Source organism: Pseudophryne corroboree, chromosome 3 (genome assembly GCF_028390025.1).
Source record: "Pseudophryne corroboree isolate aPseCor3 chromosome 3, aPseCor3.hap2, whole genome shotgun sequence".
Lineage (NCBI taxonomy): Eukaryota > Metazoa > Chordata > Amphibia > Anura > Myobatrachidae > Pseudophryne > Pseudophryne corroboree.
Window position 1 is genome coordinate 271470799 of NC_086446.1, and position 258804 is coordinate 271729602.

The following is a 258804-nucleotide window of genomic DNA, read 5'->3' on the forward strand; positions in this document are numbered from 1 at the left end:
TCTTGCATAACCTGTGCAAGAGCACGTTTGTGGGAACATACAGTGGGGGGCCCTGAGGTAACAGAACCGGACCAGACTGCCATAGAGTTCTGTAAAACCTGAGTTGCAGATTAATTCTGTGCAATCCTAGTAGAAATCAGAGAAATCATAGATTTAATAGAGGATAACCATTCAGGCTCCCTTGCTGGTATATGCGCTAAAACAGTGCAATCCTGATTACATGGAATGGGATCATCCTGAGAGGATATATCCTCTGCTGCATATGACAGAGTCCCTGGACATAGCTTAATGGAAATCACAGACACTACACACACACACACACAAATGACAAAGAGACACAGAGATTGGAGCCAACCCACACACAGCGCTTTCAAGGTATAGGGAGACTGACTGTGTACCTTAATAGGTTACACAGTCCGTACACAGCCTCCCCCCCTTCTACAACCCCCTGGTACCGTAGGAGATAGCTGGAGTTGAATTGGAGGGACAGCTCTCACTGACAGCGCTTCTGCAGGCAGGAAAATGGCGCTGAACGCTGCTGGGTCCGCGCTGAGAAGCTCCGCCCCCTTAATGGCGCTGTCTTCCCGCTCTTCTGGAGATTATTCTGGCCTGAGGAATTTTGCTGGCAGCGATCCTGGGACCCTGACAGGCTTGGAGGTCAGTGTAGGGTGTAGGCGCTGGCTCAGGGCGCCCCTCACAGCGCCGCACTATGTACCGCTGGGCCTCGGAGCGCAGTTAGTACTGCGCTTCATACCATCTTGCCGCCATCTTCACACCGGCTCCCCGCTTGCTGATCTTCTGGCTCTGTAAGGGGGTGGCAGCATGCTGCCGGGGTTAGCGATTCCCTGTGGCTGGGAAAGTTAGATCCCCTCAGGAGCTCAGTGTCCTGTCGGCAGAGATAGTGGCTCAGAACCCTCAGGGCGGACACTACTCCTCCCCTTAGTCACACTAAGCAGGGAGGCTGTTGCCAGCAGCCTCCCTGTAAAATAATAAACTCACAACTTTACTAGAGAAACTCTGGAGAGCTCCTCCGGGCACATTTTCTAAACTGAGTCTGGTAGGAGGGGCATAGAGGGAGGAGCCAGCCCACACTCTCAAACTCTTAAAGTGCCAATGGCTCCTAGTGGACCCATCAATACCCCATGGTACTGATGTGGACCCCAACATCCTCTAGGACGTAAGAGAAAAGGGCCTTTTTTTATAAATATGGATTTCTTTTACTAATAATGGGGGTGTGGAAGGGCACTCTTGTTAGGATTTACAACCACTGGGGGGTTCTATTGTCAATGAAGGAAGGGGGGGGGGTGAGAAGATATTTTACAATGGGTGCCTATGAACACGGTGGAGGGGCACAAAAATAAGAATTTACTTACCGATAATTCTATTTCTCGGAGTCCGTAGTGGATGCTGGGGTTCCTGAAAGGACCATGGGGAATAGCGGCTCCGCAGGAGACAGGGCACAAAAGTAAAGCTTTTACAGGTCAGGTGGTGTGTACTGGCTCCTCCCCCTATGACCCGCCTCCAGACTCCAGTTAGGTACTGTGCCCGGACGAGCGTACACAATAAGGGAGGATTTTGAATCCCGGGTAAGACTCATACCAGCCACACCAATCACACCGTACAACTTGTGATCTAAACCCAGTTAACAGTATGATAACAGAGGAGCCTCTGAAAGATGGCTTCCTAAACAATAACCCGAATTAGTTAACAATAACTATGTACAAGTATTGCAGATAATCCGCACTTGGGATGGGCGCCCAGCATCCACTACGGACTCCGAGAAATAGAATTATCGGTAAGTAAATTCTTATTTTCTCTATCGTCCTAAGTGGATGCTGGGGTTCCTGAAAGGACCATGGGGATTATACCAAAGCTCCCAAACGGGCGGGAGAGTGCGGATGACTCTGCAGCACCGAATGAGAGAACTCCAGGTCCTCCTTTGCCAGGGTATCAAATTTGTAAAAATTTACAAACGTGTTCTCCCCTGACCACGTAGCTGCTCGGCAGAGTTGTAATGCCGAGACCCCTCGGGCAGCCGCCCAAGATGAGCCCACCTTCCTTGCGGAATGGGCCTTAACAGATTTAGGCTGTGGCAGGCCTGCCACAGAATGTACAAGTTGAATTTTGTTACAAATCCAACGAGCAATCGACTGCTTAGAAGCAGGTGCACCCAACTTGTTGGGTGCATACAGTATAAACAGCGAGTCAGATTTTCTGACTCCAGCCGTCCTTTAAATGTATATTTTTAAGGCTCTGACAACGTCCAACAACTTGGAGTCCTTCAAGTCGTCTGTAGCCGCAGGCACTACAATAGGCTGGTTCAGGTGAAACGCTGATACCACCTTAGGGAGAAAATGCGGACGCGTCCGCAGCTCTGCCCTATGTCGAATGGAAAATTAAATAAGGGCTTTTATAAAACAAAGCCGCCAGTTCAGATACTCTCCCGGCCGAAGCCAGGGCCAGTAACATAGTCACTTTCCATGTGAGATATTTCAAATCCACATTCTTTAGTGGTTCAAACCAATTGGATTTGAGGAAATCTAAAACTACATTTAGATCCCACGGTGCCACCTTAGGCACCACAGGAGGCTGTATATGCAGTACTCCTTTGATAAAAATCTGGACCTCAGGGACTGAGGCCAATTCTTTTTGGAAGAATATTGATAGGGCCGAAATTTGAACCTTAATAGATCCCAATTTGAGACCCATAGACAATCCTGATTGCAGGAAATGTAGGAAAACGACCCAGTTGAAATTCCTCCATCGGAGCACTCCGCTGCTCGCACCACGCAACATATTTTCGCCAAATACGGCGATAATGCTTCGCGGTGACTTCCTTCCTTGCCTTTATCAAGGTAGGAATGACTTCTTCTGGAATGCCTTTTCCTTTTAGGATCTGGCATTCAAACGCCATGCCGTCAAACGCAGCCGCGGTAAGTCTTGAAAAAGACAAGTACCCTGCTGAAGCAGGTCCCTTCTCAGAAGTAGAGGCCACGGATCGTCCGTGACCATCTCTTGAAGTTCCGGGTACCAAGTCCTTCTTGGCCAATCCGGAGCCACTAGTCTTACTCCTCTTTGCCGTATAATCCTCAATACCTTTGGTATGAGAGGCAGAGGAGGAAACACATATACCGACTGGTACACCCAAGGTGTTACCAGCACGTCCACAGCTATTGCCTGCGGATCTCTTGACCTGGCGCAATACCTGTCCAGTGTTTTGTTGAGGCGAGACGCCATCATGTCCACCATTGGTTTTACCCAACGGTTTAATAGCATGTGGAAAACTTCTGGATGAAGTCCCCACTCTCCCGGGTGAAGGTCGTGTCTGCTGAGGAAGTCTGCTTCCCAGTTGTCCACGCCCGGGATGAATACTGCTGACAGTGCTATCACGTGATACTCCGCCCAGCGAAGGATCCTGGCAGCTTCTGCCATTGCCCTCCTGCTTCTTGTGCCGCCCTGTCTGTTTACATGGGCGACTGCCGTGATGTTGTCCGACTGGATCAACACCGGTCTTCCTTGAAGCAGAGGTTCCGCCTGGCTTAGAGCATTGTAGATTGCTCTTAGTTCCAGAATGCTTATGTGAAGAGACTTTTTCAGGCTCGACCACACTCCCTGGAAATTTCTTCCCTGTGTGACTGCTCCCCAGCCTCTCAGGCTGGCCTCCGTGGTCACCAGGATCCAATCCTGCATGCCGAATCTGCGGCCCTCCAATAGATGAGCCTCCTGCAACCACCACAGAAGGGATACCCTTGTCCTCGGCGACAGGGTTATCCGCAGGTGCATCTGAAGATGCGACCCTGACCATTTGTCCAACAGATCCCTTTGCATGGAATCTGCCGAAAGGGATTGCTTCGTAAGAAGCTACCATTTTTTCCCAGGACTCTTGTGCATTGATGTACAGACACCTTTCCTGGTTTTAGGAGGTTCCTGACCAGGTCAGATAACTCCTTGGCTTTTTCTTCGGGAAGAAAAACCTTTTTCTGAACTGTGTCCAGAATCATCCCCAGGAACAGCAGACGAGTTGTCGGCATTAATTGGGATTTTGGAATATTCAGAATCCATCCGTGCTGCTTTAGCACCTCTTGAGATAGTGCTAAACCCATCTCTAGCTGTTCTCTGGACCTTGCCCTTATTAGGAGATCGTCCAAGTATGGGATAATTAATACGCCTTTTCTTCGAAGAAGAAATATTATCTCGGCCATTACCTTTGTAAAGACCCGAGGTGCCGTGGACAAACCAAACGGCAGCGTCTGAAACTGATAGTGACAGTTTTGTACAACGAACCTGAGGTACCCCTGGTGTGAGGGGTAATTGGAACGTGGAGATACGCATCCTTGATGTCCAAGGATACCATAAAGTCCCCTTCTTCCAGGTTCGCTATCACTGCTCTGAGTGACTCCATCTTGAACTTGAACTTCTTTATGTACAGGTTCAAGGACTTCAGATTTAGAATAGGCCTTACCGAGCCATCCGGCTTCGGTACCACAAAAAGAGTGGAATAATACCCCTTCCCTTGTTGTAGAAGAGGTACCTTGACTATCACCTGCTGAGAATACAGCTTGTGAATGGCTTCCAAAACCGTCTCCCTTTCTGAGGGGGACGTTGGTAAAGCAGACTTCAGGAAACGGCGAGGTGGCTCTGTCTCTAATTTCAACCTGTACCCCTGAGATATTATCTGCAGGATCCAGGGATTTACCTGCGAGTGAGCCCACTGCGCGCTGTAATTCTTGAGACGACCGCCTACCGCCCCCGAGTCCGCTTGCGAAGCCCCAGCGTCATGCTGAGGCTTTTGTAGAAGCCGGGGAGGGCTTCTGTTCCTGGGAAGGAGCTGCCTGTTGCTGTCTCTTCCCTCGTCCTCTGCCTCGTGGCAGATATGAATAGCCCTTTGCTCTCTTATTTTTAAAGGAACGAAAGGGCTGCGGTTGAAAGGTCGGTGCCTTTTTCAGTTGGGGAGTGACTTGAGGTAGAAAGGTGGATTTCCCGGCCGTAGCCGTGGCCACCAAATCCGATAGACCGACCCCAAATAACTCCTCTACGCATCGCCTGTCCACTGTCGTGTCCATAAAGCTCTTCTGGCCGAAATGGACATAGCACTTACCCGTGATGCCAGTGTGCAGATATCTCTCTGTGCATCACGCATATAAAGAAATGCATCCTTTATTTGTTCTAACGACAGTAAAATATTGTCCCTGTCCAGGGTATCAATATTTTCGATCAGGGACTCTGACCAAACTACCCCAGCACTGCACATCCAGGCAGTCGCAATAGCTGGTCGTAGTATAACACCTGCATGTGTGTATATACCTTTTTGGATATTTTCCATCCTCCTATCTGATGGATCTTTAAGTGCGGCCGTCTCAGGAGAGGGTAACGCCACTTGTTTTGATGAGCGTGTTAGCGCTTTGTCCACCCTAGGAGGTGTTTCCCAGCGCTCCCTAACCTCTGGCGGGAAAGGGTATAAAGCCAATAACTTCTTTGAAATTAGCAGTTTTTTATCGGGGCACCCCACGCTTCATCACACACGTCATTTAATTCTTCTGATTCGGTAAAAACTACTGGTAGTTTTTTCACACCCCACATAATACCCTGTTTAGTGGTACCTGTAGTATCAGCTAAATGTAACATCTCCTTTATTGCCAAAATCATATAACGTGTGGCCCTACTGGAAAATACGGTTGATTCGTCACCTTCACCACCGGAATCAGTGCCTGTGTCTGGGTCTGTGTCGACCGACTGAGGCAAGGGGCGTTTTACAGCCCCTGACGGTGTTTGAGGCGCCTGGACAGGCACTAATTGAGTGTCCGGCCGCCTCATGTCGGCAAACGACTGCTTAAGCGAGTTGACGCTATCCCGTAATTCCACAAATAAAGGCATCCATTCTGGTGTCGACCCCCTAGAAGGTGACATCCTCATATTTGGCAATTGCTCCGCCTCCACACCAATAACGTCCTCATACATGTCGACACACACGTACCGACACACAGCAGACACACAGGGAATGCTCTATACGAAGACAGGACCCACTAGCCCTTTGGGGAGACAGAGGGAGAGTCTGCCAGCACACACCAAAAAGCGCTATATATGACAGGGATAGCCTTATGATTAAGTGCTCCCTTATAGCTGCTTTTATATTAATATATTGCCATTTATTTTGCCCCCCCTCTCTGTTATACCCTGTTTCTGTAGTGCAGTGCAGGGGAGAGACCTGGGAGCCTTCCTGACCAGCGGAGCTGTGACAGAAAATGGCGCCGTGTGCTGAGGAGATAGGCCCCGCCCCTTTTCCGGCGGGCTCGTCTCCCGCTATTTAGTACATTTAGGCAGGGGTAAATATCTCCATATAGCCTCTGGGGCTATATGTGAGGTATTTTTAGCCTTTTTAAAGGTTTTCATTTGCCTCCCAGGGCGCCCCCCCCCCAGCGCCCTGCACCCTCAGTGACTGCCGTGTGAAGTGTGCTGAGAGGAAAATGGCGCACAGCTGCAGTGCTGTGCGCTACCTTAAGAAGACTGCAGGAGTCTTCAGCCGCCGATTCTGGACCTCTTCTTGCTTCAGCATCTGTGAGGGGGCCGGCGGCGTGGCTCCGGTGACCATCCAGGCTGTACCTGTGATCGTCCCTCTGGAGCTTCATGTCCAGTAGCCAAGAAGCCAATCCATCCTGCACGCAGGTGAGTTCACTTCTTCTCCCCTCTGTCCCTCGTTGCAGTGATCCTGTTGCCAGCAGGAATCACTGTAAAATAAAAAACCTAAGCTAAACTCTCTAAGCAGCTCTTTATGAGAGCCACCTAGAATTGCACCCTTCTCGGCCGGGCACAAAAATCTAACTGGAGTCTGGAGGAGGGTCATAGGGGGAGGAGCCAGTACACACCACCTGACCTGTAAAAGCTTTACTTTTGTGCCCTGTCTCCTGCGGAGCCGCTATTCCCCATGGTCCTTTCAGGAACCCCAGCATCCACTTAGGACGATAGAGAAATACCCCTTATAGGCCCTACACACTGGGCGATATTAGTGAAAGATATGAACGATCTCGTTCATTAATGAACGGATCTTGTTCATTAATGAACGAGATACCGTTCATATCTTTCAGTGTGGAGGCACCAGCGATGAACGATGCGCGGCCCCGCGCTCGTTCATCGCTGGTGCCCCGTCGCTTGTGCATGCAGGCCAATATGGCCGATCGTGACGAGGGGAGTAAAGAAACTTCACGCCCCGCCCCCCTGCCGCCGGGTCGCCCGTATTCGCCATCGGGCAGCTCGGCAGCGGATCGTGCAGTGTGTAGGGCCCATTAGGTATATATTAACCAAAATATTTAAATATATAGTATTAAAAACACATTTTAAATTTTATAAAACAATTTTAAAAAAATGTCAATTACTGAGCGTTTTTCTTTATTTTTTTCTTTGGGGGGTGGGGGGAGAGATCACCAGTTACGTGATTAAAGTTGCAAATAAATGGTAGTTACAAGTAATACCTCCCATATTTTCCAAGTTGTATATAAACACAACAGAGCATTATTAAGCCTACCTCAAAGTACTCTAAATAATTTTTTGGCAGAAATACACTTGCTGGCTATTATTTATTTTTATTCATAAATAAAAGTTGCAATATTCAGGCCTCCTGCCCTGTCCTTATGCCCAGTAATGTCAAAAGACATTGACAACATGTGCGGATGTGGATGTTAGAATGCTAGAAAATTTGGCAGCATTACGGGTACCACCAGCAGTGGTGGTAAGATCCTATCACGCCTCTTTAGCTGCGAAATACTTACTACACACACAGCAAGTGGCCATGGCTAAAGTCACTCTCTGTGCGTATGCATGTATGGCAACTTCTCCCCCTAGCAAGCAATCACTTCCCGGTGCTTACACAGGCGGCTTCACTGGACTGGGAGACCAAAAAGAAGATCAAGGCCGCCATATTGGCACACCTGTGACGCTCGGGTGTGGTAAGATGGCGGCCGAATCCGTGATGTCACCTCGTTGTTAGGGTAACAGATTGATAGTAACTTGGACAGAGGGGAGAGTGAAGAGACTATTGAAAAAGAGAGACACAAAAGAGACCTGCAGGATACGTATTAGAGAGAGAGAGAGAGAGAGGAGCACGGAGCGGCAGAGACAGCTCCACAGACACAATACAGAAATTAATCCCGGAGACAGTGACCCCGCCTGACAGCACTCTCTTGACTGGTGCACGGACAGTGTACTCTTCTCAGTCTTCACACATGCTGGAGAAGTCTCTGTGGACCGATAGTATGTAGCCTGACAGGGCTGTGTGTATAGAGAGGCAGGCTGACTTGTCAGCTCTGGGAGAGACAGACTGAACAGGTCTCACTAGAGACATACTTACTGCTGGAGACAGACTAGTTGACAGTCCTCTCTAGAGACAGAGTGACTGTCAGGTAAAGCTCTGGAGTCAGATTGGCTGCTATCTCTGGAGACACACTAGATGAGATTACAGTGGCCTGTGGAGATAGATTTGGCACAGAAATCTGAGAGACTTGCACAAAGGACTGACAGAGTGTCACAGACTCATCACTGACAGAGACTTCATCAGAGACAGACTGCTTTGTTCATGGTAAGAGAGTATGACCTCATACAGTGGTACATTGGGAACAGACTGAAAATGGAAATACTGGATGTAATTTATGAAGCACAGAGCAGCCCAAGGTGCAGCAAGAAATGTTGTTTATTCCTGTCTCGCACCTTGAATTGTGCAAGTGCTCCAAGATTTCCTCCAAAGCACATAGGTTTATAGAACAAGATGGTGGCATGTTCTGGTAATCAGATACTTGCACAGGTGTAGTGAAGGATGTGGGCAATGCAAAGTCAGTGGTTACAATTTGCTGAGCGGTATAAAAGCGACATTTAATTTTCAAAGAAAGATTACCGAAACAAGATAAAGGGGTGGTGAGGATCAATTTTGGAGTAGTATTTATGTCAGAAGGAGTGGATTTTTGCTTGGTAGAACACCTGCTATGAGGCTGGACTTCTTATATAACATTTACCCCAGTGGTTCCCAAACTCGGTCCTCAAGGCACCCTAACAGGGCAGGTTTTAAAGATATCCATGGCTCAGCGTGATGGTTAAATCAAATTGACGGAGGTACTAATACTCCTTTTCCACTTGCTAGCACGGGTCGCAGCCGGGAGCCTGACACGGCTACGACCCGTGCTAGAGCTCCCTTCTACACTGAGCTCACCAACCCGGCATATTGCCGGGTTACTGACGCTGCTGCTGATGCGGCAGGGGTGGTGCTGGGAGATCACATGATCTCCCAGCGCCGCCCTTCCATACACTGTGAACGGGAGCTGTGTTGCATCGACACGGCTTTTGTTTACACTACACAGCTTACCGGGTTGAACACGTTGATCCGGGAATTTGCAGGGGGGGCCGTTTTCACTAGAAAAAACACGGGTAAATGCGCGCCCCCGCGCATTTACCTGTGTTTTTAGAGCTAGTGGAAAAGGAGTATATATCATCTGTGGCCAAGCATGGATATACTTAAAGCCTGGACTGTTAACCACTTAAGGTGCCTACACACGGCATAATGTATCACTGAATGATACATCGTGACTGTCAGTGGATACACTTGCCGATGCCGGCAGCAACAAACTTGTCCAAAACGAATTTATTTAAAAACATTTCTGCTGCGGGGTACACTGGGCTCCACAAGGATAGACATTGGGGTGTAGAGTAGGATCTTGATCCGAGGCACCAACAGGCTCAAAGTTTTGACTGTTCCCAGAATGCACATCGCCGCCTCCTCTATAACCCCGCCTCCCTGCACAGGAGCTCAGTTTTGTAGTTGGTGCTGCAGTAAGCAGGCACATAACATAGGGGCTGCTCCAGGCAGCCCTAAGAAAAGCTTTTTTTGAAGAAAAAAGTGAAGACTACAAGGGCAGCAGCGGTGGTAAATGTCAGAAGACATTCACTGCTGCAGCTCCAGCTCTCCCCAGCGGCGCTGTACACTCCCGAGCCCTGGTTGCCAGGTAACTACAGCAGGAGGCTCCGGTTTTCTTCACGTCAGGCACACACGACGGGGGCTCTCCGGGATCGCGTGGCCGCGCTTCAGGAGGTGGTGAGTGGGTCCCGCTTGCGGGACCCCGTCTTTATCACGATTCGGCGCGGTCAGTGGGAGGCGGGCCGCGCGCACTGGCGGTGGACACTGTGGCAGTACAGGTGATCCCACTAGATCACTAGGGCATGGGTGCAGGTCAGGTTTTCTCTCTAAACCATTTTCAGTAGCCCACAGTGCCCGGTGGTTTTGCCAGCAGGGGGATAAAGCTTAGACCTGAAGCCCCTCCCCCAGCCCCAGGTCGCCATTTCCCGCAAATGTTCCCGCCCTGAAGCTGCATATCTGTCTCTCCCTCACTCCCTGTCAGTGTCTGGGTGCCATTATCTCTCAGCTTAACTGTTCCTGGGACTGCTTGGGCAAATCCTCCTGTGTAAAGCCGCCTGGTTGTCAGTGCTGTGACTTTACATGACAGGTATTCTACCTGCCTTTTTAGACAGTGCTAGTTAAGAAAGAGTGCATTTAGTCAGGGTTTTCTAGTACAATTACCCTGTGATATAAATCCAGTTCTTACTGTGCAGTGTTATATCTATTGACTATATAGCTATATATATAAGCTAGTCCAGTACAGTATTATTGTTAGTAATAACCTCTGCATTATACAAACTGTGACTATCTGTGTGTGCATTAGATAGCTGAGTGGTGTCCATTTCGTGTCTTTCACTCAACTTGCTATCCCTATATTCTGTAACCTGAAAGGGCTTGGTGCGTCAGGTTTTATATAGGATTTTCACAAAGATATACTTTAATACATATTTTTCTCTGTGATTTAGTCACCATATCTCTCCTTTATCTCTGCTAGTGCTGACTACACTGCGCAGGGGTTTGGGTAAGAGGTATTGTGCTGCTGCCAATTGTACTGTGTTACCTGATACTGCAAGTTATATCATGTCTGCTTCTGAGGGTAACGGTTCTGGGGCTGAACACACTGCCGGTGTTGCTGAAACCACAGATCCCTATGAGGAGAATATAGCATCTGTGGGCTCTGGTTCTGGGGGCTCTTTGCCCCTCAGTGGGACTGTGGCAACGGAGGTACATAATGACGCACCGTGGGCCGCTTTTTCCACGCTTCTGTATACGCTAGTTAATAAACTAACACCCCCTATGGGACCCCCAATGCCGGTACAACCGTATGTGGTCCCTGCAGGTAACCCGCCGTGGGCGGACGATTTATCTGCTCAATTGAAGAAGTTGAACCAGTCCCTGACTACTAAAAAGTCTGACCATCACTCGCCTAAGCCCAAGGGGTCCTCTAAGCGAGTGCTTGTCTCCTCACAATCCACTGCTGTCACTGACACCTCGTCTGATGAAGACGGCACTTACACTGACCCCATAGGTTCTGACTCAGGTACGGCTGATGGGAAGGGTAGTTCACATGTGGATGTTCCTGATCTTTTGGAGGCTATTAAATTAATTTTACAGATTACGGATGATCCCGAGCCATCCGTCCCTCCTAAGAAACCAGATAGGTTCAAGCGTCAGAAGGTGGTTAAACAAGTTTTACCTCACTCTGATCACCTAGTAGATATACGTCAGGAACCCTGGGAAAACCCGGGTACGAAGTTTGTGCATCAAAAGAAGATGCTGGCTCGCTATCCTCTCGCACCAGAGCTGTCTAAGAATTGGGAAACGCCTCCTCCAGTAGACTCGGGTGGTATTCATGTGACCGCCGGTCAGCTGACCGACAGTCACATGACCTCCTCCACCAGCCCGACGGGTCACTGTCCCGATGGTCGGCATGCCGACCAACAGGGACTATTTCCACTCGTGGGTGTCCACGACACCCATAGAGTGGGAATAGAACCCGTGGCGACCGCAGGTCGCCACCGAGCCCGCAAGGGGCTTGCTGCACTCGCCCCTCCCCGCCGCGATCCCGGCGTCGGTATGCTGCCGGGATCCCGGTGTCGGTAAGCTGACCGGCGGTCAGGAGACCGCCGGTCAGCCGTACTACACCCAGTAGACTCACATGTGGCTAGGATTGTGGTTTCCTCAGCTCTACCTGTCACTACCGTCACGTCTCTAAAAGAGCCTACGGATAAACATGTGGAGGGTTGTCTTAAAGCAATTTAGACCCTCATGGGTGCTGCACAAAGGCCCACTATTGCAGCAACATTAGCTGCAGAGGCTATTGAAGTATAGGCCTTGGAGTTAGAAGCTGAAATCTCTTCTGACCATGCTAGACAATGCTTATCATATATTGTCACAGCTTCTCGCTATATTAAAGAGGCGGCTTCTGATGCCGGTATCCTAGCAGCCAAGGCCTCTACTACGTCAGTCCTGGCTCGCCGGATATTGTGGCTGAGATCCTGGTCTGTGGATCTGGACTCTAGAAAAACCCTGGAGGTACTCCCTTTCAAGGGAGATATTCTGTTTGGGGAGGACTTAAATAAGATAGTGGCTGACTTGGCTACTGCCAAAACTGCCTGTCTGCCAAGTACCACTCCTTCTGTGTCGAAGGCTAAAGGTACTTCCTTTCGTCCCTTTCGTCCTTCAGGTAAAGCAAAAGGTCAGGCGTACAACAAGCAGGCCCGCACTTCCAAACCTGGTAAGCCGAAGCCAAAAAGAGCCTGGGCGGCCCGTCAGCCAGCTTCCAAGGCCGATAAGCCTGCCGCATGGGGATCCCAGGGTGGGGGGCTGGCTTCTAGGGTATACCCAGGAATGGTTGAAGACCACTTCAGATGCCTGGGTACGGGAAGTCGTCACTCGAGGTTACGCCATAGCCTTCAAAAACTGACCCCCTCATCGATTTTGCCAGATAGACGTCCCGTTGGACCAGACAAAGGCAAACACTCTGCATTCGGTGGTACAGACCCTCCTGGATACAGGAGTCGTAGTACAGGTGCCTCTTGCGCAGAAGGGCCGGGGGTACTATTCTCCGCTGTTTCTAGTCCCGAAACCGAGTGGGTCCTCCCGGCCCATTCTCAACCTCAAGGCATTAAACAGGTTTGTGAAGGTTTCCAAGTTCCGTATGGAAACCCTTCGCTCTATAGTTCTGGCCTTGGAACCTGGGGACTACATGGTCTCCCTGGACATACAGGATGCTTACCTGCTTATTCCTATAGCAGCGTCACATCAGCAATACCTGAGGTTTGATATTGGCAACCTCCATTACCAGTTTCGGGCAGGGGCCGTCCCTTCTGGATATCCAAATGGGTCCTGTTGACGACAGATGCCAGTCTTAAGAGGTTGGGGCGCGGTGCTGGAGCAACACTTCCTTCAGGGTCGGTGGACCAAGAAGGAGTCCCTCCTCTCAATCAACATTCTGGAATTGCGGGCGGTCTTCAATGCATTGAACCTAGCCCAGCATTTAATTCAGAACCGTCCTGTTCAAGTGCAGTCGGACAACGCCACCACAGTGGCTTACATAAATCATCAAGGCGGCACTCAAAGCCGTCTGGCAATGAAGGAAGTCACAGATTCTACATTGGGCGGAACACCATCTACCGGCCATATCGGCAATCTTCATTCCGGGAGTCCTGAATTGGGAAGCGGACTTTCTCAGTCATCAGGACGTACATCCCGGCGAGTGGGGCCTCCATCCAGAAGTGTTTCAACTCCTAGTGGAAAAGTGGGGTCTTCCAGACGTAGATCTGATGGCGTCTCGACACAATCACAAGGTTCCTGTCTTCGGAGCAAGGACAAGGGATCCTCAAGCAGCATTCGTGGATGCGCTGGCGGTGCCGTGGAGGTTTCGGCTGCCGTACGTGTTCCCTCCGGTGTCACTCCTGCCCAGGGTAATTCGGAAGTTCAAGGAAGAAAAAGGAATTCTGCTTCTCATAGCTCCAGCGTGGCCCAGACGGCACTGGTTCTCAGACCTGCAAGGCCTATCGTCAGAGCGTCCAATTCTACTTCCACAACGCCCAGACCTCCTCGTTCAGGGCCCTTGTGTCTACCAGGACCTAGCCCGGCTGTGTTTGACGGCGTGGCTCTTGAAGCTTCCGTCTTAAGGGCTAAAGGGTTTTCTGAGGCGGTCATTAAAATGATGTTGTGGGCCCGGAAACCGGCTTCGGCTCGGATTTACTATAGGATCTGGCATTCTTACCTTGTTTGGTGCGCATCTAACGATTATGACGCTTCCAAGTTTAGAATGGCCAAGTTGTTGGCTTTTCTTCAGCAGGGCCTGGACTTAGGCCTACGTCTGTCCTCCCTCAAGGTTCATATTTCTGCCTTGTTGGTGTGGTTTTAGAGAAAAATTGCGTCCTTACCTGATGTGCATACCCTTACTCAGGGTTTGTTGCGTATACAACCTCCCTATGTCCCGCCTGTGGCTCCTTGGGACTTGTCGGTGGTTTTGGAGGCGTTACAAGAGTCTCCGTTTGAACCTCTTGGTTCAGCTGATCATAAATGGCTTTCCCTTAAGGTGGTGTTTCTGCTGGCTATTGCTTCAGCTAGAAGAGTGTCGGATTTGGGTGCCTTGTCCTGTAGTTCCCCATATCTGATATTTCACCGTGACTGGACGGTTCTTAGGACTCGTCCCGGATATTTACCTAAGGTGGTTTCCTCGTTCCACCTTAACCAGGAGATTGTAGTTCCGGTAGTTGTTTCTCCTGATCTGTCTCCCAAAGAGAAGTCTTTGGATGTGGTACGGGCTCTCCGTATCTGTGTGAAGAGAACTGCTTCCATTAGGAAATCTGATTCTCTCTTTGTACTGTTTGGATTTCACAAACGGGGCTGGCCTGCTCACAAGTAGACTTTGGCCAGATGGATTAGAATGGTGATTGCACATGCTTATGTGAGGGCTGGTCTGTCGGCTCCTGCTCACATTACGGCCCATTCTACTCGGTCTGTTGGACCTTCTTGGGCGGCCCGCCGTGGTGCGACCCTTGAACAATTGTGCAAGGCGGCTACGTGGTCCTCAGTGAACACGTTCATAAGGTTCTATGCCTTCGATACTGCCGCTTCCCAGGATGCTTTCTTTGGACGCCGGGTTCTTGTGCCCGCTACAGTGCGTCCCCTCCCATAAGGAACAGCTTTAGGACATCCCCAATGTCTATCCTTGTGGAGCCCAGTGTACCCCGCAGCAGAAAACGAGATTTATGGTAAGAACTTACCTTTGTTAAATCTCTTTCTGCGAGGTACACTGGGCTCCACAAGGTGCCCACCCTGACACACTTAGCTTCTTTGGGTTGGTATGGTATTAGCCATTGTCATCTCTTTTCCTGCTACTGCATTGGGCTGGTTAAATAAAAACTGAGCTCCTGTGTAGGTGGGTTGGGTTATAGAGGAGGCGGCGCTGTGCATTCTGGGAATAGTCAAAGCTTTGAGCCTGTTGGTGCCTCGGATCAAGATCCTACTCTACACCCCAATGTCTATCCTTGTGGAGCCCAGAGTACCTCGCAGAAAGAGATTTAACAAACGTAAGTTCTTACCATAAATCTCATTTTTTTATATATATATATTTATTAAAAGTCAAGTTTTTTTTAAACATCAGATCATCGAGTTCTCACCATCAGTAATTTCTCTTACGTCCTAGAGGATACTGGGGTTCCATTTAGTACCATGGGGTATAGATGGGTTCACCAGGAGCCATGGGCACTTTAAGAATTTGATAGTGTGGGCTGGCCCCTCCCTCTATGCCCCTCCTACCAGACTCGGTTAAGAAAATGTGCCCGGAGGAGCCAGTCAGGGTTATGGAAGCTCCTGAAGAGTTTTCTGCATTTATTTAATATGTTTGTTATTTTCAGGCAGGGCTGGTTGGCACCAGTCTGCCTGCTTTGTGGGAGTTAGGGGGGGGGAAACGGCCAACCTCTTGAAGGGTTAATGGTCCCGTTCCCCGCTGACAGGACACTGAGTTCCTGAGGGAACTATTCGCAAGCCCCACCACTGCGAGCGTACATTTCCGCAGCACGCCGCCACCCCTAACAGAGCCAGAAGAAAGAAGAGTGGTGAGTACTAAGCTGGCGTCCCGACTAGCGGATCGTCGGCCATTATGGCGGCATTAGGGTACGGAGACTCATGGCTTCTAACCGGGGCCGATTGCGTCTCCAGACACAGTACACAGCTGCGTCTCAGTACACTGTACTCAGTACCCACACTGGCAAAAACAGCCTTAAAACGGTTTTCTCTCCATTTTAAGCAACAGACTACCTCAGCCAGTATAAAAAACGCGGGAAGACCTTGCGCCATTTAAGGGGTGGGGCTTCACTATGAGAGTATCCAGCAGCTTACCAGCGCCATTTTCCCTCTGCAGTGGACACAGACGCTGACTCACAGGGACGCGCAGCTCCTCCAGTGTGACTCCAGATTACGTCAGCAGTACCAGGGGGTCATAGCGGGGGGGGGGGGGGCACCATCAGTGTACTAAGTCCCCTATCAGGGTACTTAGTCTGCGAGCTGGCTACGCTTTGCATTAGCGATAAGTGCGCGGTGGGAGCTGACTCCAAATAACTTTGTGTCTCCCTGAAGGGCTCCTTGTGGGTTAATTGTGCTTGACCTTTTCTTATGTGTATGTGTGCTGTCACATTTACATTATGTCAGGCAAAGAGTGTGTTTCTTGTACAGCGGAGTGTTCCTCTTCACCAGGGGGCTCACTACTGGGTACTCAGGGCAGTGCACCTTCCCAGAATAGCTGAACCGGAATGGGTTAATTCCATTAAGGGAATGATCTCAAATATTTCTACAAAGCTGTCCCGCAGTGAGAAAGAGGCACAATACTTAAGACAGACTGTGGATGAGTTGATGAATAGAGACCAAGTCCCCAAACCAGCGTCTCAGTCCCCTCCCATTTGTCCGCAAAAATGATCTCTGGCCCATATCCTGCAGTCTGACTCTGACGCTGACGGGTCAGACATGGAGGAGGGTGAGGTGGATTTGGAGGGGGGATGCTACTCTGTCACAGGGAGTACAAGCTCTTATAGAGGCTATCAGAGATGTTCTGCAAAGTACTGATAAGGTGTCAGAAGAGTGTGAGGAATCTTATTTTAATGTAAAAAAGAAGTCCTCAGTCACTTTTCCTGCGTCAAAGGGATTGAATACCCTGTTTGAAGAACCGTGGGTTAATCCTGATAAGAAATTTAAAATCCCTAAAAGGTTGCTCTCATCTTTTCCTTTTCCTCTGGAGGATAGGAAAAAATGGGAAAATCCACCGATAGTGGACTCATCAGTCTCTAGGCTGTCACGTAAAATTGGATTGCCTGTCCCTGGTGCAGCCTCCCTAAGAGATATGGCTGATCGTAAAATTGAACCTACACTCAAATCATTGTACACAGCTGCTGGGGTGGCCCAAAGACCCACTATTACATGTGCGTGGATCACAAAAGCCATTGCTAAATGGTCAGTTAACCTAATTGAGGGGTTAGATTCCTTGTCTAGGGGGGATGTTGTTTTACTACCGCAGCATATACAGGACTCTGCCAACTGTATGGTGGAAGCCATAAAAGAGATTGGTTTGCTTAATGCACGCACCACCGCTATGGCAGTGTCAGCACGCAGGGGCTTGTGGCTACGACGGGTGGTATTCATGTGACCGCCGATCAGCTGACCGACAGTCACATGACCTCCTCCACCAGCCCGATGGCTCACTATCCCGATGGTCGGCATGCCGACCAACAGGGACTATTTCCACTCGTGGGTGTCCACGACACCCATAAAGTGGGAATAGAACCCGTGGCGATCCGCAGCGTGGCGAGCGCAGCGAGCCCGCAAGGGGCTTGCTGCACTCGCCCCTCCCCGCCGGGATCCCGGCGTCGGTATGCTGTCGGGATCCCGGCGTCGGTAAGCTGACCGGCGGTCTCCTGACCGCCGGTCAGCAGTACTGCACCCGGCTACGCCAGTGGACGACTGATGCGGACTCCAGAAAAGGCGTGGAAGACCTACCATTCACAGGAAAGGCCTTGTTTGGAGACGAACTAGACAAATGGATCTCCAAAGCTACTGCGGGTAAGTCTACGTATCATCCTTCCACAGCTCCCCCAGCCAGGAAAGCTTATTCAGCTTCAAATTTACAGTCCTTTCGTACAGCCAAGTTTAAGGGAAAATACAGAGGTGCTTCTACAGCCTCCAGAGGTGCAAGAAGTAAACCACGCAAACCAGCAACTGCAGGTGTTCAGGAACAGAGCTCAGGCTCTGCTTCCTCAAAGCCTTCAGCATGACGGAGGACCGCGAGGCCTGGAGGTCTGTCAGGTGGGAGCCCGACTACAATTTTTCAGTCACATCTGGTCAAGTTTATGCCGGGATCCCTGGGTAATAGATCTTATTTCCCAGGGCTACAGACTAAAGTTCCAAGAGCTCCCATCTCCCAGATTCTTCAAATCAGGCTTACAAGCTTCACAAGAGGCAAGTATAACTTTACAGCAGGCCATCCAAAAACTGGTACAGACTCAAGTCATTATTCCAGTTCCACCTCATCTACACAACAAGGGGTACTATTTCAACTTGTTTGTAGTACCAAAACCGGACGGTTCGGTACGTCCAATTCTGAACCTCAAGTACTTGAACCCGTCCTTAAGAGTGTTCAAGTTCAAGATGGAGTCTCTGAGAGCGGTGATCTCAGGTCTGGAGGAAGGGGAATTCCTTGTGTCTCTGGATATCAAGGATGCGTACCTTCACATTCCGATCTGGCCGCCTCACCAGGCTTATCTACGGTTTGCACTGCAGGACTGTCACTACCAGTTCCTGGCCCTGTCATTTGGTCTCTCCACGGCACCAAGGATGTTCACCAAAGTGATGGCAGAGATGATGTTTATACTCCGCTAGCAGGGAGTGAACATAATTCCGTACCTGGATGATCTTCTGATAAAGGCGCCATCCAGGGAGAGGTTGCTGGACGGCATTGGCCTCTCAACCAAACTTCTCCAAGATCACGGGTGGATTCTGAACCTTCCAAAATCTCACCTAGAGCCAACACGGAGTCTCCCATTCCTGGGATTGATACTGGACACGGAGTCGCAGAAAGTGTTCCTTCCGTTGGAAAAGGCATTGGTAATCTGGGTCGGGATATCCTGAAGCCAACCCAGATATCGGTTCATCTATGCATTCGCCTTCTGGTGGCCTCTTACGAGGCGCTTCAATACGGAAGGTTTCACGCAAGACCCTTCCAGCTCTTGCGTGAAACCTTGGTTTGGATTGCATCTTCGCATGCACCAGAGGATTCGTCTGTCACCAAAAGCCAAGATCTCCCTTCTGTGGTGGCTACAGACCTCACACCTCGTCGAGGGTCGGAGGTTCGGAATTCAGGACTGGATCTTGTTAACCACGGACGCAAGCCTCTGAGGTTGGGGAGCAGTCACCCAGGGGGTGCAGTTTCAAGGAAGATGGTCAAGTCAGGAAGTTGTCCTTCCAGTCAACATTTTGGAACTCAGGGCCATATACAACGCACTTCTGCAGGCCTCTTCTTCAGGATCGGGCCATTCAAGTCCAGTCGGACAAAGTAACGGCAGTGACGTACATAAACCGACAGGACGGAACGAAAAGCAGGGCAGCAATGTCAGAGGTGTCAAGAATTCTCCTCTGGGTAGAGAACAACGCTGTGGCGTTGTCAGTGGTCTTCATTCCGGGAGTAGACAACTGGGAAGCAGACTTCCTCAGCTGACACGACCTGCACCCGGGGGAGTGGGACCTTCACCCGGAAGTGTTCAGGTGCCTCTCGACATGTGGCCTCTCGTCTCAACAAGAAGCTCAAGCGGTATTGTTCCAGGTCAAGAGACCCACAGGCAGTGGCGGTAGATGCTCTCACGACTCCATGGGTCTATCAGATGGTGTACGTGTTTCCTCCACTTCCTCTGATCCCAAGAATTCTCAAAAGAATACAAAGGGAAAAGGTTAAAGCAATACTCATTGCTCCAGACTGGCCAAGAAGGGCCTGGTACGCTGACCTTCTGGAGATGCTCCTCGAAGATCCCTGGCCTCTACCTCTTCGCGAGGATCTTCTGCAGCAGGGCCCGTTCATCTATCAGGACTTACCGCGGCTATGTTTGATGGTATGGAAGTTGAACGGCTGATTCTAGCCAGTAGAGGGATCCCTAACAAAGTTATCCCGACTATGATCCAAGCCAGGAAGGGGGATAATGTCTAAATATTACCACGGTATTTGGAGGAAATACGTCTCCTGGTGTGAGAGCAGAACTTATTTTATGGTGGAATTTCACCTGGGACGTTTCCTGCTGTTTCTGCAGGCAGATGTGGATGTGGGCCTATGTCTGGGCTCCACAAAAGTCCAGATTTCGGCCTTGTCCATTTTCTTTCAGAAACAATTGGCTTCTCTTCCTGAGGTCCAGACATTTTTGAAAGGTGCTCTGCGCATCCATCCTCCCTTTGTGCCTCCCACGGCACCTTGGAATCTCAATTTGGTGCTGCAGTTTCTCCAATCAGACTGGTTTGAACCATTACAGAAGATGGACGTAAAATATCTTACGTGGAAGACCGTCACACTGTTGGTCTTGGCTTCAGCAAGACGTGTGTCGGAGCTGGGGGCTTTGTCTCACAAGAGCCCCTATTTAATTTTCAACCAACCTATTGTGGTTCCGGTTATCACCGACACTTCCGCTACTTCAAAGTCTTTGAATGTTGTGAGGGCTTTGAAAGTATACGTAAAAAGGACAGCTCATCACAGGAAATCCGACTCGCTGTTTGTTCTATATGATCCCAATAAAATTGGGTGTCCTGCTTCAAAGCAGACAATTGCACGCTATCAGGCTCACTATCCAGCATATATGGGGAAAGAGAAGGACAAAAGAATTCCTTTTTGGGCACACTCTTATTTGAAAATGACAGTCAATCAAAACAGTATAAGGTAGATAATGTAATGATGAATAATCTAAAACATAACATTTATTCTGTTCCTTTAAAATATCGACCTGTATGTTCCAAAATAATTAGAATCTCTATCTTTTTTTTTATATTAAATTTTTATTGAGTTTTCAAACAGATTACATGTACCTTATACAATGAAATCGGTAAATAAAAAAACAGGAGGAGGGAGGGGAGATACATACAAAACAGAACTAATAAAGACATGGGGGGGGGAAAGGTACGTATCAGGAATATCGTAATACATCAATGGAATGTTAGTATAGTGAAAAGTAGGAGGTCTGCATCACTTAGTAAATCGGTGTCAGGTGTGTATTGGGGAACAAAGTACAGAGAGGTCTGGAATGTCTGCTGGAGCTCTGTCTGCACCCTTCTGGCCTAAACTCTCTTTATATAGGGACCATTTAATCCATTTCTTACTAATAGAGGAACTTCCTGGAGCATAGTTGCCCTCCGCTGTCTCAAACACATAATGTTGATGGACGCTATTTTCTATCATTGAAATATTAGGGATGATCGCAGACTTCCATTTGGAGGCAATGGCGGCTTTAGAAGCTATAAGGATATGTCCTAGAATATATCTGTCACTGCTGGACATCTCCTTCCCACAATAGTGAAAGAGTGCCAAGAGGGGGTCAGGGACAAGGACCATTCCCAATATAAGGGAAATGAAAAGGAATACTTCACTCCACAGTGCCCGGATTACCGGGCATAACCAAAAAATGTGTAAAATATCGCCCACCATCCCACAGTTTCTCCAACAACTAGCGGAGACATCAGGCCAGATTTTGTGTAAACGGTCCGGTGTTAAATATACCCTATGGACCAGTTTATAATACATTTCACAGTGATTTACACATTGAGAAATTCTAAAACAAGATTTAAAGATATATTTCCAGATATCCTCCGTAAAGACTGCTGGGAGGTCTCTTTCCCATTTAGTCTGTGCAGGGAAGACCCCATGATGAGACTCGGTTACAAGATGCTGATACCATCTGGAAATGCCTCCCCTGTTGCCTCTGGGCATTAGGAGTGACATCAGTATTTTAGGGGGATCAGTATGTGGGGCCCGACTTGGAGAGCAACTTTGAAGCCAATGCCTTAATTGTAGATATTTATGAAAGTCTTGTTTGGGTACCTGAAATTGATCTTGGAGTAGGGAGAAGGGGACTAAGGCACCATCTCGGAGGACATCCTTCAGAGTGTTGAGACCCAAGGTTCGCCAGTGGTGTAATTGCAAATCTGGGATCAATAGGGCTATAGTGTGGAGGGATATCTTGGGGGAGGGCAAAGCACCAGGAGGGAGAGACTTTAATACTTCCTTCCATGCCAGTAAAGTTGCGTGAACTGCTGGGCACTCGGCAACTCTGGCTGGGATTGATTTAAAGGGCAGCCATAACAGATCCGATAGTGTGTAGGGGGATATTGCGTCTTGTTCCAGGGATACCCACGGTTTAACATTGCCCTGGGTGAACCAATCTTTAATTTGGGTGAGCAGACAGGCGATGTGGTATCTTTCCAAGTCTGGATATGCTACTCCCCCGGAACCTTTTGACGCAGTCAACGTGGATTTCGCTACTTTCGGCTTTAAGCCCCCCCATATATATTTAGTCAATAGACGATTGAATCTATTACAAACGTCTTTAGGGAAAACCCTAGGGATGGTACGAAAGAGGTACATCAATTTTGGTAAAAGGACCATCTTTGCTGCCGCCACCCGTCCGACCCAGGAGACCTCCTGCATCATCCAATCTTTAATTAACAATTCAAATGCGCGAAAAAGCGGGTCATAGTTGCACCCCATTAAGTCTCGCCCTCTAGAAAGATGAACACCCAGATATTTAAGCGATCTAAGTTGCCACGCATATTTATAGTCATTCTTTAGACGGCTGAGAGCGCTGTCAGAAATATTTAAGGGTAGGGCCACAGTCTTAGTAGCGTTCAGTTTGTAGTAAGAGACCGCTGCATAAGAGTTTAAAATGGAATGTAAGTGGGGTAGGGACGTTTCGGGCTCTCTAAGACACACCAGAATATCATCTGCAAAAAGACATATTTTATGTGGTGTCCCTCTGGACCTACAATTGAGTCTGACACCCTGATTCGTTCTGCCAGCGGTTCCACAGCTAGTACAAAGATAAGGGGTGATAGTGGGCATCCCTGTCGGGTCCCATTAGTAATATTAAATATAGAGGAGCTGCACCCATTGGTGAAAACCGAAGTCGACGGGGAGGAGTACAAGGCAAAGATAGAGTCTAGTATCCTACCCGCAAATCCAAAATGACCTAGGGTAACCCTCAAATAATCCCAATGGAGCCTATCGAATGCTTTTTCTGCATCCAGGGAAAGAAGCAAGAGAGGTTCGCTCCGGGCCTGGCAGCGGTCAATCAGGTTAATAACCCTACGTGTGTTATCTGACGCTTGCCTGCCCAGAACAAAGCCCACCTGGTCCGGGTTAATTAAACTAGGCAAGAGAGGGGAAATCCTATTTGCAACCATTTTGGCGAACAATTTAAGGTCGGTGTTCAGCAATGCTATTGGGCGGTAATTCTGAACCACCGTAGGAGATTTTCCTGGCTTAGGGATGGTAACTATTTGAGCCTCTAACATCTCTTTCGGGAAACATGTGGAGTCAGTGGCTTCATTATAGACTGACTGTAAGAGTGGGGCAAGGGTAGATTTAAATGTTTTGTAGAAGCTGGAGGGGTACCCATCCGGGCCGGGGGCTTTATTTACTGGGCAGGAGTCAATGGCTACTTCGACTTCGTCAAGTGACCAAGGAATATTAAGGGATTCGCGGATCTGGGAGTCTATGTTGGGGAGCGACAACCCATCCAAGAATCCGGTAATGTCTGCCAGGGTGGGTTTAGGGGTACCAGAGTCATCTCTTAGGTTATACAGCCGCGAGTAATATTCAGCAAACGCATTTGCTATCTCAACCGGATCAGTTACTTTGACTCCAGAAGATGTATGAATCGCATGTATGCGTTCCTTGGCTCTACGCCCTCTCAATTTACGCGCCAGTAACCGTCCCGCCCTATTACCCAGCCTATAATATTTTTGATTTAGCCGCTGCAGGTTGCGGTGAACTTCGGTTAGGGCAAAGGAGTTTACTTTGTCACGGGCACTGAGAAGTTGTTTATAAAGAGATTTATTATCGGGGCTAATTTTATGTGCAGCTTCTAACCGGGCGGCCTCTCTTTCGGCCGAGGCTTGTCTCTTCCTATAATCGCGTTTAAGTCTAGCCGCACTTTGAATTGCAGAACCTCTAATCACGGCTTTCAGAGAACACCAATGGGTGAAGACAGATGTGTCCTCGGGGCGGTTAGTGGACAGATACAAATTCAGAGATTGCTGGATGGTCTGAAGAGCCTCAGGGTGGGTCAGTAAGTATTGGCCCATTCGCCAGGGGGCATGAGGGACTACCCTTTTACTGGTATCCCAAACAACCATAAGCGGTGAGTGATCCGACCAGGACATGGGTAGTATGTCTATTTTGCTAACAGCCGTTAGCGTCCATTTATCAGCTAGCGCTAAGTCTATTCGTGAGTACGAACTGTGTACGTGAGAATAGAAAGTGTAATCCCGTTCTGTCGGGTGTTTAGCCCTCCAAACGTCATACAGTGCGTACTCAGCTAGCAGTTGACTAAATTTGCCTGTGGGTTCTTGGGGTGGACTGCTACGGAGGGTCCGGGTCGGACGGGAGCGGTCAACAGTAGGGTCCAGTACCATATTAAAGTCACCTAAAATCAAAAGGGCTCCCTTAGTATGTTCCTTAAGAGTTCTACAGAAGGTTCTAAGAAACGGAATTTGTTTGGCATTAGGTGCATAGCACGAGACCAAGGTGGTTTCTAAATTATCCAGTTTGCCCACTAAGATTAAATATCTCCCGTCTGGGTCCTCATATTTATCGGACAGAACAAACGAGCAGTGTTGTGCTATAAGAAGAGCCACGCCAGCTTTCTTGGCGGGTCCGTTTGCCATATAACAGTGGGGATAGCGTGAATTAGTGAAGGAGGGGGGGTTTTGACTCTGAAAGTGGGTCTCTTGTACTGCTACCACCTGTGCCTTGAGTTTATGAAAAAAGTTCAGGGCTACTCTTCGTTTATGGGGAGAATTGAGCCCTTTGGCATTAATAGAGATTATATTAACCATAATCTATTGCCACTAAGACTGATAATTCCTTTGAGCAATTTCTGTGTTTAAACTGATGTACCTGAAAGGGGGGGGGGAACATATCTGGGAACAGGAAGGAAGACAGAAAAAAAATTAGAAAAACAAAACTGAATTGATCTCTCGTGAGATCATAACCAGTCGCCATAATAAGGCGGCTGTGTAGTCTAGAGGGGGGGTTAGTGGCATAGCACCTACCCATTGCCATACTTTTATACTGTAAACTATGCAGAACACATGAACATCTCGATACTATTAGGGCATGTAAATACCCATGTTAGTAAATAGAACATAAAGAACTTAAAATGCATAACAAAAACAGTCCAACCTGGAATTAGGGCATAGAAACCAAGAATGAAATCAATAGAATCATTAGGGACTCTCCAGTGGCTCGCCCTTCATATCGAGTACCTGGGTTATATCAACAGATTAATTTTGGTAGGGGTCCGCCCTGTCCAGGGAAGCTCCATGCACCTTGCTTATAAGTAAAAGAAAAGAACAAACTAGGCAGCCAGTAAAATACAGTATACAAATCTATGAATACTTCTGAAACACGGACTGATCGCCCGCTACATTCAATGCCTCTCCCGGCACATAACGTTCCCCCGGATAAGGGTAGAGGTACAGCAGTCAATATCATCATCATACCCGGAGAGCCATCAGAGAAAAGTAGAGAGGTAGCGTATTTGGGAGCTTTCCGATCCCGCGCAGGCCGCCTCACTTCACCGAAGACCAGTCCTGCTGGAGTCGACGGGGTGAGGAGTCCGCAGAGGGTTCTACAATGTTCCAGGATTTGAGCAGCTTTGCTCCTTCATCTGCGGTAGAAATAGAGACAGTGGAGCCATCTCGGTGAATCAGCAGCTTGGTGGGGAAACCCCAGCGATAAGGGATATCCGCCTTCCTGAGAGCTATCGTGATAGAGTGAAAGGACCGCCGTTTATAGAGGGTGGCTGCTGACAAGTCTCCGAAAAGTTGAAGGCCTTTAAGGGCTGAAGATGTGTCTGACGTTGGTCTTGATGCTTTTAGCAAGGCCTCCTTCACGTGGAAGTAGTGCATTTTCATCAGGACATCTCTAGGCGCGTCTCCAGGTGCTGCTCTAGCCTTTGGTAGTCGATGTATTCGGTCGATGAGGAGATCTGTCGAAGGGGACTGGGGTAATAGAGCTTTAAATAGGGCCACGGCATAGTCGTGTAAACTGCTATGTGACACAGACTCGGGGACTCCTCGCAATTTAAGATTGCTTCAACGCGATCTGTCCTCCAGATCTGTGACTTTGTCCCGCAAAAGCTTTACCTCTGCTTCCAAAGCGTCATGGGCGTCTAGCAGGTTGTTATGGGATCCCACGACCTCCTCCATTTTAATTTCCAGATGGTCAGTGCGGCCACCTAGGTCATCTATGGATTGTTGACACGCCGTTAGTGTGGTGCGAAATTCCGCTGCCACGTCTTCCTTGAAGCGAGACAGAAGTAGTTTCATCGTGCCCACTGTTAGAGCATCTCCATCTTTGACATTGTCCAGGCTTGTGGCAGCTTTGGGTGTGGAAGGGGGCACCTCCAGGGAGGGGGGAGTTTGCGGGATCGTATCTGTCGTGGAGGGTCCGGTGGTTTTAGAGCCCGACATCCTTGTAGATGATTTGAAAAATGAAAGCTGCTGTGCGGGCTTTGATGGCTTGTTGCGTCTGGCAGGCATACTAATGCCTAAGAGAAATAGGTCGACGGTTCCGGTCACTTAAATAAGAAAATTCAGAGGCTCCGCTGTCTCCTAGATCATCGAGATGTTACGTAGATATTGGCATGGGTAGAAGAAACTGCTTGTTTTACATTGGCATGGGCAGGGCCAGCATGGCTAAGCGACTAGACATCCTCTTCTGTGTGCTCACGAAGCCTTGGGGGGAACTCCAGTCCCGCACTTCAGGCCCCTTAGGTACCATCGGGGTCGGGCCACCAGTTGTAGAGGGTTTAAATCCAGCCCAGGGGGAACTCCGGAGGAAAATTATAACTTGGAGATAGAAGGTACTGGGTGTTTCAATGTGCAGTTGAATGACCCTGTCAATCGTGTTCGCCTCCACCGCTGCGCCTGTCTGGGCCTCTTTCCCACGGCTTCCAGGTCTAACGTGGGGCACCCGCAGATCGTAGGACTCCCCCGGCGACCACCCGTACTATCCAATGAGCCACCTACAGCCGTACGTGAACTCGCAGAGGGGCCAGGGCGCTCAGGTCTCTCAGATATCTGCAGAGAAGCTGGTGTGGTAGGGTGAATCAGGGGGGTCTGTATCTCCTGGAGCCGCCCAGCTAATCCCAGACCTCAGAGGGGCAGGGGGGGACGTCTGGTATGTTTGCTTCTTACTACCTCTCTAGCCAGCGGGGGGGGGGGGGGGCGGGGAGGGAGCCCCGGCCAGGCCCGCAGTCCTCCGCAGCAGTGCGCCGCTGGTGTCAGACAGAGGCACACGGGGGGGAGAGATATATTCACCTCCTTGAGGCCAATGCTGCAGTCTCTTACCCCCTAGGGCCGCCCGACGTCTCCTTCAGGTCACCGCCGCCTCGCCTCCACAAGATGGCCGTCGCCCGCGCTCCGATGTGCACTGCACGGCTTCGATCCGGTCCCGGATTTCCCCCGCCAGCCAGCAAGGACTGCCGGACCGATGCAGAGGTGTCAGTGGTGATGTCCCAGCTAGGGGCAGGGTGCAGGCAGGTCCGGCTGCGGGCGCCCGGTGAGGGTCTACGGGGAGGGGAGAGAGGAGTGCTGTTGGCTCGTCCGAGCCGTGCCCGCAAGTCTCACTCACCCGGGGGCCGCCGATGTCTCCTCCTCGCTGCGGCTGTACTTTCTCTCCGTGTGCGGCTCTCAAGATGGCCGCCGCTCGTGTCACGGAGCGCGCGGCTTGTCCCCGATCCGGGCCCGGAGCACCCCCGTAGTTCGGCAATGGGCACTGGGCAGGCTGCAGTGGGGGCTCCAGCAGGAGCGGGGTCCAGGCGGGCCTCTCGAACGTCCCGGGAGGGCAACCGCACGGCCCGTGGGTATATGTTGAAATTGAGGCCCCGGCTTCTGAGCAAGGAGTAGGCCGCAATCCGCAGGAGCCCGAATAACGGCTCCCCGACTCCGCAGCACTACTTCCCTGCTTTTATGTTAGTCCAGTGTAGTAGCCAGAGGGTCTAGGATATTAAATATTATATGGGAAGGCTCTTTTTATATAGTTAAACTCTCAGATCCCTGAGAGCTCATGTAAAGTGCTGCCTTCTCCTTCAGCCTCCAGGCCACGCCCCTAGAATCTCTATCTTAATTTCTAAATAAGAGATAGAAAGGTGAAATATAGATTAAAATAGTGAGAGTGGGCAGCATAGTATGCTCCACCATGGTGTCAGGTGAAAATATAGGTGATCATCTTGGTGATATCCACAGTGCCTGGTATTCCTAGGTGGTCTCCCCTCAAAGTACTAGCCAGGTCTATCCTATCAGCTTCCGAGATTGAAGATCGGGCTACTTTCAGGATAGTACGACCTTGAACAGTGAAGATGATAAATGAAGGAAGAAAGAACCCACTTCTGCTGTCTGTACTCTGCCTGCTATACGTCACTGAATAAATTGGCCCCAGGCTTTTCCAGATGAGAGAGTGTTGGAAAAGAGAGCCATAACCAGTCTAGGAGTGGAATAATTCACTGGATATCACGGTCATGTTCCACTTTCAATATAAGAAAGAAGAAAGAAAGAAGACACTTCTGCTTTCTGTTGTGACAGCAAAATGTACGCTGAAAAGGACAAAGCCCTTGCCAGCACTGCTGTCAACCAGATAGAGTGATAGAAAAGGTAAGAAGAGGTACAGATCAATGAGAATAAGTATTGGGATGTTAAATATTAATTATATTGATTCATTCATTTGAAGACATAGAGAAGAACAACATCCCAGTCACATATATAATTGATCACCTCTAAATATGGAAACCAAATGTACACACTGACATCAATAAATTCTGAATGGCAAATAAGCTGGAGTTCTAGCACATTAGTTCAATTGCGTGTATTATATCCTAAACATTTAGGCATTCGACATATCATCATAATTCCGGTCAAATGATCAAACCGGAGTAACAGTGTCTGTGGAGATAAACAGAATCCTATTCACCTGAAACACATTATTAAATGATGGGTCATTAGTAACATAGTAACCTTGATCTCTCACATAAAAAGGCTAAAATGAAACAATGTTGCAAAAGAAGTCATCAAACATAAATCTTCAGAATCATTCAAAGATTCATGAATCTTCTATCAAACGAACTGTAAAATGAGCCTATATCCGTTCTGACAGGTTGAAATGATAATCATTGATACTGAATTTTCATAGAGAAAAAGGGGTGATAACTGCACATATGAATCCTTAATTATACTCATAACTGTTGCAAGATTACAGATGGTATGTCATCAGAAAAAAGGAAGGAATTCATAAGAATAATTCAGAGAATCAATTTCTGCTGATAGAGCTATATATTAAATTCATAGCAGTTCTGACACATTGAATTACTAATCAATAGTGTAAAGCAGTCGTGGATCAGACCTTTTTACAGAAAAGTAAATTGTACCAAAGCACCTCCATGATAATTTTTTTAATAATTTATAGGGAACAGCAGGGAAATGTTCTTAACTGACACGGATACTGAGTATATGTACTAATAAATTAAAGTGTCAAACCTGCAGTCAGGTATATATATATACATATATGCGTCCCCGGTAAGTGCTCCTCAAATATTGGCGTGAAAATGTGAGGGGAAGGAGGGGGAAACAGGACAAATGTAGCCGAAGGTGAGCACTAACAGATAAGGAGCATTACATTACCAAACGCCGCTCCAAACCAACTTGGATGCCGGCGTTGTCAGTCTCCTCTGCCGCTCCCGGCCAGCCTGCTTCCACTCTCCGTATACACCTCACACACGCCGAGGTGCAGCGGCCGCCCGCACTAGGAAGGGGGCGTGGCCGCACGACGTCCTTTGATGACGTCAGTCCCGACGTACGTTTCACCGCAGGGCTTGTTCACGGGAGCCTCATATTGCATCACTCCAGCATGCTTATTCCACAGCAGGTTTGCCGGTTCCAAAATCTGTACAGGCCCACTCTACTAGGTCGGTGGGTTCTTCCTGGGCGGCTGCCCGGGGTGTCTTGGCTTTAAAGCTCTGCCGAGCGGCTACTTTGTCTGGTTCTAACACGTTTGCTAAGTTCTACAAGTTCGATACTTTGGCCTCTGAGGACCTTCAATTTAGTCAATAAGTTCTGCAGGAACCTCAGCACTCTCCCACCCGGTTTGTGAGCTTTGTAATATCCCCATGATACTAAATGGAACCCCAGTATCCTCTAGGACATAAGATAAAATAGGATTTGAATTACCTACCGGTAAATCCTTTTCTCGTAGTCCGTAGAGGATACGGGGCGCCCACCCCAGTGCTTCGTTCTTCCTGCACTGTTCACTTGGTTAAGTATTGTTGGTTTAGCTGTTGCTGATCCTGTTTAAAGTTGGGTTAGCATAGCTTTCCTATATTTGTGTGTGCTGGTTCGTAACCTCACCACTATCTTTTACCTATCCTCTCAAAGTATGTCCGTCTCCTCCGGCACAGTTTCCTAGACTGAGTCTGTTAGGAGGGGCATAGAGGGATGATCCAGCCCACACTATCAAACTCTTAAAGTGCCAATGGCTCCTGGTGGACCCGTCTATACCCTATGGCACTAAATGGAACCCCAGTATCCTTTACGGACTACGAGAAAAGGATTTACCGGTAGGTAATTAAAATCCTATTATCGTAACCATTACGACTGATTTTCCCAGCGATGGTCAACTGAACATCAGCATTGATCGGTAGCATGGCAGACACTAGGGGAGGGATCAGGGAAGCATCGGTCCCTCTGACAGCAGCAGGTTTGGGAAGATTCTCTCCCTGCAGCCACCCACACTGTGTGCCGCATCTTTTGCAACCAGATCATATAACCAACTGCCTGGTGTGGTCGCAAACGATGCAACCATGCCAATCAAGTAAGTAGTTTAGCCAGGTACATGCTGTACAATTATGGTCCGATTTTGCTAATAATTGGGTGATCTGCCTGATTAATTGTATAGTGGGTACGAACGATCATTTTGGAAATCAGAGAAACCGACCATTATCTGCTCGTTTGGTCAAGACCGAAAATTTCAGCCTCAATCTCCTTATATAGAGCAGTGTGTGCATTCTCAATAATCTGATCATATGTCCAGGTGGTGTAAAAACTGGCAATTACCCTCCCCCCCCCCCCCCCCCCCTTTGCTGGTGTAACTATTTTTCATAAATAACGAAAAGTGTGTAGCACAGATATCGGTACCTTCCTTTATCGAATGATTGGCCCGATTGTTGTCCCTATCCAAAAAATCAGACAGTGTATACCTAGGTTTAGGGTGCCCGGAGGACTGAGTTCGGGTACCTCCGGTTTACATTGTTGCATATCACGCCTCTTTTATTACTTCATACACCCAGACACACTTCCAGTTTATGTAGGCGTCTAAGAAGATGCAGGAGTTGGCAATGGGCTATGAGTTGAATGCTATGCTGATGTTTTCACAGTTGGGCGATTATCACAGTCTACGCACTCATCAAGGTAACTTAACGATGTTGCTCACAGTGAGGATTTATTTAGTCAGGAAGTGTTTGGGAGAGGTAATGGAGAGTGGCGGCAAAAACGCAGACGTGTTACATCCGTTTTTGGAGCATGTTTCAGCCTACAACTGCTATCCCGTACACAGAATACGTGGCGCCTGCATCTCAATACACACAGCCATTCTATATAACCATACGGTTACTTATACTCCTTTCACACCGCACAAATAACCCGGTATCGACCAGGTATATTGACGAGTCAACGCGGGTCACTGTGTGATGTGAAAATGGTCACTTCCCAATTCCCGGGTCGCCTGATCCGGTATTTCAACCCGGGAATAAAGAAGTTCGATGCGACCCGGGATACGTTCACAGTATAGGCAGAGGCAGCGTGGAGATGATCTCATCTCCCAGCGCATTCGATGACGCCTCTGTCCCCGCCCCCGATGGCAACCCGACCCAGCATATTGCAGGGTCGGGAAGCCAGTCTGAAAGGGTCCAATGCAGGGTCGCACCCGGGAAGGTCCCGTTTCCAATTCCTGGGTGCGTCCCGGCATTGCAATGTGAAAGTGGTATTAGATGGGCGATTACTGAAGCATCTGCGGCCAAAGCAGATGCTGATTTTTGCTGCATGTGGCCGTCTCAATCCATTTCCAGACAGCAGCAGCATAAGTATATTTTTGCACAGTAGCTGCGAATGCATTAGCGTACAACCCAGAATCAGGACCAATAAGCGGCCCTCCAGCTGCTGGGGGATTACACATGCATGTCCTGCGCCACAGTTTTGCTGTCGGGGTATGCTCAAACTGTGGCGGGCATGCTGGAATGTGTAGTTCAACAGTAGTTGCCCATCGGGTGACTTATTGCCTACCCCTGCACATGAGGGTAGAGATGGTAGCCTCTTGATGAGTGCTGAGTGCACTATTGAGGAGTAGCAATACAAAACCTTGGGTGTGTGTTGTAAATTAGGTCCATTGTATTTGCTGCTGTTTCCTAAAGCAAGGAAACTGCTAAATATTCTACAACCACAGGATGGCATGCTTCATTGCAAAAATTCAGTAGTCAAAAATATATAGATAGGTATGAAATAAAGTCAGTTATGCTACACTGCAGATGCATAGATGTCCAGCTGCCAGTCTTCTCGCCTTCCTCCCCTTAAAAAAATAAAATATATTGGGCGGGATTCAAATCTTTTATTGCCCCTGATCTCCCGTCTAAAGTGACGGGAGATCTCGGGGCGATATTCTATGGCCCCCTGTTACCGCGCTGATCGCGCCCATAAGAGATGGGTTTAGCCGTGTAAAGCAGCTAAACCCAACTAAAGTCATGGGCGAAAAGTCCAGTTTGGGCGTCCAAACGGGTCACTTTTTGTGCATTTTAGCTCACCACCCCAGGGGGTGGCGAGCTGAAATGCTGATATCGCGCCCATCGGCAGTGACATTTGAATACTGCCGGACGGTGTGATGGGGGGCGGGAGGGCAGCTGGAAGATTTGAATCCCGCCCATAAAGTAAAAAAAAATTAATTACATTTTTTTTTAAATAAAAAAATAAATCCTGTGCACATATGGAGCAACACTATACTAATGCCCCTTGCACCATATTAATGCCCCATATTAGCACACATACCCATACACACACACACACACACACACACACACACACACACACACACACCATACTTGCCTACTCTCCCGGAATGGCCGGGAGGATCCCGGGTGACCCTCCCGGCCCCCTGGAAAAGCAGGCAAGTCTCCCGATTTCCGCACTCCCCCTGCCCGGCCGCCCACTTAGTGAGTAAAGTGGGCGGTCCGGGCAGTCGATGACGCGATTCTTGTTGAATCGCGTCATCATAGCCACGCCCCCTGCAATATAATGCCGGTAATAGCGGCATTATACAGCGGGGGAGTGGCTTAAATGACACGACACATTAGCCATGCCCCCACCCTGTCTCCGCCCCGCCCCCTCCTTTCCTGTAGCTCCGCACCCTTTTCATGCTTGAGTTCTGACATTGTCACAGGAGAGGGGAGAGGACGCTGCAAGCTTTAATTGAAAATGACCCTCCCAAAATGGCTGCCGCCTCAAAGGAGACAGTTATTAAAGATACTAGAGGAGCCTTCTCTAGTATCTTTAATAACTGTCTTCTATGAGGCAGTGGCCATTTTGGGAATGACACTTACAACTGATGCTTCCAGCATCCTCTCCCCCTCCTGTGACAGTTAGGGTTAGGCTGCTAGAGGGGTGTGTTAGGGTTAGAATACTTACCAGGATCTGTCTGCATTCTGACCTTCGAGATTCCGCTGTTGGGATTCTGATTTTCTGGCTTCTGACTGACTGCATTTTGTATCAAACCCGTTATTTACTATCAGACACACTGGATATGAACACGTGTATGGAAGACTGGCATCTCACTCAAACCCTGTAAGCATGCTGTGACTGTATGCTTTCTCTTGTTGCTCAGGACTTCAACAAGAAGCAACAATTTAAAAGCAGCGGACATTGCTTTACAGCTTGTAAAAAGTGTCCAAATGTCCAACACCAGACCCACAATCATACCAGAGAGACAACTGCAATGGACAAGGCCACCACACATCCTACAGGTAATAATAAGGAACATTAATACATATAATTACCAGTTTGCATATTAGCTATTAGCTGTTATTTTGTTTGCCTTTATCAGCTCTGCTACACATCAATATTGACAAATCCAAAAGGAGAGAGAGACAGAAGCCCCTGGCTTCAACAACATACTGTCAGCTAGGAAAGAATCACGATGTAATGACAGAAAAGCTAAACCTGAGCATCCCTTCACTGCTGGTATGTGTGATTATATTACATTATATATACTTTTTATTCATTTTTAATCTATTAGCCCCGCTAAACCATGCGAGCCACGGCTTTTCAGAGATTTTGTTTCACCTGCCTCAGGCAGGCAAAACAAAATCCCTGAAACAGACCCATTCTTGTCCGTAAACACAGGGTTGTTGTTTGTTTTTGTTTTGTTTTTTACCAAAAACACACACAGGTTTCACTGAACCTGTGTGTTTTCGGGAGAATAGTTTTTTTCCGGAAAAGTCACGAAAAACTTTATTTTTTCGCTCCCGATGCTTCTTCGTGGGTAATTGAATACCGATCACAGTCTGATAAAATAAAAAGATCTAAAATCATATAAAATAATGTTGCAAACAATTATGTTATAAAGAATAAAGAAATTGAGTCAAGTGTTTTAAATGCACTGTAGTGTTAGTGCAGTATTATTTGACACTGTACTAATGATTTAAACCTTTAGATGTCAGCGAAGCTGACAGCAATATCCATTTTCTCAGTATGCAGATATATCTGCTATCATATGACTATATGTTACCCGAGTGAAGGGCTTCCTAACCAGGGGTACCAGTATCCCCCGGTGGTATGTAACATTCAGGGGAACAATGGGGATTTAGATATTTTTTGGTAAGTCTTATTGAGGTTGGGATGGATGTTTTTTTGAATTGTCCTTATATTGGATTTCATGTTGGTAGGTATTAACCTCCCATAAAGGCTTACATTGGACCTATTTATTTATTTAATTTTCTATTAATCATTTACTTTTAAACCAAAGTTTAAGGTGTGTACACACGGTGAGATAAATCTGTAAGATTTTGACTATATTGTCAAAATCTTAATTAAAGTTAGTGCACATCTCAAGGTGTTAGGCAGCTTGCGATACCGATTCGATCCCGATGCACACTCTCATGGGGTCGGTATCGCAAGGCTTGATAGACTATGCAGGCAAGTCAATCTTGACTATCCAGTGTACTATCTAGTATAGTCAAAATTGGCACTTAGTCAAAATCATACATAGACAAAATCTAAGGTGCAGATAGTCAAAATCTGTGCTATCTGGTCTCTGGGGGAGTTCAAGGGAAATCGCATAGTCAAAATCGGGCATAGCAAGGATCTCACCGTGTGTACACACCTTAAGTGACATCACAAAGGCTGTTTAGCCAGTCATATGATCCACCTACATCATTGTTAATTTGCATCTATTTATCATTATTTGTGTATAACATTTAGAAAAATATAAGTTACATAACACTGGCCCAAATGTAGCCTTAACAAGAGAAAAATCTGAGATGCATAAGGGGCTAAATGTATTATGTGTCGATATGAGGGGGAAGTGGTACCCAGTGTTGCCCGGTTTAAATTTTCCAGTTTTTAAGTTATTGATGAGTTGAATGTAACTGTCAACATATTACAAATTATTAGTAGCTTAGTAGCTCTTCCAGCACACCCATGAGGTGGCTGCTTAGTGTCATTTTTGTTTTTGGGATGTCGCCAGTAGCCCTGAGGATCTCCCGGGACTCCAACCCCCTAGTATGTCTTCTGGTATCCAGTGTTACACTCTGTGAACTTTTCATCCAAATCCATTCAGTGGAAATCCCAGAACAGGCTCCCTGTGTCAAAGTTCTGCCGAGCGTACATCAACGAGCGGTCTGACCGGGACCCAAACCCCTTACTATGGATTCTGGGATCCAATGTTACCACTTTGTGAAGTCTTCTTCCAAATCCATCAAGTGGAAGGCACGGAAAAGGCTCCCTGGGTCAAAGTTCTGCCCAGTGCATTCCGTTGTGAGGTTCGACTGACCCCAACCCTCTAGGACCAGAAAACCCTACTATATCTTCTGGGATCCAATGTTACCACTCTATTAAGTTTTTATCCAAATCCATGCAGTGGTAGGCTCTGAACAGGCTCCCCAGGTCAAAGTTCTGGCCAGCGTACACCAACGGGAGGTCCAACTGGGACCCCAACCCCATAGTATGTCTTCTGGGATCACAACTTTGTGAAATTTTCTTCCAAATCCATCCAGTGGAATGCCCCGAACAGGCTCCCTGGGTCAAAGTTTTGCCCAGTGCATTCCTCCGTGAGAACCGACTGGTACCCTAAACCCCCCCTAAAACCTGGCTAGGATCCAACTGGACCACCTCGCGTTGGTTTCATCCTAATCGTTGCAGGGGGTCCAAATGCATAACAGGACAAGCAAACAGAGCAATTCATTTTATACATAAGATATATATGGCCTTGGCCGACGTAAAGGGTGGATTTTTTTCACTTTAAACCCTGCCAGCATTTTAAGCATGAAAGGTATGTGTCTCAAGTTTGGTCCAGATCCATCAAGCCATGTAAGAGACTATTAAGAACAAACATACATTCATACATGTCTCAAAATAATAATAATTCCATGCGCTCCAAAGGGTGCTGCACTATTCTAGACGGATATCAACAACCGTCAAAAAATATAACCATGGATATGGAATATGCGCTCCCTATTGGGATAAAAACATTCAATGATATTACTTGAATATACAACAGATCAATTTTTCTGATAGTCCAAATAGAGCAGTTCTATGGGGTAGATAGTTTCCTTTTTCAACTTGAAAATCCTTTTCAACTTGACAGAAAAGGATTACTGAAAAAGGAAACTATCTACCCCATAGAACCCCATATGTCAGTCACTAACCTTATGGGAATAGGTTTTCGGATGATATCACCTACTGCTGTTGAGTTGTGTGTTACCAGGGCTTTGGAGGAGTGTGAGACAGGGCAGCAGCAAAGTCCTGGTATAGGCAGTTGCTACCTTTATGACATCACAGCATGACCTCACAGACAGATTGGACAGACAGACACACAAACAGACCAATATATTTTCTATGTACATTTTCGTGTTTGGGGCCCAGGCCCCGCAAGGGATGGATTTTTTCACTTGAAACTCTGCCTGTATTTTAAGTTGGATAATAAAGGGTATGTGTACCAAGTTTGGTCCAAATCCATCAAGGCATGTGGGAGCCTATGAAGAAAAAACATACACATATACATACATACTTTGTCTTATATAGATAGATTAGGTCAAGAATATCAATTAAAAACGTATTCAACGAAAGAAAACCTAAAAGAAAAACTTCTTCTTTTTTTAAACACAGTATACAAAAAAATAGCAATTTTTATGGTATACTATAGTGATGGCCATCAGTGACTGTGTGCCATCATTAGAAACATTGATAAAGACAAACATGGTTGAGATCTGCGCAGTCGCAGACCATGGCCATTAGGCCAGTGCCTCTGATGTTCCCTTGACATCGGGGCTGCCATTGATAGAAATAATCAAGACATAACAGAAAAAACTTTGACACCAACCATTGACAAACGATGGTTGTAACCCATCGATAGTCAGTGGCCATCCCTAGAATACTGTACATGAAATGTAAACACTTTTAAACTATTTAGGAAAATTGTCAATCCCTAATCGGAGGCCCAGCATCGATAGTCTTGATCAATATGGGATCGCCATAATCAAAATTATTTTCCACATTAATACTGATTATTTTTTTAAAATAAATAAAAAATTGTTTCTTCTAAAAAAACAAACAAAAAAAAACTTTTTTTTTTACCTGTATAAACATTGAAAAAGCGATAAATTGTAGTTAACCAAGACTAGCTTTATGCTTATATTTCCTCAGTGGCTGCAGCCATCGGTTGGTTATACACAGTGGAGGCAATGCTGGATTTTCCTTGTGTTTGATCCTCTCTATCACTGCAGGTACCACTAATGGGGACAGGAGGGCAGCTCTGCCTTTCCCAGGTGGCTACTGCTATCTGCAGTCACTGGGTATACACAATGTGGGCAGAGCTGGCATTCTACAGCGGCTACTGCTCTCTGAAGCCGCTGGGTATGAACAGTGGAGGCAGGTGGGCATTGCTGGCTTTCCCCAGTGGCTGCTGCTTTCTGCAGCTGTTGGTTATAGACAGTGGGAGGCATCGCTTGAATTTACCAGTGGCTTCTCCTGTCTGCAGCCACCGGGAGGCCACAGTGACTGACACACAATAGGGGGAGGAGCCATGGGGGCATAGGGGCCAAGAGTTCCTAGTGAGATTGGTGGCTGCTAGAAGATGGTCTTCCAGCAGCCGGCCATTGGGCGTCTCTGACAAGTCTCATCAAAAGCAACCACACCAGGAGAGTGGTTAATAACAAAGCTGAGTGACATTACAATGGTTGTCTATGATGTTAGCCAGTCACATGATCAATCTACTGTGGTAATAAATCTCAAGTTTCCTGCACTTCACCACTGTTGTCTATTGTCACACACCAGAGGCAGCGGCCGCCGCGCTTACCCCTGCGTGTCTGCTGGTCCGCCAGGCGGCCCCCGCCTCCGGCGGTCGCCGGGTCCCAGCGTCTGTCTGGCGCTGCTCCCGGCGGTTCCCCGGAGTGTGGGCGTCGCCATTGCACCCGGCGTCACGGGAGCGGGTGGCGTCACAGAACCGCTCCACCAATCCTGTTAGGGCGGGAGATTCAAAACCAGACGCCGGGCAGAGCTCCGGCGCCTGAGTATCGTCGCTTTTCCAGAGGTGATCTCCAGTGCTCCTGTGACCGCTGTGCTATCTCCTAGAGTTTCCAGCATCCAGTCAACTTTCCCAGCATATCGTTCTGCTCGCTCACCAAGTCTCCAGTGTCTTTAAACATCGCTCACAAGTTCTTCAATCATCAGTGTCTTTAAACATCGCTCATAAAATCTTCAGTGTCTTTAAACATCGCTCGCAAGTTCTTCAATCATCAGTGTCTTTAAACATCACTCACAAGTTCTTCAATCATCAGTGTCTTTAAACATCGCTCACAAGTTCTTCAATCATCAGTGTCTTTAAACATCGCTCACAAAATCTTCAGTGTCTTTAAACATCGCTCACAAGTTCTTCAATCATCAGTGTCTTTAAACATCGCTCATAAAATCTTCAGTGTCTTTAAACATCGCTCGCAAGTTCTTCAATCATCAGTGTCTTTAAACATCGCTCACAAGTTCTTCAATCATCAGTCTTTAAACATCGCTCACAAGTTCTTCAATCATCAGTGTCTTTAAACATCGCTCACAAAATCTTCAGTGTCTTTAAACATCGCTCACAAGTTCTTCAATTATCAGTGTCTTTAAACATCGCTCACAAGTTCTTCAATCATCAGTGTCTAAACATCGCTCACAAGTTCTTCAATCATCAGTGTCTTTTTTTTTTTTTAACATAATTTTTATTGAAGCAATATATGCAATACATACATAAACATTCACTGTAATTCAAATCTTCGGTAGAAGGGTAACATATGAAAACAAAACAAAGGAGAATACAGTTGAGTCCTTAATCAAGAGACATATCCATTATAAGCCAGCAACAGTATCACATCTGCATGAAGCATGTCCCCGGAAACCACAGGCTCCACCGATCCAAAATCCAGCTCAGTCGATTGACCCAGACTTATACATAAGAAGAAAAAAAGAAAAACCGTGTCCGTACCTTATCTCCCCACCTATCCGCCCCCGAAGCCCCAAGTGACAATCAATTTTAAAGCACAATCGGCGGATCTCCCGCAGCTATTCTAGTTAGATACCATTCTGTATTGGACAAGGAGTCATGGAGCTGTTTCCTAACCGTTGTCGACAAGGTCGTTATATAGCTCTCCCAAACTTCAAAAAAAATTTGTACCTTAGTATCTTTTTCCAGCAAGACGCTTATCCACTCCATCCTAAAGAGGTAGAATAATTTGGCTTTAAATAATGATAGAGTAGGTGGATCCCTATCTATCCACACTTGCAGAATGGCCTTCCTAGCCGCTATACTAACTGCCAGCAGCAGCTTTTTACTGCCCAAAGAGAGACGCTGATTCGGTGGTAGGATACCGAAAAGCGCCCACTCCGGAGACAACCGCCAATAGTTCACCAGATTGGTCGTCAAGTACTTTCTTATATGTATCCAAAACTGTCTGATTATAGGGCATGTCCACAAGCAGTGAAATAGATCCGCCTGAAGAGTGCCACATTTCCAACATGCATGTGTGTCAGCAAGTCCTATCATGTGTCGTCTATGAGGAGAGTATAGGCCCTTTAAAAGACAAGTTGGAAGTCTTAAGCAAAAATGATAATGACATAGCGGACACACTAAATGAGTTTTTTTCAACAGTATTCACTAGAGAGGACCCAATTCAGGGACTGACACACAATCTCAATAATGAGAATATCCCACTGATAGGTACTTATTTAAGCGAGGAAGTAGTCTGTGACCAATTAAAACATTTAAAGATTAATAAATCACCAGGGCCCGATGGTTTTCACCCAAGGGTTCTAATGGAGCTTCACTCTGAACTGGCAAAACCGCTATCTTTGATCTTTAAGGATTCAGTTATATCAGGTATGGTTCCCAAAGACTGGCGTATAGCGGAAGTAGTGCCTATATTCAAAAAGGGAAGTAAAGCTGAACCAGGTAATTATAGACTAGTTAGTCTTACATCTATAGTGGGGAAAGTATTGGAAGGTATTCTAAGAGATAGTATTCAGAAGTTCCTTGAAGTCAATAAGGTCATTAAAAGGAATCAACATGGGTTTATGAAGGACAGATCCTGTCAAACCAACTTACTTGGCTTTTATGAAACAGTAAGCGCAAACCTAGATCAGGGTAAAGACGTGGATGTAATCTTTTTAGACTTTGCCGAAGCGTTCGATACTGTACCACACATGAGACTTATCTACAAGCTACAAGAATCAGGGCTAGGAAGCACAATATGCACTTGGGTCAAAAACTGGTTAGATAATAGGGAGCAGCGCGTTGTGGTTAATGGATCTTTTTCAACTTGGACTGAAGTGCTAAGTGGTGTGCCGCAAGGCTCAGTATTAGGACCGCTATTGTTCAATATTTTCATTAACGACCTAACAGAAGGTCTAGAGAGCATGGTGTCAATTTTTGCAGATGATACCAAATTGTGTAAGGCTATAAATACAAAGGAGGATGCCGAGTCTCTTCAGAACGACTTAGTTAAATTAGAAGCATGGGCAGCCAAATGGAGAATGCGCTTCAACACAGACAAGTGTAAGGTAATGCACTGTGGTAACAAGAACAAAAATTACACCTACCTACTAAATGGGGTAAAATTAGGGGATTCTGTACTGGAAAAGGACTTAGGTGTCCTCATAGATAGCAAGCTAAGCAGTAGTACCCAAAGTAGGACTGCAGCAAAGAAGGCTAATAAGATATTAGCATGCATAAAACGGGGTATTGATGCTAGGGACGAGAGTATTATACTCCCGTTATATAAATCACTAGTGAGGCCACACCTTGAATACTGTGTACAATTCTGGGCACCGTACTACAAAAAGGATATCCTGGAGCTAGAAAAGGTACAGAGGAGGGCGACCAAACTAATTAAGGGCATGGAGACGATGGAATACAAGGAAAGGCTTGAAAGACTAGGCATGTTTACATTGGAAAAGCGGAGACTAAGAGGGGATATGATCAACATCTACAAATATATAAGGGGACAATACACAGAGCTTGCGCGGGACCTGTTTTTGGTTAGATCAGCACAGAGGACTCGTGGACACTGGCTCAGGTTAGAGGAGAGGAGATTCCGCACAATACGTCGTAAAGGCTTTTTCACGGTAAGGACAATACGTGTTTGGAATTCCCTGCCCGAGGGAGTTGTAATGGCGGAATCTGTCAACACCTTTAAGAATGGGTTAGATAAATTCCTAATGGATAAGGATATCCAGGGGTATGGTGCATAGTCATGCATTATAGTTACTATAAATAGGGATAAAATGCAACGGCTGACAGCAGCATCAGTCAGAAATTTTAGTCAAATCATCATGCATAGGAGACCACAAATAGGTTGAACTCGATGGACAATTGTCTTTTTTCAACCTCAGATACTATGTTACTATGTTACTAAATAAGTCCTATGTAAAATATTAAGAGACATTTCTTTATACCTAGAAGAGGGAAATAATTTGCAGGCCTTAACATGTGCCGCAAGTAAGTCCGTAGTCTCAATGTCTGGGAGACAATCCTTCCAAGACGTAATACCTCCCAGTCCCCTCGAGTAATCTAGGACATTCCGAAAGTACCCATATGCCGTCGAAATTGCCTTACGAACCTTAGGGGTTTGTTTCAGCATTCTATCCAACGGATTGTCCCAATCCCCAGGTGAAAAACTTCCTATAATGGATGAAACATAGTGTTGAGCCAAAAGAAAGGCCACAGGATAGGCCAGCAAAGTTTGATATTTAGTAGTGGCCTCCTGGAACGTGAGCGGCCTCGAGTCCCGCATATCCACTAGATCACCTATCCTGGACACACACCCCAACCGCCATATATTAAACGGATATTGTGCCCGACCATCTTGGAAGTCAGGATTAGCCATGAACGGAAGATGTAATGATTTGTGGGCATTTAGATCAAGTTTATGTCGCATATCCGACCGTCCATAGCTTCTTAATGTTCCACAATAGTGGGTTTCTCCTCAGCTCCTCGGACACCTCCAGAGCGTGTAGATGTAGAAAGGTAATTAGATCCCCCCCTTGTAAAAATTCCCTATCTAAGTCTGTGTTTGTGTACGTGTTGTCATTGTGCATCCAGTCATGGAGGTATCGTAGTTGGGCCGCTTGGGAATACCAGAAAATATTAGGGAAGTTAATTCCCCCATTTCCTGCAGTCTGCTGGAGTTTGATCAACGCTATGCGCGGTCTCCCTCCCTGCCAAATAAATCTTCTAAAAAGAAAATTGAGACGTTGAACGTCTTTAGGTAAGAGTACATGCGGCATGGCTTGAATGAAGTACATCAAACGGGGGAATGATATCATCTTAATCAAGCTAGCCCTCCCCATATATGATAAAGGCATAGATTTCCAGGTCTCAAGTTCTGTTTCAATTGTTCGGATGGCCGAGGTAAAATTTAGGGCATATAATCGCTCCGGCTTTCTCGATATTCGAATCCCTAGATAAGTTTGTTGATCTGAACTCCATTGCAATGGTAGGTTCCTCACCCCATGTTTCAAAAATGAACCATTCCCCAATCTGAGTGCCACCGATTTTGCCCAGTTAACATTGAAGCCCGAAACTTGTCCATAAGCCTGCAGTAAATTAAATATATGGGTCAATGAAGCCTCCGGGTCTGAGATATAAAGCAGTAGATCATCGGCAAATGCAGTAAGTTTTAGGTCTCTGCGACCAACCTGAATTCCATGAAACTGAGTATCACTTAACAGCAAACGGTGTAGGGGATCTATGGCCAAATTGAACAGCAGGGGGGACAAGGGGCAACCCTACCGCGTGCCACGGCGCATAACCACCGGGCTGCTAATATGTCCATTAAGTAAGAGGGTAGTAGAGGGAGAATCGTATAAATAGCGAATAATATCAATGAAGTCTTGGTGGAATAGTCTACGTTCTAAGACCTTGAATAGATGGGGCCAAAGTACTGTATCGAAGGCCTTAGTGGTGTCTAAACTGAGGAGTATATTCCTGGATTGGGGCGATTGAGCAGAAGCTATAACTGCAGCGACCGCTGCCCTAATTCCCTTAACCGAATGTGTATTGCGAACAAAGCCAAGCTGGTGATTAGTTAAAGTGTGGGGGAGAATAGTTTGTAGCCGATCTGCCAAAATCTTAGTAAATAGTTTTATGTCGGTATTTAATAACGTAATGGGCTTGTATGAGGTCACCAATTGTGTTTCCTGTGCGGGTTTAGGGATTAAAATAGTATGTGCTGTTGTGAAGTGGTGAAAAGGGGTGCGATGATGCAAAAGGCCGTTGAACAATTCCAGCAGAGTCAGAACTACGTGAGGCTGAAGGATTTTATAAAATTCATTGGAGAGGCCGTCAGGGCCTGGAGACTTGTGCAATTTGAGTTTGGACATTGCCGAGACTAGTTCCTCCTCAGTGATAGCTCTCACCAGTAAATCCGATTGTGCATTCGTTATTGGTGGTACTACTGTGTCCGGTAGGAGCGTGGTGTGGGTAGTTTCGCTGAAGGGGAGATCAGAGTATAAGTCAGCAAAATAAGATTCAAAATTATCTAATATGGCAGGGGAGCTGGTAAGGAGTTGTCCCGAGGTTCCGTGTCTAACAGCTGTTATGAATTTGCGAGTGGTTTTTTTCCTAGCCATATTTGCCAGTAGTCGACCGGATTTATTTCCCCATTAGTAATATTTATGAGAAGAAAATACCACGTCACGCTTTGCTTGCGCTAACAAATGGTCATTTAAGAGTTGCTTAGCCTGTAAATAAAGCTGCAAAGATTCCTCAGTCTGCAGGGTAAGGTGACGCTGCAGTGTATCAGATAATTCTGATTGTAAAGCGTTATAAATCGCCATATTTTTCTTTTTCAATCTATGAACATACTCAATGATTTGACCCCTTAGAACTGCTTTTGCCGCACCCCAAAGAATAGTTGGGCGGTCCCAGTGTTCCAGGTTATCGTCTAAATAGTTGGCCCAATTCGTTATCAAAAATTTCCTAAAATCATCACAATTATAAAGATAACTCGGAAATCTCCAAATCCTGGAGCCTCCCGACTGAAGAGTTCTTTGCAGCGTCAATGTCACAGGAGCATGGTCCAATATCAAAATGTTGTGGATATCAGCTTGCGCGACTTGCGTAACTAGGGAGTCTGCAACCAAGATTAAGTCAATCCTGGACCAGGATCTATGAACCCCGGAAAAGAAAGTAAATGATCTGTCAGAGGGATTGAGGAGACACCAAACATCAGTAAGCTGAAGGGAGGCTTTTAACGTTTGGAGATGTGTCCAAAAAGAGGAACCGGAATTACGCGGGACAGGACGTTTATCAATAGTGGGATCATCAACTGTGTTTCAGTCGCCTCCCAGGATAAATTCAAAATTATCGCGTTGTAACAGCTGAGAGCTTAATTCTTGGAGAAAAGCAGCTGTCTCACCGTTGGCTGCGTAGACATTAACCAGTGTATATTTGTTACCCCAAATTTCCACATCCAAAACTAAATACCGCCCCTCCGGGTCAGTAACAGAGTTTAAAACAGTGTAGTGTAGGTGTTTGCTAAATAGGATCGCCACCCCCCTAGTCTTCCTTGCGTTATCTGCGGAAACACAGCTATCTAACCATGGTGCCCGAAGAGCAGAGGAGGCGCCCGACACCCAGTGAGTCTCTTGGAGAAATATAATTTGAGGTTTAAACCGCTTCAGGTGTGTGACAACTCTTTTACGTTTTATTGGGGAGTCAAGGCCGCCCACATTCCAGGATAAAATCTTAAAGCAAGAATCCGATGAAGAGGTCCTTACACTAGGATCAGTCATTAGTCTATTAATCTACACCCACCTGAGGGTGACAATCCAGCGGGAACATCACGTCACAGAGTCGTCCGCCTCCTTCCCAGCGAGCGGAGAGGAACGACCGAAACCATACTGTACCATAGAGCTCAGGGACAGACCGGGTGAGGAAGGCACGGCACGGGCAAAACAAAACAAAAAACACATTGCTTCACATAACATTTTTCATTTTTTCCAAGCCAAACTAATAACAACGCAAGTGCTAAACCCTCCGGTAGCACTGGCGAGAAACCTATCAGAAGTAAATGCAACATTTAAATTCAAGCTGAGTAGCATGTAATGAGACCAAATGTCTCTCTCATGTGAAGATTAAACCGACTCAGGGCATAAAGTATGGAACAACAATAGATCTAGTATTGGTGTGGTGGATTTCCAGGGTTCGACATGTGTGTAACATGGGATTTTGCAGTGGCAGGATCAACAAATAGTAGTGTGCGACCATTGTCATGAACGCGCAATTTAGCTGGATACATCAGTGCGAATCTAGTATTGCTCTCATGGAGTAGTTTGCAAACATCCGAGAATTCCCTTCTCTTCTGCGCAACAGAGGCAGAGAAATCCTGAAAAATCAAAATACGTTTTCCCTGCACTACCAATTGCGGGAGTTTGCGATAAGAGCGCAATACATGTTCCTTCATACGAAAGTCCATGAATTTCGCAATGACTGGTCTCGGCTTCACTTCAGCATCAGGTCGAGCAGGACCAATTCTATGCACCCTTTCAATATGTGATAAGAATGGGGAATCTGTAATTTCCAAAGCCAGGAATATATCAGTCGTTATAAAATCTGACAATTGTCTGTCTTTAACTGTTTCGGGGATGCCCACAAAACGCAGATTCAATCTCCTATCCCTGTTTTCAAGCTCATCTATTTTTGCCTGTAAAGTTTTAAGAGAGGAATCTTGAGTGTCAGTGGATCGCTGGAGTGTGTGTATCTGATCTTCCCCATCACTAACCCGCTGTTCTAATGAGGTGATCCGTGAGGTGTTATGGTCAATTTTCGCAAGTGTCGAATCAAGTAGTGTCTGTATCTGTTCAAGCCTTTTGTCAATTAAAGGGATATTTTCAAGTTTCTTGTCAATTTGGGGCATGAGAAGCCGGGAGAGCTCCTGGGCCATATGCATCAACGAGGGCTGATCAGGCAGCGCCTCCACCTCCTGAGTTTGGTCTCGGGAGTTCCCTGCCTCCGGGGGAGAGGGGGGGTTAGGTTTCCCCGCCGTGTTCTTGTTCTTACTCATTCTTGTAGCGACTGAGGATTGGGAGGATCTAACCGCTGGAGTTTTATGGACGTATTTGTCCATCCCCCGGTCCGTAGACCACTATGTGCAATAAGCTGTGGACTCGTATACAAACACATTGTAGTATATGATAATAAAACACCTCACGTAAGGGCCTGAGTCAGAAGATATGTCAGAGCTACTCAGCAAAGAAACAAAAACAAAATTTAACTAGACATTAACTCACATATTATACAGATAAAGGTATTGCAGAGGCATTGCACCCTGAAGCCTCCGGGTTGAAGCATAGGTCAGGGCAAAACAACGGTGAGACAAATATTAGGGGAGATATTATAAATTGCCCCAGTAAAAAGGCTTTGTAAAAGGTAACAGTGGATTAATATAGCCAATTAAATGTATCCGAGCGTCCTAAAACTAGATAGCCACCAGGTGGCGCTGTAACCTCAGAAATTCCTGCACAGGGGCTGCAGAGATTTCAATAAACTCATGTACCAGTGCCGCATGAGGCAGCTTCCAACATTACTAATAAGTACAGTATTAATGGTGGGCAGGTAGGGAAAGAAAAAAGGAAATAAATAAAAGGGGAGAATCCAGCAAGTGTTATGCACACCAGTGCCTGCAGGAATGTACTGGTGTTTGAACTGTTATACACACCAGTGCCTGCAGGAATGTACTGGTGTTTGAACTGTTATACACACCAGTGCCTGCAGGAATGTACTGGTGTCTGAACAGAGAGGGATGCAAAACAAATGAACTCACAGACAGACTGGGAAATATGACATAACGTACACAGAAGGTGATAGGGTAACAAAACCAACACAGAGTGAACAGAGAAGCCCAGAGGCTAAGAAACTGGGTGTCTCCCTAGTATTAGAAATGCTCAGATGGAAAAAGCAAGATGTTGTGTTTTAATACGTAGAGAACCCGAAATGCTGTTGCTAAGGGCAACAGCAAAACCCTAAAGGGTTACCAACGGGTGTGGCAGTAAACTCCTTGGTCAGAGATGGAATAATAGACACAAGGAGAGTCTCCACAATCCTAATTCTCACTTGCAGGGCCCAGGTTCAGCTTACTGCCACTAAACTGACACATGGACGCCCTGCACAGTGAGAGAGGATTATGCAGGCAGGTCTGAAAGTACAGCCACAAACCTGCTGGGTTCACAGGATAGCAAAAGAACCTCAGCAGGCTAAACGACTGACTCCAGTCTTACTGCTAGGTCTGGATTGGCAGAGTGTAGTACCAAATGCCCAGGCCTATTTGCAGTAAGCAACAACAAAATACAAAGCTACACAGTACTGGCTAACTTTCAGGAACTGACTAACCAACAAAGATTCAGCAGCATCTGCTTAACCTGAGAAGAGGCCTTATAAAGCAGGTGCTGTCCACGCCCCCCTCAGACCTCACAGACTGTGAGCACGAAAACCAGCACCGGATCCCATGCCTGTAACCACTGCACAGCAAAAGACCCGAACCGGAGTATCAGCTGCGCTCAGGTTACTCCGCTAGCACTTGTCTCCCGGTTGCCATGACGACGTGGCAGCACAGGGCAGGAGACCCTAACAGCAAGATACAGAAGGAAGAGTAAGAGAGAGGCCTGGGTTCCCACACCTCAAGACAAAAGGGCCTAAGCAAGAAGGAGAGACTAAACAATCCTTTGGAAATAGGTATGAGGTATTACAATAGAGGTTAGGGAGAGGCACACAACAGGCAGGTATCACAGACTGTGAGCACAAAAACCAGCACCGGATCCCATGCCTGTAACCACTGCACAGCAAAAGACCCGAACCGGAGTATCAGCTGCGCTCAGGTTACTCCGCTAGCACTTGTCTCCCGGTTGCCATGACGACGTGGCAGCACAGGGCAGGAGACCCTAACAGTACCCCCCCTCTGACGAGGGGTCAAAGAACCCCTACCACCGGGTTTATCGGGGAACTGCGAGAAGAAAGAGCGTATCAGTCTGGGGGCATGAAGATCACAACTGCGCACCCACGACCGCTCCTCCGGGCCATACCCCTTCCAGTGCACCAAAAATGACAGCCGACCCCGAACCATCTTGGAGTCAAGAATCCTTTCAACAACAAACTCCTTCTGGCCACGTATCAGAAGAGGGGAAGGTCTTCCTCTGGAAGAAGGATTACTAATCGCCCGTTTTAAAAGGGAACAATGAAATGTTTTATTGATACCCAAAGAACGGGGCAGATCTAACTGAAATGCCACCGGATTGATAACCCTGGTGATCTTATAAGGGCCGATGAACCGGGGGCCTAACTTATGAGATGGCTGTTTCAACTTCAAATTCTTGGTAGACAACCAGACGAAGTCTCCTAATTTGAAGCTGCAGGGTCTTTTCCGCTTATCAAAAACCCTTTTGGTCACTAATGACACAGACACAAGGGCTTTCTTCACTTTCCTCCAAATACCTCTAAGGACCGAAACGACAGAGGAACCACCAGGCGTGGAGTCCAGGGGGTCAAAAGAATTGGCCTTAGGATGATGCCCATACACACAAAGGAAGGGAGAGATCCCTGTAGCAGAGTGAGCCGCGTTGTTATAGGCAAACTCCGCCATTGACAGATGAGCAACCCAGTCAGTCTGACACTTGGAGACATAACACCTGAGGAACTGCTCCAAGGTCTGGTTCACCCTTTCAGTCTGCCCATTAGACTGCGGATGGTAGCCTGACGACAAGCTGACAGAAATCTGGAGATCGGAACAAAATGCCCTCCAGAATTTGGCCACAAACTGGGATCCGCGGTCAGAGACCACATCAAGTGGCAACCCGTGGAGACGCACAACATGCAGCATAAATAATTCAGACAGGCGTCTGGCCGATGGCAGCCCAACCAGTGGAACGAAGTGCGCCATCTTCGAAAACCTGTCAACGACAACCCAGATGGCTGTCATCCCAGAGGATTTGGGCAAGTCCACAACAAAATCCATTGAAATGTGGGTCCATGGCTTAGATGGAATAGAGAGTGGATGTAATGGGCCAACAGGAACCCCTCTAGGAGTCTTATTTCGGGCACAGATGTCACATGCCCGAACCCACTGATCCACATCCTTAGCCACCGAGGGCCACCACACCGCCCTAGATAGCAACTCCCGAGTTCTGGCAATACCCGGGTGACCTGCCGACTTCTTGGCATGGAATTCCAGGAACACTCGCTGTCTTAACCTAGAAGGCACAAACAAAAGACCTACCGGAAGGTCTGGAGGAGCCTGCTCCTGTGCTCTAAGGACTAATGACAAGAGGTCCTGGGTAATGCCCACTTTAATACATGATGGGGACACAATGGGCAACGGCTCCTCGGTGGTCTCCTGGATTGGAGCAAAACTCCGCGAGAGCACATCAGCCTTGATGTTTTTTGACCCAGGGCGATATGTTATCAAAAAATTAAAGCAAGCAAAAAACAAAGCCCATCGTGCCTGCCTGGCATTGAGACGCTTCGCTGACTCTAAATATGCCAAATTCTTATGGTCGGTGAGAATTGAGACCACAAACTTAGCCCCCTCAAGCCAGTGTCTCCACTCCTCGAGTGCATCCTTAATAGCCAACAATTCCCGGTTACCCACGTCATAATTCATCTCGGCAGGCGAAAATTTACGGGAAAAGTAAGCACAGGGATGAAGGCGATTATCAGACACTCCCATCTGAGAGAGCACTGCCCCAATACCCATCTCAGAGGCATCCACCTCCACCACAAAAGGACGCTCTGGATCTGGGTGTCGCAGCACCTTGGCCGAGACAAATGCCCTTTTGAGACGGGCAAAAGCCGCTTTGGCCTCACGAGACCAGTGAGCAACATCCGCCCCTTTCTTAGTGAGTGCCACCAAGGGCGCCACTATAGACGAAAATCCAGCGATAAATCGTCTATAAAAATTTGCAAAGCCCAGGAAACGCTGAAGCGCCTTCAAACTAGTGGGCTGCACCCAATCCAGGACTGCCTGTACCTTGGAACCCTCCATTTGGAAACCTTCTGGGGAGATAATATATCCTAGAAATGCGATTTGCTGAACTTCAAATTCGCACTTCTCCAGCTTCGCCCCAAGCCGGTGGTCTCTGAGTTTCTGGAGGACTAAGCGTACATGCTTCCGATGTTCCTCCAGGGAATGGGAGAAGATTAGGATGTCATCTAAGTATACAACTAAGAATCTATCCAAATATTCCCTGAGCACATCGTTCATGAAATCCTGGAAGACTGCCGGGGCATTACAGAGCCCAAAAGGCATCACCAAATATTCATAATGCCCTGAGTGGGTATTAAAGGCAGTCTTCCATTCATCCCCCTCTCTTATTCGGATTAGATTGTACGCACCGCGTAGGTCAATCTTAGAAAAAATGGTGGCAGTACGAAGCTGGTCAAACAAGACCGAAATGAGAGGCAGTGGGTATGAGTTTTTAATCGTGATACGGTTCAATTCCCTGAAGTCGATGCAGGGTCGCAATGAACCGTCCTTTTTACCCACGAAGAAGAACCCCGACCCAACTGGAGACTGAAGGTCTGATAAATCCGTTAGCCAAGTTATCCTGAATGTACTCTGCCATAGCCTGAGTCTCAGGACGTGACAGGGAGTACAACCTGCTCTTGGGAAGCTTAGCATTCGGCAACAAATCAATGGCACAGTCATAGGGGCGATGGGGAGGTAGTACCTCTGCAACTTTTTTGGAGAACACGTCCGCAAAATCTGCATAACACCCTGGCAATCCTGGCAAACTTAGCTGCGAGAGCCTGACTGGAAGGCTCAAGCAACTCCTGAAACAATCAGTACCCCAACTAAGAATCTCCCCAGAGACCCAGTCAAATTGAGGATTGTGGGCCCTTAACCAGGGTAACCCCAACACCAATGGGGCAAAAGTACAGACAGTCACATAAAAGGACAATTTTTCAGAGTGTGTGGCTCCAATAAGCAAAGAAATCTGGCTAGTGCAAGAGGTAATTTTACCCTGGGATAATGGTTCCCCGTTTAACCCACAAATCTCAATTTCCGACGCCAAGGGTACTAAGGAAACAGAGTGTTTCAGGGCGAATTGGCGGTCCATAAAAACCCCGTCGGCCCCACTGTCCACAAAGGCCTCAGTCTTGACAGTTTGACCGAGGATCTTCAAGGTCACCGGAATGATAAAAGTCTTCTTGGGAAATTCTGACTTCTGGCCTGACAGGATATTTCCCATCACCCTCAGGCCCTGAAGTTTTCCGGCTTTTCTGGGCATGATACTACCACATGACCCTTATTCCCACAGTACAAACACAACCCCTGCTGTCTCCTCCGCGTCTTCTCACGCGAGGAGAGGCGGTTAGCCCCAATCTGCATAGGCTCCTCGGAAAATTCCTCAGAGTCTGAGGTTCCCTTGGGAAAGAAGGAAACCTCGGTCTCCCTTTCAAGCCTACGCTCTCTCAGCCGTCTATCCACCCGGATGGATAACTGCATGAGCTGATCCAAGCTATCAGGCAAGGGATATTGTACCAGTTGGTCTTTTATCTGGTTAGAAAGACCTCTTCGGTACTGGTGTCTCAGGGCTGGGTCATTCCACTGGGTATCATGGGCCAACCTCCGAAACTCCGTACAGTAAATCTCAACTGGCCTTCGCCCTTGCTTAAGGATCGAAATCTGAGCCTCGGCTGAGGCCGTCTTGTCAGGGTCATCATACAACATGCCCAGTGCCGTAAAAAAAGCATCAACACTTTTAAGCGACGGACAGTCAGGCTGCAACCCATATGCCCAGACCTGTGGGTCTCCTTGTAGCAAGGAAATCACTATGCCCACCCGCTGAATCTCTGACCCAGAAGACTGAGGCCTAAGCTGGAAATATAACTTGCAGCTCTCCTTGAAACAAAAGAACTGCGAGCGATCTCCAGAAAAACGATCCGGAAGATTTACTTTCGGCTCCTTAACCCCTGAAGGTGCTGCTGCTGCGGGAGCTCCGCCAGCGGCCTGGGAGGTGTGCATTTTAATGGACAAATCATTAAATTGACGAGTCAGGACCTGCACCTGATCGACCACCTGTTGCAACGTATTTTGAGGGGTATGCTCCATATTCCCACAAAATTTCAACAGGAGTATTGGGCTGCTGAATATGTTATGCACACCAGTGCCTGCAGGAATGTACTGGTGTTTGAACTGTTATACACACCAGTGCCTGCAGGAATGTACTGGTGTTTGAACTGTTATACACACCAGTGCCTGCAGGAATGTACTGGTGTCTGAACAGAGAGGGATGCAAAACAAATGAACTCACAGACAGACTGGGAAATATGACATAACGTACACAGAAGGTGATAGGGTAACAAAACCAACACAGAGTGAACAGAGAAGCCCAGAGGCTAAGAAACTGGGTGTCTCCCTAGTATTAGAAATGCTCAGATGGAAAAAGCAAGATGTTGTGTTTTAATACGTAGAGAACCCGAAATGCTGTTGCTAAGGGCAACAGCAAAACCCTAAAGGGTTACCAACGGGTGTGGCAGTAAACTCCTTGGTCAGAGATGGAATAATAGACACAAGGAGAGTCTCCACAATCCTAATTCTCACTTGCAGGGCCCAGGTTCAGCTTACTGCCACTAAACTGACACATGGACGCCCTGCACAGTGAGAGAGGATTATGCAGGCAGGTCTGAAAGTACAGCCACAAACCTGCTGGGTTCACAGGATAGCAAAAGAACCTCAGCAGGCTAAACGACTGACTCCAGTCTTACTGCTAGGTCTGGATTGGCAGAGTGTAGTACCAAATGCCCAGGCCTATTTGCAGTAAGCAACAACAAAATACAAAGCTACACAGTACTGGCTAACTTTCAGGAACTGACTAACCAACAAAGATTCAGCAGCATCTGCTTAACCTGAGAAGAGGCCTTATAAAGCAGGTGCTGTCCACGCCCCCCTCAGACCTCACAGACTGTGAGCACAAAAACCAGCACCGGATCCCATGCCTGTAACCACTGCACAGCAAAAGACCCGAACCGGAGTATCAGCTGCGCTCAGGTTACTCCGCTAGCACTTGTCTCCCGGTTGCCATGACGACGTGGCAGCACAGGGCAGGAGACCCTAACAGCAAGATACAGAAGGAAGAGTAAGAGAGAGGCCTGGGTTCCCACACCTCAAGACAAAAGGGCCTAAGCAAGAAGGAGAGACTAAACAATCCTTTGGAAATAGGTATGAGGTATTACAATAGAGGTTAGGGAGAGGCACACAACAGGCAGGTATCAAGCAGTGTACAAGGGGGCTGTATAAGTCTCTCATGTAAAGATGCAGTCCCGGGCAGTAAGAACACGCAGCCAGTGGTCAGCGACAGGCAGGACCCCAAACAGCCACTATCTTCCAGAGTAGTGTTCACTATGCCAGCGTGTACCCAAAGACAGTTCCCAGCCCCTGAGCAGGCACAGGGCTCACCTCAGCACTCACCGCCGCTGCACTGTATAAGGACACAGTAATCCGGGTGTCCAAACTCCGGCACCAGGTTCAGAGGACCGAAGAGGAATCCCAACACCCCGGGCGCCGAGGGCAGCAGCGGCCACCCCCAGGTAACAATCGGCCTCGGTTCAGCAGGCTCTCACCTCGCCCGCGTTGACAAGTGCCTCCCGGGATCCTCCGTAACCGCTCTGCCAGCGCCCGTCACGGAAGCCGATCACCGCCGCGTCGCCCAGTCTCTCCTCCGGACACTGCAGCGCAGACGTGGAAGCAGGGGGGGAGCCAGGTCAGCGTCCTCCGTTCCAGGGGCCGTCTCCGGCTCAGCGCCCCACCGCCGTCAGCCAATATCCGTCCCGCCGTTCGGTTCCGTCTCCAGACACTGCCGCACAGCCTTGGGAGCAGAAGCGGGGGGGGGGGGGAGCCGGGCCAGGTCCACCGCTCCAGAGATCGCCGCCGGTGCAGCGTTACACCACAGCCAGCCGCGGGAGTCTTTACAAGCGTCCAGGGGCAGCAGGGGCACCCGAGTACCGGGGAGCAGAAGCCGCCGGGCTGTCAGCAGGACATGGAGCCTCCGCACCTTCACAAAACGGATGGGTCACCACCAAAGGGCCGTAAGTAATGGGAAATCCCCGCGTGAGCGGCAGGGGATGGGTATTACCAGGCCTCCATTCTTCGCGCCAGAACCCACGCCGGTGGTCATGCAGGCCGTCTCCTTGAAGGCCAAACTTCGGGGGCACACAATCACGCTCCTACCCTTGCAGGGTATCCCCAGGCTTCCTATGATGTAGGGGTTGGTATATAGGGTCTCACAGGAGAATAGAGGGCGGATAGCAGGGGATGATAGTGGATTTCCAACCTGCAAGCCGGAGCCCAGCTAAAAAGCAGCCATGCTGGATGGCCCGCCCACCGGAAGTCCCATCAGTGTCTTTTTAACATCGCTCACAAGTTCTTCAATCATCAGTGTCTTTAAACATCGCTCACAAGTTCTTCAATCATCAGTGTCTTTAAACATTGCTCACAAGTTCTTCAATCATCAGTGTCTCTAAAACATCGCTCACAAATTCTTCAGTGTCTTTTAACATCGCTCACTAGCTCGTCATTCACCAGTGACTTTAAACATCGCTCACAAATTCTTTAGTGTCTTTCACCATCGCTCACAAGTTCTTTATTCATGTATCTCTAAACATCGCTCACAAATTCTTCAGTAGCCTTTGACATTGCCCACAAGTCCTCTTTCTTCCATGTGTTGCTGTATTGCTTTCTTCCCTAAATAAAGTTCTTCAGCATTTTTTCATCAAACATAATTGTCAGAGTCCTGTATGAGGAAAACCTATATCCGGCCTTCTCTGCTCCGACCCAGCTGTGGTTCCTCTTCCCGACCATCGGAGGAGCCCCCGAGTTCACAACACTCCCAATCCAGGTCAGTGACATCTATATGTTTATTTATCCATTATTTATCCATTTACTTGCATACTGTATAACTTTTAGGTTGCAAGAAATGTGCCTTGCACCGTGTAATGTCATTGGGGGCTGGACTACATAACCTGATTTTAAAGCTAATAGGAGGTGCTAGTATAAAAAGACTTGTAGTGCCAAGCAGAAAAAAAGGGAAATGCAGGTGCACACTCTAAGCACTAAGGGGGGAAATCAACCGGGCGCAAAATTTAGCGAGGTAAAAACGTGTCCAATTTTTTTAAAATGGTCACGCAAAACCCTGCAGCGTGTGGGGGAGAAAAAAAAGATACTCAGGTCTCTGTGGCTCCTGTTGGTCTCCCTTCCATCTTCCACTGGAGAGAAGGCTGCTGGGAGGCTTAATGGCTGCTGGTAGATGTAGCTCTCTCAGCTGCTGCCTCGGAGAAGTATGACACTTCCTTATTTGAAGGGCACCGTGATGCATTCAGGTCTCGTGCTTGGCTGGGCTGGTTAGCAATGTGGATACCGGTGAGACAATAAGTCAGATGGGTATAGTCTTGTCCTCTTGAGACATCTTATATGGCTGTGGAATACAACTAAGGATCCGGTAAGAGAGACCCCGTTTTGCACATATCATTACTACTGCTTAAGTACGGACATTACTGTTGCGGGCACAGGTGGAAGCATAGCGCCGCTTCAACTTTGAAAACCTCTGCGTCCTCCCTCTACTCTTATCTTTAAAATTTAACGGAGGAGGAATCAGCATTGTGTCTGTATTATCAGACCAAAACCTCAACTAATGCCAATACCGTTATAAAGCACTGCAGCGTGTGTACATCAACGGGTCTAATATTTGTCTGAAAAAGACATTACAGAGGCATATATATATATATGTGCTAATAACATTCTCCTACAAAAGGATATTTACAGCACGGATCACTTTTTTATTAGGTCATGTTATAATCAGTGACTTGCAATAGCTATACCAATTATAGTATGAATTTTATTTGTTTTGTGTTATATGTGTCAATTGTTTTGTTATGATGAAATTTTTAACTTGTTTTCTCTAACGTCCTAGTGGATGCTGGGGACTCCGTAAGGACCATGGGGAATAGACGGGCTCCGCAGGAGACAGGGCACTTTAAGAAAGAATTTGGATACTGGTGTGCTCTGGCTCCTCCCTCTATGTCCCTCCTCCAGACCTCAGTTTGAATCTGTGCCCGGACGAGCTGGGTGCTACTTAGTGAGCTCTCCTGAGCTTGCTATAAGAAAGTATTTTGTTAGGTTTTTTATTTTCAGGGAGCTCTGCTGGCAACAGACTCCCTGCATCGTGGGACTGAGGGGAGAGAAGCAGCCCTACTCTCTGAAGATAGGTCCTGCTTCTTAGGCTACTGGACACCATTAGCTCCAGAGGGATCGTACACAGGATCTCACCCTTTGTCGTCCGATCCCGGAGCCGCGCCGCCGTCCCCCTCGCAGAGCCGGAAGACAGAAGCCGGGTGAAAGAAGCAAGAAGACTTCGAAATCGGCGGCAGAAGACTCCAGTCTTCATATGAGGTAGCGCACAGCACTGCAGCTGTGCGCCATTGCTCCCACACTACACCCACATACTCCGGTCACTGTAGGGTGCAGGCCGCAGGGGGGGGGAGGGGGCGCCCTGGGCAGCAATTAGAGACCTCTTTGGCAAAAGTTTGCATAATATACAGTTGGGCACTGTATATATGTATGAGCCCCTGCCAAAATTGTACATGAAAGCGGGACAGAAGCCCGCCGTCGAGGGGGCGGGGCTTCTTCCTCAGCACTCACCAGCGCCATGTTTTTTCTCCACAGCACCGCTGAGAGGAAGCTCCACAGTCTCTCCCCTGCAGTTACACGGTAGAAGAGGGTAAAAAGAGAGGGGGGGCACATAATTAGGCGCAAAAATCAATATAAACAGCAGCTACTGGGTTAACATTAAGTTACTGTATTAGTTCTGGGTTAATAGCGCTGGGGTGTGTGCTGGCATACTCTCTCTCTCTGTCTCTCCAAAGGGCCTTATGGGGGAATTGTCTTCAGATGAGCATTCCCTGAGTGTGTGTGTGTCGACATGTCTGAGGTAAAAGGCTCCCCTAAGGAGGAGATGGAGCAAATATGTGTGTGAGAGGGTGTCTCCGTCGACAACGCTGATACCTGTTTGGATATGTGTAATTAAGTTGTTATGCACACCAGTGCCTGCAGGAAAGTACTAGTGTCAGAACTGTTATGCACTCCAGTGTCTGCAGGAATGTACTGGTGTTTGAACTGTTATGCAAAAACAAATGGACTCACAGACAAACTGGGGAATATGACATAACGTACACAGAAGGTGATAGGGTAACAAAATACACACACAGTGAACAGAGAAGCCCAGAGGCTAAGGAACTGGGTATCTCCCTTGTATTAGAACTGCTCAGATGTAAAAAGCAAGATGTTGTGTTTTAATACGTAGAGAACCCGAAATGCTGTTGCTAAGGGCAACAGCAAAACCCTAAAGGGTTACCAACGGGTGTGGCAGTAAACTCCTTGGTCAGAGATGGAATGATAGACACAAGGAGAGCCTCCACAATCCTGATTCTCACTTGCAGTGCACAGGTTTAAGCTTACTGCCACTAAACTGACCCCTGACACCTAGCACAGTGAGACAGGATTAGACAGGCAAGTGTTAGAATACAGCCGCAAACTTGCTAAGTTCACAGAGTAATAACAGAACCCCAGCAAGCTAAACGACTGACTCCAGTCTTACTGCTAGGTCTGGATTGGCAGAGTGTAATACCAAATCCCCAGGCCTATTTGCAGTAAGCAACAAACAAATACAAAGCTACACAGTACTGGCTAACTTTCATGAACTGACTAACCAACAGAGATTCAGCAGCATCTGCTTACCCTGAAAAGAGGCCTTATAAAGCAGGTGCTGTCCACGCCCCACTCAGACCTCACAGACTGTGAGCACAAAAACCAGCACCGGATCCCCTGCCGTGCACAGAGCCTATAACCACTGCACAGCAAAAGACCCGAACCGGAGTATCAGCTGCGCTCAGGTTACTCCACTAGCACTTGTCTCCCGGTTGCCATGACGACGTGGCAGCACAGGGCAGGAGACCCTAACAGTACCCCCCCTCTGACGAGGGGTCAAAGAACCCCTACCACCGGGTTTATCGGGGAACTGCGAGAAGAAAGAGCGTATCAGTCTGGGGGCATGAAGATCACAACTGCGCACCCACGACCGCTCCTCCGGGCCATACCCCTTCCAGTGCACCAAAAATGACAGCCGACCCCGAACCACCTTGGAGTCAAGAATCCTTTCAACAACAAACTCCCTCTGGCCACGTATCAGAAGAGGGGAAGGTCTTCCACTGGAAGAAGGATTACTAATCGCCCGTTTTAAAAGGGAACAATGAAATGTTTTATTGATACCCAAAGAACGGGGCAGATCTAACTGAAATGCCACCGGATTGATAACCCTGGTGATCTTATAAGGGCCGATGAACCGGGGGCCTAACTTATGAGATGGCTGTCTCAACTTCAAATTCTTGGTAGACAACCAGACGAAGTCTCCTAATTTGAAGCTGCAGGGTCTTTTCCGCTTATCAAAAACCCTTTTGGTCACTAATGACACAGACACAAGGGCTTTCTTCACTTTCCGCCAAATACCTCTAAGGACCGAAACCACAGAGGAACCACCAGGCGTGGAGTCCAGGGGGTCAAAAGAATTGGCCTTAGGATGATGCCCATACACACAAAGGAAGGGAGAGATCCCTGTAGCAGAGTGAGCCGCGTTGTTATAGGCAAACTCCGCCATGGACAGATGAGCAACCCAGTCAGTCTGACACTTGGAGACATAACACCTGAGGAACTGCTCCAAGGACTGGTTCACCCTTTCAGTCTGCCCATTAGACTGCGGATGGTAGCCTGACGACAAGCTGACAGAAATCTGGAGATCGGAACAAAATGCCCTCCAGAATTTGGCCACAAACTGGGATCCGCGGTCAGAGACCACATCAAGTGGCAACCCGTGGAGACGCACAACATGCAGCATAAATAATTCAGACAGGCGTCTGGCTGATGGCAGCCCAACCAGTGGAACGAAGTGCGCCATCTTCGAAAACCTGTCAACGACAACCCAGATGGCTGTCATCCCCGAGGATTTGGGCAAGTCCACCACAAAATCCATTGAAATGTGGGTCCATGGCTTAGATGGGATAGAGAGTGGATGTAATGGGCCAACAGGAACCCCTCTAGGAGTCTTATTTCGGGCACAGATGTCACATGCCCGAACCCACTGATCCACATCCTTAGCCACCGAGGGCCACCACACCGCCCTAGATAGCAACTCCCGAGTTCTGGCAATACCCGGGTGACCTGCCGACTTCTTGGCATGAAATTCCAGGAACACTCGCTGTCTTAACCTAGGAGGCACAAACAAAAGACCTACCGGAAGGTCTGGAGGAGCCTGCTCCTGTGCTCTAAGGACTAATGATAAGAGGTCCTGGGTAATGCCCACTTTAATACATGATGGGGAAACAATGGGCAACGGCTCCTCGGTGGTCTCCTGGATTGGAGCAAAACTCAGCGAGAGCGCATCAGCCTTGATGTTTTTTGACCCAGGGCGATATGTTATCAAAAAATTAAAGCGAGCAAAAAACAAAGCCCATCGTGCCTGCCTTGCATTGAGACGCTTCGCTGACTCTAAATATGCCAGATTCTTATGGTCAGTGAGAATTGAGACCACAAACTTAGCCCCCTCAAGCCAGTGTCTCCACTCCTCGAGTGCATCCTTAATAGCCAACAATTCCCGGTTACCCACGTCATAATTCATCTCGGCAGGCGAAAATTTACGGGACAAGTAAGCACAGGGATGAAGGCGATTATCAGACACTCCCATCTGAGAAAGCACTGCCCCAATACCCATCTCAGAGGCATCCACCTCCACCACAAAAGGACTGACAATGCTAAATTCCTTGTCGTATAAACAACCCTTATGAAGCTAAGAACACTGTACGCTGTTTATTTAAGAAATACCGTAATGATACGCTATTTGCGTAACGAACGCTCAGCCGTAGGCGAGACGCTCAAGCGTCACGTTCGCTCACGGCCCAGTGATCACAGGACACGTTATTGGTTATGTCTAGGGGAAAGATTCGCTGTAACGTAGCGTACGCTAGAGACCACGAGGAGGTCACCAGCGATGCAGACGCTCACAACACTATACCTTTATGTTAAACCTTATACCGATGAAATACACTGAATACCTTAATGTGAGTACAGGGTGTAAGTGCAACCTTGTGGAACCTGACTATCTACAAAGCTGCATGAGCGTCACCGACGCTCAAATGAACACTTATCACTATAGGAAATACACAGATACTGGTTTAGGTTTCCAAGGCCTATTAACTGTATTATATCTAGAATACTTGTAAAAGGGGATAACAGTACATATGATACACTACAATATAACAGAGACTTCCTAACCACAGAACTAAACAATAAATACAAAAAGACAATACTACACTGACCTAAATGCAATACGATACAATACTATAATACTATAAGGTATTTAAGAGAAAAAGAGGAGAGAGGGAGATAGAGAGAGAGAGAGAGAGAGATTGGCTCGCAGAAAGACAATGATTATGGAGAGAACTTACGCACAAAGGGTATGATCGCCAGCGCCTCGATATCCAGCTCCCGATTATCAGCAGATAACCGTTGATGAGAGAGTGAGAGCTGGATGTGGTCGGCCTGCCTATTTATGCTCCACACACAATGCAATCTCCTGGTCCTACAATCCCATTGTCCATTGGCCGAAGGAATTCGGCCCTGCATCATAACAAAAGGTCATAGGGTGATTCATACAGGTGGGCTGTGACGATTTCCAACAGCTCAGGTGGGTGGGAAACTGGGTTTCCCGCCGCATACCTGAGTATGTGCAAATCATAGAAATGGACATAAACTTCTTATGTCCATAACTATTCGCACGAGCGATTAATACGCTCCAAACCAACACCGGAATATTGCTAATCAAATACTCTTCCGATGGGTACCAAACACTGCTGTATGATTCCTGTTAAACCCTTCGTACGATGCAAAGAGGGATTCCTCAGCTCTGGGACATTATACTTTAACCAAACTTACAGAAACTATCAAAGGGATCATGATCTATAAACTACATTAATTGTGAACATTTGTAATTAATGAGTCGCACGCTACGATCACATAAACTCTACCGTAAATGCGCATACTGCGCGTGCGAGTGCACGCTATTGCGGGTATGCGCTTCCACGGGAGAGCGTACGCATGCGCAGCACGGACCAGTGTGCGGTGCAAATATGGCAACGTGCATTGAGACATTTTTCTGACTTTGACAGTCCACCCTTTGGCAGTCAATAATAACTGCCACAAAATATTTAAGGAGAAAAATGTAAGTCAGGGGTTAATTGATTTCCATGGTGGGGAAAGGAAGAAGAATGGAGTAGGTGTGAAGAGGGTATGACCTAGTGAGAAAGTAGAAGCATGTGTGTATGAGTCCATGTTTGGAGGGTCATGTATCATCGTGCCGTACGTGTGGTAAATCAAGCTTCGAGGTATTGCGAAGTATACATTTGAATTCCTTCTTATCCTGTGGTACAGGTCTGTGGATGGGCTGTCAAACTCTACCGAGCTCATTTCGGCTGTGGTTGTAACACAATGGGGATGCACATTTTAGTTGATGATACATGAATTGGGGAGGGTATGTGGTTGCTGCTATCTGTGCCTGTATTCCCTATCGACTATGTGTGTTATTACCTGAGGGTTGCAGAGATGAAGATAAAGAACACTTACGAAAAATGCAATGATATTCTATGTCAGGTTAATGTACGTTCGTCGATTGGGGTCTTGATTGGTGTCGGTTGATTGGAGTCTTCTTCTTTGTGCTTTTGCTCATAAATCGTGAGTAAAGCATACAACGTCCATGGATTTACAAAAAATGTTGGGCTAGCGTGATTTTAAAGTTCCTAGGGAAACTGGGGTACCCATGGCATTGTCCATCAAAATCTTGTTTATCAGGTCGTCTGCTCTTCTTCTTTCCATCTTTCCGTTGTCGGCCCCTTGGCTCATCAAATCCTTCGTCTACGTGGGTCTTTGTACCTCGGAGGAAAACATAGAAATGGGTGAAAGACGGACCGTATACTCATTACATCATTACGTCATGGTTTCTAGCATTGGGTCATAAATCAAATCCAGGTTAATTACAGTTTCCTCACTCCTCAAGCTCATCACTTTTGTACTTTGTTTGCACCTCATCAAAGCCTGCCCGCATCTAAATATCAATCCAATAGATATAACGACACCCAAAATACATAGGAGAAACTTTCCAACATCCATTATGACTCCTTGAGCCCAGTCTCCTAAACCGGAGAACCAATTTCGCGGGTTCAACCATGACACCCAACCAGTCAGCTCATTACCTACAGCAGCAAGGGTGAGATTGTGTTTTCGACGAAATTCCCACTTTAATTGCAGAATATCGTCCATCTTTTGGTCTATGACCTCTATCGGATCCTCGGTGCTATTTGTGATATACGTGCAACACTTTATGCCGTACTGTGTTGCCAATGTAACACAATATCCGCCTGTTACTGCTGTAAGATAATTAAGAACCATCCTATGCTGAACTAGTTCTGTTTTGTAAGCTTGAAGTTCTCTTCCAGTGTATCTAAACGTGTCATCATACATTTCAGTGATATTATCTAACAAATTGGCGAGTGCGGAAATGTATCTATAATTCATCACACCTCGAGCGGTGCGAGTGAAATCTAACGCTACCAGAACCTGAATCCCGGTGGATTCATGGATAAGATCAGAGGCCGGATGCTCTAACCTTTCTGACAGTTGTCTTTTAACAAGGTGCTCGTAGTGAGTGTGAGTATAAGGAGTTTGGGCACCACGGTGTATGTCCTTCATTTTGTCATGTGTAACAGTCATTACTTCAGGCAATACTTTTCCAATATAACACAATCCTTCAGAGTTTGGGGCAAGCCACTTGTACGCCTTTCTCCCACATATGAAATATGCATCATCGGGGAGAACATAGGGGACGGAGAAGGACATGACCATGTTACAAACCTTCCAGGTGAAATCTCCTGACCCTAATTCTTCCATCTGCCTAATGCACGTATCGGTTTGTACGATATGTGCACAGTATCCTGGTGATACCTCTCCAACTTTAGTAATCCTATTTCCTAAGGTATATCGATACCGGAAAGATTTTCCTCTACTGGCTATGTGGCGTACGAGCTCTGTATCTGTAGGCATTCTATCTGCTCTGTGTGAAAAGGTCATGGTAAGGTTGCTCCATGACACTTCCCAATTTCCCGGTTTTCTGGGATTGGAGATGTTAAAACATATGAGGGACCTATCCACATGGTATTGGTGGAGCTTCAAACTAGGAGGGCTGGAGATGTTAAACCTCCGGTCCACCGGTCTCCCACCACTTAGCTCAAGTACCTCCCCTAACGTTAAAGGAAATGGTACTAGCCCTGATTTACTGTGACCCTGAGGTACTTGAGAGCATACCCAACAATCTGTTTGGTTTAACACGTTACCCACTAAGGAGTGATAGTCACTCAATGGATGCCGGTCTATATGGATATTAAAACTAGATTGACATTTCTTTATGCATCCATCTTCAACCAGATTATCACAGAGCCTACAGATACAATTTTCCTCAGCTAACAATCCATCACAATTTCTTCTATCGGATCGTTTTCTGATACTCGCCTTTGCTTGTTGGCTTGGTTGATCTTGGAAAACTACGCCTCCATCATCATAATCGGAACCCATTCCAGAACCTCTCTCGACCTCTATGGTACTCTCGCCGGAACAGACTGCTCTGGTCAACATCATGGTTAACATCAAAATCCGGATCACAGTCTCTTGGGGCAAGTCCATCTTTGAGGAGGAAATAGAGAAGAATGAGAAGGGGGAAAAAGAAATTTTAAAGGAGAGGGGATGGGAAGTGGAGAAAACAATAAAAGGGAGAGGGGAGTCGACAGCTGCTTTCGGTCTTCAAGGCTCAGGTGCCGCCTCAGTCCTCCTGGAACAGACACTCTAGTGATACAACCTCTACCGTCTGTTCCTTATCACGGGACTTCTCTGGATCAGCAACCTTCTTGCAGTGGGATGAATGGACCCAAGTCTCTCTCTCAGCAACCTTCAATGCTGTGGTGCTAGTCAATAAGACCTGGTATGGTCCTTCCCATCTATCAATAAGACAACCTGAGTGTAGAAAATTTCGTATCATTACATAATCCCCAGGTTCAATGTCATGACAATTACTATCTGGTAAATCAGGAATCACCAACTTCAGATTATCATTTTGATTCCTCAACTGCTTACTCATATTAATTAAGTACTTTACAGTTACTTCATTGTTACATTTCAAATCATCCTGAGGGTTAATTATGACATGCGGTTGTCGACCAAACAGAATTTCAAAAGGAGACAGATTAAGAGGGGACCTGGGAGTGGTTCTGATACTATACAAAACAATGGGTAAAGCTTCTGGCCACGTCAATCCTGTCTCTGCCATTACTTTACTCAATTTATTTTTAATAGTGCTGTTCACTCTTTCGACCTTCGCACTCACCTGTGGACGGTACGGAGTGTGCAGCTTACTATCAATTCCCATCAACTTACACATTCCTTGAAAGACATCACCTGTAAAATGGGTACCCCTATCACTTTCAATGATTCTAGGGATACCATACCTACATACAAATTCCTGCACAATTTTCTTAGCTGTAAACATAGCGGTATTTGTAGCTGCTGGAAAAGCCTCGACCCAATTCGAGAAAACATCTATGCAAACAAGTACATATTTCAAATTTCTACATGGGGGTAATTGAATGAAGTCAATTTGTATTACTTGGAAAGGGCCGCCGGCAGGTGGGATATGGGAGGGTTCTGTAGGTATTGCCTTTCCAATATTCTTTCTCAGACAGGTAAGGCATGACATTGCTCTTTTACTAGCATGAGAGGAGAATCCTGGGGCGCACCAGTATGCTCTTACCAATTTGCACATCCCCTCCTTGCCTAGATGAGTCAGCCCGTGAGCTGCTTCAGCCAGACACGGAAGGTATGCCCTGGGGGCCACTGGTTTACCATGTCCATCCGTCCAGAGCCCTGAGGACTCCTGGCCATATCCCTTTGCCTTCCAGACTGCCTTCTCCTGAGTGGAACACAAATTCTGCATTTCACACAACTTTTGTGTGTTGATGGTATTAAATACCATCAGTTGTGTGGTGTCTGTCCGTATGGGGATAGCAGCTGCAAGCTTTGCAGCTTCGTCTGCTCGGCTGTTACCAAGGGATACTGGGTCTTGGCTATATGTATGTGCTTTACATTTGATAACAGCCACTCTGTCGGGTTCCTGTATCGCTGTTAGAAGCCTTTTTATGTGAGCTGCATGCGCTATCGGTGTACCAGCTGCCGTCATGAAATTTCTGAGACGCCATAGCGCTCCGAAATCATGGACTACCCCGAACGCGTATCTAGAATCGGTGTAGATATTGGCAGACTTACCCTTAGCCAATTCACATGCTCTGGTTAGGGCGACCAGTTCAGCAACCTGGGCTGAGTGAGGTGGGCCTAGCGGTTCCGCTTCTATGGTGTCTTGGTCATCTACGACTGCGTATCCAGTACACAAGTCTCCCGAGTCTGACTGTCTGTGACAACTACCGTCCGTGTAGAACGTGAGTTCTGCATCTTCTAGTGGATTGTCACTGATGTCAGGCCTTGCGGAAAAATTTTGGGTCAAATATTCCATACAATCATGTGTATCTTCCTTTGCATTAAATCCTCCTTCCCCATCACTCTCACCTCCCACCCTTTGTGCCTGTCCAGGCACACCTGGGAGAAATGTTGCAGGGTTTAATGCGCTGCATCTCCTTATGGTGATGTTTACTGGGGCCATTAATGCCAATTCCCATCTCGTAAACCTTGCTGATGAGACATGTCTGGTTTGGGCAGAATTCAATAAGGCCGATACCGCATGTGGTGTATGGATTGTGAGGTTGTGGCCTAGCACGACATCTTCGCTTTTCGTCACTAGCAATGCTATCGCTGCAACGCTACGCAAGCATGTGGGGAGGGATCGCGCTACCGTGTCTAGCTGCGCGCTGTAGTATGCAATTGGCCTGCTGGCATCACCGTGTTTTTGTGTTAGTACCCCTGCTGCGCACCCAGCACTTTCTGTTCCGTATAGCTCAAAGGGTTTCCCATAGTCTGGCATACCTAATGCTGGTGCCTGCGTTAGGCACTGTTTGAGTCTCTCAAATGCTGTTTCAGATTCGTCTGTATGCGAAATCCGATCAGGTTTGTTTGAAGAGACCATTTCCTGCAAAGGTAGCGCCAATATGGAAAACCCTGGGATCCAATTACGGCAATACCCACACATTCCTAAAAACGTCCTGATCTGTTGCTGGGTTTGTGGCAGTGTCATGTCTCTAATGGCTTGGATTCTATCAGCGGTCAGGTGTCTCAGTCCTTGTGTTAGACAGTGTCCCAAGTATTTTACCTTAGCTTGGCATAATTGCAACTTGTCTTTGGAGACCTTGTGACCTGTGTCTGAAAGATGAAACAGGAGCTGTTTCGTATCCTTCAGGGATGCCTCCAATGAATCAGAACACAGCAGTAGATCATCCACGTACTGTATCAACACTGATCCACTTTCCGGTTGGAAAGACTGTAAACAATCATGCAAAGCCTGAGAAAATATACTTGGACTATCTATGAAACCTTGGGGTAACCGAGTCCACGTATATTGGACTCCTCTGTATGTGAATGCAAACAAATATTGGCTGTCAGGGTGCAGAGGTACCGAAAAGAAAGCGGAGCAGAGGTCAATAACAGTGAAAAATTTGGCAGTGGGAGGAATTTGCATTAGGATGACAGCTGGATTAGGCACTACGGGGAACTGACTCTCAACTATTTTGTTAATCCCCCTTAGATCCTGCACTAGCCTGTAACCCCTCCCCCCACTCTTTTTAACAGGGAAGATGGGACTATTTGCTGTGCTGGACGTTCTTACTAGAATGCCCTGTTGTAGCAAGCGCTCTATTACCGGGAAAACTCCTAACTCCACCTCTGGCTTCAGAGGATACTGTGGGATTTTTGGAGCTATCCTACCATCTTTTACTTGTACAACTACTGGAGCTACATTTGCCATTAATCCAGTGTCCTGTCCATCTTTTGTCCAAAGCGACTCTGGTATCTGAGATGTCATCTCTTCTACTTGGGATGGATTCCTATTTGTCATAATGGAATGTGACATTAATTTTGATGGGGAGTCTAACATGTCTCGTACTTCCTGAGCGTGATTCTCAGGGATGTCCAAGAATACACCTTCAGGAGTACAATAAATGACGCAACCCATTTTACATAGTAAGTCTCTTCCCAGGAGATTGGTCGGTGCCGATGCAGCCAGCAAAAAGGAATGCTTGGTATGCAAAGGCCCTATTGTAATCTCGGCTGGTTTGCTAACAGGGTAGTGCTGGACTACTCCTGTTACTCCTATGGCTGGAACTGTCCTACCAGTGGTTCTCATGCCCACTGTCGAATTGATCACTGACTTGGCCGCCCCTGTGTCTACAAGAAAGTTTAAAGTTTTACCGGCTACATTGATTGCAATCTCTGGTACGCTTCCAAGACTGGCAATCAATTTAACTGGTTGCAGATTACAGGTATGGCCACACCCCTATTGGGTATGCTGACCTCCCTGAATCCCGCTGGCAGCAACTACTTGTGAGGGAGTTAGCTGGGAACTACCAGAGGCATGCCAATCTCTGTGTGGGGGATATCTTTTTGTTTCCCCTGTATGTGGCTCAAAACTCCGCCTCTGTGGACCCTGCTCCCAATGTCGTGTGTGGTGTTGTTGTCTAGGGGGTTGAAAAGATCTTTGTACATTTCTTACTCTACAGTCTCGTGCAAAATGTCCTGGTTTGTTACAAGAAAAACATGTTATTACACTTGCCTTACCCACAGGATTCGGTGGTACATACGCAGGCTGCCTTGTGGTCAGCGCCTGTATACTTACGGACATCAACTTATCACTTTGCGACTCCCTGTGCCTAGTGATATTTCTGTCGTGATCAATAGCAGCCTCTCTCAAGGTGGACACTGACAGACCTCGCCAACATGGCTGCGTGGTCTGTACCCTAGCTTTTAATGTTTCTTTCAAACCATCCATCAGTACAGATACTGCTACTTCTCGATGGTTTGGGTTGGTCTTAATGTCTTCTATACCAGTGTACTTTGCCATTTCTAATAGTGCCCGGTGAAAATATTCTATTGCCGTTTCGGACTCCTTTTGCTTAATGGAAAATATTTTATTCCATTTAACAACGGCTGGGAAATACTCTTTTAGCTGTAAATTTATCCTTTTTACATTATCCTTATTGTACACGTCTGTAAGCGGTACATCTTTATCCAATGCACAATCAGCTAAAAACTGAGTTGCATCAACATTGGAAGGTAAACAAGCTCTTAGCAGTATCTGCCAATCCTTGTTGTTGGGTTCTACCGTGTTACCTAAATCCCTGATGTATTTTTGGCTAGCAACTAAATCCTTCCTGGGGTCAGGAAATTCGGACACTATTGTTCTTAATTCCATTCTGGAAAATGGAGTGTACATGGCAATGTTCCTTATGGGAGTGGCTCCAGACACATCTGTTTTTCCATTGGGAACTGCTATTACCCTTACAGGAGCAATTCTAACAGCCTCTTCCTGTGTAGATTCTACAGCTTGTTGTGGTACAATTGTTTCAGTGTAGTGCATGGTGCCGTACTTACCCGTTGACACGACCTCACCTATCCCTCCGCTAGGGGCTTTCACTAATCTCGTGGGTGTCGCTGTGCCTACTGTGGTCTCTGCTATGGTGGCTGCAAGAGAGAGAGCTGAAATTGTTGCTGAATCGTCTTCTTGATCACACTCCTGAGGAAGGTTCAAAACAGGGTACATCTTGCACGGGTTAATACTTGCATGAGTTATTTGGTTAACATCATTAACATTTACAGTGTTACTAAGAGTTTGTGTTTTACAACCCAGTGCGTTTCTCTCCGCAATCAACTTCTCTCCTGCAATGTATGGTGGAGGAGGAGCTGTGGCAATCAACTTCCTGACTGCCCCAGATCCCGCCGCCAGAGCCAAACCTCTCTGTATCTCACCTTCCTGGTGCCATAACTGTAAATAATCATGATGCTGAATTCGTCTCTTTGCTGATTTTACGAGACATATCCTCCTCCTTAAATTTTGTAACACCTCTGGACTGAAGCTACCTATTCTTGGGAACTTGTCCCTGTCTTGTACAGTCATTCTCTCCCATTCATCACATAAAGATTCGGTGTGAATTCCATATTTTTCACACATTACATATCGTGCCGACCCAACTGGTCGGTTCACAGAATCAACCTGAACCAGGGTTGATCGCCCCCTACCTGAGCAACTGGCCCCCATAGTCTGTAGGTGTTGCTTAATCCTCCTTGGATTTTCTGTATCAAGGTTTTCAGCAAGCCTTTTCAGACAACCAAATTACTCCACAGTAGGCCGGCGGTGGCGGTTTACCGAGTACCCCACTCACTCGCCCACCTCGACCAATACGACCTGTAAACACCGTTATGATGCCAGCGTACTCGATACAGGGCCCCTGTGGAACCTTCAGTTTACTGGAACATATGAGGGTTACCCGCAGGACACTTACTCTTTCCAGTAAAGTTGGGGTTGTTAGATAGTTCCTGAGTGACCAGCGAACTTCCCTTCCAAAAATAAAAAATTACACAAATCACGTCAGAATGTACAAATAGCGTTTGTGACCACTTTACTCTAATGGTATTTAGGTCAGATTACTAACTACTGCACACAATTACGTGTGGTCCAATCGTTCAGTACACGAGCACTACTTGTCATGTACTGAAAGATCAATGGAATCGATGTTTCCGGCCGCGATTCCTTCAGCAAGAGCTTATGGCCTATATGGGTTCTGCACCAACACCCCAGGCGTTGTGCCACTGGACTTTTATAGCGGACCTTTTACCTTACGACCTCCTGGTCTTGTTCCTTATGACCTCCTGGTCTTGTTACCTTATGGTCCGCTATACTCTAATGCTCAAATATTATTTAACCAGGGATGCCTCCCTGGCCACCGTATATGTCACTTACACGTATGTTCCTTGACGAGTACCCGACTTTCCTTTTGGTTCCACCTTAAAGTTATATAAACTTTTGTATACAAAACACACTCACTCAACACATGTACACTTTGTTTCTATATCTATTTCTGCGCAGAAATTGTCTTCAGGCCAAAAGTGTTACCAATTAGGAGCAGGATCTGTTAAACTAAATTTCAGATTTTCCAAAAAATAGATTTGCGTTATTTACCGCTGTGCGTTACTTATCGCTTTTGCGCTAATTATCGCTTTGCGCTAATTATCGCTTTGCGCTAATTCAACTTTTCGTGACTTGGGCTACGTGGGCGTAACCAGACGCTACGTTGCGTAGTGAACGCTGCGTGCGTCTGCCTTTTGGATTGCGTACGCTAGTCTTTGTTAGCGACACGTGTACGCAATGCAAAGGATCCACCGTAACACAATATATTTATTTATCAATGTAGGTGATCCCTGATCATCTACCGCAATCCACACTGCCTGCCTTGTATCTCAGACAAACCGTGTGTTTGTTCTATACTTTAACTATTACCTCTAAAATAACAGCAAATCTCTTTTTTAGCACTTTCTATCAACTATAAAAAATTGGCAAACAGGAATAGTGATATACGAAAATGAAACAGAAATGCAGATAAATGTATGCGTACGCAAGACAAAAGAAAAATAAACAGTTTTAAAAGACACAAGCGTTTTGTTCTTACTTCCGGTTACCGGATTCCTTCAGCACTCTTTACCTAAGCGAAGCAGACGCTTATCCCGTCAGCAACTGCGAGATAACCTCCCACCCTTTTGCTGGGGGATAATGTCTGCTGATCTACCTAGTGCAGATGTGAAAAGGACCGGACGAGCCCGCAATTGACAATGCTAAATTCCTTGTCGTATAAACAACCCTTATGAAGCTAAGAACACTGTACGCAGTGATCACAGGACACGTTATTGGTTATGTCTAGGGGAAAGATTCGCTGTAACGTAGCGTACGCTAGAGACCACGAGGAGGTCACCAGCGATGCAGACGCTCACAACACTATACCTTTATGTTAAACCTTATACCGATGAAATACACTGAATACCTTAATGTGAGTACAGGGTGTAAGTGCAACCTTGTGGAACCTGACTATCTACAAAGCTGCATGAGCGTCACCGACGCTCAAATGAACACTTATCACTATAGGAAATACACAGATACTGGTTTAGGTTTCCAAGGCCTATTAACTGTATTATATCTAGAATACTTGTAAAAGGGGATAACAGTACATATGATACACTACAATATAACAGAGACTTCCTAACCACAGAACTAAACAATAAATACAAAAAGACAATACTACACTGACCTAAATGCAATACGATACAATACTATAATACTATAAGGTATTTAAGAGAAAAAGAGGAGAGAGGGAGATTGGCTCGCAGAAAGACAATGATTATGGAGAGAACTTACGCACAAAGGGTATGATCGCCAGCGCCTCGATATCCAGCTCCCGATTATCAGCAGATAACCGTTGATGAGAGAGTGAGAGCTGGATGTGGTCGGCCTGCCTATTTATGCTCCACACACAATGCAATCTCCTGGTCCTACAATCCCATTGTCCATTGGCCGAAGGAATTCGGCCCTGCATCATAACAAAAGGTCATAGGGTGATTCATACAGGTGGGCTGTGACGATTTCCAACAGCTCAGGTGGGTGGGAAACTGGGTTTCCCGCCGCATACCTGAGTATGTGCAAATCATAGAAATGGACATAAACTTCTTATGTCCATAACTATTCGCACGAGCGATTAATACGCTCCAAACCAACACCGGAATATTGCTAATCAAATACTCTTCCGATGGGTACCAAACACTGCTGTATGATTCCTGTTAAACCCTTCGTACGATGCAAAGAGGGATTCCTCAGCTCTGGGACATTATACTTTAACCAAACTTACAGAAACTATCAAAGGGATCATGATCTATAAACTACATTAATTGTGAACATTTGTAATTAATGAGTCGCACGCTACGATCACATAAACTCTACCGTAAATGCGCATACTGCGCGTGCGAGTGCACGCTATTGCGGGTATGCGCTTCCACGGGAGAGCGTACGCATGCGCAGCACGGACCAGTGTGCGGTGCAAATATGGCAACGTGCATTGAGACATTTTTCTGACTTTGACAGGACGCTCTGGATCTGGGTGTCGCAGCACCTTGGCCGAAACAAATGCCCTTTTGAGACGGGCAAAAGCCGCTTTAGCCTCACAAGACCAGTGAGCAACATCCGCCCCTTTCTTAGTGAGTGCCACCAAGGGCGCCACTATAGACGAAAATCCAGCGATAAATCGTCTATAAAAATTCGCAAAGCCCAGGAAACGCTGAAGCGCCTTCAAACTAGTGGGCTGCACCCAATCCAGGACTGCCTGTACCTTGGAACCCTCCATTTGGAAACCTTCTGGGGAGATAATATATCCTAGAAATGCGATTTGCTGAACTTCAAATTCGCACTTCTCCAGCTTCGCCCCAAGCCGGTGGTCTCTGAGTTTCTGGAGGACTAAGCGTACATGCTTCCGATGTTCCTCCAGGGAATGGGAGAAGATTAGGATGTCATCTAAGTATACAACTAAGAATCTATCCAAATATTCCCTGAGCACATCATTCATGAAATCCTGGAAGACTGCCGGGGCATTACAGAGCCCAAAAGGCATCACCAAATATTCATAATGCCCTGAGTGGGTATTAAAGGCAGTCTTCCATTCATCCCCCTCTCTTATTCGGATTAGATTGTACGCACCGCGTAGGTCAATCTTAGAAAAAATGGTGGCAGTACGAAGCTGGTCAAACAAGACCGAAATGAGAGGCAGTGGGTATGAGTTTTTAATCGTGATACGGTTCAATTCCCTGAAGTCGATGCAGGGTCGCAACGAACCGTCCTTTTTACCCACGAAGAAGAACCCCGACCCAACTGGAGACTGTGAAGGTCTGATAAATCCCTTAGCCAAGTTCTCCTGAATGTACTCTGCCATAGCCTGAGTCTCAGGACGTGACAGGGAGTACAACCTGCTCTTGGGAAGCTTAGCATTTGGCAACAAATCAATGGCACAGTCATAGGGGCGATGGGGAGGTAGTACCTCTGCAACTTTTTTGGAGAACACGTCCGCAAAATCTGCATAACACCCTGGCAATCCTGGCAAACTTAGCTGCGAGAGCCTGACTGGAAGGCTCAAGCAACTCCTGAAACAATCAGTACCCCAACTAAGAATCTCCCCAGAGACCCAGTCAAATTGAGGATTGTGGGCCCTTAACCAGGGTAACCCCAACACCAATGGGGCAAAAGTACAGACAGTCACATAAAAGGACAATTTTTCAGAGTGTGTGGCTCCAATAAACAAAGAAATCTGGCTAGTGCAAGAGGTAATTTTACCTTGGGATAATGGTTCCCCGTTTAACCCACAAATCTCAATTTCCGATGCCAAGGGTACTAAGGAAACAGAGTGTTTTAGGGCGAATTGGCGGTCCATAAAAACCCCGTCGGCCCCACTGTCCACAAAGGCCTCAGTCTTGACAGTTTGACCGAGGATCTTCAAGGTCACCGGAATGATAAAAGTCTTCTTGGGAAATTCTGACTTCTGGCCTGACAGGATATTTCCCATCACCCTCAGGCCCTGAAGTTTTCCGGCTTTTCTGGGCATGATACTACCACATGACCTTTATTCCCACAGTACAAACACAACCCCTGCTGTCTCCTCCGCGTCTTCTCACGCGAGGAGAGGCGGGTAGCCCCAATCTGCATAGGCTCCTCAGAAAATTCCTCAGAGTCTGAGGTTCCCTTGGGAAGGAAGGAAATCTCAGTCTCCCTTTCAAGCCTACGCTCTCTCAGCCGTCTATCCACCCGGATGGATAACTGCATGAGCTGATCCAAGCTATCAGGCAAGGGATATTGTACCAGTTGGTCCTTTATCTGGTTAGAAAGACCTCTTCGGTACTGGTGTCTCAGGGCTGGGTCATTCCACTGGGTATCATGGGCCAACCTCCGAAACTCCGTACAGTAAACCTCAACTGGCCTTCGCCCTTGCTTAAGGATCGAAATCTGAGCCTCGGCTGAGGCCGTCTTGTCAGGGTCATCATACAACATGCCCAGTGCCGTAAAAAAAGCATCAACACTTTTAAGCGACGGACAGTCAGGCTGCAACCCATATGCCCAGACCTGTGGGTCTCCTTGTAGCAAGGAAATCACTATGCCCACCCGCTGAATCTCCGACCCAGAAGACTGAGGCCTAAGCCGGAAGTATAGCTTGCAGCTCTCCTTGAAACAAAAGAACTGCGAGCGATCTCCAGAAAAACGATCCGGGAGATTTACTTTCGGCTCCTTAACCCCTGCAGGTGCTGCTGCTGCGGGAGCTCCGCCAGCAGCCTGGGAGGTGTGCATTTTAATGGACAAATCATTAAATTGTCGAGTCAGGACCTGCACCTGATCGACCACCTGTTGCAACGTATTTTGAGGGGTATGCTCCATATTCCCACAAAATTTCAACAGGAGTATTAGGCTGCTGAATATGTTATGCACACCAGTGCCTGCAGGAAAGTACTAGTGTCAGAACTGTTATGCACTCCAGTGTCTGCAGGAATGTACTGGTGTTTGAACTGTTATGCAAAAACAAATGGACTCACAGACAAACTGGGGAATATGACATAACGTACACAGAAGGTGATAGGGTAACAAAATACACACACAGTGAACAGAGAAGCCCAGAGGCTAAGGAACTGGGTATCTCCCTTGTATTAGAACTGCTCAGATGTAAAAAGCAAGATGTTGTGTTTTAATACGTAGAGAACCCGAAATGCTGTTGCTAAGGGCAACAGCAAAACCCTAAAGGGTTACCAACGGGTGTGGCAGTAAACTCCTTGGTCAGAGATGGAATGATAGACACAAGGAGAGCCTCCACAATCCTGATTCTCACTTGCAGTGCACAGGTTTAAGCTTACTGCCACTAAACTGACCCCTGACACCTAGCACAGTGAGACAGGATTAGACAGGCAAGTGTTAGAATACAGCCGCAAACTTGCTAAGTTCACAGAGTAATAACAGAACCCCAGCAAGCTAAACGACTGACTCCAGTCTTACTGCTAGGTCTGGATTGGCAGAGTGTAATACCAAATCCCCAGGCCTATTTGCAGTAAGCAACAAACAAATACAAAGCTACACAGTACTGGCTAACTTTCATGAACTGACTAACCAACAGAGATTCAGCAGCATCTGCTTACCCTGAAAAGAGGCCTTATAAAGCAGGTGCTGTCCACGCCCCACTCAGACCTCACAGACTGTGAGCACAAAAACCAGCACCGGATCCCCTGCCGTGCACAGAGCCTATAACCACTGCACAGCAAAAGACCCGAACCGGAGTATCAGCTGCGCTCAGGTTACTCCACTAGCACTTGTCTCCCGGTTGCCATGACGACGTGGCAGCACAGGGCAGGAGACCCTAACATAAGTGCTAAGGTGAATTTATTGCACAAAAGATTAGAGAACAGACCGGAAATCTACCCATGTCTGTCCATATGTCCCAGAGACCTTTAGAGTCTCTCAATGCTCACTATCCAAAATAATAGACACTGATATCAACACGGAGTTTGACTCCAGTGTCGACTACGATAATGCAAAGTTACAGCCAAAATGGCAGAAAAGTATTCAATATATGATTATTGTAATAAAAGATGATTTGCATATCACTGATGATTCATCTGTCCCTGACACAAGGGTACACATGTTTAAGGGGAAGAAAGCTGAGGTAAATTTCCCTCCTCGAATGATGAAAAAGAGCGGGAATCTCCAGACAAGAGACTGCAGTTTCCCACAAAGAATTCTCAGGCAGTATCCTTTCCCCACTAGGGCCAGGATATGATGGGAATCTTCCCCTAGGGTGTCACGTTTGCCCAAAAGGTAGCCCTGACGTAACAGCTATTCTCAGGGATCCTGCAGATAGCGTGCACATTATGGTACACTACTCAGACCGGCGATTGTGTCGGCATGGGTTTATAGCGCTGTGGCAGCATGGACAGGTACCTTACAATTAGTAAAAGAAAACAAATACTGAGCAACATCCCCAAACAGGTAATTTCAACTTTAAACTTGTCATTTATTTTGCACGCTCTGGACATGGCTACTAATAACAAATGCACAGACAAAATTCTTAAAGCTATGTGTGCAAATGCTAGGAGCTTAGGAGACAAAATTCCAGAGCTAATTGCAATAATGACAAGGGATAACCTGGATTTTGTGGCAATTACAGAGTCTTGGTGCAATGAGAATCATGACTGGGACTTAGCTATACCAGGATACAATTTATTTAGGAAAGATAGAATAGGAAGAATAGGAGGAGGGGTAGCAATGTATGTGAAAAAAAGCATAAATGCTACTTTAATACAAAATATTGAAGCCAAAACTGAGGCCCTTTGGGTCACCATAGAAACTGGGAAGAAGGACATTATTCGCATTGGGGTGATCTATAGACCACCAGGCCAGGGGCAGGATTTGGACAGGAACCTATTGTTGGACATCTCTAAAATGGCTTTTAAGGGAGAAGTCATAATCATGGGAAACTTTAATTTACCTGATGTAAATTGGGAGGGGTCTTTTGCAAGTTCCGCTACAAGTGGCAAATTTTTACATTCCTTACAGGGAGCATCTCTCAAGTAATTGGTGAGGGAGCCCACTCGCAAAGACTCAATATTAGATCTAATTCTTACAAATGGTGATAGGATATCTGATATATATGTGGGTGAGCACCTGGGATCCAGTGATCATCAAGCAGTATGGTTTAGTATAAAGACAGGATCCAACTCCTGTCACACAAAAACAAAGGTGTTGGATTTTAGAAATGCTGACTTTGCAAAAATGGGGAGATGTTTAAGTGATTCATTGGCAGACTGGAGGAACTTGGAAGGAGTGCAGGAGAGGTGGAAAAAACTGAAAAGTGCAATGCTAAGTGCAACAGACCTTTGTATCAAAATGGTTAGGAAAAGCACCAGGAAAAGGAAGCCAGTGTGGTTCACAAAAGAAGTATCAACTAGTGTGAAAGCAAAAAAGATGGCTTTTAGGAAATACAAACAGACTCAAAATAATAGCGACAAAGAGGTGTATCTGGACAGACGGAAGGATGCTAAGAAAGTGATCAGACGTGCAAAGGCAGAAGCTGAGGAGAAAATGGCCCAGTCAGTAGATAAAAGGGGCAAAACTTTTTTTTAAGTATATAAGTGAAAGGAGAAAATCAAATGGAGGAATAATAAGTCTTAAGACAGAGAGTGGGCATTTGGTGGAGGGAGACATGTCAATAGCAGATCACCTAAATAATTATTTTTGCTCAGTATTTACTACAGAAGAAGGGATGGGGCCACAGTTAAGTTGCAAGGACATTCATAAAAATAAGGTAGATGAAAATACATTTACAGAGGAGAAGGTCCTAACAGAACTTTCAAAACTAAAAGTGGATAAATCAATGGGACCAGGTGGGATACACCCAAGGATACTCAAAGAGCTAAAAGATGTGCTGGTTACACCTTTAACAGAATTATTTAACCAGTCACTAAATACAGGTGCTATTCCAGAGGACTGGAAAAGAGCAAATGTAGTTCCACTGCACAAAAGTGGAAGCAAGGAAGAAGCAAGTAACTACAGACCAGTAAGCCTTACATCAGTAGTAGGGAAAGTAATGGAAAAACTATTAAAAGAAAGAGTAGTGGAATATCTTACATCAAACAACTTACAGGATCCAAAACAGCATGGATTTACTGGTGGGAGATCATGCCAAACAAATCTTATTGACTTTTTTGACTCTGTGATGAAAATAATAGATCAAGGGGGAGCTGTAGATGTAGCATATCTAGACTTTAGTAAGGCATTTGACACTGTCCCACATCGCAGACTGCTAAATAAACTTGAAAGCCTGGGGGTGGATTATAAATCAGTTAAATGGATAAGAACCTGGTTGCAGGATAGGAAACAGACAGTCGTAGTTAATGGAGTGCAATCTATGGAGGGAAATGTTACCAGTGGAGTACCCCAGGGATCTGTACTTGGTCCAGTTCTCTTTAATATCTTTGTTGGTGACATTGCAGATGGTATTGAAGGGAAGATATGCCTTTTTGCAGATGATACAAAGATATGCAACAGGGTAGACACACCGGGAGGGGTCAAACAAATGATTAATGACCTAGGTAGGCTTGAGAAATGGTCAAGAACGTGGCAACTACAGTTTAATGCTAAAAAATGCAAAATCATGCACTTGGGTCTCAAAAACCCAAAGGCTAAGTATAGTATCAAGGGTACTATAATGGAAACTACTGAGGAGGAAAGAGATTTAGGAGTCACTATTTCAAGTGACTTGAAGGCAGGAAAGCAATGCAACAAAGCAATGAGAAAGGCAAGTCAGATGCTTGGTTGCATAGGGAGAGGAATCAGTAGCAGGAAAAAAGAAGTGATAATGCCACTGTATAGGTCATTGGTACGGCCCCATCTGGAATACTGTGTCCAGTTCTGGAGACCCTATCTCCAGAAGGATATAAATACATTAGAGAGTGTACAAAGAAGGGCAACTAAAATGGTGCATGGCCTACATCACAAAACTTACCCGGAAAGGCTAAAAGATCTTAACATGTATAGTTTGGAGGAGAGAAGGGAAAGGGGGGACATGATAGAAACTTTCAAATATATAAAGGGTCTTAACAAAGTTCAGGAGGGAAACATTCTTCAAAGGAAAAGAAGTATTAGAACTCGAGGGCATACATTGAGACTGGAGGGGGGGAGGTTCAGGGGAAATTTAAGGAAAAATTACTTCACAGAAAGGGTAGTGGATAAGTGGAATAGCCTCCCATCAGAGGTGGTAGAGGCTAAGACTGTAGGGCAATTTAAAGATGCTTGGGACAGGCATATGAATATCCTTACAAAGAATTAAGGTTAAAAAAGGGTTGAGATTGCCTAAAGGATAAAATAAAAAAAGGGGCAGACTAGATGGGCCAAGTGGTTCTTATCTGCCGTCAAATTCTATGTTTCTATGTTTCTTATCAGCAGAGATTGAGACCCTAGTATGTATATGTATATAGATATATATGTATATATAGAGATATAGAGATATATATATATTAAAGATGCTGTCTTAAGAGATATGTATATATAAAACATGTCCAAAGAGACATGAGTATACTGGGTCCTAGAGTCAAAGCTATGTCGATTTCTGCTTGACGTGTCCTGTAGAATATGCAATGGACAGATGATGCCGACTTAAGAGGCATATGGAAGGCTGAGGATTGTGTGGAGAAGGGTTCTCGGACCTGGTCTCCACAGCTATAGCTGGTAATTCTGATATTTTGCCTTATATTCCTGCACAGCCTAGGAAAGCACGACATTATCAAATGCAGCCTTTCGAATAAAGAAACAAGAAAGTCCGAGGTGCGTCCTTTCTTGCCAGAGGCGGGGGCAGAGGAAAGAAGCTGCACAACACAGCTAGTTCCCAGGAACAGAAGTCCTCCCCGGCCTCTACAAAAATCCACCGCATGTCGCTGGGGCTCCACAGGCGGAGCTAGGTCCGGTGGGGGCACGCCTTCGTAAGTTCAGCCACAAGTGGGTTCACTCCCTGTTAGATCCCTGGGCAATAGATATTGTGTCTCAGGGATACAAGCTGGACTTTGAGAAGATGCCCCCTCACCGACGACCCTGCCGGCTTCCCCCCACGAGAAGGAAACAGTGTTAACTGCAATTCACAAATTGTATCTTCAACAGGTGGTGGTCAAGGTTCCCCTCCTTTAACAAGGGGAGGTTATTATTCGACCATGTTGTAGTCCCGAAACCAGAAGGTTCGGTCAGACCCATATTGAATTTAAAATCCCTGAACATATACCTGAAAGGGTTCAAGTTCAAGATGGAATCGCTAAGAGCGGTCATTGCAAGCCTGAAAGGGGAAGATTTTATGGTGACTCGGGACATAAAGGATGCATACCTTCATGTCCCTATTTATCCACCTCATCAGGCGTACCTCAGAATTGCGGTACGGGATTGTCATTACCAATTTCAGACGTTGCCGTTTGGTCTCTCCACGGCCTTGAGAATATTCACCAAGGTAATGGCGGAAATGATGGTGCTCCTGCGGAAGCAAGGTGTCACTATTAACACATACTTGGACGATTCTCCTCATAAAAGCGAGATCAAGAGAGCAGTTGCTGAACAGCGTATCACTTTCTCTGGAAGTGTAACGGCAACACGGCTGGATTCTATATATTCCAAAGGCGCAGCTGGTTCCTACAGCTCATCTGCCTCTCCTAGTCATGATCCTAGACACAGACCAGAAAAGGGTTTATCTCCCGATAGAGAGAGCTCAGGAGCTCGTGACGCTAGTCAGGAATCTATTAAAACCAAAACAGGTGTCAGTGCATCACTGCACTCGAGTCCTGGGAAGGAGGGTGGCACCATACGAGGCCATTCCCTTCGGCAGGTTCCATGCGAGGACCTTCCAATGGGACTTACTGGACAAGTGGTCCGGATCACATCTTCAGATGCATCGGTTAATCACCCTTTCCCCCAGGGCCAGGGTGTCTCTCCTGTGGTGGCTGCAGAGTGCTCACCTTCTCGAAGGTCGCAGATTCGGCATTCAGGACTGGGTCCTGGTGACCACGGATGCAAGCCTCCGAGGGTGGGGGGCAGTCACACAGGGAAGAAATTTCCAAGGGCTGTGGTCAAGGCAGGAGACTTGCCTTCACATCAATATCCTGGAACTAAGGGCCATATACAACGCCCTAAGTCAAGCGGAGACCCTGCTTCGCGACCAACCGGTTCTGATTCAGTCAGACAATATCACAGCAGTGGCTCATGTAAACCGCCAAGGCGGCACAAGGAGCAGGGTGGCGATGGTAGAAGCCACCAGAATTCTTCGCTGGGCGGAGAATCACGTAAGCGCACTGTCAGCAGTATTCATTCCGGGAGTGGACAACTGGGAAGCAGACTTCCTCAGCAGGCACGACCTCCACCCGGGAGAGTGGGGACTTCATCAAGAAGTCTTCATGCAGATTGCAAGTCGGTGGGAACTGCCACAGGTGGACATGATGGCATCCCGCCTCAACAAAATGCTGCAGAGATATTGCGCCAGGTCAAGAGACCCTCAGGCGATAGCTGTGGACGCACTGGTGACACCGTGGGTGTTCCCGTCGGTCTATGTATTTCCTCCTCTTCCTCTCATACCCAAGGTGCTGAGAATCATAAGGAAAAGAGGAGTGAGAACAATACTCTTTGTTCCGGATTGGCCAAGAAGCACTTGGTATCCAGATCTGCAAGAAATGCTCACAGAGGACCCGTGGCCTCTGCCTCTAAGACAGGACTTGTGCAACAGGGGCCCTGTCTGTTCCAAGACTTACCGCGGCTGCGTTTGACGGCATGGCGGTTGAACGCCGGATCCTAGCAGAAAAAGGCATTCCGGATGAGGTCATTCCTACGCTGATAGAGGCTAGGAAGGATGTGACGGCTCAACATTATCACCGTATATGGCGAAAATATGTTGCTTGGTGTGAGGCCAGGAATGCCCCTACGTAGCAATTCCAGCTGGGCCGTTTCCTTCACTTCCTACAGTCGGGAGTGACTTTGGGCCTGAAATTGGGTTCCATTAAGGTCCAGATTTCGGTCCTATCCATTTTCTTTCAAAAAGAACTGGCTTCTCTTCCTGAAGTTCAGACGTTGTAAAGGGAGTGCTGCATATTCAGCCCCCTTTTGTGCCTCCAGTGGCACCTTGTGATCTTAACGTGGTGTTAAGTTTCCTGAAGTCACACTGGTTTGAGCCACTCAAAACCGTGGAGTTAAAATTTCTCACGTGGAAGGTGGTCATGCTATTAGCCTTGGCTTCAGCTAGGCGTGTGTCAGAATTAGCGGCTTTGTCACATAAAAGCCCCTATCTGGTTTTCCATATGGACAGGGCAGAATTGCGGACTTGTCCACAATTTCTGCCAAAAGTGGTGTCATCTTTTCATATGAACCAACCTATTGTGGTGCCTGTGGCTACTCGTGACTTGGAGGATTCCGAGTTGCTGGATGTGGTCAGGGCTTTGAAGGTTTATGTAGCCAGAACGGCTAGAGTCAGGAAAACTGAGTCGCTGTTTATCCTGTATGCATCCAACAAGCTGGGTGCTCCTGCTTCAAAGCAAACTATTGCTCGCTGGATCTGTAACACGATTCAGCAGGCTCATTCTGCAGCTGGATTGCCGCTTCCAAAATCAGTAAATGCCCACTCCACAAGGTAGGTGGGCTCTTCTTGGGCGGCTGCCCGAGGGGTCTCGGCATTACAGCTTTGCCGAGCAGCTACTTGGTCAGGTTCAAACACTTTTGCAAAGTTTTACAAGTTTGATACCCTGGCTGAGGAGGACCTTGTGTTTGCTCATTCGGTGCTGCAGAGTCATCCGCACTCTCCCGCCCGTTTGGGAGCTTTGGTATAATCCCCATGGTCCTTACGGAGTCCCCAGCATCCACTAGGACGTTAGAGAAAATAAGATTTTACTTACCGGTAAATCTATTTCTCGTAGTCCGTAGTGGATGCTGGGCGCCCGTCCCAAGTGCGGACTTCTTCTGCAATACTTGTATATAGTTATTGCTTAAATAAGGGTTATGTTGTGGTTGCATCAGGGTTGATCTGATGCTCCGTTGTTGTTCATACTGTTAACTGGGTAAGTTTATCACAAGTTATAAGGTGTGATTGGTGTGACTGGTATGAGTCTTGCCCTGGATTCCAAAATCCTTTCCTTGTACTGTCAGCTCTTCCGGGCACAGTTTCTCTAACTGAGGTCTGGAGGAGGGACATAGAGGGAGGAGCCAGAGCACACCAGTATCTAAATTTCTTAAAGTGCCCTGTCTCCTGCGGAGCCCGTCTATTCCCCATGGTCCTTACGGAGTCCCCAGCATCCACTACAGACTACGAGAAATAGATTTACCGGTAAGTAAAATCTTATTTTTTAAATACAGTGTACTTAATACATTTTGAAATTATATAGCGCTCCCTTTATATATTTTTATACTATTTCTATCTATTTACCAATAAAACAAACAGACAAGGGAGATACTAAGCTAAATTGTAAGCTTGCGAATGCAAGAAGCCTATTGGGTAAAATGGGGGAATTGGAATGGCTTGTATCACAGTCTCAGTATGATATTATAGGTATTACGGAAACGTTGTGGGACGACTCTCACGACTGGGTTACGAATTTTGAGGGATATTCTCTTATCAGGAGGGACAGGGTTACCAAAAGGAGAGGAGGGGTATGTCTCTTTGTTAAACCATCTCTAAAACCAATCTTAATAGAAGGTATTTATAAGGGGGCTGGAGATAACGTGGAGTCGCTATGGGTTGAGATCACAAGTGGGGGCATTGAAGCAAAGAAACTTGTCATCGGCACGTGCTACAAGCAACCGGATATTAGCGTTCATGACGAGGGACAACTTTTATAGCAAATTGAAAGAGCTGCGGGATGGGGGACATTCTAGTGTTAGGCGATTTTAACTATCCTGATATAAATTGGAGTAACGATTCATGTGTAAAAACTAGGAGCAGCAGGTTCTTAAATACATTTCTCTGACGTCCTAAGTGGATGCTGGGACTCCGTAAGGACCATGGGGAATAGCGGCTCCGCAGGAGACTGGGCACAACTAAAGAAAGCTTTAGGACTACCTGGTGTGCACTGGCTCCTCCCACTATGACCCTCCTCCAGACCTCAGTTAGAATCTTGTGCCCGGCTGAGCTGGATGCACACTAGGGGCTCTCCTGAGCTCCTAGAAAGAAAGTATATTTTAGGTTTTTTATTTTACAGTGAGATCTGCTGGCAACAGACTCACTGCAGCGAGGGACTAAGGGGAGAAGAAGTGAACCTACCTAACTGGTGGTAGTTTGGGCTTCTTAGGCTACTGGACACCATTAGCTCCAGAGGGATCGACCGCAGGACCCGACCTTGGTGTTCGGTCCCGGAGCCGCGCCGCCGGCCCCCTTACAGAGCCAGAAGCAAGAAGTGTTCCGGAAAATCGGCGGCAGAAGACTTCTGTCTTCAACAAGGTAGCGCACAGCACTGCAGCTGTGCGCCATTGCTCCTCATGCACACCTCACACTCCGGTCACTGATGGGTGCTGGGCGCTGGGGGAGGGGGGCGCCCTGAGGGCAATATAAGACACCTTGGCTGGCAAATCATCACAATATATAGTCCCAGGGCTATATATGTGATAAATTACCCCTGCCAGAATCCATGAAAAAGCGGGAGGAAAGTCCGCCGAAAAAGGGGCGGGGCTATCTCCCTCAGCACACTGGCGCCATTTTATCTTCACAGTGCAGCTGGAAGATAGCTCCCCAGGCTCTCCCCTGTAGTTTTCAGGCTCAAAGGGTTAAAAAGAGAGGGGGGGGCACTAAATTCAGGCGCAAAATATTTATACAAGCAGCTATTGGGGGGAAAATCACTCAGTTATAGTGTTAATCCCTGCATTATATAGCGCTCTGGTGTGTGCTGGCATACTCTCTCTCTGTCTCCCCAAAGGACTTTGTGGGGTCCTGTCCTCAGTCAGAGCATTCCCTGTGTGTGTGCGGTGTGTCGGTACGGCTGTGTCGACATGTTGGATGAGGAAGGTTACGTGGAGGCGGAGCAGAGGCCGATAAATGGGATGTCGCCCCATCCAGAATTAATGCAATGTCCATTCTGCCAGGAGGGTATTAGAGACCCGGCAGTGGACAGGTGATGCTGCCTTTTAAAAGGCACATGGAGATTCTGCCTTATAAGGGTGAGGAATTGTTTGGGGATGGTCTCGTATCCACAGCAACAGCTGGGAAGAAAATTTTTTACCTCAGGTTTCCTCACAGCCTAAGAAAGCACCGTATTTTCAGGTACAGTCCTTTCGGCTTCAGAAAAGCAAGCGGGTCAAAGGTGCTTCCTTTCTGCACAGAGTCAAGGGAAGAAGGAAAAAGCTGCACCAGACAGCCAGTTCCCAGGATCAAAAATCTTCCCCCGCTTCCTCTGAGTCCACCGCATGACGCTGGGGCTCCACAGGTGGAGACAGGTGCGGTGGGGGCGCGTCTCGGGAACTTCAGGGACCAGTGGGCTTGCCCACAGGTGGATCCCTAGGTTCTGCAAGTAGTATCACAGGGATACAGGCTGGAGTTCGAGGCGACTCCCCCTCGCCGTTACCTCACATCAGCCTTGCCTGCTGCCCTCGGAGAAAGGTAGTACTGGCGGCAATTCACAAGCTGTACTTCCAGCAGGTGAAATCAAGGTACCCCTCCTTCAACAAGGCCGGGGTTACTATTCCAAAATGTTGTGGTACCGAAACCAGACGGTTCGGTGAGACCCATTCTAAAATTGAAATCCTTGAACACTTATATACGAAGGTTCAAGTTCAAAATGGAATCGCTCAGGGCGATTATTGCAAGCCTGGAGAATTTCAGGGTATCATTGGACATCAAGGATGCTTACCTGCATGTCCCTATTTACCCTCTTCCCCATGAGTACCTCAAAATTGTGGTACAGGATTGTCATTACCAATTCCAGACGTTGCCGTTGGTCTGTCCCCGGCACCGAGGGTATTTACCAAGGTAATGGCCGAAGTACTTATCCCGTACTTGGACGATCTCCTTATAAAGGCGAGGTCCAGGGAGCAGTTGTTCGTCGGAGTAGCACTATCTCGGGAAGTGCTGCAACAGCACGGCTGGATTCTGAATATTCCAAAGTTGCAGCTGGTTCCTACGACGCGTCTACTGTTCCTGGGTATGGTTCTGGACACAGAACAGGATAAAAAGGGTTTCTCCTGGAGGAGAAGTCCAAGGAGTTGGCGTCTCTAGACAGAGACCTCCTAATACAAATACAGGTGTCGGTGCATCAATGCACGCGAGCCCTGGGAAAGATGGTAGCTTCTTACGAAGAAATTCAATTTGCCAGGTCCCATGCAAGGATCTTCCAGTGGGATCTGTTGGACAAGTGGTCCGGGTCGCATCTTCAGATGCATCAGCGGATAACCCTGTCTCCAAGGGCCAGGGTGTCGCTGTGGTGGTGGCTACAGAGTGCTCATCTTCTAGGGGGCCGCAGATTCGGCATACAGGACTGGGTCCTGGTGACCACGGATGCCAGCCTTCGAGGCTGGGGGGCAGTCACACAGGGAAGAAACTTCCAAGGCCTATGGAAAAGTCAGGAGACTTCCCTACACATAAATGTTCTGGAACTAAGGGCCATTTACAATGCCCTAAGTCAGGCTAGACCCCTGCTTCAACACCGGCCGGTGCTGATCCAGTCAGACAACATCACGGCGGTCGCTCATGTAAACCGACAGGGCGGCACAAGAAGCAGGATGGCGATGGCAGAAGCCACAAGGATTATCCGATGGGCGGAAAATCATGTGTTAGCACTGTCAGCAGTGTTCATTCCCGGAGTGGACAACTGAGAAGCAGACTTTCTCAGCAGACACGACCTCCACCCGGGAGAATGGGGACTTCATCCAGAAGTCTTCCAAATGATTGTACACCGTTGGGAAAGGCCACAGGTGGACATGATAGCGTCCCGCCTCAACAAAAAGCTACAAAGATATTGCGCCAGGTCAAGGGACCCTCAGGCGATAGCTGTGGACGCTCTGGTAACACCGTGGGTGTACCAGTCGGTGTATGTATTCCCTTCTCTGCCTCTCTTACCCAGGGTAATGAGAATAATAAGAAGGAGAGGAGTAAGAACTATACTAATTGTTCCGGATTGGCCAAGAAGAGCTTGGTACCCAGAACTCCAAGAAATGATCTCAGAGGACCCATGGCCTCTGCCGTTCAGACAGGACCTGCTGCAGCAGGGGGCCTGTCTGTTCCAAGACGTACCGAGGCTGCATTTGACGGCATGGCGTTTGAACGCCGGATCCTGAAGGAAAAGGGCATTCCGGAGGAAGTTATCCCTACGCTAATTAAAGCTAGGAAAGAAGTGAACGCAAACCATTATCACCGCATATGGCAGAAATATGTTGCGTGCTGTGAGGCCAAAAAGGCCCCAAAGGAGGAATTTCAGCTAGGTCGATTTCTGCACTTCCTACAGTCAGAGGTGGCTATGGGCCTAAAATTGGGTTCCATTAAGGTCCAGATTTCGGCTCTATCGATTTTCTTCCAAAATAGAACTGGCTTCACTGCCTAAAGTTCAGACTTTTGTTAAGTGAGTGCTGCATAGTCAGCCCCCGTTTGTGCCTCCAGTGGCACCGTGGGATCTCAACGTGGTGTTGGATTTCCTGAAGTCGCATTGGGTTGAGCAACTTAAATCCCTGGAGCTACAATACCTCACGTGGAAAGTGGTCATGCTGTGGGCCTTGGCGTCGGCCAGGCGTGTATCAGAATTGGCGGCTTTGTCATGCAAAAGCCCTTATCTGTATTTTATATGGATAAGGCGGAATTGAGGACTCGTTCCCAATTCCTTCCTAAGGTGGTATCAGTTTTTCATGTGAACCAACCTATTGTGGTGCCTGCGGCTACTTGGGACTTGGAGGATTCCAAGTTACTGGACGTAGTCAGGGCCCTGAAAGTTTCCAGGACGGCTGGAGTCAGGAAAACTGACTCGCTATTTATCCTGTATGCACCCAACAAGCTGGGTGCTCCTGCTTCTAAGCAGACTATTGCTCGCTGGATCTGTAGCACGATTCAACTTGCACATTCTGCGGCTGGACTGCCGCACCCTAAATCTGTAAAAGCCCATTCCACGAGGAAAGTGGGCTCTTCTTGGGCGGCTGCCCGAGGGGTCTCGGCTTTACAAATTTGCCGAGCTGTTACTTGGTCGGGTTCAAACATTTTTGCAAGAGTCTACAAGTTTGATACCCTGGCTGAGGAGGACCTAGAGTTTGCTCATTCGGTGCTGCAGAGTCATCCGCACTCTCCCGCCCGTTTGGGAGCTTTGGTATAATCCCCATGGTCCTTACGGAGTCCCAGCATCCACTTAGGACGTCAGAGAAAATAAGATTTTACTCACCGGTAAATCTATTTCTCGTAGTCCGTAGTGGATGCTGGGTGCCCATCCCAAGTGCGGATTGTCTGCAATACTTGTTTATAGTTATTGCCTAACTAAAGGGTTATTGTTGAGCCATCTGTTGAGAGGCTCAGTTATATTTCATACTGTTAACTGGGTATAGTATCACGAGTTATACGGTGTGATTGGTGTGGCTGGTATGAGTCTTACCCGGGATTCAAAATCCTTCCTTATTGTGTCAGCTCTTCCGGGCACAGTATCCTAACTGAGGTCTGGAGGAGGGTCATAGTGGGAGGAGCTAGTGCACACCAGGTAGTCCTAAAGCTTTCTTTAGTTGTGCCCAGTCTCCTGCGGAGCCGCTATTCCCCATGGTCCTTACGGAGTCCCAGCATCCACTACGGACTACGAGAAATAGATTTACCGGTGAGTAAAATCTTATTTAAAGGATCAATACTTGACTCAATTAGTCGAGGACCCAACTAGATGTAAAACTATTCTGGACCTAGTTATTACCAATAATGTGGACATTATATCAAACACTTAAGTATGGGAGACCTTGGGAAACAGTGATCACTATATGATCACATTCGTCATCAGTTTCAAGAAACATAGCTATAAGGGAGCAACCAAAACATTTAACTTTAGAAAAGCTAACTTCAATATGCTGAGATGGGCACTAAATGACATTGACTGTGAAATTTTGTTTCATCGGAAATGTGGGATGCTTTAAAATGGTTGCTTGAAAGCAATATATACAAATTAATTCTCATGAGCAGTAAACGCAGGAGTACTAAGCACAAACCAATGTGGCTTAATAAGGCGGTCAAGGTAGCAATGGCTAATAAGAGACGTGCTTTCAAAACATTTAAATCTAATGGAGAAGAGGATTCATTCCGGTATTACAAGGAATGCAATACAAGATGCAAAAAAGTAATAAGAGCAGCTAAAATTGTAAACGAAAAGCAAATCGCTATAGAGAGTAAAACCAATCCTAAAAAGTTTTATAAATATATAAACAGTAAAAGGTTAAAGAAGTAGAAAGTAGGCCCATTAAAAGATGAATTGGGAGCTTTGATAAATGACGACAAATTAAAAGCGGAAATATTGAACAACTTTTTTTCCTCAGTATTCACCAGGGAGGATGAGCCGGAGACAGTAGTGCATAGCGACAGGGAAGGTAATGACTCGTGGCTTGATGCTTGTTTAAGTGAGCGAGTAGTCCTGGAGAGACTAAGCAAGGTAAAGATTAATAAATCACCAGGCCCAGACGGTTTTCATCCGAGGGTTATTAGGGAGCTTAGGTCACAGCTAGAAAACCCCTATACTTGATTTTCCATAGTTCAATTAGAACAGGCATGGTACCAAAGGACTGTCGCATAGCTGAGGTAGTGCCTTTATTTAAAAAGGGAACAAAAAGTAATCCTGGAAACTGTAGACCAGTTAGTTTAACCTCTATAGTGGGTACATTTTTGGAAGGCATTTTGAGGGATAGCATAGAGGAGCACCTACAGGCTACTAAATTTATTAGCAAAAGTCAGCATGGGTTTGTAAGGGACAGATCATGTCAAACCAACTTAATTAGCTTCTACGAGGAAGTGAGTGAGAATCTTGATCAGGGAAAAGCAGTGGACGTGGTGTATTTAGATTTTGCAAAAGCCTTCAATACAGTGCCTTATAGGAGACTGATCAACAAACCAAGGGAACTTGGCCTAGGACATACTATTTGTAGATGGATAAGTAATTGGCTGGATAACAGAGTACAACGAGTAGTGGTCAATGGGATGTTCTCCAGATGGGCACCAGTAATCAGCGGAATACCACAAGGGTCCGTTCTTGGCCCACTGCTGTTCACTATATTTATCAATGATTTAGGAATAGGCCTGGAAAGCACAGTGTCAATCTTTGCAGATGATACTAAACTGTGTAAGGTAATTAATTCAGAAGGCGATGTGGAGTCTACAGAATGACTTATTTAAACTTCAAACCTGGGCGTCTAAATGGAGAATGAGGTTCAATATAGAAAAATGCAAAGTTATGCATTTTGGGACTAAAAACACACTTGCATCCTACACTCTAGATGGGGAAAATATAGGGGTAACTGGAAAAAGATTTAGGGGTGCTCATAGATAATAGGCTTAATAACAGTACACAATGTCAAATTGCAGCAAAGAAGGCAAGTAAAGTGCTTGCGAGCATTAAACGGGGCATTGCGACAAGGCACGAGGATGTAATCCTGCCGCTGTACAAATCATTGGTACGCCCGCACCTGGAATATTGTGTTCAGTTCATGACACCGTATTATAAAAAATATATTGGGGGAACTAGAAAGAGTTCAAAGAAGAGCTACTAAATTGATTAAAGGGTTAGAGTCGCTGGAGTACGAGGAAAGGCTTACTAGGTTAAATATGTATACACTAGAAAAGAGGCGTCTAAGAGGAGACATTATTAATATCTTCAAATATGTAAAGAGTAATTACAAAGAGCTAGCAGCGGATTTGTTTATTAACAGAACTCTGTATAGGACGCGTGGGGACTCGCTGAGGCTAGAGGAGAGAAAATTCTGTACATAACGTAGGAAAGGGTTCTTCACGGTAAGGGCAATTAAGATTTGGAACTCCCTGCCGGTGAAGGTAATAATGATGGACTCTGTAAATGCATTTAAAAACGGATTGGACAAATTTCTAACTGGAAAATGTATCCAGGGCTATAGCATTTAACATATTGACATTAAATTATCTGGGAGTGGTAAGATTCATAGGTGTAAATTGGTACTACAAATAGAAAAAAATGGTACAATCTCACTTTCTGCGCTCCAAATGCTCCTTCACTTGAGTAGTCCTCACACCGATGACATTGTTACATGAAACAAAGAGATATAACACAAAATAGTGTGATACTGTATATGAGATAAAAGTTCTTTCCCCTGTGTGGAGGGAAACTAAGGTGATAAAAGACAGTCCCAGAAAAGATCCGACGTCCACCTTCTTATGGGGTCACCCAAAGTGATGAGGACTTGAACGCAAATTCTTACGTGTATGCTTACTTCTATAAATATGGTAGAAAACACATAAAGGTTTCTTTTACTGGAGATGATGTTTTATTCTCTCCTCCTTAGACCATGTGATGTGGATAGATGTCACTCATGGAATCTTATGCGAAATTAAAATACGGGAAGCCAATTAGGGCAAAGCAAACCCCTTTTATTATTTTTTTAAAACCAAACAAACGACCAGTCATACCCAAATTGGGGAACAGAGATGGACTTTAGCTGACACAGTAACATCCGGATATCACAATGCCATATAATCCCCTCAGTGAATATGCTGGTTTAAGAACATCAATTTACACTGTATCAACGCGTTTCGACGCTCAGCGGCGTCTTTATCAAGATTACACAGTGTATTTAACTATAACAATAAAAAACATCAATTAGGATTTTACCCCAATTAATACAACTTCCATAAGAACATAATAGTATACAGCCTCTTATATATAGTCAGCTGAGCATAATGGTTCTTAAACTCTCCTCTCTAAAATAACAAAGACTTGGTGTATTTTACACCACTTTTCCAATAGACTGCAATCTAATAAAATAGACATTTCCTTATATGAATAATATAGTATAATCCTATGGTAACATGATGCAGGCCTATTTAATTAAGGGGATTTAAATAGTCAGTTGGCGCCGTTTATGTTAATACACTTCAAGGAAAATACATGTTATTGGTGCATCCAAATGTCCATCTAATTAGATGCATGTTTATTGGATAATTGATTAGAAACACACCAGGCCACTGCTATTTAAGAGGAGTCAGTTTAAGAACTATTTCATTCAGCTGACCATACAAGAGAGGCTGCACATCAGTGGTATGTTTTTATCTGAGTAATGTTTTTATTTGGGAATGTTAATAATAGGAAAAGTTCTTATTGATGTTACTTTAGGATTATACTATATTATTCATATAAGGAAATGTCTATTTTATTAGATTGCAGTCTATTGGAAAAGTGGTGTAAAATACACCAAGTCTTTGTTATTTTAGAGAGGAGAGTTTAAGAACCATTATGCTCAGCTGACTATATATAAGAGGCTGTATACTATTATGTTCTTATGGAAGTTGTATTAATTGGGGTAAAATCCTAATTGATGTTTTTTATTGTTATAGTTAAATACACTGTGTAATCTTGATAAAGACGCCGCTGAGCGTCGAAACGCATTGATACAGTGTAAATTGATGTTCTTAAACCAGCATATTCACTGAGGGGATTATATGGCATTGTGATATCCGGATGTTACTGTGTCAGCTGAAGTCCATCTCTGTTCCCCAATTTGGGTATGACTGGTCGTTTGTTTGGTTTTAAAAAATAATAAAAGGGGTTTGCTTTGCCCTAATTGGCTTCCCGTATTTTAATTTCGCATATGATTCCATGAGTGACATCTATCCACATCACATGGTCTAAGGAGGAGAGAATAAAACATCATCTCCAGTAAAAGAAACCTTTATGTGTTTCTACCATATTTATAGAAGCATACACGTAAGAATTTGCGTTCAAGTCCTCATCACTTTGGGTGACCCCATAAGAAGGTGGACGTCGGATCTTTTCTGGGACTGTCTTTTATCACCTTAGTTTCCCTCCACACAGGGGAAAGAACTTTTATCTCATATACAGTATCACACTATTTTGTGTTATATCTCTTTGTTTCATGTAACAATGTCATCGGTGTGAGGACTACTCAAGTGAAGGAGCATTTGGAGCGCAGAAAGTGAGATTGTACCATTTTTTTCTATTTGTCGTTTTCATAGGTTGGGTGACCTAGTGGGTACTATCTATTTGCTGCTCCCATTTGCAGCGCCTTAGGAGGAAGTTTTTTCTTGTTACTGTTGTAAATTGGTACTAGACCATTACTCCAGCAGGCGCATTATAATATAAACAGATTAACACAGAATACAGGTTGAACCCGATGGGCATTTTTCCTCTTTTCAACCTCACTAACTATGTAACTATTATACTGCTGCAGAGGACTGGATCCTGATGCTGGAGGAGAAGACACCGCTTCGGTAGGTGAGTAATTACAGACTAAGTAAGCTAATTGTAAACTTCCAATTGCTTAATTAGTCCTCAGGGGGTGTACCGCCAGGGTCCCAGAGCAAGTCCCGGTGATTTTTCCTAAAATTAACGATTTCAGGAAAAATCAGACTTGCTCTGGAGTGCATGAAAAAAGATACAAATCACTGCATCTCCTTTTCAGTCCTCTAATTGAATACCGAAACCCAGAGCCAGTGGGAGATTCAAAAAACCCTGCGGTAATTGAATCCCCCCCTCAGAATACAGGTAATCAAAGAAATTATAATAAACTCTTAAATTTAACATGGAATATACAGTGCATCCAGAAAGTATTCACAGCGCTTCACTTTTTCAACATTTGTCACGTTACAGCCTTTTTCCAAAATGAAATAAATTTATTTTTTCCCTCAAAATTCGACACACAATATCCCATAATGACAACTTGAAAAAAGTGTTTTTGAGATTTATGCAAATTTATAAAAAATAAAAAACTAAGAAATCACATGTACATAAGTATTCACAGCCATTGCTTCATACTTTGTTGATGCACCTTTGGCAGCAATTACAGCCTCAAGTCTTTTTGAATATGATGCCACAAGCTTGGCACACCTATCTTTAGCCAGTTTCGCCCATTCCTCTTTGCAGCACCTTTCAAGCTCCATCAGGTTGGATAGGAAGCGTCGGTGCACAGCCATTTTCAGATCTCTCTAGAGATGTTCAATCGGATTCAAGTCTGGGCTTTGGCTGGGCCACTCAAAGACATTCACACAGTTGTCCTGAAGCCACTCCTTTGATATCTCGGCTGTGTGCTTAGGGCAGAGCCGGATTAAGGGGGGGGCCCAGGGGTTAAGTACCCCGGGCCCCCCGTAATAAAAGGGCCCCCCAGCACCCACACACAGTTTGGACCTCCACGCTGCGCTCCCAGCGGCTCCCTATACTGTAGGTTGCCTTGGCAACCTAACAGCAGCGGCGCCGGCGCCGGATAGAAGTACAGGACAGCTGAGCGACGGCTCAGCTGTCCAATCGTGTGTAAAGGCGCTGCGCTCTCAGCGGCTCCCTATAGGTTGCCCTGGCAACCTAACGGCGCTGCCGCTGCTTAGAAGTACAGGACAGCTGAGCGACGGCTCAGCTGTCCAATCGTGTGTTAATGTGCAGCCTGTGGCCCAGTAATTGGCTGGCCGGCAGGCTGCAGAGTGTGGAACCAGCGGAGGGTGTGTGGCGGAGTGAGCTGTCACTCTCCTGTGTCATGAGCTGTGTCTGCCAGCTGCAGAGAAAACATGTAAGCTGGCTGTATTGGGTTTTTATTTTATTTTTTTATTTACCATGCTGTCATGTTGTTAAATTGGAACTATTGGCGTGTTAGCATTATGTGTGTGTGTGTATGTATGTATATATATATAATGTATGTATATGTATGTATATATATATATATATATATATATATATTATTTTTTTTATTTATATATATATATATATATATATACATACGGGATGTAGTTAGGTGACCGGCGGTCAGGAGACCGCTGGTCAACATACTGACATGGGATCCTGGCTTGGTGTTGGCCAGGGAGGCCACACTGCGGGCTCGGTGGTGTGCTGCGCTCACCACAGGTTCTATTCCCACTCTATGGTTGTCATGGACACAGGAATAGTCCCTGTTAGTCGGCATGCCGTCTATCGGGATTGCTAGGGGTCGGGATCCTGGCGTCGGTATTGTGACCAGCGGTCTCCTGACCGCCGGTCACCTAACTACATCCCGTATATATATATATATCTATATATATATCTATATATAAATGTGTATGTGTATATGTAAACATATACTGTATATGCATGTGTGTATATATATATATATATATATATATTTTCCTGCCTCCTTGTTAGGGGCCCCACCATTTGAAGTGCCCCGGGCCCCCCATAGCCTTAATCCGGCTCTGGCTTGGGGTCGTTGTCCTGCTGAAAGATGAACCGTCGCTGCATTCATCTTACCTTCTATCCTGACTAATCTCCCAGTTCCTGAAAAACATCCCCACAGCATGATGCTGCCACCGCCATGCTTCACTGTAGGGATGGTATTGGCCTGGTGATGAGCGGTGTGTGGTTTCCTCCAAACATGACACCTGGCATTCACGCCAAAGAGTTCAATCTTTGTCTCATCAGACCAGAGAATTCTGTTTCTCATGGTTTGAGAGTCCTTCAGGTGCATTTTGGCAAACTCCAGGTGGGCTGCTTTTTACTAAGGAGTGAACTTCCGTCTGGACACTCTACAATACAGTAAATAACAAAATAATCCTTGTTGCGCTTTAACCAAGGTATTCCTTTTATGATATACCTTTTGAGTGTGATTCAAAATATCACGTTAAGCAGAAATAGTTTATTAATTATCTTATGTTGCTACCTCAAATAGAAGCCCCTTGCCAATATGGGCCTAAGAGAAATAATATAAAATAGTTTTATTTGAGGAGCGCTATATTTAATTAGAAATGTCTCAATTGGTTAAAAACCACTTAGAATAGTAGAGAATATGAACTGAGGAATGACTGTTATTACCTTAGTGCACACACCCAATGTATTCATATATAAAGATTAATTTATTAAAATACAGTAAAAACAATTGTTAAAATATTAGAGATTTAATTTTCACAAAACAGTTTTTCACCAAAAATAGCAATGACAACTTTCAGGCTTTTAATAGCCCATTCACTTTTACAGATAAAACATATAGTTTTCACGTAACGCGTTTCGTCTTAGGCGACTTCTTCAGGGGTGTTAATATTCTTTATATTTTCAGATTTTTTAATGATATAAATGATTTCCATTCATTGCTGACTGGTGCAGGTTATAGTACAGGTTGAGTATCCCTTATCCAAAATGCTTGGGACCAGAGGTATTTTGGATATCGGATTTTTCCGTATTTTGGAATAATTGCATACTATAATGAGATATCATGGCAATGGGACCTAAATCTAAGCACAGAATTCATTTATGTTACATATACACCTTATACACACAGCCTGAAGGTAATTTTAGCCAAGATTTTTTATACCTTTGTGCATTAAACAAAGTGTGTCTACATTCACAAAATTCATTTATGTTTCATATACACCTTATACACACAGCCTGAAGGTCATTTAATACAATATTTTTAATAACTTTGTGTATTAAACAAAGTTTGTGTACATTGAGCCATCAAAAAACAAAGGTTTCACTATCTCACTCTCACTCAAAAAAGTCCATATTTCGGAATATTCCGTATTTCGGAATATTTGGATATGGGATACTCAACCTGTAGTAAACTATTTAGCTGAGATAATAGCAGTTCATATTCTCTACTATTCTAAGTGGTTTTTAACCAATTGAGACATTTCTAATTAATTATAGCTCTCCTCAAATAAAACTATTTTACTCTACAATACAGGCCTGATTGGTGGAATGGTGCAGAGATGGTTGTCCTTCTGGAAGGTTCTCCTCTCTCCACAGAGGAATGCTGTAGCTCTGACAGAGTGACCATTGGGTTCTTGGTCACCTCCTTGACTACGGCCCTTCTCCCCCGATCGCTCAGTTTACACGGCCAGCCAGCTCTAGGAAGAGTACTGGTGGTTCCAAACTTCTTCCATTTACGGATGATGGAGGCCACTGTGCTCATTGGGACCTTCAAAGCAGCAGATATTTTTCTGTACCCTTCCCCAGATTTGTGCCTTGAGACAATCCTGTCTTGGTGGTCTACAGACAATTCCTTTGACTTCATGCTCGGTTCTTGCTCAGACATGCACTGTGAAGTGTGGGACCTTACATAGACAGATGTGTGCCTTTCCAAATCATGTCCAATCAACTGAATTTACCACAGGTGGACTCCAATTAAGCTGTAGGAACATCTGAAGGATGATCAGTGGAAACAGGATGCACCTGAGCTCAATTTTGAGCTTCATGGCAGAGGTTGTGAAAACTTATGTACATGTAATTTCTTAGTTGTTTATTTTTAATACATTTTGCAAAAATCTAAAAAAACTTTTCTCTTACGTCCTAGAGGATGCTGGTGTCCACATTAGTACCATGGGGTATAGACAGGTCCACCTGGAGCCATTGGCACTTTAAGAATTTGAGAGTGTGGGTTGGCTCCTCCCTCTATGCCCCTCCTACAAGACTCAGTTTAGAAAATGTGCCTGGAGGAGCCGGTCACAGCTAGGGGAGCTCTCCTAAATTTTCCTGGAAATTTTTTTTATAGAGTTTATTATTTTACAGGGAGGCTGCTGGCAACAGCCTCCCTGCAGCGAGGGACTAAGGGGGGGAGCAGTTTCCGCCCTGCGAGGTCTGAGCTCCGGGGATGGCTCAGTGGTACATGGTGCGGCGCTGTGAGGGGCGCCCTGAGCCAGCGAGACACCCTACACTGGTCCAGAAGCCTATCGGGGTCCCCGGATTTTAGCCAGCACTAATTCCTCAGGACAGTATTATCCATGAAGAGCGGGAAGACAGTACCATTAAGGGGGTGGAGCTTCTCATAGCGGACCCAGCAGCGTTTCAACGTCATCTTCCTGCCTGCACAGCGCTGAGAAGGAGAATCCGGTCCCTCCACAGCAACTCCAGCTATCTGTAAATGGTACCAGGTGGTTGTAGAAGGGGGGGAGGCTGTAATACGACTGTGTGTCCTATTAAGGTGCACAGTCAGCGCTGATAAGCGGTCTCCCTTTGGTAAAAGCGCTGTGTGTGGGTTGGCTCCAATCTCTGTGTCTCTCTTGCCATTCTTGGGGGAGAAACTCTGTCTGCCCTCACATGTGTGTGTGTGTGTCGAGTGTTTGGTGGTCTCCTTTAGCTATGTCCAGGGACACTGTGTCATATGCTGCAGAGGAGTTGTCCTCCCAGGACGATCCCATTCCATGTAATCAGGATAGCACTGGTTTAGCACAAATACCAGCAAGGGAGCCTGAGTGGTTTTCCTCTATCAAATCTTGGATTTCTCAGATTTCTGACAGGGCTGCAAGTAATGAATCTGCAACCCAGGTATTACAGAACTCTATAGCAGTATGGCCGGTTTCTGGTACCTCAGGACGCCCCACTATATACCCCCATAAGCGTGCGCTTGTGCATGTCACACAAGACGACACGGATACCGATTCTGACACCACAGAGGGTGATGGGAATGTGTAGCGTGGGTCCGCATCTCTTGCAAATGGGGTGCAATTGATGATAGAGGCTATCAGGGATGTGTTGAATATTAATGATACCACACCTGACAAGGTTGAGGAGGCCTTTTTCACTGAAAATAAAAAAAGCCTCACTAACTTTCCCTGCGTCAAAGGAATTAAATGCTATATTTGAGAAAGCATGGGAAAACCCTGAGAAAAAATTCCAGGTCCCTAAAAGGGTCCAGGTGGCGTTTCCTTTCCCTAAGGAGGATAGAAAAAATGGGAAAACTCGCAGATTGTTGACGCATCTATGTCCAGACTCTCAAAGAAGGTGGTTTTGCCTGTTCCAGGATCTACCGCCTTAAAGGAGCCGGCTGATCGAAAAATTGATAACACACTTAAATCAATGTACACTGCTTCAGGGGCCATGTTACGCCCCACTATTGCTAGTGCATGGATTGCAAAGGCTATAGTAAAGTGGTCGGCTACCTTACTTGAGGATTTGGATATGATGGATAAGGATGATGTTGCATTATTTTTTCGCAACATACATGATTCAGCAGGTTTTATGGTAGAATCCATGAAAGACCTGGGTTCCATGGCTGCGGGAATATCTTCCATGTCTGTTTCAGCTCGTCGGGGACTGTGGCTGAGCCAGTGGACAGCCGACGCGGAATCCAGAAAAAGTGTGGAGTCCCTACCCTATACAGGTCAGGCTCTCTTTGGAGAAGCACTAGACGCGTGGATATCCACGGCTACAGCGGGTAATTCTCCGTTTCTTCCCTCAGCAGCACCTGCTCCGAAGAAATCCTTCTCTTCATCTGCAACACAGTCCTTTCGGCCTAACAAGCCTAGAAAGGCTAGACCGTCCAATACCTTCTTTAGGGAAGGTCGCGTTAAGTCCAAGTAACCTGCCGCTGCAGGTTCTCAGGAACAAAAGCCTGCTTCAGGTGCACCAAAGTCCTCCGCATGACGGTGGACCACGCGGCCTGGAGGTGGGGCCGGTGGGAGTGAGACTCAGACACTTCAGTCAAGTCTGGGTATCGTCCGGCCTGGATCCCTGGGTAATAGATATTATATCCCAGGGATAAAGGCTGGAATTTCAAAGTCTCCCTCCTCATCGATTTTTCAAATCAGGCTTACCAGCTCTGTTGGCAGACAGCACTGTATTACAAGAAGCTGTCCAAAAGCTGGTGGAGGCACAGGTCATTGTGCCAGGTCCTCCTCCTGCGCAGGCCACAGGTTACTATTCGAACCTTTTCGTGGTACCGAAACTGGATGGTTCGGTCAGGCCCATTCTGAACCTAAAATCAACCTTTCTAAAGGAGTTCAAGTTCAAGATGGAGTCTCTCAGGGCGGTGATATCAGGTCTGGAAGAAGAGGAATTCCTGGTATCCCTGGATATCAAGGATGCGTACCTCCACATTCCGATATGGCTGCCGTATCAGGCTTATCTCCGTTTCACATTGCTGGACTGTCATTTCCAGTTCCAGGCCCTGCCATTCGGCCTCTCCACAGCACCAAGGGTGTTTACCAAGGTGATGGCAGAGATGATGGTTCTCCTCCGCAAACAATGGGTGAACATCATTCCATATCTGGACTATCTGCTGATAAAGGCATCGTCCAAGGAGAAGCTGCTGCAGTCCATTGTTCTCACAACACGCCTCCTCAAGAGTCATGGTTGGATTCTGAACCTTCCAAAATCACATTTGGAACCAACCCAGAGGTTGTCCCTTCTGGGAATGATCCTGGACACGGAAGTGCAGAAGGTGTTTCTTCCGCAGGAAAAGGCGTTGGTGATACAGACTATGGTCCGGGATGTCTGAAGCCAGCCCGGGTGTCGGTTCATCAATGCATTCGCCTGTTGGGAAAGATGGTGGCCTCTTACGAGGCTCTCCAGTACGGGAGGTTCCACGTTTGGACCTTCCAACTGGATCTTCTGGATAAGTGGTCAGGATCTCATTTCCACATGCACCAGAGAATTCGTCTGTCGCCGAAGGCCAGGATTTCGCTCCTCTGGTGGTTACAATTACCTCACCTTCTGGAGGGCCGCAGGTTCGGGATTCAGGAATGGGTCCTTCTAACCACGGATGAGAGCCTTCGGGGCTGGGGAGCAGTCACTCAAGGAGTACCTTTCCAAGGACGGTGGTCAAGCCTGGAAGCCGGCCTACCCATCAACATCCTGGAACTAAGAGCCGTCTACAACGGTCTTCTTCAGGCGGCCCCTCTTCTAAGAAATCGGGCCATTCAAGTGCAGTCGGACAACGTAACAACAGTAGCTTACATAAACCGACAGGGCAGAACGAAGAGCAGAACGGTATTGTCAGAGGTGACAAGAATACTCCTCTGGACAGAAAAACACGCGTTGGCGCTGTCAGCCATCTTCATTCCGGGAGTAGACAACTGGGAAGCAGACTTCCTCAGCAGACACTATCTCCATCCAGGGGAGTAGGGTCTCCATCCAGAGGTGTTCAAGGAAAGAACAGACCTTTGGGGATTACCCCAAATAGACATGTTGGCCTCTCGTCTCAACAAGAAGCTTCAGCGTTATTGTTCCAGGTCGAGGGACCCACAAGCAGTGGCAGTGGACGCCCTGGTGTCTCCGTGGGTGTTCCAGTCAGTGTAGGTGTTTCCACCACTCCCACTCATCCCAAGAATCCTAAAGCTCATAAGGAGAACTAGGGTTCAAGCGATCCTCATTGCTCCAGACTGGCCATGAAGGGCTTGGTACGTGGACCTTCTGAATCTACTGCAAGAAGAACCGAGGCCTCTTCCTCTTTGGGAGGACCTGCTGCGGCAGGGGCCGTTGGCCTATCAAGACATACCGCGGCTACTTTTGACGGCATGGAAGTTGAGCGCCTGATACTTGCTTGAAAGGGCATTCCGAAGAAGGTCATTCCTACCCTGATACAGGCTAGGAAATGGGTAACGTCTAAACATTACCATCGTATTTTGAAGAAATATGGGGGTAATTCTGAGTTGATCGCAACAGCAAGTTTGTTAGCAATTGGGCAAAACCATGTGCACTGCAGGGGGGGCAGATATAACATTTGCAGAGAGAGTTAGATTTGGGTGGGTTATTTTGTTTCTGTGCAGGGTAAATACTGGCTGCTTTATTCTTACACTGCAATTTAGATTCCAGTTTGAACACACCCCACCCAAATCTAACTCTCTCTGCACATGTTATATCTGCCCCTCCTGCAGTGCACATGGTTTTGCCCTACTGCTAACAAAATTGCTGCTGCGATCAACTCGGAATGACCACCTATGTCTCTTGGTGTGAAATCCAAGAAGTTTCCTACGGTGGAGTTTCAATTCTAACGTTTTCTCCTCTTCCAGCAGGCAGGTGTGGATATGGGCCTGAGGTTGGGATCTGTGAAGGTCCAGATTTCGGCCCTATCTATTTTCTTCCAGAAACAATTGGCTGCCCTCCCTGAGGTTCAGACTTTTTTGAAGGGAGTTCTGTACATCCAACCTCCTTATGTACCGCCTACGGCGCCTTGGAACCTTAACGTGGTGCTGCAGTTCCTCCACTCGGATTGGGTTTGAACCTCTACAGGAGGTTGAGGTCAAATTTCTTACATGGAAGGCGGTCACGTTGTTGGCCTTAGCTTCTGCTAGACGCGTGTCCGAATTGGGGGCTTTATCCTGTAAAAGCCCTTACTTGATCTTCCACGAAGATAGAGCTGAGCTCCGGACATGTCAGCAGTTTCTTCTGAAGGTTATGTCGGCATTTCATATCAACCAACCTATTGTGGTGCCAGTGGCTACTGACTCCTCAATCACATCAAAGTCCTTGGAGTTGTAAGGGCTCTAAAGATACATGTGAAGAGAACTTCTCGTCACAGAAAGTCTGACTCTCTGTTTGTCCTATATGATCCCAAGAAAATTGGGTGTCCTGCTTCTAAGCAGACTATTTCTTGCTGGATTAGGTTCACTATCCAGCACGCTTATTCTACGGCAGGACTGCCGTGTCCAAAATCTGTTAAGGCCCACTCTACTCGTAAGGTGGGGTCTTCCTGGGCGGCTGCCTGGGGTGTCTTGGCAGTGCAACTTTGCCGAGCTGCAACTTGGTCTGGGTCGAACACGTTTGCAAAGTTTTACAAGTTCGATACTTTGACCTCTGATGATCTGAAGTTCAGTCAATCAGTTCTGCAGGAGCCTCTGCGCTCTCCCTCCCGTTCTGGGAGCTTTGGTACATCCCCATGGTGCTAATGTGGACCCCAGCATCCCCTAGGACGTAAGAGAAAATAGGATTTTGGTTACCTACCGGTAAATCCTTTTCTCGTAGTCCGTAGAGGATGCTGGGCGCCCGCCCAGCGCTTCGTTTTCCTGCAACCGTTTTCTGGTTCAGTACAACTTTGTTTAGTTATGTACTGCATTGTTACTTGGTAAGTAATGTTTCAGCAGTTGCTGAGTTTTTCAAGCTAGTTAGCTTGATGTGCCTTGCATGTGTGAGCTGGTGTGAATCTCGCGACTATCTGTGTTAAATCCTTCTCTCGAAGATGTCCGTCTTCTCGGGCACCGTTTCTAGACTGTGTCTGGTAGGAGGGGCATAGAGGGAGGAGCCAGCCCACACTCTCAAACTCTTAAAGTGCCAATGGCTCCTGGTGGACCCGTCTATACCCCATGGTACTAATGTGGACCCCAGCATCCTCTACAGACTACGAGAAAAGGATTTACAGGTAGGTAACCAAAATCCTATTTTTTCATGTTGTCATTATGGGGTATTGTATGTAAAATTTTGAGGGGGGGGAATGAATTGTGGAAAAAGTGAAGCACTGTGAATACTTTTCGGATGCACTGTATAAATAAGGTTGATAAAGTTTTTAGCACATGTTGTTTCACCAAAAATGCATACCCTACTAAGTCAAGGTGAATCTCATCAGGTGGGTCCCTAACATTTCACATTATATAAATTCATGCAGGACTTACCTATAATAGTGCCCATTCTAATATGTATGACAGCATATTCATGACCTATACTAATTACAATCACCTAAGGGCAAGTGACTTTAACCACAAAGTTCAGTGACATCACAAAGACTGTTTACAATGTTAGCATATCAAATTATCAGCCTACTGAGGTGGTAAATTTCAATCTTCTGGCCTTTCATTGGTGATATCTAGAGTTTTATCAATCTATCTATCCTCATACTGATAGATCTAACTTTATTTGCATATAACTTGTAGGTTAACGTAAGCTTACTTTCTTGGAGATATCATCCATTTAATCTATCCATTTATCATTACTTGCATATAGCATTTAGGTAAAAATAAGATTACCTTACACCGTGAGATGTAAAATCAGCAAATACTGCTGATAACTGATAGTTCTATATCAGCTAGTGACTTTAACAACAAACCTCAGTGACATCACAAGGGCTGTCTACAATGTTAGCATAACACATAATCCTACTGAGGTGGTAAAAATGTCAATCTGTTTGCATTTCATATCTATCTATCTATCTATCTATCTATCTATCTATCTATCTATCTATCTATCTATCTATCGATCCCTACTCATACTGATTGATCTAACATTTTTGGCATATAACCTATAGGTTAATATAAGTTTAGTTTACTAATTGGAGATGTCATATCAGGAAATGCATCTGATAAATGACGGTTTTAGTTGGTAGTGAGTTTGATAACAAAGCTGTGTGGCATTACAATGGTTTGTCTGTGCTTTTAGCCAGTCACATGATCAATCTACTGATGTGATAAATCTCAATTTTCCTGTTCTTTACCACTGATCTATCTTTCTGTTTACCTTTTCTAACATCTATCCATGTAACATTACTTGCATATAACATTTAGATTACAATAAACTTACCTTGTACTGTGAGATGGGGGAGGCATACGGGACCCTCCCGGGGGGGACCCGCTATAGCCCCCTGTGTAAACTGGCTAGCGATGGCTTAAACTAGCACTTGTGTGATGTTTTTAAGCACTTTGGGAGACATTGCAAGTATAAAACACTCTGTAGCTCCGGCGCCATTGTGGGGGTGGAGCTACCACAGAGCGGGACCAGCGGCATTTTGGCGCCTTCCTCTGCTTACTGCAGCAGCAGCAGGCACACAAAGCTTCTCCTGACACTCAAGACATGCTGGAAAACTGGTACAGGGTGTAGCAAAGGGGGAGAGCCGCTATTGTTCACAATCTGTGTCCTATAAAGGACAGTAATCATAGGTGTTTCACTGTGATATAACAGCTAACAGCCTCACTGGGGCTGTGTAGCTGGGGTGTGCTGGTCTCCTCTCTCTATCTCCCTCTCACATACAGTAGGGCAGGCTTGCTGAGTATTACTGTCTGTGTGTATGGAACTGTGATTTACTGTGAACATGGGTAAACAAACTGTACAGTGTATGCCACACCATATTCTCCCTTATCAACTGATTCTGTATCATGTGAACAATGCAGTCAATCTTCACAACTTAGTGAGGGGGCTGGGGGAGAGAGTCAAGAGCCTTCCTGGCTAGGTGCCATTAAAAATAGGATGTCTGATATGTCACAACTCACTGATAATGCTCAAAAAAACTCCACTACTACAGCAAGCTGTTGCAGACCTGGCTGCCAGGTCTGATGTTACACAACGACCCCTCTCTAACTCAGGACCACAAAAGCGTGGTTCACTTGCCTTACACTCTGACTCATATGAAGAAATACAGGAGGATGGGGAGGACTTGGATACCGTTAGTGGGCTATACGGGACGTGTTAAAACTCCCTCTAGAGGACGCTGCGTCACAGTAGTAATTTTTCTTTCTCTTACGTCCTAGAGGATGCTGGGGACTCCGTAAGGACCATGGGGTATAGACGGGCTCCGCAGGAGATAGGGCACCTAAAAAGAACTTTTACTATGGGTGTGCACTAGCTCCTCCCTCTATGCCCCTCCTCCAGACCTCAGTTAGATCTTGTGCCCAGAGGAGAATGGGTGCACTGCAGAGAGCTCTCCAGAGTTTTCTGTTGAAAAAGAATTTTGTTAGGTTTTTTATTTTCAGGGAGTCCTGTTGGCAACAGGCTCCCTGCATCGTGGGACTGAGGGGAGAGAAGCAGGGCTGGCTTAACGGTTGGGCTCTGTTTCTAAGGCTACTGGACACCATTAGCTCCAGAGGCAGTCGGAACACAGGTCTCACCTGGGGTTCGTCCCGGAGCCGCGCCTCCGTCCTCCTCACAGATGCCGAAGATAGAAGCCGGGTGAGTATGAGAAGGCAGAAGACATCATAGGCGGCAGAAGACATCAGATCTTCATGAGGTAAGGCGCGCAGTAGTAAGCTGCGCGCCATTGCTCCCATTCACACACACACACAGCAGCATTGAAGGGTGCAGGGCGCAGGGGGGGGGGGGGGCGCGCCCTGGGCAACAATAAACCTCACAATTGGGCACTGACAAGCTAGATTAGGGTGCTGGGCAGTAATTCTACGATCCCCCGCCATTTTCTATTAAAAAAATCACCGGGACCGAAGCCCGCCGTTGGGTGGGCGGAGCTTGATCCCCAGCACTAACCAGCGCCATTTTCTCCACAGAAGCTGCATGAGGAAAACGCTGGGTCCCTGGTCTGTCCCCTGCTGAACATTCAGGCTGGAAAAAAGAGGAGGGGGGCATTTTGAGCGCAGTGAGTGGGAATCTGGTCATTTTATATATATATATAAAAGCGCTATCTGGTCATATTTTTCCAGTGTTATTAAGCGCTGGGTGTGTGCTGGCATACTCTCTCTCTGTCTCTCCTAAGGGCCTGGTTGGGGTTTTGTCCCCTTATAGGTTAATCCCTGTGTGTGTGGGGTGTCGGTACGTGGTGTCGACATGTCTGAAGCGGAAGGCTTTTCCAAGGAGGAGGTGGAGCAAATGAGTGGTGTGTCCCCGTCGGTTGTGCCGACTCAGGAATGGATGGACATGTGGCATATGTTGAATGCAAGTGTGGCATCCTTACATAAGAGGCTTGATAAGGCTGAATTGGGGACATCAGGGGGTCAATCCTCGGATTGGACCGACTCGCAGGGCCCGTCGGGGTCTCAAAAGCGTCCCTTAACACAAGACACTACTACCGACACGGACTCTGATTCCAGTGTCGACTATGACGAAGTGAAATTGCACCCTAGGGTGACAAAAAGCATTCAGTGTATGATTGTGGCAATAAGGGATGTGTTGCATATTGCGGATGAACCCTCGGTCCCCGACACAAGGGTGCACATGTTTAAGGGAAAGAAACAGATTATAAATTTTCCCACATCTCATGAACTAAATGATTTCTTTGAAAAAGCTTGGGAGACTCCGGAAAAGAAACCGCAGATACCCAAAAGAATTTATATGGCATACCCCTTCCCTAAACAGGATAGGGAGCGTTGGGAATCACCTCCCACTGTGGACAAGGCCCTGATGCGCTTGTCCAAGAAAGTGGCGCTACCGTCTCCTGACACAGCTGCCCTTAGGGACCCTGCAGTTAGCAGGCAAGAGACTACCTTAAAGTGTATTTATTCTCATACTGGAGCAGTCCTTAGACCGACAATTGCGTCGGCATGGGTGTGTAGTGCGATTTCAGCTTGGACAGATGAGCTGACAGCTGATTTTGATAAGATGGATAACGATACTATATTCTTAACTCTAGCCCATATTAAAGACGCAGTCTTATTTATGAGGGATGCTCAAAGGGACATTGGTTTGCTGGCTTTTAGGGCCAATGCCATGTCTATCTCTGCGAGAAGATCCTTATGGACTCGCCAATGGACGGGTGATGCAGATTCCAAAAAACATATGGAAGTTCTACCCTATAAGGGAGATGTATTGTTTGGGGATGGGCTGACGGACCTGGTTTCCACAGCTACAGCAGGTAAATCAAACTTTTTACCATTTATTCCCCAACAGCAATAGAAAGTACCACCCTATCAGATGCAGTCCTTTCGGTCGCACAAGTCCAGAAGAGGTCGGGGATCCTCCTTCCTCGCCAGAGGTAAGGGCAGAAGCAAAAGAGCACCTGCTTCGGCAGGTGCCCAGGAACAAAAGTCCTCCCCGGCTACTCCAAAGCCCACAGCATGTCGCTGGGGCTCCCCTGAGGGAGTCCGCACCGGTGAGGGCACGTCTTCGACTTTTCAGCCAGGCTTGGGTCAGCTCAGGCCTGAATCCTTGGGTGTTGGAAATAGTTTCCCAGGGTTACAAACTGGAATTCGAGGAGGTGCCCCCGCGCCGATTTTTCAAATCGGCCCTACCAGCTTCCACATCGGAACGGGATGTAGTCTTAGCTGCAATTCAAACGCTGTGTCTACAGCAAGTAATAATCAGGGTTCCCCTGAACCAACAGGGAAGAGGTTACTACTCAACCCTATTTGTGGTCCTGAAACCGGACGGTTCGGTCAGACCTATTTTGAATCTAAAGTCCCTAAACCTGTACATAAAAAGATTCAAATTCAAAATTAAATCACTCAGAGCGATAATAGCCAATATGGAGGAGGGGGAGTTTATGGTGTCTCTGGACATAAAGGATGCGTACCTTCATGTCCCCATATATTCTCCCCATCAGGAATACCTGAGATTCGCTGTACAGGATTGTCATTACCAATTTCAGACGTTGCCGTTTGGGCTTTCCACGGCCCCGAGGATTTTCACCAAGATAATGGCGGAAATGATGGTGGTCCTGCGCAAGCATGGAGTTACAATTATCCCATACTTGGACGATCTCCTAATAAAAGCGAGATCCAGAGAGAAACTGCTGAGCAGCGTGGCGCTCTCTCTGAGAGTGCTCCAGCAACATGGTTGGATTCTAAATCTACCGAAGTCACAGTTGATTCCGACAACTCGGCTAACGTTCCTAGGTATGATAGTGGATAGAGAACAAATGAAGGTCTTTCTCCCACTGGAGAAAGCCCAGGACATCCAGAACATGGTCAGAAACCTGCTAAAACCGAAAAGGGTGTCAGTTCACCAATGCACTCGAGTTCTGGGAAAAATGGTGGCGGCCTACGAGGCCATTCCCTTCGGAAGGTTCCATGCAAGGACTTTTCAATGGGACTGTCACAACTGAGGGCTGGTGCTGACCAGGGGGAAGCCTCAGTTGTAGGGGCTGTGGTATATGTGTACCTGGGAGGCAGTACAGGGTTCTTGGACATGCAGGGAACCTTTAGAACAAATGCCCAAAGGCGTGACCAAGACAACAAAGGAAAGTTCAAAGGTTTTATTAAACACAGTTCAGAGGAATACTGATGACTTGGAACTGGTAATAGGAAACACAGTTCAGAGGAATACTGATGATAGAAAACCGATGGTGACTTGGGATAGATGGCGGAACACCGATGGTGACTTGGGATCGATGGCGGAACACCGATGGTGACTTGGGATCGATGGCGGAACACCGATGGTGACTTGGGATCGATGCCAAGTCACCATCGGTGTTCCGCCATCGATCCCAAGTCACCATCGGTTTTCTATCATCAGTATTCCTCTGAACTGTGTTTCCTATTACCAGTTCCAAGTCATCAGTATTCCTCTGAACTGTGTTTAATAAAACCTTTGAACTTTCCTTTGTTGTCTTGGTCACGCCTTTGGGCATTTGTTCTAAAGGTTCCCTGCATGTCCAAGAACCCTGTACTGCCTCCCAGGTACACATATACCTCAGCCCCTACAACTGAGGCTTCCCCCTGGTCAGCACCAGCCCTCAGTTGTGACAGTAAGCACTGACATCTTTCCACCCCAGGAACAAGATATTTATACCTGCTGGGAAGCAGGGATTGGCTGGCTGATTAACCAGAGACCAGAGTGCAGCTGCTGTGTAATCAGGCTGAGAGCAGAGTGCAGCTGATAGGCTGAAAGGTAACATGTGATTAGGAAAACATGGCTGCGCCCATGGTAGCTTTTGGAGGGAAAGATTGTTTGTAACTTGAATGTGAGCTTTAACCATGAAGCTGCCAGAATCACAGTAAAGAGATTTGAGACAATGAGATGCAGCGTGCTGCACACAGACAGTGCAGATGGAATCCAGGCTTGGAACACTGGGACAGTCTCAGGAGGCATTTGGAAGGTAAATACTGATAAGGAATTACCTAGATCGTGACAGGGACCTTCTGGACAAGTGGTCCGGGTCCCATCTGCACTTACATCGGAAAATAACTCTGTCCCCAGGGGCCAGGGTGTCTCTCCTGTGGTGGTTGCAAAGTACTCACCTGCTGGAGGCTCGCAGGTTCGGAATTCAGGATTGGATCCTGGTTACCACGGACGCGAGCCTCCGAGGATGGGGAGCAGTCACACAAGGAAGAAATTTTCAGGGACTGTGGTCAGACCAGGAGTCCTGTCTACACATCAATGTGTTGGAACTCAGGGCCATTTACAACGGCCTTCGACAAGCGGAGTCTTCTTCGAAACCTACCGGTTCTGATTCAATCAGACAATGTCACAGCAGTGGCTCATGTGAACCGCCAAGGCGGGACAAGAAGCAGAGTCGCGATGGCGGAAGCCACCAGGATTCTTCGCTGGGCGGAAAATCACGTAAGCGCTCTGTCGGCTGTCTTCATTCCGAGAGTGGACAACTGGGAAGCAGACTTCCTCAGCAGACACGATCTCCATCCAGGAGAGTGGGGACTTCATCAAGAAGTCTTTGCAGACGTAACGCGTCTTTGGGGAACTCCTCAAATAGACATGATGGCATCACGCCTCAACAAAAAGCTTCGGAGGTATTGTGCCAGGTCTCGGGACCCTCAGGCAGTAGCAGTAGACGCTCTGGTAACACCGTGGGTGTTCAAATCGGTCTACGTGTTTCCTCCTCTTCCTCTCATCACAAAAGTGTTGAGGATCATAAGACGAAGAAGAGTACAGACGATACTCGTTGTCCCAGACTGGCCTCGAAGGGCCTGGTACTCGGATCTACAAGAGATGCTCACAGGAGATCCCTGGCCTCTTCCTCTGAGGGAAGACCTGTTGCAACAGGGGCCCTGTGTATTTCAAGACTTACCGCGGTTACGTTTGACAGCATGGCGGTTGAACGCCGAATCCTAGCGAAAAAGAGGATTCCAGAAGAGGTCATCCCTACTTTAATAAAGGCTAGGAAGGAGGTGACGGTAAAACATTATCACCGTATCTGGCGAAAGTATGTGTCTTGGTGTGAGACCAAGAATGCACCTACGGAAGATTTTCATCTGGGTCGTTTTCTCCACTTCCTACAGACAGGAGTGGATATGGGCCTGAAATTAGGCTCTGTTAAGGTACAGATTTCGTCCCTCTCGATTTTCTTTCAGAAGGAATTGGCTTCTCTTCCAGAAGTCCAGACGTTTGTAAAGGGAGTGCTGCACATCCAGCCCTCTTTTGTGCCTCCAGTGGCACCATGGGACCTGAACGTGGTGTTGCAGTTCCTAAAATCACACTGGTTTGAACCGCTTAACAAGGTTGAGTTGAAATTTCTTACCTGGAAGGTGGTCATGTTGTTGGCCTTAGCATCAGCAAGGCGAGTGTCAGAATTGGCGGCTTTGTCACACAAGAGCCCCTACTTGATTTTTCATGTGGATCGAGCTGAATTGAGGACACGTCCGCAATTTTTGCCTAAAGTGGTTTCTTCATTCCATATGAATCAACCTATTGTGGTGCCTGTGGCTACAAGTGACCTGGAGGATTCCAGATCCCTGGACGTAGTCAGGGCCTTAAAGATTTATGTAGCCAGGACGGCTAGAATTAGGAAAACAGAGGCTCTGTTTGTCCTGTATTCTGCTAATAAGATTGGCGCACCTGCTTCGAAGCAGACTATTGCTCGCTGGATCTGTAATACGATTCAGCAGGCTCATTCTACGGCTGGATTGCCGGTACCAAATTCGGTTAAGGCCCATTCCACTAGGAAGGTGGGCTCTTCTTGGGCGGCTGCCCGAGGCGTCTCGGCATTACAGCTTTGCCGAGCGGCGACTTGGTCGGGGTCAAACACTTTTGCTAAATTCTACAAGTTTGATACCCTGGCTGATGAGGACCTAGCGTTTGCTCAGTTGGTGCTACAGAGTCATACGCACTCTCCCGCCCGATCGGATGCATTGGTATAAACCCCATGGTCCTTACGGCGTCCCCAGCATCCTCTAGGACGTAGGAGAAAATAAGATTTTAAACCTACCGGTAAATCTATTTCTCCTAGTCCGTAGAGGATGCTGGGCGCCCGTCCCAGTGCGGAAACTCTGCAAGACTTGTATATAGTTGTTGCTTACATAAGGGTTCTGTTACAGTTGGAATCGGTCTTGGACCGTTACTGTTATTGTTCATACGGTTAACTGGTTATGTATGTTCCAGGTTACATGGTATGATTGGTGTGGGCTGGTATGAATCTTGCCCTTGGATTTCTAAATCCTGCCTTGTATTGTCCATCTCCTCTGGGCACAGTTCTCTAACTGAGGTCTGGAGGAGGGGCATAGAGGGAGGAGCCAGTGCACACCCATAGTAAAAGTTCTTTTTAGGTGCCCTATCTCCTGCGGAGCCCGTCTATACCCCATGGTCCTTACAGAGTCCCCAGCATCCTCTACGGACTATGAGAAATAGATTTACCGGTAGGTTTAAAATCTTATTTTACACAGAACAAGTCTAATGTCACTTTCCCTGATTCTGCAGAGTTAGATGACCTATTTAAGTTAGCCTGGAAAAATCCAGACAAAAAAATTTTTTTGCACACTTTCCCATTTGCTCCTGAAGGTACGAAATTCTGGGAAGAACCCCCGGGAGTTGATGTATCAGTCTCTCAACTGTCTAAAAAGGCGGTGCTGCCTGCCCCTGGCCCTTTACCATAAAGGGGGACAGAAAAATAGAGACTACATTAAAGTCTATCTACACAGCAGCAGGTGTATCGCAAAGGCCAGTCATAGCAGGTTGCTGGATGACCCATGCCATTCATACGTGGGCTACTCAAATTCAGGAGGGCCTCCCTGAGGATATGCCCCTGGTCACTACGGTAACTCTCCTGAAGCACATTCAGGACACTGCACGCGTCCTGTGTGACTATCTCAAAGAGATGGGCAATATCAATGCTAGGACCTCTGCCATGGCAGTGTCGGCGCACAGGGCCTTGTGGTTGTGTCAATGGATAGCGGACGCAGAGTCCAAGCGCAGTGTAGAATCTCTCCCCTTTACTGGGGGATGGCTCTTCGGGGTTGAGTTGGATACGTGGATTTCTAAGGTTACTGCAGGGAAATCCACGTTTCTTCCTTCTGGGGCCCCGCCAGCTAGGCCTGCCTAACCAGGGCCATCTGTTCAGTCCTTTCAGTCGAACAGATTTCGCTCTAGGGCCAGAGGTGCCTCTAATGCAGCAAGAGGCACCAGAGGTAAGACAAGAAAACCAGCGACCGCCGGTTCTCAGGATCAGAGCACTGATTCAGCTTCCTCCAAGGCCTCAGCAAGACAGTGCCCACCCACCCCGAGGGGATCTCGAGGTGGGAGCCCGGCTGCGTCACTTCAGCTGCATCTGGGAAGGCTCCTGCCAGGATATCTGGGTAAGCGACCTCATTTCTCAAGGCTACTAGCTGGAGTTCGACAGCGCTCCTCCCCAACAATTTTTAAAATCAAGCTTACCAGCTTTGGAGGATACGCGTGTTACCCTGCAACAGGCCATCCTAAAGCTGGTCCGGACCCAGGTCATTGTTCCAGTGCCACTGCAACAACAGGGAAAGGGCTACTACTCCAACCTGTTCGTGGTTCCAAAGCCAGACGGTTCGGTTAGGTCCATTTTGAATCTAAAATCCTTGAACCCTTACTGAAAGGTTTTCAAGTTCAAGATGGAATCCTTGCGAGCAGTGATTGCGAGCCTGGAAGACCAGGAGTTCATGGTCTCCCTTGATATAAAGGACGCCTATCTCCATATCCCAATTTGGCCTCCTCACCAGGCTTACCTGAGGTTTGCCCTGCTGGACGATCACTACCAGTTCCAGGCGCTTCCTTTCGGCCTGTCCACAGCGCCGAGGGTGTTCATAAAAGTGATGGCGGAGATGATGTTCCAACTCCGGGTCCAGGGGGTCAATATTGTCCCTTATCTGGACGATCTCTTGATAAAAGCGAGCTCCAGGGAGTTTCTACTGCTTCATATAGACCACACTATTCAGCTCCTGTCACACCATTGGTGGATCCTCAATTTACAGAAGTCCCACCTGGAGCCAACTCAGAGGCTCCTGTTCCTGGGAATGTTGCTGGATACTGCGAACCAGAAAGTGTTCCTCCCAGAAGACAAGGCGAAGAACACTCCAGGAGATGGTCCGCATGGTTCTCCGACCTGCTCGAATATCCATCCATCTCTGCGTAAGATTGTTGGGAATAATGGTAGCCTCATACGAGGCGATCCAATATGGGAGGTTCCATGTCAGAACAATTCAGTTGGATCTCCTGAGCAAGTGGTCCGGATCTCATCTTCAGATGCACCGGATGATACGGCTGTCACCTCAGGCCTGGATTTCCCTCCTGTGGTGGCTGCAGTCTTCCAATCTCCTGGAAGGCTGGAGTTTCGGGATTCAGGATTGGATCCTCCTCACGACGGATGCAAGTCTGAGAGGATGGGGAGCTGTCATCCAAGGGGCTCAGTTCCAGGGCAGGTGGTAAGCCCACGAAGCCCTCCTTCCGATCAACATTCTGGAACTTCGGGCAATCTACATTGCTCTGCTTCAGGCCGTACCTCAATCGGCAAGGAGGGACAAAAAGCAGGGCCTGCATGCAAGAGGTGTCAAAGATACTCCTCTGGGCAGAAAGAAATGCAAGAGCAATGTCAGCAATCTTCATTCCAGGAGTAGACGACTGGGAAGCGGACTTCCTGAGTTGTCACGATCTCCACCCGGGAGAGTGGGGGCTCCACCATCAGGTGTTTCAGCAGATCATCGACCGGTGGAGCTGCCCTCAAATAGACTTGATGGCTTCTCGACTCAACAAGAAGCTTTGTTGGTATTGCTCCTGAACCAGGGACCCTCAGGCGAGGGCAGTGGATGCACTGAGGTCACCATGGCCTTACCGGCTGGTCTACCTGTTTCCTCCGATTCCATTGCTCCCAAGGGTGCTAAAACGAATCCAACATCAAGGAGTCCAGTCAATTCTGATTGCCCCAAATTGGCCTTGGAGGGCGTGGTATGCGGATCTTCTGGACATGTCCGCCATAGACCCATGGCCTCTACCACTAAGAAAAGATCTTCTTCAACAAGGACCGTATGTCTACCCGGACTTACGGTGACTTCGTTTGACGGCTTGGAGGTTGAGCGGAACATCCTAGCTCACAAGGGCCTTTCAAAGAAGGTCATTGCTACCATGGTTCAGGCCAGGAAACCTGTGACGTCAAAACACTATCATCATATCTGAAAAAGATATGTCTCTTGGTGCGAGGACCGCACGTACCCGCCTGCGGAGTTCAACTTCTGCCGTTTCCTACGTTTCCTGCAGGCTGGTGTGGACAAGGGTTTATGTTTGGGTTCCATTAAGGTCCAGATTTCAGCTCTCTCCATCTTCTTCCAGAAAAAATTGGCAGTGTTGCTAGAAGTTCAGACCTTTTTGCAAGGGGTACTTCACATACAACCTCCTTTTTTTTTTTTGCCGACCACGGCACCCTGGGACTTGAATGTTGTGTTGGCGTTTCTACAGTCCTCCTGGTTTGAACCACTGATGATGGTAGAAGACAAGTACCTCACGTTGAAGACGGTGATGTTGTTGGCCCTGGCTTCTGCTATGCGTGTCTCAGAATTGAGGGCCTTATCGTGTAAAAATCCCTACTTGGTCTTTTACGAGGACAGAGCAGAGCTCAGGACTAGGTAGCAGTTCCTGCCGAAGGTCGTCTCTGCATTCCACTTGAATCAACCTATTGTGGTTCCGTCAGGTTCTGGCACTTCTGCTCCTCCGGAGGCATTGGATGCTGTGCGAGCCTTGAAGATCTATGTCAAGAGAACGGCTCGGATTAGAAAGACGGATTCTTTGTTCGTGCTATATGATGCACAGAAGAAGGGTTGCCCTGCTTCAAAGCACTCTATTGCTTGCTGGCGTAGGCTTACCATCCATCAGGCCTACAGTATGTGTCGGCAGCCTTATCTGTTCCACAGTCTCTGAAGGCCCACTCTATAAGATCAGTGGGGTCTTCCTGGGCTGCTACCCATGGAGTCTCTGCTTTGCAACTATGTCGAGCTGCTACCTAGTCGGGGAAGAACACCTTTGTGAATTTCTACCGGTTTGATACCCTGGCCAAAGAAGATTCCCAGTTTGGGCAGGCGGTGCTGCAGCAGTCTCCGCACGTTCTGGAAGCTTTGGGACGTCCCCATCGTACTAAGTCTCCCCAATATCCCTTATGGATGCTAGAGAAAATAGGATTTTAATTACCTACCGGTAAATCCTTTTCTTGTAGTCCATAAGGGATATTGGGCGCCGGCCTCAGTGCGTTGACTTTTCTGCAGGTTCTCTTTTTATGGTTACCTGTTCTGCTGTTGCTGTTTTGTTACCAGCCGTTGCTGGCTCGGTTATATTATGGTGTGCTGGTGTATGAATCTCACCACTCGTTGTTATGTTCCTTCTCTCAAGTACGTCTTTTCTCCTTCAGGCACTGTTTTACCTATAACTGCCTGTGGCAGGGGGCATAGAGGGGAAAAGCCAGCACACCCAGTGAAGAAATTTAAAGTGCATCGGCTCCTTTGGACCCCGTCTATACCCCATCATACTAAGTCTCCCCAATATCCCTTATGGACTACGAGAAAAGGATTTACTGGTAGGTAATTAAAATCCTATTTTCTTACATATCTTAATATGCACACACTATATTGGTTTAATTATGTACTGTATGTCACTCTCTGGCATGGATGAGGAACATCCTATCATGGCCACCATTGGTAAGGATATTATTATGTTTGATGTCTATTGATAACAGATGCGGGCAAAGATGAAGATATCTTTTACAGCTGTTTATAGAAGTATTTATACCACTCATATTATATTCTCATATTGCACAGAATGCAGATCCATGGCCCTCATTCCGAGTTGTTCGCTCGCTAGCTGCTTTTAGCAGCATTGCAAACGCTAGGCCGCCGCCCTCTGGGAGTGTATCTTAGCATAGCAGAATAGCGAACGAAAGATTAGCAGAACTGCTAATAAATAATTCCTTGCAGTTTCTGAGTAGCTCCAGACCTACTCCTAGATTGCAAACACCTCAGTCCGTTTAGTTCCTGGTTTGACGTCACAAACGCGCCCTGCGTTCGGCCAGCCACTCCCCCGTTTCTCCAGCCACTCCTGCGTTTTTACCTGGCACGCCTGCTTTTTTTAGCACACTCCCGGAAAACGCTCAGTTACCTCCCAGAAACTCCCCTTTCCTGTCAATCACTCACCGATCAGCAGTGCGACTAAAAAGCGCCGCACGAACAACAGCAAAACTGCTAAGTTTTTAGTTAAATAACTAAGCGCATGCGCGCTGCGTACCACGCGCATGCGCATTTAGCAACAAATCGCAGCATAGCGAAAACTCGGAATGACCACCCATATTCTAATTAAAGAGTCCAAACAATGGGCTTTATTCAGTTCCCATCAGTGATGCGACCGCATTCTCCCGTCCCCTGGGCCAGCGCGCACGCCCAGGTCCTGTTCTGCGCATGCGCAGCCTGGACAATGCGATCTCATGGCATTGATGCAAACGCCTCTGCCTGATTGCAGGGGCAGGGCGGCAAAAACAGGCGGGCCAGGGCTGTTTTGGGGCGGCCGCGTGACGTCACACGTGGCCACTGCGACAGAGAAAATGGTTGCAGCCCGAATGCGCAGGCAGTGGGCTACCTGCAGTGGCCTACCCAAATTCAGCGATGCGATTGCAATTGTATTGCGATCGCATCACTGGCCACCATTAGTATGCTGGACAGCCTTGCCCTGTGCTGGGCGACCCCCAGCATGCGAGTGATAGCATTAGCAGTTTTGCTATTTTAGCAAAACTGCAACTGAAGCTGAATAAGGCCCAATGTTTCTATTTACCAGGGTACTCAGTCTTGTAAATGACTACTACAGTATTTTTTTACAGTTATTTATCACTTTGTTCCTTCAGTCCTGTAGCAAGTCATCTATATTCAGCTTGCATTCCCACTGCAAATACCTGGAGCAGGAAAATGCTGCCATTATGAAAAAGATCATTGAGATGGAAGATGGGAGAATGAATAGTGCCAGCCAACTCCTGCAACAGTATGACAGGGCAGAGGTGAGTGTTGAGGTACAGTAGATGGAAACATATCATTATTGTGAAATTTTTGGTAACGTTTAGATACATCTTCATTTGTGTCGCATATTAAGAAGGAATGCTCACGTCAAACATTGGGGCAGATGTATTAACCTGGAGAAGGCATAAGAAAGTGATAAACCAGTGATATGTGCAAGGTGATAAATGCACCAGCCAATAAGATCCTAACTGTTAATTTACATATTGGAGCTGATTGGCTGGTGCCTTTATCACCTTGCACATATCACTGCTTTATCACTTCCTTATTCCCTCTCCAGGTTAATACATCTGCCCCATTATAACATATTACATTGTTCTAATTGTGTTGCGTGATTAAAATACAAACTTTTCATATAACTAAATTTCTATGACTTCAGCTTATCATTTTGCACCTTTGTTGTATTAAATTCTGCTGTATCCATTTTCTGCAAGTACGTCTTTCTCAATGTCAGTACAAAGATCAGTACCTTCTGAAATCAGATTTATTTTCAGACCCTGTCATTTGCCAATGAAAAGGAATAACCATAACCATTAACAAACACCATATAGCTTGGGAAAGTGCACTAAATTTCATAACTGATGATCATTTTTCTGCAAAGCTAAAGTAAGGGGGTGTCTACACCATCCAGCTTATGGCAACATGTTTTTGTTTTTTAGGAAATAATAAGGTCTCCATGAGAAATATATAGGTGTGATGCACCCATGCCTTCTTATGCAGCAGCACAAAAGACAAAGCTTAGTTTCTTTTTTACGTCTTCCCAAAACTGTTTCTAGTAGGGCATGCCCACTTGAGATGCCAGAACTTTTAGACCTTAGACCTCTATTAAAACTTCCATCAATTAGGGCAGTGCCTTGCTTAGAAGCAAGTCCTGGCATTATTGTGTATGGGTATGCTATCAATGCTTAAATGAAAATACAGGTATAAAGCTCTCAATTAAGTTCCAGAAAGATTGCATGTTTGTATATATGTGCTGACTGGCTTCCCCTGCGGTGTGTGATTGGTGGTGCAGCCCCACCACTGTATTTCACTCTCTGTTTAATACCACCTTTCCTGTTATACGCCTTTTCCACTAGCTCTAAAAATAGGGGTAAATGCGCAGGGTCGCGCATTTACCCGTGTTTTTTTCTAGTGGAAACGGCCCCCCCTGCAAATTCCCGGATCAAGTGATCCAGGAATCCTACCCGGGTAGCTTGCCTGGTTGAACACGTGTTCAACCCGGTAAGCTGTGTAGTGTAAATGGAAGCCGTGTCAAGGCGACACGGCTCCTGTTCACACTGTATGGAAGGGCGGGACTGGGAGATCCACAGCCTCTGACAGCAGCGGCAGGACAGGACCCTGTGTACGGCCAAATCCGTCGGATTTGGCCGTCCATTGAATAGGGGTTGTCGGATCCATTCCGACAACTGCATGTCGGAATAGATCCGACTGTTATTGAATATATATAAGAATCCTTACCTTAGGATTCTTAATTTCTAACTTCAATAGTCAGTCCAAGTTTGACCCTGATGCATCACCTTTCTGATAGATTGAGCAGGTTGTTGTATTTTTGGACTAGATCATGAAGAAACTGTAACAGATTAAATTATATTGTGGGAGATTTCAAAAAGGTAATTTGTATAATTTACTTTAATTAGAGTGTTCATAAATTGAAGAAAACAGATTTAATTGTTTAACTTCCTCTTCCTACTTATGCTTCCTTTTTATGTTGACTGTGACAGGTGTTTATTGGCGATAACATATTGCATCTTATACAGATGTGTCCTCATAGATCTAGCCTCAATACGCCATGCACCGTGAGATGCCTGGCATGAGTGAGCCAGCAGTTCCTGGGCAGCTTTGCTAATGTTGGGCGTCTTTTTTTGCTGAAAATGCGTCTTATTCGCATTTTTATGCGAATAAGACACACAAGCACTCTGCTGATTATTCGCGGAGTGATACGACTAAGATGCATTTTTGGGGGGAAATGCACAAAAAGACACCTGGCATTAGTAAACACACTCACGACTGGGCGCGACTAGAAGGGCTGTTTACCGTGACTGCAGCAAGAATGTAGGGGGACAAATCTGTATATCTGTAGTTATATTAGCCATATCACGTTATCTGACAGTGCTTAGAACAGGTAAATACATGATTCAGCAACCAGCATGCCAAAGCTTCACACAAAAACATTTGGCATGTTGGGCATAATTGTTGCACTGGTCATACACTGTGACCTGACTTATTTTGAGTTAAGCTATTTCATACTGTAGCTCTACTTGCGATTGAATAGGTTCATGGACGTTCAGTACAACTGGAACCCAGAAACCAGTCAAATCGGCATATCTTTGCATGTCCCATAGTCCTGGTGCAAGTTCCGCAGTTGATGATTATGAAGGTTGCTTTTTGTCTCTGGATGTTTCTATTCTATAGATATAAAGTTATATGTATCCTAGGAAAAGTGCAGATCATAATACAGCCTCCATATTACAGCCTCAGAAATGTAAGTGTGCAGATGCAACTTTACATTTAACTCTAAATCAGAGGCCTTTTGATTTAGAAAGTAGAGGTCCTTTCACTGCTCATGTAAATAATCAAATTTTTCTGACACTGTAGGTCAGTGTTCCTCAAACTCTGTCGTCAGGACCCCCAACAGTTCATGTTTTCCAGGTCACCTAGCAGGTGCACAGGTGCATTCCTTACTTGCTGATACATTGTGAAAGATCCACAGGTTAAGCTAATTATTTAGCTTATTTTTATTTTGTGAGACCTGGAAATCATGAACTGTTTGGGGTCCTGAGAATTGAGTTTGAGAACCTGAGCTGTATATAATGTTACCCCTAAGTACATTACAGTGAGGGCAATTTAACTTCTCTATAGTACCTCAGAATAGTCTCTTATAGTAGTATTCAAGTAGTCTAGTGTCCACATGGTACCTCAGGGTAATATTCTAGTAGTGTAGACATTCCCTAGTACCACAGAGTAAATGCTGTTGTTTCTCTCTATTTCTCCTGAGTGTTTTAGCTGCATTGTCACACTGTCTTCCCTCATAATAGTATAGTCTTTGTCTGTTTCCTGTAAGTAATGACTTAGCTGCCTAGCTTTTCTGTCTTTCTCCAGAGTAATATCCAGGCAGTGCAGTTTTGGACAGACCGTCAGATTAAGGATGGTCATGGGGATGTGGATGTGATCAGAGTACTGAGAAAGAAACGTGAGAAGGGTGAGAAATTGTAATGCTGCTTCTTCCTTAAAACTGTTATTGAATCGTAATAAATTTGCAGACATAACTCAGCGCTCATTAGGCACCTGAGAAATCCAGCTAGTCATTTGGCTGGGATGTTTACAGCCACGTAACAATATGTTTGGGGTTATTTTTGAAGACAAGGAAGCACCATCAGAGGATGGAATTAGCTGGAATGTCAAGGCTTTGTAGTAGAACCTGCACCAGGGTATCTGCGTACAAATTCTAACTCTCCTCAAACTGAATAAACTTGGAGCAGCTAAAATAAAATATGCTATATTAAGTTAATTAACGAGATATAAAAGCTCAAATACAATCAGATTAACAACCTCTGTTTAAAAAAAAAACAAGCTCTCTGCCAGTCTCATATTAAAACAGAAAAAAAAAATATTAATTGAAGTGGTAAGTGTCAATCTGATATACAGTATGTAAGTAATAAATTATAATCTAGCACACATATATATTTTTCTCTAACGTCCTAAGTGGATGCTGGGGACTCCGTAAGGACCATGGGGAATAGCGGCTCAAAAGGAGACTGGGCACATCTAAAGAAAGCTTTAGGACTATCTGGTGTGCACTGGCTCCTCCCCCTATGACCCTCCTCCAAGCCTCAGTTAGATCTCTGTGCCCGAACGAGAAGGGTGCACACTAGGGGCTCTCCTGAGCTTCTTAGTGAAAGTTTTAGTTTAGGTTTTTTATTTTCAGTGAGACCTGCTGGCAACAGGCTCACTGCATCGAGGGACTAAGGGGAGAAGAAGCGAACTCACCTGCGTGCAGAGTGGATTGGGCTTCTTAGGCTACTGGACATTAGCTCCAGAGGGACGATCACAGGCCCAGCCATGGATGGGTCCCAGAGCCGCGCCGCCGGCCCCCTTACAGAGCCAGAAGACAGAAGAGGTCCGGAAAATCGGCGGCAGAAGACATCCTGTCTTCACCAAGGTAGCGCACAGCACTGCAGCTGTGCGCCATTGCTCCTCAGCACACTTCACACTTCGGTCACTGAGGGTGCAGGGCGCTAGGGGGGGGCGCCCTGAGCAGCAATAAAAACACCTTGGCTGGCGAAAATACATCACATATAGCCCCCAGGGCTATATGGATGAATTTTAACCCCTGCCAGAATCCATAAAAAAGCAGGAGAAAAGTCTGCAAAAAAGGGGCGGAGCCTATCTCCTCAGCACACTGGCGCCATTTTCCCTCACAGCTCAGTTGGAGGGAAGCTCCCCTGGCTCTCCCCTGCAGTCACTACACTACAGAAAGGGTTAAAAAAGAGAGGGGGGCACTAATTAGGCGCAGTATTAACAATACAGCAGCTATAAGGGGAAAAACACTTATATAAGGTTATCCCTGTATATATATAGCGCTTTGGTGTGTGCTGGCAAACTCTCCCTCTGTCTCCCCAAAGGGCTAGTGGGGTCCTGTCCTCTATCAGAGCATTCCCTGTGTGTGTGCTGTATGTCGGTACGTTTGTGTCGACATGTATGAGGAGAAAAATGATGTGGAGACGGAGCAGATTGCCTGTAATAGTGATGTCACCCCCTAGGGGGTCGACACCTGAGTGGATGAACTGTTGGAAGGAATTACGTGACAGTGTCAGCTCTGTATAAAAGACAGTGGTTGACATGAGACAGCCGGCTACTCAGCTTGTGCCTGTCCAGATGTCTCATAGGCCGTCAGGGGCTCTAAAGCGCCCGTTACCTCAGATGGCAGATATAGACGCCGCCACGGATACTGACTCCAGTGTCGACGGTGAAGAGACAAATGTGACTTCCAGTAGGGCCACACGTTACATGATTGAGGCAATGAAAAATGTTTTACACATTTCTGATAATACGAGTACCACCAAAAAGGGGTATTATGTTCGGTGAGGAAAAACTACCTGTAGTTTTCCTGAATCTGAGAAATTAAATGAGGTGTGTGATGATGCGTGGTTTTCCCCCGATAACAACTGATAATTTCTAAAATGTTATTGGCATTATATCCTTTCCCGCCAGAGGTTAGGGTGCGTTGGGAAACACCCCCTAGGGTGGATAAAGCGCTCACACGCTTGTAAGGGCTCTACCCTCTCCTGAGATGGCCACCCTTAAGGATCCTGCTGATAGAAAGCAGGAGGGTATCCTAAAATGTATTTACACACATACTGGTGTTATACTGCGACCAGCAATCGCCTCAGCCTGGATGTGCAGTGCTGGGTTGGCGTGGTCGGATTCCCTGACTGAAAATATTGATACCCTAGATAGGGACAGTATATTTTTGCCTATAGAGCATTTAAAAGATGCATTTCTATATATGCGTGATGCACAGCGGAATATTTGCCGACTGGCATCAAGTCTAAGTGCGTTGTCCATTTCTACCAGTAGAGGGTTATGGACACGTCAGTGGTCAGGTGATGCGTATTCCAAACGGCATTTGGAAGTATTGCCTTAATAAGGGGAGGAGTTATTTGGGGTCGGTCTTTCAGACCTGGTGGCCACGGCAACAGCTGGGAAATCCACGTTTGTACCCCAGGTCGCCTCTCAACATGAGAAGACGCCGTATTATCAGGCGCAGTCTTTTCGTTGACAAGCGGGCAAAATGTTCCTCATTTCTGCCCCGTGACAGAGGGAGAGGAAAAAGGCTGCAGAAATCAGCCAGTTCCCAGGAACAGAAACCCTCTCCCGCCTCTGCCAAGCCCTCAGTATGACGCTGGGGCTTTACAAGCAGAATCAGGCACGGTGGGGGGCCCGTCTCAATGAATTTCAGCGCGCAGTGGGCTCACTCGCAAGTAGACCCCTGGATCCTTCAGGTGATATCTCAGGGGTACAAATTAGAATTCGAGACGTCTCCCCCTCGCCGTTTTCCTAAAGTCGGCTTTACCGATGTCTCCTTCTGACAGGGAGACAGTTTTGGAAGCAATTCACAAGCTGTATTCCCAGCAGGTGATAATCAAGGTACCCCTCCTGCAACAGGGAACGGGGTATTATTCCACACTGTTGTGGTACCGAAGCCGGACGGCTCGGTGAGACCGATTCTAAATCTAAAATCTTTGAACACTTACATACAGAGGTTCAAATTCAAGATTGAGTCACTCAGAGCAGTGATTGCGAACCTGGAAGAAGGGGACTACATGATGTCTCGGGACATCAAGGATGCTTACCTTCATGTCAAAATTTACCCTTCTCACCAAGGGTACCTCAGGTTTATGGTACAGAACTGTCACTATCAGTTCAGACGCTGCCGTATGGATGGTCCACGGCACCCCGGGTTTTTTCCAAGGTAATGGCCGAAATGATGATATTCCTTCGAAGGAAGGGAATTTTAGTTATCCCTTACTTGGACGATTCCCTGATAAGGGTAAGATCCAGGGAACAGTTGGAGGTCGGTGTAGCACTATCTCAGGTAGTGTTGCGGCAGCACGATTGGATTCTCAATATTCCAAAATCGCAGCTGGTTCCGACGACTTGTCTTCGGTTCCTAGGGATGATCCTGGACACAGTCCAGAAAAAGGTGTTTCTCCCGGAGGGGAAAGACAGGGAGTTATCCGAGCTAGTCAGGAACCTCCTAAAACCGAGCCAAGTCTCAGTGCATCAATGCACAAGGGTTCTGGGTAAAATGGTGGCTTCCTACGAAGCAATCCCATTCGGCAGATTCCACGCAAGAACTTTCCAGTGGGACCTGCTGGACAAATGGTCCGGGTCGCATCTTCAGATGCATCAGCGGATAACCCTGTCACCAAGGACAAGGGTGTCCCTCCTGTGGTGGTTGCAGAGTGCTCATCTTCTAGAGGGCCGCAGATTCGGCATTCAGGACTGGGTCCTGGTGACCACGGATGCCAGCCTGCGAGGCTGGGGAGCAGTCACACAGGGAAGGAATATCCAGGGCTTATGGTCAAGCCTGGAGACATCACTTCACATAAATATCCTGAAGCTAAGGGCCATTTACAATGCTCTAAGCTTAGCAAGACCTCTGCTTCAAGGTCAGCCGGTGTTGATCCAGTCGGACAACAACACGGCAGTCACCCACGTAAACAGACAGGGTGGCACAAGAAGCAGGAGGGCAATGGCAGAAGCTGCAAGGATTCTTCGCTGGGCGGAAAATCATGTGATAGCACCGTCAGCAGTATTCATTCCGGGAGTGGACAACTGGGAAGCAGACTTCCTCAGCACGACCTCCACCCGGGAGAGTGGGGACTTCACCCAGAAGTCTTCCACATGATTATAAACCGTTGGGAAAAACTCGACAGGTATTGCGCCAGGTCAAGGGACCCTCAGGCAATAGCTGTAGACGCTCTGGTAACACCGTGGGTGTACCAGTCAGTGTATGTGTTCCCTCCTCTGCCTCTCATACCCAAGGTACTGAGATTGATAAGATGGAGAGGAGTTAGCACTATATTCGTGGCTCCGGATTGGCCAAGAAGGACTTGGTAACCGGAACTTCAAGAGATGCTCACGGAGGATCCGTGGCCTCTACCTCTAAGAAGGGACCTGCTCCAACAAGGTCCCTGTCTGTTCCAAGACTTACCGCGGCTGCGTTTGACGGCATGGCGGTTGAACGCCGGATCCTGAAGGAAAAAAGGCATTCCGGATGAAGTCATCCCTATCCTGATCAAAGCCAGGAAGGATGTAACCGCAAAACATTATCACCGCATTTGGCGAAAATATGTTGCGTGGTGCGAGGCCAGTAAGGCCCGACGGAGGAAATTCAACTGGGTCGATTCCTACATTTCCTGCAAACAGGAGTGTCTATGGGCCTGAAATTGAGGTCCATTAAGGTTCAAATTTCGGCCCTGTCAATTTTCTTCCAAAAAGAACTAGCTTCAGTCCCTGAAGTTCAGACGTTTGTAAAAGGGGTACTGCATATACAGCCTCCTTTTGTGCCTCCAGTGGCACTTTGGGATCTCAATGTAGTTTTTTGGGTTCCAAAAGTCACATTGGTTTGAACCACTTAAATCTGTGGAGTTAAAATATCTCACATGGAAAGTGGTCATGCTGTTGGCCCTGGCCTGGGCCAGGCGCGTGTCAGAATTGGCGGCTTTATCCTGTAAAAGCCCTTATCTGATTTTCCATTCGGACAGGGCGGAATTGAGGACTCGTCCTCAGTTTCTCCCTAAGGTGGTTTCAGCGTTTCACCTGAACCAACCTATTGTGGTGCCTGCGGCTACTAGGGACTTGGAGGACTCCAAGTTGCTAGACGTTGTCAGGGCCCTGAAAATATATGTTTCCAGGACGGCTGGAGTCAGAAAATCTGACTCGCTGTTTATCCTGTATGCACCCAACAAGCTGGGTGCTCCTGCTTCTAAGCAGACTATTGCTCGTTGGATTTGTAGTACAATTCAGCTTGCACATTCTGTGGCAGGCCTGCCACAGCCAAAAATCTGTAAATGCCCACTCCACAAGGAAGGTGGGCTCATCTTGGGCGGCTGCCCGAGGGGTCTCGGCTTTACAACTTTGCCGAGCAGCTACTTGGTCAGGAGCAAATACATTTGTAAAATTCTACAAAATTGATACCCTGGCTGAGGAGGACCTGGAGTTCTCTCAATTGGTGCTGCAGAGTCATCCGCACTCTCCCGCCCGTTTGGGAGCTTTGGTATAATCCCCATGGTCCTTACGGAGTCCCCAGCATCCACTTAGGACGTTAGAGAAAATAAGAATTTACTTACCGATAATTCTATTTCTCGTAGTCCGTAGTGGATGCTGGGCGCCCATCCCAAGTGCGGATTGTCTGCAATACTGGTACATAGTTATTGTTACCAAAAAATCGGGTTATTGCTGTAGTGAGCCATCTTTTCTAGAGGCTCCTCTGTTATCATGCTGTTAACTGGGTTCAGATCACAAGTTGTACAGTGTGATTGGTGTGGCTGGTATGAGTCTTACCCGGGATTCAAAATCCTTCCTTATTGTGTACGCTCGTCCGGGCACAGTATCCTAACTGAGGCTTGGAGGAGGGTCATAGGGGGAGGAGCCAGTGCACACCAGATAGTCCTAAAGCTTTCTTTAGATGTGCCCAGTCTCCTGCGGAGCCGCTATTCCCCATGGTCCTTACGAAGTCCCCAGCATCCACTACGGACTACGAGAAATAGAATTATCGGTAAGTAAATTCTTATTTTTTTATTAATATCGCAAACAGTGATGTCTCAGGAGTTAATGTTAACTAGTCCGAAGCTTTGTCTTTCCGTCTTCCTAATCACCTTCAAATGTTCCTGAAATTGAATATTTATTTTTAAGGTAGGTGAGATACTCTAAAACATCTTGGCGTCCATATACGTAAAACATATAAACAGCTCTATAATGCTAATAAACTCGCTCTATGGATAGTTTGTATTAACATAATTCAAATAAGTGTACTCCTGCATTATTGTACCTCTTTCAGACACTGGAAATCACTTTCCCTATCCGGAGTCTTCTCTCTTTTCAAACATGTTAATTTGAAATCACAAAAACTACTGCATCTGTACAAAAACCTTATGTTAACCGAACACAGCAGGGGTATACATGTTATAATTAAACAGAATGCTTTTTCAGTGTACTTATTAGAATCTGGTACCAAATCTCCTCCATCATATCTATGCTCCAAATTACAGAAAGTGCGTCCAGGTAGGCATCATATGCGACCACACCAGGGTTTCCCTGACATGGTTGCATATGACGCGACCAGTCAGAAAGCCCACTGAGCGGCTAGTGGAAGATGATCTTCCAGCAGCTGCGTATATCAGAGGGACATCACGGTTTCTCTGCTTCCTGGTTCCCTCCCCCAGTGTCTGCCATATAATGAATCATCGCTGATCAGGCAGCCTGGCAGTACCTCCCACCACCCATTGCTGCAGAGATTAGCAACCGCCAGGGAAATGTAAATGAAACAGCTTTTACCTTCCCTGCAGAGAGGAGCAGCCGCCTGTGAAAAATAAAGCCGCAATGTTCTGATGATCTGTAATCTGATATATCAGGTACCGATGTTTGAAAAATTTGTAAAAATATATATATATATTTAAATAAGATTACATTGGATAAATAGATGTTCTTAACCTAATTCAATCATAAAATCCCCAACAATTTCTGAGCGTTTTTGTAAAAAAATATTAACCATTTAAGTGGTTTAACCACCAGCACTATTTAGACCACTAGTAAAGACAATGGTGGTCATTCCGAGTTGTTCGCTCGCTGCAGCGATCAAGTGAAAAAACTGCAAAAATGCGCATGGTACACAGCGCGCATGCGCTAAGTACTTTCACACAAAACTTTGTAGATTTACACAAGCTCGAGCGACGTTTTTTCATCGCTCGAGTGATCGTAGTATGATTCACAGGAAGTGGGTTTTCAGGGCGGAAACTGCCCGTTTTCAGGGAGTGTGCTAAAAAACGCAGGCGTGCCAGGTAAAAACGCAGGAGTGGCTGGAGAAACGGGGGAGTGGCTGGCCGAACGCAGGGCGTGTTTGTGACGTCAAACCAGGAACTGAACGGACTGAGGTGATCGCAGTCTAGGAGTAGGTCTGGAGCTACTCAGAAACTGCAGGGAATTATTTAGTAGCAGTTCTGCTAATCTTTCTTTCGCTATTCTGCTAAGCTAAGATACACTCCCGGAGGGAGGCGGCCTAGCGTTTGCAATGCTGCTAAAAGCAGCTAGCGAGCGAACAACTCGAAATGAGGGCCAATATTTGCCTCACTGTGTCAGTGGGCAGTCATTTTTTCCTCTATTTTTACTTCTATGGCTGTACTCTCCATTTATGAATTGTGATTCGTTGAGCAATAAACAGCCTGAAATTGTACCTGTTTTCTGTTTAGGCATAGTTTCACTCAGCCGATCCACTACTATGGCTGCTACTCTTGACCACTAGTTGATCCTCAAGTTCTCCATGTGATCATAGGCTTAGTACCAGCCACCCCAAGTATGACATTGCATACAGTTGTCCCACCTAAGAACAAAAATGCACCATCTCCTAGAGGAAAGTTTACTAAGGGTTTGGCGTTTTTTTGGCGAATAATCTGCGATTTTGCTAATCACAAATTTACTAAGGATTAATACGCATGGAAGTGACTTTGCACTCAAAATTGCAACAAACCGCCATTGGTACAAACATCATCAAAATAACATTATTATCGGTGGAAATCACAGATTTCGTCTTTTGCAAATGTACACAAATTCGCACCAAAAATGCATAAAAATTTCACCTCAATGCACTTTTTTTAGAGGGTGTTGACATGTAAGACCCAGATTTTCCCCTAACGTCCATCCAAAGGCCCGCCAAAAATCGCAAAAAAAACTGTACAAAAAACACACCTCAATGCACCACTTCCAAAAAGCAACACGTGAAAAACCATTATAATTAAGACGTAATCAGAATGCTAATAAAATCCCACCAAGTCACCTGCAGCACTCATTTTCTCCTCTCAACCATGTTAGAGGCAGGTTTTTGAGTAGCCTGGATGGAGGCAGTCATTTCCATACCTCCCAACATGACCCTTTCCAGGAGGGACAAGATGCTCTGTTCCTGGACTTCCCTCGTAATTTGTTATTGCCATCACCTGTGTTGGTTAGTTAATGGATAAGAAAGGTGTTTCACCACAGATGATGGCAATCATAGATTAAGAGGGTAGTCCAGGAACAGAGCATTTTGTCTCTCCTGGAAAGGGTCATGTTGGGAGGTATGCATTTCATATGGGTTGCACCAGCTGCCTGAAAGGGCCCTGAACCAAGACACAGAACAGGGGAACTAGCAGGTCGCAGGGCCATCTTAACAGCAGTGTTGGCCTCTGAGCAAAGCAATGCACTGGGGCCCCTACCCATCTTCCAGCTTTAGGGGTGGGGGGTGCTATCAGCGGCAGCGTTGATGTCCCGTGGGTGGTAGGGCGTGTTCTATCTTCCACTTTGCATGTAGGACCTGGGGCAGTAATTTCTGTTAATTACTTCTTTACTGCACAGATGGTGGGAGATGGGGCGGGACGGAGAACGCTAAACTGTAGAAGGAGGCATTGGCCTAAATGAAGGGGCCCCGGTACATGACTTCCAGGTTGGTAGGGGGTGTTTAATATGCAGGGGAGGGGTGGATAGTGAAGTGGGCTTAATAATCATAATTTTCTGGTGGGAGGGCAATCCACTAACGTAAATATAAAACAGCATACCAGGTTTGTGCAGCTGGAGCAGGGACCAGCTGCTGGAAGGCTGATATCTCTGGTTCTGGGTATAGAGACAAACTGCCAGTGTCCACCAATAGGGGAGACTCCCAGCTTTTGGAGTATACTCTCATAAAAAGTCTAAGTCAGACATAACCCGAGATACCTGGCTGGGAAGAGCAATTAACAGGCTCAGATGGAGACCACTGCTTTTAAGTCAGATACCTCCGGTTCCCCAGGGCCGTTTTTAAAAAATCTTGTTCCCCTGGAAAAAAGGGGACCCTCAGCTATCAGCCTAGGACCCTTTTACTGCTGGGACCCTTGGGCAACTGTCCACTGAGCCAATACGAAATGACGGCCCTGGCAGGTCGGAATGTGTTTGGGGATTTTAATGCTTTAGTGTGCTGGGGGGATACCAGGGGGAATAAAAGCACCACCACCATCACCCCTCCTCTGTCTGCTGTTTATTTGTGATCCCTCCCCCTTTCTAGCACCTGATATATAATTATGATTAGTAACTGCCACTGCAATGATTGAGCAACTGCCACTGTTTGTCTGCACCTTCTGAGACATTGCAGTGCGACTTATAGCACTTTTACCTACAACTTCTGCAGTGACTTCCCATGCGAAAGCCACAAAAACAGCACAAAAATTGCACACGTCATATTTCAAACACATACAAAATAGAAATACATCATGCAAACCAAAAGGGTTGTTAACCTTGATAAGCGGTGATTATGAGCAATTTGTAAACTCAAACCCCCCCCCCCCCCTCCCCACACCGCCCCTCACTACCACCAGTGTCATATTACGCAGCCTGACTATATGTAATTGGACATAAATGTATTATTTTGTAACCTTCTTCAACTTTTTGTAGTAGATGCCTACTCGCTTCTTTGTTTGAATAAGGCCATATATCAGATTCCATTAAGACACAGGACCTGATTCATGTTTGGAAGTAAAGCCGTGGACAAAATCATGTTGTACTGCGGGTGCAGCAGATTTAGATTTGAATGGGGTGTGTTCAAACTGAAATCTACATTGCAGTGTAAGAATACACCCCCTGCTAGCCAGCCCCTCAGATGAAATGTTGTGGAGGTGGCGTCTTATAAGTTCCACAGTAATTGCCTGATAAATGTGAGTTAGTGCCGCACCAAAGAATATTTCTCTAGCATCCATAAGGGATATTGGGGAAAACTAGTACGTTGGGGTATAGACGGGGTCCAAAGAAGCCAGTGCACTTTATATTTTCTTCACTGGGTGTGCTGGCTCCTCCCCTCTATGCCCCCTCCCACAGGCAGTTTAGAAAAAAGTGCCCTCAGGAGAGGATACACATCTCTGCAGCTCCAGATAGTTTTCTTTAATTTAATTTCAACAGAGCTAACAGTCTCACTGGGGCTGTGCAGCTCTGGGTGTGCTGGTATTTCTCCCTCTCTGTGTATCTCCTCTCACATACAGTAGGAAAAGCAGGCTTGCATTATAACTGTCTGTGTGCAAAGGAAGGGGGGGCCTAGTTTGCACACCATAATTAGGTAATGAGGTGCTACTCTGCTTGAGACTTAATACAATATACAGAGGGAAAAGGATGCAGGTGCACTATCTCACACTAGCTCAACCTGTAATAACCAGAGGCATTTAGCATAATCCTAGCCATGGCTATGAGCTTACCCACCGCACCAAGGTAGCCTCTCATTGGGTAAGTCCCTAACACTAACTACAGGGGTTCAGGTCCGGGGGCCAGGACACCCCAAAGCCACCCAGCCAGACAACCCCAGAGCACCGCAAGAGTGATACAAGTAAAGAATTACATAGATAGGAGCAGCTACTGCTGCATGTGTGAATAATGTGAAGAGTGAAAAAGAATGGTGTGAAAGTGTTACACATATATAAAACAAACTATAAGTGCCATAGTGTATTAAAATAAATGTTAGATTGTGATGCCCCGAGGTCCAGGAAGCCCCGCGCCCCGAGGTCCAGGAAGCCCCGCGTCCCAGAGAATCCTCCCAATATTGACTGCCATAATAAACTGTCTGTGTGTAAGTGTATGTGTTTGTTCTTACTGTGAATATGGGTAAGCACAAGCTGTGCAGTATCTGTCACACCAGATTCTCTCCATTGTATAATGACTGTGTTTCCTGTGAGCAATGTAGTCAATCTTCACAAATTAGTGAAGAGGTTGGGGGAGAGGGTACAGAGCCCCACTGGTTAGGGTCTCTTAAATCTGTGATGTCAGATATGTGATCCCAGCTCTCTGCTAATGTGCAGAAAACTCAGCTACTGCAACAAGCTGTTGCAGATTTAGCTGCTAGGGCTGATGCACAGCCCCCCCTCTCTCATGCAGGTCCCCAGAAGCGTGGTTTATCTGCTCTGCTTTCTGATACAGATGATGATGTCCAGGATAATGGGAATGACCCGGATCCCGTTAGTGGGGATCCCGATTCTACTCTGGGTATTGAACCCCTCATTTTGGCTGTAAGGGATGTGTTGCAGCTCCCTCTAGAGCAGTGATTTCAACCTTTTTTTTACTCGCGGCACACCGAACAATATTTTAAAATTGCCAAGGCACACCATCAGTTCCCCACAGAAAAAAACAAAAAACACACATTGGCCCTCATAGTACAAAAAAAATATCCACACATACATTGGCCTACACAGAAAAAACAATCACATTGCTCCCCACATAAATCATATTGCTCACTACATAAATCCTAATGCTCCCCACATGAATTATTCACATTGTTCCCCACATAAATCCTATTTCTCTAACGTCCTAGAGGATGCTGGGACTCCGTAAGGACCATGGGGAATAGACGGGCTCCGCAGGAGACATGGGCACTTTAAGAAAGACTTTAGACTCTGGGTGTGCACTGGCTCCTCCCTCTATGCCCCTCCTCCAGACCTCAGTTTTAGACTGTGCCCAGAGGAAGATGGGTGCACTGCAGGGAGCTCTCCTGAGTTTCCTGCTAAGAAAGCATTTTGTTAGGTTTTTTTCTTATTTTCAGGGAGCTCTGCTGGCAACAGACTCCCTGCATCGAGGGACTGAGGAGAGAGGAGCATACCTACTTAAATGATAGGCTCTGCTTCTCGGCTACTTTTTACACCATTAGCTCCAGAGGGAGTGGAACACAGGTTCGTCCTGGGTGTTCATCCCAGAGCCGCGCCACTGTTCTCCTCACAGAGCCGGAAGAAACGAAGAAAGAAGACTACTGAGGTGGTAGAAGCCCTCGGGTGCTTCACTGAGGTAACGCACAGCACTGCAGCTGTGCGTCATTGCTCCCATACACCTCACACACTCCGGTCACTGTAAGGGTGCAGGGCGCAGGGGGGGCGCCCTGGGCAGCAATAGAATACCTCTCCTATGGCAAATGACTATATACATGTACAGGTGGGCACTGTACATGTATATAAAAGAGCCCCCGCCATATTTTATTAGGTTTGAGCGGGACAGAAGCCCACCGCCGAGGGGACGGGGCTTCTCCCTCAGCACTCACCAGCGCCATTTTCTCTCCACAGCACCGCTGAGAGGAAGCTCCCCGGACTCTCCCCTGCTTGACACACGGTGAAAGAGGGTTTTAAAGTAGAGGGGGGGCACATAATTGGCGATTATACATTACAGCAGCGCTACTGGGTAAACATTCTGTGTTTTTCTCCGGGGTCATATAGCGCTGGGGTGTGTGCTGGCATACTCTCTCTCTGTCTCTCCAAAGGGCCTAAAGGGGAACCTGTCTTCAGAAAAGAGTTTCCCTGTGTGTGTGGAGTGTCGGTACGCGTGTGTCGACATGTTTGACGATGAAGGCTCGCCTAAGGAGGAGGGGGAGTGCATGATTGTCAGGTCGCCGTCGGCAACGCCGACACCGGACTGGATGGATATGTGGAATGTCTTGAATGCTAATGTAAATTTATTGCATAAGAGATTAGACAAGACTGAGGCTAGGGATCAGTCAGGTAGTCAGACCATGCCTGTCCCAGTGGCACCGGGACCTTCTGGGTCTCAGGAACGCACATTATCCCAGATCACTGACACAGATACCGACACGGATTCAGATTCCAGTGTCGACTATGAGGATGCAAAATTACAGCCAAAAGTGGCAAAAGGTATTCGTTACATGATCATTGCTATAAAAGAAGTTTTGCATATTACTGAGGAACCCCCTGTCCCTGACACGAGGGTACACATGTATAAAGAGAGAAAGCCTGAGATCTCCTTTCCGTCCTCATTTGAGCTAAGCGAATTGTGCGAAAAGGCTTGGGAATCTCCAGACAGGAGACTACAAGTTCCCAAAAAGATTCTTATGGCGTATCCCTTCCCACAAAAGGACAGGATACGATGGGAATCTTCGCCTAAAGTAGACAAGGCGTTGACACGCTTATCCAAGAAGGTGGCACTGCCTTCCCAGGATACTGCTACCCTCAAGGATCCTGCGGATCGTAAGCAGAAAGTTACCATGAAGTACATTTACACACATTCTGGTACTATTGTTAGGCTGGCTATGGCATCGGCCTGGGTTTGTAGTGCTGTCGCAGCATGGACAGATTCCTTGTCTACGGAGATTGAGACCTTAGATAAGGATACCATTCTAATGACCCTAGAGCATATCAAGGATGCTGCGTTATATATGAGGGATGCTCAAAGAGACATTTGTTTACTAAGCTCCAGAATAAATGCTATGTCTATTTCTGCTAGGCGACTCTTGTGGACCCGACAGTGGACGGGGGATGCCGACTGAAAGCGGCATATGGAGTCGTTGCCTTACAAGGGGGAGGAGTTGTTTGGAGAAGGCCTCTCGGACCTTGTCTCTACTGCTACGGCTGGTAAATCGAATTTTTTACCTTATGTTCCCCCACAACATGCTAAGAAGGCACCTCATTACCAAATGCAGTCCTTTCGTTCAAATAAAAGCAAAAATGTACGGGGATCGTCCTTTCTTGCCAGAGGTAAAGGCAAGGGAAAAAAGCTGCACACAGCTCGTTCCCAGGAGCAGAAGTCCCCCCCACACGTCTGTAAAATCCACCGCATGACGCTGGGACTTCCCTGGGGGGGGCCAGATCAAGTGGGGGCACGTCTTCGATTTTTCAGCCACGTCTGGGTTCACTCACAGGTGGATCCCTGGGCAATAGAGATGGTTTCTCAGGGATACAGGCTGGAATTCGAAGAGATGCCTCCTCGCCGGTTTTTCAAATCGGCTCTGCCAGCTTCTCCGTCAGAAAGGGAGTTAGTGTTAACTGCAATTCAAAAATTGTACCTGCAACAGGTGATAGTCAAGGTTCCTCTTCTCCAGCAAGGAGAGGGGTATTACTCAACCCTATTTGTGGTTCCGAAACCGGACGGTTCGGTCAGACCCATTTTGAATCTGAAATCCCTGAACCTGTACTTGAAAACGTTCAAGTTCAAGATGGAATCGCTCAGAGCGGTCATCGCCAGCCTGGAGGGGGGGGGGGGGGGGTTTGGATGGTTTCCCTGGACATAAAGGATGCTTACCTTCATGTTCCGATTTTTCTTCCTCACCAGGCGTTCCTGAGATTTGCGTTGCAGGACTGTCATTACCAATTTCAGACGTTGCTGTTTGGGCTTTCCACGGGCCCGAGAATTTTCGCCAAGGTAATGGCGGAGATGATGGTGCTCCTGCGCAAGCAGGGTGTCACAATTATCCCATACTTGGACGATCTCCTCATAAAGGCGAGATCTTGAGAGAAGTTACTGGACAGCGTGTCACTGTCAGTGAGGACGTTGCAACAGCACGGCTGGATTCTCAATATTCCGAAGTCCCAGCTGGTTCCTACAACGCGTCTGACCTTTTTGGGCCTGATTCTGGACACAGAACAGAAAAAGGTTTTTCTTCCGATGGAAAAGGCTCAGAAGCTCATAGCTCTAGTCAGGAACCTATTAAAGCCAAAAAAGGTTTCAGTGCTTCACTGCACCCGTGTCCTGGGGAAGATGGTGGCATCGTACGAGGCCATCCCCTTCGGCAGGTTCTATGCGAGGACTTTTTAATGGGACCTACTGGACAAATGGTCCGGGTCTCATTTACAAATGCATCAAAGGATCACCCTGTCTCCCAGAGCCAGGATATCTCTCCTGTGGTGGCTGCACAGTGCTCACCTCCTGGAAGGCCGCAGGTTCGGCATTCAGGACTGGATCCTGGTTACCACAGACGCGAGCCTCCGAGCTTGGGGAGCAGTCACACAGGGAAGAAATTTCCAAGGACTTTGGTCAAGTCAAGAGACTTGTCTTCACATCAACATCCTGGAACTAAGCGCCATATACAACGCCCTGCGTCAAGCGGAGATCTTACTTCGCAATCGACCAGTTCTGATCCAGTCATACAACATCACCGCAGTAGCTCATGTAAACCGCCAAGGCGGCACAAGGAGCAGAGTGGCAATGGCGGATGCCATCAGAATTCTTCGCTGGGTGGAGAATCATGTAAGCGCTCTGTCAGCAGTGTTCATTCCGGGAGTGGACAACTGGGAAGCAGACTTCCTCAGCAGACACGATCTGCATCCGGGAGAGTGGGGACTTCATCAGGAAGTCTTCACGCACATTGCAAGTCGGTGGGGACTACCCCAAATAGACATGTTGGCATCCCGTCTCAACAAAAAGCTACAAAGGTATTGCGCCAGGTCAAGAGACCCTCAGGCGGTAGCTGTGGACGCCCTAGTGACACCGTGGGTGTTCCAATCGGTATATGTGTTTCCTCCTCTTCCTCTCATACCCAAGGTGTTGAGGATAATAAGACAAAGAGGAGTGAGAACAATTCTCATTGTTCCAGATTGGCCACGAAGGACCTGGTATCCGGATCTGCAAGAAATGCTCACAGAAGATCCGTGGCCTCTTCCTCTAAGGCAGGACCTGTTACAACAAGGTCCCTGTCTGTTCCAAGACTTACCGCGGCTGCGTTTGACGGCATGGCGGTTGAACGCCGGATCCTAGCGGAAAAAGGTATTCCGGATGAGGTCATTCCTACGCTAATAAAGGCTGGGAAGGACGTGACGTCTAAACATTATCACCGAATATGGCGAAAATATATTTCTTGGTGTGAGGCCAGGAATGCTCCTACGGAAGAATTCCATCTAGGCCGTTTTCTTCACTTCCTACAAACTGGAGTGAATTTGGGCCTAAAATTAGGCTCCATTAAAGTTTAGATTTCGGCCTTATCCATTTTCTTTCAAAAGGAATTGGCCTCGTTACCTGAAGTACAGACTTTTGTGAAGGGAGTACTGCATATTCAGCCTCCTTTTGTACCTCCGGTGGCGCCTTGGGACCTTAACGTGGTGTTAAGTTTCCTTAAGTCACCTTGGTTTGAACCTCTTAAAACAGTGGAGTTGAAATTTCTTTCTTGGAAGGTGGTCATGTTGTTAGCCTTGGCTTCGGCTAGGCGAGTTTCGGAATTGGCGGCTTTATCACATAAACAGAAAAACCCCTATCTGGTTTTCCATATGGATAGAGCGGAGTTGCGGACCCGTCCTCAATTCCTACCTAAGGTGGTCTCGTCCTTTCATATGAACCAACCTATTGTCGTGCCTGTGGCTACACGTAACTTGGAGGATTCCTAGTCCCTTGATGTGGTCAGGGCTTTGAAAATTTACGTGGCCAGAATGGCTAGGATCAGAAAAACAGAAGCACTGTTTGTCCTGTATGCAGCCAACACGGTTGGCGGACCTGCTTCAAAGCAGACTATTGCTCGCTGGATCTGTAACACGATTCAGCAGGCGCATTCTACGGCAGGATTGCCGTTACCGAAATCGGTTAAGGCCCATTCCACTAGGAAGGTGGGCTCGTCTTGGGCGGCTGCCCGAGGGTCTCGGCACTACAGCTGGGCCGAGCTGCTACTTGGTCGGGGTCAAACACTTTTGCAAAGTCATATAAGTTTGATACCCTGGCTGAGGAGGACCTCCTGTTTGCTCAATCGGTGCTGCAGAGTCATCCGCACTCTCCCGCCCGTTTGGGAGCTTTGGTATAATCCCCATGGTCCTTACGGAGTCCCAGCATCCTCTAGGACGTTAGAGAAAATAAGATTTTACACTTACCGGTAAATCTATTTCTCGTAGTCCGTAGAGGATGCTGGGCGCCCGTCCCAAGTGCGGACTTCTTCTGCAAGACTTGTATATAGTTATTGCTTACATAAGGATTATATTATAGTTCATCGGTTTGGACTGAGACTATGTTGTTTGTTCATACTGTTAACTGGGTAGTTTATCATAGGTTATATGGTGTGATTGGTGTGGCTGGTATGAATCTTGCCCTTGGATTAACAAAAATCCTTTCCTCGTACTGTCCATCTCCTCTGGGCACAGTTTCTCTAACTGAGGTCTGGAGGAGGGGCATAGAGGGAGGAGCTAGTGCACACCCAGAGTCTAAAGTATTTCTTAAAGTGCCCATGTCTCCTGCGGAGCCCGTCTATTCCCCATGGTCCTTACGGAGTCCCAGCATCCTCTACGGACTACGAGAAATAGATTTACCGGTAAGTGTCAAATCTTATTTGTTCCCCACAGGAGAAAAAAAATAACAAATATTAGCCCTCCTCCAGGTCCCTCAGTGGCGGGGATTGTTCTTAGTGGAGTGCTGCGAATACTGAGCAGTGGGCGGTCGGGCAGGTGTGGATGTGGGTGCGCAAGGAAAGCTGTGTATGCAGGCAGGAACTGGAAAGATGTGTGTGCAGGTGGGGGGCTGGCTGGGTGGTGAGAAGCGGCGGCCGTGACCTATGATATCACACCGCCGCGTCTTCAAGGCATAGGTCACAGACGGAGCATGACTGATCCTCTAAAAAGAGCCCGGGCTAACATTCACTCTGAAGGTGCAGGAAGCTGCCCGGGCTCCGCGGCACACCTTGCAGCCGGTCGCGGCACACTAGTGTGCCACGGCACACTGGTTGAAAAAGCCTGCTCTAGAGGATGCGTCTTCACAGCAGTCATTTTTCTTTGTACAAAACAAGCCCAATGTCACTTTCCCTAAATCTCCAGAGTTAGATGACTTATTTAACCACTTAACTGACGATTTATTTCGCAAAAAAACGCTCCGAAATTGTCGGGGTGAATTAGGTGAAGAACATGAGTTTATTCCAAATGATTTTAGTTAAAAAAAAATATATATATTTTTTATTTTTATTTTATTTCTCTTACGTCCTAGAGGATGCTGGGGACTCCGTACGGACCATGGGGATAGACAGGCTCCGCAGGAGACATGGGCACTTTATGAAAGACTTTAGGTCTGGGTGTGCACTGGCTCCTCCCTCTATGTCCCTCCTCCAGACCTCAGTTTACTACTGTGCCCAGAGGAATGGGTGCATTTCAGGGAGCTCTCCTGAGTTTCCTGACAGAAAGTATATTTGTTAGGTTTTTTTTATTTTCAGGGAGCCTGCTGGCAACAGACTCCCTGCATCGAGGGGAGAGAAGCAGACCTACTTCTGTGAGTTGAAAGGCTCTGCTTCTTAGGCTACTGGACACCATTAGCTCCAGAGGGATCGGTACGCAGGTCTCACCCTCGCCGTCCGTCCCAGAGCCGCGCCGCCATCCTCCTCGCAGAGCCGGAAGATAGAAGCCGGGTGAGTATGAGAAGAAAGGAAGACTTCAGAGGCGGCAAAAGACTTCATGATCTTCACTGAGGTAACGCACAGCAGTAACGCTGTGCGCCATTGCTCCCATACACCTCACACACGGCAGTCACTGTAAGGGTGCAGGGCGCAGGGGGGGCGCCCTGGGCAGCATATGAACCTTTCTTTGGCAAAAATATATATGTATACAGCTGGCCACTGTATATATATATATATATATATATAAGAGCCCCCGCCAATTTTTAGTGTATTTGAGCGGGACAGAAGCCCACCGCTGAGGGGGCGGGGCTTCTCCCTCAGCACTCACCAGCGCCATTTTCTCCACAGCACAGCTGAGAGGAAGCTCCCCGGACTCTCCCCTGCTTATACCACAGTGAAAGAGGGTTTTAAAGGAGAGGGGGGGGGCACATAATTAGGCGCATATATACATAATACACAGCGCTACTGGGTAAACATATATTTATTGTGTGTTTTTTCCTGGGTCATATAGCGCTGGGGTGTGTGCTGGCATACTCTCTCTCTGTCTCTCCAAAGGGCCTTGTGGGGGAACTGTCTACAGATAAGAGGATTCCCTGAGTGTGTGGTGTGTCGGTACGCGTGTGTCGACATGTCTGAGGTAGAAGGCTCTCCTAGAGAGGACGGGGAGCAAATGAATGTGGTGTCTCCATCGACAACACCGACACCTGACTGGATGGATATGTGGAATGTTTTAAGTGCTAATGTAAATTTATTGCACAAAAGATTAGAGGTACAGCCAGGGAGTCAACCCATGTCTGTCCCTATGTCGCAGGGACCTTCGGGGGCTCAAAAGCGCCCACTATCCCAAATAATAGACACAGATACCGACACAGATTCTGACTCCAGTGTCGACTACGATGATGCAAAATTACAGCCAAAAATTGGCTAAATGTATTCGATATATGATTATTGCAATAAAAGATGTTTTGCATATCACAGAGGAACCCCCTGTCCCTGACACGAGGGTACACATGTATAAGGAAAAGAAACCTGAGGTAACCTTTCCCCCTCACATGAGTTGAACGAATTATGTGAAGAAGCTTGGGAATCTCCAGACAAAAAACTGCAGATTCCCAAAAGGATTCTTATGGCGTATCCTTTCCCGCCAACGGACAGGATACAGTGGGAATCCTCCCCTAGGGTGGACAAAGCATTGACATGCTTATCCAAAAAGGTAGCGCTGCCATCCCAAGATACGGCTACCCTCAGGGATCCTGCTGACCGCAAGCAGGAGGTTACCTTGAAGTCCATTTGCACACATTCTGGTACCTTACTCAGACCGGCAATTGCGTCGGCCTGGGTTTGTAGCGCTGTAGCAGCATGGACAGATACCTTATCAGCGGAAATTGAGACCCTAGATAAGGATACCATTTTATTGACCCTAGGGCATATAAAAAATGCTGTCTTATATATGAGAGATGCTCAAAGACGTTATGTTGATTTCTGTTAGACGAGTCCTATGGACCCTGCAATGGACAGGTGATGCCAACTCAAATAGGCATATGGAGGTTTTACCTTACAGGGGTGAGGAATTGTTTGGGGAAGGTCTCTCGGACCTGGTCTCCACAGCTACAGCTGGTAAATCTAATTTTTTGCCTTATATTCCCTCACAGCCTAAGAAACACCACATTACCAAATGCAGTCCTTTCGATCACAAAGAAACAAGAAAGTACGAGGTGCGTCCTTTCTTGCCAGAGGTAAGGGCAGAGGGAAAAAGCTGCACAACACAGTTAGTTCCCAGGAACAGAAGTCCTCCCCGACCTCTGCAAAATCCACCGCATGACGCTGGGGCTCCGTTAAAGGAGTCCGCCCCAGTGGGGACACGTCTTCAAATTTTCAGCCACATCTGGGTTCACTCGCGGGTGGATCCCTGGGCAACAAAAATTGTTTCTCAGGGTTACAAGCTGGAATTCGAAAAGGTGCCTCCTCGCCGTTTTTTCAAATCGTCCCTGCCAGCTTCTCCCCAGGAAGGGGAGATAGTGTTAAATGCAATTCACAAATTGTATCTTCAACAGGTGGTGGTCAAGGTTCCCCTGCTTTAACAAGGAAGGGGATATTACTCAACCCTGTTTGTAGTCCTGAAACCGGACGGTTCGGTCAGACCCATATTAAATTTAAAATCCCTGAACCTATAATTGAAAAGGTTCAAGTTCAAGATGGAATCGTTAAGAGCGGTCATCGCCAGCCTGGAAGGGGGGGATTTTATGGTATCTCTGGACATAAAGGATGCATACCTTCATGTTCCCATTTATCCACCTCATCAGGCGTTCCTGAGATTTGCGGTACAGGATTGTCATTACCAATTTCAGACGTTGCCGTTTGGGCTTTCCACGGCCCCGAGAATTTTCACCAAGGTGATGGCGGAAATGATGGTGCTCCTGCGCAAGCAAGGTGTCACAATTATCCCGTACTTGGACGATCTCCTCATAAAAGCGAGATCAAGAGAGCAGTTACTAAACAGCGTATCACTTTCACTGAAGGTGTTATAGCAACACGGCTGGATTCTCAATATCCCGAAGTCGCAGTTGGTTCCTACGACTCGTCTGACTTTCTTGGGCATGATTCTGGATACAGACCAGAAAAGGGTTTATCTTCCGATAGAAAAAGCTCAGGAACTCATGACTCTAGTCAGGAACCTATTGAAACCAAAACAGGTGTCAGTGCATCACTGCACTCGAGTCCTGGGAAAGATGGTGGCATCATACGAGGCCATTCCCTTCGGCAGACTCCATGCGAGGACTTTCCAGTGGGACCTACTGGACAAGTGGTCCGGGTCACATCTACAGATTCATCAGTTGATCTCCTTGTTCCCCAGGGCCAGGGTATCTCTTCTGTGGTGGCTGCACAGTGCTCACCTTCTAGAAGGCTGCAGGTTCGGCATTCAGGACTGGATCCTGGTGACCACGGACGCGAGCCTCCGAGGTTGGGGAGCAGTCACACAGGGAAGAAACTTCCAAGGTCTTAGGTCAAGTCAAGAGACTTGTCTTCACATCACCATCCTGGAACTGAGGGCCATATACAACGCCCTGCGTCAAGCGGAGACCTTACTGCGCGACCAACCAGTTCTGATCCAGTCAGACAACATCACCGCAGTGGCTCATGTAAACCGCCAAGGCGGCACAAGGAGCAGAGTGGCAATGGCGGAAGCCACCAGAATTCTTCGCTGGGCAGAAATTCATGTAAGCGCACTGGCAGCAGTGTTCATTCCGGGAGTGGACAACTGGAAAGCAGACTTCCTTAGCAGACATGACCTGCATCCAGGAGAGTGGGGACTTCATCCGGAAGTCTTCGCACAGATTGCAAGTCGGTGGGGACTACCCCAGATGGACATGATGGCGTCCCGCCTCAACAAAAAGCTACAGAGGTATTGCGCCAGATCAAAAGATCCTCAGGCGGTAGCTGTAGATGCCCTAGTGACACCGTGGGTGTTCCAGTCGGTCTATGTATTTCCTCCTCTTCCTCTCATACCCAAGGTGTTGAAAATAATAAGAAAGAGAGGAGTGAGAACAATTCTCATTGTTCCAGATTGGCCACGAAGGACCTGGTATCCGGATCTGCAGGAAATGCTCACAGAAGATCCGTGGCCTCCTCCTCTAAGACAGGACCTGTTGCAACAGGGGCCTTGTCGGTTCCAAAACTTACCGCGGCTGCGTTTGACGGCATGGCGGTTGAACGCCGGATCCTAGCGGAAAAAGGCATTCCGGATGAGGTCATTCCTACGCCGATAAAGGCTAGGAAGGACGTGACTTCTAAACATTATCACCGTATATGGCGAAAATATGTTTCTTGGTGTGAGGCCAGGAATGCTCCTACGGAAGAATTCCATCTGGGCCGTTTCCTTCACTTCCTACAAACTGGAGTGAATTTGGGCCTAATATTAGGCTCCATTAAGGTTCAGATTTCGGCCTTATCCATTTTCTTTCAAAAAGAATTGGCTTCTCTCCCAGAAGTACAGACTTTTGTGAAGGGAGTGCTGCATATTCAGCCTCCTTTTGTACCTCCGGTGGCGCCTTGGCACCTTAACGTGGTGTTGAGTTTTCTTAAGTCGCATTGGCTTGAACCACTTAAAAAGGTGGAGTTAAAATATCTCACTTGGAAGGTGGTCGTGTTATTAGCCTTGGCTTCGGCTAGGCGAGTGTCGGAATTGGCGGCTTTGTCTCATAAAAGCCCCTATCTGGTTTTCCATATGGATAGAGCGGAATTGCGGACTCGTCCTCAATTCTTGCCTAAGGTGGTGTCATCTTTTCATATGAACCAACCTATTGTGGTGCCTGTGGCTACATGCGACTTGGAGGATTCCGAGTCCCTTGATGTGGTCAGGGCTTTGAAAATTTACGTGGCCAGAACGGCTAGAGTCAGAAAAACAGAAGCACTGTTTGTCCTGTATGCAGCCAACAAGGTTGGTGCCCTGCTTCAAAGCAGACTTGTGCTTGCTGGATCTGTAACACGATTCAGCAGGCACATTCTACGTCAGGATTGCCGTTACCAAAATCGGTCAAGGCCCATTCCACTAGGAAGGTGGGCTCGTCTTGGGCGGCTGCCCGAGGGGTCTCGGCACTACAACTGTGCCGAGCTGCTACTTGGTCGGGTTCAAACACCTTTGCAAAGTTCTATAAGTTTGAGACCCTGGCTGAAGAGGACCTCCTGTTTGCTCAATCGGTGCTGCAGAGTCATCCTCACTCTCCCGCCCGTTTGGGAGCTTTGGTATAATCCCCATGGTCCTTACGGAGTCCCCAGCATCCTCTAGGACGTAAGAGAAAATAAGATTTTAAACCTACCGGTAAATCTTTTTCTCGTAGTCCGTAGAGGATGCTGGGCGCCCGTCCCAAGTGAGGACTAATTCTGCAAGACTTGTATATAGTTTTGCTTACATAAGGGTTATGTTCTAGTTTTCATCGGTCTTGGACTGATGCTATGTTGTTTTCATACTGTTAACTGGTTAGTATATCACAAGTTATACGGTGTGATTGGTGTGGCTGGTACGAATCTTGCCCTTGGATTAACAAAAATCCTTTCCTCGTACTGTCCGTCTCCTCTGGGCACAGTTTCTCTAACTGAGGTCTGGAGGAGGGGCATAGAGGGAGGAGCCAGTGCACACCCAGACCTAAAGTCTTTCTTAAAGTGCCCATGTCTCCTGCGGAGCCCGTCTATCCCTATGGTCCTTACGGAGTCCCAAGCATCCTCTATGGACTACGAGAAAAAGAGTTACCGGTAGGTTTAAAATCTTATTTTTTTTGTAAAAACATAGGTTTTTCCCCCCAAACATCGAAACATTGATCGGGAACATTGTGACCATCGGAACATCACGACCATCGCGGCTTTTATTTTGAAATCCAGGACAGCATCCAGGTATACAGGGGGGGTCTGGGAGTGGCTTGGTTAATTTACACTCCCCAGTGGCTGCCATTGTCTGCAGCCGCTGGAAGGGGAAGATCCATGGCTGCAGACCGATCAGCGGTGATCGGCAGCATAAAAATCTTTAGGGGAGAGTGCAGGGAGACAGAGGGACCTTCCAGTCCCCCTGACAGCAGCAGCGGAGGGAAGTTTCTCTTCCCTGCCGCTGCTAACACCCTCTATCTGACTGGCCGCATCCTGTGCGACTAGGTCAGATAGAGCACTTGCAGGCATGGTCGCATCTGATGCGACCATGCCAGGCAAGTGGTTAAACAGGCCTGAAAGAATCCAGACAAAAAAATTCAAGTGTCCAAAAAGTTTTTGCGCACTTTCCTATTTGTTCCTCAAGGTAGAAAATTTTGGAACCCCCTGGGGTAAATGTCTCTGTCTCTCACCTGTCTAAAAAGGTGGTGCTACCTGCCCCAGGCTCCTTTAACATGAAGGATCCGGGGGATAGAAAGATAGAGACTACCCTAAAATCTATATACACTGCAGCCGGCCTTTCCCAAAGAGCGGTCATTGCGGGTTGCTGGATGACCAATGCCATTCATTCTTGGGCCATGCTAATTCAGGGGGGCCACCCGGGGGATATGCCCTTAGTTACCATGTTTACAGTCCTGAAACACATTCAGGACACTACTCGTGTCCTCTGTGATTCCCTCAAGTAGATGGGGAACATCAATTCTCTGACGTCTGCCATGGCAGTGTCGGTGCGCAGGGCCTTGTGGTTGCGTCAGTGGATTGCAGATGCAGAATCCAGACGTAATGTGGAGTCCCTCCCCTTTTCTGGGGAATGGCTTTTTGGGGTTGAGCTGGATGCCTGGATTTCCAAGTTTACTGCCGGGAAATCCACGTTTCTCCCCTCTGGGGCTCCGCCGGCGAGACGTTCCTATCCGGGACCGTCTGTTCAGTTCTTTCGGTCTCACTCATTTCGATCAAAGGCCAGAGGAGCCTCCAATGCAGCTAGAGGTACCAGAGTTAAGTCCAGGAAACCTGCAAGTACCAGTCCTCAGGAACAGTCCACCAGTTCTGCTTCCACTAAAGCCTCAGCATGACGGTGCCAACCCACCCCTAGGGGATCTCGAGGTGTGAGCTCGACTGCGTCACTTCAGCTGCGTCTGGGAGTCCTCCTGCCAGGATGCCTGGGTCAGGGAGCTCGTTTTTCAGGGCTACAAGCTGGAGTTCGACAGTACACCCTCCCCCAACGATTTTTCAAATCAAGCTTACCAGCTTTGGAGGATATGCAAGTTACGTTACAACAGGCTATCCAAAAATTGGTCCAATCCCACGTCATTGTTCCAGTACCTCTTCCGCAACGCGGCAAGGGGTTTTACTCAAACCTGTTTGTGGTGCAGAAGCCAGACTGTTCAGTCAGACCCATTCTGAATCTGAAAGCCTTAAATCCTTATTTAAAGGTGTTCAAGTTCAAAATTAATTGCCGGCCTGGAGGACCAGGAATTTATGGTCTCCTTGGATATAAAGGACGCCTATCTCCACATTCCGATTTGGTCTCATCAGGCGTACCTGCGGTTTGCCCTGCTGGACGATCACTTCCAGTTCCAGGCACTACTCTTCAGCCTGTCAACAGCACCGAGGGTATTCACGAAGGTGATGGCGGAGATGATGCTTCAACTCCGGATCCAAGGGATAAATGTGGTGCCTTATCTAGACGATCTCCTGATAAACAAAAGAAATGCTCTGCGCTCCCAATCACTTAGAGTTAATTGACCAATCAATTAGAGGCAGTCTATCATGGAGAATAATTGACTCAATGAGGCTTGACCCTTTTTTAAAAATATTTTATCAAACAATTAGATACCACATAAACACATAAAACAAACAATACATGAAAAATTGACATTTTAAAAATTCAGAGGTTAATACCTCTAGCATATGTAAGCAGAAACACTGTATCTATAATTATAAATGTGCTATTAAGACAGTATACAATGTAACTAAAGTGCAAAATTGAATATCTTGAGAGAGAGGCTCTCTATCAGAATGTAAATTGATTCTACCACTGGCGTCCCAGTATAAAATCATATATACTGTCCACAGAAGGCTCCGCAAAAACTAGTATGGGACTATTAAGGCAAAACAAACAATGATAGTTACCCCCGTGCTGGTTCCTGGAGTTTATCACAGGGTCCTGTATGCAAATGCACGAGGTAGATGTAATGATTTTTAGTTGATGCCTCAGTGATAATTGGAAGGCAAACTTGCTGAAGTGCTCTCACCTTCGTTAGAGAAGCAGGCAATTGACCATATGATGTCAACGCGTTTTGTCTCCTAGCAACGGAGACTTCCTCAAGACGAATTCTTACAATCTTGCTAGGAGACAAAACACGTTGACGCCCCCTTCTACGAGTTAATTATTGGACATCTGATATTTGGCAGACAGGCTCCTAAGCTTCTCGGCTCCCGGCACCTTCTGGCGTTTACACTGTAGCCAAGTGACCTTCAGGAACCGTACCTCCGCAGTGAGGCAAAAGGTGATTTCAGCTACACGGCATTGTAATTTTTGGAAACTGCCGCGACTAGGGATACGAACGGATCTCCGCAGTGAGACCACTTTATCATCAGCCATCAGCAGACTTGCCTTACCACACTGTTATCACCAGGTGAATCAATCACTTCCCTTGTTGGGAAGTTCCTAATATAATATCATCATATGGTCAATTGCCGGCTTCTCTAACGAAGGTGAGAGCACTTCAGCAAGTTTGCCTTCCAATTATCACTGAGGCATCAACTAAAAATCATTACATCTACCTCGTGCATTTGCATACAGGACCCTGTGATAAACTCCAGGAACCAGCACGGGGGTAACTATCATTGTTTGTTTTGCCTTAATAGTCCCATACTAGTTTTTGCGGAGCCTTCTGTGGACAGTATATATGATTTTATACTGGGACGCCAGTGGTAGAATCAATTTACATTCTGATAGAGAGCCTCTCTCTCAAGATATTCAATTTTGCACTTTAGTTACATTGTATACTGTCTTAATAGCACATTTATAATTATAGATACAGTGTTTCTGCTTACATATGCTAGAGGTATTAACCTCTGAATTTTTAAATTGTCAATTTTTCATGTATTGTTTGTTTTATGTGTTTATGTGGTATCTAATTGTTTGATAAAATATTTTTAAAAAAGGGTCAAGCCTCATTGAGTCAATTATTCTCCATGATAGACTGCCTCTAATTGATTGGTCAATTAACTCTAAGTGATTGGGAGCGCAGAGCATTTCTTTTGTTTGTGTTTCATAGTGTTTTTCAGCCTAGCCAGCTGTTTTGCTCAGCAGCCGTAATTTCACTATTTTTGTATCGATCACCAGTTGGTTAATTTATTACTATTATCTATAACGCCAGATTTATACAGTTTGAGATTTATCTCCAGCTGTATTTATATACAAGATCTCCTGATAAAGGCAAGATCCAGGGAACTTTTGTTGCTCCATATCGATCGCACCATCCATCTTCTGTCCGACCATGGGTGGATCCTCAACTTACAGAAGACCCACCTGGAGACAACTCAGAGGCTCCTGTTCCTGGGGATGTTGCTGGATACTGTGGCTCAGAAGGTGTTTCTACCAGAGGACAAGGCGAGAACACTTCAGGAGATGGTCCGCATGGTGCTTCGACCTGCTCAAGTTTCCATCCATCTTTGCATCAGATTGTTGGGGAAGATGGTCGCCTCATATGAGGCGATCCAATATGGGAGGTTCCATGCCAGAACATTTCATTTGGATCTCCTGAGTAAGTGGTCCGGATCACATCTCCAGATGCACTGGATAATTCGGCTGTCACCTCAGGCCAGGATTTCCCTCCTGTGGTGACTTCAGTCCTCCAATCTCCTGGAGGGCAGGAGTTTCGGAATTCAGAATTGGACCCTCCTGATGCGAGTCTGTGAGGATGGGGAGCTGTCACCCAAGGGGCACAGTTCCAGGGCAGGTGGTCTTCCCACGAAAGCCTCCTTCCAATCAACTTTCTGGAACTTCAGGCGATCTACAATGCTCTACTTCAAGCGTCTCCTCTGCTAAAGGATCACGCGATCCAGGTACAGTTGGACAACGCCACGGCGGTGGCGTATATAAATCGACAAGGAGGGACAAAAAGCAGAGCCTGCATGCGAGAGGTGTCAAAGATACTCCTCTGGGCGGAAAGAAACGCAAGAGCCATGTCAGCAATCTTCATTCCGGGTGTGGACAACTGGGAGGTGGACTTCCTGAGTCGTCACGATCTCTACCCGGGGGAGTGTGGCCTCCACCATCTGTTGTTTCAGCATATCATCGACCGGTGGGGTTGCCCACAAATAGACATGATGGCTTCTCGTCTCAACAAGAAACTTCCCTGGTATTGCTCGCAGACCAGGGACCCTCAGGCGAGGGCAGTGGATGCACTGGCGTCGCCTTGGCCGTACCGGCCGGTCTTCCTGTTTCCTCTGATCCCATTGCTCCCAAGAGTGCTAAAGCAAATCAGGAATCAAGGTGTCCAGGCAATTCTGATTGCCCCAGATTGGCCTCGGGGGGCGTGGTACGCGGATCTTCTGGACATGTCTGTCGAAGACCCTTGGCCTTTACCACTAAGAAGCGATCTTCAATAAGGACCGTTTGTCTACCCGGACTTACGGCGACTTCGTTTGACAGCATGGAGGTTGAGCAGAACATCCTAGCTCACAAGGGCCTTTCCAAAAGGGTTATTGCAACCATGGTCCAGGCCAGTAAACCACGTTTCCACCTGCAGAGTATCACTTGGGACGTTTCCTACGTTTCCTTCAGGCTGGTGTGGATAAGGACTTACGTCTGGGTTCCATTAAGGTCCAGATTTCAGCGCTCCCCATTTTCTTTCAGAAGAAATTGGCAGTGTTGCCAGAAGTTAAGACCTTCTTGCAAGGGGTACTCCACATACAACCTCCCCCTGTGCCGCCTACGGCACCCTGGGATATGGATGTAGTGTTGGATTTTCTACAGTCCTCCTGGTTTGAACCTCTGATGACGGTAGAAGACAAGTATCTCACGTGGAAGACAGTGATGTTAGTGGCCCTGGCTTCTGCTCAACGTGTTTCAGAATTGGGGGCCTTATTGTGTAAGTGGGCTCTTCCTGAGTGGCTGCCCTTGGAGTCTCGGCTTTGCAACTATGCCGAGCTGCTACCTGGTCGGGGAAGAACACTTTTGTGAAGTTCTACAAATTTGATACCCTGGCCAAAGAGGATACCCAGTTTAGGCAGGCGGTGCTGCAGCAGTCTCGGCACGTTCCCGCCCGTTCTGGAAGCTTCGGGACGTCCCCATCGTACTAGTTTTCCCCAATATCCCTTATGGATGCTAGAGAAAATGAGATTTTAATACCTACCGGTAAATCCTTTTCTCGTAGTCCATAAGGGTTATTGGGCGCCCGCCTCAGTGCGTGGACTTTTCTGCAGGTTCTTGTTCTATAGTTACCTGTTCAGCTGTTGCTGCTGTTGTTACCAGCCGTTGCTGGTTGTTGTTTGCTAGTGGTGTGCTGGTGAGTACACCTCACCACCCTTTCTGTTATCCTGTTCCTTCTCTCACATATGTCTTTTCTCCTTTGGGCACGTTTTTTACCTATTACTGCCTGCGGGATGGCGCATAGAGAGAAGGAGCCAACACACCCATTGAAGAAATTTATAGTGCACTGGCTCCTTTGGACCCCATCTATACCCTATCGTACTAGTTTTCCCCAATATCCCTTATGGACTACGAGAAAAGGATTTACCGGTAGGTATTAAAATCGCATATGGCCTATCCAGTCTGCCCTTTACAGTTTGGGACTAGGGTATTCTGGGTTTGTTTAGGTGTTAGGGTATAAGCATTAGTTTACTAGATTGGGCTAGAATATTACGGATAGGGTATTAGGGTGTTTTAGTAGTTTGAGTTAAGGTATTAGGGTTAGTTTGGGAGATGGGGTTAGGGTATTAGGGATAGGATATTAGGGTTGATTTGTCAGTTTGGGTTAAGGTATTAGGGATAGGGCTGGGTTATGATTAGGGAGACATCCCGATTGCGACTCCCGCTCCCCCTCTTGCTGCTCCTACCTTATGCTAAGGCTGTCCCGCTATCCTTGTTAGTGGCGCGGGCCAGGCTCCCAATGTGTGTGTATTGAGGAGACAGAACAGCCTTGAACATTAAACATTATTATTTTTATATAAGTTAAAAAAGAGAATGGTGAAGCATTGTTATTGTGTCTATTGCGTTTGTTTTGGTCTATTTTAATTTGTTACGTATGCTTACCTAGAAATGTACTTCTTCACTAAAGTGTAAATCTAAAGTAAATTGGGTATCCAATCTGTCAAGGTAAATTACTGTGGCTAATGGATCCCCTGGGGGTATCCTATTAGCCCCGACCGTCGGCCCTTATCAGGGGCTTTGTTCCTCCCGCCTCAGGCAGGTCAAACCTAAACCCTGATAACTGTGCTTCAAAGCCATCACTGCCATGGAAAGACGCAGGTCCGCAGCTTTCTGCAGAACCTATGTGTTTCGGTGCGGTATAGGGTGATTTACCGCACGGTAAAAACAGGCTATAATAGGATAGCCCTACAGTATATTACCATAAGGCAAAATTTGCATAAAAAGACAGTTTCTGCCATGCAGTAAATTACTGTGGGTAATAGGATACCGGCCTTATGCTGAATACACACTAGGCGATATGCTCCATGAGAAATATCGTCAGTGCTTGCCCTTGAACCCCAAGGCAAACGAGATAGTGCAAACGAGATATCATTCAGTGACGTCATCCTTCCACCACCCCAAACATGCAGTTTCAGATGATATAGGGGCTAATTCAGTATGGATAGCAAATTCTGCTAATCAGCAGTATCTGCTATCCTTTGGATCGCATGCTGGGGGCCGCCCAGCATGCTCACCGGAGCCTCCCCCAGTTGAACAAGCAGAAATTCAGGAGCGTTCACAACTTCTGCTTGTTAGCAGAAACTGTGAGAGCCTCCTTCCGGCGCAGCTTAGCTGCGGCCGCAGGAGACTCGCCGCCAGTTTCCTGAATACACACTAGGCGATATGCTCCATGAGAAATATCGTCAGTGCTTGCCCTTGAACCCAAGGCAAACGAGATAGTGCAAACGAGATATCATTCAGTGACGTCATCCTTCCACCACCCCAAACATGCAGTTTCAGATGATATAGGGGCTAATTCAGTATGGATAGCAAATTCTGCTAATCAGCAGTATCTGCTATCCTTTGGATCGCATGCTGGGGGCCGCCCAGCATGCTCACCGGAGCCTCCCCCAGTTGAACAAGGAGAAATTGAGGAGCGTTCACAACTTCTGCTTGTTAGCAGAAACTGTGAGAGCCTCCTTCCGGCGCAGCTTAGCTGCGGCCGCAGGAGACTCGCCGCCAGTTTCCTGATCGCAGCAGCTGCGCGTGACAACACGCAGCCGCCGCGATCACGCCAACGACACGCCCCATTTGTCCGCCCACCGTTCACCCCGCAACGCTCCGTCTCCTCCCTGGAAACGGAGCGTTGCGCCCCGCGACCGCCTCTGCCTTATTGACAGGCAGTGGTGATCGCTTTTTCTGAGCCACCCCACCCCCCCCCCCTGCAGAAAGTTCATGCGCTGGACTGGCGCTGCATATGCGCCCGCGGGGCCATCGTAACAATTCCGGTTGGATCACGATTTGCGAATTTAGTCCCATAGTCAAAATTGACCTACATATACAGACCACAGAAGACCTCATCAGCGACCCATGGGAGCGCGCATGGTTGTCAAAATAGTTCATACACACTAAACGATATAGTTCAGAAATGTCATTATCGTCAATATCGTTAATAAAAATTGCCTAGCATGTACCCAGTTTAAGTTGCCAAATTTACCAGAGTATAATTTTAAAACAAGATCAACACTAGCTGTGGAAATAGCTTTGCACCCTTTTGGCCCTTTTATCTAATTTTCAAACTCTTACTCTAAAACAAAATCTTGTTGTTGTTGTGGTTTTTTTTGTATTCTTCCGCAAAATGAGTAAACTATTTGCCCTGATATGCTTAGTTTGCAGTTATGAAGTAACAGCTTTGCTCTGTCCATCTCATCCAAGGGAATTATGGTAAATTTGCTGCTCTGCAAACACAGCACTTTTATGCTCTGCCAACCCATGCAGTTCTGCACAAACCGAAGAGCATTTATGTAATTATTTGTCATGTTATATCACCAAGTAGGAGATAACACAAGCCACTGCTCCTTGGCAGCTTTGCTCATCATAACTGATCTCAATTGAATTCAAAACACCTACCTGTGAGCATCAATTTCTACGTGTTATTTGTTACTATTACAGTGAAAGGACCTTTAGTGGAATTAACACTTGGCAAGGATTTGTAAACTCATTTCAAAAAGTTAAGCTGAATTAATACACTAATGGCTCTAAACAATGTACAAGAACCCTTTGTAAAACTGAATTATGTAAGGCTGAATCCCTGCAACTAAATGAGCAGCTTTATAGCTTTCAGCACACAGTCCTAAGTGCCTAATTAATACCAAGTAGAACACCTCAATATATACGTGACTGATGCTCCCCCCCCCCCCCCCCTTCCCCTCCCCTTAGAATATTTTCTTTCTTTCTTTTTTCCTCCTAAAACACTGCTTGTTTTTGTTTTGTTTTTTATGGTTTACATGAATCATAAGTGAGGGGACATCTCAACTGTTTTTATTACTCATATCACTTTTGTATGTGTAAAATTCATTTCTCCAATAAAGATAGTGAAGACTGGGTTTCGTCTTATACTTTTAATGAGACAAGATGTCTCTCATGCACAATGTTCAGCTTAGAATGGAAAAAATAATAAAAGACAGCATTCTCTCTTCCCCATAAACTCTCAAGCAACTGTAGTGCCAGTTAGCCAGGGCTTCTTTCCACTGTCACAGGAAATCACAGTGAAGTCTGGGTCAGGGGACGGATTGGGCCACCAGAATAGCGGGTAAGCTCCTTTGAAAAAGCTGCTAGCTGACTGCAGCGAAACGCGTCAGCTGTAGCGAAACGCGTCAGGTGTACAGGGACCCACGCCAGGAACCCATTGTTGGAAGACCGGACCATCCCCTACTGCAATCCAGACTACCATTTGCACTCAGAGGACTTTTACATCTAAGCTGAACCGATGAACTCTGCATGAGGAGCTCACCAGTAAAAATCTTGGAGCATCATACCCTCTAGCGGTAATTACATTTTACATTGGGCAATTGCTTACCTCCTAAAAATTTGCCTATGCTGGACTTTGATTTTCTTGGCGAAAAACTTTGGAAGACTTCCTAATATCCATTCTTCTTTTCAAACTCCTGGCGGTTTGGGTAACCCTTGATTCATTCATTGTACTATCTGTGCTTTTTAACCTTTTACTTTGGTGCATGCATTTTATGGTGTATTTACCCTATAATTTTAGTGTATCAATTTTTATTTTTTTATTTTTTTATTAATAAATTGTGATACATTATTATTGTTGTCAAATTGAACAAATTTAGCACAGCCTCTATTCTGCTTTTTTGTTAAGCTCCTGCTTGGCCAGCCTAATTGCCCCGTCTGTCAGGGCCGGGCTGATTCCTAATCTGCTGGCCCAACTGCCGCACTTCCAGGATTTGCGTTCCACTGAGCAAACCGGAAGCTGACGTCTGCTCCGGCTCTCAGGCACTTTAGCCGGCTAAGCGGGGTAGCGTTGGTGGGACTGGTCCAGAAGGGCACAATAGACTAATCAGCTCTAATGAATCTTTGCTATCTTTTCCTTACCTTGACCTCTGGCAAGCTTTGGTAGTTTTGCAGGTTGCTCCCCTTGCTGCTTGTCTGTAGCCGGGACTGTGCATCTTGCCGGGCAGTCGGTGGTAAAGTTATTCTGTTCCTGCTTCAATTCCGCTTGGTCTGCATTTCTTTTGTCCTACAAACAAGCAGCAAGGTGAGCAACCTGCATAACTACCCAAGATCGCCCTAGGTTAAGGTAGGGATTGGACAATTAGCGTGTGACTTGGTCCCAGATGCACCATATTTACAAAAAGGAGTTTAAAGATGTGTTGCCAATGGCCGGCCACCAGAACATGCCTTACCCCCATCCACAGGGATAAGTCATACGCTACCCACCCTACCCCTCCAGCCCCAGAGACATAGACCCCAAAAACATAAAACGCCCAACCTAGTCCCTGCCTTCCTCTGGCTCCAGTGATCTAGAGTATGCCCCCGCCTCCCCGATCCCAGTGACATATAGTACCATAACATAACTTCTCATACGTCCTAGAGGATGCTGGGGACGACATCAAGACCATGGGGTATAGACGGGATCCGCAGGAGACATGGGCACTCTAAAGACTTTTCATTGGGTGTGAACTGGCTCCTCCCTCTATGCCCCTCCTCCAGACCTCAGTTTTAGAAATGTGCCCAGGTCAACTGGATGCACTCTGAGGTGCTCTACTGAGTTTCTCTGAAAAGACTTATGTTAGGTTTTTTATTTTCAGGGAGATCTGCTGGCATCAGACTCCCTGCTTCGTGGGACTAAGGGGGCAGATGCAGAACCAACTTCCTCAGAGTTTCATGGCTCTGCTTCTGGCTGACAGGACACCATTAGCTCCTGAAGGGAACTGAACGCTAGCCGTGTCTAGATGCTCACTCCCACAGCATGCCGTCACCCCCCTCACAGAGCCAGAAGTCAGAAGACAGGTGAGTATAAGAAGAATGATCTTCAATCAAGTAAGTGACGGCTGAGGTGCGGCGCGGCTGGCGGGAGCGCAGCGCGCCATTGCTGCCCACACACACAGGCACTACAGGGTTCAGGGCGCGGGGGGACGCCCTGGGCAGCAAGAAAAATACCTCAAACTGGCTAAAAGGAGGCATAAGTTGCCGCTGGCACAGCCCTACCCCCGCCAGTATAAATATTACAGTGTTTGTATGAGTGTAAGGATGCGCCATTGCGGGGGCGGAGATTCTTCCTCAGGCAGCCAGCACACTACTCAGCGCCATTTTTTCTCTCTCCTCAGGCTGCAGAGAACACGCTGGTCCTCTCCTCCATTTCTGACAAGTACTGGGTGCTATTAAGGGGGGGCACAAAGCGATTGTGGTGCATTTAATAGTGTATATTAATATTTAAAAAGTTGTGGACATACTGTGTTCACAGGAAATACTGGCGCTGGGATTGTGAACTGGCTGCTCCTATCCGGTGTCCCTCTGAAAGATTTTACTGTGGGTCTGTCCCTAAAATAAGTCCCAGTGTGTCTGTTGGTGTGCTGTACACGTGTGAGGCATGTCTGAGGCAGGGAGTTCCTCCCCGGAGGAAGCCATTTTAGAGACACAGTGTTGTAATGTGGTGGCGCTACCGGCACACCAAGAGCTTGCATGGGTGAAAGAGTTACGTGACAGTATGCATCTGATTAACCGTAGATTAGATAAGTCTGAGTCTAAGGGGTATATGCAATTGCGGTCGAATTCCCGAAATTGTCGAATTTCGGGATTTTTTCCCCCAAAAAAAAAAATCGTCAATGCAATTCAGTGCTTTCCGTCAAAAAAACGGACTTTCAAAATTCGACTTTTTGAAATTCGACTTTTGTCAAATTCGACTTTTCTGCAATGATACAAGTGCTGCAATTCGACCAAAGTGTATTCAATTCAAGTTTGGAAATTCGACAACAGTGCTTTTAGACAGTAAATTCGTCATTTTCAATCCGCCACACTTTGGAGGGTGAAACCAATAAAAAAAAATAAAAAGAATGTTTTTTTTTGGTGTGTTTTTTTTTGGAAATAGCATATCTATTTATATTAGAAGGGATTAGGTACTTGCTTTGTCTTTTTTGGTTGCACAAGTATTATTTATATATTTTTATATTTTTTAACAAGTACGTGGATTATACTCTGGACGTGGATTTATCTCTGGACGCTGGAAGGTGAGTATAATTTTTTAACAGGTACCCTCGGATCGTCGGAGACTGTGGCAGTCGGCGTGTCAACATAGGTAAGTATGTGTGTGTCGGCAGTGTGTAATAAAGTTGTACTTGTCACGGTGTGTGTGTCCTGTTTTTATTTGGGTATTTTTTCCCCAGTAGTACTACAGGTACCAGCGGGCCCGTTTTTCTCCCGCATGCTGGTACTTGTGGTTCTCCAAGTACCAGCTTGCGGGGGAGGCTTGCTGGGACTTGTAGTACTACTGGAAAAAACAATATTCTGTCATTTTACTCAAGGCTATCAGCCTCCCATCCGCAGCCTTTGGATGGGGGGGGACAGCCTCGGGCTTCACCCCTGGCCCTTGGGTGGCTGGGGGGGGGACCCCTTGATTGAAGGGGTCCCCACTCCCCCAGGGTACCCCGGCCAGGGGTGACTAGTTGGATATTTAATGCCACGGCCGCAGGGCGCTGTATAAAAGTGACCCCCGGCTGTGGCATTATCTGTCCAGCTAGTGGAGCCCGATGCTGGTGTTTAAAATACGGGGGGACCCCTACTCTTTTTGTCCCCCGTATTTTTTGCACCAGCATCAGGCGCAGAGCCCGGTGCTGGTTTTAAAAATACGGGGGATCCCATGTCAATTTTGTCCCCGCATTTTTAGAACCAGGACCAGCTCGAAGAGCCCGAGGCTGGTTATGCTTTGGAGGGGGGACCCCACGCCATTTTTTTCCGGGTTTTTCCCATTTTTACCCGTTTTTTTAATTCGCAGCAAAATCCAGCAAATCGGCCGTTTTTCGCCCGCGGGAATGTCGAATCCGTTTTTCATTGAATATGGTGAATTCCGGCAGCCACCTGCCGGAAGTCACCTGTCGAATTGTGTCGAATTAAAAAACGGCGATAATTTGCCGCGATTCGCCGTGAATTGCATATACCCCTAAGGCTGCATGCTGAAGCAAATCTGTGGAAGATGTGATTTTTCAGGATGCTGTTATTCCTTATGCGGGCGGCCCCTCTGGGTCACATAAGAGACCATTTGCAAATGTTGTAAACACTGATACCGACACGGATTCTGATTCTTGTGTCGATGATAGTGAACCCAGAGAGATAGATCATAAATTGGCAAAAAATATACAATATATGATTGTGGCTATAAGGGACGTGTTGGAGGTTACAGAAACCACTCCTGTACCTCAGGAGAAGGCATATTTATGTAAGGAAAAGAAGTCCAAAGTCACGTTCCCCCCTTCACACGAACTAAATGCTCTGTTTGAAGGGATGTGTGTGAATCCTGATAAAAGATTTCGTATTCCCAAAAGGATTCACATAGCTTACCCTTTCCCGGCTGAGGACATGAAAAAGTGGGAGTCACCCCCTGTGTTAGACAGTGCACTTTCCAGGTTGACAAAGAAGGTAATTCTCCCTGCTCCTGGCACGGCTTCTCTTAAAGAGCCGGCAGACCGCAAAATGTAAACGACATTGAAATCCATTTATGTTACCAATGGTACACTGATTAGGCCCACTATTGCCTGCGCATGGGTGAGTTGTGCTATTGAAAAATGGTTAGAAAGCGTGTCTTCAGAAATTGACAAGATTGATAAAGATGAGATACTCCTTAAGTTAGGGAATATCAAGGACGCTGCCACCTACATGCTGGAAGCAATGAAGGATATTGGACTCTCGAGTTCACAGGCCGCTACTATGGCAGTATCGGCTAGGCGGGCGTTGTGGATTCGCCAATGGAACGCGGATGCAGATTCCAAAAGAAACATGGAGGCTCTCCCATATAAAGGTGAGGCCTTATTTGGCGATGGCCTGGATGCGTTAGTCTCGGCGGCTACCGCAGGTAAGACGACATTTTTGCCCTCTGCGCCTGCACCGGCAAAAAAGACCTATCACCCGCAAATGCAGTTCTTTCGGCCCAATAAATACAAAAAGACGAGAGGTCCCCCCTTCTTTGCAGGTAGGGGAAGGGGAAAGAAGACCACAGCGGCTCCAGGTTCCCAAGAGCAGAAGTCTACCCCTTCTTCTGCCAAATCCCCAGCATGACGCTGGAGCTACCTTGCGGGAGGCCGCTCGGGTGGGGGCACGTCTCAGACTCTTCAGCCAGGATTGGATTCTGTCTTGCCTGGATCCTTGGGTGTTGCAAATAGTATCCCAGGGGTACAAGCTGGAGTTTCAAGACGTTCCCCCATGCCGATTTTTCAAATCGACCTTGCCAGTTTCTCTGTCAGAAAAAGAAGCAGTAACAGCGGCAATCCAAAAATTATGTCAAGACCAGGTCATAGTCCTGGTACCATTGTCACAACAAGGGAGGGGTTTTTATTCAAGCCTCTTTGTGGTTCCGAAGCCGGACAGCTCGGTCAGACCGATCCTAAATCTAAAGGATCTGAATTGTTACCTAAAAAGGTTCAAGTTCAAGATGGAATCACTTTGGGCAGTGATTGCCAGTCTGGAGGAGGGGGACTACTTGGTGTCGGTAGACATAAAGGATGCTTACCTGCATGTTCCCATTTATCCTCCTCACCAGATTTATCTGAGATTCGCGGTTCAGGATTGCCATTACCAATTTCAGACGTTACCTTTTGGTCTCTCCACAGCGCCGAGGGTATTCACCAAGATGATGGCGGAGATGATGGTCCTCCTTCGTCAGAAAGGAGTCAATATAATTCCTTATCTGGACGACCTCCTGATAAAGGCGAGATCCAGGGAGCAGTTGTTATGAAACATATCACTCTCTGTCAGTACTCCAACAACACGGGTGGATCATAAATTACTCAAAGTCACAGTTGGAACCGACGACAAGGTTGTCTTTCCTCGGGATGATTCTGGACACAGAAGTTCAGAGAGTATTTCTTCCGCTGGAAAAGGCTTTGGAAATCCAGAAAATGGTAAAACAGATATTGAAACCATCAAGTGTGTCGATCCATCAGTGCATTCGGTTGTTGGGGAAGATGGTGGCGGCCTACGAGGCCATACAGTTTGGCAGGTTCCATGCCAGAGTATTCCAGTGGGACCTGTTGGACAAGTGGTCGGGGTCATACCTACACAAGCACAGAAAGATAATCCTGTCGTCAAAAACCAGGATTTCGCTCCTGTGGTGGTTACACAGTTCTCACCTACTAGAGGGACGCAGGTTCGAGATTCAGGACTAGGTCCTGGTAACCACGGATGCAAGTCTCCGAGGCTGGGAAGCAGTCTCTCAGGGAGAAAACTTCCAGGGACGTTGGTCACAACAGGAAGCCTGCCTTCACATAAACGTTCTGGAGCTAAGAGCCATTTACAGCGGCCTTCAACAAGCGGTACATCTTCTTCAAGACCGTCCCGTGCAGATCCAGGCGGACAATGTAACAGCAGTCGCATACATAAACAGGCAGGGCGGAACGAAAAGCAGAGCGGCAATGGCAGAGGCAACAAAAATCTTCCACTGGGCAGAAAAACATCTACAAGCTCTGTCGGCAATATTCATTCCGGGAGTAGACAACTGGGAAGCAGACTTCCTCAGCAGACACGATCTCCATCCAGGAGAGTGGGGCCTCCACCAAGAAGTCTTCGCAGAGGTGACAAGTCTTTGGGGAGTTCCTCAAGTAGACATGATGGCGTCTCGTCTCAACAAGAAGCTTTAGAGATACTGTTCCAGGTCGAGAGACCCTCAAGCAGTAGCAGTGGATGCACTGGTGACCCAGTGGGTGTTTCCGTCAGTGTATGTCTTCCCTCCACTTCCGCTGATCCCAAAAGTACTCAGGATCATAAGAAAAACAAGGGTTTGAGCAATCTTCATTGCCCCAGACTGGCCAAGGAGGGCTTGGTACCCAGATCTTCAGCAGTTACTCATAGGAGATCCTCGGCCTCTTCCTCCTCGAGAGGACCTGCTGCAGCAGGGGCCGTTTGTGTACCAAGACTTACCGCGGCTACGTTTGACGGCATGGCTGTTGGGCGCCGTATCCTAGCCAGGAAGGGTATTCCCGAGGAAGTCATCCCCTCCCTTATTCAGGCCAGAAAGGGAGTAACGTCGAAACATTACCACCGTATTTGGAGAAAATATGTATCTTGGTGTGAATCCAAGAAAGCTCCTATGGAAGAGTTTCATTTAGGACGTTTTCTCCATTTTTTGCAGGATAGTGTGGAGGCGGGCCTCCGATTGGCATCAATCAAGGTCCAGATTTCGGCCTTGTCAGTGTTCTTCCAGAAACAATTGGCCTCTCTTCCAGAGGTTTAGACCTTTGTGAAAGGGGTTCTGCACATCCAGCCTCCATTCGTGCCTCCAGTGGCACCATGGGACCTTAACGTGGTATTGCAGTTCCTTAAATCGGATTGGTTTGAGCCTCTACAAAAGATAGAGTTGAAATTTCTCACTTGGCTTTAGCATCCGCAAGGCGGGTGTCTGAATTGGGGGCCTTGTCTCACAAGAGCCCTTACCTGATCTTCCATGAAGATAGGGCAGAGTTGAGGACTCTTCAACATTTTCTTCCGTAGGTGGTTTCATCTTTCCACATAAAGCAACCTACTTTTGTTCCAGTAATTACTGACACATTCACTGATTCAAAATCTCTAGATGTGGTTAGAGCTTTGAAAATCTATGTTGCTAGAACGGCTCGTATACAAAAACAGAGACTGTATTTGTCCTGTATGATCACAACAAGATTGGCTGTCCTGCTTCCAAGCAGAGTATTGCACGTTGGATTAGAAATATGATTCAGCAAGCTCATACTACGGCTGGATTGCCGTTACCGACGTCGGTAAAGGCCTACTCCACTAGGAAGGTGGGCTCATCCTGGGCGGCTGCCTGGGAGGTCTCGGCGTTACAACTTTGCCGAGCAGCTACTTGGTCAGGGTCAAACACATTTGCTAAGTTCTACAAGTATGAGACCTTGGCAGATGAGGACCTCAAGTTGCTGCAGGGTCATCCGCACTCTCCCGCCCGTACTGGAGCTTTGGTATAGACCCCATGGTCTTGATGTCGTCCCCAGCATCCTCTAGGACGTATGAGAAAATAGGATTTTGATAACCTACCGGTAAATCCTTTTCTCCTAGTCCGTAGAGGATGCTGGGTGCCCGTCCCAGTGCGTACTTTACCTGTAGTTTAGTTATTAAAGTTACACAAGTTGTGTTTTCTTGGTTTCAGCATGTTGCTGCAATTGATTCATGCCTGTTGGCGTGTGTTATGTTGAATGCCATGTGTGCGGCATGGTTGAGGGTATGAATTGGTATATATCTCACCACTAGTTAAGTAATTCCTTTCCTCAAAATGTCAGTCTCCCTGGGCACAGTTCCTACAACTGAGGTCTGGAGGAGGGACATAGACGGAGGAGCCAGTTCACACCCAATCAAAAGTCTTTAGACTGCCCATGTCTCCTGCGGATCCCGTCTATACCCCATGGTCTTGATGTCATCCCCAGCATCCTCTAAGGACTAGGAGAAAAGGATTTACCGGTAGGTTATCAAAATCCTATTTTCCCCAACCTACCCCCTGGCAGCCTGATAGCTTTGTTTTACAATTTCAAATCGGCAATTTATCTGTAAGGGAAGGTCGCCTCTATCACCACCTGCCCAGAAGTCTTCTTCGATATTCCTTGCTGCATATTACCAATAGTAATGGGACCTAACATTCACATTTCCTTCTGTTAATGAGCAGCTCCAACATTATTGCTGCAGAGACAGCTGTCATATTGTTTTGCCACAGTTTGAGCTCTCTGTCACCCCGTATTCTCTACACAACTGCACTTGTTTAGGGGATTCTGATCCTCGGATAATATCCCACAGAAAACGCTGAAACATAAACCTTGTATCAGTGAGTCGTCCACTGACGCTAAATCTAATCACAACCAGAAGTCTGTATTTCATTTCCAGATTAATATACAAACTCACAATCTTCCCTGCTCACAGTGTATGTGCCATTGTGGGACCCCTGGTTAGTATACAGTATCTAGCAGTTGCTGGAGGACTGCCAAGTATCTATACATGTCATCTGTGGTTAATGCTACTATTGTCATATCTGCACATTCTAATGCCTCTTCTTATCTGATTTGTCATATAGTAGCCAACAACACAGTTCACCCCCTGGCCTGGGGATATACACTAACCACACTGAGCCCCCGAGGCCCCCCCCTCCCTCTTCCCCCGCCTCTGGAACATACACTACCCTCAAGACCCGGGACCATATACTACCCACCCTACCTCCCCTCCCGGCACTATTGACATAATTGCTCCACCCTACCGCTCAGCCCCCGAGACATACAGTACCCCTCCCCCTTCCCGGCCTTCAGAAGATATATTACACACATAGTTGGTGCTGCACTTCCTATATACGTGCTGTATCTCAGCCCTTCATATTGGCTACACCCAGTCCCCAGACACATTTCTGTACTGGAGGATAGGATGCCATAGCATATGCCTCCTTGGTGCGCTACAGCTCTTCGCTACACATCTGACTGGGAGATGGACTACCCGGAAGCCCTGCATGACAGTGGCAGACCGCAAGGCTATCAGCCTGATTCATCCTGCTGCACCGAAGTGATCACAATAAACTACAGCTCCCAACAGCTCTTGTGCTGGGAGCTAAACAGTCAGATACCCATCACTCTTAGGGGCAGAGCCAAGCATGTTAGCAAGCACTGCAGACAGGTCAGTCTTCTAGGGGGGGGACTGGAGCAATCATATATTTTTTTTTTCGGGGCCAATGTCTATTTTTCCCCTGTGGAGACCAATTTGTTTTTTTTCCTTTATTTTCTTTTCCTGTCGGGGGCCAATGTTTGTTATTTTTTTCCTATTGAGGCTAATGTGTTTGGGTTTTTTCATGTTGGGGCCAAAGTGTTTTGTTTGTTTTTTTCCTATTGAGGCTAATGTGTTTGGGGGTTTTTTCCTTTCAAGGGCCAATGTGTTTTATTTTTTCTCTACTGAGGCTAATTTGTTTATTTCTCTGGCTGGGTCCACAGGTTATCCACAGGATAACATTGGGATATGCCGGAGCGACAGCGGAAATGGCACCAAACGGTCACGAGCTTTCTGGCCTCCCAGGATGCATCAGGGCTTCACCATATAATCCTGCCCACTGACTCAGTCAGATCAGTTTTTTTGTTTGATGCGGCAAGGAGCCGGCCATGGTCACAGGGCTGATGTTATAGCAGCCTGAAGCTTTTTATTATTTTATTTTTATAGTCGGTTTTTTGAGTGACTTTTCTTAACAGCGTCTTAAACGCATATTAGAAAGAGTCGCTCCAACAACTCCCCACCGGGTCGCAACAACGCTTACCTTCGCGGTACACTGCTGTCTCGACAGGCGTCTGTGTCGGATGTTCTAGCAGGTCCAGCAGACGTAACCAGGCTGTGGCCGGAGCATGGGGAGAAGGTAAGTCTATGGATTTCCTCTTACTAGGGGTTCCGGACACAGCTACACTGCTTTTGGTGGAGACTACAAACAGTGTGTTGATGCGCCGAACACTCTCTGGTGCGACAGCGCTATGCTTTAGAGATCATAGACGCCAGGACTAGGTTGAGGCCGCGATCCTTAAAGTTTAAGTCAACAGGGGAATCAGACGCTTTCCTGGCCACCCCTCCCCCAAGTTCATGAGCAGTTTCCGCGCGTCTCCCGTCCATGAACTGAATGACTTCACTTCCATCTCAGACGCTACCACGAGGGTACTCGGTCACAGCTTAGACGCTGCGGTTGTGTACACTAGATTGCCGGACCGAGTCGCAGGCCTTAGCGTCTGCATACACGTGGCATTCACTGAGCGTCCGTGTCTTTTCATCAGTTATCAGACCGGCAGTGTACACCAGTAGCGTCTGAATCCACTCGGCGTCTTGCGAGCGTATTTGTTGGATATGGAAGTGTGGGGAGTCTCCCTGTATCCCGCTCTATGGAGGAAGGGTATACAGTACTAAAAATTATCTCTACTTGTTAGTATGAATTGTTATTGCATATGAGACCTGTATATTACTGTGTTCTGCATGTGATGTTTGAAAAAAAAACAGTTAAAAACAGAAATACAATTTTCCTACTTACTTGTAAGTTATTATGATGGTGATTGTATTCTCATATGACAATGTTTAATGCTTTAACATGTGACTGACTGCTAGTATGTGTGCTGACTTTTTTATGTTGTCAGTCCTGTTCTGAACCTCAATTCAGGTGCACGGTTGTGGTCAGATTGATCTCACTTCTATATATCTATATATAGGTGATTTGCAGTCACAAATTGTGTAGTCATAATCAGAATATTAACATGTCTGTGAGCGGCAAAAGTGACAAGGAGAATTTATCAGGCACTCCTACATCCCTAACATGTTTATCTTGTAAAACAGAATTAATTGGTATAGGCCAGTTGGTCACTTATGAGGGGTTATGTGCGAACTGTTTTGCTTTTCAGCAAAGTAAAAAACAGGAATTTGTTCAACAACCAGCAGAGCCATCATGGAGTATGTTCGCACAGACTTTGTCTTCAATAGCGGACAGGTTAACTTCAGCAGCACCACCCCAGGGGATAGGGTGGGAGGCCAGAAAGCTTGTGACCGTTTGGTGCCATTTCCGCTGTCGCTCCGGCATATCCCAATGTTATCCTGTGGATACCTGTGGACATAAGAGAAATCACGTTATCAACGGTAAGTTCTTACCATAACGTCTATTTTTTTCCTGTGGGGGCTATTGTCTTTTATTGTTTTTTGAAGGGGCTAATGTGTTCTATTGATTTTTGTTGTGGCCAATGTGAAGTGTTCTGTATGGGGCCAATGTGTTTTTTCATCTGCACATTCATCTGAGTTGCGCTGCTCATGCGTCCTGATAGTGTTCATACAAAGTTTCAGTACAGATTCAGACACATGCACCAAGAAGTGTAATAGAAATGTGTTGGGCATTCCTACTCCATTACAGGGAGTTAGCTAATCAGATGCAGATGTTATGTAGAATAGGCGTGTTTGTATATAGAGGAGCTGAATTGCTCACTTTGGAGGCCATACTCGGGGGGATGATCTGCACCATGAAATTTTCAATGGCACGACTGATGATAATACACAGTACATAACCATATCGAATAACATATTGTTAACATTTCAATTGTATATCAGTGTGTATATACAGGTAATATTATAGTCCATAATATAATCCTTCATTACACAAAGGGAGAATTTAATTGTGACACGCACCCCCTGCTGGCTGTCTATAACAGCGGTTCTCAAACTGTGGGTCGTGACCCCCCAGAATGGGTCGTGATCATCTCAGCATGGGGTCGCGACTTCATGTTGCGGACCGTCAGGCTGATGACGCCTCTGACCTCTCAGACAGTGATCTGAGGGTGTCTGAAAAATCAGGTGAATTGTCTGTTACTTCAGACTCCTTGGATCACTGGCTTAGAGAACTGAGGAGTCATCAGAAAGCTCCTCCTCCATCTCAGTGCTCTGCCTCAACTGTCCTGCCCAGCAGCTGCTGTTGCCACTGCTACGAGCAGACTACATTCCTGGCTCCCTCATTTACATGCAGATCTCCACAGGGAGCACACAGCTGGCAACAAGGGCGCTCCTGGGTCCTGGGGCTTCTGAGCTGTAGGAAACTTAAGGTGGGTACACACTAATAGATATATCTGCTGATCAATTGATCTGCAGATATATCTATGGACGGATCGAGCAGTGTGTTCAGCATACACACTGCCCGATCCGTCGGGGACTGACGTCATGAACTGGGCGGGCGTGTGTACACGCCCGCCCAGTTCAGCTGTCAATCACCGGCGGCCGCCTCAGCATGTGTACGGGCGGTCGGCCGACCGCCCCGTACACACACAGCGACGCGCCAATATATTGGTAGATATATTGGCCGTCGGCTGTGCTGCGCGGCCGACGCGATACGTCTGTGAACGTCATACACACTGGCCGACGGTCCCGCAATATATCGGCCGTTCAAGAGAACGGCCGATATATCGACCAGTGTCACAGTGTTACAGATGAAACACATACCTCCCAACATGACCCTCTCCAGGAGGGACACAGTGCTCTGCTTCTGGACTTTTCTCTTAATGTATGATTGGCAGCACCTGTGTTGAACAGGTTAATGGATAAGAAAGGTTTTCTGCACAAGTGATGGCAATCATACATTAAGAGAAAAGTCCAGAAGCAGAGCATTCTGTCCCTCCTAGAGAGGGTCATGTTGGGAGGTATGGAAACAGGCTTCCAGCAACATTAAAGGGGATCAGTACTAAATGCCGCCGGCCGGAATCCCGGCGGTCGAAATACCGACGCCGGAATCCCGACCACACAATCCCGACAGGGGTGGCGAGCGGAACGCAGCCCCTTGCGGGCTCGCTTCGCTCACCTCGCTGTCGTGGACACCCACGGAGGGAGAATATGTCGGGATTGTGGCGGTCGGGGTTGTGGCGGTGGGGTCTGAATTAGGCCCTAAATTCTTTATGACTCCCAGAGAGGCAGCAGCATGGCTGGACCACCACTTGTTGGCTAGAATTAGCTTTAGCTAATGACTGATTTGGCAATCTCTAACTGACTTCTACTGCACGTAACCATTTCCTATGTACAGTTATTGCAGCCTTTTTTTTCTCTCTCTCAATGTGTCACTGCTGTAATGTTTATTTTGATTAGTAGACATGCCTTAATTAATTAAGTAATTATATATATAATCTTAGTTTTACTGATGACTCCACTGGCTTGTAGATGAAATTATGGGTCAGATGTATTAACCTGGAGAAAGCATAAGGAAATGATAAACCAGTGTTAAGTGAAAATGTACCAGCCAATCAGCTTCAATATGTAAATTAACAGTTAGGAGCTGATTGGCTGGTGCGTTTATCACCTTGCACTTCACTGGTTTATCACTTCCTTATGCCTTCTCCAGGTTAATACATCTGCCCCTATATGTTTTACTTTTATATTTGCTTATCCTTGCACAGTTCCGGTATGTGCACATTACGTTGGAGGGGTATTTTGCATGCAGTGTTTATAGGGACAGGTTTTCCTTACTGTTAGTTATACTTCGGATTTGATAAGATTGTGGTCATTTGTTATGCTAAGCCATGGGGGAATCTCCTTTTAGCTGGGGAGTACCTCTGTTTCTGTTGCCATTACATTTTGCCTAGATTAGCAGATGAGATAAGGTAATCTGTATTGTGTTCAGTATGTGTGACCGGCGGACGGGATGCCAGCGGTCACAATATAGACACCTTTATCCCGATCTTTAAAATACAGACAGGGGTGAGGTAAGTATGCTATCCCCTCTCCCCTAACCCTAACTCTCCCTTCCCGCAGCCTAACCCTAACCTACCCACTAAGTGCCTAATCCTAACCTGCCCCCCCGGTGGTGTCTAACCCTCCCTCCCCGCTGCCTAACCTAACCTCCCCCCGGTGGTGCCTTACCCTAACCCCCCCCCCCCCCCCCCCCCTCCCCCACTAGACCTTACCAACCACCTATACTTAAGGTCGAAATGCCGGCTGTAGGGTGTCGTGATTCCGGCGTCGGTATTCCAGCTGCCAGGATCCCGACAGCTGGTATCTTAACCACATCCCTCTGTATCTACCTTACTGAGTTGTTTTTTATTTTTCTATTTGTATCGGGTTTGGAGGTTTTTGTTCGGAAGGGTAATTACATTTTTTTTTTCCTTTTAATTGGCAAATACAAAAGAAATCTATGTTATCTCCTATATAATTGCCCAGATCTGTCACTGTGACTGTGTGGATAATGCTGGGCTTGGCTAAGAGCTCTAATTGGGTTAGCAGCAGGTCTATCATACCCAGTCCACAGCTGATTGGGCGAGAAACGCCCTCCCACAAAGGTTACATTCAATGGGAGGCTCTGCCCTTTGGCTGCTGTGTGTTCCGAGAGCAGGATTAACAATGGGGCTGGTGGAGCTGCAACGCCAGGACCATGCCCCAAAATAGGCCCACTGCATCTGCAGCAACATACCCTCCAACAATGTACACATAAAAAATCGGTACAAATTCGAAAAGGGGGCGTGGTCACGGGTAAAAAATGCTTTGGGTAATAGACCAGGGAGCTATTTAGCTAATTAATCAAGGATAGTACGCTCCTCGGGGACAGTGGTGGAAATTGTTGGATCAGATGTGATAGTATATACCCAGACTCCAGATATTGCAGCAGACTTTGGGGGTAATTCAGAGTTTATCGCAGCAGGAAATTTTTTAGCAGTTGGGTAAAACCATGTGCACTGCAGGGGGGCAGATATAACATTTGCAGAGAGAGTTAGATTTGGGTGGGTTATTTTGTTTCTGTGCAGGGTAAATACTGGCTGCTTTATTTTTACACTGCAATTTATATTTCAGTTTGAACACACCCCACCCAAATCTAACTCTCTCTGCACATGTTATATCTGCCCTCCCTCCCTGCAGTCACATGGTTTTGCCCAACTGCTAACAAATTTGCTGCTGCGATCAACTCTGAATTACCCCCTTTGCACGTTACTATCAGCATTTATATAGCTCCCGATAGTCATGCAGTGTACAGGAATTAAGTACCTATTTGCAAGATATACCTCTTCCGTCTTTGACAGCCAAGGCGTAAGACCTCTTAGAATCCCCATTGATGAAGAAGTTGAAGTAGCCTTTAAGTCATATCCCAGTGGTAAAGCCCCAGGGCTTGATGGAATTCTCCTGGATCTGTACAAAAAATATAAAGATTTATATGTGCACCGTTTACTTTAACTTTTTAACCAACTATTTGCTATATAGTCGATATATGTGTATGTATGTATATATATATATATATATATATATATATTTCATTCGATGTATCTCTCCCAATCTCTATGGGCCTAATTCAGATCTGATTGCTGCTGTGTGTTTTCGCACAGCAGGTGATCAGATCTGAACTGTGCATGCGTCTGAGCCGCAATGCGCAGGCGCGCCGGACAGCTAAAACGGGCATCGGCGGTCAGCGACGGGATGGTGTGAAGGATTCAAGATGATTGACAGGAAGAGGCCGTTCGTGGGTAGCAACTGGCCGTTTTCAGGGAGTGTCCGGTAAAACGCAGGCGGGCTCAAGCGTTTTGAGGGAGGGAGTCTGATGTCAGCTCCGTCCCCGATCAGCAGGATTCAATCGTCCTGGAAGAGTAAGTCCTGGACTGTGCAGAGACTGCACAAGCAGCTCAGCTTCACATGCGATCGCACACTTGCACAGCTAAAATACACTCCCACTGTAGGCGGCGACTATCTGATTGCAGGGCAGCAAAAAACGCAGCCCAGCGATCATATCTGAATTAGGCTCAATGTCAGAGGCATTAATAATTGTCTTACCAAAACCTGTAAGGGATCCCAGGCAGACAGATTCATATCGCCCATCTCACTTCTCCCCACAGACCTTAAATTACTTGCTAAAATCCTAGCCACTAGACTTAGGGGTCTGTTTACTAAGCTTTGGATGGAGATAAAGTGGACGGAGATAAAGTACCAGCCAATCAGCTCCTAACTGTCATTTTTCAAACACAGCCTGTGACATGGCCATTAGGAGTGGATTGGTTGGTACTGTATCTCCTTTATCTCCATCAAAGGCTTAGTAAATAGACCGCCTATATCAGGTCATATACAAGCTAATTCACTCGGGATCCAGTTAGGATCCTGGAGGTCGCAATCCTAGCAGTCAGAATACCGATGCCCAAATCCCGTCACTATTTGGAATGCCGACACGGGCATCCCGGATAGGGTCTCCAGTCCAGCACCGGAATCCCGACAGCCGGGATCCCAAATGACCACACACTGCCGTGCTGGAGGTGTAAGCCGCATGGGGGGAGGACAGTTAGGTTTAGGCTGCGGGGGAAAGGTTAGGGTTAGGATGCGCCTGGTGGGAGGGGTTAGGGCTAGGCTGCAGGGAGGGGGGTTAGGTTTAGGTACCCCTCAGGGACGGTTAGGAGCAGGGGGGTTTAGGTTTAGGCTGCAGAGGGGAGGGTTAGGTTTAGACTGCGGGAAGGAGGGGTTAGGTGTAGGCACCACTGGGGAGGGTTAGGGTTAGGCTGCGAGGGGGGGGGTTAGGTTTAGGCTAAAGAAAGGGAGGGTTAGGGGGCCGGGGGGAAAGGTAAGTATACTTATCTTCCCCTGTCAGGATTGTGGACATTGGGATGCCACGGTCGGTATTTTGTCTGCCGCCATCCCAAACGCCAGCAAATCATACCCAACCCAATTCACTCTGACCAGACTGGCTTTATTCCATTTAAATTGACATCTGGTAACCTCAGGCGTCTTTTCATGTGGCTACAGGTCTCTCATGGGGACCCCCTAGTTTCTATTATTGTCTTGCTAGATGCTGGTAAGGCATTTCATTCTGTGGCATGGGCATTCCTGTGGGAGACAATGGCCTGCTTCGGGATAGGTTAGGTATTCAGCCCCTGTTGAGAATGTCATACATCTCTTCTTCCTATCTTCCTGGATGCAGATCTTCAGCTTTTCCTCTTTAGAGGAGTCAGAAGGTATCCAGATCTTGCAGTCTTGTATGTTCTTCATCTTCGACACCAAAGTTGATGAAAACTTTGCCCATCTATTCTTCTCCTCCTTGATTGGGACCTTCAGCTGTTGCTCCTCAGAGGAGTCAGAAATTATAATCATTTTCCTGCCATGACTGTCCTTGTTCTTCTCTTCTTCTGCACTAGCTGATAACTCACTCCTTCTTTTCCTCTCCTCCTTCATGGATATCTTGCATTGAGGATATCCTCAGTGCAACTGGAAACAAACCACCTCTTCAATATGGCCTTCTTCATGGCTGCTTCCAACTGTCGCTCTGCCACCAGAGTAAACAAGCTGGTTGCCCTGGCAACGGCTGCATCATTCAAAAGTGGCATGCGGCAGTCAGTGGCTGTAACCTGCTGCATACATGGTGTGTGCTGGCAGTGTCTGTGTGCATGTGACATCAGTTGGAAAGAATGTGTGAAATTAACAGTAGATTAAACAGGAGTTTCCCAAATTATAAAGAGAGAAGTAATTTTATCAATGCAGATTGATCAGATTTAAATGTATCTATATTAAGGTACAGTTATATTTGTCACTTATTAAAATAATATTAATTTATTGAATATTTGTTAAGTTATTTATATGTAGCACACATTTTACACACCACTTTACAGAGAACATTTCAGTCATAGACATAGTCCCTGTTCCAGTAGATCTTACAAGGCCAGATTAATGTGCACAGATCATGTATTCAAACGGGATGCAGTCAGTTTGCCGACGGTCGGGATCCCGGCGTTCAGGATACCAACTCCAAAATCCCAACAGCCGACAATGCCGCCAGTCAGAATCTCCGCGCACCAGGGCTATTCCCGCTCGTGGGTGTCCACGACATCCATAGAGTGGGAATAGATCCTGTGGTGAGCCACCGAGCCCGCAAGGGGACTCTTAGCGCTCGCCCCGCTGCTGGCATTCTGGTGGGCGGGATGCAACTGTCGGGATATGGACAGCCAGCATCCCGTCCGCCAGTAATACATACCGAACCCATTCAAACTGAGGTACTAATTAAGTCACCTGTGCCTAATCATGGATATCTGTAAATCCTGGACTGTTAGAATGTCTTGAGGACAGGCGTTGGGGAACCACTCTATTTAGAATGTAGATACAAAGTGAGCATCTTCCTCAATTTTCTCACCATCGTCTTCATTACTGTCAGCATATTAGCAAGAGAAAGCACCCACACCTCATACATTCCCCCATCAACATCTATGTTTAATATAAGGAATTGGATGTTGCACCAGCAGAGACATTTCGTGTTTTATCTTTACACTGAAACATGCATTCCTAATGGTGTTCCTATAGAGTTGCAGTACAGATTCAGATGCACGCCCCAAGAAGTGTATTCGATATGTGTTGGGCGGTCACAGGGGGTTGGCTAATCAAACTCAGATGTAACATAGTATGGGCATGTTGCTGTATAGAGATACTGAATTGATCACATTGGAGGCCATATACTCAGATAGATGATCCATACCTAGCATAGGGTTGGTGAAAGTTTCCAATGATGTGACTGATGGTGGTGCCTAAAACTGCACAAAGCATGATCTGTAGATGCTAAAGTGGGCGGATGGAAGGGCATTGTAGTGGCATTAGCATAACGTTGCAGATGCAACTGCAGCCAAAAACACAAGGAAGGCCACAACTGCGTCCAACTCAGATTCAGGCCTCTGAGGAAATATCCCGCCCCCCTTGATAGACCCCGTCCCCTCAACAGAGCTCTCTCCCATTACGGCTTCTTCCATAAATTTCCCAGGCTTGTTTTTCATTCCAGTCCACCCCTGGTCTGGGTTAATTAACAAGTTTGGTAGATTCTTTACAACATAAAATAAAAAATAAAGGGTTATCCAAAACCGTTTTCCATACTTTAAGTTTAAAAATATATATTTTTTGTTCCTTCATATTCAAAATGGGAGAATGAAATATCCCCAAAAAAAACTGATCTACCCATTTACTAAGACAGTCACAAGTTACAAAATGTGAAATCCCCATGAAACATGACACAACTAGATACTAACATGACACAACTAGATAATAACGAATTACTTGCAAGAAGGATTGTAGCCTGGAGTGCCTGGCAATCCCCTTCACTACTCAGTCACTAGCCTTTTCCCACATTGGCTGCTTGTGAATGATTGGCTAGTGAAGGGTAGTTTAGTGGAAGGTCTGGCATCATATGCCTTTTCCACTAGCATAAGTATGTGGACCATAATACAGCACTCTTAATAATACATACCTCCCGACATGACCCTCTCCAGGACGGACAGAATGCTCTGCTCCTGGACTTCCCTCTTACTTGATGATTTCCATCACCTGTGCTGAAATTTTTCTTATCCATTAACTTGTTCAAAACGGCAATCATACATTAAGAGAAAAGTCCAGAAGCAGAGCATTGTGTCCCTCCTGGAGAGGGTCATGTTGGGAGGTATGATAGAAGAAATAGAAATGCAGCCCTTTATGGTAAGCCACCTGCATAATACTTATGGCTGCGGCCTATTTCTGAAATCTACTATGTAACTGAATATAGGTGCTGTATAAGGTGACTGTGTACTGCTTGATTTGTCACTAGTAAATACCAGCATATTGTTGTCAAATCTCATTTGTAAAAGAAGGCTATTGGCCAGACTTATCTGTCTCTTATCAATTCTATGGGCAGGATTCAAATGTCAGCTCCCCTTCCCGGCCGTGATCGCGCCCGCCGGCGGTATTCTAATGTTACTGCCGACGGGCCTGACAACTTCATTTCAGCTCGCTACCCCCGGAAGTAGCGAGCTGAAATGCATGTGAAGAGACACGTTTGGGTGCCCAATTGGTCTGTTCACGATCGCGCCCATTTCTTTAATCGGGTTTAGGCACTTGACGCGCTTAACAGACTATAATGAGCGCGAAAACGGGGCACATTTGAATATTGCCCCACTATCTCCCGTCACTTTAGACTGGAGATAGCGGATGCGATATGATTTGAATCCGTCCCTATATGTGTATAGCATACCTCCCAACATGACCCTCTCAAGGAGGGACAGAATGCTCTGCTCCTGTACTTTTTTTTTATTTATGATTGCCGGCACATGTGTTGAGCAGGTTAATGGATAAGAATGATGTTTCAGCACAGGTGATGGCAATCATAGATTAAGAGGGAAGTCCAGAAGCAGAGCATCGTGTCCCTCCTGGAGAGGGTCATGTTGGAAGGTATGGTATAGTTTGTATTAAAAGGCTATAGTTTATTAACTCTGTCCCATCTCTTACTGGATGCTTTTGATTTACAGCACTGCGTCTTCAGCTACAAGCCTGTGAGGAAAAGATAAAGGCAGCTCAGGAGGACTTACATCATCTGCGAGAGTACCGGGATCGGGAGCATTCAGTGAAAGTTTTGGAGGCTGCAGAGCTTGAGAGACAGCTACGAGTGTTAAATGAGACCCATCAGGTGGGAGGAATTAGTTTGTGATAGAAACATTACATGCGTGCGTACATGTACACTATTAACTCCGTTCTCTCATCTCCTCGGTCAGGACCAGGCTGCTGATGTGGAAGCTTTAGCTCATACAGAGACGCAGAAGTTGTTGGAAAGTCAGCAGACAGTGAAGGATGCCATCCTACAAAATGTAGTGGAGGTAAGAGAACTATTGAGAGACGCTGGTAACACTTTTCTCAGTATAGATTGAGGTTTTCAATGGTTCAGCTCTGTTTTCTGAGACAAATTACTATGCCAAATCACTATGTAGTAGCTGCACTTCTATTGTATACCTAAGTTTCAGTAATAAGCATATTTCATGCACCAGATTTCTATTAAAACAATACAAGAAAGTACACAAGTCTATGATATCAGGGGATCTCCTCTCTTCCCGGAGATACGTATGGAACTTGCAGGGTCCTCTCTGTGCCTGGTCTGCAAGCTGCATTCTTAGCTCATGTAAATCATTCAGTAACACTCCAAAAAAGGAGGTCCTAGAAGTTTTCAGCTCTGCACTGTACAATAAATGTAGTGATGCTGCTCGCAGAGTTATTGACTGGAAGAAACCATTTGGGCAATTAAATGGGGAGCGGTGGCAAAAACGCAGGCGTGTTATGGACGTTTTTGGGGCATGTATGTGCCTTCAGCTGCGATCCTGTACGTAGAGAAATATGGCATTAGAGTCACCACTGCCATGGCCGCTGTGCGTGATCATGGACTCACTCGGGGAGTCGCTGTTCTTCATTTTTGCGCAAGTGCTGCGTATGTATGCAGTTGTTGAGGACATTGCAATGACTCCATTGGGCGTTTCTATTCTTTTCTGGGTGGCAGCTTCACTTGTGATGAACAGCAATTCCATAGGCTGAAAACTCACAGCTACACAGGCATGTGTGTACAAATCTGAATCAGGCCCTAACTCAGCAGATCCTTCAATTCTCATATTAACTTGAATATGTTCGAAGAATTTAATTTCTAGGGATAGTGCCATAGAAGAGTTGTGTTATTTACTTCTAAGTACTGTAAGTAAATATACTATACCACCTGTTCCAAAATAACATCCTTTCTCTATCGTCCTAAGTGGATGCTGGGGTTCCTGAAAGGACCATGGGGAATAGCGGCTCCGCAGGAGACAGGGCACAAAAGTAAAGCTTTTACAGGTCAGGTGGTGTGTACTGGCTCCTCCCCCTATGACCCTCCTCCAGACTCCAGTTAGATTTTTGTGCCCGGCCGAGAAGGGTGCAATTCTAGGTGGCTCTCATAAAGAGCTGCTTAGAGAGTTTAGCTTAGGTTTTTTATTTTACAGTGATTCCTGCTGGCAACAGGATCACTGCAACGAGGGACAGAGGGGAGAAGAAGTGAACTCACCTGCGTGCAGGATGGATTGGCTTCTTGGCTACTGGACATGAAGCTCCAGAGGGACGATCACAGGTACAGCCTGGATGGTCACCGGAGCCACGCCGCCGGCCCCCTCACAGATGCTGAAGCAAGAAGAGGTCCAGAATCGGCGGCTGAAGACTCCTGCAGTCTTCTTAAGGTAGCGCACAGCACTGCAGCTGTGCGCCATTTTCCTCTCAGCACACTTCACACGGCAGTCACTGAGGGTGCAGGGCGCTGGGAGGGGGGCGCCCTGGGAGGCAAATGAAAACCTTTAAAAAGGCTAAAAATACCTCACATATAGCCCCAGAGGCTATATGGAGATATTTACCCCTGCCTAAATGTACTAAATAGCGGGAGACGAGCCCGCCGGAAAAGGGGCGGGGCCTATCTCCTCAGCACACGGCGCCATTTTCTGTCACAGCTCCGCTGGTCAGGAAGGCTCCCAGGTCTCTCCCCTGCACTGCACTACAGAAACAGGGTATAACAGAGAGGGGGGGCAAAATAAATGGCAATATATCAATATAAAAGCAGCTATAAGGGAGCACTTAATCATAAGGCTATCCCTGTCATATATAGCGCTTTTTGGTGTGTGCTGGCAGACTCTCCCTCTGTCTCCCCAAAGGGCTAGTGGGTCCTGTCTTCGTATAGAGCATTCCCTGTGTGTCTGCTGTGTGTCGGTACGTGTGTGTCGACATGTATGAGGACGTTATTGGTGTGGAGGCGGAGCAATTGCCAAATATGAGGATGTCACCTCCTAGGGGGTCGACACCAGAATGGATGCCTTTATTTGTGGAATTACGGGATAGCGTCAACTCGCTTAAGCAGTCGTTTGCCGACATGAGGCGGCCGGACACTCAATTAGTGCCTGTCCAGGCGCCTCAAACACCGTCAGGGGCTGTAAAACGCCCCTTGCCTCAGTCGGTCGACACAGACCCAGACACAGGCACTGATTCCGGTGGTGAAGGTGACGAATCAACCGTATTTTCCAGTAGGGCCACACGTTATATGATTTTGGCAATAAAGGAGATGTTACATTTAGCTGATACTACAGGTACCACTAAACAGGGTATTATGTGGGGTGTGAAAAAACTACCAGTAGTTTTTACCGAATCAGAAGAATTAAATGACGTGTGTGATGAAGCGTGGGGTGCCCCGATAAAAAACTGCTAATTTCAAAGAAGTTATTGGCTTTATACCCTTTCCCGCCAGAGGTTAGGGAGCGCTGGGAAACACCTCCTAGGGTGGACAAAGCGCTAACACGCTTATCAAAACAAGTGGCGTTACCCTCTCCTGAGACGGCCGCACTTAAAGATCCATCAGATAGGAGGATGGAAAATATCCAAAAAGGTATATACACACATGCAGGTGTTATACTACGACCAGCTATTGCGACTGCCTGGATGTGCAGTGCTGGGGTAGTTTGGTCAGAGTCCCTGATCGAAAATATTGATACCCTGGACGGGGACAATATTTTGCTGTCGTTAGAACAAATAAAGGATGCATTTCTTTATATGCGTGATGCACAGAGAGATATCTGCACACTGGCATCACGGGTAAGTGCTATGTCCATTTCGGCCAGAAGAGCTTTATGGACACGACAGTGGACAGGCGATGCGTAGAGGAGTTATTTGGGGTCGGTCTATCGGATTTGGTGGCCACGGCTACGGCCGGGAAATCCACCTTTCTACCTCAAGTCACTCCCCAACAGAAAAAGGCACCGACTTTTCAACCGCAGCCTTTTCGTTCCTTTAAAAATAAGAGAGCAAAGGGCTATTCATATCTGCCACGAGGCAGAGGACGAGGGAAGAGACAGCAACAGGCAGCTCCTTCCCAGGAACAGAAGCCCTCCCCGGCTTCTACAAAAGCCTCAGCATGACGCTGGGGCTTCGCAAGCGGACTTGGGGGCGGTAGGCGGTCGTCTCAAAAATTACAGCGCGCAGTGGGCTCACTCGCAGGTAAATCCCTGGATCCTGCAGATAATATCTCAGGGGTACAGGTTGAAATTAGAGACAGAGCCACCTCGCCGTTTCCTGAAGTCGGCTTTACCAACGTCCCCCTCAGAAAGGGAGACGGTTTTGGAAGCCATTCACAAGCTGTATTCTCAGCAGGTGATAGTCAAGGTACCTCTTCTACAACAAGGGAAGGGGTATTATTCCACTCTTTTTGTGGTACCGAAGCCGGATGGCTCGGTAAGGCCTATTCTAAATCTGAAGTCCTTGAACCTGTACATAAAGAAGTTCAAGTTCAAGATGGAGTCACTCAGAGCAGTGATAGCGAACCTGGAAGAAGGGGACTTTATGGTATCCTTGGACATCAAGGATGCGTATCTCCACGTTCCAATTACCCCTCACACCAGGGGTACCTCAGGTTCGTTGTACAAAACTGTCACTATCAGTTTCAGACGCTGCCGTTTGGTTTGTCCACGGCACCTCGGGTCTTTACAAAGGTAATGGCCGAGATAATATTTCTTCTTCGAAGAAAAGGCGTATTAATTATCCCATACTTGGACGATCTCCTAATAAGGACAAGGTCCAGAGAACAGCTAGAGATGGGTTTAGCACTATCTCAAGAGGTGCTAAAGCAGCACGGATGGATTCTGAATATTCCAAAATCCCAATTAATGCCGACAACTCGTCTGCTGTTCCTGGGGATGATTCTGGACACAGTTCAGAAAAAGGTTTTTCTTCCCGAAGAAAAAGCCAAGGAGTTATCTGACCTGGTCAGGAACCTCCTAAAACCAGGAAAGGTGTCTGTACATCAATGCACAAGAGTCCTGGGAAAAAATGGTAGCTTCTTACGAAGCAATCCCTTTCGGCAGATTCCATGCAAAGGGATCTGTTGGACAAATGGTCAGGGTCGCATCTTCAGATGCACCTGCGGATAACCCTGTCGCCGAGGACAAGGGTATCCCTTCTGTGGTGGTTGCAGGAGGCTCATCTATTGGAGGGCCGCAGATTCGGCATGCAGGATTGGATCCTGGTGACCACGGATGCCAGCCTGAGAGGCTGGGGAGCAGTCACACAGGGAAGAAATTTCCAGGGAGTGTGGTCGAGCCTGAAAAAGTCTCTTCACATAAGCATTCTGGAACTAAGAGCAATCTACAATGCTCTAAGCCAGGCGGAACCTCTGCTTCAAGGAAGACCGGTGTTGATCCAGTCGGACAACATCACGGCAGTCGCCCATGTAAACAGACAGGGCGGCACAAGAAACAGAATGGCAGAAGCTGCCAGGATCCTTCGCTGGGCGGAGAATCACGTGATAGCACTGTCAGCAGTATTCATCCCGGGCGTGGACAACTGGGAAGCAGACTTCCTCAGCAGACACGACCTTCACCCGGGAGAGTGGGTACTTCATCCAGAAGTTTTCCACATGCTATTAAACCGTTGGGTAAAACCAATGGTGGACATGATGGCGTCTCGCCTCAACAAGACACTGGACAGTTATTGCGCCAGGTCAAGAGATCCGCAGGCAATAGCTGTGGACGCGTTGGTAACACCTTGGGTGTACCAGTCCGTATATGTGTTTCCTCCTCTGCCTCTCATACCAAAGGTATTGAGGATTATACGGCAAAGAGGAGTAAGACTAGTGGCTCCGGATTGGCCAAGAAGGACTTGGTACCCGGAACTTCAAGAGATGGTCACGGACGATCCGTGGCCTCTACTTCTGAGAAGGGACCTGCTTCAGCAGGGTCCTTGTCTTTTTCAAGACTTACCGCGGCTGCGTTTGACGGCATGGCGTTTGAATGCCAGATCCTAAAAGGAAAAGGCATTCCAGAAGAAGTCATTCCTACCCTGATAAAGGCAAGGAAGGAAGTCACCGCGAAGCATTATCGCCGTATTTGGCGAAAATATGTTGCGTGGTGCGAGCAGCGGAGTGCTCCGATGGAGGAATTTCAACTGGGTCGTTTTCCTACATTTCCTGCAATCAGGATTGTCTATGGGTCTCAAATTGGGATCTATTAAGGTTCAAATTTCGGCCCTATCAATATTCTTCCAAAAAGAATTGGCCTCAGTCCCTGAGGTCCAGATTTTTATCAAAGGAGTACTGCATATACAGCCTCCTGTGGTGCCTAAGGTGGCACCGTGGGATCTAAATGTAGTTTTAGATTTCCTCAAATCCAATTGGTTTGAACCACTAAAGAATGTGGATTTGAAATATCTCACATGGAAAGTGACTATGTTACTGGCCCTGGCTTCGGCCGGGAGAGTATCTGAACTGGCGGCTTTGTTTTATAAAAGCCCTTATTTAATTTTCCATTCGACATAGGGCAGAGCTGCGGACGCGTCCGCATTTTCTCACTAAGGTGGTATCAGCGTTTCACCTGAACCAGCCTATTGTAGTGCCTGCGGCTACAGACGACTTGAAGGACTCCAAGTTGTTGGACGTTGTCAGAGCCTTAAAAATATACATTTAAAGGACGGCTGGAGTCAGAAAATCTGACTCGCTGTTTATACTGTATGCACCCAACAAGTTGGGTGCACCTGCTTCTAAGCAGTCGATTGCTCGTTGGATTTGTAACAAAATTCAACTTGTACATTCTGTGGCAGGCCTGCCACAGCCTAAATCTGTTAAGGCCCATTCCGCAAGGAAGGTGGGCTCATCTTGGGCGGCTGCCCGAGGGGTCTCGGCATTACAACTCTGCCGAGCAGCTACGTGGTCAGGGGAGAACACGTTTGTAAATTTTTACAAATTTGATACCCTGGCAAAGGAGGACCTGGAGTTCTCTCATTCGGTGCTGCAGAGTCATCCGCACTCTCCCGCCCGTTTGGGAGCTTTGGTATAATCCCCATGGTCCTTTCAGGAACCCCAGCATCCACTTAGGACGATAGAGAAAATAAGAATTTACTTACCGATAATTCTATTTCTCGGAGTCCGTAGTGGATGCTGGGCGCCCATCCCAAGTGCGGATTATCTGCAATACTTGTACATAGTTATTGTTAACTAATTCGGGTTATTGTTTAGGAAGCCATCTTTCAGAGGCTCCTCTGTTATCATACTGTTAACTGGGTTTAGATCACAAGTTGTACGGTGTGATTGGTGTGGCTGGTATGAGTCTTACCCGGGATTCAAAATCCTCCCTTATTGTGTACGCTCGTCCGGGCACAGTACCTAACTGGAGTCTGGAGGAGGGTCATAGGGGGAGGAGCCAGTACACACCACCTGACCTGTAAAAGCTTTACTTTTGTGCCCTGTCTCCTGCGGAGCCGCTATTCCCCATGGTCCTTTCAGGAACCCCAGCATCCACTACGGACTCCGAGAAATAGAATTATCGGTAAGTAAATTCTTATTTTCTCTAACGTCTTAGTGGATATTGGGGATCTGTACTTTAGTACCACGGGGTATAGATCGGGTCCACTGGAGCCTGACACTTTAAAACCCTTAGTGTGTGTATGTTAGTGCTGACTCCTCCCCTCTATGCCCCTGCTACCAGACTCAGTTTAGAAAAATGTGCCCAAGGAGCCAGGTGCATTTCTCTGGAGCTCCAGAGAGTTTCCTTTAATTTTTGTTTTAGTTTATTGTTTTCAGGTAGTCCTGGTTGGCAACCAGGCTACCTGCTTCGTGGGACTTAGAGGGGAAAACGAACAAACCTCCTGAGGGTTAATGGTTCGTAATCCCATCTGACAGGACACTGAGCTCCAGAGGTGCTGATCACATATCGTTAGTATGTGTGCCCACGCCAGCAGCTAGCCGCCACCCTCTAACAGATGCTGAAGATCGCGGTGCGGTGAGTGTTACACTGGGGTCCCGGTTAGCGGGTCCCCAGTGCAGTTTGGCAGCAGGTCATGCGGCGGCCACGAGCTGCGGTGCCCGCCGTGGACAAAACTGGCTCAGGGCTCATGCCCCGCAGTGCTCACTGCCCCTTAGAGCTTGTCTGTATGGCTTGTCTGTACTGTTATCCATATAAATTTTACACAGGGTCAGTATAATAATGTGAGGGACCGTGCGCAATTGCAAGGGGCGGGACTTCCCAGAGCGGGACCAGAGGCGGGAAGGTGCCATTTCCTGCTGCTGCGGATCATCAAGGCTGCATGCACGCTGCTCCTCCACGTATCCACGCTGTTACAGACTGTGTACTGGTACCAGGTGGTCATAGCAGTGGAGGAGCACATCAGCGGTAGCGCCGTTGCACATTTATCAGGTTATACATATTATGTCACACACTGTGCTGCTGTGTTCTGTGTGCTGGTCTCCGCTCCTCAGTGTCACTCCAGGGGCTCTCTAGGGCCTGTGTGGTGGTGTTTTACAGTGTGCTGCGCTATTTTACTGTATTTAAAGATGTCTGTGGACATGGTTATGTGTGCTGCTTGTAACTCGTTACCCTTCATCAACGGGGTCTCTCATGTGTGAACAGTGCTCCTTGTCTCCTCAGGGACACAGTTCACAGGCACATGACTGGCTGGATAATTTTAAAAGCATGATTCAGAAGGTCAATTCAGAATTAGCTGCAGCAAAAAAGGAGGTGTTAAAACAGTCTATTGATGGCATAGCAAAAGCAGCAGATACCAGAAAGACCTCTCAGCCCCCTTTGTTGGTTTCACATAAACGCTCACTGCCACAGGTGCTCCAATCTGATTCTGATCAGCCTGATGTGGATGATGATGATGATATGGATGAGGACAGCTCTCTGTCCCCTGGGGTGGAAGCCCTCATATATGCTGTAAGAGAGGTTCTTCACATATGAGATCAGGACGCAGAACCAGATGAGGAGTTGTACTTTAATGTTAGACCAAAGACCTCAGTCACCTTTACTACAGTATGTCTAAAGAATTAAATTCTCTGGCTAAGGAGGCATGGTTTAACCCTGATAAGAAATTTAAGATTCCTCAAAGGTTTTTAGCTACTTTTCCCCTTCTGGCCGAGGACAGGAAGGTATGGGAAAACCCCTCTGTCAGTTGATCCGGCTGTATCCAGACTGTACTGCTGGTGCCAGGGGCTATATCCCTAAAAGAGCCAGCTGACCATAAAATTGAGACCACTCTCAAGGCAATTTATACGGCAGCGGGCGTAGCACAGCGCTCCACAATAGTTTGCGGGTGGATTTCCAGGGCAATGGTCAAGTGGTCCGATAATTTTATTAATGGATTAGACAATCTGCCCCAGGATGAGGTCATTACTCTGCTGCAACACATACAGGATGCTGCAAATTTTATGAGCGAGGCTATAAAGGAATTGTGTAAGATAAATGGCCGCACTACTGCTATGGCAGTTTTGGCACGCAGAGCTCTGTGGTTGCGTCAATGGTCAGCGGATGCTGATTCAAAAAATGGTGTAGAAAATCTTTCCTTTACAGGTGATGCCTTGTTTGGGAATGAATTGAATAAATGGATTTCCCAGGCAACGTCGGGTAAGTCTACCCATCTGCCGTCGGCTGCGCCACCTGCTAGACGTTCTTACACAGGACAGTCCTTTCATGTGGCAAGATTCAGAGGCAGGGGCCGGGGAGTCTCCACCATCCCGAGAGGATTGCGTGGTAAGTCCCGTAAACCTGCAACTGCTTCATCCCTGGACCAGACCACCGTATCCCCTGCCGCTAAGCCTTCCGCGTGACAGTTGGCCCCAGCAGCAAGGCGACTTTCAGGTGGGTGCTCGCCCTCAACACTTCGCCCACGTGTGGGCGGAGTCCTGCCGGGATCCTTGGGTGAGGGATCTCGTTTCCCAGGAACACCGGCTGGAATTTCAAACACTTCCTCCTCCCAGATTCTTCAAATCGGGCTTACCAGTTTTGTCCGCTGCAAAAGTTACCTTTCAAGAGGCAATTCAAAAACTTTTGCATACAGGGGTGGTGGTTCCAGTACCTCCTCCACTACACAAAAGGGGTTTTTATCCAGTCTTTTTTTCATTCCAAAACCGGACGGTTCGTTGCGACCCATCTTAAACCTGAAGTCTCTAAATCCGTATCTGCGGGTGTTCAAATTTAAGATGGAATCCCTGCGGGCAGTGGTGTCCAGTCTGGAGGAAGGGGAATTCTTGGTATCCCTGGATGTCAAGGATGTTTACCTACACATTCCCATGTGGCCCCCTCATCAGGCTTACCTCAGATTTGCCATCCTGGATGACCACTTCCAGCTCCAGGCCTTGCCCTTTGGCCTGTCCACAGCTCCGAGGGTCTTCACCAAAGTCATGGCGGAGATTATGCTGCAGCTGCGCATGATGGGATTCAACATAGTCTCCTACTTGGACGATCTCCTGATAAAGGCTATGTCCAGGGAGCGTCTATTGCACAGCATCGATCTGACGACTCGCCTGCTTACGGGTCATGGGTGGATTCTAAATTTCCAGAAATCTCACCTGGAACCGTCCCAACGTCTTCAATTCCAGGGAATGATACAGGATACAGTGTTTCAAAAGGTATTTCTCCCGATGGACAAAGCCTTGGCCATCCAGGCTTCGGCGCTGCGAGAAGTGTCAAAAATCCTCCTCTGGGCGGAGGCCAACGCAAGGGACATCTCGCCCGTATTCATTCCAGGAGTGGACAACTGGGCAGCGGACTTCCTCATCAGACACGACCTACATCCGGGGGAATGGGGCCTACATCCACAGGTGTTTCAACAGTTAATTCACCGGTGGGGCTATCTGCAGATAGACCTGATGGATTCTCTCTCAACAAAAAGCTGTGCCGTTATCGTTCCAGAACGAGGGAACCGTAGGCTGTAACAGTGGATGCGCTGACGACACCTTGGACGTACCAGTTTGTGTACCTGTTCCCTCCTCTACCGCTAATCCCAAGGGTTCTAAAAAGGCTAAGAAGGGAAAGCGTTCTAGCAATTCTAATTGCCCTGGATTGGCCTTGACGGGCGTGGTAATCGGACCTCCTAACCATGACTCTGGAGGATCCCTGGCCTCTACCGCTTCAACAGGTTCTTCTTCAACAAGGTCCATTTGTATTTCCAGACTTACAGCGGCTACATTTGACGGCTTGGAAATAGTGAGGGAGATTCTAGCAAGAAAAGGTCTTCCCTCCTGGCTTATTTCCACCATGGTCCAAGCCAGGCAGATGGTGATGTCAAAACATTATCATCGTATCTGGAAAAAGTATGTTTCCTGGTGTGAAAGTAGAAAGGTGTCTCCCGTGGAATTTAGAATTGGTCATTTTCTACCTTACCTGCAAGCGGGAGTGGATATGGGCCTGCGTTTAGGCTCCATCAAAGTGCAGATTTCGGCGCTCTCTATTTTCTTTCAGAAACAACTTGCCATGTTGCCGGAAATACAAACTTTCCTAAAAGGAGTGCTTCGTATACAACCGCCCTTCGTGCCTCCCACGGCTCCGTGGGATCTCAATGTGGTTCTCTCCTTTCTTCAATCGGACTGGTTTGAACCCTTACATAGGGTGGAGTTTAAATTTCTCACTTGGATCCAATGGTCCTCCTCTTCTTTAAACTATTTAGGCATAACTTTAACTAGAAATCCTTCTCAATTATATAAACACAACATTAGCAAAGCCATTTTAAACATTTCTACTGAATTAAGAGGATGGAAACATTTAACTCTTTCCTATCTTGGAAGAGCACATTTGATCAAAATGATCACTTTTCCTAGACTGCTCTATTTATTACAGGTTCTCCCTCTGTTACTTACCCAAAGAGATGTGAAACATATTAATAGTCAGTTTCGCTCCTTTATATGGCGAGGAAAACGGCCTCCCATTAGATTTCTCAAACTGTGCCAGACTAGGGATAATGGAGGAATTAACTTTCCGGATGTGGTGCGATATAGCCATGCAGCCCATTTAATTGACTGGATTCATGGTACCAATATTTATGCAAATACAATACTTGAATCTCAGCTATTGGGAGACTTAAACACTGCTAGTTTTCTCCATGTTCGTGATCAGGATATTCCACTTACTTTCCGAGGCAATCCTCTCTTATGGAACACGAGAAAGGTCTGGCATATTTTGAGACATAAGAGTGGGTTTAATGCTCATTTCTCCATTCACCTCCCCCTATGCAAAAACCCAGGCTTTCAGGGCGGCATGGCGGCTCACCCCTTCACTTTATGGCGGGTAGGAGGGATCTCTTCAATAGGGAACTTAATTAATTTAAAAGATAAAAAAGACCTCTCACCTTCTCAGAAGCAGTGGCTAGATTTGAAATACTTCAGTCTTATCCAGTAGCCCAACATTATATTTCTACTGTGCTGAGAGAATTTAAAGATCCGGATTGGGATAATTCTTTAGATATTTTAATACGGAAAGGACCTTCCCAAAAAAAGGCGATTTCCTATCATTATATCTTTCTCGATAATCCTATTGATCACACTAACATACAATCAGGGATGAGCCAATGGTTGGTCCACTTCCCAACTTTCTCAACTCAAGACCTTTTGAAACTTCTCAATGTTTCTTGCAAACTCTTATCTTCAAATATGTATCAGGAACTAGTCTATAATGTCACACATAGAACTTATCTTTCTCCTAACAGACAGTTTCTTATGGGATTAATCCCTTCTGATAGTTGTCCCAAATGTTCTCGGGGTTCTGCAGATTTATTTCATTGCTTTTGGGACTGTCCAATAATTAGAGGATTCTGGATGAGGATTAAACGTGATGCAGAAACCACATTGATTAATTATATTCCTCTTTCCCCTGAGTGGGACATTTTTGGGTTCCCCTCAAAATCCCAACGTATTACTAAGGGAGGGAGAAAGTTGCTTCTGGCCATAAGCTCAGCAGCTAAAAAAAACAATATTGCAAAATTGGATTCATCCTAACCCTCCGTTGTTTCCCTTATACAAAGAAAAGCTTCATAACATTTTCAGAATGGATTTGGTGGAAACCATGTTTGATAAGGAAAGGCGGGTTGGTCCATTTTTTGATGTATGGGAAAGTTACATTGCAACACAAACTTTATCAATACGGGAGGGAATCCATAGAAGCTTACGTCTGACCTTGTGGTATGGACTACGTAACTTGAATGGGGATACCCCCATTGGTCTTGATTGATCCACACATTCTACTGAGGTTTTGAATTGAACTTATGTATTTTCTCTTACGTCCTAGAGCATAGGTTCTCAAACTCGGTCCTCAGGACCCCACACAGTGCATGTTTTGCAGGTAACCCAGCAGGTGCACAGGTGTATTAATTACTCACTGACACATTTTAAAAGGTCTACAGGTGGAGCTAATTATTTCACTTGTGATTCTGTGAGGAGACCTGCAAAACATGCACTGTGTGGGGTCCTGAGGACCGAGTTTGAGAACCTGTGTCCTAGAGGATGCTGGGGACTCCGTAGGAGACATGGGCACTCTAAGACTTTAGATGGGTGTGAACTGGCTCCTCCCTCTATGCCCCTCCTCCAGACCTCAGTTAGAACCTGTGCCCAGAGGAGACTGGATGCACTGCAGGGGAGCTCTACTGAGTTTCTCTGAAAATACTTTTGTTAGGTTTTTTATTTTCAGGGAGCACTGCTGGCAACAGGCTCCCTGCTTCGTGGGACTGAGGGGAGAGAAGCAGACCTACTTTACTGATAGGCTCTGCTTCTTAGGCTACTGGACACCATTAGCTCCAGAGGGTCGGAACACAGGTGTCGTCCTAACTGTTCGTCCCGGAGCCGCGCCGCCGTCCTCCTCACAGAGCCGGAAGATAGAAGCCGGGTAAGTATATGAAGTAAGAAGACGACAAAGGCAGCAGAAGACTTCAGTTCTTCAGAGAGGTACCGCCATTGCTCCCACACACACACAGGCACAGCAAGGGTGCAGGGAGCAGGGAGGGCGCCCTGGGCAGCAATAATTACCTCACATAACACTGGCACCATTGTTGGATACTGCGGAGGCAGTATATTATAAAACCCCCGCCAGTATTAAAAAAAATGAGCGGGACCGAAGCCCGCCGTCGAGGGGGGCGGGGCTTGATCCTCCAGCACTAACCAGCTCCATTTTCTCCACAGCATGCTGCAGAGAAGCTGCTCCCGGACTCTCCCCTGCTGAACCAAGTAACAGGGGACAAAAAACGAGGGGGGGGGGCACATTTATTTGGCGCAAATCATATATATTAAAAAGCGCTGTATAGGCTGGGACTGTGTTTTCAGTGTCTAGTGGCGCTGGGTGTGTGCTGGCATACTCTCTCTCTGTCTCTCCAAAGGGCCTTATTGGGGGGCTGTCCCCATATTTATATATCCCAGTGTGTGTGTGGGGGTGTCAATACGTGTGTGTCGACATGTCTGAAGCTGAAGGCTCGTCTAGGGAGGATGCAGAGCAGATGGTGGTGTCTCCGTCGGCGCAGCCGACACCTGATTGGTTGGACATGTGGAATGTGTTCAATGCTAATGTGACTTTATTACATAAGAGATTGGACAAAAGCAGAGTCCAAGGACAAAGCAGGGAGTCAATCCATGGCTTTGACTGTGTCACAAGACCCTTCAGGCTCCTATAAACGTCCCTTTTCCCAGGTAGCAGACACTGATACCGACACGGATTCTGACTCCAGTGTCGACTATGATGATGCGAGGTTGCACCCAAGAGTGGCCAAGAGTATTCAATATATGATTATTGCAATAAACTGATGTATTACATATCACAGGGGACCCTTCTGTCCCTGACACGAGGGACTGCATGTTTAAAGGAAAGAAACCTAAGGTAACGTTTCCCCCATCTCATGAGCTGAACAAGGCCTTGACGCGCTTATCCAAAAAGGTGGCGCTACCGACCCCGACCACGGCGGCCCTAAAAGATCCTGTGGATCGCACGCAGGAAACTACCTTAAAATCAATTTATGCCCATACGGTAGCCCTGCTCAGATCGGCAGTAGCGTCGGCATGGGTTGGTAGCGCAATTGCAGCGTGGGTAGATATCTTGTCATCTGACATTGACACCTTAGATAAGGATAGTATTTTGTTGACCTTGGGTCACATTAAGGACGCAGCGTTATATATGAGAGAGGCTGCAAGAGATATTGGGCTGTTGGGTTCAAGAGCCAATGCCATGGCAGTTTCTGCTAGAAGGTCCTGTGGACCCGTCAATGGACAGGTGATGCTGATTCAAAGAGACATATGGAGGCTTTGACTTACAAGGGTGAAGTTTTATTTGGGGAGGGCCTCGCGGACCTGGTTTCCACAGCTACCACGGGTAAGTCTTCTTTTTTGCCTTATGTTCCCCCACAGCAAAAGAAAACACCTCAATACCAGATGCAGTTCTTTCGGTCGCATAAGTTCAGAAAGGGTCGGGGCTCTTCCTTCCTCGCCAGAGATAGAGGGAAAAGAACACCAGCTACAGCTAGTTCCCAGGAACAAAAATCCTCCCCGGCCTCTACAAAATCCACCGCATGACGCTGGGGCTCCGCTGCAGAAGTTCTCACCAGTGGGGGCACGTCTTCGTCTCTTCAGCCAGGTCTGCGTTCAGTCGGATTTGGATCCTTGGGTGGTCGAAATTGTATCCCAAGGCTACAAACTGGAGTTCGAAGATGTGCCTCCACACCGATTTTTCAAATCGGCCTTGCCAGCTTCTCCCCAGAGAGGGAAATAGTTTCAGCTGCCATTCAAAAACTGTGTCAACAGCAGGTGATTATCAAGGTTCCCTTAGGGCAACAGGGGAAAGGGTTTTATTCAACCCTGTTTGTGGTCCCGAAGTCGGATGGCTCGGTCAGACCAATTCTGAATCTAAAATCCCTAAACCTATATTTGAAAAGGTTCAAATTCAAGATGGAATCTCTCCGGGCAGTGATCTCCAGCCTCGAAGGGGGGGGATTTTATGGTGTCACTAGACATAAAGGATGCTTACCTTCATGTCCCCATATATCCTCCTCATCAGGCGTACCTGAGATTCGCTGTACAGGATTGTCATTACCAGTTTCAGACGTTGCCGTTTGGGCTTTCCACGGCCCCGAGAATTTTCACCAAGGTGATGGCGGAAATGATGGTGCTCCTGCGCAAGCAGGGGGTCACAATTATCCCATACTTGGACGATCTCCTGATAAAGGCAAGATCGAGAGATCAGTTACTAAAGAGCGTGTCTCTCTCCCTGAGAGTACTACAACAACACGGCTGGATTCTAAATCTACCGAAGTCGCAGTTGGTTCCGACAACTCGGCTGTCATTTTTGGGCATGGTTCTGGACACGGAAAAAAAGAGGGTTTTTCTCCCAATGGAAAAAGCCCAGGAACTCCAGAGCACGGTCAAGGACCTGCTGAAACCAAAAAGAGTGTCAGTTCATCAATGCACTCGAGTATTGGGAAAAATGGTGGCGGCCTACGAGGCCATTCCGTTCGGCAGGTTCCATGCGAGAACTTTTCAGTGGGACCTTCTGGACAAGTGGTCAGGGTCCCATCTACAGATACATTAGAGGATAAGCCTGTCCCCCAAGGCCAGGGTCTCTCTCCTGTGGTGGCACCAGAGTGCTCACCTTCTAGAGGGTCGCAAGTTCGGCATTCCAGATTGGGTTCTTGTGACCACGGACGCGAACCTCCGAGGATGGGGAGCTGTCACACAAGGAAAACATTTTCAGGGAATATGGTCAAGTCAAGAGGCTTGTCTACACATCAATGTGCTGGAATTAAGGGCCATATACAACGGCCTGCAACAGGCGGAAAGTTTTCTTCGCAACCTACCCGTTCTGATCCAATCAGACATCGTCACAGCCGTGGCGCATGTAAACCGCCAGGGCGGGACAAGGAGCAGAGCAACAATGGCAGAAGCCACCAGGATTCTTCGCTGGGCGGAAAATCATGTAAGCGCTCTGTCAGCTGTCTTCATTCCGGGAGTGGACAACTGGGAAGCAGACTTCCTCAGCAGACACGATCTCCATTCAGGAGAGTGGGGACTTCATCAAGAGGTCTTTGCAGAGATAACAAGTCGTTGGGGACTTCCTCAAATAGACATGATGGCGTCACGCCTCAACAAAAAGCTTCGGAGGTATTGTTCCAGGTCAAGGGACCCTCAGGCAGTGGCGGTGGACGCACTAGTCACACCGTGGGTTTTTCAGTCGGTCTATGTGTTCCCTCCACTTCCACTCATCTCAAAAATATTGAGAATCATAAGACGAACAACAGTACAGACAATACTCATTGTTCCAGATTGGCCTCGAAGGGCCTGGTATTCAGATCTTCAGGAAATGATCGCAGAAGATCCATGGCCTCTTCCTCCAAGGGAAGACCTGTTGCAACAGGGGCCCTGTGTGTTCCAAGATTTACCGCAGTTACGTTTGATGGCATGGCGGTTGAACACCAAATCCTAGCTAGGAAAGGTAGTCCGGGGGAAGTCATCCCTACTCTAATCAAAGCTAGGAAGGAGGTAACGGCGAAGCATTATCACCGTATCTGGAGGAAATATGTTTCTTGGTGTGATGCCAAGCATGCTCCTACGGAAGATTTTCAGCTGGGTCGTTTTCTCCACTTTCTACAGACAGGAGTGGATATGGGCCTTAAGTTAGGCTCCATTAAGGTGCAGATTTCGGCCTTATCTATATTCTTTCAGAAGGAATTGGCTTCTCTCCCAGAAGTCCAGACTTTTGTAAAGGGAGTGCTGCACATCCAACCTCCTTTTGTGCCCCCAGTGGCACCGTGGGACCTTAACGTGGTGTTACGATTCCTTAAATCACACTGGTTTGAACCTCTTCAAACGGTGCAGTTAAAATTTCTCACTTGGAAAGTGGTCATGTTGTTGGCCTTGGCGTCTGCGAGGCGGGTGTCCGAACTGGCGGCTTTGTCTCACAAGAGCCCCTATCTGATTTTCCATGTGGATCGTGCGGAGTTGAGAACTCGTCCTCAATTTCTACCTAAGGTGGTTTCGTCGTTCCATATGAACCAACCTATTGTGGTGCCTGTGGCTACGGGCGACTTGGAGGATTCCAAGTCCCTTGATGTAGTCAGGGCCTTAAAAATGTATGTAGCCAGGACGGCTCGAGTTAGGAAAACAGAGGCACTGTTTGTCCTGTATGCAGCCAACAAGGTTGGCGCTCCTGCTTCTAAGCAGACTATTGCTCGCTGGATCTGTAACACGATTCAGCAGGCTCATTCTACGGCGGGATTGCCGTTACCAAATTCGGTAAAGGCCCATTCCGCTAGGAAGGTGGGCTCTTCTTGGGCGGCTGCCCGAGGCATCTCGGCATTACAGTTGTGCCGAGCAGCTACTTGGTCGGGTTTAAACACTTTTGCAAAATTCTACAAGTTTGATACCCTGGCTGATGAGGACCTCATGTTTGCTCAATCGGTGCTGCAGAGTCATCCGCACTCTCCCGCCCGGTCTGGAGCTTTGGTATAATCCCCATGGTTCTTACGGAGCCCCAGCATCCTCTAGGATGTAAGAGAAAATAAGATTTCTCTTACGTCCTAGAAGATGCTGGGGACTCCGTAAGGACCATGGGGATAGACGGGCTCCGCAGGAGACATGGGCACTTTAAGAAAGACTTTAGGTATGGGTGTGCACTGGCTCCTCCCTCTATGCCCCTCCTCCAGACCTCAGTTTACTACTGTGCCCAGAGGAGACTGGGTGCATTACAGGGAGCTCTCCTGAGTTTCCTGTAAGAAAGTATTTTGTTAGGTTTTTTATTTTCAGGGAGCCTGCTGGCAACAGACTCCCTGCATCGAGGGACTGAGGGGAGAGAAGCAGACCTACTTCTGTGAGTTTCAAGGCTCTGCTTCTTAGGCTACTGGACACCATTAGCTCCAGAGGGATCGGTACGCAGGTCTCACCCTCGCCGCCCGTCCCAGAGCCGCGCCACCGTCCTCCTCACAGAGCCGGAAGATAGAAACCGGGTGAATATGAGAAGAAAAGAAGACTTAAAAGGCGGCAGAAGACTTCATGATCTTCACTGGGGTAACGCACAGCGGTGAAGCTGTGCGCCATTGCTCCCATACACCTCACACACGGCAGTCACTGTAAGGGTGCAGGGCGCAGGGGGGGCGCCCTGGGCAGCATATAAACCACTTTCTGGCAAAAATAGACATATGTATAGTTGGGCACTGTATATATAATGAGCCCCCGCCAGTTTCAGTATATTTGAGCGGGACAGAAGCCCGCCGTCGAGGGGGCGGGGCTTCTCCCTCAGCACTCACCAGCACCATTTTCTCCACAGCACAGCGCTGAGGGGAAGCTCCCCAGACTCTCCCCTGCTTAATCATGGTGAAAGAGGGTTTTGAAGAAGGGGGGGCACATAATTTGGCGCATTTATACATGTACAAACAGCGCTACTGGGTAAACATATATTTCTCTAACGTCCTAAGTGGATGCTGGGGACTCCGTCAGGACCATGGGGAATAGCGGCTCCGCAGGAGACAGGGCACAAAAATAAAGCTTTAGGATTAGGTGGTGTGTACTGGCTCCTCCCCCTATGACCCTCCTCCCAGTTAGGTTTTTGTGCCCGTCCGAGCAGGGTGCAATCTAGGTGGCTCTCTTAAAGAGCTGCTTAGAAAAAGTTTTTTAGGTTTTTTATTTTCAGTGAGTCCTGCTGGCAACAGGCTCACTGCATCGAGGGACTTAGGGGAGAGAATTTCAACTCACCTGCGTGCAGGATGGATTGGATTCTTAGGCTACTGGACACCATTAGCTCCAGAGGGAGTCGGAACACAGGTCTCACCCTGGGGTTCGTCCCGGAGCCGCGCCGCCGACCCCCCTTACAGATGCTGAAGATTGAAGGTCCGGAAACAGGCGGCAGAAGGCTCTTCAGTCTTCATGAAGGTAGCGCACAGCACTGCAGCTGTGCGCCATTGTTGTCACACACTTCACACCAAGCGGTCACGGAGGGTGCAGGGCGCTGCTGGGGGCGCCCTGGGCAGCAATATTTTAATACCTTATGGCAAAAGAATACATCACATATAGCCATTAAGGCTATATGTGTGTATTTAACCCATGCCAGTTATCTAAATCTACGGGAGGAAAGCCCGCCGAAATAGGGGGCGGGGCTTATTCTCCTCAGCACACAGCGCCATTTTCCTGCTCAGCTCCGCTGTGAGGAAGGCTCCCAGGACTCTCCCCTGCACTGCACTACAGAAACAGGGTAAAACAGAGAGGGGGGGCATTTTTTGGCGATATATTGGATATATTTAAGCTGCTATAAGGAACAACACTTATATAAGGTTGTTCCCATATATATTATAGCGCTTGGGTGTGTGCTGGCAAACTCTCCCTCTGTCTCCCCAAAGGGCTAGTGGGGTCCTGTCTTCGATAAGAGCATTCCCTGTGTGTCTGCTGTGTGTCGGTACGTGTGTGTCGACATGTATGAGGACGATGTTGGCGTGGAGGCAGAGCAATTGCCGATAATGGTGATGTCACCCCCCAGGGAGTCGACACCGGAATGGATGGCTTTGTTTATGGAATTACGTGATAATGTCAGCACATTACAAAAATCAGTTGACGACATGAGACGGCCGGCAAACCAGTTAGTACCTGCCCAGGCGTCTCAGACACCGTCAGGGGCTGTAAAGCGCCCTTTACCTCAGTCGGTCGACACAGACCCAGACACAGACACTGAATCTAGTGTCGACGGTGATGAAACAAACGTATTTTCAAGTAGGGCCACACGTTATATGATCACGGCAATGAAGGAGGCTTTGCATATCTCTGATACTGCAAGTACCACAAAAAGGGGTATTATGTGGGGGGTGAAAAAACTACCTGTAGTTTTTCCTGAATCAGAGGAATTAAATGATGTATGTGATGAAGCGTGGGTTAACCCAGATAGAAAAATGCTAATTTCAAAAAAGTTATTAGCATTATACCCTTTCCCGCCAGAGGTTAGGGCGCGCTGGGAAACACCCCCTAGGGTGGATAAGGCGCTCACACGCTTATCAAAACAAGTGGCGTTACCGTCTCCTGATACGGCCGCCCTCAAGGATCCAGCGGATAGGAGACTGGAAACTACCCTAAAAAGTATATACACACATACTGGTGTTATACTGCGACCAGCCATCGCCTCAGCCTGGATGTGCAGTGCTGGGGTCGTCTGGTTGGATTCCCTGACTGAAAATATTGATACCCTGGATAGGGACAGTATTTTATTGACTATAGAGCAATTAAAGGATGCTTTCCTTTATATGCGAGATGCGCAGAGAGATATTTGCACTCTGGCATCGAGAGTAAATGCGATGTCCATATCTGCCAGAAGGAGTTTATGGACGCGACAGTGGTCAGGTGATGCGGATTCCAAACGACATATGGAAGTATTGCCGTATAAAGGGGAGGAATTATTTGGCGTCGGTCTATCGGATCTGGTGGCCACGGCAACTGCCGGAAAATCCACTTTTTTACCTCAGACCCCCTCCCAACAGAAAAAGACACCGTCTTTTCAGCCGCAGTCCCTTCGTTCCTATAAGAACAAGCGGACAAAAGGACAGTCATATCTGCCTCGGGGCAGAGGAAGGGGTAAGAGAGGGCAGCAAGCAGCCCCTGCCCAGGAACAGAAGCCCTCCCAGGGTTCTGCAAAACCCTCAGCATGACGCTGGGGCCTTACAAGCGGACTCAGGAACGGTGGGGGGTCGACTCAAGAATTTCAGCGCACAGTGGGCTTGCTCACAGGTGGACCCCTGGATTCTGCAGGTAGTATCTCAGGGTTACAGGTTGGAATTCGAGAAGTCTCCCCCTCGCCGGTTCCTAAAGTCTGCTTTACCAACGTCTCCCTCAGACAGGGCGACGGTATTGGAAGCCATTCACAAGCTGTTTTCTCAGCAGGTGATAGTCAAGGTACCCCTCCTACAACAGGGAAAGGGGTATTACTCCACGCTATTTGTGGTACCGAAGCCGGACGGCTCGGTAAGACCTATTCTAAATCCTGCCTCAACACAAAACTGGACAGGTATTGCGCCAGGTCAAGAGATCCTCAGGCAATAGCTGTGGACGCTCTGGTAACACCGTGGGTGTTCCAGTCAGTGTATGTGTTCCCTCCTCTGCCTCTCATACCAAAAGTACTGAGAATTATACGGCAAAAGGGAGTAAGAACGATACTAGTGGCTCCGGATTGGCCAAGAAGAACTTGGTACCCGGAACTTCAAGAGATGCTCACGGAGGATCCGTGGCCTCTACCTCTAAGACGGGACCTGCTTCAGCAGGGACCGTGTCTATTCCAAGACTTACCGCGGCTGCGTTTGACGGCATGGCGGTTGAACGCCGAATTCTAAAGGAAAAAGGCATTCCGGAAGAGGTCATTCCTACACTGGTAAAAGCCAGGAAGGAGGTGACTGCACAACATTATCACCGCATTTGGAGAAAATATGTTGCGTGGTGTGAGGCCAGGAAGGCCCCCACGGAGGAATTTCAACTGGGTCGATTCCTACATTTCCTGCAAACAGGATTGTCTATGGGCCTCAAATTGGGGTCCATTAAGGTTCAAATTTCGGCCCTGTCGATTTTCTTCCAGAAAGAATTGGCTTCAGTTCCTGAAGTCCAGACTTTTGTAAAAGGAGTACTACATATACAGCCCCCGGTTGTGCCCCCAGTGGCACCGTGGGATCTTAATGTAGTCTTGGATTTTCTCAAATCCCATTGGTTTGAGCCGCTCAAATCGGTGGAGCTGAAGTATCTTACATGGAAAGTAACCATGCTACTGGCCCTGGCTTCAGCCAGGAGAGTATCAGAATTGGCGGCTTTATCATATAAGAGCCCATATCTGATTTTCCATACGGACAGGGCAGAACTGCGGACGCGTCCTCATTTTCTGCCTAAGGTGGTGTCAGCGTTTCACCTGAACCAGCATATTGTGGTGCCTGCGGCTACTAACGAGTTGGAGGATTCCAAGTTGTTGGACGTGGTCCGGGCATTGAAAATATATATTTCAAGAACGGCGGGAGTCAGAAAGTCTGACTCACTGCTTATATTGTATGCACCCAACAAGATGGGTGCTCCTGCTTCTAAGCAGACGATTGCTCGTTGGATTTGTAGCACAATTCAACTTGCACATTCTGTGGCAGGCTTGCCACAACCTAAATCTGTCAAGGCCCATTCCACAAGGAAAGTGGGCTCATCCTGGGCGGCTGCCCGGGGAGTCTCGGCATTACAACTCTGCCGAGCTGCTACTTGGTCAGGGGCAAACACGTTTGCAAAATTCTACAAATTTGATACCCTGGCTGAGGAGGACCTTGAGTTCTCTCATTCGGTGCTGCAGAGTCATCCGCACTCTCCCGCCCGTTTGGGAGCTTTGGTATAATCCCCATGGTCCTGACGGAGTCCCCAGCATCCACTTAGGACGTTAGAGCAAATAAGAATTTACTTACCGATAATTCTATTTCTCGTAGTCCGTAGTGGATGCTGGGCGCCCATCCCAAGTGCGGATTGTCTGCAATACTTGTACATAGTTATTGTTACAAAAAAATCGGGTTGTTATTTGTTGTGAGCCGTCTGTTCAGAGGCTCCTACGTTTGTCATACTGTTAACTGGGTTCAGATCACAAGTTATACGGTGTGATTGGTGTGGCTGGTATGAGTCTTACCCGGGGTTCAATATCCTTCCTTATTGTGTACGCTCGTCCGGGCACAGTATCCTAACTGAGGCTTGGAGGAGGGTCATAGGGGGAGGAGCCAGTACACACCACCTAATCCTAAAGCTTTATTTTTGTGCCCTGTCTCCTGCGGAGCCGCTATTCCCCATGGTCCTGACGGAGTCCCCAGCATCCACTACGGACTACGAGAAATAGAATTATCGGTAAGTAAATTCTTATTTTGTTGTTTTTTCCTGGGTCATATAGCGCTGGGGTGTGTACTGGCATACTCTCTCTCTGTCTCTCCAAAGGGCCTTGTGGGGGAACTGTCTTCAGATAAGAGGATTCCCTGAGTGTGTGGTGTGTCGGTATGCGTGTGTCGACATGTCTGAGGTAGAAGGCTTTCAGGGGGAGGAGGAGGAGAGAATGAGTGTGGTGTCTCCGTCGACAACGCCGACACTTGACTGGATGGATAAGTGGAAGGTTTTAAGTGCTAATGTAAATTTATTGCACAAAAGATTAGACAAAGCTGAAGCTACGGAACAGCCAGGGAGTCAACCCATGTCTGTCCCTATGTAGCAGGGACCTTCGGGGTCTCAAAAGCGTCCACTATCCCAAATTGTAGACACAGATACCGACACGGATTCTGACTCCAGTGTCGACTACGATGATGCAAAATTACAGCCAAAAGTGGCTAAATGTATTCGATATATGATCATTGCAATAAAAGATGTTTTGCATATCACAGAGTAACCCCCTGTCCCTGACACGAGGGTACACATGTATAAGGGGAAGAAACCTGAGGTAACCTTTCCCCCCTCACATGAGTTGAATGAATTATGTGAAAAAGCTTGGGAATCTCCAGACAAAAAACTGCAGATTCCCAAAAGGATTCTTATGGCGTATCCTTTCCCGCTAACGGACAGGATACAGTGGGAATCCTCCCCTAAGGTGGATAAAGCATTAACACGCTTATCCAAAAAGGTAGCGCTGCCATCCCAAGATACGGCTACCCTCAGGGACCCTGCTGACCGCAAGCAGGAGGTTATCCTGAAGTCCATTTACACACATTCTGGTACCTTACTCAGACCGGCGATTGCGTTGGCCTGGGTTTGCAGCGCGGTAGCAGCATGGACAGATTCCTTATCAGCGGATATTGAGACCCTAGATAAGGATACCATTTTATTGACCCTAGGGCATATAAAACATGCTGTCTTATATATGAGAGATGCTCAAAGAGACATTAGTCTACTGGGTTCTAGAATCAACGCTATGTCCATTTCTGCTAGACGAGTCCTATGGACCCGGCAATGGACAGGTGATGCCGACTTAAAGAGGCATATGGAGGTTTTACCTTACAAGGGTGAGGAATTGTTTGGGGAAGGTCTCTCGGACCTGGTCTCCACGGCTACAGCGGGTAAATCAAATTTTCTACCTTATATTCCCTCACAGCCTAAGAAAGCACCACATTATCAAATGCAGTCCTTTCGATCACAAAGAAACAAGAAAGTACGAGGTGCGTCCTTTCTTGCCAGAGGTAAGGGCAGAGGAAAAAAGCTGCTCAACACAGCTAGTTCCCAGGAACAGAAGTCCTCCCCGGCCTCTACAAAATCCACTGCATGACGCTGGGGCTCCCCTACAGGAGTTCGCCTCAGTGGGGGCACTTCTTCGAATTTTCAGCCACATCTGGGTTCACTCACAGGTGGATCCCTGGGCAATAGAAATTGTTTCCCAGGGTTACAAGCTGGAATTCGAAAAGGTGCCTCCTCGCCGGTTTTTCAAATCGGCCCTACCAGCTTCTCCCCCGGAAAAGGGAGATAGTGTTAAATGCAATTCACAAATTGTATCTTCAACAGGTGGTTGTCAAGGTTCCCCTGTTTCAACAAGAGAGGGGATATTACTCAACCCTATTTGTGGTCCCGAAACCGGACGGTTCGGTCAGACCCATTTTAAATTTAAAATCCCTAAACCTATACTTGAAGAGGTTCAAGTTCAAGATGGAATCGCTCAGAGCGGTCATCGCCAGCCTGGAAGGGGGGGATTTTATGGTATCTATGGACATAAAGGATGCATACCTTCATGTTCCCATTTATCCACCTCATCGGGCGTACCTGAGATTTGCGGTACAGGATTGTCATTAACAATTTCAGACGTTGCCGTTTGGGCTTTCCACGGCCCCGAGGATTTTCACCAAGGTAATGGCGGAAATGATGGTGCTCCTGCGCAAGCAAGGTGTCACAATTATCCCGTACTTGGACGATCTCCTCATAAAAGCGAGATCAAGGGAGCAGTTACTGAACAGCGTGTCAATTTCACTGAAGGTGTTACAGCAACACGGCTGTATTCTCAACATCCCGAAGTCGCAGTTGGTTCCTACGACTCGTCTGACTTTCTTGGGCATGATTCTGGATACAGACCAGAAAAAGGTTTATTTTCCGATAGAAAAAGCTCAGGAACTCATGACTCTAGTCAGGAACTTATTGAAGCCAAAACAGGTGTCAGTGCATCACTGCACTCGAGTCCTGGGAAAGATGGTGGTGTCATACGAAGCCATTCCCTTCGGCAGGTTCCATGCGAGGACTTTCCAATGGGACCTATTGGACAAATGGTCCGGGTCGCATCTACAAATGCATCGGTTGATCACCCTGTCCTCCAGAGCCAGGGTATCTCTCCTGTGGTGGCTGCAGAGTGCTCACCTTCTAGAAGGCCGCAGGTTCGGCATTCAGGACTGGATCCTGGTGACCACGGACGCGAGCCTCCGAGGTTGGGGAGCAGTCACACAGGGAAGAAACTTCCAAGGTCTTTGGCTGTCAAGAGACTTGTCTTCACATCAACATCCTGGAACTGAGGGCCATATACAACGCCCTACGTCAAGCGGAGACCTTACTGCGCGACCGACCAGTTCTGATCCAGTCAGACAACATCACCGCAGTGGCTCATGTAAACCGCCAAGGCGGCACAAGGAGCAGAGTGGCAATGGCGGAAGCCGCCAGGATTCTTCGCTGGGCGGAAAATCATGTAAGCGCACTGTCAGCAGTGTTCATTCCGGGAGTGGACAACTGGGAAGCAGACCTTCTCAGCAGACACGACCTGCATCCAGGAGAGTGGGGACTTAATCAGGAAGTCTTTGCACAGATTGCAAGTCAGTGGGGACTGCCCCAGATAGACATGATGGCGTCCCGCCTCAACAAAAAGCTACAGAGGTATTGCGCCAGATCAAAGGACCCTCAGGCGGTAGCTGTAGACGCCCTAGTGACACCGTGGGTGTTCCAGTCGATCTATGTGTTTCCTCCTCTTCCTCTCATACCCAAGGTGTTGAGAATAATAAGAAAAAGAGAAGTGAGAACAATTCTCATTGTTCCAGATTGGCCACGAAGGACCTGGTATCCGGATCTGCTGGAAATGCTCACAGAAGATCCGTGGCCTCTTCCTCTACGACAGGACCTGTTGCAACAGGGGCCCTTTCTGTTCCAAGACGTACCGTGGCTGCGTTTGAAGGCATGGCGGTTGAACGCCGGATCCTAGCGGAAAAAGGCATTCCGGATGAGGTCATTCCTACGCTGATAAAGGCTAGGAAGGACGTGACAGCTAAACATTATCACCGTATATGGCAAAAATATGTTTCTTGGTGTGAGGCCAGGAATGCTCCTACGGCAGAATTCCATCTGGGCCGTTTCCTTCACTTCCTACAGACTGGAGTGAATTTGGGCCTAAAATTAGGCTCCATTAAGGTTCAGATTTCGGCCTTATCCATTTTCTTTCAAAAAGAATTGGCTTCTCTCCCAGAAGTACAGACTTATCCTGAAAGAGCCCTTATTTGGTTTTTCATGAAGACAGGGCGGAACTCAGGACCCCTCCTCAGTTTTTGCCAAAAGTGGTTTCAGTTTTTCATATCACTCAACCCATTGTGGTTCTGGTGTTATTGGGCCAGAGTCCTTGGATGTTGTGAGGGCTCAGAAGATTTATGTTAAAAGGACGGCTCATCATCGGAAATCTGACTCGCTGTTTGTCCTTTATGATGCCACCAAGATTGGTCGTCCGGCTTCCAAGCAATCCATTTCTCGGTGGCTCAGGTTGACCATTCAACAGGCCTATACTTCGGCGGCTTTGCCTTTGCCGACGTTGTTTAGGCCCACTCGACGAGGTCTGTGGGCTCTTCCTGGGTGGCTGCCTGGGGTGTCTCGGCCTTACAGTTGTGCTGAGCTGCTACTTGGTCTAGTTCGAACACTTTTGTGAAATTCTATCGGTTCGACACCTTGGCCAAGGATGACCTTCAGTTTGGTCAGGCAGTGTTACAGGGGTCTCAGCACTCTCCCACCCGTTTGGGAATTACCGGTAGGTAATAAATTCCTATTTTTCAACTCTCAATACTGGAATTCAGGGTTTCACAATGCAGGCCTGACTGAATCACACACTGTGACGATGTTGGACATAGTTGAGCTATATTTTCTTTTACTGCGCATGCGTCCCGATTATGTTTGTACAGAGTCACAGTTGCTATTTCATACACACTCATGGAGAAATATGTTAAAAATGAAATGAGTGGTGACTGGGAGGTGGCTATTCATATGCACAGAGATACGTCTGACGGGTGTGACACTGAAGTGTTTGCTAACAGGTGCTTAAACTGAGACGGACAATCTGCACCTATCATAGTGCTGGTGCAAGCTTTGATGGTGCGACTGATGACATCGTCTGAAGGGCGTCTCAGTCCTTGTACATTCATACGGACAGATACACACCAGGGAAGCAGTATTACCATAAAGTTGCAGACATGCGACCGGCAAAAGATGTGCATACAGATTCCAATGTGTCCAGCTCAGAATCAGGCCCTGTGTATACTAACCCATGTATAAACCAGAGACAGAGCACATTACAAGGTGAACAAGCTGTAAAATATGCCATAGGGTGCAAGTTTTTTCCCTCTGGTTCAAGTGCTATAAGAACATTACAGTCACAAACAACTACCTGTGCTGATATGTGAATGGAACATAAGGCTGATGTATTAGAATGTTGTGCTTTCCAGCTAGAAATAACTGTATTTAGAAGAGTGCTGTGACAGACAGCTTTCAGCTCTGAAGCACTTCCCATTTTAGAGACAAACATATATACATATCTTATCATAAGACTAGTGCGGAATCACAACTCTTTTCCCTGCACTTCCCATTTTACCAAGAACACCAGCTTCAGAACACTAGACTTTCCTAGTGGGAAAAGCACAACTTCCTAATATGCCTGACTGACACCAGTGTTTCCCAGCCTCTGTCTGTAACTATTATTTTACTTAATGTCCATTGTAAAGACCTCTTCAAATTTAGCCATACCAGTTAATGTGTTGATCATTTTCCAAATGATCCATCAGTCAGTATCACTGATATCCTCATTAAGTCATGTGCTAATATAATTTTACATGTGTGATACTCTCATATAACAAGTGAAGATGACTACTCCTTACATGTTATGCATATATATATATATATAAAAGAGATTACTTTTAGAATTAATATCACTTTAGTATAAATGGTTTAGTTTAAAACCTACTTTGGCTTACTAAAACATTTGTAATTCCCAGAAAGGTAATTTTATCAATACCCAGCTATAACAATGTGTACTGTCCCAAACTATTGTCTTTAGCAAGAATTGCAGTTTCTACCTTTGTCATTGAAGAGGATGTGTCTCCAGAACCAGGAGTTGAAGCAGGACATTCATGCATACCAGCAGGTGAGTGGCACGATTTGGTACTGTTGAAGGGGTATGGAGTAGAAAATAGTTTAAGTAAGAGAAGGAAAAACACATGAGGAAAGAGGGCCCTGCTCGTGAGAGCTTACATTCTAAAGGAGAGGGGCAGACAGACAGGGGTGACACAGATGTGGTAGACAACATGGGACAGAGGGTTTGGATGACAGTTGGCTGGGTTTGCTGAACAAGTGGGTCTTGAGAGCCGGTTTGAAGTTTTGTAGAGAGGTGGAGAGTCTGAGTGGGAGAGGTAGAGAATTCCAGAGAAAGGGAGCAGCATGTGCAAAATCTTGGATGTAGGAATGTGAGGAGGTAGGAGGTAATCAGTTGGCAGGAGAGGCTGTGTGAATTAGCGGAGCTAAGAGGACAGGCAGGAGTAAAGTTCAGAGATGTAAATGAGAGAGAAGTGGGGGATAGCTTTGTTAGTGAACGTGAGAAGCTTGAATTGGAGTCTGAAGAGGAAGGGAAATCAGTAAAGAGTGGGGAGGTAGACATAGTACGTTTAGTGAGGAAGATGTGCCGAGCAACAGCATTAATGATAGATTGGAGTGGAGAGAGGCATCTGTCAGGGATGTCTGTCAGGAGGAGATTACAGTTGTTCAGACTGGATATAACCAGTGAGTGGATAAGGGTCTTAATTGGTATACTCGGTGAGAAAGGGTCTGATCCTGGAAATATTTTTGAGATGAAAATGGAGGGTTTGTGAGAGGTACTAAATGTGTGGTTTGAAGGAGAGGGAGGAGTCAAGGATTACTCCAAGACAGCGCCCTTGGGTGCTAGAGGATATAGTAGTGCCATCAATAGAAAATTAAATTGTGGGAGGTGAGGTTGTGTGGAGGGTGGGAAGATGATCAGCTCAGTCTTATATAAGTTATGTTTAAGAAAGCACTAGGACATCCAGGAAGTGATAGCAGAGAGACAGCTGGAGATATGAGTGAGGAGGGAGGGGAGAGGTCAGGGGAGGAAAGGTAGATTTGAGTATCATCAATACAGAGATGATATTGTAAGTCAAAAGAGCTGATGAGCTCACCTAAAGAGGATGTATAGAAAGAGAAAAGGAGAGGACCAAGAACAGAACTTTAGGGGAAGCCTACAGTTAGGGGAAGTGTGTGTGAGTGTGTGTGTGTGTGGGGGGGGGGAGTCATGAGAGAAGATAGAGAAGGAATGATTAGAGAGGTAGGAGGATAGCCAAGAGAGGGCAGTATCATGCAGAGCAAGGGAGTGAAGGATTTGCAGAAGGAGAGGGTGGTCCGCACTGTCAAAGCAGCAGAAAGGTCAAGGAGAATAAGCAGTGAGTAGCGGCCCTTGGATTTAACAGAAAGGAGGTCATTGCAGATTTTTGTGAGGACAGTTTCAGCGAAGTGGAGGGGGCGGAAGCCATACTGGAATGGGTTAAGCAGTGAGTGAGAGGAAAGAAAGGCAATAAGGCGGTTGTAGACAATGTGCTCAAGAGAGATGGATTGGTAGTTGGAGAGAGTGTGTTGATCAAGGGTAGGTTTTTTTTTTTTTAAGAACAGGGGAGGCGAGTGCATGCTTGAAGGTAGAGGGGAATGTGCCTGATGAGAGGGAGAGAGTGAGGAGGTGGTCAAGATGGGAACAGGCAGAAGGAGAGAGGTAGCAGAGGAGGCGGCAGGTTATAGGGTCAAGTGGGGAGGCGAAGGAATGGGGAGGAACGGATGAAGGCCATGACTTCATCACCAGATACATGGGAGTAGGATGTCAGAGTTGGTAAGAGGGATGGGGAGGGGAGGTAAGGGCAAGGAGGTGGCTAGTTGCTGATGGTCTGGTGGGATGGCATGTCCTAACGTATGCAGTCCATTTTTGATGTGACGTAAGTGGCAAAGTCGAACACAGAGTGAGGAAGGGATATGGTATGGGAGTGGACATAGGAGGGAGTTGACAGTTGCAAAGAGGCACTGAGGGTTCGAAGAATAGGAGGAGATGAGGTTCTTTAGGCCCGTATTCACGGGCAGATCTGGGGAGAGATGTGTGTTGAGCGAACCACCAACAGATATACATTCTTACATTTGAAGGTGCACTTACCAATGAATGGTATAAACTTCATTTAATGTAAAGTCTTTCCAAGTACTTTATTTGATCCTAAAGTGCACCCTTCATGTACACACAGTGGTCTGGTTGAGCGTCCTGCTCACGCCTACTTTCTGTTCTAGAGATATGCCACCATTTACTATAAAGGGGGGTACCCACGGAGCGATATTCTAAGCAATCTGACTAGATTGCTTAGAATTTAAGCCTGATCGCTCCGTGTGTACCCCTGATAGCGATGCACAGCCCCGCGCATCCCTATCGCTGCTGCTAGATTGGCCTGCATGCAGTCCAATCTAGCGGGTCGCTCACTTCATCCGCTGCGTGAAGTGAACGGCCCCCCCGTCTCCCCCCGCACGCTCAGCACACATCGCGCTGTGCTGAGCGGCGGGAGAGATGTGTGCTGAGCGGTTCGCTCAGCACACATCTCTCCTGCATCGGCCCGTGGGTACTGGGCTTATGTCTGCCTAAGTTTGTAGGGAAGTAAATTAATGCATGCAAAGCAGCCGCATCACATGCTAAAAAATAGCTGTAGCCTTCCGCTATATTCAGAGTGGGACGGATCTATGTGGCTGCAACTTTCCCTATACAGGCGTCTGAACTAGCACTATCCTGGGTGCAAGGGATCCGTGTAAGATCAATGGATCTTTACATACATTGAACTCTGAATAGAGCACAATGCCATCTACATGCCCACAGCAAACTTATGCAAACTGAATTTCTCATTACAACCAGTTACACTAATTTAGTTAGAAATGAAGATTCAGATGTTCATGCCCTTGAGCATGTGCATTCAACTCTGAATCAGGCTCTTAGGGGTAAATTTACTTAGATGGGAGTTCTATTTAAGATGGGATGTTGCCCATGGCAACCAATCACATTCCAGATATTATCTTCTAGAAGTTGCTAGATAAATAAGAAGTAGAATCTGACTGGTTGCTATGGGCAACATCCCATCTTAAATAGAACTCCCATATCAGTAAAATGACCCCATACTGGCCCTCATTCCGAGTTGTTCGCTCGCTAGCTGCTTTTAGCAGCATTGCACACGCTAAGCCGCCGCCTACTGGGAGTGAATCTTAGCTTTGCAGAATTGCGAACGAAGGATTTGCATAATTGCGAATAGAAATTTATTTGCAGTTTCTGAGTAGCTCGGGACTTACTCTGCCACTGCGATCAGTTCAGTCAGTTTCGTTCCTGGTTTGACGTCACAAACACACCCAGCGTTCGCCCAGACACTCCCCCGTTTCTCCAGCCACTCCCGCGTTTTTCCCAGAAACGGCAGCGTTTTTCCGCACACACCCATAAAACGGCCAGTTTCCGCCCAGAAACACCCACTTCCTGTCAATCACACTCCGATCACCAGAACGATGAAAAATCCTCGTTATGCCGTGAGTAAAATACCTTACTTTTGTGTAAAATAACTAAGCGCATGCGCTCTACGAACCTTGCGCATGCGCAGTAAGCGACTAATCGCAATATAGCGAAACTCGGCAACGAGCGAACAACTCGGAATGAGGGCCACTGTGCGAAAGTGTAAACTTGAGATCAAAGTCCATCTTCACACTATATCACTACCCTTTTTTTCAACTAAAATGCTTCATGTTCAGTGTAATTTTATAACCTACCTCACTGGGATAAAACACACTTTGGGACTGCCTTTAGTAACAGTGTCATTTTTGTGTGCGGAAGACGTTTTTTTTTTATCAACAAAGCTTCCTTAGATATATGCTCCTCCGTTGGCGGCCAACAAGAAGGTGCAAAATGTGTCCTATGAGATGTATAGGCTGAGTTGTTGCAAATATCAAGGTATGTTGCATAGTGTTGTAAAGAAAGGACTGTGTGACCTTCCGCATAGCAAGGAATACTCATATAAATCTTTATTTAAATTCAATAATCACGCTCCAGTAAATGAAATCTCTTTACATGTTGAGCTCTACAAAACTAGGCACATCAGTGCACTGGCTCCGTAATACTGAAGGAACTCCCTTGCTCTGCCTGACTATTCTCATCTAACGGTTCAAATTTCTCTTACGTCCTAGAGGATGCTGGGGTCCAATTTAGTACCATGGGGTATAGATGGGTCCTTTGGGAGTCAATGGCACTTTAAGGGTGGGATTCAAATGATATATCACTCCCAATTTCCTTTCTAAAATTATCTCCATTATCGTGCATATTGCGCCCATATTGATCAGGTTTAGCTGTGTAAAGGGTTGGGTGCCTCCCTACTTCGGGGGTAGTGAGCTGAAATAATTATACCACTCCCCTGAGGGCAGAAATAGAACAGGTGTGGAAAGGGGTGAAAAGAATTGAATCCCGCCCTAAGAGTTTAATAGTGTGGGCTGGCTCCTCCCGCTATGCCCCTCCTACCAGACTCACTTTAGAAAATGTGCCCGGAGGAGCCGGTCACAGCTAAGGGAGCTCTTAGGAGTTTTTCTTGTTTTATTTTTTTTCTAGAGTTTATTATTTTCAGGAATGCTGCTGGCAACAGCCTCCCTGCTTAGTGGGACTTAGAGGGAGAGTAGGAACGAACTTCCTGAAGAGTTAATGGTCCTCTACTCCGCTTACAGGACACTGAGCTCCTGAGGGTGTTGATCGCAAGCCCACGAGGTGACCGATCACTCCCGCAGCACGCCGCCACCCTCTAACAGAGCCAAAAGTAAGAAAAGTGGTGAGTTACAGCGCCAGCGCCACGGATAGCGGGTCGCCGGCGGGTATGGCGGCACAAGGGTGGGTGCGCAGCTCTGACAGGCTGCGCTCTGGGACGGCTCAGCAACAGTGACACTGTAGGCGCTTTGAGGTGCGTCCTGAGCCAGCGCAGAATACCCTACACTGGTCATACAGCTGATGGGCTAATCCCGCTGTTAGCAATGGAGAAACTTCAGGCCAGTTTAAACAATTAGGGCCGGAAGCTGCATGCCATTACAAGGGGCGGGGCTTCCTCTCAGAGCGGATCCAGCACTCACCAGCGCCATTTTCTCCCTGCAGATCATAGAAAAGAGATGCTGACAGGGAGCGCTGCCCTCCACATCACCCCAGCTATACCTCTGCGGTACCAGGGTGTTATAGAAGGGGGGGAGTGTAATACTAGTACTAATTACACTATTAAGGATAGTTAGTCAGCACTGGGATTTTATCATAATAACTTCCCACAGGAGCGCTGTGTGGCTGGCTCCTTATACTGTGTGTCTCTCTGAAGGTACTCTGGGGAAAACTGTGTCTGACATTTTTCTGTGTGTGTGTAAGTGTGTATATCCCACATTACCATGTGTAAGGACTTTGTGTCCTGTGCTGCAGAGTGTTTATCTTCTCCTGAGGAGTCTATTCCATGTACTCAGGACTGCAATGTGCTGTCTCAGCCTTCCGAATCCGAGCCCCCATGGGTGGATTCTTTCAGGGGAATGATATCCCAGATTTCAACTAGAATGTCACATACTGAGAAAGAGACGCAGTTTTTGAGAAAATCTGTAGAGGGTTTGAAGTATTCAGCTCCCACTACTTCGTCTAAGAGTCCACCTACATACCCGCAAAAGCATACACTTGCCCAGATAATGCAAGATGACACTGATACTGACTCTGATACAGGGGGCGGTGATGGGGATATGCAGGGGGGAGATGCATCACTTGCTAAGGGGGTGCAACTCATGATTGAAGCCATTAGGGATGTTTTGCATATTACTGAGAAGGTACCTGAGCAGGAAGAGGAATCTTATTTTATAGTAAATAAAAAATCCTTGCTTACCCTCCCTGCTTCTAAGGAGTAAAACTCCTTGTTTGAAAAATCCTGGGAAAACCCAGAGGAAAAATTCCAGATCCCTAAAAGACTTCTCATTGCTTTCCCTTTCCCTGAAGAGGATAGGAAGAAGTGGGAAAACCCGCCTATAGTAGACGCTTCTGTATCTAGGTTGTCTAAAAAGGTGTTTTTACCTGTCCCTGATTCAACCGCCTTAAAGGAGCTGGCTGACCGCAAGATTGAGACTACGCTCAAATCTCTATAGACTGCTACAGGTGTGGCCTTACGGCCCACTATTGCTTGTGCGTGGATTTCTAAAGCCATAGTATAGTGGTCTGGCACATTACTAGAGGACTTAGATACTATGGATAGGAGTGACATTGACTTGTTTTTACGTCACTTACAGGATTCTGCAGGTTTCATGGTGGAGGCCATGAAGGACATTGGCCTACTTCATGCAAGGGCTACTTCCATGGCAGTTTCGGCACCCAGAGGACTCCGGCTTTGCCAATGGACTGCGGATGCGGAATCCAAGAAAAGTGTGGCGAACCTGCCCTTCACAGGTCAGGCACTATTTGGGGAAGCATTGGATGCTTGGATTTCCACGGCCACTGCGGGTAAGTCGACATTTCTTCCCTCCGCAGCAGCACTGGCTAGGAAATCTTATCCTATGCCTACACTGCAGTCCTTTTGGACCGCAAAATTTAAAAAATCCAACACAGTCCCCCCCCCCCCCCCCGTCCCCCCCCATCCCCACACCTTCTTTAGAGGAGGGCGGGGAAAATCCAGAAAATCTTCTCCAACAGGTTCCCAGGAACAGAAACTAGGTTCTACTTCTTCCAAATCTTCAGCGTGACGGTGGACTTCCCAGCCTGGAGATTGGGCAGGTGAGAGCGAGACAAAAAGCTTTCAGTCACGCCTGGGCGTCATCATCCCTAGACCCCTGGGTGACAGATATTGTTGGCCAGGGGTACAGACTTGAGTTTCAGGAACTCCCACCTCACAGATTCTTCAAATCAGGTTGACCAGTTTCGCTGACAGAAAGTGCTATCCTACAGAAAGCCATTCGAAAATTGGTACGAACAAATATCATTGTTCCAGTTCCACCTCACCAAACAACCATGGGTTATTACCCAAACCTGTTTGTGGTACCGAAACCGGACGGTTCGGTAAGGCCTATATTAAACCTAAAGTCATTGAACCCCTACTTGAGGGTTTTCCAATTCAAGATGGAGTCTCTGAGAGCGGTTATCTCAGGTCTGGAGGAGGGGGAATTTCTAGTATCCCTGTATATCAAGGATGCGTACCTTCACATTCCAATCTGGCCGCCTCACCAGGCCTGTCTATGGTTTGCACTACGGGACTGTCACTATCAGTTCCAGACGTTACCATTTGGCCTCTCCACAGCACCGAGGGTGTTCACCAAGGTCATGGTGGAGATGATGCTCCACCTCCGCAAGCGGGGAGTGAACATAATTCCATATCTGGACGATCTGCTGATAAAGGCATCTTCCAGGGTGATATTGCTCTATCAACTCAACTACTCCAGGATCATGGGTGGATCCTAAACCTTCCAAAGTCACATTTGGAACCGACAAGGAGACTGCCCTTCCTGGGGATGATACTCGACACGGAAGTGCAGAGGGTGTTTTTACCAGTGGAGAAAGCGTTGGTGATCCAAACAATGGTCCGGGATGTCTTGAAGCTGGCCCGGGTATCGGTTCATCAGTGCATCCGCCTTCTGGGGAAGATGGTAGCCTCCTACGAGGCTCTACAGTACGGGAGATTGCATGCGCGGTTCTTCCAACTGGATCTTCTGGACAAGTGGTCGGGTTCACATCTTCACATGCACCAGCGGATATGCCTGTAGCCAAAAGCCAGAATTTCACTCCTCTGGTGGCTGCAAACTTCTTACCTACTTGAGGGCCGCAGGTTCGGGATTCAGAATTAGATTCTTCTAACCACGGATGCAAGCCTCAGAGGTTGGGGAGCAGTCACCCAGGGGGAAAACTTCCAAAGGAAAGTGGTCAAGTCAAGAATCTTTCCTTCCAATAATCATTCTGGAACGAAGGGCCATATACAACGGCCTTCTACAAGCAGCGCATCTTCTACAAGATCGAGCCATTCAGGTTAAGTCAGACAACGTCACAGCGGTATCCTACATAAACAGGCAGGGCGTAACGAAGAGCAGGGCTGCGATGTCAGAGGTAACAAGAATCCTCCTCTGGGCAGTAAGGCACGCGTTGGCGCTGTCAGCAATCTTCATTCCGGGAGTGGACAACTGGGAAGCAGACTTCATCAGCAGACAGGATCTCCATCCATGGGAATGGGGCCTCCACCAGGAGGTGTTCACAGAGGTAACAAGCCGATGAGGTGTACCTCAGATAGACTTGATGGACTCTCGCCTCAACAAGAAGTTTCAGAGGTACCGTTCCAGGTCGTGAGACCCGCAAGCAGTGGTGGTGGACACCCTGGTAACTCCGTGGGTGTTCCAGTCAGTATATGTGTTCCCTCCTCTTCCACTCATCCCAAGGATTCTCAAACTACTAAAAAGAACAAGAGTTCCGGCAATCCTCATTGCTCTGGACTGGCCAAGAAGAGCTTGGTACGCGGATCTTTTGGCATTGCTGCTGGAGGATCCGAGGCCTCTTCCTCTTTGCCAGGACCTTCTACTACAGGGGCCGTTCGCCTATCAAGACTTACTACGGCTACCTTTGACGGCATGGAGGTTGAAAGCCAGATCTTAGCTTGGAAGGGCATTCCGAACATGGTCATTCCAACTCTGATCCAAGCTAGGAAGAAAGTAACGTCTAAGCATTACCATCGGATTTTGAGAAAGTATGTGTCTTGGTGTGAATCCAAGAAGTTTCCTACGGTGGAGTTTCAACTGGGACGTTTTCTCCTCTTTCTGCAAACTGGTGTGGATGTGGGCCTATGCTTGGGCTCCATCAAGGTCCAGATTTCAGCCTTGTCCATTTTCTTCCAGAAACAATTGGCTGCTCTCCCTGAGGTTCAGACATTCTTGAAAGGAGTTCTGCACATCCAACCACCCTTTGTGCCTCCTTCGACACCTTGAGATCTTAATGTGGTGCTGCAGTTCCTGCAATCAGATTGGTTCGAACCTTTACAGGAGGTGGACGTAAAGTTTCTTACTTGGAAGGCAGTCACACTGTTGGCATTGGCATCTGCAAGACGTGTGTCTGAATTGGGGGCATTGTCGCACAAGAGCCCCTACTTGATTTTCCATGAAGATAGAGCTGAACTTAGAACTCGTCAGCAATTTCTTCCTAAGGTTGTGTCGGCTTTTCGTATCAACCAACCTATTGTGGTGCCAGTAGCTACTGACACATCGATTACCTCAAAGTCCCTGGATGTTGTGCGGGCTTTGAAAATATATGTGAAGAGGACTGCTCGTCACAGGAAGTCGGACGCACTATTTGTCCTTTATGATCCCAACAAGATTGGGTGTCCTGCTTCTAAGCAGACAATTTCTCACTGGATTAGGCTTACTATCCCGCATGCTTATTCAATGGCAGGTTTGGCTTGTCCAAATCTGTTCAGGCCCACTCTACACGTAAAGTGGGTTCTTCCTGGACGGCTGCCCGGGGTGTCTCGGCTCTTCAGCTTTGCCGGGGCGGCTACTTGGTCAGGGTCGAACACGTTTGCTAAGTTTTACAAGTTCGATACTGTGGCCTCTGAGGACCTAAAGTTTGGTCAGTCTGTTCTGCAGGACCCTCAGCACTCTCCCTCCCGTACTGGTAGCTTTGGTACATCCCCATGGTACTAAATTGGACCCCAGCATCCTCTAGGACGTAAGAGAAAACAGGATTTTAATTACCTACCGGTAAATCCTTTTCTCGTAGTCCGTACAGGATGCTGGGAGTCCGCCCAGTGCTTCGTTTCCTGCAAGGTTACTTGGTTACGTTTGTTGGTTCAGCCGTTGTTGAATCGTTCCAAGTTGGTTAGCTTGGCTTTCCTTTTTTGTTCTGTGTGAGCTGGTGTGAATCTCACCACTATCTGTGTATTTCCTTCTCTCGAAGTATGTCTGTCTCCTTGGGCACAGTTTCTAGACTGAGTCTGGTAGGAGGGGCATAGAGGGATGAGCCAGCCCACACTATTAAACTCTTAAAGTGCCAGTGGCTCCCAAAAAGGACCCGTCTATACCCCATGGTACTAAATTGGACCCCAGCATCCTCTACGGACTACGAGAAAAGGATTTCCTGGTAGGTAATTAAAATCCTGTTTTCTGCAAATTGAAAACTATTGTATGTGGCACAACTCTAATGATAGAATTTGGACATTTTGTTTGTTTTAGATATGAGGCCTAGTGAAGGCAGCTTCACTGCCAATATTCAAATTCAATTTCTATAAGTCTATTAGGACTTAGTGCCTCCATTATATCAGTATTTCTTAGTGAATCAGCAAATTGAATCCTAATGAATCTTGGTTCAGCTCAGAAAACTGCACTTTAATGGTTATGGAGTAATAATAAGATGTTGCAGAATCGTAGGCTCCATCCTATATGCTCTTTTTTTAAGGTATCACACAGTTTGTAACGAGAGAAAAATGTCATCCTAGAATTGTCAGAGGTATCTGTAATGACATTACATTCAATGAGATAACTATTTCCTGTGACGAGATGTTTCACCTCGTAAAATACAGCAAACAGCATTTCTAGAGCTGAATAGTTCAGAAACTCCCACAAAGCTAGAGAAACTGGTATATCCCGTAAACTGCTCCTAAGAGAGTTTATCATAATATCAGAAAGCTGTCTTTTTCTGACTGGACAAAAAGAACCTATGTGACAGCAAGCTTATGGTGATTCCCTCTTGGTACTTACTTCCTGCAGATGGTTGCGGAGCTTCAGAATGAGGTCTTGGTCTTGCTGAAAAGAGGAGACTCCCTTCGTAAATCTTGGAAAGAAGAGACTGACAGGCTCTGTAAAGACTTGCTGCTTGGCAAGCCCATGTATGTATACCTGTGTTTATTGTTTTAGCTGTACAGTAAAAAGGGAAGAAATGTAGGCATGCTTCTTTCCAGTGACATTGAGATAATTTATTTACAGTTCTTATGCTTCTAGTCTTAATCTCAAAAGGGATTAAGAATTAGGTTAGAGAGCTAACCACTCTCTCTGGTAATATCGAAGCTCCATTTAGCATACGTAATTTGAGGGCATGTCTTATACCCTTCATAATTGCATCTAATCTTAATCTAACTTTCCTTAGGTATACTCTTTTACATTGTTGCTGCATTACCAATGATATCTGGTTTTACCTTTTAAATTATTGCCACTTTAAAAATATGGGCTAGCTCCACAGAATCACACTCGTGGTTGCATCTCACAGACTATTATTTAAGGCCCCCAGCCTTTCTCATCAATATCAATATCAATAGTTATTATTAAGTAACATATATTTTTCTCATAAGAAAGCACAACAAGGGTAGGGTACAGATAGCAAACATGGGAATCATGGGGAAACAGTAGTTAAGGAAAGAGAGTTACACGGGGTTTGTCAAGTTGTCACGTGTTTTAGGGATTATTTGTCGTCATACACCAAGGCCAACTCATAGGCACAGAGTCTAACTGGGTACTGGTGTTCACAAAGGATTCCCTCAAGGAAATTTGGATTTCTCTTACGTCCTAGAGGATGCTGGGGACTCCAAAAGGACCATGGGGTATAGACGGGATCCGCAGGAGCTTGGGCACACTGAAAAGACTTAAACTGGGTGTGAACTGGCTCCTCCCTCTATGCCCCTCCTCCAGACCTCAGTTAGACTTTGTGCCCAGGACTGACTGGACACTCACTAGGGGAGCTCTCCTGAGTTTCTCTGGAAAAGACTTTGTTAGGTTTTTTATTTTCAGGGAGACCTGCTGGCTACAGGCTCCCTGCAGCGTGGGAGTGAGGGGAGAGAAGCAGGACCTACTTCTTCTTAGTTTAAGGGCTCTGTTTTCTCGGCTACTGGACACCATTAGCTCCAGAGGGTTCGATCACTTGGTGCGCCTAGCTGCTCGTTCCCGGAGCCACGCCGTCACCCCCCTCACAGAAGCCAGAAGACAGAAGTCGGGTGAGTATGAGAAGATCAGAAGACTTCAGGACGGCAAAAGACTTCAGTAAAGGTACAGCGCAGTGGCAACGCTGCGCTCCATGCTCCCACACACACATTTCCTCCAGCACTCACAGGGTGCAGGGCGCTGGGGGGGGGCGCCCTTGGCAGCATGTTACTGGGTCTTCTGGGGCCAGCAGTTGTTTGTTCGGTGGTCCGGGACCTCCACGAGCTCCCGCAAAGTAACGGGGAGCTTATCGGGGGGGGGGACACAGTAGCTGGTGCATATTTGGTTAACTGGGCAGCGCTGGTACATATATTTTCCTTGGTGGGATATATGGGCGCTGGGGTGTGGGCTGGCATACTCCCTCTGTGTTTCTCTGTCCGGGCTTCCTTGTGGGCCTGTCCCATAGCTGAGGCGTTGTCTGTGTGTGTCGGTGGGTCGATACTAGGTGTCGACATGTCTGAGGCTGAGTGTTATTCACCGGAGGAGGTTTTGGGGGAGGCAGATGCGGGGATGGAGTTGGCTCTGTCGACGCAGCCGACACCTGACTTACTTGCACTGTTGAATACAATTAATTCTAATGTAACTTCTTTATCGAAGAGATTAGATAAATCTGAATCACAGACACAGGTGTGGAAAAAATCCATGGAGGATGCTTTATCACAGGTACAGACCCCGGCGGGGTCGATAAAGAGGCCGTTCACTCAGGTGGTAGATACGGATACCGACACGGATTCTGAATCCGATGTCGACTTCACTGAGTCTCCTTTACATCCTAGATTAGTTAAGAGTATTCAGTACATGATTGTGGCTATAAAAGATGTGTTACGCATTTCTGAAGAACCTGCAGTACAGGAAACAAGGATTTGCTTGTTTAAGGAGAAAAAACCTGAGGTGCAGTTTCTCCCCTCTCATGAGATGAATGCTCTTTGTGAAAAGGCTTGGGAGTCGCCAGACAAGAGGTGGCAGATTCCCAAGAGGATTTACATGGCGTATCCTTTTCCATCAGTTGATAGGGGAAAATGGGAGGCGTCTCCAAATGTTGATAAAGCTTTATCTCGTTTGTCTAAGAAGGTGGCGCTTCCGTCTTCTAACACGGCAGCTCTTAAGGATCCGGCTGATCGCAAGCTGGAGACGTCTCTGAAGTCCATTTTCACTAATACAGGTGCATTGCTCAGACCTGCTGTGGCGTCCGTATGGGTGAGTAGTGCTATTGCTAAATGGGCTGAGAATTTAGCTGCTGATATGGATACCCTTGATAAAGATACTGTTCTTTTCTCTAACGTCCTAAGTGGATGCTGGGGACTCCGTAAGGACCATGGGGAATAGCGGCTCCGCAGGAGACTGGGCACATCTAAAGAAAGCTTTAGGACTATCTGGTGTGCACTGGCTCCTCCCCCTATGACCCTCCTCCAAGCCTCAGTTAGATCTCTGTGCCCGAAAGAGAAGGGTGCACACTAGGGGCTCTCCTGAGCTTCTTAGTGAAAGTTTTAGTTTAGGTTTTTTATTTTCAGTGAGACCTGCTGGCAACAGGCTCACTGCATCGAGGGACTAAGGGGAGAAGAAGCGAACTCACCTGCGTGCAGAGTGGATTGGGCTTCTTAGGCTACTGGACATTAGCTCCAGAGGGACGATCACAGGCCCAGCTTGGATGGGTCCCAGAGCCGCGCCGCCGGCCCCCTTACAGAGCCAGAAGGCAGAAGAGGTCCGGAAAATCGGCGGCAGAAGAGGTCCGGAAAATCGGCGGCAGAAGACGTCCTGTCTTCAACAAGGTAGCGCACAGCACTGCAGCTGTGCGCCATTGCTCTCAGCACACTTCACACTCCGGTCACTGAGGGTGCAGGGCGCTGGGGGGGGCGCCCTGAGACGCAATAATAAACACCTTGGATGGCAAAAAATGCATCACATATAGCTCCTGGGCTATATGGATGCATTTAACCCCTGCCAAAATACATAAAAAAACGGGAGATAAGGCCGCCGATAAGGGGGCGGAGCCTATCTCCTCAGCACACTGGCGCCATTTTCCCTCACAGCTCCGTTGGAGGGAAGCTCCCTGGCTCTCCCCTGCAGTCACTACACTACAGAAAGGGTTAAAAAAGAGAGGGGGGGCACAAATTAGGCGCAGTATTAACTATACAGCAGCTATAAGGGGAAAAACACTTATATAAGGTTATCCCTGTATATATATAGCGCTCTGGTGTGTGCTGGCAAACTCTCCCTCTGTCTCCCCAAAGGGCTAGTGGGGTCCTGTCCTCTATCAGAGCATTCCCTGTGTGTGTGCTGTATGTCGGTACTTTTGTGTCGACATGTATGAGGAGAAAAATGATGTGGAGATGGAGCAGATTGCCTGTAATAGTGATGTCACCCCCTAGGGGGTCGACACCTGAGTGGATGAACTGTTGGAAGAAATTACGTGACAGTGTCAGCTCTGTATAAAAGACAGTGGTTGACATGAGACAGCCGGCTACTCAGCTTGTGCCTGTCCAGACGTCTCATAGGCCGTCAGGGGCTCTAAAGCGCCCGTTACCTCAGATGGCAGATATAGACGCCGACACGGATACTGACTCCAGTGTCGACGGTGAAGAGACAAATGTGACTTCCAGTAGGGCCACACGTTACATGATTGAGGCAATGAAAAATGTTTTACACATTTCTGATAATACGAGTACCACCAAAAAGGGGTATTACGTTCGGTGAGGAAAAACTACCTGTAGTTTTCCTGAATCTGAGAAATTAAATGAGGTGTGTGATGATGCGTGGGTTTCCCCCGATAACAACTGATAATTTCTAAAATGTTATTGGCATTATATCCTTTCCCGCCAGAGGTTAGGGTGCGTTGGGAAACACCCCCTAGGGTGGATAAAGCGCTAACACGCTTGTAAGGGCTCTATCCTCTCCTGAGATGGCCGCCCTTAAGGATCCTGCTGATAGAAAGCAGGAGGGTATCCTAAAATGTATTTACACACATACTGGTGTTATACTGCGACCAGCAATCGCCTCAGCCTGGATGTGCAGTGCTGGGTTGGCGTGGTCGGATTCCCTGACTGAAAATATTGATACCCTAGATAGGGACAGTATATTTTTGCCTATAGAGCATTTGAAAGATGCATTTCTATATATGCGTGATGCACAGCGGAATATTTGCCGACTGGCATCAAGTCTAAGTGCGTTGTCCATTTCTACCAGTAGAGGGTTATGGACACGTCAGTGGTCAGGTGATGCGTATTCCAAACGGCATTTGGAAGTATTGCCTTATTAAGGGGAGGAGTTATTTGGGGTCGGTCTTTCAGACCTGGTGGCCACGGCAACAGCTGGGAAATCCACGTTTGTACCCCAGGTCGCCTCTCAACATGAGAAGACGCCGTATTATCAGGCGCAGTCTTTTCGTGGATAAGCGGGCAAAAGGTTCCTCATTTCTGCCCCGTGACAGAGGAAGAGGAAAAAGGCTGCAGAAATCAGCCAGTTCCCAGGAACAGAAACCCTCTCCCGCCTCTGCCAAGCCCTCAGTATACGCTGGGGCTTTACAAGCAGAATCAGGCACGGTGGGGGGCCCGTCTCAATGAATTTCAGCGCGCAGTGGGCTCACTCGCAAGTAGACCCCTGGATCCTTCAGGTGATATCTCAGGGGTACAAATTAGAATTCGAGACGTCTCCCCCTCGCCGTTTCCTAAAGTCGGCTTTACCGATGTCTCCTTCTGACAGGGAGACAGTTTTGGAAGCCATTCACAAGCTGTATTCCCAGCAGGTGATAATCAAGATACCTCTCCTGCAACAGGGAACGGGGTATTATTCCACACTGTTGTGGTACCGAAGCCGGACGGCTCGGTGAGACCGATTCTAAATCTAAAATCTTTGAACACTTACATACAGAGGTTCAAATTCAAGATTGAGTCACTCAGAGCAGTGATTGCGAACCTGGAAGAAGGGGACTACATGATGTCTCGGGACATCAAGGATGCTTACCTTCATGTCAAAATTTACCCTTCTCACCAAGGGTACCTCAGGTTTATGGTACAGAACTGTCACTATCAGTTCAGACGCTGCCGTATGGATGGTCCACGGCACCCCGGGTCTTTACCAAGGTAATGACCGAAATGATGATATTCCTTCAAAGGTAGGGAATTTTAGTTATCCCTTACTTGGACAATTCCCTGATAAGGGTAAGATCCAGGAAACAGTTGGAGGTCGGTGTAGCACTATCTCAGGTAGTGTTGCTGCAGCACGGTTGGATTCTAAATATTCCAAAATCGCAGCTGGTTCCGACGACTTGTCTTCTGTTCCTAGGGATGATCCTGGACACAGTCCAGAAAAAGGTGTTTCTCCCGGAGGAGAAAGCCAGGGAGTTATCCGAGCTAGTCAGGAACCTCCTAAAACAGAGCCAAGTCTCAGTGCATCAATGCACAAGGGTTCTGGGTAAAATGGTGGCTTCCTACGAAGCAATCCCATTCGGCAGATTCCACGCAAGAACTTTCCAGTGGGACCTGCTGGACAAATAGTCCGGGTCGCATCTTCAGATGCATCAGCGGATAACCCTGTCACCAAGGACAAGGGGTCCCTCCTGTGGTGGTTGCAGAGTGCTCATCTTCTAGAGGGCCGCAGATTCGGCATTCAGGACTGGGTCCTGGTAACCACGGATGCCAGCCTGCGAGGCTGGGGAGCAGTCACACAGGGAAGGAATATCCAGGACTTATGGTCAAGCCTGGAGACATCACTTCACATAAATATCCTGAAGCTAAGGGACATTTACAATGCTCTAAGCTTAGCAAGACCTCTGCTTCAAGGTCAGCCGGTGTTGATCCAGTCGGACAACATCACGGCAGTCACCCACGTAAACAGACAGGGTGGCACAAGAAGCAGGAGGGCAATGGCAGAAGCTGCAAGGATTCTTCGCTGGGCGGAAAATCATGTGATAGCACTGTCAGCAGTATTCATTCCGGGAGTGGACAACTGGGAAGCAGACTTCCTCAGCACGACCTCCACCCGGGAGAGTGGGGACTTCACCCAGAAGTCTTCCACATGATTATAAACCGTTGGGAAAAACTCGACAGGTATTGCGCCAGGTCCAGGGACCCTCAGGCAATAGCTGTAGATGCTCTGGTAACACCGTGGGTGTACCAGTCAGGGTATGTGTTCCCTCCTCTGCCTCTCATACCCAAGGTACTGAGATTGATAAGATGGAGAGGAGTAAGCACTATATTCGTGGCTCCGGATTGGCCAAGAAGGACTTGGTAACCGGAACTTCAAGAGATGCTCACGGAGGATCCGTGGCCTCTACCTCTAAGAAGGGACCTGCTCCAGCAAGGACCCTGTCTGTTCCAAGACTTACCGCGGCTGCGTTTGACGGCATGGCGGTTGAACGCCGGATCCTGAAGGAAAAAAGGCATTCCGGATGAAGTCATCCCTATCCTGATCAAAGCCAGGAAGGATGTAACCGCAAAAACATTATCACCGCAATTGGCGAAAATATGTTGCGTGGTGCGAGGCCAGTAAGGCCCGACGGTGGAAATTCAACTGGGTCGATTCCTACATTTCCTGCAAACAGGAGTGTCTATGGGCCTGAAATTGGGGTCCATTAAGGTTCAAATTTCGGCCCTGTCAATTTTCTTCCAAAAAGAACTAGCTTCAGTCCCTGAAGTTCAGACGTTTGTAAAAGGGGTACTGCATATACAGCCTCCTTTTGTGCCTCCAGTGGCACTTTGGGATCTCAATGTAGTTTTGGGTTCCAAAAGTCACATTGGTTTGAACCACTTAAATCTGTGGAGTTAAAATATCTCACATGGAAAGTGGTCATGCTGTTGGCCCTGGCCTGGGCCAGGCGCGTGTCAGAATTGGCGGCTTTATCCTGAAAAAGCCCTTATCTGATGTTCCATTCGGACAGGGCGGAATTGAGGACTCGTCCTCAGTTTCTCCCTAAGGTGGTTTCAGCGTTTCACCTGAACCAACCTATTTGTGGTGCCTGCGGCTACTAGGGACTTGGAGGACTCCAAGTTGCTAGACGTTGTCAGGGCCCTGAAAATATATGTTTCCAGGAGGGCTGGAGTCAGGAAATCTGACTCGCTGTTTATCCTGTATGCACCCAACAAGCTGGGTGCTCCTGCTTCTAAGCAGACTATTGCTCGTTGGATTTGTAGTACAATTCAGCATGCACATTCTGTGGCAGGCCTGCCACAGCCAAAAATCTGTAAATGCCCACTCCACAAGGAAGGTGGGCTCATCTTGGGCGGCTGCCCGAGGGGTCTCGGCTTTACAACTTTGCCGAGCAGCTACTTGGTCAGGAGCAAATACGTTTGTAAAATTCTACAAAATTGATATCCTGGCTGAGGAGGACCTGGAGTTCTCTCATTTGGTGCTGCAGAGTCATCCGCACTCTCCCGCCCGTTTGGGAGCTTTGGTATAATCCCCATGGTCCTTACGGAGTCCCCAGCATCCACTTAGGACGTTAGAGAAAATAAGAATTTACTTACCGATAATTCTATTTCTCATAGTCCGTAGTGGATGCTGGGCGCCCATTCCAAGTGCGGATTGTCTGCAATACTTGTACATAGTTATTGTTACAAAAATCGGGTTATTATTGTTGTGAGCCATCTTTCAGAGGCTCCTCTGTTATCATGCTGTTAACTGGGTTCAGATCACAGGTTATACGGTGTGATTGGTGTGGCTGGTATGAGTCTTACCCGGGATTCAAAATCCTTCCTTATTGTGTACGCTCGTCCGGGCACAGTATCCTAACTGAGGCTTGGAGGAGGGTCATAGGGGGAGGAGCCAGTGCACACCAGATAGTCCTAAAGCTTTCTTTAGATGTGCCCAGTCTCCTGCGGAGCCGCTATTCCCCATGGTCCTTACGGAGTCCCCAGCATCCACTACGGACTATGAGAAATAGAATTATCGGTAAGTAAATTCTTATTTTAACTCTTGGTTATATCAAGGACGCTGCAGATTATCTGAAGGATGCGGCGAGGGATGTTGGTCTCTTGGGGTCAAGAGCCAATGCCATGTCGATTTCGGCCAGAAAGGCGCTGTGGACACATCAGTGGAATGCTGACGCGGATTCCAAGAGAGCTATGGAAGCGTTACCCTTCAAAGGTAATGTCCTGTTTGGGGAAGGCTTGGCGGACCTGGTGTCTACCGCGACGGCGGGTAAGTCCTCATTTCTTCCCTATGTTCCCACACAACACAAAAAACCACACCATCAGCAGATGCAGTCCTTTCGTCCAAATAAATACAGGCGAGGAAAGGGTTCGTCCTTTCTCGCTTCGAAAGGTAGAGGAAGGGGAAAGAAGTCGCCGGCAGTGTCAGGCGCCCAGGACCAGAAGTCCACCCCTGCCGCTACCAAGTCCACCGCATTACGCTAGGGCTTCCCTGGGGGAGTCCGTCCCGGTGGGGGGCCGTCTGCAGTTTTTCAGTCGGGTCTGGGTCCAATCGGACTTGGATCCTTGGGTTCTAGAGATTGTCTCTCAGGGCTACAGGCTGGAGTTTCAGGAGACGCCCCCTCACCGGTTTTTCATGTCGACCCTGCCAGTGTCTCTTCCGGACAGGGACGTCGTGCTGGCAGCAATACAAAAGTTGTGTCTCCAGAGGGTCATTGTTCCCGTTCCCCCGTCTCAACGGGGGGAGGGGTTCTACTCGAGCCTCTTTGTGGTGCCGAAACCGGACGGTTCGGTCAGACCGATTCTGAACCTAAAATCCCTCAATCCATACTTGAAAGTTTTCAAGTTCAAGATGGAATCTCTTCGAGCGGTGATTGCCAGCCTAGAAGGGGGGATTTTATGGCGTCAGTGGACATAAAGGATGCCTACTAACACGTCCCAATTTATCCTCCGCATCAGGCTTTCCTACAGGATTCTCATTACCAATTTCAGACGTTGCCGTTTGGGCTTTCCACGGCCCCGAGGATTTTCACCAAGGTCATAGCAGAGATGATGGTTCTCCTTCACAGGCAAGGGGTTACAATTATCCCGTACTTGGACGATCTCCTGATAAAAGCGAGATCCAAGGAACGTTTGCTGAGGAGTGTGAGTTGGGTACTGTTGGTGCTCCGGCAACACGGTTGGGTGCTAAATTTGCCGATGATTCCGGCCACTCGGCTGTCGTTTCTGGGCATGATTCTGGACACGGAGTTACGAAGAGTATTTCTTCCGGAAGAAAAAGCTCTAGAACTGCAGTCGATGGTCAGGGAACTTCTGCGGCCGAAGACTGTGTCCATCCATCAATGTACTCGGGTTCTGGGGAAAATGGTTGCGGCGTACGAAGCCATTCCGTTTGGCAGGTTTCATGCCCGGGTGTTTCAGTGGGATTTGCTGAGCAAATGGTCCGGTCTCACCTGCACATGCACTGGAAGATAAGTCCAGAATTTCTCTTCTGTGGTGGATGCAAAGTTCTCACCTCCTGGAAGGTCGCCGGTTTGGTATCCTGGACTGGGTGCTTCTGACAACAGATGCAAGTCTCCGGGGCTGGGGCGCAGTCACCCAAGGAAGAAATTTCCAGGGGAAATGGTCGCTCCAGGAGGCTTGTCTCCACATAAATGTTCTCGAGTTACGAGCCATTTACAATGGCCTGCAACAAGCAAGAAGCCTTCTTCAGGGTCGACCTCTCCTGGTACAGTCAGACAACATCACAGCGGTGGCACATATAAACCGTCAAGGCGGAACAAGGAGCAGAGCGGCAATGGCGGAGGCCACAAGAATCCTTCGCTGGGCGGAACAACACGTGAGCGCTTTGTCGGCAGTATTCCTACCGGGAGTGGACAACTGGGAAGCAGATTTCCTCAGCAGACACGATCTCCATCCGGGAGAGTGGGCTCTTCACCAAGAAGTATTTGCAGAGGTGATAAGGCGTTGGGGAATTCCGTTAATCGACATGATGGCGTCTCGTCTCAACAAGAAGCTTCTGAGGTATTGTTCCAGGTCCAGAGACCCCCAAGCAAGTGCAGTGGACGCCCTGGTGTCTCCGTGGGCGTTCAGGTCGGTGTATGTGTTCCCTCCACTTCCTCTCATTCCAAAGGTATTGGGGATTATTCGACGAGCAAGGGTTCAGGCGATTCTCGTCATTCCGGATTGGCCAAGAAGGGCCTGGTACCCGGATCTTCAGGAGTTACTAGTGGAAGACCCTTGGCCGCTTCCTCTAAGAGAGGACCTGTTGTTACAGGGTCCATGCATGTTTCCAGACTTACCGCGGCTGCGTTTGACGGCATGGAAGTTGAGCGCCAGATCTTAGCTCGTAAGGGTATTCCCGGGGAGGTCATTCCCACTCTCATTAAGGCTAGGAAGGAGGTTACGGCGAAACATTATCACCGTATTTGGAAAAAGTATGTTTCCTGGTGTGAGACCAAAGGGGCTCCTGCGGAAGAGTTTCACTTGGGTCGTTTTCTCCGTTTTTTTGCAGGCAGGTGTAGATGCGGGCCTAAAATTAGGCTCCATCAAGGTGCAGATCTCGGCTTTGTCTATTTTCTTTCAAAAGGAATTAGCTGCCCTCCCAGAGGTTCAGACTTTTGTCAAAGGAGTAATGCATATCAATCCTCCGTTTGTGCCTCCAGTGGCTCCATGGGATCTTGACGTGGTCTTACAGTTTCTCATGTCTTCCTGGTTTGAGCCTTTGCGTAAGGTGGAGTTGAAGTTTCTCACTTGGAAGGTAGTCATGCTGTTGGCGCTAGCGTCTGCCAGGCGGGTGTCAGAGTTGGCGGCTTTATCTCATAAGAGCCCGTATTTGATTTTTCATTCGGATAGGGCAGAATTGCGGACTCGTCAACAATTTTTGCCGAAGGTGGTGTCTTCGTTTCACATTAACCAACCTATTGTGGTGCCGGTGGCTACGGATGCTGGCGCGGTTCCAAAGTCTCTCGATGTGGTGAGAGCTTTGAAGATCTATGTCGCCAGGACGGCTGTTGCCAGAAAAACTGAGGCGCTGTTTGTCCTGTATGCTTCTAACAAGATTGGTCATCCTGCTTCAAAACAGACTATTGCATGCTGGATTTGTAGTACGATTCAGCAGGCTCATTCTTCGGCCGGGCTACCTGTGCCGAAGTCCGTAAAAGCCCATTCTACCAGAAAAGTGGGCTCGTCTTGGGCGGCTGCCCGAGGCGTATCGGCTTTACAGCTTTGCCGTGCAGCCACCTGGTCAGGGGCAAACACTTTTGTCAAATTCTATAAATTTGATACCCTGGCTGATGAGGACCTTGCGTTTGCTCAGTCGGTGCTGCAGAGTCGTCCGCACTCTCCCGCCCGGTCTGGAGCTTTGGTATAGACCCCATGGTCCTTTTGGAGTCCCCAGCATCCTCTAGGACGTAAGAGAAAATAGGATTTTGGTACTAACCGATAAATCCTTTTCTCCTAGTCCGTAGAGGATGCTGGGCGCCCATCCCAGTGCGGACTGTTACCGGCAATGTTTTCGTGTTGGTTAACTTGGTTTATTTACGGGTAGTGTAGTTCTGGTTTTCAGCTTGTTGCTGTTATTTCATACGGTTATCTGGTTTACTATTACTCCGTTAAAACGGTATGTTTGTGATGTGGACTGGTATGTTTGTAGCCCTTAGTTTACACAAAAATCTTTTCCTCGAAATGTCCGTCTCTCCTGGGCACAGTTCCTATAACTGAGGTCTGGAGGAGGGGCATAGAGGGAGGAACCAGTTCACACCCAGTTTAAGTCTTTTCACTGTGGCCAAGCTCCTGTGAATCCTGTCTATACCCCATGGTCCTTTTGGAGTCCCCAGCATCCTCTACGGACTAGGAGAAAAGGATTTATCGGTAAGTACCAAAATCCTATTTTAGCTGCAGTATTCCCAAAGGTTGTGACCCTCCAGACAGAACCAGCAGACGACAACTCTGAGGATGACGTAAGTTAGATGCAGAGAAGGATCCCGTCTGCAGGATAAACATTTTGGAGGCAATAAGACAAAGTTCAGCCCAATGGAGTAATCACTAAAGTAACAAGACAGCAGCTAACAATACAACAGAGTATCCACAGGAGACACTGGAGAGATTCCAGGAGAGTATCCACAGGAGACACTGGAGAGATTCCAGTAGAGTATGAACATGAGACACTGGAGAGCTGGAGAGTTTCCAGTAGAGCATCCACAGGAGACACTGGAGAGCAATAGAGTTTCCACAAAAGACACTGGTGGACGCCTCCAGAGGAGATACCCACCAGAGCCAATAGGGCAGCTGCTACAAGAATTAGCAAGGGACACCAGCTACACCACTAAGACCACCAGAGAGGCCTCCTTCCCCGGTGAGAGTGACACCCTTGCAGAGTGTGACTGCACCCCCTTCCCTTTTAAAAGTTGGCACAGCACTCCCTAAGAAAAGTTTTGTAGTAAACATCTGATGAAAGGGGGGCATGGCCTAGCTAGGCATGGTGTAGGACGCGGGTCTGATGGCTCCCCAACCCACTGATCCTGTATGTCATACTGCTGGTTCGTGGGACCAGAACCGGACGTTCTGACCTGTCCATGAGGTACTGTGGACCACCCTGGTGCTCAACTTGTGTGTCTGGGGTGATCCCTGGCATATCCCTCCTGCAGCTCGTAAACCAGTGTGAGCCAGGCGCCATCTTGAGAGCGGGTCTGTGTGTCCCGGCATCTCCTCCTGCACTCCCCGGCGACTCACCTCCGGTTAGCTGCCTGTGACTTCCTCGGTTGGGCTACCATCCTGGCTGCCCGCTGGATCTGGCCCTGCTCCCCATCGCTGACTGCTCCTGCTGCCTGGAGTCCCGGAGCTGCCGCCCTGCATCTTGGAGCAGTGACTGTGCAGAAGTGTGCTCCCTCCCAGCTTCCTGGTCCTCCTCTCGGCTGCTAGCGGCTCTGCTGAGGTTCCTGCTCACCTCTCCTCTGTTTGCTGGATGCAGGGACGGACTCTGAGTATTTGTTCCGCTGGGGGTTCCGCCGGCTCCTGAGACAAGCGGCCGCCATCTTGGAAGCTGAGCTCCCTGTCCCAGCAGGTACTGCAGTGTGCTCTCCTGTCTCTGCCTATACCCTCCTCGGCTGGTGGCATCTGGACATCACATCAGGTGACTGATGTGCCTCTGTGAATAAGGGGATATTTGTGTCTGTGACTCTCCTCTCCCTGTTCTCTGTCGGGGTGCAGTCTGGAAGCAGGCTTTCTCTTTTCCTCCCGACTCCTTTTGGAACTGGGCTTTTAATACAGATGTGGTATTGGGGGTCATTCCGAGTTGATCGTAGCTGTGCTAAATTTAGCACAGCTACGATTAGGTACCCAGACATGCGGGGGGACACCCAGCACAGGGCTAGTCCGCCCCGCCTGTCAGTGAAGCCGCGGCGATGCTTTTGTACTGGTAGAGTAGCTCCCCGCTGCTCGGGTCGCTTGCATTGCCCGGACCGCGCCCCCTAAACGGCGGCCAAATGCTACTGGCTCACCCCCTCCTGCCCAGCGACCGCCTCTGCCTGTCAAGCAGGGCTAAGACAGCCACCCACTGTCTGGCATGTGCCGGCGCCAGCGCATGCGCAGTTCAGCAGCGATCAGGTCCGAATTAGCCCTAATGTTCGCTTCGTGGGACTCCCTGAAAAAGCCAAGGGTCGAACCCTGAAAATTTCCTTGAGACCTGGCTTCTGTCGGCCTTTGACAAAGATTCCTTTACTCCGCAGTTTGCAGTGGAGAGAGCCCATAGGGTCCCTACCCATCCTCTTCCTCCTGGTGCACAACCCAGAACTTTTATTACTAAACTTCTACATTATAAGGACAGAGCCGCAATACTGTGTCTTGATCGGCTACGGGGGCCGCTGGAACATGGAGGTGCAAGGGTGGCGGTATTCCAGACTCCGTGATCTCCAGCTGCAGTACTCCATGTTATTTCCTGCTCGGCTGAGTGATCGCTGGTAACCACACACATTTCTCTAACACCTCTCAGGCTGCTTCGGCCTGGATTGATGTGCAGCCGATGCCACGTGCTGGCTCTCCGTAACGCTGAACTCCTCTATAAGTATCTGTTATTATTGTTCTGATGCTTTTATTTTACTCAAATGTTTTCCTGTTGCTATGTTGTGCATTGGTACTGTGTGCCTTTTCCACCAGCCATATGACTTTTCTAGGTTGGCGGTTCCATTTCCTGTAGGTTATGGGTTTGGTTGCCCTCTAGCCCTATTTGGCTAATTTCGTTATACAGTAGTTCGGACCTTTTTCTAGGGCCCTTTTACAATGTTAGGGTCTAACTGTGTTGAGTGGGGGTGGTTGGGGTTTGTTGTTTTTCTTATCTATATTGTTTTGTGTGTTTTTGTTTGATTATGCATTTCTTGTTCAGGTCTGTGCATATGCGTATAATTCACGTACGTGGATGGAGTGTGCTGACTGGCTGAGGCAATGTTGGTTAGGCTTATTCTTACTGTTGCTGCAGTATTATGGTGAATGTTATTTCATGGAACGTAAGGGGCATTAATGATGGGGTCAAGCACTCCTTAGTTATGAAATAACTCAAGGCTCGTAACCTGGGTATAGTCTGTCTGTTGGTGACCCATTTAATCGGTAGCCATGTACTTTCCCTTAAAGAGCCCTGGGTGGGTTGGGCTATCACTCTACTTTTCACCCCAACTCTAGAGGTGTGTCTGTGTTAATTAATAAAAGCATGGGTTTTATATGTCAGAAGGTCCAGATTGATCCATCAGGCTATTATGTTTTCCTAGCAGGTTCGATCCATAATATTCAGTTTCTGTTACTGGCGGTGCATATCCTCCCCCGCTCCCTATACTCCTGTTATGAATGAGTCGATGGATAGATGGAGCCCCGAACCGACCCGCACCATGTGCGAACTGGAGATACCGCTTTTGCACGTATGATCTTTGAATTAGGCCTGGCAGATGTTTTGCGCTTGCGTTTTCCTACTGTGTGTAGTTACTCCTGCTTCTCTAGTTCTCATGGTTATTTCTCTGACGTCCTAGTGGATGCTGGGTACTCCGTAAGGACCATGGGGAATAGACGGGCTCCGCAGGAGACTGGGCACTCTTAAAAGAAAGATTAGGTACTATATCTGGTGTGCACTGGCTCCTCCCTCTATGCCCCTCCTCCAGACCTCAGTTAGAATCTGTGCCCGGCCAGAGCTGGATGCACCCTAGGGGCTCTCCTGAGCTTCCTAGAAAAGAAAGTATTTGTTAGGTTTTTTATTTTCAGTGAGATCTGCTGGCAACAGACTCACTGCTACGTGGGACTGAGGGGAGAGAAGCGAACCTACCTGCTTGCAGCTAGCTTGGGCTTCTAAGGCTACTGGACACCATTAGCTCCAGAGGGATCGAACACAGGCCCAGTCCTCGGTCGTCCGGTCCCGGAGCCGCGCCGCCGTCCCCCTTGCAGAGCCAGAAGAACGAAGAGAAGTTGAAAATCGGCGGCTGAAGACTCCGGTCTTCATTAAGGTAGCGCACAGCACTGCAGCTGTGCGCCATTGCTCCCTTAGCACACCACACCACACACTCCGGTCACTGATGGGTGCAGGGCGCTGGGGGGGGGGGCGCCCTGGGCAGCAATTAGATTACCTTACTTGACGAAAAGCACATAATACAGTCTGATAAACTGTATATGTGCATTAACCCCCGCCATTAAAGTACATAAAAGGACAGAAGCCCGCCGCTGAGGGGGCCGGGCCTTCTTCCTCAGCACACCGGCGCCATTTTCTCTTCACAGCTCAGCTGGAAGGAAGCTCCCCAGGCTCTCCCCTGCAGTATCCTGGTACACAAAGGGTAAAAAAGAGAAGGGGGGCACATAAATTTAGGCGCAAAACTGTGTATATAAGCTGCTATAGGGGAAAAATCACTCAGTATAGTGTACATCCCTGTATTATATAGCGCTGTGGTGTGTGCTGGCATACTCTCTCTCTGTCTCTCCAAAGGGCCTGGTGGGGGAACTGTCTTCAAATAGAGCATCCCCTGTGTGTGTGGTGTGTCGGTACGCGTGTGTCGACATGTCTGAGGTAAAAGGCTCCTCTAAGGAGGTGATAGAGCGGATAAGTGTGTGGGAGGGTGTCTCCGTCGACAACGCCGACACCTGTTTGGATATGTGTAAGTGCTGAGGTAAAGTTATTGCACAAAAGGTTAGGGAACAGAAAGGAAATCTACCCTGGTCTGTCCCTATGTCACAGAGTCCTTCAGAGTCTCTCTATGCTCACTATCCAAAATAACAAACACTGTATCGACACGGAGTTTAACTCCACTGTCGACTACGATAATGCAAAGTTACAGCCAAGAGGGCTAAAAGATATTCAATATATGATTATTGGAATAAAAGATGATTTGCATATCACTGATGACTCATCTGTCCCTGACACGAGAGTACACATGTTAAGGGGAAGAATGCTGAGGTAAATTTCCCTCCTCTCATGAGGAAAAAGAGCGGGAATCTCCAGACAAGAGACGGCAGCTTCCCACAAGAGAATTCTCAGGCTGTATCCTTTCCCCACTAGGGCCAGGATGTGTTGAGAATCTTCCCCTTGGGTGTCCTGTTTGCACTAGCTATTCTCAGGGATCCTGCAGATAGTGTGCACATTCTAGTATACTACCCAGACCGGCGATTGTGTCGGCATGGGTTTATAGCGCTGTGGCAGCGTGGACAGGTACCTTATCAGCAGAGATTGAGACCCTAGTATGCATATAAATATTTTAAGATGCTGTCTTAAGTGATAGATATATAATTATAAAGCATGCCCAAAGGGACATGAGTATACTGGGTCCTAGAGACAAAAGCTATGTCGATTTCTGCTTGACGTGTCCTGTAGAATATACATTGGACAGATGATGCCGACTTAAGAGGCATATGGAAGGCTGAGGATTGTGTGGAGAAAGGTTCTCGGGCCTGGTCTCCACAGCTATAGTTGGTAATTCTGCTAGTTTGCCCTATATTCCTGCACAGCCTAGGAAAGCACGACATTATTAAATGCAGCTTTTCGAATAAAGAAACAAGAAAGTCTGAGGTGCGTCCTTTCTTGTCAGAGCCGGGGGCAGAGGAAAGAAGCTGTACAACACAGCTAGTCCCCAGGAACAGAAGTCCTCCCCGGCCTCTACAAAAATCCACCGCATGTCGCTGTGGCTCCACAGTCGGAGCTAGGCCCGGTGGGGACACGCCTTCGTAAGTTCAGCCACAAGTGGGTTCACTCCCTGTTAGATCCCTGGGCAATAGATATTGTGTCACAGGGATACAGGCTGGACTGTGAGAAGATGCCCCCTCACCGAGGACCCGGCGGGCTCCCCCCAAGAGAGGGAGCCAGTGTTAACTGCAATTCGTAAATTGTATCTTCAACAGGTGGTGGTCAAGGGTCCCCTCCTTCAACAAGAGGGTGTTATTATTCGACCATGTTATAATCCCGAAACCAGACGGTTCGGTTAGACCCATATTGAATTAAAATCCCTGAACATATACCTGAAAAGGTTCAGGTTCAAGATGGAAACGCTAAGAGCGGTCATTGCAAGCCTGAAATGAATCGGGACATAAGGGATGCATACCTTCATGTCCCCATTTATCCACCTCATCAGGCGTACCTCAGAATTGCGGTACAGGATTGTCATTACCAATTTCACCAAGGTAATGGCGGATATGATGGTGCTCCTGCGGAAGCAAGGTGTCACTATTATCACATACATGGATGATCTCATAAAAGCGAGATCAAGAGAGCAGTTGCTGGACAGCGTATCACCTTCTCTGGAAGTGAAACGGCAACACGACTGGATTCTATATATTCCGAAGTCGCAGTTGGTTCCTACAGCTCATCTGCCTCGCCTAGGCATGATCCTAGACACAGACCAGAAGAGGGTTTATTTCCCAATAGAGAGAGCTCAGGAGCTCATGACACTGGTCAGGAATCTATTGAAAACCAAAACAGGTGTCAGTGCATCACTGCACTCGAGTCCTGGGAAGGATGGTGGCATCATACGAGGCCATCCCCTTCGGCTGGTTCCATGCAAGGACAATGGAACTTACTGGACAAGGGGTCCGGATCACATCTTCAGATGCATCGGTTAATCACCCTATCCCCCAGGGCCAGGGTGTCTCTCCTGTGGTGGCTGCGGAGTGCTCACCTTCTCGAGGGCCGCAGATTCGGCATTCAGGACTGGGTCCTGGTGACCACGGATGCAAGCCTCCGAGGATGGGGGGCAGTTACACAGGGAAGAAAATTCCAAGGTTTGTGGTCAAGCCAACAGACTTGCCTTCACATCAATATCCTGGAACTAAGGGCCATATACAACGCCCTAAGTCAAGCGGAGTTCCTGCTTCGCGACCAACCGGTTCTGATCCAGTCAGACCGCAGGGGCTCATGTAAACCGCCAGGGCGGCACAAGGAGTAGGGTGGCGAGGGTAGAAGCCACCAGAATTCTTCGCTGGGCGGAGAATCAAGTAAGCGCACTGTCAGCAGTGTTCATTCCGGGAGTGGACACGTCCTCCACCCGGGAAAGTGGTGACTTCATCAGGAAGTCTTCACGCAGTTTTGCGAATTGATGGGAACTGCCTCAGGTGGACTACATGGCGTCCCACCTCAATAAAAAGATAAAGGTTTTACGCTGGGTCAAGGGACTCTCAGGCGATAGCTGTGGTCGCACTAGTAACACCGTGGGTGTTCCAGTCGGTCTATATATTCCCTCCTCTTCCTCTCAGACCCAAGGGCTGAGAATTGTAATAAACGGAGGAGTGTGAACAATATTCTTTGCTCCGGATTGGCCAAGAAGGACTCGGTACCCGGAACTGCAAGAAATGCTCTCAGAGGACCCATGGCCTCTGCCTCTCAGTCAGGACATGTTGCAACAGGGACCCTGTCTGATCCAAGACTTACCGCGGCTGCGTTGGACGGCATGGCGGTTGAACGCCGGATCCTAGCGGAAAAGGGCATTCCGGATGCAGTGATTTCGGCCCTATCCCTTTTTCTCTCAAAAAGAACTGGCTTCACTGCCTGAAGTTCGGACGTTGTTACAGGGGTGCTGCATATTCAGCCCCTTTTGTGCCTCCAGTGGCACCTTGGGATCTTAACGTGTGTTGGATTCCTAAAATCCCACTGGTTTGGGCCACTTAAGACCGTGGAGCTAAAATATCTCACGTGGAAAGTGGTCATGCTTTTGGCCTTAGCTTGGACTAGGCGTGTGTCAGAATTGGCGGCTTTGTCATGTAAAAGCCCATATCTGATCTTACATATGGAAAGGGCAGAATGGAGGACTCGTCCCCAATTTCTCCCTAAGGTGGTATCATCGTTTCATTTGAACCAACCTATTGTGGTGCCTGCGGCTACTAGGGACTTGGAGGATTCCAAGTTGCTGGACGTAGTCCGGGCCCTGAAACTTTATGTTTCCAGGACGGCTAGAGTCAGAAAGACGGACTCGCTGTTTATCCTGCATGCACCCAACAAGCTGGGTGCTCCTGCTTCAAAGCAGACTATTGCTCGCTGGATCTGTAGCACGTTTCAGCTTGCGCATTCTGCGGCTGGACTGCCGCATCCTAAATCAGTGAAAGCCCATTCCACAAGGAAGGTGGGCTCTTCTTGGGCGGCTGCCCGAGGGGTCTCGGCTTTACAACTTTGCCGAGCTGCTACTTGGTCAGGTTCAAACACTTTTGCAAAATTCTACAAGTTTGATACCCTGGCTGAGGAGGACCTTGAGTTTGCTCATTCGGTGCTGCAGAGTCATCCGCACTCTCCCGCCCGTTTGGGAGCTTTGGTATAATCCCCATGGTCCTTACGGAGTTCCCAGCATCCACTAGGACGTCAGAGAAAATAAGAATTTACTCACCGGTAATTCTATTTCTCGTAGTCCGTAGTGGATGCTGGGAGCCCATCCCAAGTGCGGACTTTCTGCAATACGTGTATATAGTTATTGCTTAACTAAAGGGTTATTGTTATGAGCCATCTATTACATGAGGCTCAGTTGTTATTCATACTGTTAACTGGGTATAGTTATCACAAGTTGTACGGTGTGATTGGTGTGGCTGGTATGAGTCTTACCCTGGATTCCAAATCCTTTCCTAGTAATGTCAGCTCTTCCAGGCATAGTTTCCTTAACTGAGGTCTGGAGGAGGGGCATAGAGGGAGGAGCCAGTGCACACCAGATATAGTACCTAATCTTTCTTTTAAGAGTGCCCAGTCTCCTGCGGAGCCCGTCTATTCCCCATGGTCCTTACGGAGTACCCAGCATCCACTACGGACTACGAGAAATAGAATTACCGGTGAGTAAATTCTTATTTTCTCTAGGATAGATATGGCCCTTCTTTCCCGCCAGCTGCTCCCTTCTGTGTCAGCCATTGAATATTTGACTAGAGGGATCTCGGATCACTCCCCAATTCTTTTGTCTTTAAACCTGGATGGCCCTAAAGGCGTGGCCTTCTGGAGGTTTAACCCTTTTTGGTTGTCACAGATGGGTGCAGCTTCTGACCTATTGGTGTTGTGGGAGGAATTTGTTGTTAACAATCCAATTGAGACAGGGTCTCTGCTGCTGTGGGATTCATTTAAGGACTTCTTGCAGAGGGTCCCTGATTTCTAGTGCTGCCCAATTGAAGGTATTTAATGAAAAGTCTGAGACCGAGTTGGAGAGACGTAGTGTGGAGCAGTTGTATCTGGTTTACCGGCGGATAGAGTGGAATGGCAGATAGTCCATAAGCAATGGGCGGATTTGCTTCTTGATAAATCCAAATGGCACTTACTGTTCCAAGCTGATTTCTACATACAAGGTGATGGTTCAGGGAAATTCTTAGCTTATTTAGCTGGAGGAAGTCGTCCCCCACCACTGTGCATATTTTGAGGAAGGCTGACAGATCTATTTGTGTGGGAACTCCCCTAGCTTCTATAATCATTTTGTACAGGTGTACAGTTGCAGGGTACAGTATTCCTGTTCTATGCATTCTGCGTATCTAGATACTATTATACTACTAGTGTTATGCTCTGACTCCATACAGGCTTTGGAGGCTTCTTTCACGCTGGACGAGGTAGAAACTTCCATTAACTCTTTCCCTAATAATAAAGCCCCGGGTGTGGATGGTCTCACTGTTGAATTATACAAGATCCATATAGATTTTTATGCCCCCAAACTTTTACTATCTTTTAATTCTTTGTTGGAGCTGGGATCTCTCCCCCGTCTGTGACGGAAGCTTTGGTGGTGCTGATTCCAACGGCGGGTAAGGGTCCGCTCTCACCGGACTCGTACTGTCCCATCTCCTTGCTGCCAACTGATATAAAAATTCTGCCGAAGCTGCTAATTGTACCACAAAATATGCATATGATTTTTTGTTTTGTGTCTTATTTTTATGTACTTACGTGTGTCTATGTCTTGACTGTTTTGCTATTTGAAAATTCAATAAAATCCATTTGATTAAAAAAAAAAACAAACCTCTGATGAAAGCTTTTAAAAGACAAGGTGCATTTACATTGAATGCATTAAACCAAAATTGTTCTTCGGGCCCATAGCCCTTCCAGTCAATGAGGAATTGAAGGTTGCCACAAAAGATCCTGGAGTCTAGAATTTGTTGTACTTCTAGTTCTTCAGCATTCACTTCAGGAAAAATTTGATTCTTCACATGAGGAGCGGAAGATTAGTTGATGATAAGATGTTTCAATAGAGAAACATGGAATGTATTGGATACACAGAGAAGGAGGTACCGTATATACTCGAGTATAAGCCGAGTTTTTTAGCACATTTTTTGTGCTGAAAAAGCCCCCCCCTCGGCTTATACTCGAGTGATGCTCCAGGACCACAATGAAAAGTACCTGCTTGAGGTGGCCGGCGGCAGCAGTGTGAGATATCTCCGGGGTACGCTGCATTGTCTGATTCCACTGCGCTGGTGACCTGCTCTGCTCTGAAAGCTTCCGGGTGAGCGGCGCCTGCAAACCCCTGCCCTCCCCTCCCCTGTGGAGCCATTTGCTCTGTCTGCTTCCGGGTGAGCTAGGTGAGCGGCGACCGCAAACCCGCCAAACCCCCCCCTCCCCCCCGTGGACCATGCGCCAGTTAGCGGCGATGGGTGCTGATGAGAAGCAGAGATGCCCTCACTAGTTGCAATGCGCACATCCTGACAGTGGGGTCACTGTTATCCAGAGCAGCATAACTGCTGGGTGCTGCTGCTTCCAATGAATGTGCTTCCACTGTAGTGGAAGCCTGGGGTCTCAGCTGAATGTATAAAAGTAAAGTATAGTAAAAAAAAAAAAAAAGAAGAAGATGAACATAATAAAGTGCATAAAATACTAGATGTAAATAACCCTCAGCTGCAGGGTTTGCAGAGTAAAGGTCCATACACACTGGGCGATTATGCCCAGCGTGTATGGACAGCATTTCCCACCCTAGGCTTATACTCGAGTCAATAAGTTTTTCCAGTTTTTTGTGATAAAATTAGGTGCCTCGGCTTATATTCGGGTCGACTTATACTCGAGTACCTACGGTAGATCTAATTTGAAAGCCGATGGATTAAAAACTTTGGAGACAATTTCATAGTAGATACCCATAGGCAAAGATTATTGGTTCAAAGCCACACTCCTACCTTTAAATTTGGAGACATATGTTGTAGCTTGTCAGTAAAGAATTTATAATGTGGAAAAGTTGTTTTGAGGTTCTCTTTGACTTTTAGCTATATTTTGTGAGTTCAGTATATGCTGCTGGAACTTCAGTTGGAGTGAGTGAAGGAAGGTAGGACAAATTAGGATGTTGCACATACACTGTGAAGAAAGGAGTTAATCCAGAGGAGAAGTGGAAATGATTAATGTCCAAAGAAAAGATTCAAGATATTTATTGACTCTTTCTGTAGCCCTATTGGGTTGAGGGTGGTACGCCGAGGAAACGTTAAACCAAATCTGAAGACGTTTACATAGGCCTCTCCAAAATTTGGCTATGAATTGAACCTCACAGTCTGAGACAATCTCCTTGGAGCAGCGATTAAACTGTAAAGCCCAGTACACACGGCCCGATGCTGGAGAGATGTGTGCTGAGCGAACCGCTCAGCACACATCTCTCCCGGCGCTCAGCACAGCGCGATCTGTGCTTAGCGTGCGGGGGGAGACGGGGGGGGGGGGGGCGCCCACTTCACCCAGCGGGTGAAGTGAGCGACCCGCTAGATTGGCCTGCATGCAGGCCAATCTAGCAGCAGCGATAGCGATGCGCGGGGCTGCGCATCGCTATCGCTGTTAGGGCTACACACGGAGCGATCTTGCTGAAAATCTAAGCAATCTAGTCAATTGCTTAGATTATCGCTCTGTGTGTACCCCCCTTAAGATTTCTCTTACAACCAGTTTTGCAAAAGTTGGAGCTGAGGGGAGGCCAACCAGAGGAGCAAAGTGAGACATTTTAGAAAGTCAGTCTATTATAACCCAGATGCTATGATGGTATCAAATTTCCCGAACTTTGGAAGGTCTGTGTTGAAATTCCTAGTGAAATGAGTTGAGGGTTTGGAATCGTCAGAGGTGAAAAAGTTCCAGAGAGAGACTGACATGGACTTTTGATCAGGGAGTACTTTTCGCAAGCTGCAACATATTGCATAACATTCTTAGCAAGAGACGACCATCAATAATCCCGTTGTAGTTACTCCTGCTTGGCCAGAATATTTGGAAGAGTGTGGTCATGAAAGTTTTGTCACGAGGTTTAGGGGCAACAAAAGTTATCCATGGAAGAATTCTAGAAACAGATAGCAATACATTGTGAATGCTAGCAGGGTCTAAACTGTCTTCATTTTACCAATAACCCTTCAGTCATGGACAACTAGTGATGGTCTAACCTTCCTCAGCATCTTACTCTCTAACATTGGGCCTAATTCATGTTTGTACGCAATAGCAGATCATCATGCAACAGAGCGATTATCAGTAAACTGTGCATGTGCTGCAATCGCAGTGCGCGTGTGTGAGGGTGCCGCTACGATCTCACTCGCGCTGAGAACTTTGTCGCAGAGTGATTGAGGCCATTTGGAGGTGTTTAAGGGGAGTGGTTGGGAAAATACACGCGTGTCATGGCCGTTTATGGAGCGCGTATCTTCTGCAAATACATGGCGTCTGAGACGCTACAGCTATGGCCAGTCTGCGTAAACACAGACCAACCCTTAGCTTTGATGTTTTCCATACTTGCGAATAGTTCGCTAATGTGTACACTATTGTGATTCAGTTTGTGATGGCTACAGTGGGCGTCTCTTTTCATTCCTGGACGGCAGCATTACTTTCTAACATTAGGGCAGATGTATTAACTTGGAGAAGGTATAAGGTAGTGATAAACCAGTGATATGTGCAAGGTGATAAATGCACCTGCCAATCAACTCCTAACTGTCAATTTGCATATTGGAGTTGATTGGCTGGTGCGTTTATCACCTTGCACTTATCACTGGTTTATCACTTCCTTATGCCTTCTCCAGGTTAATACATCTGCCCCAATATCAGTTCCACAGCCTAGAGATTCTGCAGTTGCAATTGCATTTGTGTACAAACATGAATTAGGCCCATTACCAATAAACCCTTATTCAGTGATGTAGTAAATAAGTTGACAATAACAATGTTGACATTCATAACATAGACATTTTCAGAATATCAACATTAGGAATAGGGGGGCAGATGTATTAACCTGGAAAAGGCATAAGGAAGTGATAAACCAGTGATATGTGCAAGGTGATAAAGGCACCAGCCAATCACCTCCAATATGTAAATTAACAGTTAGGATCTGATTGGCTGGTGCCTTTATCACCTTGCACATAACACCGGTTTATCACTTCCTTATGCCTTCTCCAGGTTAATACATCTGCCCCAGGCTGTGGTATGGAAGAGGGTTAGGCACTAGGGCAGGTGTGGGGAACCTTTGGCCCTCTAGCTGTTGTTGAACTACATATACCAGCATGCCTTGCTACAGGTTTACTATTTGACCATGCTAAAACTCTTGCAGGGCATGCTGGGATGTGTAGTTCAACAACAGGTGGAGGGCCGAAGGTTCCCCAACCCGGCACTAGGGGGGTGAGTTAGAGTTAGGCTACGGAGTGGGGGTGGGGTCGGGGGGGCACTAGGGTTAGTCTTAACATAACCTCTATATCCAGCAATTTCATTTTTTTCCTGTAATTACTGGTAATCTTGACGAACAGTGGCCCTCATTCCGAGTTGTTCGCTCGTTCTTTTTCATCGCATCGCAGTGAAAATCCGCTTAGTACGCATGCGCAAAGTTCGCACTGCGACTGCGCCAAGTAACTTTACTATGAAGAAAGTATTTTTACTCACGGCTTTTTCTTCGCTCCGGCGATCGTAATGTGATTGACAGGAAATGGGTGTTACTGGGCGGAAACACGGCGTTTCAGGGGCGTGTGGCTGAAAACGCTACCGTTTCCGGAAAAAACGCAGGAGTGGCCGGGGAAACGGTGGGAGTGCCTGGGCGAACGCTGGGTGTGTTTGTGACGTCAACCAGGAACGACAAGCAATGAACTGATCGCACAGGCAGAGTAAGTCTGGAGCTACTCTGAAACTGCTAAGTAGTTAGTAATCGCAATATTGCGAATACATCGGTCGCAATTTTAAGAAGCTAAGATTCACTCCCAGTAGGCGGCGGCTTAGCGTGTGTAACTCTGCTAAATTCGCCTTGCGACCGATCAACTCGGAATGAGGGCCATTGTTCCTATTTCTTTATTACTGTAGTAATGTGTATTTGTATGGTGTCTGTACTGACTGAGAACCTCTGTCCCACCTCCAGATGTACTCCTGATGAAGATGTAATCCTCAATATTCCTCTCAACCAGGAAATGCCTATTTAGTGCCAGGTGCGTGGATGCCTGGCACCACTTCTACGTTCCTTTAATTACAGCATATCCTGAAGTGACCATGAAACTGCTGCTTTTCATTTTGTCTGTCTGTATTTATCTTAGGGTCCTAGCTGATGTACAGTATGTAAGAGTAGCACATGAGAAGGCTGTGTGTTCCACACAGGAACAAAAAAAATAAACACATACTGTAAATACATATATATATAGAGAGAGAGAGAAATGTATTCACTGATATAGTGAAAATATAAAAAACAATATTTGCTACATTTTCTGAACTGTAACACCTAAAATACAAAGCACTTTATACAAAACTGATAAAAGTAATATTTATTATCATATCTGCAGCTTTTTCTGGATCTCGATAGGCATTTTATCAGTGGTAAAATGGTCACACTCCATAAAATGACAGGCCACTACAGGGACATTTTCAGAGCCTAAAATGGCTGCCTGTGGATAGTAGTTGTATATTGTTTGTATATTTAACAGGGTGACAGAGACCAACTGTCCTGACTCAGGGTATAAAAGCTTTTACTTACATGTATGTTACAGCATGTATTTTTGTGCTGATTTATCATGTCATTTAGGATAAGCGCGAACTTTCAACTGGAAAATATATTGTTATATTACTCATAGGACACAAATAACATGTTTTTAGAAAAAAGGAAAACGCACATTTCCAGGAAGCTAAGTAGCTTCTACATAAGGAAATGCATTGAAACAAAACATGCTGTAATGACACCAAAACAGCACATTTATAAAGGTTGTGATTGTGAAAAAAGTTTAATACAACATTAAATAAAGTCTTTTCTTTCCTACATAATATGGACTTTTAAAATAAATGTGTGAATGTGATGTATCATATTTTGTTTTAAAAGTAAGTGTTTAATCAAAGCTTGGAGAGAGATAAAGTACCAACCAATCAGCTCCTGTCATTTTTCAAACAAAGGGGGTGATGCAAGAATGTGTCATTAACGTACATTATTTGTCTTGACTTGCTTCGCCCATTTAGCATGGTGCTAATATCGCGCCCAGATAGCATAGCATACACCTGCAACATGTATTTAGAGTAGAGATGAGCGGGTTCGGTTTTACTCAGATTTACTCAGATTTACCCAAATCTACTTATCGGACGTCACGTGTTTTGGATAGCCAATAAGAAAAATCCAGAATATAAGAAATGGCGATACTTCAGGCGCAAAGAGCCGAGTAAATCTGAACCCACTCATCTCTAATTTAGAGTTATTTTGCCGAAGAGGGACAGTGTAAAAATAAGATTTTACTTACCGATAAATCTATTTCTCGTAGTCCGTAGTGGATGCTGGGGACTCCGTCAGGACCATGGGGATTAGCGGCTCCGCAGGAGACAGGGCACAAAAATAAAGCTTTAGGATCAGGTGGTGTGCACTGGCTCCTCCCCCCTATGACCCTCCTCCAAGCCTCAGTTAGGATACTGTGCCCGGACGAGCGTACACAATAAGGAAGGATTTTGAATCCCGGGTAAGACTCATACCAGCCACACCAATCACACCGTACAACTTGTGATCTGAACCCAGTTAACAGTATGACAACGTAGGAGCCTCTGAACAGACGGCTCACAACAATAACAACCCGATTTTTTTGTAACAATAACTATGTACAAGTATTGCAGACAATCCGCACTTGGGATGGGCGCCCAGCATCCACTACGGACTACGAGAAATAGATTTATCGGTAAGTAAAATCTTATTTTCTCTAACGTCCTAGTGGATGCTGGGGACTCCGTCAGGACCATGGGGATTATACCAAAGCTCCCAAACGGGCGGGAGAGTGCGGATGACTCTGCAGCACCGAATGAGAGAACTCCAGGTCCTCTTTAGCCAGGGTATCAAATTTGTAGAATTTTACAAACGTGTTCTCCCCCGACCACGTAGCTGCTCGGCAGAGTTGTAATGCCGAGACCCCTCGGGCAGCCGCCCAGGATGAGCCCACCTTCCTTGTGGAATGGGCCTTGACAGATTTAGGCTGTGGCAGGCCTGCCACAGAATGTGCAAGTTGAATTGTGCTACAGATCCAACGAGCAATCGTCTGCTTAGAAGCAGGAGCACCCAGCTTGTTGGGTGCATACAGTATAAACAGCGAGTCAGATTTTCTGACTCCAGCCGTCCTTGAAATATATATTTTCAATGCCCTGACAACGTCCAGCAACTTGGAATCCTCCAAATCGCTAGTAGCCGCAGGCACCACAATAGGCTGGTTCAGGTGAAACGCTGACACCACCTTAGGCAGAAAATGAGGACGCGTCCGCAGTTCTGCCCTGTCCGAATGGAAAATCAGATATGGGCTTTTATACGATAAAGCCGCCAATTCTGACACTCTCCTGGCTGAAGCCAGGGCCAGTAGCATGGTTACTTTCCATGTAAGATATTTCAAATCCGCCGATTTGAGTGGCTCAAACCAATGGGATTTGAGAAAATCCAAAACTACATTAAGGTCCCACGGAGCCACTGGGGGCACAACCGGGGGCTGTATATGTAGTACTCCTTTTACAAAAGTCTGGACTTCAGGAACTGAAGCCAATTCTTTCTGGAAGAAAATCGACAGGGCCGAAATTTGAACCTTAATGGACCCCAACTTGAGGCCCATAGACAATCCTGTTTGCAGGAAATGTAGGAATCGACCCAATTGAAATTCCTCCGTGGGGGCCTTCCTGGCCTCACACCACGCAACATATTTTCTCCAAATGCGGTGATAATGTTGTGCAGTCACCTCCTTCCTGGCTTTTACCAGTGTAGGAATGACCTCTTCCGGAATGCCTTTTTCCCTTAGAATTCGGCGTTCAACCGCCATGCCGTCAAACGCAGCCGCGGTAAGTCTTGGAATAGACACGGTCCCTGCTGAAGCAGGTCCCGTCTTAGAGGTAGAGGCCACGGATCTTCCGTGAGCATCTCCTGAAGTTCCGGGTACCAAGTTCTTCTTGACCAATCCGGAACCACGAGTATCGTTCTTACTCCCTTTTGCCGTATAATTCTCAGTACTTTTGGTATGAGAGGCAGAGGAGGAAACACATACACTGACTGGAACACCCACGGCGTTACCAGAGCGTCCACAGCTATTGCCTGAGGGTCTCTTGACCTGGCGCAATACCTGTCCAGTTTTTTGTTGAGGCGAGACGCCATCATGTCCACCTTTGGTTTTTCCCAACTGTTCACAATCATGTGGAAGACTTCTGGATGAAGTCCCCACTCTCCCGGGTGTAGATCGTGTCTGCTGAGGAAGTCTGCTTCCCAGTTGTCCACTCCCGGAATGAACACTGCTGACAGTGCTATCACATGATCTTCCGCCCAGCGAAGAATCCTTGCAGCTTCTGCCATTGCTCTCCTGCTTCTTGTGCCGCCCTGTCTGTTTACGTGGGCGACTGCCGTGATGTTGTCCGACTGGATCAACACCGGCTGACCCTGAAGCAGGGGTTTTGCCAGGCTTAGAGCATTGTAAATCGCTCTTAGCTCCAGTATATTTATGTGAAGAGACATCTCCAGGTTTGACCATACTCCCTGGAAGTTTCTTCCCTGTGTGACCGCTCCCCAGCCTCTCAGACTGGCATCCGTGGTCACCAGGACCCAGTCCTGTATGCCGAATCTGCGGCCCTCTAACAGATGAGCACTCTGCAACCACCACAGAAGAGACACCCTTGTCCGTGGCGACAAGGTTATCCGCTGATGCATCTGCAGATGCGATCCGGACCATTTGTCCAGCAGATCCCACTGAAAAGTTCGTGCGTGGAATCTGCCGAATGGAATCGCTTCGTAAGAAGCCACCATCTTTCCCAGGACTCTTGTGCATTGATGCACAGACACTGTTCCTGGTTTTAGGAGGTTCCTGACAAGTTTGGATAACTCCTTGGCTTTCTCCTCCGGAAGAAACACCTTTTTCTGAACCGTGTCCAGAATCATTCCCAGGAACAGCAGACGTGTCGTCGGGGTCAATTGAGATTTTGGAAAATTCAGAATCCACCCGTGCTGTTGCAGCACTATTTGGGTTAGTGCTACTACGTCCCCCAGCTGTTCCCTGGACCTTGCCCTTATCAGGAGATCGTCCAAGTAAGGGATAATTAATACGCCTTTTCTTCGTAGAAGAAACATCATTTCGGCCATTACCTTGGTAAAGACCCGAGGTGCCGTGGACAATCCAAACGGCAGCGTCTGAAACTGATAATGACAGTTTTGCACCACGAACCTGAGGTACCCTTGATGTGAAGGGCAAATTGGGACATGCAGGTAAGCATCCTTGATGTCCAGGGACACCATAAAGTCCCCTTCTTCCAGATTCGCTATCACTGCTCTGAGTGACTCCATCTTGAACTTGAATTTTTGTATGTACAGGTTCAAAGATTTCAGATTTAGAATAGGTCTTACCGAGCCGTCCGGCTTCGGTACCACAAATAGTGTGGAATAATACCCCTTTCCCTGTTGTAGGAGGGGTACCTTGACTATCACCTGCTGAGAATACAGCTTGTGAATGGCTTCCAATACCGTCGCCCTGTCTGAGGGAGACGTTGGCAGAGCAGACTTTAGGAACCGGCGAGGGGGAGACTTCTCGAATTCCAACCTGTAACCCTGAGATATTATCTGCAGGATCCAGGGGTCCACCTGTGAGCAAGCCCACTGCGCGCTGAAATTCTTGAGTCGACCCCCCACCGTTTCTGAGTCCGCTTGTAAAGCCCCAGCGTCATGCTGAGAGCTTTGCAGAACCCGCGGAGGGCTTTCTGTTCCTGGGAAGGAGCTGCTTGCTGCCCTCTCTTACCCTTTCCTCTGCCTCGGGGCAGATATGACTGTCCTTTTGCCCGCTTGTTCTTATAGGACCGAAAGGACTGCGGCTGAAAAGACGGTGTCTTTTTCTGTTGGGAGGGGGTCTGAGGTAAAAAGGTGGATTTCCCGGCCGTTGCCGTGGCCACCAGATCCGATAGACCGACGCCAAATAATTCCTCCCCTTTATACGGCAATACTTCCATATGCCGTTTGGAATCTGCATCACCTGACCACTGTCGTGTCCATAAACTTCTTCTGGCAGATATGGACATCGCACTTACTCTCGATGCCAGAGTGCAAATATCCCTCTGAGCATCTCGCATATAAAGAAAAGCATCCTTTAATTGCTCTAAAGTCTGTAAAATACTGTCCCTATCCAGGGTATCAATATTTTCAGTCAGGGAATCCGACCAGACCACCCCAGCACTGCACATCCAGGCTGAGGCGATGGCTGGTCGCAGTATAACACCAGTATGTGTGTATATACTTTTTAGGGTAGTTTCCAGCCTCCTATCAGCTGGATCCTTGAGGGCGGCCGTATCAGGAGACGGTAACGCCACTTGTTTTGATAAGCGTTTGAGCGCCTTATCCACCTTAGGGGGTGTTTCCCAGCGCGCCCTAACCTCTGGCGGGAAAGGGTATAATGCCAATAACTTTTTTGAAATTAGCCCTTTTCTATCTGGGTTAACCCACGCTTCATCACATACATCATTCAATTCCTCTGATTCAGGAAAAACTACAGGTAGTTTTTTTTACCCCCCACATAATACCCCTTTTTGTGGTACTTGTAGTATCAGAGATATGCAAAGCCTCCTTCATTGCCGTGATCATATAACGTGTGGCCCTACTGGAAAATACGTTTGTTTCTTCACCGTCGACACTAGATTCAGTGTCCGTGTCTGGGTCTGTATCGACCGACTGAGGTAAAGGGCGTTTTACAGCCCCTGACGGTGTCTGAGACGCCTGGGCAGGTACTAACTGGTTTGAGGGCCGTCTCATGTCGTCAACTGATTTTTGTAATGTGCTGACATTATCACGTAATTCCATAAACAAAGCCATCCATTCCGGTGTCGACTCCCTAGGGGGTGACATCACCATTATCGGCAATTGCTCTGCCTCCACACCAACATCGTCCTCATACATGTCGACACACACGTACCGACACACAGCACACACACAGGGAATGCTCTATTTGAAGACAGGACCCCACTAGCCCTTTGGGGAGACAGAGGGAGAGTTTGCCAGCACACACCCAAGCGCTATAATATATATGGGAACAACCCTATATAAGTGTTGTATCCTTATAGCAGCTTAAATATAGTAATATCGCCAAAAAAAGTGCCCCCCCTCTCTGTTTTACCCTGTTTCTGTAGTGCAGTGCAGGGGAGAGTCCTGGGAGCCTTCCTCACAGCGGAGCTGAGCAGGAAAATGGCGCTGTGTGCTGAGGAGAATAAGCCCCGCCCCCTATTTCGGCGGGCTCTTCTCCGGAGATTGTGAGATCTGGCAGGGGTTAAATACATCCATATAGCCTCAAGGGCTATATGTGATGTATTTTTAGCCATAAAAAAGGTATTATACATTGCTGCCCAGGGCGCCCCCCCCGCGCCCTGCACCCTCCGTGACCGCTGTGTGAAGTGTGCTGACAACAATGGCGCACAGCTGCAGTGCTGTGCGCTACCTCAGGAAGACTGAAAAGTCTTCTGCCGCCTGCTTCTGGACCTCTTCCATCTTCGGCATCTGCAAGGGGGGTCGGCGGCGCGGCTCCGGGACGAACCCCAGGGTGAGACCTGTGTTCCGACTCCCTCTGGAGCTAATGGTGTCCAGTAGCCTAAGAAGCCAATCCATCCTGCACGCAGGTGAGTTCACTTCTCTCCCCTAAGTCCCTCGATGCAGTGAGCCTGTTGCCAGCAGGACTCACTGAAAATAAAAAACCTAAAAACTTTTTCTAAGCAGCTCTTTAGGAGAGCCACCTAGATTGCACCCTGCTCGGACGGGCACAAAAACCTAACTGAGGCTTGGAGGAGGGTCATAGGGGGAGGAGCCAGTGCACACCACCTGATCCTAAAGCTTTATTTTTGTGCCCTGTCTCCTGCGGAGCCGCTAATCCCCATGGTCCTGACGGAGTCCCCAGCATCCACTAGGACGTTAGAGAATTTTTTTTTTTAATTATAATCACAATTTATAAACATTTGTTTTTCTACTCTAAACTGGATATGTACTGATATCAAGGTTGTAGCCCCAAGATATTAGCATTGCCAAAAATGATCCAACCAAAATCAATCAGATAATTTACAGGCATGTTCAAAAATCTGGCCAATTGATATACACTGTCCACCTGGTTGTGCTGTCAGCTACCGATCGCAGTGGTTCTACCTCTCAGCCATGCAACAAGAGCTGAATCTATCCAGTTTGGTCAGCCAAGTGGCAGGTATTCTGCAATTCATACTATGGAGCCCATTTATCAAACAATGGGGCAGATGTATGAACTTGGAAAAGGCATAAGCAAGTGATAAACCAGTGATAAGTGCAAGGTGATAAACGCACTGGCCAATCAGCTCCAATATGTAAATTAACAGGTGCTGATTGGCAGGTGCGTTTATCACCTTGCACTTATCACTGGTTTATCACTTCCGTATGCCTTCTCCAGGTTAACACATCTGCCCCAATGTTTGTGGTTATGTCCCTGAAAACACATGTTTTCAGGGGCTAGATGCAAATATGATGTATCTCTGCAGTGTAAGACATTAGGGCTTGCAGCAGATATCTCTGATACCTGCTGCGTTCTCTCCATTGCCACCTGCAGCCGCGTCCCTCGTAGATTTTATGGATGATGCAATGCTGCCAGATTTACCAATATCGGGAATGTGGTAGCCCATTTTAACCTATGGGCTACACGTCGCAGGATTTAGTTTCAGCTGGATTCTCCAGGAACCCTCTGCCGGAAATGGGCTCTGTGCATGGTGGTCACCCTGACCGCACATTCGCAAAAGCCCTGGCACCACACTCAACGCATCGCAGGGCCAGCCTCCTTTCCCTGCCTATGCCAGGTGATAGATACACCCAATATGATCGCATTCTGCAATGCGATTCTGGGTGCTAATATAGCTCCCAGGTTGCATTGCAAATGTGTTCATTGTTAAATGGGCTCCTATGTGTGGACATTATAAGTGGTTATTGACACATCAGACTGTCATAGAGTGTTAATTATATGTAGACCACAGTTTCTGACCTGTGGTACAAGTATCTCTCAGGGTAACCTTGCCTCACAGCTTCAAGGTATTCTAACACTCGTTAACAAATTATTATAGTGTAATAATAATAATGTTATTTATATAACACTTTTCTCCTAATAGGACTCAAAGGGCCTAATTCAAGGTTGATTGCAAAACAAATTTTCTCTTACGTCCTAGAGGATGCTGGGGTCCATATTAGTACCATGGGGTATAGACGGGTCCTCCAGGAGCCATTGGCACTTTAAGAGTTTAAAGGTGTGGGCTGGCTCCTCCCTCTATGCCCCTCCTACCAGACTCAGTTTAGAAAATGTGCCCGGAGGAGCCGGTCACAGCTAGGGGAGCTCTACAGAGTTCTCTTGGTAAAGAGTAATTTTTTCTTTCTTTTCAGGTTTTTTATTTTACAGGGAGGCTGTTGGCGACAGCCTCCCTGCAGCGTGGGACTGGGGGGGTGGGAGCAGTGTCCGCCCCACGGGGTCTTGAGCTACTGCTCCCGCTGACTTGCTCCAGAGGGGTCTGATTGCTCCCCGCCGCAGGGGAACGCTCGCCCCGGCAGCAAGCCGCCACCCCCTCATAAGCTGAAGCGTGGCGAGTAAGTCACTGTCCCCCCTTGCAAGCGGGGGGACAGGGTTGAAGAGGGCAGCTACAGGATCAGGAGCGCGGTTGTTCCCGCGCTCCTGGAAGGCTCAGCGGTACCTTGGTGCGGCGCTGGGAGGGAGCGCCCTGGGCCAGCTCTGGACCCTACACTGGTTTTTTTCAGCATGTCGGGGTCTGCGGACCCAGGTCAGCAAATTCCTCCGGACCAGTATAATCTTCATGTGAGCGGGAAGACAGCGCCATTGAAGAGGGCGGAGCTTCTCAGAGCGGACCCAGCAGCGTTCAGCGCCATTTTTCCTGCCTGCAGTCACGGTTCACTGGATCCAGGTCCCTCCAGAGCTTTCTCCAGCAGTCTGTACGGTACCAGGGGGCTGTAGAGGGACGGGGAGGCTGCTTAAAGGCTGTGTCTCCTATTAAGGGACACAGTCAGTGCTGGGAAGGGACTCCCTTTGCCTGAAAAGCACTGTGTGTGGGTTGGCTCCAATCTCTGTGTCCCTCTGCCATTCTTGGGGGGGGGGGGACCTCTGTCTCCATAATGCCCTGTGTGTTTGTGGGGTGTTTGAGTGTGTGTGCAACATGTCTAGGGACACTGTTTCATATGCTGCAGAGGATTTGTCTTCCCAGGAAGACTCCATTCCATGTAATCAGGATTGCACTGTTTTAGCGCAGATCCCAGCTAGAGAGCCAGAATGGTTATTCTCTCTGAGGGGGACTATTTCTCAGATTTCTGATAGGGTGGCTAAGACTGAGCATGCCACTCAGGTCCTCCAGTCCTCTATGGTGGTATGGTCTGATTCTGCCTCCTCTGGGTCCCCTGCGGTACATTCTCATAAACGTGCGCTTGCAATTATGCAGGATGACACGGACACCAACTCTGCGCTGCAGACAGTGATGGGGATGTGTTGCCGGGGACGGCATCACTTGCCAAGGGGGTGCAGTTGATGATTGAAGCTGTCAGGGATGTTTTACACATTTCAGACACAGCTCTGGAACAGGTGGAGGAGGCCTTCTTCACAGATAATAAGAAGCCCCCCTCACTTTCCCGACATCCAAAGAATTGAATGCTATCTTTGAAAAGGCATGGGAAACTCCGGAAAAGAAATTCCAGATTCCCAAGAGGGTCTTGGTAGCTTTCCCCTTCCCAGAGGAAGATAGGAAGAGATGGGAGTCCCCGCCGATAGCCGACGCCTCTGTATCCAGACTGTCCAAGCAGGTGGTATTACCGGTTCCGGGATTTACTGCATTAAAGGACCCGGCAGATCGCAAGGTGGATGCTATGCTGAAATCCATTTACACGGCTTCAGGGGCTATACTGTGGACTACTATAGCCTGTGCTTGGATTGCTAAAGCTATCGACAGGTGGTCAATTACTCTGCAGGAGGAATCGACTACGCTGGACAAAGGTGACGTTGATTTATTTTTACGTAATATTCAGGATTCTGCAGGGTTCCTGGTGGATTCCATGAAGGATCTGGGTTCCATGGCTGCGGGGTTCTCCTCCATGTCTGTCTCGGCTCGCAGAGGTCTCTGGCTACGCAATTGGTCTGCGGACGCGGAATCCAGGAAGTGTGTGGAGGGCCTACCATACAGAGGTCAGGCTCTCTTTGGGGAGGCGCTGGATGCGTGGATTGCCACGGCTACCACGGGTAAGTCTCCTTTTCTCCCCTCAGCTGCACCGACTACGAAGAAGCCTTTTTCATCTACCGCGTCACAGTCCTTTCGGCGAGCAAGGCCTAGAAAGAATAAGCCTTCGAACACCTTCTTCAGAGGTGGTCGTGCCAAAGGAAAGAAACCTGCTCCTGCAGGTTCCCAGACCCAGAAGCCCACTTCTGATACTCCGAAGTCCTCCGCATGACGGTGGACTGCTAGGCCTGGAGGAAGGTCAGGTGGGGGCGAGACTCCGGCAGTTCAGCCACTTATGGGTGTCGTCGCGTCTGGATCCCTGGATCCTGGATATAGTATCCGGTGGGTACAGACTGGAGTTTCAGGATCCCCCGCCTCACCGTTTCTTCAAGTCAGGCTTGCCAGCGCTGCTGGCGGACAGGACGATTCTGCTGGAGGCCATCAGAAAATTCGTGGTATCAGAGGTCATTGTTCAGGTCCCTGTTCAGCAGCGGCACACGGGTTATTATTCGAACCTTTTTGTGGTACTGAAACCGGATGGTACGGTACGGCCTATTCTAAATTTAAAATCTTTGAACCCTTATCTCAAGGAGTTCAAATTCAAGATGGAATCTCTGCGAGCTGTCATTTCGGGGCTGTCGGAGGGGGAGTTCCTGGTGTCCCTGGACATCAAGGATGCTTACCTCCACATTCCCATTTGGGCACTGCATCAAGCTTATCTCAGGTTTGCGCTGATGGACGATCCCTATCAGTTCCAAGCGCTGCCATTTGGCCTCTCAACAGCACTAAGGATCTTCACTAAGGTGATGGCAGAGATGATGGTTCTCCGCAGCAAACAGGGGGTGAACATAATTCCATATCTGAACGATATCCTGATCAAGGCGTCATCCAGGGAGAGGTTGTTGCGGTCCATCGCGCTCACGACACAGCTGCACAGGACGCACGGCTGGATCCTGAACCTTCCGAAGTCTCATCTGGAGCCGACAAGGCGGCTGTCTTTCCTGGGAATGATCCTCGACACGGAAGTGCAGTGGGTATTTCTCCCGGCGGAGAAAGCGTTGGTGATTCAGAAAATGGTCCGGGATGTCCTAAGGCCTACCCGGGTATCGGTTCATCAATGCATACGCCTCCTGGGGAAGATGGTTGCTGCTTACGAGGCTCTGCAGTACGGTAGGTTTCATGCCCGACCTTTTCAACTGGACCTATTGGAGCAGTGGTCGGGCTCTCACCTACACATGCACAAGAGGATACGCCTGTCTCCGAAAGCCAGGATTTCACTCCTCTGGTGGCTGCAACTTCCAAACCTTCTGGAAGGGCGAAGGTTCGGAATTCAAGACTGGATCCTTTTAACCACAGATGCAAGTCTAAGAGGTTGGGGAGCAGTCGCTCTGGGAGAGACTTTCAGGGACGGTGGTCGACTCAAGAGTCGCTTCTCCCGATAAACATCTTGGAACTCAGGGCCGTGTACAACTCCCTTCTGCAAGCAGCACACCTTCTACAGCATCGGGCTGTTCAGGTGCAGTTGGACAATGTGACCCCAGTGGCTTACATAAACCGACAAGGCGGAACAAAGAGCAGGGATGCCATGGCAGAGGTGTCAAAAATCCTCAGCTGGGCAGAAAGGCACGCGGTGGCGATGTCGGCAATCTTCATTCCGGGCGTAGACAACTGGGAAGCAGACTTCCTCAGCAGATACGATCTCCATCCAGGGGAGTAGGGTCTCCATCCGGAGGTGTTCGAGGAGGTAACCGGTTGGTGGGGGGTTCCCCACATAGACATGATGGCCTCACGCCTCAACAAAAATATACGGAGGTACTGTTCAAGGTTAAGAGACCCAGAGGCGGTGGCGGTGGACGCACTGGTAACACCGTGGGTGTTCAAGTCAGTGTATGTGTTCCCTCCACTTCCTCTGATACCAAGGGTTCTTCAGCTCGTGAGAAGAACAAAGGTCCTGGCAATCCTCATTGCTCCGGACTGGCCAAGGAGGCCTTGGTACGCGGATCTGCTGGATCTTCTGCTGGAAGATCCACGGCCTTTACCTCTTCTGGAGGATCTGCTTCTGCAGGGGCCATTCCTCTACTCGTAAAGTGGGTTCTTCCTGGGCGGTTGCCCGGGGTGTCTCGGCAGTACAACTCTGTCGAGCAGCTACTTGGTCTGGGACGAACACGTTTGCCAAGTTTTACAAGTTCGATACTCTGGCCTCTGATAACCTCAGGTTTGGTCAAGCAGTGTTGCAGGAGCCTCCGCGCTCTCCCTCCCGTTCTGGGAGCTTTGGTACATCCCCATGGTACTAATATGGACCCCGGCATCCTCTAGGACGTAAGAGAAATAGGATTTTGGTTACCTACCAATCCTTTTCTGGTAGTCCGTAGAGGATGCTGGGCACCCGCCCAGCGCTTTGTTTTCCTGCATTTGTTTTCTGGTTCAGTGTTACCTGGTTCCTAGGTAAGTTATGCGTTATTTACTGTTTCAGCTGTTGCTGAAGTTATTCCGGATTCGCCAGATTTTCATGTTTGTGTGAGCTGGTATAAATCTCGCCACTATCTGTGTAATTCCTTCTCTCGAAGTATGTCGTCTCCTCGGGCACAGTTTCTAGACTGAGTCTGGTAGGAGGGGCATAGAGGGAGGAGCCAGCCCACACCTTTAAACTCTTAAAGTGCCAATGGCTCCTGGTGGACCCGTCTATACCCCATGTTACTAATATGGACCCCAGCATCCTCTACAGACTATGATGATTTACCGGTAGGTAACCAAAATCCTATATTTTCTCTAATGGGAAAAACCATGTGCACTGCAGGTGGGGCAGATATGGGCAGAGAGAGTTAGAATTGGGTGTGTTATTTTGTTTCTGTGCAGGGTAAATACTGGCTGCTTTATTTGTACACTGCAATTTAGATTTGAGTTTGAACACACCCCACCCGAATCTAACTCTTGCTGCACGTTATATCTATAGCCAGATTAAAGGGGGGATGCAGGACATACTGTACCTCGGGCCCCCCTCTGACAAGGGGCCCCCCGGCCAGAGCACACTGACATCACTAGCTTTCCCTCTTATGCAGCAGCAGAACCAGACAGCCAGAACGCGAGCAGGACAGTATGCAGTGCAGGCAGAGACACAGGAGTATAACATTTCATGAACTATTGACAGAGCTCCGCAACCGGCGGAGAGATGGGAGGGTGGAGAGAGCTGTAAGTGACACAGGGTGGGATCCCTGTGTCACTTACAGCTCTCTCCACACCTGGGTGGGAGCCCTGTGTATCTTGTTATCTAATGAGGGTCTAGAGAAAGAGAGAGACACACACACACACACACACACACTGAGACCTCCTGAGTCCTGTCCCAGTGTGTAAGTAGTACACTGCTACTATTTTTGCATGTGACAAGATAAATTATAGATTTAATTTTTCGATGTGTATTTTAAGGTTGTTTAAGTTGTCTTTGTTCCACTACAAGAACATTTTATAAAATAGTTGTCTTTCAATTAGGTGGAGCTATAGTATAAACAGTACCCAGGCATTATTTAACTGTTAGTTTAAATCTAATATACGCCATTGGGATAGATTTAATATACACAATCCATACATCCCAACATGACTTATTCCAGGAGGGACAAAATGCTCTCTACCTGTATTTCCTTCTTAAGTTATGATTGCAATCACCTGTGTTGAAACACCTTTCTTATTAATTAAATAGTTTTACACAGGTGACTACAATCATATATTAAGTAGTGATGTGCACCGGAAATTTTTCGGGTTTTGTGTTTTGGTTTTGGATACGGTTCCGAGGCTGTGTTTTGGATTCGGACGCGTTTTGACAAAACCTCCCTGAAAATTTTTGGGCGGATTCGGGTGTGTTTTGGATTCGGGTGTTTTTTTTTACAAAAAACCCTCAAAAACAGCTTAAATCATAGAATTTGGGGGTCATTTTGATCCCATAGTATTATTAACCTCAATAACCATAATTTCCACTAATTTTCAGTCTATTCTGAACACCTCACACCTCACAATATTATTTTTAGTCCTAAAATTTGCACCAAGGTCGCTGGATGACTAAGCTAAGCGACACAAACACCTGGCCCATCTAGGAGTCGCACTGCAGTGTCAGACAGGATGGCAGATTTAAAAAATAGTCCCCAAACAGCACATGATGCAAAGAAAAAAAAGAGGTGCACCAAGGTCGCTGGATGGCTAAGCTAAGCGACCCAAGTGGCCGACACAAACACCTGGCCCATCTAGGAAGGCACTGCAGTGTCAGACAGGATGGCAGATTAAAAAAATAGTCCCCAAACAGCACATGATGCAAAGAAAAAAAGAGGTGCAAGATGGAAGCTGTGTGACTAAGCTAAGCGACCCAAGTGGCCGACACAAACACCTGGCCCATCTAGGAGTGGCACTGCAGTGTCAGACAGGATGGCACTTCAAAAAAATAGTCCCCAAACAGCACATGATGCAAAGAAAAAAGAGACGCTATGAGGTAGCTGTGTGACTAAGCTAAGCGACCCAAGTGGCCGACACAAACACCTGGCCCATCTAGGAGTGGCACTGCAGTGTCAGACAGGATGGCAGATTTAAAAAAATAGTCCCCAAACAGCACATGATGCAAAGAAAAAAAGAGGTGCACCAAGGTCGCTGGATGGCTAAGCTAAGCGACCCAAGTGGCCAACACAAACACCTGGCCCATCTAGGAAGGCACTGCAGTGTCAGACAGGATGGCAGATTAAAAAAATAGTCCCCAAACAGCACATGATGCAAAGAAAAAAAGAGGTGCAAGATGGAAGCTGTGTGACTAAGCTAAGCGCTATGAGGTAGCTGTGTGACTAAGCTAAGCGACCCAAGTGGCCGACACAAACACCTGGCCCATCTAGGAGTGGCACTGCAGTGTCAGACAGGATGGCACTTCCAAAAATAGTCCCCAAACAGCACATGATGCAAAGAAAAATTAAAGGAAAAAGAGGTGCAGGCATCGCAACCGACACAATTGGACTCTCCTTGGGGATTTGTGATTTAGAAGAACGCACAGTTCTTTGCTGTGCTTTTGCCATCTTAACTCTTTTAAGTTTTCTAGCAGGAGGATGAGTGCTTCCATCCTCATGTGAAGCTGAACCACTAGCCTTGAACATAGGCCAGGCCCTCAGCCGTTCCTTGCCACTCCGTGTCGTAAATGGCACTTTGGCAAGTTTACGCTTCTCCTCAGACGATTTTGATTTAGATTTTTGGGTCATTTTACTGAGCTTTATTTTTTTGGATTTTACATGCTCTCTACTATGACATTGGGCATCGGCCTTGGCAGACGACGTTGATGGCATTTCATCGTCTCGGCCATGACTAGTGGCAGCAGCTTCAGCACGAGGTGGAAGTGGATCTTGATCTTTCCCTATTTTACCCTCCACATTTTTGTTCTCCATTTTTTAATGTGTGGAATTATATGCCAGTAATATATCAATAGCAATGGCCTACTACTATATATACTGCGCACAACTGAAATGCACCACAGGTATGGATGCATAGTATACTTGACGACACAGAGGTAGGTAGAGCAGTGGCCTACTGTACCGTACTGCTATATATTATATACTGGTGGACAGCAAACTGTGCAAAACTGAAATGCACCACAGGTATGGATGGATAGTATACTTGACGACACAGAGGTAGGTAGAGCAGTGGCCTACTGTACCGTACTGCTATATATTATATACTGGTGGACAGCAAACTGTGCAAAACTGAAATGCACCACAGGTATGGATGGATAGTATGCTTGACGACACAGAGGTAGGTAGAGCAGTGGCCCACTGTACCGTACTGCTATATATTATATACTGGTGGACAGCAAACTGTGCAAAACTGAAATGCACCACAGGTATGGATGGATAGTATACTTGACGACACAGAGGTAGGTAGAGCAGTGGCCTACTGTACCGTACTGCTATATAGTATATACTGGTAGTCAGCAAACTGTGCAAAACTGAAATGCACCACAGGTATGGATGGATAGTATACTTGACGACACAGAGGTAGGTAGAGCAGTGGCCTACTGTACCGTACTGCTATATAGTATATACTGGTGGTCAGCAAACTGTGCAAAACTGAAATGCACCACAGGTATGGATGGATAGTATACTTGATGACACAGAGGTAGGTAGAGCAGTGGCCTACTGTACCGTACTGCTATATATTATATACTGGTGGTCAGCAAACTTTGCAAAACTGAAATGCTCCACAGGTATGGATGGATAGTATACTTGACGACACAGAGGTAGGTAGAGCAGTGGCCTTCTGTACCGTACTGCTATATAGTATATACTGGTGGTCAGCTAACTGTGCAAAACTGAAATGCACCACAGGTATGGATGGATAGTATACTTGACGACACAGAGGTAGGTAGAGCAGTGGACTACTGTACCGTACTGCTATATATATATAGTTATACTGGTGGTCAGCAAAATTCTGCACTGTCCTCCTACTATATACTACAATGCAGCACAGATATGGAGCGTTTTTCAGGCAGAGAACGTATAATACTGGTGGTCACTGGTCAGCAAAACTCTGCACTGTCCTCCTACTATATAATACTGCTGGTCCCCAGTCCCCACAATAAAGCAATTAGCACACTGAGCACAGGTATTTGCAGCACACTGAGCACAGTCAGATATGGAGCGTTTTTCAGGCAGAGAACGTAGATATTTGCACTTGCAGCACTCTGAGCAAAGATATTTGCAGCACACTGAGCACAGATATTTGCAGCACAATTTGCAGCCCACTGAACATAGAAACTGAGAGGACGCCAGTCACGTCCTCTTACGATCATCTCCAATGCACGAGTGAAAAATGGCGGGGACGCGCGGCTCCTTATATAGAATACGAATCTCGCGAGAATCCGACCGCGGGATGATGACGTTCGGGCGCGCTCGGGTTAACCGAGCAAGGCGGGAGGATCCGAGTTGCTCGGACCCGTGAAAAAAAAGGTGAAGTTCAGGCGGGTTCGGATCCCGAGGATCCGAACCCGCTCATCACTAATATTAAGAGGGGAGTCCATGTAAAGAGCTTGTTGTCCCTCCTGGAATGGGTCATGTTGGGAGGTATGCACAATCTTATAGACAGCACCCCCCATTCCACCGGGGCCCCCTGTCTAAAATGCCCCGGGCACCCCCAAGGCTTCATCCGGCCCTGGTTATACAGTCAGGTCCATAAATATTGGGACATCGACATAATTTTTTTCCATGGTCTTCCGGGTCTTTTGGTGTTACTGAGTTCTCTGGTGCGTTCTTTCTTTTTATGAATGTTCCAAACAGTTGATTTGGCCACACCTAATGTTTTTGCTATCTCTCTGATGGGTTTGTTTTGATTTTTCAGCCTAATGATGGCTTGTTTCACTGATAGTGGCAGCTCTTTGGATCTCATATTGAGAGTCGACAGCAACAGATTCCAAATGAAAATGTCACACCTGGAATCTACTCCAAACCTTTTACCTGCTTAATTGATGATGAAGTAACGAGGGAATAGCCCACTCCTGTCCATGAAATAGCTTTTGAGTCGATTACTTTTGGTCCCTTAAAAAGTGGAAGGCACATATAGAAACCGTTGTAATTCCTACACCGTTCACCTGATTTACCTCAAATTAAAGCGGAAAGTCTGCAGTTAAAGCACATCTTGTTTGTTTCATTTCAAATCCATTGTGGTGGTGTATAGAGCCCAAAATATGAGAATTGTGTCGTTGTCCCAATATTTATGGACCTGACTGTATCTGCCCCACCTGCAGTGCACATGGTTTTGCCCGTTAGAGGAAAATTTTGTTTTGCAATCAACATTGAATTAGGCCCAAAGTCGTTTACATTTGCCTTTTCAGCACAAAATAGAAAACAAGCTTAACAGCAGATAATAGTGAAATGCTGAGTAAATAGGTAAGCCTTGCGTCTGATTTTGAATAATTATAGAGTGGAGAATTTTGAATAATTATAGAGTGGAGGTTTCTCGAACTGTGCAGGGAAGAAAGCTTCACAGAGTCGGGGCCACAAAACTGAAAGCTCGCCCTTCAGATGAATTCAGGGAGATTCTAGGTACTGCTAATCAGTGGCGGATTTACCGCTCGGCAACAAAGGCGGCTGCTGAGGGCCCAACGGGTTGCAGGGGGCCCGCCTATAGGGCTATAATACGGAGGGCAGCAATGCTTTTTTAAATTATTTTACATGATGGCCCCCACTAGCGGTCGCTCTTTCTGCAAGACATACAGCCCGCCGATGCCTGTCATGTCAAGCAGAGTGGAGGTGTGCAGGACGCTGCTGCCTGCTGGAAGGTGAGTGTACCGGGGGCGACCAGGGAGCGG

General features: G+C 47.3%; 1 protein-coding gene across 4 annotated transcripts; it reads left to right on the forward strand.

The window, feature by feature from the left end:
• Positions 1–7896: 7896 nt before the first annotated feature.
• C3H20orf96 (chromosome 3 C20orf96 homolog) lies at positions 7897–241070 on the forward strand. 4 transcript variants are annotated; one of them, XM_063959091.1, is made up of 10 exons: positions 7897–7982; positions 34047–34185; positions 34266–34402; positions 118124–118273; positions 121389–121488; positions 175126–175283; positions 175369–175470; positions 203659–203745; positions 214389–214507; positions 240181–241070. In XM_063959091.1, the coding sequence occupies exons 2-10, from the start codon at positions 34158–34160 to the stop codon at positions 240239–240241; spliced, it is 942 nt and encodes a 313-aa protein (XP_063815161.1). In that variant the 5' UTR covers positions 7897–7982; positions 34047–34157; the 3' UTR covers positions 240242–241070. The 4 variants fall into 4 exon arrangements, with proteins under 4 accessions (XP_063815161.1, XP_063815159.1, XP_063815160.1 ...); XM_063959089.1 differs by lacking the exon at positions 7897–7982 and adding an exon at positions 7989–8569; XM_063959090.1 differs by lacking the exon at positions 7897–7982 and adding an exon at positions 7989–8244.
• Positions 241071–258804: the final 17734 nt, after the last annotated feature.

Bases quoted from the DNA above. Each gene is read 5' to 3' on its own strand.
- C3H20orf96 (XM_063959088.1), top strand. From the start codon at position 9,909: ATGTCAGAAGACATTCACTGCTGCAGCTCCAGCTCTCCCCAGCGGCGC. The intron at 121,489-175,125 runs GTGAGAAATTGT...TTTGATTTACAG, and splicing joins GAGAAAGAAACGTGAGAAGG to CACTGCGTCTTCAGCTACAA. The intron at 175,471-203,658 runs GTAAGAGAACTA...TATTGTCTTTAG, and splicing joins TCCTACAAAATGTAGTGGAG to CAAGAATTGCAGTTTCTACC.